Source organism: Solanum lycopersicum, chromosome 7 (genome assembly GCF_036512215.1).
Source record: "Solanum lycopersicum chromosome 7, SLM_r2.1".
NCBI classification, from domain to species: domain Eukaryota; kingdom Viridiplantae; phylum Streptophyta; class Magnoliopsida; order Solanales; family Solanaceae; genus Solanum; species Solanum lycopersicum.
Genome location: NC_090806.1, coordinates 58213918 through 58457710, shown reverse-complemented (window position 1 = coordinate 58457710; position 243793 = coordinate 58213918). Strand labels below are relative to the sequence as shown.

Here is a 243793-nt window from a genome sequence, read left to right as displayed (position 1 = left end):
ATAAGACTAGTCGATACCAAAACTAATTTCAGAATACAGCGCAAGTTAGGAAACAAAGCAAGTTACAAAAGAGACACTGATTCAATTCACACTAAAAGTAATTGTTCAGTTTTGCTATAGTTAGGAGGCTATTCTAGATCAATTCACACTGAAAGTTACAAAAGAGACACTAATCAATTCATATTCAAACTTTCAATTTGATACAAAATATGAAATTAACAGACCAATTGAGTACAATAATAATTGATCTAGAATAGCCTCCTAACTATTGCAAAACTGAACAATTAAGTACTACAATCTTCAACTACTATGAACTACACAATATTAAAGAACCATTTTACAGTTAGCAGACAAAGAAATAATCACTACTCGGTTAAATTTGACATTTTCTCAATCCCTTTGAAGTTTAACTTCCTTGAGCTTCTTGTTCAATACCATTTGTTCTTCATTTTCATTCAATTAAAAACTTAAAGAATCTCTTTCTTCTTCAAGCTCTTTCACTTTTCTCTTTAGTCAATCAATTGGATTTTGACCCATCTATGAATCTATTCATTAAGGATGATTAATCAACATTTTCAAGCGACGGATCAATCCATCTAAAATAGCCACATCCATCATTTTCCTAAAAACCACATAACAGTAATAAATATACAAAAATATTAATTTTTAAATAGTACAACAACAATAGTTTTTGTTCGAATAATTACAAACCTTTGTACTTTGCATCCAAAAAATTGACGACTTGAGTTCAATGGAATCCTCAAAGTTTTTCAATCGATAATAATCACCACACTTAATATATTGACTTCCTCGATATCACTGAACTTACGCCATTTTATAAAAGACAATTGATATAGAAGAGAGAAACATTGGAGATTAGGGTTCTAAAATAGATTTGGGGGAAGAAGAATTGGGATTTTAACTTTACAATATTAACGTTGGGGGTCTTAAATAAAAGGTAACAAATGGGAGAAAAAATGATTTATACGCCCCATTGCGTGACTCACAAACGATTTGCCATTTAGAAAATATTCTTGGACGGTTTAAATATGGGGTGGTAGAGGTATTCAATAGGTACTAGGTCTAGTTGAGGTGTATAAATGAATAATAAGAACAACTTTAAGGGGCCGCTGATACTTTAACCTAATTTCAAGTCATAATTTCATATCACATAACCAAACATGTCCTAAATCTAATAAATATTACTCCCTTTGTCCCATCTTATGTGAGATAGTTTAACTCGACACATAGTTTAAGAAAGAAAGACTTTTAAAACTTGTGGTCCAAAATGAAGAACAAAAATTTGTGTGACTATAAATCATTTCATTAAGAGTAAAATAAACATTTTATAACTAAATTGTTACTTAATATAGAAATGTATCAATTTTTTGAACTAATGAAATTAAGACCGAGAAAGTAATTATTATTTTAGACCTACTCTTATAGTTCATATATCATTTATGTCATATTCTCCATAATTTGGTACACACTGAAAATGATATAGGGGTTAATACTTGTGTGCGTCCAATTCTATAAAGTTGATGTGAAAAAAAGGTGCAATTGTAGAATAAAGGTATATTCAAGTAATTTATGGCCCACGCTAACCGCAAGATCCTTGTTTACTTGTCACTTCTTCCCCACCCCGGGCAAGTCGACCTGGGTATCTGCAGTGTATATATACAATTTCGCAAGTTTTTGGCTGCACTGAACGCAATATATTTCGATAATATTTGATGGATTTCACATCCTGCCTGTCGTTCCCATCATCCATTGCGCCTAATGGAAACCATAGTAGCAGCTACAATTGTAGCAGTAGTTTCAATCACCGATCATGCTACAATAACATCAGCAGTAAGGCCAATTTGTTGAAGAAGCAATCTTATGTCTTCAGCAAATACCAGTTGCGAAATTTCAACATTCAACTTGTTCCTCGAATTGAAGCTCAGGTGAAGAAAATTCCATCATCTTTTCTTGTCTTGTGTTAAAACCTTTTTTTTTTTTATATAATCCATAAATATGTCTTCTAACTTTGGCGTGCACAAATAGACACTTACTTTGGCATCTAGAAAAATTTGTGGATGACTGTTAAATTCCTTATGGCTGTGTTGTTAGTGAGAGTAACCTGTAGAAAATTTATGGGTTTGGGAAGTAGAATGGCTTGAATTAAAAGAGCAAACACGAGGAGAGTTTGATATGGCTAACTTAAAGGTATTTGGGAGCTAAAGATTTAACAATGATACATCCTGTCTGTTGCTCTCCCCTTTATCCAATACTAGAGTTTGTGTGTATGCCTGTGTGCGTGTGGATGGGTGGGTGAGAGGGTGGGGAATGTAGGACTTAAGAACACCCTCTGTTAATAATTGTTGAAAAGGATTTTTTTTTTTTGATTTTGGGTTAAGAAGCATGCCATCAAGCATTTCTGTTATTTTTTCCAATTATCTCTTGGATTTCAGTTTGTTTCTTCAACAGTTGAAAGCTGAGCAACTAGAAGGCTCAGAGGCTGGTTGCGAATCTGATGGTCTTCGCTGGCCTTCCCCAAGTGATGAAATTCCATTCTGGAAAGGAGACTTTCCATCTTGGGACCTCAGTTCGGATGCTTCTTCTGGAGTGGAGCAGGACTCTGATCTTTTGCACATTGTTCATGTGACGGCTGAAATGGCACCCATAGCAAAAGTTGGGGGTCTAGGTGATGTTGTAACAGGACTTGGACGTGCCTGTTTAAATCGTGGCCATAAAGTTGATGTTATGATTCCTTTTTATGAATGTATTCCAAAGCATTGCATCAATGAGCTAGCCTTGATGAGAACTTACAACTCATATCATGATGGAAACTGGGTTGCCTGTAATGCATATCGAGGAGAAGTTTCGGGCGTTCCAGTGATACTTATTGAACCATCCAACCACTTCTTCAAGGGAAAAAACATATATGGAGGGTCATACAATGAATTAGATGCATACTTATTTTTCAGCCGTGCTTGCCTTGAATGGATGCAGGTATTACAGCCATGAGTTATAAATTGTTTCATGGTAGATGTATAGAAAGATTAAAACTTAACTTATTCCAATTTGACAATTCTTCTGAAACACTTTGGGTTAATGCCTTCAAACCCATGACTCATTGAGCTATATCTGATTGCACACTAATTATGTACACTTGTGCACATCTTGGGAAAAGTCTGGAAATTTTTTATGTGATGATGGCATGTCAATATGGTTTTCTCCCTCAATCAAATGTAGTCCTAAGTTTATTTGGTTAGTTGCAGCCTCAATTCAGTAGGTTCTTGATGTCTGAATGTTTCAAATTTGCTCCTGTGTTTTGATTTGATGTCTTCTTCTAGCTTTCATGCAAACAACAGTGTTACTGATTTTCCTGATCAACTTCCTCTTACCAACATCCTCTTACAGGTAAATGGAACACAACCAGATATCATTCATGTACATGAATGGCAGACAGGTGCTTTACCTCTGTTCTACTGGGATATGTACCATTTTCTCTCACTCCAGGTATGATCTGCGGACTTATGTTTTTCATTCCTTTAATTGATCTGTGCAGATTTATCTATCTGTTTGTTTTTAGCATTGACACCTCGTGCAGAAACCGAGAATTGTATTGACTATTCACAACATGGAGCATTATGGAGAATGCAGGTACACTTTTAGTCTGCAAATGAAGGAAGAAATATGGGTCATTTTTCTAATATCTTTATGCTCTGTATGTTTCTAACCTCTTCAATGATGGTGTAGTTTAGTCCTAAGAGACCGATGCACACCATAAATTAATCCCCTAAAACATTTAACCAGATGCAACAATCAAGAAACTGCAGAAACAACAAAGGAGACCATATCTAGGACGGTCTGTTGTCCTCGTGATTTTTCAAATCTCAGTTTGCAGTTGTCTGAATTAGTGTCTCTTCTGTATTCTCTTTAGTATGGATGAAATATGTTAATGGCTGATTATGACTTGGCGAATAACTTTGGAAGGTATCCAATATAAAGAAAGGTGAGTTAATAATACCCGGTTCATCTTGAAATGTAAGACAATGTGTTTACATTATGGAATATTCTGTGTTCTAGAATTCTCATTGTCAATGGGTGATGATATGCAAGCATTCTGAATAACCTTTATTCATTTCTGCAATCATACCAAGGGAAAGTCTCATAGTATGGAATTTCCAATTGGCTTCTTCTATGCTTTTATTGGTTCTCTACTAGGGATGTTTTTAGTATTGATATTGTAACGGAATACAATACTGTACTGATATGTCCGCTTGCTGAAAAAAGGAGTTATTTTACTATTGTCCCAGCTTCTCAGGGGGCTAGTGCATATCCAGAAAGGCTCAGTTGGTCAGTAGTAGAAATTAATTCAAGAGTGAGGGAACATTTGCAACTTGAGATTCATTTTTGCAATCTAGAGATGGAAATGGCCGTGGCAGGTGGGTAAGAGTGGGTTAAGATTTTCCCTGTGTTGATTGATACTGATAGCTTAACTACAGGAGTAGAATGTTATTGTATTGAATGTAATTAGTTATGTGATATTTTCTTTTCTAGTTTAGTCTTAGGACTCATAGTATAAGTATCCATTCTCATGGGTTGTATATTCATCAAGAGATATAAAGAACTTTCTTCTTCTTGAAATCTTCATGGTATTAGAGCCATTGCTGCCTTTTTGAGGTGAGTTATCTCCCTTGCAGCACTAGGGTTCCATTTTTATCAAAGAGGCTGAGTTTTCTCATGTTGGTTGGCTGTTTGCTACACAATCTCCTTCTGGTTAGTTCCTTTTGGAAATTTTTTCCTCCATTGGGGTCGCTGGTTCATTCCGAGCCTATCTCTACTAGTTTTTGATTTCCGATCACTGAAATTAGGATTCCGGTGTGGCAGCTAGCTTTCCGGCAACTTTTCACGATTTTTTTCGGGGATCTCGGGTTGCAGGCCTATTCCGACCCTTCCCCATCCAAGTTTTAGCAGTTCCTGTCTGGGTAGAATTTTTCTGAGATCTTATCCTCAAAAAAAAAAAGAAAAGAATTTTTCTGAGATCAGGAAGATTATATCTCCGAAAGTTCATTTCTGTATTCCTAGTATCTGTATTCAATTTTTGATACTAAGGATTATTACTTGTTCAAACTACGGGTGATACAAAAATAGATATAAAATAATGCTATGTCTCAAATTCATGTTGTACAATTGGATGGCGCAGCTACATATTATGTCTGGTCAACATCTTGCTTGGTTTTTATCAATTTTCTATTGATTTGACTATAGCTAGAGTCTGTCACAACGAGTGTTATCTTTTCTCCAGTGATATACCCAATCAATTTGATAAAAAGCAAGCAAGATCTTGACCAAGCAAGATATGTACCTCCACCATCCAAGAAAAGGAAAGCACGAATTTTTCGAGAACAAGTCTAAATATGTAAATTTTATTAACTACATATGCTTCTCCTTAATATTTTTGGTGTAACATGGATATTGCAAATGATATAGAGGCCATGATAGACTTCTTGAGTTTATTACACATATAGCAGTGATGTTGACCTCTAAATATCTTTAAAGAACCTTATGATAGCTGGCTGTATACAAATATCTTTTGACGATAAGCCTTTATGATTTCACCATAGCTTTTGTTTTAATTTCAGATTCATTGTATCTGTCTCGAATTTCTCTATCCAATTTTGTCTAAGTACCCCGAAATCGATTAACCATATCTGGTACGAACTCCAACCCATACCCACATCGTGTTTACAGGAGTGTGACAACAAAAGTGAAGATTCCGTGCAACTTAGATTGTAAATAACCTCCATTGACTAAGAAGGGGGTTGATAAGCGATCATGGGTTGACAAACGACCAAGCAAGAGGTAGATTATCGATAATAGGGTGATAATCCACCAAAGAAGTAATTGTTAATAACCCAAGAAGGAAGTTCAAGAGGGAGGTTGAAGAGGATCTTCAACGACCAAGAAGGAGGTTGATTATCGACAATAGAGAAAGAAAAAGGAAAAAAACCCGATTTTAAAATCAAAGCAACCAGTTTAGAAGATTTTGACAGAATGTTGGGGTCGACTACATAAGGAGCTAAGGCTAAAAAATCAACATTACTGAAATTGATCTGCGAAGGTTTAAAATTTTTATTTGTGACACCTCTTTCCTTACCAAAGTATTGATTTGTGAAAATGGAGTGACGATACACAAAACATAATAATCTAGTATTCCATGAGGGGGACCAAACACAATGAGATATATTATCACTTTATCAGGCAGAAAATGCAATTTGATACCTCTATGAGTTCTTGTGTTCAAACAATCAGTTGGCATACACATACATTAAAGTTCTCCGAGGACAGAGATTGGATGTATCTGCCACAAGCCTGAAAACCTATAGTATATATGTTCCAATTTTAGGTGCAGTTTTGTTGTAAGATCAGATTGCACCATTCTTGGAGAATTAATTCGTAATGTCTCAATTATATATTCATATTCTAACTACTGATCATATTGTTCATAGCTTACGTTCTATGGAAGGAGCTGTTCTTCTGTAGTGTTAATCAAACAATTGAAAATATAGTCTCTCCTCTATTGACTTAATCTTCAACTATTTTTCACTCTCTCCATCCCTCCTACCTTGAAGCAGTTCTACAAAAGAGTATGTGATGCATGCATGCAAGCAATGCACATAAACATATACTTTCTATTGTTTGCTCACTTTGGAATCTTTGGTTTGCTTGAATGGTGGTTTCTGTTGTCACATTTTGTATGAATCAGTCTCTTTCTTACTGACACCCACTTCAGAATTTGGCTGGTTCTCTTGCATGTAGTTTTTGTTGTCATATTCTCTTAAGAATTCTGTTTCTTTCAACTGCAAAGTTTTTTTTTGTTTTCCTTTTGTCTTGTTTTATGACTGTAACTGCAGCTGAACTCCAAGTACTATCTCATCAATTTCTTAATATAAGAGGCTAAATAGATTCTTAGTTCTTTCAAATGCTGCAGGGATTTGATCTGTCAAATATACATACTACTTCTCTAACCTTTTTCTGCTCCAGTAGGCCAGTTCATTGCTGGATAACGCTTTAGAACCAAACTATGTAATTGACTTAAAATTCTTGGAGTTTTGTTTATCCTTTTTCTTTCTTAATAATCCATGATTCAATCTGCTGGTAAGCTAAAACTAGAAGGATGTTAAGGTAATAGTTGGTATCAGCATCTGATGCAAATAGGTCTTTTAGATTTATCAAATTCTTCTCATGAGCTTCCTCTTTGACAGACAAGAGCAACTCAGTAAGTTTGGTCTTGATGGATCTGCCTATGCAACTGAAGACAAGGTGTCCTCATTTATTTTAGATTTAGCTATCATAATTTGTGTTGTCTATGTTGGTTTTTCAGTAAAGATCTTATCAGGAATCCAATACTTCTGTTGGCCAATGTGGCAGGCTGTAGATGATCGCACAGTTGGCCATAATCCAGAGAGGTTAAGTTTGTTGAAAGGTGGTATAGTATACAGCAATGCTATAGTGTAAGTTAACTAAATCTAGTGTAGCTACTTAGTTTATTTGCCTACAAGGTTTACTCGTTCTTGGTGTAAAAATATTTTTCCCCAATTGACATCGATCAATGGTAAGTTTAATCATCTAATTTCCCTTCTCATTTTTCCCTACTCTAGATGTTTTCTTCATAAATTAAATTAATCAGTCCAATTGTTACATCTCCTCCCTTTTCCTCTAATAAGAACTTTAATGTAGATGCTAATGTTCTTACTTCCTAAAATGGTACATCACCAAATCACCTGAATCACAAGCTGACGGAACAATTGAATCAGAGTCTTGCCTAGATGCCATCCTTGTAGAAGCAGTAGAAAATGTTTTAAAACGAGTTACAAATTGTTTGACTAGTTCAAGTTAGCAAGAGGACAATTTTTGTTTGCTCGGGAGTAGGAAATTTTACAACTTTGCCCATATTGACTTCTTCAGCAATTTCTTCATGAAGGAAGGTATTTTTTTATCCCAACTGATAGAGAAATCAATGGAAAAATGGTGCCTTAGAGACAAGTGCGATTTTGGCCAACTGGAAAAGACCCAAAAATCTGGTTATATTCTTTGGTAAAAGTCAACCTTTAAGACTATCTTCTTATCTGGTAAACGTCCAAAGAAATCCAACTACGGTTTTTACCTGTAAGAAACATACTAAGTCCTCAAGTACCCATTTCCATGTGAATGAGACATTTTCTCAACCATAGCCTAGTCGCAGGCTCCCAGCTAAGATCAGCCATTGCTTCTGAGACAATTTTGGGTATTTGAAAAGTGGATAAGTTTGTAACAAGAACATGATATGAAGGTGAGTAATAGTGATTACTTATGGAATTGAAATTGTATGAGGATTGCGAATGGACTGGATACCTCTGCAAAGAGGAACTGGAAAAAATCGATTGATGTTTGTTCTCAAGTTATATGTCTGCAAAACGCACCTAATGAGTAGTGAGTCATCCTATTCCAAATCTAGAACTTGAATGTGTTTGACCTAGATATAGAATCAAATGAGTAAGAAATAAGGAAAAAGTCCCGAAGTAAGTTACATAGACTAAGATAAAGTATTGTTTGTAGTGGGATCATAGTGTTCATAAGATTTTTGAAGACGGGAATGCCTAAATAAACGTAGACTTGCCTTTGTCATGTCCAAGGGTGAGATTCTGCAAAGCTTGTACAACTAAATACAGATCAAGAAAGCTGAAACTGAGTTTGACCTTAATATAGAATAAAATGAGTTCCTCTGTGCTGCAAAATAGAGGATGTCTTCCAATTAACTATGTAACAATAAGTGGGAATATTAACTCAAAAGATTTATTTGCAACTTGTCTTATTCAAAGTGTATTTATCGTTTAACGACAAGAAATACGTGAACATGCTAGATGCAGGATGCCTTGGAATGACATGAAAGATGTGGAAAAAATATTAAATATTCTGTAAAGAACCACACTGGTTACAACAGATACCAAATGCAACAGGCTTGAAAGATAGAAAATATTCTGATCTATTTCTACAACAGATACCAAGTGCAACAGGAATAGCTATCAAATAGAACTAACACAATTAGTGTAAACAACTCAAATATATGTTGGCCTATTCTGGATTAGCTTTGGAAGACCACTGTGTGTTTAGAAAACTAAGATGACACACTCCAAATAAGACATTTTAGACAGATTTGGGACTATCTTTTGTAAGTTGGAGATATAGGCATGTTTCAGACGGTTATGAAGTATTTATAATGAGGCGACAAAAGTAAAAAACATCAAGTTTTTTTGGACTGAATAACTTATACAAGTCTTGTGACTTATGTCCTTTTCTAATCATTTGCCCCTTGCTAAAGTCGTGCAGATTGGCAGAATTAACTAAACAAATTATCAAACAATTTAGGGTTTTGGTTAGTTTATTAACTGATACAGGATTTTATGGACAATCAGGTGCAAAAACCATTGAAGTTAAATACAAATGAAGGAAAAAGTGAGCTGTACCTAATAACTACAATTTGCTACAAACTTCTGAATGTCTACTTTTAAGTCTGATTCTTTGGAAAAATTCTGAAGTTTTCACTCATAAATCTAATAGAGGCTATCCTGAGCTTGTACAGCTATTGGAATTGCATTTTTCCTGCAACTAAATACAAGATACATGAACTATCTTCATTCATTATGTCATCAAAAACAAAAAAAACTATCTTCTTTCTTTAATTTCTCTTCTTAATTTCAGTACAGTTTCACCAACCTATCTCAAGGAGACACTCTGTTCTGGATGGCTTTCTGGTGCTTTGATGAGAAACCGTGATAAGTAATGTCTTCAGCACTTACCATTAATCTTGTTACATTAAGTTTTGCTTCATTAATCCTGCTTCAGCCTCTCTTTCTGATACTCTGTAGAAATTAGCATGTGACATGTTTAATATCATGCCAATTACTATTAAACTAGGTAATTCGTCCACGCTTCGCGCGCTCTTAAATAATAATTCTATTGAACTTGCAAATAATTTTTTTTCTAATATCCATACATAAAAAATGATGGAAAAATAGGTTCTTAAAAAATATTAGCAATATTCTAACATGAATTTGATTATTTTTCATTATCACATAACTCAAGAACCTCTAATGAATGAATTATTCACGAAATAATAAATCATTGGTTCTTTGATCAACATTAAAAGGAAAATAAAGAAGTAAACAGGAATATATATACAAAGGTCTTTCGTAATGATAAGAAACATTTAAGTTGCATAGTGATATATGTCTTAGGAGAAAAATAAAAAATTTGTTAACATATTCAAAAAAGAAATTACGCTTGAACATGAAAGCAATTATAACTTTTGAACTTGCATAATGAATTTTTTCAATTAATAAGTGAGAAATTTCATATCTATGTAAAAATAGATAATAAGTAAGCTTATATATAGTACTTTAAAGTTATAGAATTTAATATAGAATATCAAAATATGATGGAACTGAGTACAATAATTGTTTTCTGCACAATCAATATACGGAATATACGTTATATTCAGTATAACCGGCGACAATAACTTTGCAGAAACATAAACAACAGAGTTCAAAACATGTACTCAAAAACAACAACTAATATCATAAGCATAAATTAATGAGTGTAAAAAAGCATACTAGGATATGTAAAAACAAAATGAAATACAAAGGAAAAAATCGAGTCGACTGAATGCACAATGTCCCCTTAAGAAAACTATTCCCCTCTAGTACTAGAGGTTTAAAGAGTTACATCCTCTCAGGATGGAATGATTTTCTTCACCAACTTGTTGATACAAAAGAGTGGTGTTAGTAAGTCACTCAATTAGAGCAAAGTAAACGAATATTTAATTTTGCGGAAGTAGAAGAAGAAGATCAGAATTTTTATTGTTTTAAAATGAGGAAATCTCACTATCTATAGGCAACAAAGGGTAGTGTGAACAAATCTTTATTGTGACTTATCATAAAGGTTACAACTATTTGGAAAAGTTAAAACCCTTCGGAAAATTTACAACCTTCCATAAAAATTGTAACTTTTCATAAAGTCGCAAGTCTTCATTAAAGTCGCAACTTTTCATAAAAATCACAACTTTTGATAAAAGTCACAACTGAATAAAAGTCGTAACTCTTCATTAAAGTCGCATGTTTTCATAAAAGTCACATCTTTACATGTAAGAGGAAGACTTAGTTTTGGAAATTAATAAATTTTAAAAAAATTCTGCGCCACGTAGGCAGACCTAGGGTTCTCTTTTATATAAATATATGATTCTTTATTTTATTACTTTGCTTTATTTTTTTGTATCTGTTTTTCTAATAAAGCTGTTTAAACAAGTTATGCTATCATTCAGGTATTCTGGCATTTTAAATGGGATCGATACTGAAATGTGGAATCCAGCAACAGATATTTATTTGCCTGCTAAATTTGATGGTAACTGTTTATGTAATGTTGTAAAAGTACTTAGATGTCACTTGCTTTGAGCTACCACTCCATATGTTTTCCCTGTATGAGGGATGCCTGTTGGTATAGATTCAAATGGATTACGTCTTAATCTAAGGAAATATTAAAAAAGTTCACCTCATTCATGTTGGACATGCGGAAACACAATGGAGTCTTCCTTCTTTCCTCGTCATTTGTTTGAGCAATGTAGTCACGGGGTTCATGCAGACTTAACCAGAAAACTGTCAAAGTCAGTGTTATCCATCAACTACCCCAGGAATAATAGCATAGGGTGACTTCACATTATATCGTGATACTCATTGATCCAATGTATCTCAACAAAGACAAGCGCAGGAAAGGACTTCAATTAAAACCCTACTACACAAGGCTCATTCAGCAGATATATGATTTTTGGTCTCGTATCGTTCTCTAGGTATTGGGTAATGCATAGGGTAAGATAATTATAATTGTTTAATGACAAATCATTGCTACTGCAGGAATTTCCGTTCTCTCGATAAAAGAAAGGATGTTAATACATGTTAGTTTAACTTTGCATATTATTAGAGACTGTTTAATATCATTACATTATTATTAACTTACGGCATTGAATGTGATAATTTCTCAACTACATTCACCTATTAGGGGGGGGGGGAAGGTCAAATTTACTGATATTATTGCCTTGCTTTGAAAGATGCTGGTGTTTGCTTTCATTGTTGGGGATAAGGCACAAGTACCCCCTACACTTTGACCAAAACCTTAGAGACATACCTTAACTAAACTAAGGTCCTAATTAACACCCCCCCACCCCCACCCCGCCACGCACACACACACAACTTTTTTTTTTATAATTTTGTTCACCTTTTGTCTTACGTTGCATACTTCGTGACTCCACACAATTGAGGCACGTGGGAGATATTTGGATGCTACGTAAGTCAAAAAGGTGCACAAAATTACAAAAAAGATGGGTTCAAGAGGTAATATGTCCTTAGTTAAGTTAAGGTGTGTCTCTGAGATTCCGGTCATAGTCTAGGGGTACTAGTACATTTTTCCTTCATTGTTGTCTTTTTCAAGTTTATATTTTTGGAACTATGAGACACTAGGGGTTTGCACTTAAAGACTTACCGTTCAATCAGTTAACATGGAAAACCTGTCAATTAGTTTTCATTCTTTAGTTGTTTACTTGGACATGAAACTGTCAATTTTGTGATTTTCTAGTCCATATAAAATGTAGTATAGATCTCAAAGTGCAGAAATGGGATGAAAAAAGTAGGACAATCTTTATCTAATCCAAAAAAAGGCATGTGGATAAGAATTAATCCTGAGCAAGTCTTTGGGAATTTCAAAGCTCTTTGATCATAGCTCAGAGGCTTGTCCTTGGCTTATACCAGCTTGCTGCTTTCTTCATCCGATTTCCATGTCAACAGGAAATTACCAAACTCTTTGTGTTCTTTTTTTTTTTTTGAGAAAGCTAACATAACTCTTTATGTGTTCCTAAAAGCCTCATGATCCACTCTGTTAATATCAATATGATAAGTGTCATAGGTAGTACTAGTCATTGGTTATTGAATCTCATTGAGTTTGGCATGATGTGAATTCGCCAGCAGAAGAGAAATATATGTGTCTAGAAGTCACTCCAACATTTCTTCCAAGTCTTCTAGAATGATCCCCATGTAGACGTCTAATCCAACTTTGATCTTTTCAGGTAGACTAAACCATGATTCAGTATTTCCAGTATTTGGATGCTCTCTTTCCACATTTTTCCTGCTTAGGAATATAATACTCCTTTCATATCTACCAGCTTTGGGAAGCTCTTACTCCTCTTAAGTGAATTGCTTCAGATTCTAAGAGAAGTCTCGCACATCAGACTTTTCTGTTGTTTAGGAGTTAATTTTCATAAGTGGATTCACATGACTTGACTTGGACTGCTTCACTTGTACATTTTACATAACATGTGCAAACTATTTACAGTCAAGAAGTTGATTTCCTCATGGTTCCCACTTTTCCATTAATCTGCTTGTTTTTTCATTATGTATACTAAAGCTTTCTTTTCAAACCAGAGCTTAGGAAGTTTGGTTTTTATTCTTTCTATAGATATTATGCAAAAGAACGAGCTCAGCATGTTTGATCCAATAATGAGCCAAAAGGTTTTATCCATCTGGTCGTCCTCTCTATGTCCAGAAGTCTACGACTGGTGTTCCTTTGACCCTAGCCTCTACATGAAAAGGGATGCACAATTAACCGAAATTGCCTCCTTTTTGGCACAAGGAGAATGTGTCTTTCTCATGGTTACTTTCTCTTGTGAACTTCTAGCTTTGGTCCTTTTCTCCTTTGGTAAATACTTTCTTGATTTTTCTTCTCTTGAGAATGGTAACAGTTAATCTATATAATCCACTGGTATGCTATATCAAAATATGTAGTCCCCCTTCTAAAGTATTACAACTTACATCTTGAACATCTATTTGTTGTTCCTATGAATAGTCTAAAGTGTCAAAAATATCTTCTGTTTAAGCTATTAATTTCTGTTTACACCAAAAATAAAACAGAGCTAAACAATTCATTTTGAACTTCTGGAAGTTGCTGTGCTTGTCTTCAAAACATCTCCTATTTCTTTCTTTTCACATCATCCACAAAGTGCTTGCAAGGACAATCTTCCATCTTCCCTCCTCTTTGGCTGCATTTCCATCCTTGTTCCAACATTTTAGCAATCCTTTTACGTTCCCTGGCCTCACCCACTTAGTTCTCCACAGATAAATGAGTATTTTCCGCAACTGGTCTGTCCAAACTTCCTTCAGTATTTTGGTAATATCCCCCAGCTTTCCATGTATGTAGAATCTTCCTGATTAGCCTCCTCTTTCTGCCACAGTTTAGTCCCCTAACATTCCAAGGTACTCTTTGCAACCTCATTAATCTTTTATTGCCAGGTATCCCCCCTTACTTCTTGAGCCATTAGCCCATTAGTACAAAATTTGGCATCAAGCTCTAATCTGTTCAGTTTATTCACCCCCTTTTTTTTTTACAATGGACTGCCCCCCCCGTTCATCCGATTGTTGTTCTCTCTTCCTAAATATTTTTTTGGCCTTCTCATCGCACCCTTTAAGATATACACCCTGTTCAGTACTTAGTTTGATGATGTGTTGTTGAATCTATTCTGAAGTGTTGGTGTCTCGAACAACCTCCTCAATTGGTAATTGCATTTTCAAAGGAATTACATCTTCTTCGATGCAGTTTGCTGCTTCATCCTGTTCCTTCAATTGCAAGGCCTTAGATTCCTCTTGGTCTACTTGTCCAGCTTCTTGCAGTGATAAGCTTTCTTTTGAATGTACGACTTTTAGTTGATTAATTCGCTGGCATCGTTGTATTAGTCATACAAATGTTGAACTGATCTTCTTGTGTCTCTGCATGTTCTTCCTCACCCTCGTACATTACTATGCTATTCACAACTTGAATTATTGCAGATGACTGAATGTGCGATATTGTTCTTCTTTCTCTAAGTGTGTTTGCTTTGGTTTCAATTGTGACTGTGTCTATAGTTTGGGCTTCATTCTCAGCGGAATTGGAATTCTCTGAATTATTGGGTCTGCTTTTGTTGGGCTTAAAATTGGACCCAAGTTCTGCAGCTGAGTAAAAAGGTCCAAGATTACCTTAAAAAGGCCCCTCACTGTTACTTGGCACCCCATGTGCCTTTGACCTAGTCTTTCCCACCAACTGACGTGCCCACATGCCCTATCATTTGCACCCAGGAGTCAGTCCTCATGTTTCTATCAAAAAAAACTGGCACAGGCTCCCCACTTCTTCTTCCATCTGATTTTACAGTGACCGGAGCTTCGACCCACACCGGAATTATATAGATAAGACCTTCAGTTTCTACTTTAACCTCTTAAGGAATCTCCTTTCCATCCCCCTTCACTTTGATTCAAGCCCAGTGAAGATGATTTCTTAGAGTTGTCTCCTCCTCTGTTTCAATGAATCCACCATAATGGTCATCTATATCTTCAAATATCTTCTGTGACCAGAGATTCAATGGTAAACCCAACAATCTAACCTAGACCGAATCCCTGTTGATCTCCTCTGGCCAACATCCGGCGGTAGGATTTCACCATTGGAGATAATATTTATTTTTGCCAAGTCTATACTCCTGTCATGACATTTCTGCTTACCTTGTGGGGAATTCAAAGTGATACTGGGAGTCATTCATGCAGAAGACATTAACTCCAAAAGTTGACTTCCATGTGTTGCATGCCCATTTCCTCACATCACTCAAAGTTGGTGTCTCTTTTGGTGACGACTGAAATTTTCCAACTAGGCACCGACTCAACAGAGTGGATTCTGTCCTTCTTGAGCCTCAATTACAGATATTTTGTTGTTTCTTGCTGTTATGTGTGTTGTTCTGTCATCCATCTCCTGTTTTTGAAAGCTTCCTTGTACGAGGTTTTTGTTTTGTCTATTTCTGCCAGGAAAAGGGTTCTTCACTCTGTTTGTATCATTGATAAAGTCAGTAAATTTATGGGCTATATTTCCCCAACCCTCTTTATGAGGACTCTCTGGTGTAATAATGATAGATTTACTTCCCCCTTGAATGACTATGAAGCTGATGTACCTAAAAGAACTCTGGTAAGTAGTCCTTCATGTTCCATCTCTTTGTTGTCTTATTGAAGATACACAGCAACCACTTCATGACATTAATGCTTATAGTAACTTGTCTCATTAAATATCTGTTGCACTCGATCCAGTCGAACAATACTTCTGAATCGGATATCTCCTAGTAATTTCGTAGGGTTTAAACCCTGCATTATAAAAAATCCTGTCTTCCCTGATATCTGTTGAAAACTCCGCCAGAGCAGCCAGAAACTTTCTCCCTTGGAGACAGAAAAATTCAAAAAAGACTAAAACTGACAAAATCGAGAAAAAAGTGCCTAAGAGCATTCCTTGGTAATTTTTTTGGGTAACCAATGTGAATATTACCAGAACCAACAAGAAAAAGCATCCAATACAGCTAGGGGAGCACGGAGCACCTAATCTCACAACCACCTACTAGAAAAGGAATTATGAGAAATGTTGGGCCTCCAGAATAAGACCAATTGCAAATGATCTTATGATCAAACTGGTACAACTACGAACTCTCCTACTAGCTTTTTTTTAACAGATCTAGTCTTTCTACAATGTCCTCCTTTACCAATATGAAAACTGTTTCAGTCTGTACGCTTTGATGATTGAAAGTAGTCCAGTTTCTAGCTTTTCTAGTATAGTAGACAATTGCTCGCCCAGTAGCTGCTACGATCTCCTTTTTGAAATGTTTCTAATGCTTTCCTCTAATTCTCTCCAACATAGTTTTCACTTCACCAGCTTGAAGTTGTATGCTCAGCCAGTCTAATTCTCTCCAACACAGTTTTCACTTCACCAGCTTGAGGTTGTATGCTCAGCCAGTTTGATGAATTTTTTTTAGTTGTTTGGTCCAAGCACAATTTGCAAATAGGTGCAGGGGTGTTTCTTTAATTTTCATGACATAAGCAACATTTATCACTGTTGATGAATATGTTCAAATGTATCAATCTTGCTTCTGTAAGTAGTCTCCCCCAGTCAGCTAACCAAAGAACAAAACTATGTTTATATTGGGCTACTTCTGTCCACACAAGGTCATCTACTCTCTTTTTGATGAGCCAATGTGTGTATTATAGCTATTTTTCATAGAATAGCTTCTTTTTTTATTTGCTGTGTAACAAATTTTAGCTTTATGGATATTTCTTCACCTTCTTATTTCGTGTTTGTGTTTTTGAAGCCGGCAAAACTGAAGGGAAGAGGATATGCAAAAAATTTGTTCAAAAGGGACTTGGTCTTCCTATTTCTGTGGCTGATCAAAAACCTTTGGTTGTCTGCATTACTAGATTGGTTGCTCAAAAAGGTCTCCATCTCATCACTCATGCGATCAAGCACGTTGAAGAACTTGTAAGTGTTTATCCCCGTTTTGTCCTTTTCACCAGTAGTGCACTTAGACACAGGAAAACAGACATTCGATCAGTCAAGTTTATACGTAAATAGCACATAGCATAGGATACATTCTCATAATGAAAGGTTTAATTGGATGACCGTTTATCATTTTATGAGTGAAAGAGTCATTGAGATGATGTGAGCTTGACTTTTATATCATAAGCACAGAACTTGTGAACTACTCTTGGCACTTCCTAAGACATTCCCCTGTCTCAGCTATGACAGATGTGTAGAATCCCGATTTGTGTATTCAGTTTCAGATTTTGATATTAAAGCCCACCAGTTCCACCCTGGGGATATAGGGCCACCTCAGCAAGGGGAGTCGGAGAGTGATCTGTTATCTTGCAGTGCAGATGATCGTTTTTGCCTCCTCTCCATACAAGTCACATCTGGAACATAATTGGTATATCACCTTTCAATAAGATTGTCCTGTCACCTGGTCAGGACTGCCGCTTTTGCCAAAGCCATGTAAAGTAAGCCACATTATATGGAACTTTGATTTTCCATATCATCTTCCACAGCCAACAGCTAATCTGGTTGATTGTTAGGCTGAACACTTCATAAGCAGATTTACAGAGAGCTTGCCTTAAAACGGCATGCATATGTTGGACAATTTGGAGGGAGAGAGATTTTAGATTCTTTTGAAGACAAAGGAGAGCCCATTGAAAAGAATAAAATGAGTTGTTCACTTTATTTTTTGATGCAAACAGAATTACGTTAGTGATGCTAAAGCTGTGATAGAATCTATATAGTCCCTTTAACAATAGCAAGGGATGCACTATTGGTAATTTGTAAATACTTTTGACAGCACCTTGGTGCGATAATTGTAATACACTTACCTTATCTCAATTTTTTTTACAACTTTGCAGCTATTCGTAGGATTATTTTCTAACTTGTGGCCAACTGATAGGCTGTTGTTTTGACCATTGTAATTGAAGTCTGCTGATGGCATGTTTTTCAGGGTGGACAGATGGTTGTTTTGGGGAGGGCTTCAGATGATCGAGTTGAGAGAGAATTTGAAGGTTTAGCAGAACTGGTAACCAAAATTTCTAGACTTGACTATTCTTCCTGCTGGCATGCATTGGTCGTACAGACGGTTCTTTCTCCATCATGAGATAGAATATGGAAGCATTCACCGCGATAATACAGTTCATTATGATCATTTCATTTTTCCTCCTCTTTATCATTGTTTTTCTAATGATTTTAGAATGGAATCATTTAATGATTTAGATGTCAGGTTCCAGGCCAAATTGCTGGATTTTGACTTGAAAGAAACGCCAATTGATAAACCAAAAAGAAAAACAAACAGGAAAGAACAAGAGCGATATCATAAGTTTAAATAAATTTACTGCACTAATTGCTTATTAATGCATATTTCCAAATTTTCCTTCAGACTAGTTAGTGATTTCATATGTTAACAAATGTAATTCTATCCTGCTTACAAGCATCATCGCTACTCATTCATTTGAGATAACATAGTGTTATATTTGAAGGAGTCCAATAAATCTGGTGGTGTTTATTAACCTTTTTGAATGATCATGCAATGGTGATATCTGTTACTTGTCCTCTTTGTAGCATAACAAGGGCTCCAATATCCGTATCCTTTTGATGTACAGGTAACTACTTTTTAAAGCAAATTGATTATCTAAAATTCCTGACCTTCAACAAATGCTAGTGTTAATGTTTATGAAGTTATCTTGAGCTTCAACGCAAATTGTACCTTCTTATCTGATTAAGTGCACCTCAAATGATATGAATCACTTGTAGATATCAATCCTTTTTTCATATGAATCACCTCTATACACTGAATGCATGATGGAAATTTTAACCCGAGTTCTCACTGTTTCTCAAATGGCGTCAATCATGAAGCGAGGAGCTGTCGCATATGCTATATGCTGCTGCAGACATGGTCTTGGTGCCTTCAATGTATGAGCCATGCGGGCTAGCACAGATGATTGGAATGCGTTACGGAGCTGTAAGTACTAGGATTACTTATTAAGAGTAGTGGCTGCGGGTTCCCCTTGTCATAAAAAAGAAATAGTAGTTTGTTTCACATTTTATGTTGATAAACTGGGAAAGATATTTGTTTCTTATCTGCTTCTGAGTTTCCATAATTATATGGTAGAACAACTTGTCAGAAAGATTTTATTTAGGGTTGTTTGTGTTAATAGAAAGACAATATGGTGGATGTCCAATTATTGCTTCCACAAACATACTCATTCCAGCTTAAGAAAGAAAACAATAGCAAGGAGTTTTTGTATCTGTTTCAGGTTCCCATAGTTAGGAAGACGGGTGGTCTCGCGGACACGGTTTTTGACATGGATAATCAATCTCACACTGAGATTGCTAATGGGTAACTGATCAAATTCTTGAAATCCTACTTATTTTGTATTCAAAATTGATGCTAGTATTTGTGTGTTTTTTAAAATAAAAAATTATCTGGTCATGCAGCTTTTCCAATTTGTAGGTTTGACTGGTATTGCAACTATGATTCTGAAGTGCTGACATATTTCTCATGTAGGTTTGTCTTTGAAGGAATTGATGAAGGATCCTTAAACTGTGCACTAGGCCGTGCATTTTCTTATTATCAAGAAAGTAAGCCATTCTATCCATGTAGCTCATCCTCCTGATTTCCTTAAAAGATACCTCCAGTTGATTGTAGGCTCTCAGAAGCTGACTATCTGTTTTGAGATAAAAATTAAATTGTTTGATGTCTGCAATTGTAATGCAGAACCAAATGAATGGAAAGCTGTCGTGCAGAAAGTTATGCGTATTGACAATAGCTGGAATAATACAGCAGGGAAATACATAGATATCTACAATTCCGTAAGAGTGAGATAAAACTATCTCCCAAGGCACAGATCAATTTGCGATGATCAAGAAATAGAACCACTTTATCCCTTTTAGATAAGTGATGTAGTTTCCTCTACTACCAGTTGATCCAGCTTGTGATAAAATAATGATAACAAATTCACGGTCTGTAAATGTTTCCTTGATTACAAATCTTTAATATGCCTACCTGGGCACAACTTCACTTGAGCAAGAAGAACTATTCCCTCTTTTTATCTTACAAAAAGCATAGTAAACATTATGGTTACCTAGTGAAAAGAAAAAGAGACCAAAAAGCTATACAAGTAGAGATTGTGACCACAAAAGGATGTCGAATTGTCCAGACATAAGGAACTTTTAAGAGTTTATCACAACAAAATCTGTAAACATCCCTTGAAACCCAAGGGAACTGGATGAGGCAGTAGGCACCACTTCGTTGATCTAAACATGCATAAAAGCATTTGTATCAATCAGTCTTTTAGTTAGTTCACACCCAGCTATACTTGCTTATCTGTCTAACTTGCAGGAGAGTCGACTTGGGTTTAACAATAGTCGATTGATTAATAGTTGTTGTAACTAATGAAACGATTTCAATTCAACACCCCCTCCCCAACAACCACCACCACCCAAGATATTCAGAAAAGCAAGGTCATGCCTAAAATCAGTTGATTATAATGTATGTGTAAACTATCTCATGATTAATTGAATCTTGGCATTATAATATCTTATATTCATTACCCAACTCTCGACAAGTGAAACAATGAAAATTTCAGGAAATATTGTTATCATAAGGCATTAGTATTTCAAGGTCTCTTATATGGCAAATTGGCAAATCTAAGGAGGAATACCCAGCAGGTACGTAATTCATCAAGCAAATTTTTTTTTAAATCATATAAAGTAACACAATTTTACGAAGCACATATCGTTAAGCTTTGAATGGAAGATAATTAAATATTTAGAGATTTTGACAAACACGGCTCGAACTACACAATAGTTCAAAAACTAACATCAAGGAATGGCATTTTGCACCTAGGATTTTTTTTTGAATGTTTCCGAAATAACAGCAAAACAGAAATAGCAGAAAGAACCCCAAATTATGTATCACCCCACACCCATGTAACTCCAGATGAAATGTTGGTTCCATTTGATCTATCTCCAACATATGTAAACCTCTTTTTTCATATGGGTAGACACTCCCTTGTGAATAAGAAAGTACAATAACAGCTGAAAGGATGTTTACATAACAAGTTTAGATCATGTAAAGAGTTCCCAGATGAAGCGATAAATAGATACAAATAGGTTCTTTCAAGCCTCTAACAAACCTATTTTATTCAGAATCTGAATATTGCTGACAAACAAATAAACGGTTCACAAATATTCCCATTATGAACTATTTCAAGGAATTACGCCACTTTGATGACAAGCTATTCACATCATGAAAAATACAAAATGTCCTTTTACAATTTACTCCAATTTCAGGTTAAGGAGCCTCTATATATGGAAAAGTGGAAAGGAAGGCGAAAAGTATCAATCCTTTTACATGGGACTGATTGTATGTTCTACCTGTAGATGCTGCTGCAACTGCAACCAGAGATATGGGGAAGCATCTCTAATGCCTCTTCATTTTTTGTATATATTTGGGCACTTCAGATGATAACCTCGGCAAGTACTTAAAAATCTGGAAAGACAGTCTTCCGTTAGAGAATAGTAATATGGGTTGCATTTCTTCCAATACCATAAGAAAGTACACATGATAAATGGATATAAACATTGACATTGACATTGACAAATTTTTCTTAGAAATATTAGTAAAATAAGTTGACTTATGCTAAAATGTCATTTCTTTTGAATGCATGAGGCCCATGTTGGAAATTTTGGAGAGGATGAGTACTCTCAATCAATCATTTGTCTTGAAGACAGGTGAAGAAATGTTGCTTTTGATAGGTTGGCATTTTTGCCAAACTTATGCTACTTTGTAATGATAAATTCATGCCCCATTTTTGAGATTAATGGGCTAACAATGATTTGAATGATAAAATTTTAGGTTTTGACAGTTTTTTTTTTGTAACTGGTAATGTTAGGTCTTGACAGCTTTTGAAAAGCTTAAGGAGTGGAATGACTTCAATACTTGAGGAAATTGGACATGGAGGCTAAAATTTGAAGAAAAAGTGGCTAAAAAGCAAAAAAGAAATTGTGGGGGCCAAGTACCTCACCCAAGTATCTGAGCCACGTAGCCAGGGAAGAGAAGCCAGTCAAGGGGGAGCTTCTGGAATCACCCACGTGACGTAGCCATACGTTAAGGGCCCTGTTGCCATATTTTTGCACGAGTGCGAATAGATTTTCACGGCACTTTTTATATCATCTTTGTACCTTTGAAGCTTAGATAGCATCTGTAACTATTTTTGAGAGGTTTTGAAGGATTTCTCCATCGAGTACCAATTTTCTTTCCTAATTGCTCTTTAATTAGCTTAACTCCATAGCCGGGGTTGTAGACTCTTATGGCATTAAATATGAATGTGTATTAGTTTATCTTGCCTATTATTACTTGGGTTTTTATTATCTACTTACTTACATTCTTATTTGGTAATTTGTTGGTTGCAAACGTAGATTAAGCTTCACATGTCCATTTATTGCTTGGAAGAGTGGAAATTGGATTGGATATTGCACAGCAAGGAATTGAGTATATTGGTAAATCCTTGTGCTTAATTAATAAAATCGAACTAGGGAGATTCCTACTTGGGTTTATCAATTGGGTCTTCATATTTCTTTCTCTTGAGCTCGGAAGAATTTGTAGGGATCAACTTCCTAGAATTGAAAATTTCTATTAAGTAGTTTTCAATAAAAATCATAATCATCAATCCTATGTTGTACAAAAGATACTCATGATGTTAGAATAGAAATAAGTATTTCCTACTTAAAAATAGGAATAGGAATAGGAATAAGAATAGGAATCTTAGTTAGAAAAGGATTCTAATGTAATGTCTATGAATAGGGTCTCAATGTAACAATTTAGATGCACAATTCACTAATATTTTTTCCATATAGTTCTCACACATGAAATAGATGATTTGTCTTTGAAGACAAGTGGATGAAAATATACTTCTACCAACTTCATGACCTACACACAATATTGTAGTGCCTTGGCATTTATAGGAACTTTTCTACCATGTGCCTATACTAGTATGTGCATCATAATTTAGTTCTAAACATTTCCTATTCCCCAGACCCTAGTTCATGAATAAAAGCATACATCTGTCTTCACATTAATTTTTTCTTAATACATGAACTAGTTAAATTCATGTACTTGGGGTGGATCTACTTTACTTTTTTTTTTTTTGACACTAGTATCTACTTTACTTTTGCCGAACACTCTCTTTGAACTTGATTCATAATTCCAAGAGATGATCTAAAAGACATCAAATCTTGGTGAAGATATCCACAAGTCAGTCTTGTAACTTCAAAAACTAGAGCTCAACGTTTTTGCTTATATCTTCCTCTACCTCATCTATGTTTACGGCTTCTTTGATACGAGTCATGTTTTTCGATCTTTCTCCTAATTCTTCCTAGAACTGTATGGTTGCAAAGCTTGTTTAGTAATTCTTGTTTCGGATTATTACATTTTTAACCAAGAATGAAGCCACAAAAGACAGTCTAGCTTAATCCTCAATAATAATTTGTGCTTCTCTTCAAAACACCTGGAGTTCCTTTCTCCCAAACCACCTACCAGATACAACAAGGAACAGCATTCCACCACTTATTTTATACTTTGCCTTGTCCATACTTATCCCAACATCGCAAAAGATTATGTGTAGTCCCAAGCATGGACCATTTGATACCCACAAAATTCAGAAATAGCAGACATAGTTGATCAGTGAAAGGACAATGTAAAAAGAGATGATTAAGAGTTTCTGCTTGACCACCACATACATAAAGAGATTTCTGTAGGCTGTCTACTGTCAGGCATGATTCTTTGGCCCCAAATCCCAATCCATGAAAAAACACCACTTTGTAAGAATCTTTTGACTTCCAGATGTGTTTCCAGGGTCATGGCTTTATAGGTTGGAGTTGCTATTCCTTGGATACAATTCTGCAGCAAGATTTGAGTAAGAATTCCCCTTTGTTGCACCCTTTCCAAAACAATTTATCTAAACTTGGGGAGTAACTTTGAAAATTTTCCAACAGCTTCTACAGTTGGCACACACTTCAACATTCCCAATCATTCATATTTCTTCTGAAGTTGACTGTCCAGGATCTATTTGCTACAAACTTAGCAACGGAACCTTCAGTGCATGCCACCACAGAACAAATCAGGGAAAATCTTTTAGGGGACCATGGCTAATCCAATCATCATGCAGGCAAAAAGTTATTGCATCCATTTGGCATTTCCCACTCTAAAAATTCAGGCTGCAGATTTCTAATGCTCTGCAAGACTGGCACCCCATGTGGATTTTTAATTAGCTTGGCACACCAGCTACCTTAGATAAGATACTTGATCCTAACAACTCTATTCCACAGTGCTTCCACTTTTAGATTGAATCTCCATAACCACTTCATTAGAAAACTTTTTCTGTACATTCTTAGATTTCTAACCCCTAGTCCCCCATATCCTTATATTTAAAAGCATTGTTTTCCATTTAACAAGGTTGAAAGAACTTTTCTCGTTGTTACCATGCCACAAGAATGAACTCCTCATTTCGTCAAATCTATCTTCAATGTTCGCAGATAAGAGGGAACAAAGACATAATATAAGTACACATTGAGTTCAACACACTGTTTACAAGGTCAGTCTTCCTCCCAGTGATATATACTGTTTTCTTCCAGCAAGCAAGTCTTCTTTCACATCTCTCTAAAACTGTAATGACCATCATGGTTTTTTGAGTATTCTGCGTGATTTCTCCGTTTTGAGCCTTTCTGTAGCTTCTATATGTCATTTATGACTTGCAGGGATATGTGGCAAGACTTCCGAAGTTATGGGATGTGTTTCGAGGAAGATTTCAGTTTTGGAAGTTTGGTTTTTGGGATGTTTAACCAAAGTCAAAATTTTGGATTAATGAGGTTGGGTTCAAGTTTTGACAGATCTGTTAGGTCCAAAGGATGAATTTTGACTTAGTTTGGTGGTTTGAATGGATCCCCAGGCACTCAGAAGTGATTTGGATCATTAGATGATTCTAGTATTTTGGAAAGTTTAGAGTAGATCACGATCAACATTTTGTCAAATTGACCTTGGATTGGTTATGGTCAATCTGCACATTTGGTTTGTATCCGGGAAGTTTCAGATGAATTTCGAGGGTCGTGTCCTAGTTTGAAAGTGTCATGAAGTTTCTGGGTGAAGTCCAGTGCATTTCTTTCCGCAATAACGAAGGCGCAGCAGTGAGCCTTGGATCGCCTCTGCAAAGTCATCAAGGTCAAGAGAGGTTGCTCTTGGGAACTCCCATCCACATCGACAATGTGGCACCAGTGAAGCTCGTCTGCTCCTATATGATGACAGCCGCTTCTGCGGAGCTGTAAGCGCCAAGCTCATTTAGTTCCGCCTTTGTAAGCTCGCAGAAGCAGGAAATTCTCCACTTCTATGCAAATCCCTGGCTATTTGGAATTCTAGAGTTTGGGGTTTTGGGCAGTTCCAGAGGGGGTTTGCTCAATTTCTTCATGGGGTAAGATAAAAACCTTCTAATTACGAACTTTCTGCTACTCCATCGCTAAGTTCATCATTTAATCGGTGCTTGATGTTACCGATTTGGGGATTTTCCCCAAGTTGATAAAACGATCCATTTTAGCCAATTATTGGTGCCAGAGTTTTCTACCTGATGGATAAACTGATTCTGAAATAAAATTCCAGATTCGACCTCCGGTGCTCGGGGTTGACTTATTGACTCAATATTTGAGCCAAACGTTCCTATAAAAATTCTATGAACTCGTATACTCATGTAGATTACATATTTAACCATATTAGGATCATCTGGAGGCATTTTGGAAGAAAAGCCTGTCATTTGCTTGTTTAAGCTTCAATTATGGCAAGTTGAAACTTTCTTAATTCTTTATGAAGTGATAGTGCATTAATTGGCTGATTAAGGGATAATGGGTAATGGGGTCCCATATAAATGAGATGATGAGCATTTATGCGGGTACTGGTGCCATGTTAGGGGTAAAATGATGATTATTGTTAGAGTGACAAAAGTCTCACATCCGTGATTAATGAGATGGGTGGACTCCTCATGAGGGTTGTGCAATCCTCCCCTTTAAGCTAGCTTTTGGGATGTGAGTTAGGCCTAAGACCTAATTCAACATGGTATCAGAGCAGGGCCCATCTCACCCGATGTTGGGGCCCCCGAAATCAAAATTGTTCACGCACCACATGCTAAGCATTGGGCGTGAGGTGGGGTGTTAAAGAATGACAAAAGTCTTACATCGGTAGTTAATGAGATGAGTGGATTCCTTATAAGGCTTGGCAATCCTCCTCTTCCTCTGAGCTAGCTTTTTGGGGTGAGATTTAGGCCTAAGACCTAATTCAACAATTATCTTCTTGCTTGATGAATCATGTGATTACATGAGCACGATTTGTGGCATATTGACTTGCCTTGATGCTTATGTTGCTCACTTGGTATTGATAAATTGATTTTGGCAGAAATCCCATATATGAGTTGTTTACTTGATTATTCTTTTACTTCATTACTCTTATTGTTAAATGATTCAGAGTTGATTATGATTGTTTGTGCCGAGGGTTGAATCTGGTGTACAATTCGTTTGTGTTGGCATTTCAACTCATGCGCATTGACATTATGGAGGTGAAATGATAAAGCTCGATTTATAAGGTCACCTTGGGTATTCATGGTATATAGCATTTATTTGGTAATCATTAATGTTATCCAGTATAGACGGACCCACATGAGTTCCAGGGTGTTCATCCGAACCCACTCGGTAAAAAAATGTCAATATATATAAAGTAAATTTTATGTTTTTATGTAGATATATTAATTTTGAACCCTCTTATTAACAAGAAGCAAGTTGTAGATTCCTTTAAAGTATGTATCTATTCTAGTCCATTTAGCGTGATTTAGCTCTAAACATTTCCTATTCCTAGTTCATGAATAAAGGCATACATACATCTTAGCATTAAATTCCTAATACATGAACTAGGTAAATTCATATACTTGGCATGAATCTAGTTTACTTTTATAATAGGTACTTGGCATGTATCCATTCTAGTCCATTTATCGTGATTTAGTTCTAAACATTTCCTATTCCAAGTTCATGAATAAAGGGATACGTGCTAAGAGTACATGCATATTAGCATTAATTTCCTAATACGTGAACTAGGTAAATTCATGTACTTGGCATGAATCTAATTTACTTTTTCAATAGGTCAAGGAGGGCTTTCAATCAATTACAACTGGAACAACGCAGACAAATATGGTTATCACTGATTGATCAACTTCAATACCATATTGCTCCAAAAGGATCTCGAGCAAAGTCTCCCAAACAGATTCAGAATGGTATCTCCATGAAGGTCGAGGAGGATTTTACAGGCATATGCTTTGTTCACTTTCCAGATTAAAATAAAAAAGAATCCAAGTTATTGAAAAGAAGCACATACCCAAAGCTTCACAAAGGTATCCGTTATAACTGGAACAATGCAGACAAATATGGTTATCGCTGATCGATCAACTTCAATACCATAATGCTCCACAAGCATCTCGAGCGCAGTATTCCAACCGTATTCAGAATGATACCTGGACAGATTCACCACATTATCCAACATGACAAAGCTTTCTAAGGTAGATTCCATTACTTTTGAAAAGAGGGAAATGCTGACAATTTCCAAAGAAACAAATACGGAGATAAAAGATAGAAATGAATAGAAGAAAAGATAAGAGAGTAAAACTAGGATTGGCCCCACTAAATTTTAGGAGATGAGAAGAATAATTTTACGTCTAGACCTTGCACCTTGTTCTAGTTTAAGTACTTGTACAATAGAAATTTTAAATTTAATCCTTGAGGAAAGCCCAAAAAGAGGTTTAGGTTATTTAAACCCTTCACTTCTGTGAATTGCAAAGTAATGAGCAAGCTGCCTTCACTTTTATGAATTAGCTAACATGGATAGGTTCTATATTTTACAGATAAGTTAATTTATAACATTCAATTTGTCCATAAACATGAAATGGAACAAAATTTTACCCCAAAAGGGTATCACTAATCAGAATGATCAGAAATGCCTTGCCAGCGTCGGAGATATTGTTTAGTATCTTATAACCAGTAAATTTGAGTAGCTTTACCTGCAGAAAGACAAGAAACTTTGTATCTTAGAAACAATAAGACAATTTAGGAAGTACACTTTCAGAAATCCTATCCAACCCCTCAGGTAAATGACAACTAGGGCCACATTTTTAAAGTTAAGATGTCTAAATCTGAATAATGCTTGATTTTTAATATGTCCATATTCGGATAATTAAGACTCTTTGTTTTCTCTAAATCTCAATGTGCACAATTTATCTTTATCTAACAACTCATAAATATAAAATTCAAAAAAAAAAAAAAAAAATTAAATATTATATCCGCATAACATTAGAGAATATTAAATTAAATGGTCTTGTAAAAGTTGTTAGTTAGATGAAGTAAACTCTACAAACTAGCCATAGAGGCATTTATGGGCAGTGGTGATCGGTAGTGATGGTTGTGAGTTGGTGGCTGACGGTGGTACGGTCGTAAATGATGGTTGTGCGATGGTCACCTATGTTGCTTGGACTCTTGAAAAATGTCAACATGTGCGTGTTGGATTCTCCAAAAGTAAAGTGTTTTTGTTAAATCTGACATGGGTGCAGAATAAAGTGAAGAGTTTGCGCAACTTAGGTGGTCGCCAGTGGTGGTGTTCGGTGGTGGTTGCGGGTAGTAGTGGCTGGAGACTGCTTTGGTTGGTGGCAGTGATAAGCAATGGAGGTTGAAAGTGGAAGTCGCATGGCTGACAGTAAAAGTGGTAGGTGGTGGTTGTGTGATGAAAGTTGGTGACAATGCTTGTGTGATAGTGGTGAATAGAATAGTAGTAAAAGATGAAAGGAGTACAATAGGCAAAGTACAATCAAGAGCGATATTAGAAAAGATGGCATTCAAAGAAAACCTCCTTTATTTATCTTAATCACACCAAGTCCAACCAAGTTTGTAATTTCACATCAACCTCTTTTGCCCAATAACATAGATGATACCAGTATACCAGCAAACAGACAAATTTGGAGGAAGAAAGATATTTCTCCGATTGAGAACTTACTTTACTCTCATTGAAGCACAAAAGAATGAATAATGAGACCCCAGAGACAAAGTCTGAAAATATATAAGCAAATGCCTTGCGATTTTCTAACCTCCACTCATCCCGCAACTCTAACCTGCAGTTTTAATCACCCAAAAATTAACAGTATCAGAAATCAATGTAACTCATGTCAGGATCTTAAGTGAGACATGTTATAAGAAGATTTTCAGGGAAGGATTTCACTGAAATATTCTTCACTGTTTCCAATCAGTTTCTCCACATAAATCAACATATTAACTCTGCAACTATGTCCTTAAGCAAAAGAAGAGGCTCCAAGGATATGCTTGGATGTAAAGACAGACTTGACATATATATAATATCAAAAAACTTGAGGAACATAGAAGAAGCCTTCTCCAGCTAATAGGTTACTTAACTTAGTCATGTATTTATAGACAAACTGAACAAGTTAGAGTCCAAAACACAACAAACATAAATACAATTTAAAATACAAGTTCTATTCTAGCATACATGTTAAGGGGAGGAATGAACACTCGGCATCCTTTCTGAGATCTCTAACTCGAGGTTGTTTCTTTTTTTGGTCCAAACAACCAGAGTTTCCCCAAGGAAACACAAAACCCAAGGTGAAGCAGGAATATCAGAATCTCCAGCCCAATCCGTATCTGCAAAGAGGGTCAAGGAAGATGAGAAACTGGAATACGATTGCAAGCAATAAGTGGAAGTGCCTTCAAGGTATCAAAAGATCCTCTTGACTGCCTGAGATGACAAGTAACACGTTGATGAAGAAATCACAGAGGCAACGTGACTGAAAACTGGAGTCAGGCCGTGAAAGAAAGATATAGAACCCATCCATGTTACAATAAAAGGAAATATTTCAGGCAAAGGAGAATATATCAATCTAACTTACTGTGAGTGAGAGTTTGGATAGATTTACCAAGTTAACCACTTAAGGATATCAGTAACGTATTTGTGTTGGACCAACAAGTTGAATAATAACTTGATTCCAAGTGTAACAAAGGGAACTCAAAGTCTTCAATAGAAAATTTGGATTGAATTAATGAGACAAAGTAAGAAATCAACCATTTGGCTGATCCAAAAAGTGTTAGGTCATTGACATAGACGAGAAGAATCAAGAGATCAGGACCTTCATGAAAGATAAACGAGTTGCAATCATGAGATTGTTTAGTTGAGAAAAAAAGTTCCAAGATAATGAAACCATGCTTGAGTTGAGTGTTAAAAATTTCAAATGATAGAATCTCTTAGATTGCCTCATAAAAAAAGCATTGTCTCGTGACTTGTCATGACAAAAATATAGGGCAGAGGTTGTGGAATCCAGTTCTTCAGAGGGTTGAGAAGAGGTTAGTTAGATGGAAGGATGGTAGAAAGCTATTTGTCTAAAAGAGGGAAGAGAGCGCTTATTAAGAGCACCTTATCGAACATTTCCACTTGTTCCCTGTCTTTGCTTCGTGCTCCAGCTTCAATCACAAGTAGCAAAAGTATCAAAGAGAATATCTTTGGGATGCGGCAGATAGGGCAAAGAAGTTCCATTTTTTGTGGTGGGAGATTTATCACATCTCCTAAAAAATGGGGAGATCTCGATATTAAAGTTTTATTGGTGTTTAACAAAGCTTTGTTGAGCAAATGGCTTTGGAGATCTGGGGTGAAGGTACAAGCTTTTTGGGGAGAGGTGATAGTTGATAAGTATGGGGTGATGGAAGGGAGAGGGAGAACTAGAGATGTCATTATGCCTTTTGGGAGATGGGTGGAGAGTCTTTTTTTTGGGTACACACATGGGGCAAGTACAATCTTCTGAAAGATGAGTTTCAGATTTGGTCCCGAGTTTCATGCCAAGGAGACTCGACGATCCCAACATATTAGGGGGACACAAGGTGGAGAGAATTTTTAAGATTTGAAATTTAGGACAAATTTCCAAAATTGAGAGGTAGCAGAGTTTCAAAAGTCACTCCGGTTGATAACCCCAATGTCTGATGGAGTTTGGGGAACAATGGTTTTTCTAAAAAAACTGTTCATGTTATTGGAACAATGGTTTTTTCTCTGTCAAGACCTTTTTGCAAGAGACTGTTTGTTAAGGAGGAGGTTGTTTCCGTGTAATGCAATTTGGATACCACAAGTGCCGAGAAAGGTGTGTTTCTTCTCTTGGCTAGCTGCAAAAAGGGGTGATATGGCTAAAAATCTTAGAAAGTGGAAAGTTGTCTGTGTCAACTGGTGTTATATGTGCAAGGAGGGGGAGAGGATGTGGATCATCTTCTTCTATATAGTGATTTTTATCATGAGGATATGGCGGGATATGCTTAGATGGTTTGGAATTTCTTGGGCTATGCCACAAACTATGAAATACTTTTTATTTTTTGAACATGGTAAGATTATATTCCTCGGCGTTAAGGATATGTTGGCCACCTCCGAAATAGAGTAGCAATACATGCTTCCTATCAAATCTATAATCTGATCTATATCTTCTATACAAAGTTGTTTACCCCAAAAAAGTACAGATATAATAAAAATTCATTCAACTCTGTGTATGGAATTGGACCTATCTTCAAAACATCTTTCATTTATTTCCCTCCACAGTAACCACTATATACATGATGGTATTAACCTTTACCATCTCTTTTGGCTTTTATTGCCTCCCCTCCTCATCCAACTGCTCAAGAGATCTGATGTGCGTTCTGGCATTGTCCAACTCATGCATGTAATATTGAGGAACAGATTCCATAGTCGAGCAGTGAATTTGCAGTGTAAAAGTAGGTTTTTATTTGTTTCCCATCTCATGTTACTGAAAATACCTAGGAACCAGTTGTCTGCCCTCTTCTGTAGGACTTCTTGTGTTAGTCATGCTCTCTTCATCACTACCAAGTGAACTTCACTTTTGTGGGGATGTCACTCTTCCATAAATAGTTCTAATGACATTTTGGACCCCCAGCTATTACCTACACGCCTCTTTTGTGTGCATTACTTACCTAAAAAATTTCATCCTTGATAATTGATATGCTTCCACAAGACCCTATTGTGGCTATTGTGATTATGTTCGCTCCACCTAGTATTCCAAGTAAAGCTGTCGCCCTCTCCCCCTCCCAATATTTAGTTATCTTCTAAATGATAAGTCCCAGCCTTGTTTTTTCCAAAAATCACATACTCTAGCATCAGGATTTTCACAGATTAGGAATAGATCTAGAAAAAGATCTCTGAGAGAGGTTTGATCTATCCAACCATCCTTGCAAAATCTAGTTTTGTTACCATTTTGCACTTTTACAAATTAATTTTCTTCCATCTGTGGACAAAAGTTTCTGATTGTCCTCCACACACCCCACACCATATGGTTACAGAGGATTTTTTATTTTATTTTTTATTTTTAGAATGGTAAAGTTGTATTCATCAGCAATGAGGGTATGGTGGCTACCAAACAAAAAATTCCAAGGCAAAGTATTCATGATTACAAAGAGCCTAGGAAAACTACTAATTGATCGACTTCATATATACCCTCTTGGCCTCTTCTTTACACCAGTATAAATGCAGTTTTCTTTTATGCTCTGCGTTGGGTTAGTAATATTCTTAAAAAACCTATTGTCTCTTTCCTTTCAAATTGACCATCATATGCAAGATGGGACTAGATCCCACCATTTTTTCTGTGTTTTACTCCCTCCTCTTCTCATCGAACAGCTTAGTAGGTCTGAAGTATGCTCAGGTACCACTCAAGGATCTTGGATAAGGCTTTGAAACATATACCATATCTGGGCAGTCTCTCTACAGTGAAGGAACAAGTGGTTGTTTGTTTCCTCCTTTTCATGGCAGAAGAAGCACCTAGAAATTAATGGTTGTTACAGGCATTTTCTGTACACCACGGACTTAGCTTACCATATTTTACTAATATAACCTCCTTCCAAAGAGCTACCCCCACCAGGGGCAGACCCACATGGATTTCAGGGGGTTCACCCGAATCCACTAGACAAAAAATTACACTACATATGTGAGAAATATAAGAAAAGAATATTATTGAATTTTTGTTGTGTCTACATTATTACATTGAGACCCTATTTATAGACATTAGCATATAATCCTTTACCAAGTAGGATAATATTTACTATTCCTTTTCTATTTGTATTCCTATTCCTATTCTAAATATGATTGTATAAACCTATTCATATTCTAATAGAATTGTATAAACATATTCCTATTCTAATAGGATTGTATAAACCTATTCATGTTCTAAATATATAATGTTACTTTTATGTATTTATGTAGATATATTAATTTTGAACCCCCTCATAACAAGAAGCAAGTTGTAGCATAGTGGTAGATCTCCTTTTAAATTGAATCTCATGTCCGGGATCGAATCCCATTGTGAACATTTTATTTTTTTAGCTTCTCAACATTTAGTTTCACGTTTTTTTGTTTTTTTTAAGAAAACTGTGCTAAAAGAGTAGATTTGAACCCAAAAACTCCATTGTGAACATTTTATTTTTAGCTTCTCTTCATTTAGTTTTGGGGTCAATCTTTCACATAATGTGCTAAAAGAGTAGATTTAAACCTAAAAAAATCTAAACATTAAAGAAAATCCAAACGTGCTAAAAGGTCTCTTGTAATGGAACTAAACTTTTTCTACCTATAAACTATATACTACTGCTTCTTAGGATTGTGTTTTGTTGGCTTATTCACACGTTTATAATTTTATTATTCGAACCCCTGAATGAAAATTCTGGATCAGCCACTGACCCCCACCCAAGGGTATCTCCATTGTCACTTCATTAGTGGGCTCCCATTTTGTAATATCAGGTTTCTAAATCCCAAGAATCCCTTTTCTTTTTTGAGAATAAAAATGTTCCAATTTACCAGGTTGTAACCTTTCCCTCTTACTTTCTTTCCATTAGAAATTCTTCCTTAAGCTTGCCTAGTTTTTTCACCACTTTCTTTGGGATTGGGAATAAGGACATCACATAAGTAGGTAATCTACTACAGAATTGATAAGGATCAATCTTCCACCTAGAGACAGGTATTGTGCCTTCTATCTAATAAGCTTCTTTTCAGTTTTCTCCAGAATATCATCCCATATTTTCATTGTCTTATGTTTGTTGCTCAAAGGCATGCTCAGACATTTGATCAACTCTACATCCCAACATGCTTGTCAATTCCTGAATCCGGGAACCTCATTTTTAGGGAAAAGACTGTTATTTCCCCAATTTACTCTCAGCCCTAAACAACTTCAAACAAAACCAGGATCATCACTCTAGTGTAGCTGATCTGTTTTGCTATAGGCTCACCGAAGATGATAGTGTCATATGCATAAAGCATAGAGCATATGACAGACTTCTTTCCCCTACTCTTTCTCCAACTTGAAAACCTGTGATACACCTATTATGTGGTGCAATCTTCATCATACTAGCAAAACCTTCCATTAGCAAGAACAAAAAAAAGAGAGCCGATCACCGGGTCTCAACCCCCCCCCCCCCCTTTTTTTTGATGCAAGAAAACTCGCATATTCATTCATAAGAAAAAAGAACCTAACTGTTTTTATAAAGAAACTCAATCCACTTCAGCAATCTGCTACCAAATCACATCTGACTGAGTATTCAGAAGAAAGGACCAATTCACTTGGTCATAAGCTTTCTGAACATCCAGTTTGCACATTATGCAGGAGCTCTCCTTTTTCATTCTGGAGTAAATGCATTCATTGATTATGAGTGTTGCATACATGATCTGCCTCCCCTTTACAAATGTCATTTGATGCTTGTTGATCAATTTATTCACAAATCACGACCATTTTTAACCTTTCTGCCATCAGTCTAGCAATATTGTTGTAAACTCCCCCCTACCAAGTTAATTGGTATGAAGTCCTTCAGTTCTGAAGCTCATGATTACTTTGGGATTAAGGCAATAAAGCTCTCCTTAAAAGCCTAATTGGAGTGAAATTTTTTTGAATAGTATTAATAATATCTCCCACCCTTCGGGATGGCCATTGGTTTGAGCTTGGGACTTCCATGTTGGAGGTCTCAAGTTCGAAACCCCTTGCCAGCGAAAGCAAGGGGTTTGCCTTCTGGGTCGAGCTTGTCGCACCAGGTTTGCCTAGTGCGGGGTAACTCTCCTATGTGATCTGCGAGCTATTGGATAGGAGCGAGGGTTTTACCCTGTGTGCACCCAAAGGATAGCGGCTGCAGGTTTTCCTTGTCATAAAAAAAAAGTATTAATAATATCTCCCTTTAGCAGAACCAAAATGTCTCAAAAAACACCATTGGTAAGCCATCAGATCCGTGCTTTTCCTTTGCACACAAGTTTAAACATTCCAATATTTCTTCTTCCTCATAAAGTCTCTACAACCAAACATCTTCTTCTTTAATGATCCTTGTAACATTCTGCAGTCTGAAGTCAGGCCTCTATTGTTCAGTCTCTTTCTAGAGATTTTTGTAAAACTTTTGCACAGCCTCCTTAACCATCTCATGATCCTTAATGGTAGCTCCATCCATCTCCAATTGATCCATAGAAATGAACCTCTTATGAGATGTTGTAATTCCATGGAAAATTTGTGTTTTTGTCCCCGTGTTAGCCATTGGACTCTTGACCTCTGCTACTAGGCTAACTCTTCCTTCTTAGCTACCACTTCAAACTCCATGCCCAGGTGGGCCTTTTGCATCAGTTCATCATTAGTGAGTGGCTCTATGTTCCTTTATTGTTCCCATTTGATATTGTTTGAGGGTATCCTCCTTCCCTTGTTTCCAATTCCCTCTTTTGTTTTTACTCCACTCCTTTAACTTAACTTTAAGCATTTTAAGCTTCTCAACCAAAATGTAACCTGGTCTGCCATTCACAAAAAAGGACTCCCAACATTTTGTTACACTCTCTTTAAACCCACCATTTCTAACCATCATGTTTCAAATTAAGAAGTAAGACATTCTCCACTCTTCATCTCCACAGGTCAGAACAACAGGATTTGGAACCAAAAGCTATTTTGGGAAGACAACTATATTTGATTAGAGAAATTTTCCCTCCACTCTTCACAGAGGAAAATCTGTCAATCGTAAAGAAGCACAATTGTCCAAGTAAAGAATCCTTCAAAATAAAGGAGGATCCACCAACTCCAATTCTTCACTACAGAATGATAACTCTGCCATGGCACCAGTCAGTCAATGCAGTTTCCGATGTTGCGTTGGAGGTGCGGGTGAAGGAGGATAAGACATAGGGCATGAAACGTGGTTCCTCTCTCGTTGATGTGGGTTGTTTGGAAAGACACAAAAATAGGAGAGTTTTTGAGTAGTCTCCTATCACTTATTTTCTTTTGGGGCACCCTTAAAGTTCCTTGTTTTATAGATGATAGGGTGGAGTTTGTAGAGAATCATGTTTGAAAAAGCGCAAATAAAGTGTGGGAAAAAACTCCAAAAGAAACTCCAGAATAAAGTTCCTTAGAGATTTTTTGCGCTTTTCGCCTCTGTAACATTGTGCCTCTTGTGAATATCTCCAGAGCCATTTCAATCGGAGAGCCTTACTCTGTGGCTTGAGATTTCTATGTCAAACCCCCCTTGTTTTTTTTCCCCCAAAGCACTTTGTCCCATTTGACTAGATGAAGAACTGTTGAATCAGTTTTCTTATTTCCTTTTTAAAGAAAAACTCTCCTAACCTTGTCCAAATCTCCGTATGATACCATCTGGGACTGGGAAGATGGACACCATGTAGGTGGGAAGAGCATCCAACACTAAATTTATAGGGAACAAAATAGGATATTAACTAATTTGTGATAACCAGGCCACACTGCAAATTGTCTCAAATCTTGTGTGAAAGAACCAAGCACATCAAGGTAAAATATCCTTTTCTTAATATGCATTGCCAGAAATTTTGCTAACTATACTAATCAGTTAGCAGGTGTCCGTACAAATCACTTAGAGGGACAAGAACTGATTATATTTGTGGCAAGATAGGAATACAACACTCCAGCTTCAGAGGAAGAGTTAAGAATGAAAATATAGAAAGACTTGATCCCTATCACTGTGTTTATGTAATTAGTGAACATCTAAGAATACAAAATTATAGGTTTTCCTTTTTCTGAATTGCTTGCAAACACTATTTAAACCCCTGCCTTTTGAAAGATTAAATATGGAATTCATTTCCTAATCCTCTTTTTTTTAGAATTGGTAAACATTGTATTCTTCAGCATTAACGATATGTTGGGGACCTTTAGAAAATCAGAAAAAAAAAAGCATAATACTTACAAGGATCCCAAGAATTCTAAGAGTTGATCAAAAAGTTGATCTGAATCCTCTAATCTATCTCTTTACACCAAAAATATAGAGATACAATGCAATTCCACTTAACCTTGTGAATGGAATTGGATACATCTGCAAAATTCCTACTATTCCTCTCCTTCCAACTGTCCACCAAATGCAATGTGGAACAAATTCCACCAGGTCTTTTGTCTCTTGCTAGCTCCTCTCCTGATCCAACAACTAAGTAAATCAGTTGTATGTTCGGGCATACTCCATTTCACTTCTGAATAGTTGAGAAACATGGAACATATTTGTGCTGTGAAAGTACAATGTAAGAATAGGTGAGGTGACTGTTAGTTTCTCCTGTCTTCCCACATAAAGAGCACCACGGAATTATGATCTTCTTTTTCTTCCTCAAGACTTCATGTGTCAAGCATGCCTTTCTAATGACCAGCCAAGTAAAGCATTTAACTTTTGTTGGTGCTGCAGCCCTCCAGATATTTTTTCATGAACTCTGGTATCTGCTACTTTGCGAGTTGCACTCCTTTTTATATGCCCTGACAACTGTGAAGATCCCATCCTTACTGTGTGACCATCTAACAACATCATTGTCAGTATTGGTGCCTGCAAAATCCCCCAGTTCCTCCAACAATTTGGCTACTCTATCTATTTCCCAATCATTTAGAAGTCTTCTGAAATAGAGATCCCAATATTGTACTGTATAGCAATCACTCATCATTGCCTCAGAATTGGTGCACAAAATAAATAGATCAGGAAACAAGTCTTTTAGGGGGGTTTGTTTGATCCATACATCCCACCAGAATCTAGTTCTCCTTCCATCCCCCACCTTGATATGTAAATTTGCTTCTAACTTGGGCCATAAGTTTCTAATAGCTTTCCAAACCCCCCCCCCCCCTCCATAAGCATCTGTGCTTATGTTACTACACCAAAATCCATCCACCCCATATTTACATTTAATCAAATCTTTCCACAAAGCTTTCCTCACCTCTGTGTATCTCCACAACCATTTAATCAAAAGACTATTGTTATGCTTCCTCAAATCCTAATGCCCAAGCCACCTTTATCTTTTCTATGCAAAACTGTTGCCACTTGACTATCAAAAGGAAACTTGTTATCCAATTTTTCATATGGTAAAGAAATCCCAATCTACCCAAGGGAGTAATATTATCGTGTAGAGGTTCCACAGCCCAAAATTACAGAAGGAATGGAGGCTTGAAATAAAAGACATAAAATACCATTTGCAATGTGACGATACTCTCAGTCAGCATATTTGAGTCCAAATGTAAGGAAAAGAAAAACAGAGAGGATGTTGGATTATTGGTCTGTTTTCCCGCATCTGATTGAAAAAATGAAATTGAGCACACAATTTTTTTTGGTTGAACAGTATACTCTATTGATTCCAAAAATTATGTACAATGAAAGTTCAGGAGCAGACTATGACTATCCACTCCGCTACACAATGACTGAACACTTATTTCTACCTGCTCAAAACTAAACAATCTGGAGAGCATAACTCATGTGTCCTATGATATTACTGAACTAGGAAAGAAAACCAGCTAAATTACAATGTATCATCACTAAAAGACAATGATTTGAGCAAACATTTTGAACCAATGAATGGCACTCCTTGAATTTATCAAATAACTCCAATTTTAACGCATTAAACAGAACTTGGTATAGTCTTCCATAAAAAAAAATAGTAAGGAAAAAGAATTAGGTTGATAGCATCCATGTCGGTCTACTTGCACTAAAGTTGATGGACTTCAATGAGAAATGAAGAAGATGTTTATTGTGCAAGAAAAGTCAAGATTGACCCAAGGATTATAACAAGAAGTGGATCAAGTGCTACATATATTTCATGGTCCAAGTTCGAGTCCAAGGGCTGAAAGACTGGACAACATGAAGGCCAAGAGGAGAGCCACAATGAAGCCCAATAGGAGCATAAATATTTCCTATTCTGAAAGTTTCCTAATTTAATGTTTCCTAGTTATTACTTCCACAGAAGTAGCACTCAAATCTCATTCTATTTGGGATATATTTTCCCTATATATAGGGGTAGATTTTATTATTTTAATTAGACAAGACAAGACATGATTAATATTATTTGAGAGGTTTCTCTTCTTTACACCTTTGCGTGTGGTGATTGGATTTATCTTACAACCTTATAAGAACGATTCTCAAGAGACAAGATTAATTCTTAACTTGATATTTTTGGTTCTTATTCATAAATTAAAAAAAGGGAAAAGGCTCAAATATGCCATCGAACTTTCAAAAAAGGCTCATTTATGCCATCCGTTAAAAGTTTGTCTCATCCATGCCACTACCGTTTAAAAAAAGGCTCATTCATGCCATTTTTTTTTAACGGTGGTTTTACAAAACCACTTTTTACACGTGTCAGATTTAAATTCGTCCACGTCATTTTTTATTTATAATAAAAAATCAAAAATCTGAAAAATTATTAAATAAAAATCCACCCAATCAAAAATCCACCCAAATAAAGATCCACCCAAGTAAAGACCCACCCAAATTAAAAAAATATCCCATATAACCCATTAGTAACCCAATTTTTCAATTCACTTTTACCCTAGAAACCCAATCTAAGAATAGGAGCATTGTGTCGAGTATGACAGTGGATGCTATAATTTGAAGGGGTCAGTGTTGAATTCCAGTGAATATTATTTATTCATTGTTGAATGAAGAAGCGTCAACTCAAAATTTAGAACGAATTTTATGGATATATATATATATATATATATATATATATATATATATATATATATATATATATATATCTGACAACCATTGAAAGCTAGCTTATGTTATTTAGGTACTTTGTCAAGTAATTTTTAATGTAATTTTGTTGCTTATTTTTATCTTGGTACATTGTACATTGTTAATCACTGAAAGTTATTTTTAATATAATTTTGTTGTTTTAGTACTTTGTCAACCATTTTTTCCAACATATATGTGCCTTCAAAGTCAATTATTTACCAAGAAGTTTTTTTTATTTGACAAAACTACAAAGAACTCAAATAACTTATCAAACGGGGGCATATGACACAGCTGCACACTAGCTCATATGACACAAATAATACAGCTGCACACTAGCACATATGACACAAAAAACTTATAACATGTTGTATAAATTTCAGAGTTGCACTTGACCAACTATAGAAAGATAATATCATTAATAATCACAATGCACAAACAAATTCCAAGCAGCAGCAATAAAAAAGTCCATTGAAAAGAACTGTGATGTCAACATGCACTAAGGAAATACACTCCATAACACAAAACTTCAACATCAACATAGTGCATAACCTAATATTTCAACAAATCTAGCATCAATTGTCACTCTATTACAGAATAGGTAATTGTCATTTTTTAAGGTTAAAATAATTGTAATAACAAAAATCACATGTTAACTGCTTTGACCTTTAAAATGTCTAGGCATCACAAAATGAAAGACTTAACCTTTAAAATGTCTAGGCATCACAAAAGAAAAACAAAACAACTTTCATATTTCAAAAGAATTGGGTTTCTAGGGTAAAAGTGAATTGAAAAATTGGGTTACTAATGGGTTATTTGGGATATTTTTTTAATTTGGGTTGGTCTTTACTTGGGTGGATCTTTATTTGGGTGAATTTTTGTTTGGGTGGGTTTTTTATTTAATAATTTTTCAGATTTTTGATTTATTATAAATAAAAAATGACGTGGACGAATTTAAATCTGACACATGTAAAAAGTGGTTTTGTAAAAATACCGTTAAAAAAAATGGCATGAATGAGCCTTTTTTTAAACGGTAGTGGCATGAATGAGCCAAACTTTTAACGGATGGCATAAATGAGCCTTTTTGAAAGTTCGATGGCATATTTGAGCCTTTTCCCTTTAAAAAAATACTTAGTCTTACATTTATTTATTTTTTGAAAATGGTAATTGTTTCTATTTCTGCAGACCAGTATATAGGTTGTACTGAACGCTTATTTACATAAGGAAACCCTAATAATATCGACCTATCCCTATAATGAGTCTAAGACATCAATGATAGAGACGGTATCATTAGAGTAAATTTGATTACACCAAAAACACAGTCAAAATGCAATTCAGTTTAACTTGTTGCATACTACTCTCCCTATTCTCAAAAACTCAAAGCTTCCTCTCTTTCCATATTGTCCACCAAATAGTGGCAGGGACAATTCTCCAGTTCTGTTTTTTGCTTGTGTCCCTGCTTCTTCCCAGCTAAATAGAGCTAAATAGAGCCTCTGAAATTCTCCCAGGCATGGACCAGGAGATGCTTTTATGTCTAAGGAACAGATTCCACAACTGGCCAGTGACTTCGCATTGGATAAACAAATGATTGACTGTTTCTGCAGTTTTCCCACAGAAAAAACATCAGAGCAAAGTGTAATTCCCCTCTTCATTGAATTCTCCTGTGTCAATACTGCTTCTTTAGCCAATAACCACACTATTGTCTCTAATTTCTTTGAAATAGGGGTCTAAGATCACTCTTTGATCTAAGTTTTTGAATTAGCTCTATCAGTATTTAATTCACTAACTTTTGACTACTAAGATCAATTAGGGCTTAGCACATTTTTTTGAATTTGAGGATTTTATTCTCAAATTTTGCATATCTTTCAATTCCTGTCTTTAATCTATTTATTTTTGCTTCTGCAATAGTTTCTTGTTTATTCAAGACTTCAAGTAACCTGATTCTTATCAAAGGTGTCTGCCAAACATCAGAATAGATCAAATGAATGAAACACTAGCAATATCATTAGAAGACTGAAAAGATAGTCTGGATTGTTTGCCAAATTGATAGACCTTAAAAATATTATTTGAAAAAGCAGAACTGCAAGAAATTATCCTTTATTATTATTATCAATATGATAACTTGCAAGTGTTCCCTACTAAATGGTTGTGCGGATGTAATGAAGAGGTTTTGCTAGATAATGCAAGAGGAGATGAGTTCTTGGCAACAAGAAGAGAATAGAGAGCATCCGAGTATCTGCAGTGGTGCAACACTTGATTTATCTTCTAGCACTTGACCAAAATAACCATTATCAGTAAATTTAGTACTAAGGATCATTATTCCGAGTGAAGAGGGTAGTTCAATGGGAGAACCCCCCTTTGAGGATAGAATAATTTTGAGGATTACAGAGGTACAAAAAGAAGTAAAGGCATTTCAGTAGAGGAGGAAGAAGAAGGATATACCATTGGTTCTGATATCAAACTGAAAAGAACAATATAAAAGTGCTCTCAAGCAAATAAATTGAATTATGCATGTATTCACATGAATCGTCCGAGTCAGTTAGTACAATAAAAATAAATATATTGTAAAATACAAATATAGTCTATTAATGCATTTATCAAGAGAACAGACAAAGTGGTAGATGTCTTCTGCAGCCCCCTTTTTTCCCTTTTTACACAAGGAATTAGGTTATTCAAGACAAGATTATCCAATGTGAGTGCAAAAACTTGTTTTCCTTCAAAAATCAGTTGCTTCCTTCATACCAACTCTTTTAACATCAGGCGTATAAGTGGGTAAAGAAAGGAAAGGACAACACGTATTTGAAAACAAGGTGTGAACTAAATTTCTCAGAACACTTCAGATTAACATAACAAGAACGGGCATCAGCTGTGGTAAAACTTACGCTTTGTGTCGTAGCTCCAGATGCAGCTCCTTTTCAGACAAAGGTGGAGATTTACCAATCTCAACCTCAAGGCGGTAGCGTGCCTGCTCAGCCTTCAATTCCTTAACCATTTCAAGCTTTTGGTTTCTTCTGACATCAAGCATCTGTGCTGCTAAAGGTACAGTCTTAACATATCTGACCATGACAAATAAGACAGTCAACACAAAGCTTAAATGGGTGTTCCATTCACACTAGCAACCATCAGCAGGAAATGTACCTGAATAGGAAATAAGCAAGCAAGAGGTGTAATATTTCCTTAGAACAATATTGTTGTATTGTTTTTACTCATCCAAAAAGTAATATGTTCTCAAAAATTTAGAAGTCAGCGATGGTAGTGCAGGGATGTATGTTCACAATATCAAGAAATAAGCTCAAATACCTGTATTACTAGTCTACTGTCCATGAAGAATTTGTCGCACTGTGACGCAGAAACAAGGAAGAAAAAATTTCAAGTAGTTTTAATTAGGAAAATGACACTTGAGTAGGCTTCGAACCATTGGAACAATTAATAGATGAAGTCAAGCAAACCTCTCTTTTCTGGGGATAATGATGGAGTAAGCAAAGTATACAACAAAAGCTCATAAGAAAGAGCATCAGGGAATTCATCAGGCTGTCTGAATGAGAATTACAAACTTAATAAAACACCTCAATCCCAAACAAGTTCATTTCAGAAAATTCTAATAATAGTAGAAACTATAATAATAAAATATTTAAAAGGATTGTTTGCTCTCAGGCACCTTTTTCGAGGCTTTTTCCTGAAGTCCCTTCTGGGCTTTGGGATCCAGACTCTGGTGAACTTATTCCACCGGAAAAGTGTTGTTTTTTTTTTGAGAAGGTAACATTGTGTATATTCATTGAAACCAGGCTTGGGTTGCACTAAACCATATTTACAGCTTGTCAAAAAGTAAGAAAACTGAATCTGAATCCTAACAGGAACCTAGGATATCTATAATGGATTCACTGTCCTCTAAATACATTTGCTTGCACCAGAAACAAAAGCCTGATACAATTTAGTTTGATCGTTCGAAGATCACAACTCTTGCTCTCAAAACATTTAGCATTTCTTTCCTTCTAAATAGTCCACCAGATACAGGACAATCTTCCATCTATCTCTATCTGCAGCTCCCACCCCTACTTCTCCCCAACTGTATAAAAGATGTGTGATTCCGTTAGGCATAGCCCAAGCAAAACCCCTGAGCCTAATGAAAATCCTCCATAGCTGGGATGTTATTCTGCACTGGAGAAACAGTTGATTGCCTGTCTCAACCTCTTCCCCACATAAATAGCATCTAGAACACATGGAGAACTTCCTTTTCTTGAGATTTTCATGTGTTAAAATTGCTTCTCTTGCCAGAAGCCAAGTGAAACATGACATCTTGAAAGGGATTTTAGGTTTCCAAATCTGCTTCCAAGGCCAAAGGGAAGGTTGTTGTCCATCTTGATTTAGCAACTTATATGCAGAGTTTACCTTGAATGTGATTTTGTTATTTCTTCTCTACCATAATCTATCATGTTCATCCCTTGTTCTGTAAAAGTTTCCAGACTTCCAAAAAAATCAGTCACGGTCTTGATTTCCCAATGATTGAAATTCCTTCTAAACTGGAAATTCCATCCATGCTGTGTCCAAATCTCAGCTACAGTCACTTGTTTATTCACTGCCAAGTCATGCATCTCTGGAAAGATACTTTTCAATCTAAAGTTGTCCAACCATTTATCCTCCCAAAATGAAGTCTTGATGTCATTCCTACACTGTTGGTCGTATTGATCTTCAAGAGAGGCCACAAGATTCAGATGGATTCCATAGGCTTACCCCATATGGTGTAAGGACCTCCTTTGTCATCCACTTGTTTTCCTCTTCATATTTTGCTTGAATTACTTTTCCCCAATATGGTTGAGGCTCTTGAGAATACCTCCATAATCACTTTAGTCTAAGGGCTTTACTATGCTTTTTCAAATTCCTTACTCCAAGACCCCATGTTTCTTCCCCCCAAGAACCTTGTTCCACTGGAATATTACTTTCTTCTCTTCTCTTTTCACTTCTCTCAATCTCCTTCCACTTTCTTTACCTCTACCATCCTGTTCACTTGAAAGGATGGACAATAGGATCTACTTTTGTTCAGGGGGGAAGTCCTATGACATCACTGAAGCCAAGGTTAGAGAAGAGGTCTAGTACAACTAAGTGGAAAGTGGAGATACCACATAAGGATGATGGTGTTGAACAGAGGCTTTCTCCTCTGGATTTACAAGAGATTTTACGAAGCATCAGAAGTGAAAGGGAATTCTTTTAAAACATGGAAATGCAAATATTATTTCACAAATATATTTCTTTCTCCGAAATTCCAACAAGTATGGAAGGTTTCTATCTTTGATTACAGTTAAGGGGGCAGACAGGGCAATTATTAGTATTCCAGAAAACGCTTTTACTGATTGGTGGAGAAAACTTGCGGACAAAAATCAATGCCTTCATTAAAAGAGATACATCTACCAAAAAAGAATCTTATCTTATCTTATATACATACAAAAGAGAATCCTAGGCCAACCTACATGGCACCCTTAGAATTCATGAATTTACTTTTATGTTTTCTTCGTACTTTTAGTTTTTTTTACCTCTATTTTGTTTTTACCTTTAAGCCCGCTTATTCAACTCTAGTGTGTCCCTTCAGACTGTTGTGTTTCTCCAATTGCGTCTTGATAAGGCACGTATCTTCCGTACTTATTCAAGGAGGAAGAAGCAATGAAAGATAGGAGAAGATATTGATTTATTGATTTGCATCTTCTCAAATTACTGGAGATTTTCACCCATGGAGCAATGAGCAGTTTCTTACCGTTATTAGAAGTCATTTGGCAGTTTCTTATGGTTACTAGAAGTTATCTATCCTTATCCTAAATAGTTATAAAGTACTTATCAATTATGTATTATATAATAAGAGATCTAGTAAATAAGTAGACAGATAGTAATATATCTTTTAAATGCAGAAAAGGTTGTTTTAAGAGATACGAGATACTTGTCTCTCTTTGTATTTTCTATTGTTCTTCAAGATACGAGATACGAGATACTTGTGTCTCTTTTTGTATTTTGGTTGTTTTTATTAAGTTTAAAACCTCGGTTTCTATCATTGGTATCAGAGTAGTCAGATCTCTCATGGTTAGCACACGAACCAACGCTCCCACAGCGAACCTATCATGACGACTCCTGATCAGATTGGCCAGCAATTAACCACTATAGCAGCGAAATTGGGAGTGCTTTGGCTGCTGATGTGGCTGCATTAAAAGCACAAAACATGCTAAATAAACATGGAAAATCACAAGTTTTACTGGAAGAGGGTGAGGTTGATAGAACTTGGATCAAGAAACTTATCGACGTTCGCACACAAAGATGGAATTTCCTAAAGTATGAAGGAGGAGATCTTCGAGGTTGGATTTTGAAAGCAGAGAAGTATTTTCAAAATTATCAATCACCTAATGATTGCAAGGTTGATGTGGCTTCAATGTATTTGGAAAGAGATGTATTGGATCTTTTTGCTTGGATCAACAGTGGAAGAACAATTTATCACTGGGATGGAGTTGGTGAAAGTTATGCAGGAAAATTATGGACCTGTTGAATTTCAATATCCAAATGAACATTTGTGTAGTATCCCAACAGACTGGATCAGTTTTCGAGTATAGGCAGGAATTTGCAAAACGGGCCGCCCGTGTGCAAACTTGGCCAAAACATTGTTTGCTTGGAGTTTTCCTTAGCGGACTCAAAGAAGACCTTCGTGTGGATGTTAGGATTCATAAGCCTCGATCTATGTATAAAGCGATGAGTTTGGCCTTAGAATATGAAGGAAAACATGGACTAAATCAATCCAGTAAGGTGTCTGCTTGGCCTTCTGTATCAAGACCTTCATCAATTAGGACTTCCTCTCCAACGACTCGAGAATCCTTTAATTTCCAATCATCCCGCCAACTAGTTACACGGCGTTTTCAACAGTCATCTCTTCCAAACACTCGCTATTGAATTTTGAACAACAAATTCGGCAAGAAAAAGGCCTATGCTACCGTTATAGAGACAAGTTTACCCCTGGCCATCGCTGCAAACCTGGGACTTTTGCACAATTGGAGTTAGTGCAAGAGGAAAACCATGTGCAAAGTGTTGACGGTAATAAGAATGAAGACATACCCCCTACTGATTTGGAGAAAATCTCTTTTCATGCAATTTTGGGCAAACAATCTGCTTCAACTTTGAAACTTCAAGGCACTCTTTGCGCGCATAAAGTGTTGATGTTGGCAGATAGTGGTTCGACACATAATTTTGTAGCAAAAGAAATTGTAACGGAACTTGGGTTGGCAGTCAAATATGTCCCTACTTTTGGTGGCCAGATAGGCAATGGTGAAATTATCAAATGCAACAAAGTTTGTCATGACCTGTCAGCACAGGTTTCTAACTTGGTCATAAAACACATTTTTCCCTTTTTCCTTTAGTGGCACAGACATGGTGTTGGGTATACAATGGCTAGCATCCTTGAACACAATAAAAGCCAATTGGAACGAGATGTTCCTAATTTTCCAATTGAATGAGAAAACTTATCAACTACAAGGTGTTCCACAGAAAACACTCGCACCAGCATCTTTCCAAGCAGACCTTGAAGAACAGATGTTGCCTAGAGATGCAATGTTAAACCTTATGAAGGCAAATTATAAGCACATAGACCTCTCTTCTAATGTTGGTGATGCTTCTGTTTTACGTCTTCAGCCATATGGCCAAAAATCTTGGTCAGCTACAAAGTTTCCAGATTTTTGACTTAAGGACAAGTCGTCTTTCCATGAGGGTGTACTTATAAGGCACGAATCTTCCATACTTATTTAAGGACGAAGAAGCGAAGAAAGATAGGAGAAGATACTGATTTGCATCTTCTCAAATTACTGGAGGTTTCACCCATGGAGCAATGAGCAGTTTCTTACCGTTATTTGGCAGTTTCTAATGGTTACTAGAAGTTACTCTTAAATAGTTATAAAGTAGTTATCAATTATGTATTATATAATAAGAGATCTAGTAAATAAGTAGAAAGATGGTAATATATTATTTAAATGCAGAAAAGGTTGTTCTAAGAGATACGAGATACTTGTCTCTCTTTGTATTTTCTATTGTTCTTCGACAAACGAAATACTTGAGTCTCTTTTTGTATTTTCTGTTGTTTTTATTCTGTATAAAACCTCGGTTTCTATCACGTCTCTTCGGGAACTACCTATAAAACTAGAAAATCCATATCCGTTGTTGTATCTTCTTCTCCATGACAAATTTCATCCCTGTGGGACTTCGTCAATTCCTTGGAAGTCTAATTTTGGATCTTCACAAAAGTTGAAACAAAACTATGGCTTTCTTGTACTTTTTTCCTCCATTCAACATGTCAAAAGAAAAACTGTTTCAACTTGTCAATTCAAAAACCACTAATCACAACCATGAGTTGGGTAATTTGTTTTTGAGAGAAGGGTAATTGTGTATTCACAAAAGTCTCATTATCAAATAATGATGAGCATTGGCCACTTACAATCTCATCAGAGCATATGAATTTAGGGAGGTCACAAATTGCCTATGAAATCAACAAAAAGTTTTATATCCCCCTCATATCTTGTTTACACCAAAAATACAAAAGGCTAAGGTCATTCATTCTAATTCTCTCAATATTTTAGTTCTATCCTTAAAACATCTAGCATTTTTTTCTTTCCACGATGTCCACCAACTGCAAGTTGGGATTAACTCCCACCAGTCTTCGGTAAAGTGTCTTCTTCCTATCTCCTTTCAGATGTCTAGCAATGTTACCAAAGGCGCGCTTAAGCCCTGAAGCGAGGCTCAAAACATGTTGAGCGCTTCGCATCACTTTATGTGCGCTTCAGTGTCGTCCTCAAGATTCTAAGGCAAATTTTTCCTTGTCAATGAGCCTCTTATGAGAAGTGACACCAAACAATTGATATTTCATTACATTATTAAATTTTTTTCAATTTCTTTGGTCATAAATGTGTCATTCATGTTTATAATTATTAATCTTGGACTAAACATATATATTTGTATTATATTCTGTCTTTGCGCCTTATTTCATTAAAGCACAAGCTTTATTTGCGCTTAAAGCCCCCATGGACCTTAGAGCTTTTCTGCGCTTTTCGCTTTTGATAACACTGATGTCTAGTAGGACCTTAGTGGTCCGTGGAATAACCCAACACACACCAAGGATGAAAAAAAAACATGTTCTATAGGTCGGTAGCAACTACCTTGCAGTAGAGGAACTAATGTCCATTGACTTCACCATCTTGATCACACATAAAGCACTTCGAGCAAAGTTGTCTTCCTTTTTTCTAAAGCACTTTATGTGTTAAGCATGCCCATCTACACACTAACCAAGCAAAACATGAGACCTTAGAGGTATTTTTATCTTCCAGATAAGTTTCCAAGGCCAAATTCTATTTTGTCTTTGACCAGACTTCACTGTGAACACTCCTTTCCTTTGTAATTTCCACAGAGGCTTACCAGGCTTAGTGGAAGTGCCTGGAAAGGCATTTAGGATCCAAAATAGAGTAGTGATTCTCGCTATCTCCTGATCATTAAGGGCTCTTCTAAACAAGAAATTCCATCCCTGAGGGCTCCACATTTGAATAATTATGTCCTTGTTCTGCTGGCTGAGCATAAACAGGTATGGAAATAATGTTGCTAGCTATTTTTCCCCAAATCATAGATCATTCCAGAAGTTATCCTGTCATTTCCCACCTTAAGTGAGATGTTACCTTTGAATTATGGTCATAGTCTCTTGATGGTCATCCAAACACTAGACCCAAATGTTCCCATTAACTCCACAATAGACCAATGGCTTTGCAAAATCTCTACAACCATTTCCATAGAAGACAGGAATTCTGAAGGCTTAGCTTTTTTATACTCAGTCCCCCATGTTTCCTGCTAAGTGTTACAATGTCCCACTTGACTAGCTTGTAACCTCTATTTTCTCTGTTTCCATTCCAAAGAAAAGATCTTCTAAGTTTGTTGATCTTTCTCACAATGCTCTTTGGAATAGAAAAATGACTCATTATATAAGATGGGAGTGCATTTGGGACTAACTTGACCAGGGTCAATCTCCCTCCCAAAGAGGGTATTGACCTTTCTAGCTTGCTAGTTTCCTGTAACATCTCTCCAGTACATTCCACACTTTTATGTCCTTGTTTTGTGCTCCCAAAAGGCATATCCAAGTACTTTGTAGGTAGAGTTTCTATTTGGCAACCAAGATTGCGAGCTAACAGTTCCATATTGCTTACTTGGTTAACTGGGTACAGGAAACTCTTTTGCCATTTAACATGGAGCCCAAAATCAAAGATTCATAGAGTCATTGTCCTACTGCCCTACATCTGAGCTTTAAAACTTATTTAACCCTCCAATTTGCTCTCATGATCATGTGATTGAGACCTTCCATGGCTAGATCTATAGAAAGGGTGAGAGATGGTCCCCTTGTCTTAGCCCCATTAGAGACGGGAAGAAACCTTCAGAATTTCCATTTATAATTAGGGAAAACTTAACAGTGGATATGTAGAATCTTATCCAGTTAAGCCACTTCCACCCAAATCCCATGTCCTTCAAAATCATAAGCAGAAAAGACCAATTGATATAATCATATATCTTTTCTGTATCCGGCTTGCATAAGATTCCAGCTTTCTTTTGTTTAACTCTGGAGTCCACCAATTCATTAGCAATTAGTGAAGCATCCATAATTTGCCTTCCTTTTAGGGAGTCATTTGGTGTACATCAACCAGTTTCCCATTACTGTCTTCAACCTCTCAGCGATCAGTTCGGAAATAATCTTATATATTCCCCCTATCAAGCTAATAGATCTGATATCTTTAATTCCTCTACTTTAGCTTTTTTAGGAATCAATGCTATGAAAGTGGCATTGAAAGATTTTTCAAAAAATTTCTTTTGGTGAAAGTTATGAATTGTCAACATAGATTTTCCTTTAATGTTACCTAGCATGACTTAAAGAAACTCATTCTGAAGCCACCTGGGCCTGGAGCTGTCTCCATCACAGTGTTATAAGCATTTCAGGACCTCTTCAATGCCACGGTAAAAGGTCTCTGCATCCAAGTTTGTTCCTCCTATTTATAGTTGGGCATTCTAGGAGGTCAAATCTAGGTCGCTAATTCTCATGTTTAGTGTAAATTTCCTATAGAAATCAATCATAGTGTTTACGATCTCCATAGGATCTTCTACAATTTCTCCTTTGTCTATCAGACTATCAACGGTGTTGGTCCTCCTGTCTGATGTTACCATTCTTTGAAAAAACTTTGTGTTATTGTCCCCTTGTTTCAGCCATAATACTCTGGATTTCTATCTCCACTTTGATTCTTCATATTTTGCCACTTCTTCCAACTCCACTACTATGGTGGCTCTTACCATCATTTCATCTTCAGTCAAATCTCTTGTTCCCTGTAACTCATCAATTTCAGCCAATTCTTCAAGTAAACTATTATTCTTATTTACTAGCTTCCCAAAATTTGCTTTACTTCATTCTTTAAGTTTTTCCTTTAAGCATTTTTAGTTTAATTGAGTTTGTAGTCTGGGCATCCTTCCTCCAAGAATTCATTTCCACCATGCTTGTTCAAATCAGTGAAGCCTTCAACCTTGAACCACTAGTTCTCGAACTTGAATTTGACCTTTTCTTCTCCCGGTTTCCACATTCTAATACGATAGGGCAATGGTCAGAGAGCACTCTAGGTAGCAACTTTTGCTTGATATTTTTGAATTTTTCTTCCCATTCCATAGAGAATAATCTATCTAGCTTAGCTGCACTTGGATGATTAATGCCTATAAACCAAGAAAAGATTCCACCATGTAGATGGGGTTCATGTAATTCCATCTCTTGTATCCACGTTAAGAAGTCAGACATAACAAAAGAAATTTTGTTACATCCTTTTCTTTATTTCATAGTATTGTTGGTGTTTAAGTCTCCACAGATGACCCAAGGACCATCACAAATGGTTACAACTGCAGCAAGTTCCTCCACGCAAAGTAACTTCTCATTCCTCTGGTATGCAGAGCATACACTCTAGTAAGGTACCAGGTATAGAGGTTATGAGCTGATACTGTAACACCTTGAAAATCCAAAACTCATTGTAAAGCCTAACATAGGTGTCATAAAGTCTAAACATTGTTTCTAAGTCCATTTTTAATGAATATAGGTCATTTAGGAGGTTTAAGAACCAAAACATTCGGGAAGTTGGTTCAAAGGGATTTAGCCTTTTTGACTAACTTTTAGGAATCGAAAATGTACGAAAATTGGTAAAAAGGTAACTAATGGGTGTTTGAGTTGTTCCATGGTTGAAACGTTCGGGTACGACTCCCCAAGGACCAACCAAGGGCCCTTGAGGAGGACCCATGTAGTTTGATGCAGCACTGCCTGACAGTTTACATCGACGGGACAGAAGACGGCCCGTGTCTGGATCGACGGGGCGTCGATGCCACCGTCGTCCCATACTTAGACTGGTGGAGAAGGTCCCTTCACCTGCACATTCTCTGGACTCCTCGACGGAGTGCAAAGGTGCAGGCTACGGTCCGTGTGTGGATCGACGGGGCGTCGATGCCACTGTCGTCCCACACTTAGACAAATTGGAGGAAGCCCTCGCCTACAAAGTCTCTGACCGAGACGACAGAGTGCAGGACGGAGGGGGAGTTGTCCGTCGACTCACAGACGCACCGTCGATCGGGGTCTCTTCTGTGAGGGTCGAGTTTATGATTTTATTTAATTAAATAAGTGTTTTAGGGGTTAGTTGGGGATTAAAGGAAAACTAATTAAGTTGATTAAGTCCTACTGTAAGTACCCTCAACCCTCATTAACCTAAAGACAACTCTCAAAATAAACTCTCTTCCTTCTCTCTTATTTCTCTCTCTACATGAACTCACCATTGAAGGCTAGCAAGAACTAGGGCTTGGGGGCTGGAAAGGGACGAATTCACAATCAAATTGTTGAGAAATCATTAAGGTATGGGTTCTATTCACCTTTGAGATTCTTTCCTAAAAGGGTTCCTTCAAAATAGATTTCAAAAAGTTGAGTTTTCTTATGGATCTCATTCAATTACGAAATTGAAGTTATGCATTGAGTTGTTAATGAATTCTTAGGGTTATATTGAGTAGATTAACATGTAATTCAACTTATTTATGGTAACTTTTGATGGTTTGGTCTAAATTGAATAGTATGATCCGATATCCCTAACCCTAGGTAGTGATGTTGACCTATATTGTATTGGGATCATTCAATCGAGTTAGTTGTTGATTTGGTTACTATCCTATGGTGCTATTATGATTAAATTAAGATGAATTATAGGCCTATCATGCTAGTTCTTGAGATGTGATTTAGGTTATGAATTATAATGTGAAATTAGCCTATGTACCTTTTCTCAAGTTGTGATCTGAAGATGAATTGTGTTATAGAGATGCAATTGGCCTTGTAATCTTATTGGTTATCATTGTCTAATGATGTTACTCCTCAAGTTAGGTTGATTTATGGGTTGATGGTAAGACATTGATGATAGACTATGAGGAAGACTTGGTAATTCTTAGAATCTCTATCTTTACTTCCAATTGTGATTAATTGTTGTTAAGTCATGATATTACATTGGAGTATGTCTTATACTAGGATTATAGGGTGGTATGATGTTGAATTGAAATGTCTTGACTACGTTGTGAGGTTGATTAAGGTGTATCTGCTATAAGGATGGTGAAAACTATCAATGTGCCTTAATATGTTATGAAATGCTAAAGATTTAACCTCACTTATAGGAATTGTGATGAAAGGACTTATACTCATACAATTCTTATTGAGCTATTGATGATGATGATTATACAAGGGATAGACCCTATGGCCTAAATTAAGTTATGATTGATAATTAAAGGCTTAAAGATATTTCAAAAAGGGACTCTAGCTTAGCACCGAGTGAACTAGATAGAGAAGTGTCCCTTCCCACATAGGGAAGGTAGGAACACTACATTACTCTTGAGATTGGAGACTATAATGCATGGCGCATAAAGAGGGTCCCAACTAAATCTCCTAGTTCTTGAACTATGTTGCCCCAATAGGAATATTAGCTAGTGGATCCACGTAGTTGTTATGTTTCATGTTTGGGTACTACCTTGGCAAGTAGTCCGCCTTCTTTTCGGTATAGGGTTTTATGACACCGGATTCCAAACTAGCTCATGTGATCTATGTCGGCTAGGGCAAGATGTTCCTGAAAAGGTAAAACGAATAAAAGACTTGAACTCTAACTTGGATAACCTAAGGGGTCTAGCTTAGTCCAGGTAAGGGTTTGGGACTTTACCTAGACATTGCACTAGCTAGCTTTAAGGGGAGTCTTAGGAGGAGGTTCTTATGTATGTTTATGCTATGATAATATATGATGTATATATATAATGACCATGGCACATTGTTGATAATATATTTTGATTAGTTCATTTATAAATGTGCCTTGTATTATAATGAGTATATGATGAAATGCAAGTCTAAAAGCCATGATATGTAAAGTTGGACATTGGTCATGTTTTCTTGTTGAGGATACTTAATTGAGTGAGGTTATGGGGCTTTGTTTGGTCATTGCACTAGTTGACTTGATAAGGACTTGTGAGTAGTTGTCTTGCTTATTATGATATGTTTAACTCTTATTTATTCTTGTGATATTATTTCTTGATGTTAGGGTTGTAGTAAATCATAGTTTCAATATGTTGGGATAAGTATTACTTGTATGATAGCAAGCATGTTGATTGATTGATATGACTTACTTGACTTTGCATTAAGTCCCTAAAGGGGTAAAATGACATGTTTTGATAAAAAGTCCCTTTTAGCATGTTTTGCTTGTGTATGTGCATAAGATCTCATACTTAGTATATCTGGAGTACTAACCCCATTTTCTTCCCTTTTCCCCAAACATTTTAGGTTCCGATTGTTGAAGAGTTTTGGGAGGTGTCATTGTTGAAGGCTTGGATTCTTCCTTTCATCCAAGTAGGGTAGGTCCTCAACTCTCGAGGGCAATGTCATCCTCTAACTTTGGATTTGTTATGAGCTTATTGACTCTATCATTCCTTTCCTTGTTATTTGAATATTGTACTTTTGTATGACCTATACATGGTCTTGTTGAATCGATGTAAGGGTTATGCCCATATTGTGATATTCGTTTAGATGGTATGAGATGAGACAATTATTGAGACTAATTCTATATTCTTATACATGTATGTGCAATAAAAGTAGAAGGATATGTAACCTTTCTATATGAAGGGTCTATGTATACTCGATATGAATATCTATTATGTGTATGTAGAGGTCTATGTAAACCTCCAAGTAGTGATAATGAAAGTTTTAAATTTTTTCGTTTTTCAACCTATGAATGTAATGACATGAAACTAAGAGGCTAGTCTTAGTCCTTCAAAAGGACGACGACGCCGGTTACGTCTAGGGGGTAAACCCGGATGTGACAGATCCAAACTCATAAGCGGTGGTTTTGGTATATTAGTTAAGTATAGGATGAGACACCGACGAGGTTCTCCATCGGAGAAGAAGGCTTTTATGCTGTAGGTGACAAAAGGTTTCATATTTTGACCCAACAGGTAATACACAGAGGTGGAGCAGCGAAATCTACACCCTTGACAACTGGTGACAGGAGTTGCCATGTGGGGTATTCAAAAGTTCTTGAATTCATTAAGGCCTTATTTGTTTTCATTAAGATTAAGATGTCTGAATCTGAATGCACATCTGAATATTAAGGTGTGCATTACGATTAAAGTATCAGAATCTGAATGCACATCTGAATAGTAAGATGTAATTTAATTATTAAGATTGTCTGTTTTCAATATCATAGCGCATAATTTATTTATTTTAAAATTAGGAATTAAACACTATATCAATAAAATTTATAATTCAAACCCACGATAATTTCTCCAAAAAGTTGTTTCAAGAATAAGACTATAACCCACCACAAAAAAAATGATTTATTTGTTTTCTCAAACAATTTTTTTTCTCAAGAAACAACGATAACTTCTTTCAAAGAAGTTTTGGCAACAAATGAATTGTGACAAAAAGATTTCTTCATAAATATCGATTCACCAAAGAATATTGTATAGATTAAAAATATAAGATAAATACTTGTAAAAGATTATGAAAACTTACCTATTCAAAAGAAAAAAAATGGTATTTGATTGGAAAAGGAGAGGAAGAAACTTGAAACTTGCTCAAAAGATAAGAAAGGAAGCATAGAATTTGTTTATGAAAGAACATTTACTGTTTTAATGGAATCTGAATGGTATTAAGACTCTATTATAGATCTGATCCATTCAGACTCATTAAGACCCATGAAGAGGTTTTTTTAAAAAAGAAACAAATTGACTTAATGGGCTGAATATGAATGATTAAAATTCAGACTAAACCAAATGCACTTAATGGACTAAATCTGAATGAATAAGATTAAGACCTTCATTAAGTGCAAACAAATGAGGCCTTAGTGTGCACGTGACCTGGAGCAACAGAAAGGAAAAGAAATTAAAACCGTGGGCCCAGACCCACTGGTCCAACATGCTGCTCATTTAAATGAAAAGAATTCCAACAATAGTGAAAGGTTTTTTGAACCTTTACTCGATGAAATAGAAGCAAACTGCATAAATCTAATGAAGCAAGGCAGAGAATGTGTTCTAACTCCACTAGAACATGGAGAAGAGGGTAAGAAATTAGAATTCGTCGCAGCTTTGAGGGACGATGACAATATGTCCATCGTCCAAACCGAGGAAAGAACACATCTAAAGACACAAACAAAAAGAGGCATGCAATTAGGACAGAAGGAGGTGGAGGGAAGATACAATTGAAGATAGATATTCTATCACTGACGCTGATGAGCATGGAACTGGTACAGTAGTGGAGAACGAAATTCGTTCTTGGGTACAATAGAACATAATCAGACTCAGTAAAGAATTTGGGGTTGAGTTAGGTCCAGGTGTCATAATTTTACGGTTAAAAATTGATAAAAGAAGAGAGAAGGAAGTTTCCCCAATTATGACCTTATCAGAGAATTTCTATTTACAATTAATTCCAAAGGAGTTGAAGAACCTTATCCTTGATGTGAAATTCAAGGATACAGAGCCAATGAGCGACTCAAGATATAGAGGGAGGAAAAAGACTACTCGGTTGTTACGAAGTTGAAGATACTAGCCTAAAATGTTAGAATGTTAGGGGGTTAAACAGGGAGGAGAAAAGAGAATTAGAAAGGAGCAGAATTCAACAAGAGGGAGCAGAATGATATTTTATGTTGATGAGATAGTCTCTTCTCCTATAGAAACAAAATGAGATTTTTGATCAATAGCTATGGAAGGACTGGACAATATAATGAGAAAGGATATAGCAAATAACTGGATAAGTGACCTCAACATTAAGAACATAAACAATGAAACTATGGTGGTGACTCACCTATTGTTTGTTGATGACACAATGGTTTTTTTGTGAAGCTGAACAGGAACAAAGTTGCTACCTGAGGGTGATCCTGGTAATCTTTGAAGCTTGTTCTGGTCTGAAAGTTAACCGGAGGAAAACCAACATTTTTCCGGTTAAAGAGGTTAAACAAATTTAGACACTTGCAGATATTCTGAAATACAGGATAGAAGAGATGCCCAGTCTATTCGAGAATGCCATTGGGTGCTAAAACACAAAGCAGTGAATATGTGGAATGGAATAATAGAGAAATCATAAAAAGAACCTAGCTCTTTGGTAGTCACAGTACCTTTTCCTAGGTGGTAAAGTCATATTGATAAATGCAGTCCTTTACTCATTGTCAACCTATGTGATGTCCTTGTTCCTCTTCCTGGCAAGGTGGTGACAATCTTGGACAATCTGAGGAGGAATTTCCAGTGGCAAGGAACAAGATTGATAAGAGTCTTAACCTTGTAAAATGGATCAGAATCCAGCAAAACAAGAGTTTTGGAGGATCGGGAGTGAGAAACATGAAGCTGCACAATAAGAGTTTGCTTATGAAAGTGCTATGGAGATTTACCCAACAGGCCTGAATCCTTGGAAGGAGATAATTTTGCATAAATACGGCCAAGAGGGTCAGTGATGCACAAATGAGGTGACTGGCAGTCTGGCACTGATGGGGTTGGGGTTTGGAAGTAAATGAAGAATCTCTGGCTGTTATTCGAACCTGACACTAACGTAGAATTGGAAGGGGAGATACGGTACTTTTCTGGAAAGAGGACTAGAATGGTGATAGAACTCTTCAATCTTTGTTCCTTGGTATGGCTTTAATATGCTTGAAACCTGATTGCAATATACAAGAAGTGTAGTCTCCCCAAGGATGGAATGTGACCTTAAGAAGGTTCTTAAATGATCAGAACTTCTGAATTTGACAGGAAACTTCCCAGGTACTAACATGGAAACGGACAATCTCATTTGGGGGCACCACAATGATGGTATTTCACGGATAACAGGGTATACAATAGGGGTCTGAGTGAAGCTGCAGACAGGTAAACAGGACCTTGGATTGCTATTTGGACGAGTGTTGCTCATACACAAGTGAAGTACTTCACTTGGTTGGTAGCTAGAAAAGCCTGTTTGACATATGAGGCATTGCAAAAGAGGGAGATCAGCATCGCGTCTAGGTTCCTTCTATGCAAGGAGGCACTAGGAACGAACAACACCTCTTCCTGCATTGTAAAGTAACAGAACAAACATGGGCCTTGTTCACTACCATCGCTGGAGTTTATTGGATCATGTCTGAACCAGTGTTATGAAAGGCGCTCGCCTCGTCGCCAAAGGCGAGAGGCGAGGCGAGGCGAGGGTGGCTCGCCATTCTCTGGCGAGGCGAGGCGAGGAGAAAAAGGCGAGCTTTTGGCGATCTATGGCGCTGAAATGGCGAGCGAAAGGCGCCGCCTTTTTGATTAAAAAATTTTGACTTAATAATATTGGTCAAAATTAGGGTTTTTTTTTTACTTTTGAAAATTTCTGAAATCCTCCACATCGCGACTCTCTCGATCGATCGATCGATTGACTCTTCTCTTCTCCTCCATCGCGTCGCTGCTCCCTCGCTGTTCCTCGCTGTCGCGTCTCTGCTCCCTCGCTGTCGCGTCTCTTCTCCCTCGCCGACGACCCTCGCGACTCTCACTCTCTGTTTTCAGGTTTTCAGGTAATGTTTTCTCACTTCTTCTTCTGTTCTTATTTTTTCTGTTCTTCTTCTTCTTCTGTTCTTATTTTTTCTGTTCTTCTTCTTCATTTTATTTTTTTTTGGTAAGCAGCAGTCAGGCAGTGCTTACTGCTTTGTGTAAGTGTAACAAAAGTGTTAATTTTTTTTAAAAAATTCTTTTCCTAATTATTTATTCCAATTTTTCTAAACAGCGAATTAATTGAATTTAATAATCAATGGCGGATGCTAGCAAAAAGAGGGACATTGGATGGAATTATGGCACTCAAGGAGCGACGAAAGATTCTGTCACTTGTAACTTTTGTGGGAGTACTTTCAATGGTGGAATAACTCGACACAAACAACATTTAGTGGGTGGTTTCAAAAATGTTAAACAATGTGTCGCTTGTCCGTCGGAAATTAGAGAAGAAATAAGGGCTTATATGTGTTATTGCTATTAAGACTTTGGATAAAATATGCAATTAAATATTTTTAATTTTTGGTATTAATTGGCGCCTTTATTCAAAAAGGCAAGCGCCTCGCCGCTCGCCTCGCCGCGTGGCGAGGCAGGCCATTGTCGCCTTTTGTCGCCTCTCGCCGTCCACAACACTGGTCTGAACATACTGTTGATTTGCTTAGCTGTTGGATCAGGAGAGGAGGAAGCAAGAGCCAGAAAGGAATGGTGGAGGGAAGTCCCAGCTTGCATCTGGGAAAACATTTGGAATGAGAGGAACCAGAGGATCCTTGAAGGAAAAGAATGCACTATACAGAAGATTAAGTGGAAAGTTATTACTTCACTATGTTTTTGGCGTAAAGAACAGAACATAGAAGAGGAAATCTACTAAGTGGAATTCATCGAATCTTTGTAAGTATCTCTTATTTTCTTTACTGTAAACTTTTGTTGGAGGTGGTCAGTGTATCTCTTAATGCTGAAGAACACAAATTACTAGTTTCAAAAAATAATAATTAGTAGTAGTAGTACTAGAAGTTTTCCATATCTTTTACTAGTAAATAAATCTTAGATAGGACTAAAAGACTCCTAGAATACATAAAAACTAAAGTAAACATACTAATGTGACTAAAATAAAGTCCAAATATACGAATCTTATATACAACTTTTTCTTCCATTGTCTGCTACGAATCTTATATACAACTTTTTCTTCCATTGTCTGCTACTTTTTGCTAGGTCTCCGCTGATTCCAACAAATTATAGGTCTTTTGAAAATTTCGGTGATTTTAGGTCTACCTCGTCTCCTTTTTAACGTGTTCAGTCAGAGTTCCACACCTATAGCCCGGTGCATTTGGAGGTCGACAAAGGACATGAAACAAAAAATGATCTCTCAAGCAACTTTCTTTCAGTTTATCCTTGATTTATGCTACTTGCATCTTCAGCTGGATGTAGTCATTTCTAATCTTGTATGTTTGCACGTCCATCTTTGCATGCACATTCAACAACACTCATCTTGTGAATATTACACTAACTGTTTAACATCACTCCCATATATGTTACTAGTTTTATGCTGGTTATCAACCTCTATCGCAACCCTCCTCCTTTATCCGAGCTTGGGAACGGCGCAAATTCACACAAACTCAATAAGCTAAATAAATGGTAAAAAAAGAAAAGGCAGGAGTTAACAGATAGTGTAGTTTAGAATTAGGCTTTGTGTTTGTACTAGCATCTACCAGAAAAGCAAAGGGGACTAGTGTTAACTGGAAGATGGAAACGGCAGACTGGTGTATATGAATATAGAGTTAGGAGACAGAAGTCATTTATATAACAATTTAAATATTCAACTAGCTCCCCTTATCCTTTATCTGACGATATCTACCAAATAAAATACTCCAACGCCAAATAAACCAGCACAGTTTTCTTTTTGAGAAGATACATCAGCACAATTTTCATTCTGATAATAACACTATGCATTCCAGCTGAGGATACTCAGAAAAAGACCAATTATAAAATCTTGTTACATAAATCCTATATAAGACCTAACTTATGCTACATGGACAGTCAAATGCTGCCATGAAGAACAGACATTTACCGCTTTTGTGACACATTTGTGTAAGGAAATGAATATAAAATATCTAAGATTTAACAGAAACTGATGATTAAACATTTTCATCCTGCACTTGTTTCCATTGGACTTCTAGAGTTTGAACAATTTAAATGACGTGTTATGGGGCTATTAGATTCCACGGCAGATCCTTAGAAAATGGTAACACCTCCTTGGCACACTAAATCAATCATTTATGTAACAGAGAATGGTTTAGTTACCTACAGAGGTTCTAGTGCTTACCGTCAATAATATCAGGTCTTACCAAAAGAAATGTAGGAAAACATTTGATGGTAAAATAAAGTTAGGTACATAAGATCAAACATCAACCACTTCAAAAATGTAATAAAAGGCATGTAAATAAATCCAAGCAGAAGTTACCTGTCAAGAAAAGGCATAAGAACATAGTCATGAACTACAAAATCCAAAGCCCATGGGACAATTATCAGCAATGCGAAGAACTTAGCCTGCAACAGGAAGAGAAAAATGACTCCTAATAAAATACATTCCAGATGCAACGTTTGGCAATTCTCAGTGCTCAACAACAATACCAAGGGAATTTTAAGTGCTCGGGACATGACAACACGAGATGTCTTAGATGTTTCTACATTCATAATCTTTAGAATAAATCCAAGGAAAATAAATTGTCGTGCAGAAGCTCCTCAGCTTTGTTACCTTCATTTTGGCAGCTTTAGCTATTAGATAAACCTTTCTTGAGGTATTGAACATACTCAAATTACCATATGTTCAGTGCACCATTTTGGCAGTGAATTGCAAGGAGCTTTTGCATATGCAGTTACCTAACTATTCCACATTGTAATAGGTTTCCCAAAAAGTTCACCAATTGAAACATAGAGACACTAAAGATTACGGACTAATTTGAGGGGGGGAATCAAGATGAGAATGAGAATAAATGCACTTACAGAATTAAATGAAGCATACTGAAAAATACGATCTTCATATAGCATATCATCTTCTTCCCTGCCGAAAATCATATCCCTCACGGATTTAACCAAACCCCTCCCAGGTATTAATTCAGTAGGATCTTCCAGCTTGTTATCTTTAGGTACTCTAATGGACTCCTGAACCCATGATGAATCATTACCTAATACAACATTTCCATCAACAAGCCAATCATCCCACTTCCGATTCTCCTCATTCTTTATATCTACTTGTGCTTCCCTTAACTCCATGATAGCCTCGGCTCGTCTCTTCCAAGCTTCAAACTTTTCATTCTCTGATAACTCATCATCATCATCACTACCTAAACCTTCAGATTCAAGTCCATCAAGCATATCATCCTCCCTCAGACCCAGCCAATTCCCATTTTCAACAAAAAACAACTCTCTCCACCAGCTTTTCTTCTTTGGATACTTTTTCTTTGCATTTGGAATCGACCCAAAAGATTTCCTCCTCCCCCAACTACAGCGAACCTCAGTAATGCAACTATTATGCGCAAATACCGAACTACTTTTGTTGAAAGATATCAAATTTTGACCTAAGACTATTGAAGTGCTCATTAAGGACATGTATGGTAGACAACATTTTTCAGACTCATATGGCAGTAGTAAAGATGTAGCTCCAAGAAGCATTCAGAGGAATAGCACCCAAAAATACATCATTGAAGAGCTGGGAAAATACTTAAATGATGAGCTAACCAAGAGAGAATTTAACAGCAAACACAAAAATATAAAGAAAATGTAACACCCAACCTGCTCAGCTATTGTTTATCTGATAATTTGAAGGTGAAATTGTCAGTATTTAGGATGAATGGGGCCAATTGGAGTGAAGCGAAGAGGGAATAGCGATAACGGAATTTTGTCTATCTATAATATAATATAATCTAGAGGAAAGGATTAGTCTTTTTTTTTAATTTCACATAAAACATTAATAGTTCCTTGCACTTTTGATTTTCATCCAAAATTTTATTTATTTTTTTACCATGATTTTATCTATAATCTACATATGATATGTGCAACCGTCATTTCATATATTTAGTAGAAATAACAATTTCATATGAAAGTATGAAAGTATGTGAGAAGAAAAATACGTTATTTTGTTTAATAGAAATCATATTGCAGGTAATCAAGAGGTTCATCACGATAATTTCACGTGCAGTAGTATAATTTTTTTCTTTTTCTGCAAAGTCATATGTTAAGATGTTCTTAGTTTAGCTGCAGTAATATTTCTAGTGAACAAGATAAGGTATTTTTCTTATGATCTTCTTTCGGATAGAGTTGTTATTTCTACTAAATATATAAAAAAGACAATCGGACATTTCTTATATAAAATTTTGGGAGTCAAAATTTTAAGGGAGGACCAAAAGTGCACCAATATTACAAATATGAGGGACTATTAGTACTCTATGTAAAAAATTAAGGATCACTTTGAGCCTTAACTCAAAATAAGTGACTACTTTGAACCTTTCCTCTCTAATTTCCAACATCTTTTTACTTTATTCCTATACACAATTGTACATTTATTCCAGAAAAAAATATCTACAAAATCCACAGCTATCTATTGGGTAGACACCAAATAAATTCGTTCACTTGCTTGCTTATAATAAATATAAAAAAATAGAGATGAATTTAACTTTAAAAGATACATGCATCTTATTTAATTTCTTGTCTTTAAGAGATAATTACTCATTTTTATTTTTTTAAAATTGTGTGAGAAATTTAAAATAGATTTTGAAATGAGAATAAGAAGATTAAATATATATATTAAAAAAAAATTATAAAAGTTTTAATTTAGTAGAAGGGCAAAATAGTAACTCAATGAAATTTAACTTTAAAAGATACATGAATCTCATTTAATTTCTTGTCTTTAAGGAATAATTACTCATTTTTATTTTTAAAAAATTGTGTGAGAAATTTGAAAGGTCAAGATTTTGAAATGAGAATAAGAAGATTTAATATATATATATAAAAATTATAAAAGTTTTAATTTAGTAGAAGGACAAAATAGTAATTCAATTTTTCACTTTAGAGCTTCCCACTTATAATAATACTAGTCAGGGACACGTGTGTTGCACATGTGAGCTATGGTAAGTAATATCATTCTATGTGAATTTTTTTCTTGTAAATCTGTGTTTTAATGATTGGGTGAATTGTTATTGATGTAGTAGAAGCGTACATTGTGTTTATTATTCTTTTGATGATTACATGAGGTATTAGTGATGTTGTATAGTGAAAAAAATTTGATGCATTTAATAATAATCAGTAACAATAATATGCAGTTAATATGAAGTGTTTAAACAGAAGTACGAAAGTACGGTTATTTGTTAATAATACTAATATTTAAACATTATAATAGAATATAATGTTAATAAAGCTGATAATAGTAATGAAAGAAGTATTTTGAAAATGGCTCTAATGCATTGTAGAGTGTGAGTTGTTGAAGAATCCATTATGCTTGTATAGGTTTACTTGCGTCTTCTAAACCTGTGATTTGAAGCAATGTAATGTTGTTAGTATATAGTATTTGTAAATATTTAATTATATGTGTTAGAATGACCATATATGTATATAAGGTTATCGTACCTAAAACTTCCTTATAGACGATGTTCTTTGTGTACGTTCCTTTTTGACATTTGGGTTGCTCTATTAGGACAAGTACTTTTGTTGTGGACATAGATATCCCTCTTGATAGTGCCACGTACAATTGACCATGTGAGAAAACATGTTGGGGCAAATACAAACCAACATTGTGAATTGTTTGACCTTGAGCTTTATTTATAGTCATTGCAAAACAAAGGCGTATGGGGAATTGCTTTCGAATGAATTTAAATGGATATCCTTCATTTTCTGGTGGTAATAGTTGTATTCTTGGAAGAAACACATATTTTGTTGCAGAATGACCACTTGATATTTCTGCATGTAGGACATTTTGTGAGAAACCTCGACATATCATTCGTGTGCCGTTGCATAAGCCACTTGAAGGGTCCAAATTCCTTAGCAACATGATAGGTGCATTTTCCTTCAATTCTAACCTGCATTAAATAAGATATGTCAAAATCTATCCATTTTTTTTATTTTTTCCGCCTCTTGTAAGTTGTAATGCATTATGTTCAATACCTATGTGGTGGGAGACCATTTGGTGTTAAAGTATTTAGATATTCTTCTTGGTAATAGTTGTTGGTGTCATCTTCTGCTGAGTCAAAGCTATTGAATATCTTGCTTTCACCTGGGAATTGAGATATTAACTTGTTGTTAATTTTATCCACATGGTCATTTCTGCTTGCTAAAATAGCTCTTTCAGTGACATATTTTGTTGTTGCAGCATTTTCTTGCAGGTTTTGAAATATCTCTTTTTATTATGGATTCTTCTGGAATTTCATCCTTGGAATGTTTGATTGTTAATTGTTATGGGAGGAGGATTAAATTTTCTCTTATTGTTGGTTCATCATCGTTACCCACTCGAAGTAAGAACTCACTGAATGTTGGATCTGTTCTTGCTCTCATATTTCTAGTAAATTGAATCTTCTCCATCAAAGGCCAGAGATATGATTTGACCAAACTTGCATTTACAATTTTTGCTCGAGTTGATTTTGAAACTACTGGTAACACCTGTCGAAAATCTCCTCCAAAAACCATGACTTTTCCGCCGAATGGTTTATCGATGTCCATTATGTCTCTGAAGCTCCTATCGACTGTTTCTATTATTTGTCGTTTGGCCATTGGTGCTTCATCCCATATAATCACTTTTGTTTTTCTAATCAATTTGGCAACACCACTTTGCTTTGACATGTTTGTCATAGTTGATTCACTTGTTTGAAGAGGGATCTCAAACCTTGAGTGTGATGTATGTCCTCCTGGTAAGATTGAAGCAGCTACACCACTGGTTGTTGTTGTCAAACCTATCATACCTCTTGATCTAACATTGGCAAGTAATGCACGATATAGGTATGTTTTTCCAGTACCCCCGGGTCCATCCACAAAGAATATTGCAGTTGTTCCAGCATTGATTGTTTGCATTATTTTTGTAAAAGCATGATGTTGTTCTGGATTTAACTGTGACTGTGCATCAATATCTTCTGGTGGTATTTGCACGGACATTTCTTCATTTATTTCTCTACATTCTGATGAACCAACTTCGAGGAAATTGTGATATAGTTAAGGAATGTCATATATGTCTATGCTTTTGCCCATACTTTGCAAGCAATTATTAATACTATTCAGAGTAGACTGTAGTATAGTATTGTGTGAGTTGCCATATAGCCTGTTGAAGTCCTCTGACATATCCTCATAATAAGTATCCCATAGTTTTCTAATATCCGTTGGGTTACAATGAACCAAAATTGTAGCAAACAAACTTCTAAGAGCGAATGGCATTTTGAAAACAACAGCCTCTCTCATACATTCTGATATGCTGTTGACAGACTCAAGTAACCCTCTTTCTTTGGCTCCTTCTTTGAAGGTTTGACATTGCTTGCCATTGACCGTGAGTAGGTCGTTGAATGACAATGGTCCCCTTACATGGTTTAGTAACAACTGCTCATAATATCTTTCCCCTTCTCGAGGATTAGCTGTGAAATATAATCAATATGTACTAATTAGTAAGTTTAAAAATTATCAATGTGTATGATTTTATAGCTTACTTCATTCAGCTTACCGATTGTAATGCGACCAATTACAGATCTTGTTTTTCTTTTTGTCCAAGTCTTTACCTTTGAATTCCAAACATAATACTTTGGAAATTCTCTATAAAGATATGTTTTTGCTTCAGAGTCAATTGAGCACATTCTGAAATATTCGGTCAACATTGTTTGCTTGACACCATCCCAGGCGATGACATTTTTTAAATTTTGATTTTTCCAGTAAAACACTGTGATTTTGTTTTGAGTTAGTATTTGTATTTGATAATTTAATTATTTCTTTAAGTAAATGTGTATTATAATGCATTAATATCTGTACCTGAATGTTTTTCTGGCAAATGTAGTTGAAGGTTGATGACTGCAGGTTGCATTTCAGTCAAGTTGAATTCATACATTCTCCATAGTGCTTCAGGCGGTGAGACCCATCGCGCATCTTGAAATGTTTGTATTTCGTCAATAACATTTTCACCATCATCAGACTGAACATAAACTGCACACCGATCATGTCCTTTATATATATACTTGTATAGATGCTTTATTGCTTTGACTCCTGAGAAAACCTCAACATTAATGTGACAATTGTATCTTGTAAGCAGATAAGGGCTATAAGGTACTACCCATTGATTTGTCATATGCATTCCACGAACAATCTCTATTCTTCAATCCATTCTTCTTTTATAAATTGGATATCCATCCTTTGCTTGGATTGATTTGTTGTTGTAGGGCCTTGGGTAATGATATTTACACTGTCCATTTTGCATGCATGTGTTTGTTGGACGTTTGTTTTCACATGGACCATGCATCATATGTTTGAACACTAATTTATGCAATATAGGATACTCATATTTATCTGGAATCTCTGCTGAGATAACCCTATCGTACTGATCTCCTGATTTGATGTTGTGCCCTTCTTTTAATATGAGAAGTATGTGTACGTGTGGTAGTCCTCGTTTTTGAAATTCTACCACGAATACATGAGCAACAACAATTCCAAATATTTCTTTCTTGAAAATTTGTTCTTTTAGATCCTGCAACTTAGCTCTGAATACTCTTGTTACCAAGTCAGGTCTATCTTGAGGAGTTTGTCCGAGGCGCGATTCTTGTTGGATTTCAATCCAGTCAGGATTGCACGTCATTGTTATAAACAGATCTGGTCTATCAAAATGTTGTACCAAAGCCATTGCATCCATATAGCGTTTTTTCATATCTCGTGGCCCCCCAATAAAAGATGATGGAAGTAGTATTCTTTGCCCAATTCTATCTCCATTGCATTCTCCCGAGCTGACACTATCAACAATACCTTGATAAACCTCTCTTCTAAAATTTGATTGTTCCTTTCTGAAATATTCTAGCCTTGTTGTTTCCAATTTTATGTACATGTCAACCACAAATTGTTGTAGTAATCTTCCACATAGTAGTAATACTGACCTCTCTGTTTCTCGTAGTTGTAGCTTATAACAATAGTACTCTCTGCAAGAAACATTTCCCTTTGTCTCACGGCGGACATCTACAAGTGAAAGGAATCATATTAACATTATTTTTATTTTATGTTGGTTATCATATTGGTATAGTAGAAAAATGTATTTTCTTATAATTGTATTGTGTACGCCTTTGGTAGTATTCTTATATATAGTATATGTGTTTTTTATCAGTTGCTAACTTGTGAAGAACATGATTATATTTTTGCTATAAGAGACCATAATGTAATATATTTTACCTTGATCCTCGTTGGCTAATATTGCATCAGCTGATATGAATGTTGGAATATCATTTAGTATAGGTGGTGAGTGAGCACTTCTTCTGTGAGGCAGTCTTTTGCTCTGTTTTCTTATTCCTTGATGCCATCCACCTTCACCTCTTGGGAATAACAAAGGATATTGAAGAGGGTCATAACAACCAAAATAGTGTTTTACTCTATGTTTGTACCCTGAGTGCTCATGAACAATTATTTCTCGATCAAAAGGTATATTTGGATTGTTTCCATCGATCCAAATTGCTGCTACTTGACTTACCGAGGGTCTGTTGTACACTCGTTGATCCAAAGAGGCATTTGCAGCAATACGAAGTTGAAAATTGTGGAAACTTGTTTGGTTTTTTAATTGGCAAAATATTTGTGCATATGGGTTACTCTCCATTACCTGTTTGATTTTTGTTGCAATATGGTCTGAAAGAATTCCTTCATTCACCTTCGATAGCCTGTTGGTCAATTCGTTGTCTGTATCAAAGAAGTATAGTTGGAAGTAACATGGATTGTTATCACGTGGTAGCAACGATGGTAGATCGTGATAAATTTGACCTTGTGCCCTGAATGTGTATACTCCTTTTTTTGCAGATGCTAGTTCCTTATCCAGGTTAACACCAAAAGATGTAAAGCAAAGATACTATTATATGCACGAATATTTTTGCAAAACTCTACCGCATCTGGAGTAGATGCCACAAACATTTCATATAGTTCTGTTGGTGCTTCAGTGTTTGTTAATTTGATATATCTGCTTGCACAACAGAATGCTGGAGGTTCATGTTCCAATCTTTTTGCAGCACAATAAATACATTCTGGGACGCCTTTCAGCACGTGCAGATATGATAAAGATAAGTTATAAGCAAGAATTCCTATATATAGAAATATTTTTAGCGATATGTTAGAAATGTAATTTGATAAAATTATTGAACGTTCAAGTTATGTAAGATATGAATAGGGTTTTCCGATGTACCTCTAACTTCAGACTCTTGAGATAATGCTCTAAATAGCCAATTGATTTTACGCTGATTTTTCAAACGTGGATGTTCATCTTCGAGATGTGATATTGTTTGGGTTGCTAATATATACTTATCCACTCTTCGCAATGTGCTTTGCAATTGACTTTTCTCTATAAGGGGAACATTTTTTGGTACATTTAGACAAAGGATGTAATATTTTTGTATGTGTATATGCGAATATGTTTGCATTGTACTAAGTACTCATGTATGTTGGATTTTACATGATTATGTAAGTTCTTACCTGTGTTGGTGGAATTTTTTTTTATATAGTTGTCATGCTGATGAGTTTTACTGGTAGAAGGAATGTTTTGTTCTTTATCACCTGCTTGATTTGGCATGAAAGGAGTGGTTATATTTGTATCAACTGTGAAGTGAAGTGAATAGAAGGGTTAAATTTAATTTTGAATTGTGATAAGTACTTAACATATTAGATTTACCTTGATGTTGGTTGTGTGTCATTGTTGATCTGATGGTGATAAAATTTGGATTGTTGGTGTGACACTTCTCTTATCTCTTCCTATTTAGTATATGTAATTTAGCATTGATCTAAAATATAACGGAATCATTAATGGCAATTGTAGTCACATATTTGACATATATAGGAAAAAACATCTATTATAGGGTAGGATGTATGCAAACCTTTTTTTATGTATGAGGATACACATTGCAGCAGAAGATTGTTGTTGATCTGTTTTGAAGTAATAAATTGCATACATTGAATGTTTAGTGAAACAGTTAACAAAATTCATTGATATAGGAAAGTAAGTTAAAAATAAAAGCGATGTTAGGTGAAGTTGCTTGATGAAAAAAGGTAAGTTGTTTTTAAATATTAGGGAGATAATAAGCATTGGTAGATAAAAATAAGGAAATTTTAAATCAATTATATATTATTTTTTTTCCTCTTTGATCTTCTTTTCCATCAGATAGGGCATGATGTTTTTTCCTTTAACCTTCCTGGTCCTTTTTCTTTGTAGTTGAATTAGTGGGGCTTCGTCATCACTTTCATCTAGTACAATTTGTTTTTCTACCTCATGTATTCTCAATTTATGTGAATTATCATCTGCAATGACTTGTTTAATATTGTTAGTCCTCTTGCATGTATTTTTTTTGTGTGCATTTTCAATGTCAGTTTCAACTGCTGCAATATCTTTTTCAACATGAGGTATGCCTGCAACTGTTCCTTTCATTTTTTCATCATCACTTAGTATCTTCGTCATCTTGCTTCTTTGTTTTGTAATTGGCATTTTAACTTTGGTTTGATTTGGTGGTAATTTTTTGGAAACCTCATGTATCTCCATAGCTATCACATTCATGTTTGTGTCAACATCTGGGAATTTACGATCAATCTTAACAAGGATACTGAATTCTTTCCCTTTACTCAATACCATCTTGCGATAGTATGGTGATTGTTCTTTCTGTGAAATATGAAAACGTATATATTAGCCTTACAATTGAAATAGGGTAAAGTTATTTATACAAGCCAATATTTCATAGAGTAAGTGATTTACCTTTTCAGATGTAGAGAGAACATACTCTTTTACGTTACAACCAAAATAGTATTTTGCAGCATCAAACATTGTAATGCTTAGAAATTGATCCTCGGCAGTTACATCAATCTTTAACCGATATCTAAATCAAATTGGATGTTTTAATCAGTGTGGTGCTAATTATTTGATAGCGACATAGTAAGCTCATTAGTTAATAATATTTTTTTCATGCATTTGGAGTAAAGTTTACCTCGCCTCATAATCAACATCTTCAGCTCTACAGTAGGTACAAGTTGCAATACTATTCATAACAGTAACTCGCTTGTAGCATTTGTTGCAACTAGGATACCATGGGTCGGTGTTACTGTCAATGTTAGTAACCATAGCATTGAACTTATAGTACATGTCCTATACGTAAATTCAGTAAATCACGTAATTACATTTGTAATATATAATTAGAGTAAAAGATGAGTGTTGTATAGGAAAGTACCTTCACAATGGCAAGTGAACCATTTAAAATATTACTAATTTTCACTTGACGGGCAGTTTGCATTAGTTTGCTTAGCATTAGATTTACGTCAATTTTTTCTGCCTTCATGTTGTCATTCCTGAAATTTTTAAGAAATGAATAAAAAATATTAATGATGTGGCATGTGGGTAGCCTCTAAATAAGTGTGATGAAACATGTATTACTTACCATTTTTGGAGATTGTTTGCTTTTTCAAATTGTGAATTTATAAGCAAACTACTAACAGGAGTTGTGAAAAGGACAAAATTCCCTATTTCAACAGAAGTAATTAATTCAGTGATACTTTTATGTACTTTGAAAATTGACTCAAATATATCAAGTGTGGAGATGTATACCTTGATAAATTGATGATTTTACATCACAAAAGGCAAGAACTGGTTTGTCACTTTCAAGACTTTGTAACATTTGACCTTCGATTTCAGCAAAGTCTCCCCATAAAGTCATGACTTTTCGATCATACCTATACAAGTAACAATTTTTTTTATGATAAATGTTTATTAACGTGAAATATTTATATGTAGGATGCATAAAAAGTATATGTTACCTTTCGTTTGTAACGATTACTTCGCGTCTAATGCTTCGTCCTTCTCCAGTTAGTGCTTTTACTTTGAGTAAAATACACACCACATCTATAAAAAATAATGTATTAAAAAACCTATTTTCTTAATGTATGGAACAAACAATAAACATTTTGTGAAATTTACCAAACAAACTTTCATTATTGATTTTTTCAGCTTCATCAAATGTAATAAATTCATTTGAAAATTGTTCAGTCTTAAAATGACTTTTGTCCTCAACGACCTCGGTGTTGTTCATAAATGCTAGTTCGAGCTCCTTATGTACGGATAAGAAGTTTGGTTTAGGTCCATTTAATTTTCCATTTATAATGTAGTAACTTTGACTAAGTTGAAAAGACTTGTTCCATGCATGAACATCTTTGTTGAAAAGAGTGGTTTGTATTTTTGTACCCTGTGGTTAGGAGCATAATCATTATAATTCCAAAAGAAGTTAACATATTAAATAATGTATATAACAAAATATTAAAATAGAGTTACCTCTTCATCGACTAATATCAGTTGCCAACGAATACCTTCACCATTTGTATTTTTATACTCTTTTGTTAAACTCCGACGAATGACTAAGACTTTAATAACCCATTCTGTTGCATATTTATTCAACTTGCTAATTGGTAGGCACTGGTTCTCGAGCTCTTCTAGACTTGTCGTTGTATTGTTGTAGTATCTAGGATGTGCTAATACAATATATATTTGTGACGTAAATGCTATTTGTTTTTATATAATTAGTGTTCTTTTGGTCTAATAATAAAAATGATCAAGAATGTAATATTCACGAAACATAAACTATTTTTCTTTTTAAATTTTAAAAGCGAGCAACTTCAACTAACAATAGTATAAATATCACATTAATTGAAGCAAGTTCCAGGGTGGAGAAATAATACATATTCTTGTGTTTCCAATAGCAAGAAACCTGCTAACATTATTAGAACATGAAGAGATGATAAACGTAGATTCAAATAGAAGTAAATCAATAAAAATGTAACAAGTTACTATAACAGAAATATTGCAAACGTATAGAATTCAAAATGGAAAAGTACATGGTGGACAATCTGTTTGCATGTTATGATAATAACTTTATTCTATAATATCTTAACTGGACACAAATATTATGATTCAGCTTCAGCAGCTATAAATGTTTAAGTAAGACAAAACCTAAGATCTTTTGTAGTCACTGAACAATTAGAATCAATGTCCTATAACATGAAATAACCAAAGTCAGGCAAGAAATCAAAACCTAAACACTGATAAAGTCATGCTTTTGAAAATTAAAGGGAGTAACTGACTCCAATTCCCATTTTTACAATATCCTAAGATGTAGACTAAAGAAGACGTGCAAAATTTAGTTTCTACAAATCAAGGCAAAGTACCCATCAAATGAAAAAATATATTTCCCTATCTAAGATGATAAATGGAGCTATTGATAAAGTCCTTCCAAATCCTAAAGCATGGCATACCATTGTATGCATCAAGTTTACATCAAAATTTACCATCCAAATACAAGGGAAATGCAAGAAATTAATTCTTGTATACTCACTTTACCTCTTGCAATTATCCAAAAGAGCCTAACTAAAAGAAGTAATGGATATTCATTTTGCTATCTAATGCTCCAACATATGATAATGATGATAACAATCTTGATCTGTTCACATTACATGTTTATTTTCGCTTGTCTGCTTAACGTCTGAAGCAGGATCAGTAAGCAAATCATAACTCACCATGAGGCATAGTGTTGGAAACTGTGCTTTTGTAAAGTATTTTTCTTCCTAGCAATCCAACTCCTTATGTCCTGTAAAAATCATGAATACACAAACTGATGAAAAAGCTCTATAAGCTGTCAACAAAGCTCCAAATTTGCAGTAATCACCTGCATAGCTCAATTTTTTCTGCAAAAATCAATAAATAATCCCCTCACGTAGACTAATGCTTATTATTGTAAATTTTATTTCCTTTATTCTTCACTTCTTTAGTAAGTGAAACATGTACAATCTTACGCAAATTCGTGTTATTTACTTTCAAGTTGCAGAGTACGAAATTACCTTGGATCTAAAAGAAACTCCTTCGGAATATAATTGATTCCTACTCTCAAATCTATTGCAGCAAGTTCAATTATTTTGAACGCGCGAGAACCTGCTTCAGAGAGATATTAATTACAACTTACAAGTAGGCAATCAAACTCAACCTTTGTGAATCAGGTGAGCACTTTGTTTTTCAAATAATATGTATATCCATATGCCTATGTAGTTTATGACAGAGCACTTTTTTTACATGATGCAGGCTTGGCTTCCAAGTGAAACTCCAGTAAAATTGCACTGGTATAGGAAAAAGGAATTGTTGAACTTGAGAGGAAATGAAATTGGAAAGCTTGAGGAGTGGGACAGGGTTTTGACTATGCTTATTACAATGACCTTGGAGAACCTGAAAAGGATTCAACTTATGTCAGGCCAATCCTAGGATGATCTACAAAGTATCCTTATCCGCGTAATATTGTGAGGTATGCAAAACTAAAAGCTATCAAGTAAAAGTAATCGTAATGTGCGAGTTCATATAAGACAATGTAAAAGCTATCAATTAAACTCGCAATGTGCAACTCCACTGAACCTTATGACAATCCACTTGCAGTTGCAACTTCCTTTGTTAAGAAGTTGGGCGTACCGAAAGAAATGAACAAGCAGGGACGTCATATTACACATGAAAACAGAATGACCTATTCAGATAGGAATCACACACTTTAGCAAACATATATATATATATATATATAGAGAGAGAGATTATCATGTCTTCTCACGTGATAAGTTTAAGTTGAACCATCAAAGGGATGTCACATGGTAAAAGTTAATCCACATGAAACAAAACGTTTCAAAGTTGGTGTAGAGGCTTTACAACGCAAATTCAAATTATTCAGAGCGTTGTATATATACACAGACAGTTGTTGTGTGGAGTATAGTCAGTCACTTTCACCAACCACTAAAGTTTACCAATTTGTAGAGACCTCAAGACTAAAGAGAAGAGTGTCCCATTTTCAAACCAAATGTTCCTCACCAGATAGATGCAGATACTAACAACCTATAGTTGGATGACATCTTACTTTAATGGTATTACTTCTAGACTTTAGTAACACGAAGTATCCATAGCTATCTGAATTTCAAGGAATTGGTTGATTTACCGTCAGAAATCAAATTCAGTCCTTAATAAAAGAGATTTTTTCTTTTCTTTTTTCACCTTTAAATTACAGAAAACAATATAGTTAGTCCAATCCACGTTCCTTCGTGCAACAAACAAACTTTCCCAACATGATACTTCATGTTCATCAGAAGTTACCTTCAGATTATCCTCAGGCTAAGGGTGTACATATATTTCAATTAGCAGCAAAACAGAGCAAAACTAAAGCATTAACATCAGCAAAAGTAGATTAACCTTAACAAAGTGACCTCGCATATTGTCCCCTAAAACAAAGTTAAACACTTGCAGTGTTTTAAAACCACAAACAACATTTAACAAAAGTGAATGATTAAAAGTAAAAAAAAAAAAAGGCACGGAATGATGTGGACTAATTGACTGGAAATCCATTGACAAATGATATTCTATTATATGTTGTGATGAAAAACGCAATTCAATGAACAATAATCCCACTTATGTTAAAAATTGACTGTAACTATTAGGCAACAAAAACAGAGCACCAAAAATATTTACTTGTATATCGTCCAGGCACAGAAAAGAGAAACAATTTAATGGACAATAACATGTGATTTGAGACATTTATACAGATGATGAGAGTAGCTGAAAAGGTTTTTGGAAGAAGGATAATGAAACTTCATAACAGTTGCAGAAGAGAAGTGGAGCAGCAAACGATGGGCGTTTCTGAATAATTAAATTAGGGCTGTTAGGAAATTAAATTTATAATAATTAATATTTAACTAATATATTTAATAAATTAATATATAAATGATATTGTAGGGTTAAAACGGTAAATCAACTTTGGGGTTAATAGGTTTAACTAATATATTTAATAAATTAATATATAAATGTTATTGTAGGGTTAAAACGGTAAATCAACTTTGGGGTTAAGAAGTTCGTGCTTATAATAATATATGATATGATAAGGAGATACATAAACTACATTAACCAAATTTAATAGGATTGCTGACTTTTTTTTATGAATGTTCCACTAATTCAGTTGTATTTTAATTTATAATACTTTTTCTTTTTATTAAAAGGAAAAATAATTGGGATAATGCCCAAGTACCCCCTCAACCTATGCCCGATATCTCAGAGACACACTTATACTATACTAAGGTCCTATTACCCCCCTGAACTTATTTTATTAATAATTTTTTACCCCTTTTTAGCCTACGTGGCACTATCTTGTGGGCCCAACGATGGTTGATTTTTTTTCCCAAACTAGTGCCACGTAAGCTAAAAAGGGGTAGAAAATTATTTATAAAATAAGTTCAGAGGGTAATAGGACCTTAGTATAGTATAAGTGTGTCTCTGGAATTTCGGGCATAGGTTGAGGGGGGTACTTATGCATTTTCTCAAAATAATTTGAATAAGTATGTTTTAATAAATAATTATAGACATTATTTTATTTGCTATCATCGTGGTAATAGATAACGATATTATAATAAATTTGTCATATATATTAAAAGTAAATTATGCATGTAATACAAATTATTATAAGTGCGCTAATGATGTATATGATTGATTGGTAAGAAATTGACACAATATTATATGTATAATGAAGTGATAAATGTGTATCCATGAATATATACTATATGTAATTTATATATTATTCTCTATAATATGTACTAAAATTATATTATAAATATACTATAAGTATTCGATAAAGAAATTGTTAATATTATAAATTATAAATATTTTCTTAATATTAATATAAAATATGTAAGTTTTCATTAGATTTTGTTGTTATACAATATTTACTTTACATAGCTTTTAACGTATTAGAAAACAAAATTATCTAATTAATCAAATAAATTTGATTTGATAATTCTCAACAAGGAATTTCAACTATAATTTTGATAGAACTTTTATCCAATACTTGCTTAATTGACAAATAAAATTATTAATATAAGAGAAAATGCATTCATCTAATTAGTCAAGCATAAATTTATGAATATCCTTAACAATGTAATCTTTAGTTATTAATTTAATATTTTGGGATAATATTTTTCTACAGGTATCTATACATACACAATAGATAAGCTAAGTTACTTCCTTAAATTACATTCCCCTAAGGTTTTGTTTGTTTTTTGGGATTAAGATATTTGAATTTTAATACATATTTAAATAATTAAGTTGTTATTTAAATAGAAAATATATATATATATATTCATTAAAATAAAATTATTGTTTGATTAAAAAAACTGATTACTTATGATCGATAGTGATGGTCGTGAATGATAGTGATGGTAAGAGTTGTGATGTAAAGATTGTTAGTGTTATAGTGACTGATGCAATAGTAGTGATCGATAATAGTGATGGTGGTTATAATGACGAGATGGGGATGCATGTAATAATGGTGATAGCGAATGAAGCATGTGTGGTGGGGAGTCGAGTGGTACTAGTTATAACAATGGAACTATAGATTGACCATAATGGTGATAGTTGTTGAGTGATGGCGAAAATGGCGACGAGATACAATATAATGACAGAGCCAAAAAGGTGATATATATGATAACGAACAATTAGGATGACTTTCCAGTAACAATGATAATAACAGAAATAATTGATGATGGTAATTGACAACAAAAATTGATTGATAATGATTATAATTACATAGGTGATTAGTGGTGTCACATGTGAGTACTTACAAAAATTAGCAACAAAAATACCTCTTATATTAAAACTTTGTTCAAAATTTTATATATTGATTAAAACCTATTCAAATCAAAATAAATAAATATATATATATACAATAGGCTATATAATTTGAATCATTCAAATTAAAACATTTATCAAGTATCCTGACAATATGATTTAGATTAATTGTGGACAGGAAGTTTGAAGAACTAAAGGAGAAAAGTAAAAAGGCAAGTAATTAAAATTGATTGCAAATAATGAAGTAAAGAAAAATAAAGGAAAGTGAAAGATTATTTTGTGCATATATTTGTTTGAATGGGAAATGAAAGTAAAAAAGTATTTTCTTAATCACAAAGGAAGAGGAATTTCATTATTTCTGTTGCAAGTGTTTTACTCAAAAATAAAATAAGGATAAAAATAATGGTTATGTTTTGAAAAATCAATTAATTTTATGATTTAAGAGAAATTAATTTTTCGAATTGACAGAGTTGTCAATTAATTTTTAGTAAAAATCAAGAAAAAACTTATAATTATTTTCAAAAGATTTAAACAGATAAAATCAATTGAAAAAAAATAATTTGAAGTTCAAATATACATTCCGAGAAGGCGTTAGGCCCTCGGAGTGTCCCCTTACTTGCAGTTGACCGACCGGCGATTTGACTAAAAATAATCTTGAACAAATATTTCCAAATTTTAACCAAGTATAGAAAATTCATTTTTATTTATTTACTTACTTATTATTAATATCATCTTGGGGAATTTCTTAAAGGGAAGTAATTTGTAAGTGTTGACAAAACCAATATTAAAAATAAAAGGCTGAGTAAGCAAAGTTAGTCAAAGTAATACAAATAGAAGTAAAAAGGAAGAGAGTATTAAATTTGGGTCTTCGGCCCAAATCTTTATAACCCGTCCTAAATCTAAAGTCACCCAAAAATGGATCTTGCCCCATTTTGGACCTGTTGGGCCTGCTGGAATTCCCTTTGGACTTCTGGCCCTATTTTTCCCCCAAAAAATGTGTATACGATTTTCGTATACCACTGTATATAGGCTGTATTCTATTCTTTTCTCTTGTATATTGGATTGTATACTGGAAGTATGAATCCTAGTTAATCTCCTCAAACACCTTTCTTAGCTTTTGGAGGCCTACAAATTTAACTTCCAACGATATTTGCTGCTTTCAAAACCTGTACGTCAGTTTTAGAGGGGCTAGCCTACTTCGAGAATGAAGGATTGAGCCTTCATGGCTCCGACAAGAGGACACAAGGAGAGGAAATGGAGTCCAAATGGATTCGAGGGGAATTTCACATGCACATAAAACAATTATATTAGCTAAGGAAGATAAGACATAAAAATAAGATGATAGAAAACACAAATGAAGAAGTAAAGTTGGCATGATTATTGGACTTGTTCCATAGAAGAAACATACAAATACCATATTAACACAAGCCTTGAATAAGATAAGCATATGTATACGATATGTAAACAACGATCTCTACAAATGTTTTAACAAATTAAAGACACATATAACTTCAATGTTCTACTTCCAAATAAATTATTAAGTTGCTTCAAGTTGTCATTTCTATTCATCATAAAATACACAAAGAAAATGGAAACTTAGATGTCACATACTAGCATTAGAAGCACTTCCACTTTAGGAAACAAACTCAAGAATAAAAAAGCCTTAGACAAAGAGAAAGGTTTCGAACTCACACAATGGGATATGTGTGACTTTAAGAGTAGCTTATAGTCTCCATGTAATTTAGTAAAAACACCAAAAGGCGATGATGGCTAAACTATTAAGTTAACAGTGATTAGTGGTGGCAAATGGGCGGATTGGGTCAAATATGAGCCGGTTGAAAGTGGGTAAACATTAAATAGGTAATCATTCAACCAACCCATATTTGATATGGATAAAAATGGGTTGGGTAAAATACTAGTTTACCTATATTTTACCGATATTTCATGAAGAAATAGTTCTTTACTTAAGAATTCAATATGGAGAAAATATTTTAGTCTTTTCTTAGATGAAATCTGTTGAAAATGCTTCATTTAGTTTTATTTTATTATAAAATTAAAAAAAAACTTAAAAAAAAAAAATCGGGGTTTGTGTGTGTGTGTGGGGGGGGGGGGGGGGGGCAATAGGGGGTGTTCTAGGGTAGGGTGAAAAAAATAAATATTTAAATTTAAAAATATTTTTTAAAAACATACTTAATAAATTTGAAGCTGGGGATTGGTTGGGGGTAGGGGCTTGGTAGGGGGTGGTTTTTTTAAAAATAAACTGAATTTTTTTTTTGGTGGGGTTGGACGATGGTAGGGGGATGAGGGTGTGGGCTGATGGGGGGACGATGGTAGAGATGAATTGAAGTTGAAAATATTTTTCTAAAAACAAACTTAATTTTTTGGGGGGATGGGGGTGGGGTGAGGGGGCTAGTAGGGGTGGGCGGGTTGGGGGGGGGGGGTTCGAGTGTAGTAGTGAAAAATGAAATTTTGAAGTCAAAATATTTTTTAAACATAAATATTAATTTTTTTTGGGCGGGGTGGGGGTGGGGGTGGGAGGTCGATAGTTGAAATATTAATAGGGACGTATATATGAAAGTTTTAAAAAATCACTTCTAAAACTAGGCAACAGAAGGTTTTTTGAAAATCTGAAAAAAACTTGGAATACCCATATATGACTCGTAGTTTACCATAATATGGCCATATTTTAATGGATAAAATATGGATATAAGCCCAAATATAACCCATATTTAAAAGTAAAAATTAAAGGAATCTCATAGTGTAAGATATAAATTACATCCTATCCCAATTAATTTACATTCTACGAAAAATCCCTTAAAAAGGTGACTTTGATACATAACTAGCAATCTAATACAATATAATTGATATAAGGTAAATAAATTATTGTTGAGCATAAAAAGGAAAAAAACTGTAATAATTAATTTTGTTAATTTAATTAGCTTAATTTAAGCGTAACTGAAACAAAACAATCCCTATCTTAACAGATAATCTACTCAGACCTTTCAAAATTCAAAATTACATCTTCTACGTTGAATAACAGTTTGTGAACATCCATCCATTGAGAAAAAGTGAGAAATACTGATTTTTTGTTGATAGAAGATGATTGTATCAATTTTACTGAGGCATTCAGGAATTTGGGTCAACAAAGTGTAATATGAAAGTTACAAAAGTGACATAATCATTTTTGGAAAATTAAGAGCGACATGGTTGTTAAATTATATTTAAAAGTGAAAAAAATGAATCACGATTTGCAATGTATTCATTATGCATTGACACAATTGAAAAGATTGATGGTGGTGTCCATGACTAGGACGAAACTTGTATGCATATGACGAGGTGCTGGTTTCAGTTGCAGATGCATTAAAGAATTTAACACATCATGATTGATCTTGGCACATGGGTTCATTGATATTGTTGAGACAGTGCACCGAAATATTACTCTACCAAGTATTGTTTTCGAGTGTCTGTTAATATTGTATTTTGTATGTGGGATATGTTTCTCCACTTAATTGAAGATCCTTTAAATTTTGATTCTAAATCATTGAAAATTTTGAGATGCAAAATTCTTCTTCTAATTCATTAAGGTCTTTTCAATTTTGATATAAAATTATCAAAAAAATTTAGAAGATACATCTGTGCAACTTAGCATTTTACTATTTATGTATGTTATTTAAATTGATAAGTATTGTATATTACACTAGATGCATTAAATAAGTAATTGTTGTCATAAGATGTTAGATTTGAAATCGATACATTACCGTGTGATAATTGCTATGTATCACGATAATTGCTATGTAATTGATGCATTTAGTATATATTCGAATTTACGTATCATATCTAAAAAATTAGTGCATGATACATTATTACTATTTATTATTGTCGTTTAAATTGATAAATATTGTATTTATACTAGATACATTAAAGAAGTTATTGTTGCTCATAAGATGTTAGATTTGAGATTGAGACATTATCATGTGGTAGTTGTTAAATAATTAATACATTTAGTTTAAATTCGAATTTACGTATCATATCTAAAAGATTAGTGCATGATACATTACTATTTGTGTAAATTGATAAGTGTTGTATTGTTATGGGATACATGAAGCATGCAATTGTTGCTCATAAGTTGTTTGCCTTGAGATTGATACATTATAAATTAGTATTTATGAATCATGCCCATATAATCCGACGTAGCTATCTATCATATACAAAAAAAATATATGAGATATATTTAGTAAAAAATTGATTTTTGTATCATGCCTAAAAAATTAGTGTGTGATATATTACTATTTATGTTTCTTAATTTGTTTGAGTAATACTTTACTTTATCAAAAGATACATTATACATGATATAATATTGTTTATGTATCTTCATTCGTTGCTGCTTTATTAAGATCTTGGGGGCCTTGATCTGGTTCGTCATCCTAAAATAGCAGCATGTAGTATAAGTCAGGATACATTAAATTAATAATGTTTCATATACAAACTTTATTTTGACTTATCAACCACATCTGATAATGTATTATATACTAAATTTTCTAATCATTCTAATATATTCTTATGTTCACTTGCTTCTGTAATAACACACGAATATTTTCATATGCGGATTAGAGTTCTGAAAAATTCTCTATTTCTTGTTGATTTTTGATAGTATCATGAATATTTTCATCTGTCGGTTAGACTTCTGAAACATCCGTCATTTCTTATTCTTAATAGTATCATCGGTCTGTATTTGTAGTTTTAGAACAAACAATTATTAACAAATACGTTAATGATACATTTAATTATATTCAAGAAAATATGTATAAGATATATAATGAACTATAAACACTATTATCTATAATATATCTCTACAGCCATAGATCTGATCTTCAACCTCAACAACAGATATAATCGTTTTTCAATCATGATGTGCAAATTTTTTTAATGGATCTGCAACTGAAGTCAACACCTCCTCTATTTGCATACAAATTTTGTCCTGGTCATGCATCTGGATTATTTTTTTTGCACAATTTTCGTCATCAAAATCGTATATTATTCAATTAGTATCTGGATTCATGTGAACATGATGAGACAAAGTAAAAATTAAAGTAAAAAGATGACAAACTCTGAGAGAGAGAGACAGAGAAGACGAAGTATGATATGTATCAATAAGAAACAACTGAAACAAAAATCGACTGAAGTATATTTGACAAACTTTGTGAGAGAAAACGTAAGATACAAAAGTGAAGATTGATGTTTGAAATTTGTTTGATTGAGAGAGAAAATATTTGAAAATCAATTTGGCATAATGCTTTGTAACTGAAAAGAGAATTGAGTGAAATTAGGAAAAAAAACAAGGAGTATAAGGAATGATGAATGTAGGAGGAAAGAGTGTATTATGTATATACCAGATTTCAATTACAAGTTAAATAAGGGATTAAAGTAATTTTGTAAAAAAGTAGGGAAAAGTAGACAATAAGAAACTTAAAGTTGTGTATTTAAATTATTTTTCCTATTTAAAATCACTCTTTTAACCCATATTTAATTGGCTATTTGGGCGGGTCAGTGAAAAGTGAACTTAAATTGCCAGCACTAACAGTGATCAAATAGAGTAGACCTAAGCCTAATTATAATAACAAGGAAGCAATTACCAATGAATGAAAGAAGCAAACTATTGAAGTAGTGATTAGGCTTTCTTTCTTTTTTTTTTTAAACAAAAAAATAAAATATGTGACTTATGCAAAGACAGTTATATACCCACATATTTAATAACTAATTTGAGAATTTTGGCACATGAGCAAAACAGTAAACCTAATTAACAAAACAATACTATTGCCTTGTGGCAATTTCAAATGTGAAATAAAGGGAGATTTTTGACATATTTTCACGAATTTTAAGTAAAGAGGGGAGACATACATAGGCGACAAAATACTACAATGAACTTAGCACAAAATTTTTATACCCCTGGGCATACATTGAAATCTAACAAACTCAAACCTTAAGACTTCATCCCCTCCGACTTGCGGTAAAAAAAAGTGAAATCTGATACTACATGATAATACGAATTCTCAACAGCCAAAAGAACCTTAAGACGAGCAGAATATTTCGATAACTAAACCAAAGGGTAGTCAGGAACATAGAGAAACAATAAAAGGGATGACAAAACACAATCAATTTAAACAGACATTTCATTAATTTGAAATAACTTGTTTGTGCATATGAATCAGATTGTCGATTCTACTAGGCAAGAGACACGAAAGATGCAGTAAGCAACAGATATGGAAGTCGAAATCACAGACAGAAGGTAATTTCGAGCTCTATGACTAAACCACAACTTTCATACCATACCAGTAGGAACATCAGTGAAATAAGAAAATTTTAACAGTGAAAATAAGAATTTGGGAGGGGAAGACGTCAAAACTTCATTGAAAACTAAAACAAATAACAACCAAGGGTTTTCAAATAAACTCCATCACTGGTTTTTAGACAAATGAGATTTAAAAGGGAATTTCAAAAAAAAAAAAACACTAGCAAATAAGCAATCTATACATCTGAGAACCGAGCAAACGATGCATTAAGAATAAAAGTATGTTTAAAACAAAAATGAGTATTACCTTTCGAGATGCAGCGACTTGAGACAAGTACGAACAGAAAAGATAGAGCTTCTATGACCACAAACAAACCCAATGAGCCTGGATGAATAAAATAGAAGTCGGCAAGAGCAAAATTGAAAGAAAAACTTGTTTTCAATCTCTATGCGACTTCAGGAGCTTTGATTTTAATGTCCTTTTTCTTTCCATCTTACTGGTTCTGTGTGTGTATATATACATATATATATATATATATATATATATATATATATATTTCTCCTCCAAAACAATGAGACAATAACGATTATATAGAAAGGGGGCTCGGATTTTGGAAAAGAGGGGGAAATGTTGCGAAAGCTAAATATATAGAGAGTGATGGAATCACAACTACTATATCTAAAGGTAGTTAATAAATAGTAAATGAGACAACAAAAAAAAGAACACCAGGAATTAACGAGGTTCGGCAACTTTTGTTTTCTTTTGCCTACTCCTCGGACACAAACAACCAATATTTATTTCACTCCAAAAGAGTACAAGTGAAATACTACAAGAGAGAAAGAAAAACAAATGCCTTAGGAGATGATAAGACAAGTGAGAGGTATGTTACAAATGAATTAGGAGCTACCTATTTATAATAGTGAATTCTTCCTATTGATGTCATCCATGACATCACAATATGTTAAAATGTCAACATTTACCTTGTGAAATCAATGGTTCACCTAAATTTCACCTACAAAAGTTGCTATCTTGACTTTTCTACTAATGAAGAATTATCCTCCTAACTACCATATCTTCTCATTAATCCATTTTTGAATCTTGTCAAATTTAACAGGAAAACCATCAAAATTCGGATGAGACCAAGCCCAATTCGAAAGTCAAAACTCTGAAAAATTCCATTTTTGAAGGAACCTTTTTTTCTGAAGCCTTAACCCTATTCCGGAAAGGGAAAGGGGAATGGATGGCTAGGATCAATCCCAACGTCCTTGCTGCTAAAAGTGTCTCGATCTCAAGGCGAGCAAGGATGAGAAGCAGCTGTAACAGAAAAAACCCAGTCTGCCATGGCCAAAAGCACCGTACTAGAACAGTAGGGGCTGCAGAAAGAGACGTTGAAAATCAATTTACGTCAAATTGTTTCTGAATGTTGTATTACATTTAGTGGGATGGTTTTTGTGGAGATGGGCTTGGGTTAGGCTGCTGGAAAATTGAAGGAAAAATTGTATATAATGGTAAACTAATAAATCAAATTAATTGCTATAACCACCCTTTAATTTAATTGTGCAAATTGTTTGTCAGTCACCTCTCTCCCTCAAACTCTAGTTCGCCACTCTCCTTTCTCGCTCCATCTCTCGCTCGCTTTCTCTCACTTTTATACAAAAACAAGTGTATTAAATCTGTTTCTATTTGTATAAAGCGAGAGGAAATTGTATAAATACATATATTTTTGTTTCCCTCTCTCCCCTCTCCCAGATCTCGCTCGCCACCCTCGCCTCTTTCGCTTATACAAACATAAACGAAATGTATAAATTGTGTTTCGATTTGTATAAAGCGAGAGAAAATTATATATACACATGCAAATACATATATTTTCATCCTATACACTTTATAATTATACAATAAAAATACTTCCGTGCCCAGTTTCTTTTGCCTTTCTCTCTTTCTCGTTTTATACAAATTCAAATTGTATATAATTTTTCTCTTTCTCGTTTTATACAATTCGATTCAATTGTATATTCCTTTTCCAAGTCTCTTTTGCCTTTCTCTCTTTCTCGTTTTATACAAAATCAAACTGTATATAATTTCTCTCTTTCTCGTTTTATACAATTCGATTCAATTGTATATTCCTTTCCCAAGTCTCTTTTGCCTTTCTCACTTTCTCATTTTATACAAATTGTATATAACTCTTTCTCGTTTTATACAATTCGTTTCAATTGTATATTCCTTTTCCAAGTCTCTTTTGTCTTTCTCACTTTCTCATTTTATACAAATTGTATATAATTTCTCTCTTTTTTGCGTTTTATACAATTCGATTCAATTGTATATTCCTTTCCCAAGTCTCTTTTGTCTTTCTCACTTTCTCATTTTATACAAATTCATATTGTATATAATTGTTCTATACACTTATTATTATACAATTCATTTTATACACTTCGTTTATACAATTTTCTGCCCAAGTATCCTTCTCTTTCTCATTTTATACACTTCGTTTTATACAATTTGCTTCAATTGTATATGTATAGCAAATTATACATATATACGTTTGCCATGGAGTGCAATTATGCAAACTTTGCTATAACATACAAATATGAATTTTATGTCTGCAATATGTGAAAGTTACCCAAAATTGAATTGAAAATTGGAAAATAGGCTACTGGAAAAAGTTGTAAAAGGCTTAAAATTAGCCTTTAGAGGAATTGAAGAAAATGATTGAATTGAGATTGAGATATTGTTCCATTTGATTACAATTATAGCCAAATTGAGCTTAATTAGTAATTATAGGATGAATAAAGATATAATTAATTAATGAGTTTCATAATTCTGATGAAATAAAATAATTATATCAATTATAAACTAATTAACTTAAAAATATAAATTATTATTTAAACCACACTAATTGTCTAAATACTTTATTAAAACTAAATTCTTTTTGAGATGATTTTTGAATAATCATAAAATATACTAATTATATACATAATTATGTAACATATACATATTATCTATAAATTATGAAAAATATCAAAACTATTTAAAATAACGAGCGAACTTTATCTTTTTTTTAAACAGCACATAAATAATTTTTTGTGATAAATCTTTATTGAAATTGATGTTTCTTAAGTGTGAAATTAGGTTTTAGACCTAACTCACACCCCAAAAGCTAGTTCAAAGGGAGGAGGATTGTCCAAGTTTCTAAGGAGTCCACCCATCTCATTAATCACCGATGTGAGATTTTTGTCATTCTTTAACATCCCCCTTACGCCCAGTGCTTAGCATCTGGTGCGTGGACAATTTTAATTTTGGGAGTCCCAACATTGGGTGAGACGGGCTCTGCTCTTGTACCATGTAGAAATTAGGTCTTGGCCTAACTCACACCTCAAAAGCTAGCTCATTCGAGTGAAGATGCAAAGCCACAGAAGCCGAAGGCTTAAGTAGCTCCCGATTAATCGTGCTGAGTACCCTGACGTAGTAATTAGATCCTGTAGTTGAACCAACTATGGCGTTATTCTGGTCAATCATCTCCATGAATGGCCAATTACTAACGGCACCGATTGGATCCGTTTTACCTCATCCTGTGCCCATAATGTTCACGGCGAAGGTTCTTCAGTTCGTCTTTCACGTATTCCTCTTGGATCTCGATGAACTCTAGCTGTCGCTGTAGAGATTTCAGGCGAGCATAGAGATCGTATTCGCCATTTTCGAAAGGAACGTCGTGTGACGATAAGTCAGGTCGAGTTGCCGGTAGCTTCGGTGAGGGTTTTGGATCGAGAACCATGGCTGATGCCATTGTTGGAAGTGGAAAAAAGCTATGACAGTTGATACACACAAAGGAAGGTGAGAATGGAGTGCAAAAGAAGAAAGCTACCGGAGGATTGCCCAAGCCTTATAAGGAGTCTACCCATCTCATTAATCACCGATGTGGGACTTTTATCATTCTTTAACATAAAGAAAGAAAAAGAATATTGTAACTACAATATCACTTTGATATAAATTATACAAAAGTTTCGTTTCAGTATTTTAAAAGACTAAATTAACTAGTGAGCAAAAAAATAGCACATATTTTCCTATTTTATTTCACCTAATTTAAAAGGGAAATAAAAGAAAGATCATGCATTAAAATTTTTTTTTGAAAGAATACTTTTAATATAATATGTTGTTAAGATAGTAGAATTATAATGTGATGTGCTACAAATCCAATTAGAAACTTGAAAAAATGGAGAGGAGTCGAATTCATAAAATCACATACCCAAGAACAATAATATTAAAGTAGTAACTGGCATCAAAATAAATGTTATAACTTTTAATTAATTTTAAATGAATAGTGTACCTCAAAATATGTCATTGTCTTTTATATCTCATATAATCTTCTATTACAAACGAAAAGAACAAATTATAATTTGAATCTCAAAATATCAATCATGTAAATTGAGACCGAAAGGATATTTTGAAAATTTGTAAATCTTTATACACGTGAAACCTTGATGATTGTGCATTTCGAAAAAATGATTGTGCATTTCGAAAAAAGTAACTAGAGGTGTCAAATGAGTCAATTGTGTTGAAATAGAAATTGGGTTGAATCTTGACCTACTCAAGTTTATTTTGGACTCAAAAAAATAGATTTGAGCTCAAATGGGCTTAAAAACGGGATTGGATCTTGATTCGCTTAATCTCAATCATTATATCGTTATTTAATTTCTATAACCACATTTTGAAGTTCAAACTTTAAGAAAATTTTTAAACAGAAGTTACATATAGATAGATAAATCCTAAAAAATATAAAGAGATAGTAACGTATATCTTCAATATAGCAATATACATTACATCAATGCATACAAAGAGTCTTAAAATGGGTTGAAGGTTAAATTGAATTCAATTGAAAATTCTCTTAAAATGGGTTAAAGTTTGAAAGAGTTGAGATTCAATCAACTTCAAATTATGAGCCAAAATCTTTAAAATTATGAATGGGTTACCTATAGTTGGACTTAGTTTTGACACCCTAGTAGTAACGTTTCTTGATTTGCAGTTGGTCCATATCCATAAAAGGATAGGATAATATACAAGAACACATCTTTTAGAGAGAAATGACTTGATTTAAGTTTGAGTTGTAGCACAACAATCCCAGTACATTTGTAAAAATAATTAACTTGCTATTACCTCTTAAAATACACTAATGTTGTAAAGGATTTTTACAAGACATGACATGAGTGCTCCAAATGACTTGGAAAAAGGAAAAAATCCCATGTTCCCAGTTGCCCTGATAGATATAACAGATTAAAGAACTAAAGAAAGTTCTCTTCTTCCTTTCTTTCTACTAGCTGGACTTAAGGGCATTAAACTACAAAGCAAGATTGTTGTTTGAAGCCAAGAAGAAAAAAGAACTACAGATTACATAATGCGTGTAGCCTGATATTCCAACTAAATCTTAAATTATACTCATAAGTTCTATAAACTATTAAAGTACATAATCATAAGTTTATATTATCATTTTAAATAAACATGCTCCGCGATGAAAATTAAACGCATAGATTATAAGCTTCAACCTGCTTATGAAGGAGCATCTAGTTCTATTTACCTATCACTAGTTTTAGCCATTTCTCAATATTCTTCCCTTCCACTGAATGCCATGGCACAAAGGAAGAATAATTGTCTTTCTTAGAGTTATCTGCACAGAAGGATTACAAAATTTTGTCATCTAGCTCGATTCTGCTGAACCCGTAGCTTTTCCTCAGTTTTCTTTCTTTCATGTCTCGCCTTACATCTTCCACCCCAGGCCAGTTTCCAGATTCAGCATATACCAAGCTTAACAAAGCATAATTAGCAGCATTTTCAGGTTCAGATTTGGCGAGTTTATGAGCCAAACGCTCTGCAACTTCAAGTCTTCCATGTAATTTACAAGAAGAAATCAGGGAGCTCCAAATTCTGTTGGTAGGTTTAATAGGCATTCTGCTAATGACCTCACTGGCATCTTCTAGCTTACCTGCCCTTCCCAGGAGATCAATGTAGCAAGCATAGAGCTCCACAGTAATTGAGCAACTTCTATCCTTTGATGCTTCATCAAAGATCTCCTTTCCTTCCTCAGAAAGACCGCAGTGATTACATGCTGATAGAATAGCAAGTAATGCAATTGAATCAGTCTTTATCCCACTCTCTTTCATTTCATTAAAAAGTTCCAACGCTTTATCTCCAAAACCATGAGTCCCATAAGCATTGATTAAGGCACTCCATGACGCAGAATCTCTTATAGACATCTCCTGGAAAGCTTGAGCGGAGTCCTTCAAAAAACCACATTTTGAATACATGTTTATGAGGGAGTTACCAATGAACAAATGTGAACTAAGACCACTTGTAAAAGCATATCCATGCATTCCTCGCCCATGGCATACCGATAGTAGATTAGTACAAGCACAAATTAGTGCTAATAAAGTAACATCATTTGGTTGAATTCCACTCAGCAACATCTCATTGAAAAGCTTTATAGCTTCTCGACAACTAGATTTATTTCGAGTATAGCTCGTTATGAGAGCAGTCCACATTACCACATCTTTTTTAGTTGACCGATCGAATACATTCTTTATAGTCTGCAGTGCTCCCCCACATCCAGAATACATGTGTACAACAGCAGATGAAAATTTAGCATCCGAGTCAAACCCATGACGAAATGCATATCCCTGAATCTCTTTTCCATACTTCAACTCAGCACAAGCTGGTAATAGACTAGTCAATGTAACTCTATTTGGTTTAACATTTTCAAACTGCATTGAACGAAATAATTCAACCGCTTCTATATGCAACTTTTCAGCTACACATCCAGATATCATGGCAGTCCAGGAGACTTCATTTTTCACTTCCATTCTCTGAAAAACAAGAAAAGCCAAATCTGGCTCACAGCATTTCCAATAAAAATCTACCAAAGCAGTTGTCAAGAGAATCGAAGTTTCCATTCTTTCATCAACTATTGTAAGAGCATGGATAGCTCTTCCTAGTTTAAAATTCTTGGTCTGAACACAAGCAGGTACAACACTAGCAATTAACTCAGGTTTTGGCACAAAACCATGTACATTATACATCTCCTTAAACAACTCCAATGATTCTAACAAATATCCATTCATATAATAGCAATTTATCATTGAATTCCAGGAGATGATATCTCTATCCGGCATTGTATCAAACAGTTGGTACGCAGTTTTTGTTTCGAAGAATTTCGCATACATTGATATAAGAGAATTAGATATTGCAGATTCTGATGAATACCCATTTTTGAGGACATAGCTATGAAGCTGAAAACCAAATAATTGATCATGAACACAAGCTTTGATGATTGAAGGAAGAAGGAAGGTGCTACTTGTATGAGAGCAGTGAACTTTTGCAGTGTAGAGCTCAAGGGCTTGATCATATTTTCCCTTCACAACCAACTGTTTGATTGTGTTGTGAACTTCTGAAAATGGTGATGATAAAGTTGATATGAACCTTTTGATTCTTTTTCCCATTTTATGATTTGGCCATTTTCAGTTCACCTTAGACCTTAGTCTAAAATGCCATGATAACTTTTGAGCTAAATTTTGTAAAAGAACAGTTTGGGCATAATCTAAAATTCTAAAATGTATGGAGTGGATAAATTAATCAGTTGAAATGTACATCACTTTTAATTATATACATCATCTCAATTGTTACATGAATGAAGTTTTAAGGCTTACTTGAACTAATTTGAATCAAAAGTAATTATTATAAACATTTCAAATATTGAAATGAATAAATCTTAATGGGAGAATTTAATTAGTTTAGTTGGTTGACTTTGAATTCTCGCTTTATTCGTAAGAACTTTTTTTTTATTATGATAGATGTCCTATCAACAAAAAGTGTGAGATTTCATTTATTTTTTTGATATCGGGTCATTTATATATTTTTCTATTTTAAAGCAATAACTTTCTACAACTAACAAAAGAGAGAATGTATTACACAAAATGGGATATTTACAATACTTTGAAATTGTTTAAGGGGGTAATAGGATGTCCGCAAAGTTAAGGTGTCTTTTTAAAAATTCGAAATAACTTTAATGGTGCTTTTATGTCTTTTCTATTCTTTATTCATTTATCTTTCCTATTTGAGATTTCCAGATGTATACAATATATTAATTTAATTCAATCTATAAAGTGATATTCTTTTGTTTGAATATAATTTTAATCAAAATATCTAAGAAGATGAATTGAATTGTATCATAAGATAGATCCATCACTAGAAATATATATGAAATAGCTTCTTCCAAAAAATATAGAATATGTACACATTAAACCTCCAATATTAGCTTGAGGAAATAATCAAGTAGAACAACAACAACATAACAAGTAGTAGCTTTTTATTGCTATTACTTGTTATGTTCATATCAAGCAAGAGGACATAAGCTTCCAACTAATTTTCATGGGAGATGGCATCGGTGCTACAAACCGGAGGAGATCTGGTTTTGAGCTATAATCTGTGTTTTTTCTTGTTTTTCGACTGTGAAGCTCAATAAATTTGGCAATATTTGGGAGCACAAGCTCCCTACAATGCAGATGTAACAAAGGGACCTTAGACAAGACACTTCCTTTCTGAACATCCAAACCTTCCGGCCTCTTTAATCTGTAGGGTTTACCTGTTATCGGCTCAACATCTACTCTCGGCATCTGCTTCCATTTGCGATGGACAAACCAACCATACTTGTAGTCGCCCACAATTGGAGTTCCAAGGGCTTCAGCACAATGAACTCGAAGCTGCAAAGTAACAGAAAACAGTATAATTTTTCCCTATTCTCTTCCCTTGCCAACTTTTAACAAGCAGAAAGAAAAATATGGTCTTCTCAGTTACAGTTGAGTTGGGCATCCAACACAGGATAGGCGCACACGAAATCTCCAGTAGTAAAGCAGCATCTTCCTCACACTTAATGCTGTCGTTTGTATTGGCTATCCTCACTAGTTGAGATGCTTATAATAGTGGAAAAAACAACATGCTAGACATATACTCATCATAATTCATTAATACTGATTTATGGAAGCATCTTCATCAGTTCCTCTTGCTCTCATTTTGGGTTTCATCAAACAAGTTTTTCTACTTGGACCTACTAATGGTCCTAACTTAGGGACTACATTCAGAAAAAAACTTTATGCATCTTTCCACAACTTACATAACCACAACTTAGAAGAACCACTGGTTTCATAGGGATCGCAACTTAAATGCCGATATGCATCTCTCCACAATTTAAAAGCTCAACTGTTTTTTTACAGGGATCATAAAAGGAAAAGGTCCAAGGAACCTGATGTTTTCTACTTGTATGAGGGCGCAACTCAATCCATGAGCATCCATTGATCATTGGACCAAGCAGTCGATATTCGGTAACAGCCTCATCAGAAGCTTCTAATCCCGACTGTTGAGCCAACATGACTCTCTCAGTTCTACCATCATCAAGAAGCACCTGAAATCAACGAACAAGCACAATGAACAGTCATTCTACTTGACCAAAGCCTGCAAATGTAAGAAACAGAAGTGGAAAACCTTTGTAAGTGGTGCAGAGATCACGCCTTCCTTCACCTTGGGGGAACCTATTACCAACGCCCAATACCTCTGATATGTTGACCCACATGCATCATTCCATGCCTGATGACAGTCAGAGCTTTATGCATCAAAAAAAACTTAACTAGTGAAGTCAAAACAGGTATTCTCACCCACAACAACATACCAACCCTCTCTCCCTTGAAGAGGGAATGAAAGAAAAGCCAAACGAAAAATGAAGATGGTGCATAGGTTGTAGATTAAGTACCTTAGATAGGGACTTGGACCTTTTTGTGTTGCTGAACAATAAATGAAGATGGGAGATACTTTCTTCCGTTCTTCCCATTAAATGAAGGCCACTGCTCTCTCTATCAAGACGATGTACCTTGACAATATATGCAGTAATCACCAAAGCTGAACATAATTCCAAATTAACGTCAACAGCTTAAATGTCCAACCACCACAATTGCTTCTTCACCAGCAAATATAACTCCTATTTTTGACTAAATGCACCAGGATATCTTCAGAAAAATTAGAAGAGATCTTCAACGTTTATTTAATAGCATATTCGCTATGCTTACTTACCAGCCTAGGACCCTCATCATATTCATAAGACAATGCTGCGGCTGCCAAGGCATCCATGCTATTATGCACGTGAAGGTTTCCCTGTAATCAGTCTAATAATCAGAAATGAAAAAAGGGCTGAAGAATGTGCTAGTCAAGATCATGCAATAAAGAACACCTAGAAACAAACCTTTACAGGCAGCTTAGGGGGCTTGTTTAGAACAAGTATGGCGGGATCCTACAATTTGAACAATCAATAAACTACAGGAAACACGAATAACCTTTGGTGCATAGCTCCACCAAATGAACTTAAGAAGCAGAAAAAGCAACCACAGTAGCTGTGTAATCTTTTATCACCAGAAATAGTAGAAATCAAATGTAAAATTTACAGAGAAGAATCAAATAAATGAACATATACCTTGTAAAATACAAGCCTTTGCAAGTATGCTATTTCATCAGCATTAGGATACAAAGTGCCACTAGGTATAACATCATATCGTTTTGATATTCTTGTTTCAGCAACAGATATGGGCACATGAATTCTTGCACCAACTTCCATGACCTCGGAATGCTTAATCTGTAAATTCATTCTGAAATTATAAGATAGGGGAATCCATTGGGAGTTGGAGGCTTGTAGCACAGGGTCCAAAAACAAATTGAAAAAGCCCCTTGTCTCTTGATGTTTGTATACTTTTAACATCAAAATGAAGTTTATACTGCTAGACTCATACAAGTATCAATACCTTCCTCAACAATCTAGTTTGTCCTTCCTTGCTTGTAAATAACTCATTTAACTCTAACTGCACCTGTAAATAAAGAGAAATAAGATTACTGCTGCTATATTCATATTCATTACAGCAAACTCAAGACAGTATAGCCATTAGACCCTTCAAAAGGGTAAGATAAAGATCATATTTTAGCCGTAGGAGAAGAGGACCAAACAGATGCACATGTAACAGATTTACTCTACCTTATGAAATAATATATCTCTTCTTGATGTTGTGGTGATAAAACGATATAGTAAAATCAGACCAGATTAAGTCAGATACTATTTCCGAACTAGCCATCAGCACATATAAAGACTAAGAACAAGAAAATTGCAAGTTGACATACTATAGGATGATGAATAATATGTCATTGATCAGTGTTCAAATGAAATTGTCATTAGTTATCCAAAAACTGACCCTTGTGACTTGCATGTTGTTTAAGTCTCTCTACATAACACTTCGTCACAAGCACTATGCTAACATTAAACACGTAGCAACATTTTTTGGTAACAGTAATAACAGTGGTGTCCAGGCCAGTTTGCATGCACCTCGACTATTTTATAAGATACCTGCTAGGCTGCTACCTCCCACCAGCACAAGTACCGGTAACTCTGTCCCAACAAGACCTGTGATTTCTAGGTGATTTCTTTCCATCTAGTGATTAAATCACTTAGTAGTTTATCTCTGTTGGGATTTGAACCCTTACTAGTTGTTGCAGGAATCCCTAGGAGAGGAATGTAATTTAATAAACACAGAAAACGGAACTACCATGCATTGACTAGGTGGAGATTTAATTGAAGAAACATCACAATAACTCATATAGGGGAAGGAATACATATAAGAATACTTACGAGGCCCTTATTAAAATGGGATTGGATGACCGAGCCTGGTATCTCATCAAAGTAGTATTTGATCCAGCTAATGGCAGTAACATGACAAGATGGTTGGTCAGGACCGGTGGCCACTTTCTTTCCTGGCAAAGGACAGCCAGGAAATGGAGGTAAAGACAATAGCTGGCTAGGTTTTACACCATCCTTTTGACGGCCTAAATGTGTAATATTGTTTGACACTCGAATCACAGGTTCACAACGATATGCTTGTGCAGAATGGCCCACAGATCTAGAAAAGCGCCTGACCAGAAATAGTAAGCAACGACTTTCATCTTTGTTCCACCTCATCACATCCTAGACCTTAGCATCTGGATTATAAGAACATTGAGTTAATCCAGACAAGAAGAAGTAGAACAACTACATGAAAACCAAAGGGATGTGGACAAACAGAAACAAGACACACAGTTATCATGGTTAAAATACTGAGCGGGACACCCAATTCAAAGCATAGTAAAGCTGGGGGTGGCACCAAGTATTTAGAAACAATTATACAACTATGCCATAAATCTCAGAACACTTCCGTGGGAACTAATACGCTTTTTCCACCTTGCAACTCCATGCCTTGGAGAGTTTTCCTGGTAGAAGCAGGTAATAGCTATATGGGGTCCCAATTTTCTCTACATGCTCAACAAGCCAACCAGACAGCTCAACGAACAGCAACTATCTTATACCCAAGAAAAATGTCAAATACTATATTTGCTACTTCTCTAGTTAATTCACTCCCCCACGAGCTCCGTTCCCCCTCCACCAAAACAAAACTAAAAAAAATTTATAACACATTCATGCTCCTGCAGAAATTGGAGAGAGATTATGGCACTGAAAAAATATATTTGCTCAACTACTCATGATAGAAGTTTAAGACACTAAATCCCTTCCTTCAATGTTTATTTTGCATCTGCAACTGTGCAGAACCATAACTATTAACCAAAACATTGATACCTATGCATGTCTTGACTATTTATATGAACTTGGCAGTGGATTGCTTGAGAATCTTTACTGACATGATCCACATACTATACTAAAATACATGAAATGGTAAATTCACTAACTATTGGGTAGTAATACAACAGTGTATGATTTATCCACATCTACACAAAGAAATGGAAATAATCAATTGAGATTTGTCCTACATGAAAATATGAGAAGTTCACCTTCTGGGTTGTGCTTCTATAAATGTAACTTCTTTTTATATGAGGTATTGATGGTGCTGTTTGGACCAACTTGCACACCCCTCGACTATTTCATCAAGTATTATTAACTCCTGCCAGCATAGTAAATAATAAAAAACACTCTAACTTTATTGAGTATCAATTCAACATTGTAGAACTATTTTGTATCTATATTATACCAAGAATTCTTTGACATGAATACTGCCCTCGAGAATGTGTACAAGGTCTTTGGTTAAAAGTGGTTACCTGAAATTGTAATTCAAAAGGTTTGCTTAGCATAAGGAACTCATATCTTCACAATCAAGAAAAGCCAAAAGATAATGGTTTAATCTCAAGTGTTTAACTTTCAAGAAATACAATAATCCATCTCACCAAAACAAAAAGAAAAACTTAATAGTAGCAATTACAACTGCAAACAAAAATCAAGCAGAAAAAGGTCAGCACAACATTAAAGTTGTACATCTCGTAAAATCAAACAAATGAAATGCTTACAAGCAGCCTATCACCATCATCATTACTTCTCTTTTGGCCATATTCAAATCCATAAGGGAAAAAACCAACTAATTAAAAAAAAACGGAAAAAACAGAGGGGGAACTTACCTGTAAACTGGGCAAGAAAGAGCAGTATAGTTTATGGAGAAAAGACTCTTCTTGAAGACGTGAGGGCATTAAAGAGATCGTTCAACTTTTTATTCACAAATTACAAAAGGCAACAACAGATAAAAATATGTAAATGCCAAAAATATTCAGATTTAGCTCAAGTTTTTTTTGACTTTTAAAAAAAGTACAGCCTGATAAATCATTATTGTAAAAGAATAATAATACTAAAAATAATTGAAAACCCTAAAATGCCCCTAACCCTAGAGTAAACAAAATACAGCTCCATTGTTAAAAAAAAAAGGTTCATTCTTTAATATACTGTAGTAGTGTCAGAAGTGTAATTTACACCTTCGTTTTCCTCAACAAAGCGCATTAGGTTTCAGACCAAGGAGCTTGATTGCGTTGCACATGGCGGCACAGGCAGAGATGGTGACGGGCGAAGGAGGCAATGAATTAACGAAGAAAAGTGTAAGATTTATGTTGGTGGTTTAGGCGAAAGTGTGACGGCTGAGGATTTGAAGAAGACATTCTCAACACCACAACTCGGAAAAGTGGAATCTATGGACATCGTTCGAACCAAAGGCCGCAGCTTTGCTTACTTGGATTTACTTCCTTCTTCCGACAAATCCCTACCCAAACTTTCCAGCACGGTATAAACTATAAAGCTTTCCGTATCTCACTTTAGTTGTGCGTGCGTACTATGCTAAATTGTCTGTTTTCATTGCATAGATATAAGAATTGGTGCAAATAGCGTAGCATTTCTAGTCTAGGATAAAAGATGAATAACATAAAGAATGGTAGCCGGCACCTTAGTTGGAGAAGGAGGTTAAGAACCTGGATAAAGACTCCTAACTTATTTAGTCATGTATGGAAGTTGAGGTGACAGAATTCCTTAAGCATATTAGAGAGGTTTGGAGTGTAGGAATGCTAGTGTATTTTAGAGTTTTTGTGAAGCAAACAGCCCAACTCTTGTCAGTGAGTGCAGTATCTCATTAGGTGTTCATTACATTTGCACCCTTCCCTTGGGTGCTGCAAGACATTACTGTATGTTGTTTATCTGTGGTGGCCATCGTTTGGCCTTGTAACCATTAGTATCACATAATATCAAAGTGTCTCTTCGTTATTAGCAGTGTTGTGTAAGGCGATCACCTTGTTGTCAATGGCGAGAGGCAAGACGACCCTTCATCACCTTTTAGCTTTGTGGCGATCTTCAAAAGGCGATGCCATGATGACAAAAGGCGAGAGGCAAGAGGCAAGAAAGGCGTCACCTTTTGTATTTTCTTAAAAAAAGAAGCGATCAATTTAGGATTTTAAAAGTTAAAAGGTAATTGTGGGATTTTCGACTAGACTCCTCTGGCAATTAGCCAGGCTTTTCCGGCGACTCCAAAGTCTAACCAATATATATTTCTTCTTCCTCTTTTTCTTTTTCCTTCTTCAGACTTTAAAATCACTTCTACCTTTGTTTTGACTTTTGTTATGTTTTTTTTCTCTCATTCAAGTTATAGACTTTTAGTAAGTACTATCTATTTTCAGTTTTTGAATTGAAATATTTGCTAATATGTTATTGCTTTTGAGATTTTGATTATTTACATATGCAATTACATATTTTAACTTTTGGTATTAATTGATGCCGCACTTTCAAAAGGAGAGCGGCGAGGCGAGCACCTCGCCTCGCCTTATGACGAGGCAGACCCTTGTCACCTTTTGCCGTCCAAAACATTTGTTATTAGGATAACTTAATCAATTTGCAGCAAGTGAATGGAGTCTTTCCTTTTAAAATCTACTCCTAAGGTATCACCTTGATGCTTAGTGGTGCTAATCCAATTTTGATCTGCAGTATAATTGATGCATGTGGAAAGGTGGGAGGCTTAGAATAGAGAAGGCAAAGGAACACTTTTTTCTTCGTATGAAACGTGAGTGGGAAGAAGATGCTACACTTGCCACTACTTCGACCCATCTTCCTGTTACTGAAGCTGAAAGGACGGACTCCCTGAAAAGTCAGAAGAAAGGCTCCAAATTGGATGAAGCGCAAATTCGGATTTACTTCCCAAAATTAGGAAAGGTAAAGCATTTTTTCCGTGTGCTTGGTTATGACGTGCTTCTCTTGATACAATTATTCTTAGATGACGTATGGCGGGAAAGGTGACTGCATGGTTTACATTTGAATTCAATCTCTTTTAGTAAGGCCTATGTTTTTTATTACGTCAAGAATCATGCTTCTGGAATCTCTTTGTGCAGATTAAACCAGTGTCTCTTAGAGGAACTGGCAAGCATAAATGCAGTTTTCAGCGAGTGGAAGTTCCTTCCTTATCTATCCATTTTTGTGATTGTGAAGAGCACTCTGATACTACTCATACGGACAAGCAAAAATCACTTTGTAATTATGACTCAAAGGATGGTGGAATGGATGAGAAAGAGCTGAACATTATGAATTCAGTGTTGAACAGAATTTTTGAGAGGGAGAACTATTCTGAGGAAACCCCTAGGGATTTTAAATTATCTAAGAAAGTTCAAAGCTCAAATGGTACAGTTGATCATTTGCAGAATGACAAGAATCTAGTCAACCAAGAAATGGTAGATGATGATAACCTCATTCTCAATATGGTGGCTGGTGCAAACGATAGAATGATTATGGTAAAAGATCCAATCCAGGAAGCAATGACAGCTATTCAGGCTAATGAAGATTTTGTTGACCAAGAAATGGATAACGATGATGACAACCTTATTATCAATGTAGTGGCAGGATAGAAACACTATGTTCAAAGATCCAACCCTGGAAGCAGTTGCAGCTATTCAGGTTCATATTCTGTTATGTTCTATTTTTTATTTTCCCTGCTCATGGTATAAGCATCTTAGTTTACTTTTTCCTTTTTATGGGTGTCGTGTGAACAGAATTCGCTATCCAAGGAATCACGACTTGCTACGGATAAACAAAAGCAAGGAAAGACGATGCCCTCAAACAGAAAGCGTAAAGCACCTTCAGAGGTTAAAGATGGTGAGGCACATACGTTGTTGTCTAAAGCTGAAGCAAAGCAGAGTTTGGAAGTCACACGAGATAGCCAACTATTAAATAGAAGTGCCAAATTGCCAAAGAAGTCTCCATGGAAAGATCTTGTTAGTGCTAATAGTGGTGCTTCATTCAGTGTATTGGATATTTTGCCGAGTGCTATTCCCGTTAAAGAGATGCAGTCTGGTTCTGATGGTGTTAGTGAGTTCTCCTCCGACGAAAAAGATGAAGTAACAAACGATGAGAAAGTATCAGATCACCTTGAAGAGCCGGATAAAGTTGAATCTGAAGATGAAGTATCAAACGATGAGGAAGTATCAGATCAGCATGAAGAGCTGGATAAAGTTGAATCTGAAGATGAAGTATCAAACGATGAGGAAGTATCAGATCAGCATGAAGAGCTGGATAAAGTTGAATCTGAAGATGAAGTATCAAACGATGAGAAAGTATTTGATCAGCATGAAGAGCTGGATAAAGTTGAATCTGAAGATGAATTATCAAATGACGAGAAAGCATCAGATCAGCACGAAGAGCTGGATAAAGTTGAATATGAAGAGAAAGTATCAGATCAGCACGAGGAGCTGGATAAAATTGCCACTGACAATAGCCCTGTAGATATTTATGTCAGAGGTGCTGCATGGCGACAAAAATCTTCATGGACAGAATTGGTTCGTGATGCCACCAGAAGTTCTTTCAGCATTTCGCAAATTTTGCCTGGTCTATGTCTTCCAAAACCAGAGTTGCCAGTGATAGGAGAGACCGGAAAAGCACAAAAATCTACAGCATGGATAAAAGTGTTTCGCAAGATGTTTCTGTTGAGAAGCAGAATAATGTTCATTTCAGTAAAGAGCTTCCAGTGTTGAACAACTATCAGCAGAAAGAAACAAAGAAGAATGAAGCCAGTGCTCCAACCCCCGAAAAGGAACATGTATCTGCATCAAAACAAGCACTTGTAGGAGATACTAACTACAACGAAACTTGTTCTTTCATGAAGAGTGCTGCTTTAATGAAGGAGTGGACGAAAACAAAAGCAGCACGAAGTGGGTCATTCAAGAAGAAGACTAATGAGAAGAAGTAGTGGATACTTCAGAATAGCTTCATGTAAGATATGACGGCTTCAAGTTACATAGACGATCCAATTCCCTTTTCATTTAGGTGCATAATTCTCATTTCGTAATCAGTTGTGCCATTCTTGAATCTGTATTTCTCCATTTGAAGATTATACATGGACATCCTTCTGTTTTTAGCCCTGTGTTGTAAGGTGGCAGGCTTACTTGCAAAGTTGTAACAAATGTTTTACATTTACTTGTAAAACTAAGACTTAGCTTGTTCAGAAGTTACTTGTTACATTTTCTAGATGCAAACCTCAAATTCTTGGCGTAGTGCGATACAATTTCTAACTCACTTGAGGTACCTTGAGATTTATGTAAAAAAAATTGATTTTTATGGATATCTCACGTGCTTTCTTTAAACTTTTGTGGCTCATTTATCTTATTCTCTAAAAACATCGCTTGCAGCTATATATGGAAAATGATGCACATAAAATATGAAGTTACAAAGCTGGCATGATAAGTTCAATAATATTTTGGCATGATGAGTTTCATTATTTTGTTTGTCATTGTGGCTAGAAGAAAACTTTGTATACATTAATTAATGAAGCTGTAATATTATTTATTCAAAATTTGATTTATTTTAAAACGAGTTTAACTGCTATCCACCGATGGTGGACAAAAAAATTACACGGACATTTTATTTTTGGAAATATTTAATTTTTTTAATTAATATATTTTAATATTATTAATATTAAAATAAAAATAATAACATAGTGTTATATGGTAACTTGAATTATAAAGTAATTGTACAAATTTAATTAGGATTCTTATTTGTCTTACCAAAAATAAAAAATACATAATTTCTTGTGTTTTCTTAGTTGTATTAACGTTCTTCTTTTTCTACATAAACCATTGAAGCAACCAACTATCCACCATTGAAGCAATTTGAAACAATTATCATGGTAGCGTTTTCCTCGTATATCTTTTTTTACATAACTTATTAAGTCTTTTTCGCAACATGAATAAACGTTTCAAAGAAATATTCTTGTTTTAATGTATGAGGAAATTTATGTTTTGTAGTGATGAAGATATTTAAAGAATACGTTTAAGAACTTTTTAGCAAATTGAAGAAGTTCAATACATTAGCCATGAAAAATATTTAAAATTTTAAAGCTAACTTACCCTATCAGTCTAATATCTAATAATTGTGTATTGCAGGAAACTTTTGAAATCTCTAATTTAGAAGAGCAAAATGCAGAAGGAATTGAAGATTCCTTGGAGGATATAGAAAGCAACATGAATGCAGTTGTATCTTTTGTTCCTCAACTAGGTGAGCAAGAATTAAGAGAGCCTTACATCGGTATGGAATTTCAATCACTTGATACTGGATTTAAATTTTATCTTGATTATGCTCATCGTAATGGTTTTAGTGTGGGCAAAAAATCGAATTAGTAGATCAAGAAAAGATAAATCCATTATTGGTCAAGAGTTTGTTTGTTCAAAAGAAGGATTTCGTTCAAAAAAATGTCTTGAGAGTAATAAGCAACGAGATGAGACTAGAGAGGGGTGCAAAGTGATGATATATATGTCAAAGAAAGAAGAAGAAAAGTGGGTTATAGCTAGGCTTGCCTTGAATCATAATCATGAACTTGCTTCTCCTAATAGTCAGAAATTCTTGCGATCAAAAAGAAAAAAATCAGAGGCTCAAAAAAATCTTATTGATCTCTTAAATAATTCTGGTATTCGTCCAAGTAAAATCGCATCAGTGTTAACTACTCAGGCGGGAGGCATAGAGAATCTCAATATAACTGGACGAGATATTCAGAATTATTTGAGCACTAAAAGGTAAAATTGTCTTGAGAAAGGAGATGCACAATTGATGTTGAAATACTTTCAAAAGCGACAATCTGATAGCCCAGGATTCTTTTATGCAATACAAATGGATGTGGAGGGTCATTTAGCTAATTGTTTTTGGGTAGATGCTAGGTCTAGGATAGCTTACAAGAATTTTGGAGATGTTGTCCTATTTGATCCTACATACTTGACAAATAAATATAAGATGTCTTTTGTTCCATTTACCGGAGTTAATAACCATCACCAATCCATTTTATTTGGATGTTCTCTTCTTTGGGATGAAACGGAAGAAACTTTTCAGTGGTTACTTCATACTTGGCAAGAGGCAATGTTTGGTATTTCCCCTCGTACAATAATCACAGATCAAGATGCTGCAATAACAAATGCAGTTGCAAAGGTGTTCCCGAATAGTGCACACCATTTTTGTATGTGGCACATTGAGAAGAAGATTCCTGAATATCTAAGTCATGTTTTTCATGCATTTGATGATTTTAAAAATAAGTTTAGTAAGTGTTTACATTGTACAACAACTCCTGAGGAATTTGAAATTGCTTGGATCGATATAATGAAAATGTACAATTTAGAAGAGCATATTTGGTTGCGTAAGATATACACCATTCGCGAGAAATGGATTCCAGCATATGTGCGAACTACTTTTTGTGCTGGAATGTCAACAACTCAAAGAAGTGAAAGTATGAATAAATACTTTAAAGATTATCTTAACTCTAGTACGCCAATGAGTGTATTTGTGACGCAATATGATAAAGTTGTTGACGCTAGGTATGACAAAGTAAGGGAGAAGGATTATAAGACAAAGCATTCAAAGGCTATCTTGAAAACATTATATCCAACGGAGGATGAAGCAGCCAAAATATATACCAGAAAAATATTTCAAAAATTTCAAGAAGAGTTAATTCAATCTCAAAAATTTATTTCAGAAAAAATTGAGGTTCAGGATGGGATACATATTTATAAAGTGCATTTGTTTCAGAGAGAAACACCGACATATATTGTTAGGTTGAATCTTGAATTAAAGAATGCTACTTGTTCTTGTCATAAGTTTGAGTTCATGGGAATTTTGTGTAGACATGTGCTTATGATATTTATAAAGAAACAGATTCACTCGCTTCCACCATGTTATTTATTGGATCGATGGACAAGGTATGCAACTACAGAAAAAGCTAATGACATTTCAAGTGCAGGATCGCTTGCGTATAATCTGAAGTCTTCTACTATATGGTTTAATAACATTATGACACATTCTCTTGGGCTCTCTGAACGAGCTACTCGTTCAGAAAAACATTATAAATTTACATATCAGAAATTGTTGCAACTAAGTAAAGAACTTGATGAACTTCCATATGAGGATAATGATAATGTTTGTGATGATCAAGTTAACGAGTCAAATAATGATTTGAACTCAAGTGAACAAAGAGAAAAATTTAGTTTGCTTGACCCTCCATGCGTGGCTACTAAAGGACGTCCTCGTTCTTTGAGAATGAAAAGTGGTTTAGAAAGTTCTCAGAAGGTTAAAAGAAGCTCTTCGCTGAAATCAAAAAGAGAAACCAAAATCAGAAAAAAAGGCAAAGGAGTAAGGTAATTTTATAGTTTGATCTTTAATTTAATGTGAATTCATTGAATAAATCACATATTTCAATTATTTGCTTAATTTTCAGTTCACACATTAATGTTGAAAAGGAATTCAATAGCAGGGAAACAATCATTAATGCAGATCCTACAATGGTAAGGTTTTATTTTGATAAATTATGTGAATTTTGACTAAGACTTATTCTTATGTATCATTCTCTTTTTAGCTAACAAATTTTTCTTTTATTTAATCATTTTTAAAGGAATTCTCAGCATATTCAGAACCTTTTGAAGGGCAAAGTAGTCGTGCTGATTCATATCCAACCTCATTTATGGTGGGTTTATTTTACTGCGCTTGTATGTATTTTATTTATAGCATATATGCATTTGTAAACAATTACTGTTTCAGGATTTGATGAGAGCAACTTCGTATCCATATCAAAGAGGTTTCTAATCTACAAGGTGACTTGGAGTTTGTGGAATTTAAAACTATAAAGGATGTCTAGAGAGACAATTATTCAAAATTCATTTTGTTCTGTTTTCTTTCTTTGGCAGAATATAAATCCAGGGATATTTTTTGTTCAAGACTTTTTTTTCTTTTAAGTTTACATACAATAACTCAGAGTTTTAGCTTTAGTTTTTTTTGTTGATTGTGTTTTTATTCATAGTGAATTAGTTACTCTTTTATGCCTTCATATATGTTAGCAAGGATACTCCACTCTCTGATACATAGCAGCAGCAATAACAACGTATAGCAACAAAAAATTTTCACCGAAAGAATAAAATTTGTAACCAAGCATGCAATTGTGATTAAATCATGGGCCGTATTTAATAGTGTTTGATTTTGTTTGCTTACTCTTATAAGTTTGTATGTTGATTTTGTTGCACTTTATGTTTCTGGAATAGTTTCATATTAATATTTTGCTAGCATTGCTTCAATGGCAACAAGTACCGGTTCTTATAAAAAAAATAATATGTTGGCAATGATTTTCTTTGAAGGATTGAAGTGCTTTCCAATAAGAAAACACAAGAAATTATGTATTTTTTATTTTTGGTAAGACAAATAAGAATCCTAATTAAATTTGTACAATTAATTTATAATTCAAGTTACCATATAACACTCTGTTATTATTTTTATTTTAATATTAATAATATTAAAATATATTAATTAAAAAAATTAAATATTTCCAAAAATAATATGCCCGTGTAATTTTTTGTCCACCGTCGGTGGATAGTAGTTAAACTCTTTTAAAACTTAGTTGTGTAATTATATTAATCCAATCAAACATGACAAAGGTAATTATACTGTGGCAATCAAACAGGTTAGTGTAATTACTAGATTGGTAATTACTATCATAATAATTACATCAATTTCAATTATCGGATGACTTTCCAAACAGACCCTAAAATTGTTTTTTCTTGAATTTTATGATTTTAAATAAAAAATATGCTAAATTAGTTTTTGATTTTGTAATATTAAATATATTACCTGAAAAGTTAGCTTATTTTGGATCCTCAATTGTCTTGACATTATTTTTTAAAAAAAACGAAGCTTTTCTTAGAAAGTCTATTCGAGTAGATCCAAAAAAAGGAAACTAGTAACGCAAACTGAAATCAACTGCTCAGTGAATTTATTGAGATATAATACGATCAAATAATTAAAAATGTGCTCAGTCTAACAGTGAGATAGTCGCACAGTGTAAGGAATTTTCAGGTATTTAGCCCAATAAAAAGAATCACATGTAAGGGGGCGTATTGAGATATGATATAATTAAATAATTAAATAATTAAAAGTATGCCTTCTCTAACCACGTAACTTTTAGCTTATAGATGAGATGATCACACTTCAACAGTATAAGCTACTTCTACAATACAATGTACAGCTAGTTCCGGGGACAAGATTGCATCCAAGAAAAGAAAGAGAGAGAAAAAATTGAACAAAGAATACAACCAAACCTAACAACCAGTAAAATACTAATTGAGTTATGGACAACAGAGTCAATCGATCAAACTAAACCTCAATCCCCAAAATTGGACTTCATAGCGTAATATCATAACTTAAAAGTGACCAAACTAAAAGGCCACTTCAAAGTGACAGTATACTTCTTTTTTGAGCCAAGGAGCACAAAATAAGGAAGAAATTCAAGTAAGAATCTACTTGTTTTTTAAAAACAAAGGGGCATGGATGAAGAATTCACAGATTTGCACTTAATGTAGCTGAAGCTGCCATCAAGATGAACAACATTTCCAACTTATGAAGTGTAAAGGCACAAAGCATTGAACTCAGATCATATGGTTAAGGGCGGAAGTATATTTATATCATGTTTCCTCATTCCTGAAACATAGGTTCTTTTGAAAAGGAAGTGAAACCTTGATGAATCATTTTTCAACACTATTGCAAAAAGCAACGCAAGTATATCTTATACGTTCTTACCATTATCTAATAGTTTAAAAGCAAATGTTGCGTCACAATCCTATATCTATTTCTGTGTATCATGCTCCTCTACAACCAACTGGAACCAGGCATCTTATTGAATCCCTTGTCCTTCATCATGTTCCTCACATTCTCAACATTGTCCCACTCTCCCTCAGCAGCATAAATGTTTGAAAGGGCTACAAGACCTTCAGGCTTCTTCAGGTCCATCTGTAATATATCCTTAGCCATCTTTTCAGCAAGATCTCTCCTTGCATAGACCTTACAGCCACTGAAGAAAGCACCAACAATTGAATCTGTAACTTCTATTGCCATATCTTTGACTATATTGTAAGCCTCCCGACACGACACAAAAGATCAATAACACAAGCATAATGCTCTTTCCTTGCTCTAATGCCATAAGACTCCTCCATGGACCAAAAGATCTTCAAACCCTTCTCAACTAAACCACCATGACTACATGCAGAAAGAAGACAAGTTAAGGTTACTTCATTTGGCAGCACTCCTTCATACTGCATCTTCTCAAAAAGTTTGATTGCATGTTCTATTCTGCCATGCTTCCCATAACAACTTATCATAGCATTTCATGATGCAACATTCTTGAAAGGAATAGAACTGAAAACATTCCAAGCATCTTCTACACTCCCACATCGACTGTACATGTCAATGAGAGCACTAGCAACAAAGACGTTAGCAAAAAGCTCTAATCTATATGCTAAGCCATGGATTTCTTTCCCTGTATATGCAGAGTCAATCAACCCACAGACTGGCAGAAGCCCAGTGAGCGTGATTTCATTAGGCTTCACTCCAGCATCCAACATTTCCTGCAATAATGCTACAGCTTCAGTTGATCTGCGGCTCTGAACATACCCTGAGACCATTGCATTCCAGGTAACCAAATCTGGAGTCAACCCCTCTTCACTCATTTTTGAGAGTAACATAAAAGCTGTGTCACAGTCTCCTCTCCTAGCATATCCAGCGATCATTACATTCCATGTAAAATCATTAGGCTTTAGGTCTTCTAACCTCATTTTTTTCAAACAAAATAAAGGATTCTTCAATTTTCCCTACGTTAGCATATGAATATATCATTGATGTCCAGGATACAATATCTCTCTCGACCATTAGATTAAAAACTAAACGAGCATATTCCGTACTGCCACATTTGCCATACATATTAATCAAGACATTGGCAACCGATAGCTCTGACTCAAATCCCATTCTATATATCATACTCTGCACTTCCTTTCCTTTGTTCAGATCCATTAGACCAACACATACTTTTAACACTACAGCAAATGTGTACGTGTTCGGAATAGTTCTTGATTGATGAAGAAGAGAGAAGTACCCAATGGATTTCTCAGCTGAAATCATCCAATTAAATGCAAAAATATTCAGGTTTGTTGTTCTTTGGAACACAAGCTCAGCAGAACCTAGATCCCCGCAACTTGCATAGGCACCGATGAGCTTTGAATTCAATGACAAAGCATTCATGTCAGTGTGTGATGTTAACATTAATGCATGAATTTGCTGGCACGGTTGCAGCAACTTCTCTTTCAAGCATTTTTGTAGTAACAAGCCAAAACCGCTTACAGACAGGTTGATTGGGGAGAAGAGGTACAATTTCATGTCCAAAAGGAAGTCCCAAATGGAAACACTCACATGTGTTGATTTTCGATATTTTACTGGAATCTGCATATGTAAGACTGTAAAATAACATAGTCAAATACAATAGAACCCAATTCAAAACCCAAAAGCGCAACCTTTAACATCAATCTTGTTCATACAACCACGAACACGAGATGATCAAATCCCCATTCCTAACCACAAAAAGATATAAAAACAATTCAAAAATGAGTTCTTTATCATCCTGCAAAGATCTGGAGAGAGAGCAAGTCAGTCCTACTGATTGAAGAGTACTGAATCAAAAAATCTAACTCTTGCAGACAAAGCCACAGAAGCCTCAATTTCTACATCTGGTAAACATTACTCCATTTGTAAACTGAAGACTCACTGTAAGACAGACACAGATTGCTAATTAACCAGTAACAGTACCCTACATCCCCATCAGAAGCAAAATCAAGAAAGCAATACACCCTTTACACTCTATTAGAAGGATTTGAGTTAAACGAATCACTTTACAGTCACAAATGAGATCTCATTGAACATCAACACAAACATGCAAATCCAAACTAACAAAAGAAAAATTAAATCCATATACTTTGCTTGTGACATAGTAATCTTTAATTACCTATTCTTTGTTACTACTTATTAATTTAGAAGTCTAAAATGCGTACAAATTAAAGACTCACGTGCTGAAGCACAAATCGAGATATCGATTAAACAAGAAGAAAGTTTACCATAAAAATTCTCTTCTTTTATTGAAAAATTCAGTCCATACAGCCTCTAATTTCAATGAAAATATTATCTTTGTGAATTAAAGTATATATACACACTTTAATTCACAGTAAATACTGCTAAGCATAAATTTTGACATTGCTGGATAGTGAGAAAAACAGCATTTCTCCACTTTTGATAGTAGAAGATGGTATGTTGTAATTTGCAGCTGAGGTTGAAGAGCCTTTCTGGTACACATAAGAAGCAATTGTTAAACTAGGTTACCACTATTATCGACTTAAAAGCTTAGTTTGATCCTCGTTTAGCACATTCTTCAGCTCGTGTTAGTGCGTCAGTTATAACATCTATTGTCCAATCCTTGACATCTTCCTGCATATAAGCAATCAAATGAAACAGCATGGTCATTCCATTGTTGTCATGCAGCTGAACCAGGAAGATTATTGAGGGAAATAGTTAAGGTATCAGAACAAGAAAGCATAAATGGTACCACTTTATAAGATAACTAAGACGTTTAAGACACGATGATCTTGCATGATCTCAGGAACAACTTTCCAAATAAAACATACGAAAAGAATTGCACTGCTCCTAACCCAACAGAATCCTGAAACCAAAACTCAAGTAGAGAAAGTTCGAAGACTACGTCGTACTCCCATAGTCCCATTTTCTACAGGCTTCTTCCGTTATTTGGATAGACAATTTCTTTCAAACTAATTTGTAATATTTCACCAGGCATTGGAACTTTCCCGTTAAAAATATTAGCTAACAGTTCCCCGTTGGCCGTCATATAGCTGGTTGCCTTTAGACGATCGACTACTTCCAACATAGATATTCATCATTTTTACGCTTTTGGCCTAAATTTGAGAAGAGCTGATCTTGAACCATTCCAATCACATATTATGCGAGGGTTGGAGACATTAAACGTGTCAATATTAGGAAATTGTGAATATGAAAAACTAAAAGGAAGATCTAAACATCGAGGATAAAAAGTAGAAAGGAAAGAAGCAATTCATCATATGGGAGAAAACACTCAAGGTCAGGTCAACAACAACAAACTGGTTCCGGAAAGAAAATCGAACCTGATAGGAAGTGAAATAGAAGATGAAGCAGGGGACTTGATTGACCTTGATAGAGAGATCGCGGTAGGAATGTTGTGGGAGAAAGACCCATGAGCCTGTGATGAAACTCTGCCGAAGATGATGGATGCCACGTAAGACACAAATCATGACTTCCGGTGCCAGGGTTTTGGGGTTGGGGTTGCTGGAGACTGGGAAGCCTTTCTAAGAGGGACGTGAGACTTGAAACTTGTCAGTACACTCCTGTCAGTGAACCAGATTTGCAACTTCCTTTCTTCCTCACATTCTTTTTGGGATTAAAATAGGGAATAACTGTTTAACAGTCCGGGGACCCAAACCCTCGGCTCCGACATCATTAAAAGAAAGAAGAATGAATTTCTTGATTTCTCAAGCATGTTGAGATTTAAATAAGCATTTACAAGTAATACAGAAAAAGGAAAGAAACTATTTCTTGTTCCTAATTACACAATTACAGGGACTCCAAATCTTTCCCATATTACAAGGTACCTATTCTTGCAATATTTAGTATTTCATAATATTGACGTTCTTAACTGGAAAGAAGGAAAAGGAAGAAACTTTAGGGCATCGAATGAGGCAAGTTCAATTTAGAAAGAAAACTCAGGACAAAGTTTCCTCATGTCAGTCCATGAGAACAAGAACACAAAATCCACAAAAAAGGCAATTTCTTTTTTTGATAACCGTAGTGTCCGGATCAATTTGGTCACACCTCAATAATTGCACGAGGTACTTACTTCCTCCCACCAACACAAGTAACAGGTAACTCTATCCACCAAGGGTTGGACAAATGTGAAGAAACCACCTAGTGTTATTTTTGCCTCTACTAGGATTTTAAACTTGAGACCTCATGGTTCTCAACCACTTCGTTGACACTATGACATGCCCTTGGCACCCAAATAATGGGATGCAAATACCAAGAACTACAATTTTTGTTTTTTCCTCTTTCAAAGGAAATGGGATGTCAAATACCAAGAAGTTCAATTTTTGTTTTTTCCTCTTTCAAAGGAAATGGGATGTCAAATACCAAGAAGTTCAATTTTGAATAAGTTCAAACTTGACTGTGCTCGATTTCATGTTAAATGCATGATACTAAGTGTGGATGATTGTTGAAAATTACGCAATTTTGAAATAATATTTGTCAAAGTAATTATTTTTAGGCTTCTTATTCGTTGAATAGCACAAAGTACATTTTTTACACATGTTTAACCATTTTTGACACAAATTTGTTGATAATCAATCCTTCTTTATGGAAATATGATAATTTTTATCAATTATCGTTTCCGTTAATTTCAATTATCACTAATTTTCACTAAAATGTTATTTCATAAAGTTCACTATTTATGGGGCCTTAAATTTTTGGAGGTCTAAAGCAAAAGCTTCATTGATTTCCCTCTTGAGCCATTCTTGTCCATTAAATGGTGACACTTAGAAAAATTCTTCTGTACACCACTGCCTCTACACCCTCCTATCTAAGGTCATGTCTTTGGTAACCTGAAGTCATGTCATGTTCTGTCTAATCACTTGTCCCCAATACATCTTCGGCCTAACTCTACCTCTCCTCTTACCAACTATAAACTACACGAGGACTTGAGGATTTAGTTAAAATTTTATCTGGGTCCCTTGGATTTATCTATGCAAAGACCTTATGATAGCTCTATTACAATTAGCAAGAGACCTTACAAAAGCACTAACGTGGTTTCAGATTTTGACCTTGTCATAAATATCAGTGTAAGTCCATATTCACAATAACAGTGACAAAGGGCTTCACCTCTAAATTCACTGGTAGAAAGAGATAATAGGGCAACAGAGGAATATTGGGGTTACGACAAACACGGATAAGGTCTAGATGGGTTGGAGTAAAATTGAGAAGCCACTAGGAAATATCGGGAGGGAGCAGATACCACGATAAAAGAAGGATTTGGTGCAGGCATGAACCATTGAAAATGTTGCGTCGGTAACGACTATGACTAGTCAAGAGTAAGCTGTTTGCAGAAGGAGATGGAGGAGAAGTACTGATAGGATCCTGAAAGGTAGTGCAAATGATAAATGGAAGGTATACAACTAACAGGAATATAGGGGCGACTATGGGATTAAAACATAAAGTGAAACAAGAATCTTATAATAGAGTGTGTCGTCTAAATATCCGTCCATACTAGTTAGTAGTCATAGTATTGCTCCTATAGTTTCTTGTCCTTTGATTCTGTTACTATTTGTACTTCCATTACTTTTTTTGGACTGCTTTGGACGATTGTTCCTTGAGCCAAGGGTCTATTGGAAGCAACCACACTACCTCTTAGGTAGGGGTAAGGTCTGCGCAAACTCTACCTTCTCTTGACTCCAATGAGTGGATTACACTCCAATGAATCACAAGATTTCATTTTATTTTTTTATTTTTTATGAAGTGAGATTTCATTAAGGCATCTAGTAGAAGTAAGGATACAAAAAGTGGGGGATCTGTCAGCTCAGTAAGACAAAGAACTTAAGGGTCGTTTTGTTTGAATTCAAGTTATGATGGGATTATTATTTATTGAGTGTTTGGTTTATTGCATTCAAAATAAATAAATTTTAAGAATAATTTATTTGTTTACAAAAATATCCTTCATAAATGTAAAAAATGATGTAACAAAAGGGTTGAAAGAGACATTTTTGTCATTTACTTATTTTATCCCGATATTACTATACCACCCAAAGGGAGGGATAACTAATCCGGGTACTAATTTTAATCCCGGAATAAGTTATTTCGGACTTGTCAACCAAACAACAAATTAAGTGATACTATAATTTAATCCCAGGACTATTTGATATTATCCTTCCCACTAAACGACCCCTTACAGAGGCTAAGGAGCTGACAAAATCCAGGTAATAATCTAAGTTATTTACAGGGGAAATATTGGCCCAACTAAAAAAGCTAACCAAAGGACTAGCCTTAAGCTTACAAATTGGAATTAAAACTCCACCAAATATCTCCTGTTTCTTTCATTCCAAATAACCCAAAAAATATAAGCTAGGTCATGAATCATGATCCAGATTTTCCTGATAGATTTTCTAACTTCCATAGAGCTCCAACTAGTGTAGGCATCTCTGATATTAAAGGGGCATGGACCAGCTTATACCAAAAAGTGCTAGATCTCATAAGATTTCATTTTCTTGAAATAATAACTTAGATGATAGGTTTGCAGTTAATGGAAAGAAGAGAAATGGATTAAATTTGTTTTACATCGCCCAAAAAGTCATGGGAAAAGATTAGTTTTGACTGCCAGGAGATCGTCATTGTAGTTGCAGGAATAGTGGACAAACACTCGTGTTGCTAGAATAACTCCTGAAGAAAAAAAAGCAGGTAACTGCAGGAATGGTCACCAAAAAGGCGTGTGGTGTTGCTGGAAAGATGTGCAGCTCCACCAAAAAAGCCACGGAAAAAATGTGAGGTGTCACTGAAAAGGTATCCAGAAACACGCTCGATGCTACATAACGATCACCAAGATTAGTCCCGATGCCATCACAACAATCACTGACACTAGCCATGATATTACGAAACGGGCACGGTAAATAAGAGTAATGCCTATCGGAATGAGGGTTTTAGATTCTACTAAGATCATACAAGATTCTGATAGCATGCGAGGAACTAAGAGGAGAGAAAATATGTATTAACTACTTTCCGATAATTAATACAATACACACTTTTACTTTAGGTGAAAAACAAAAGATCTTGCATCTAACCCATTCGAGAAGTAGAATATCACTAGTATAGAAACTTGACTAGCTATCTAACACCACCTTAATTTTGCACTAAGGTTGGCATGCCTAGTTCTAGGCCAAAAGGCAAACAATGTGAGCATACCAATAAACCTCTAGACCCTACAACATCATTTGTCATTATTGATATTCTGCTAAAAAGCATTCCACTAGTAGCCTGAATGTCTTACAACTATAGGAAGCTTTCTAACCCACTTTGTTTGTTCTCTAGAATGTTAGCAGGAAAAATACCTATCACCAGATAAATGAAAGGTTAAAGAAGTATGCATTTACCATCTTCAAAGGCTCCCCTGTCCTAAGCTTTGCATTTGGACGAGCTAGTTTAGATTCAAACGGAGTTCTTGGTCGCACTTCCTGAACTGATTCCCATTCCTCGCGGGTAAGCATCCTAACTGTTCCTTGACCAGCAGGCGCATTCTTTATTTTTCGCTCAATCATATCTTGCGACTTTGAGTCATCATACTGCATGCAAACACAACTGTAATTTATAAGCTACTCAGCTGATTTATAGATTGTAAAACATACAAGCAAGTTTACTACACCAAAGAATTGAAAATATCTTAGTGTTCACCTCAAGTCCAACACATCCATACCTGTCGAATAAACTTTAAAAGTAGCGACTCGATAAAATAAACCTAGGCTTGTATGGGGAGACTTCAACGCTCTTCTACAAAGTCAAGATAGATTGTATGGTGCCCCAGTGTAACAAGAGATGAATGTGTGCAAGACCTATTATTAAATGAGGTGATGTGGAAAGGAGAATTTTGTTCATGGTCAAACAAACAACTTGGTTCAGCTAGAATATTTAGTACTGGACAGGACAATGGGGAATGATGAATGGATGCTATAGTATGGACAATTGGTGCTGGACTACAAATTGCCAAACATTCCAGATCACACACCTATGGTCCTGGAGATGAAAATGACTACACTCAGCATTAAAGCTCCATTCAGGTTCTTTATTGTGTAAAGAAGTTGGACTGGTAGGTTCCAAGATAGAAAATTTAAATGTGTTTGGCAAAAGTTGAAGGAGTTGAAACCTCATCTTACCCAGTTGAACAATACAAATTACAAAGAAGATCCATCACCTCAGGAATACATTACAACTCTACGCAGCTGAAACTCTCTTCACAGTATACTGATGCTATAGCACTGGAAGAAAAGGATCTTTTGATCCAACTAGAGAAATGGAGCAATATAAAGGAGAGCTTCCAAAAAAAAATCCAGATCTATGTGGATTAAATTGGGGGACTCAAATACTAAGTATTTTGCAGCAATAATGAAAGAAAGACACCACAAGAAACAGATTATCAAACTTACTTCAGCAAATGGAGAAAAGATTTGTGGATCCGGATGAAATTCAAAATGAGATTATAACATTTTACAATTCTTTAATGGTAACTGCTCAAGTAAGCAACTGCAGTCAGTGAGAGTATTTTGAAGTAGGGGCCAACACTGAATCAATCTCAACAAATGGCCTTGTGTGTAGAGGTTACTGAGATGGAAGCTTATGATGGACTATGTTCTATTGGTGATGATAAGGCTCCAGGAGTTGATGGCTACAATGCTATGTTCTTCAAAAAACCTTGCCTGTGATTAAACAGGGGAGCAGTTAAGGAGTTCTTTCTACTGGAAAGTTACACAAAGCAGTGACTAGTACTGCAGTTACACTGTTACCCAAAGTTCCCAATCCCTCCAATATGAAGGAGTATAAGCCCATAGCATGTTGTACAGTCCTATACAAACTCATAGAAAAATTGTTGGCAAATAGAATCCACCAGGTGATAGAAACTGTGATCTCAGAAACACAACCTGGATTTGTACCCAGGAGAAAAGTGGCAAATAACATTATTCTTGCACATGAACTAGTCAAGGCCTATAACAGGAAGAATATCTCACCCAGATGTATGATGAAGGTGGATATCCAAAAAGCATATGATATTATTGATTGGAAATATTTAGAACAAATGATGTCAACATTGGGGTTTCCTCTCAAGTTCATAGGCGGGGTGATGCAATGTGTAACTACTGTCTCCTACTCTTTCTTGATCAATTGGGAACTAACAAAACCTTTTGAGGCAGCTCGAGGACTACGACAAGGGATCCAATCTCCCCCTTTTTGTTTGCTATGTTCATGGAATATCTAAGTAGGAACTTGAATGACTAATCCAATCACAAGATATTCAAATACCACCCTATGTGCAGTAGGCTTAAGAATACACCTTTAAGCTTTGCAGATGACCTCCTCATGTTTAAAAGAGGTGACCAAATATCAGTTCAACTACTCCACGTCAAGTTCACTGTGTTCACAGTAGCTTCCGTATTGGAAGCTAACTTGTCTAAAAGTGCTATATATTTTGGAGGAGTATTTGGTACTGTAATGTGTCACATCCAACAAACTCTGGGATACAGTCATGGGGCCTTACCTTTTCGATACCTTGGTATACCTTTGTCCACTAAGAAACTCAATCTTATTCAGTGGCAGCCATTGATTGATCAAATAGTAGCAAAAATATCTTTCTGGACAGCTAAAAAAGTATCCTATGCAGGGAGAGTTCAGCTTGTTAAGACATTGATTTTTTGGGATTCAAGCATACTGGACACAACATTTTATGATACCAACTAAGGTGATGAAAGCAATCCAATCCTACTGTAGGAGTTTTAAATGGTCTGGAGTCAACAGCATAACTAAGAAGGCCCTAGTCTCTGAGGAGAAGATGTGTACACCAAAGGTGGCGGGAGGATTAAACTTGGTGAATCTAAAGGTATGGAACAAAGCAGCAGTTCTAAAGATGTGTTGGGATATAGAGAAGAAGCAGGATAGACTTTGGATCAAATGCATACACAGTTATTACATCGAAGGCCAAAATATGGAAGCTCTCAGGGTTCCCGCTCAAGCTTGTTGAATAGTTAGAAAAGTTCTTGGAGCAAAGTATCACCTACATGTACTGCATCATGGTATTGATTGCAAGATAAGGCAAGCCTAAAATCAAATGCTAGGTGATTACCCAAAAGGTTGATTGGAGAGGTCTCATATGCCGCAACTTCGCAAGACCTAAAGCCATTTTTATCTTATGGCTGCAAATCCAGAACAGACTTCTTACAACAGATAGGTTGCTGAAATGGAGAATGCAAGTAGATCCTAAATGTGTTATGTGTAAGCAGGAAGATGGAGCAAGAGACCACTTATTTTTTGAGTGTGCATTTGCCAACTCCTTATGGAGAAGATTACTTCAATGGACTACTATCAGACATCCTCCAAGCAATTCTTGGAATGCAATGCAACAGTGAATCATCCAGAAGACTAAGGGAAAAAGCCACCAGGCCCAGCTACTACAACTAGTATACACAGATATTATTCATGCCATTTGGAAGGAGAGGAAAAATAGAGTTTTTGAGAAGACAGAGACTACAATGGAGGATATTGCTTGTAGAATTGCTTGTTTTTGTTGTTTTAGAGCTACTGCCTGAGCCAGGTTTTAATTCTCTAAGTTTGTAAGCAGACTGCAGATTTTGTGATAACCAGTCGAGTAGGACTTGTTTAGCTTTGTGAGTACCTACTTTGGTGGAAAAAAAAATCCTAATTACCAAAAAAAAAATTTAAGAAGTACCTATGATGGAGACTTTGGGGTTTGTATATTAAGTCAGCTAAATTCCATCAACCTCCTCAATGAATATCAACAAGATTCAACTTTAGTTCCTTTAACATTATTGAATGTAAATTGAAATAAGTGTCATTAATTCAAACCAAGAAAAACGACGATATTCTACAGTCTATAAGTAGTTCTATATCGAGATACCATTTCTTTGGTACATTACAACACTAAAGTTGTTCTCCTATTAAGATTATGAATATTAATGAACCATCATGTCACTACACCTAAGAAGCATCATTTAAACCTTCTCAAGTATCAATTTCCCAAGCTTCTCTTCTATTTACCATAACAATCCACCAAAATCACAACCAACAAATGAATATATTTATTAGGGGTTTGTCCAATTTTAAAATCATTCAAATTTCATCCAAATATTAAATAGGACTTTACATAAACTGCAATGGAGCATCATACCATCATGAGGAGCTTTGCGAAAAGTGCAGTCCCAACAACAGTGAGTATCATGGGCATAGTAGCAGTATCAAGGAACGATCTTGAATCAGGAACCTGAACAAATAACTGATTCTTTCGAGGATCTTTTCGTTTCCTCTTTACCTTCAATTCAGCAACCTTTCTCTTCAACGTCTCGCTAGGGCCATATTCACGAGACAATGTATGAACTTGTCTATAGAATTTGTGAATACCCAACATGATTTACTGAGAAAATTGAATCAATTATCAAGTGGGTAACGTAGATAGTGCATCTAACAATTGAGTAGAAGAGAGAATTTGGAAAATATGAAATGAGGGTTTTAGGGTTTTCAATTGCCGAAATAGTACAGCGGTAATTAAATAGATTTTCCTTAGTACCTGAAAAAAAATTATATTCTCTACTAGTGGAGGTAGGCGGGCATTGCCCGGGCCAATGTGAAAAATCTATTTTAAGCCTAATATATAAATGTGTTCTTTAACTTAGCCTTCTTTGCCATTATTTTATTATACATGGTATATATATTGGCAGCAACAATCTTGTGCATAAAAAGTATTGATCAGTACAAGGTAGACAGGGTTTGTGAGCTATTGCATAGGAGCGGGGTTTTTACCCTGTGCACACCCAAAGAGTAGAGGCTGCGGGTTTCCCTTGCCATAAAAAAAATAAAACAAGGTAGACAGTGTTTAGATAATTAAAAGCAACACTATAAAGAACACCCTTTTTTTTAACAACCATAACACAAAGATAGCAGATTAATAATGTTCACTTCTGAGATAGCTTCTTTTGTCTTTAATTGTTCAGTCTTTTCAGCAGTCACGCGAGCTTGATTTTCAAATAGCTTAGAGGTTCTGTATTAGAATAACTTACCATATAGTGTGTGTAGGAGATCAAAGGATTCTGTTGTTTGCTGAATGATGTATGTGGTGGGAGTCGTAGTTGAGTATATCTTCTGTAACAAGAATTTTGTATCATCAAAAGCGGCAAAATGAAAAATCACTCGAACAATCCAACTCTTTGTGCATGTTATGAATCATTTGTTCCAAGTGAGACATTATATAATATTTTGTCAATTCTACACTGATGATTGCTTTCAGCTGGATGGAACCAGTCTACTTAACATACCATAATTACATTCATAAACTTCATAGGGACAACATACAATCATGATCACGATTTTAATCATGTTGACGTGAGTTTCTTTTTCTGCAAGTTTTTGGAATGTTATGTTTAAAAAAAATCAGCTCACTTGACTGAAAGGAGAGGGATGAGTAGTCGTTTTTCAATAACGTGAGAGCTGAATGTTATCATCAGCACTATCACTGTTTTCTGAAGGGAAATCAGAAATATTAGGAAATGTCACGATTCCAGTAAGCAAGTGAAATACTGTAGAAGGCTAAAAGATCATTGTGAATCAAAAGAAGTTTTCCGTAGGCTAAAACAGATAAATACATTAGAATAGACATGGACGGAGGACCTGTAGACTTACACTTACTATAAAAGAAGATAAACAAAGATATGAATTGCCTACATTTAGGCACCGCCAACCCATCATTCTTTAACAATAAGATAAAACTTCATGCACCTTCCTTTACAGAGAGAAGAACAATTACAGGGGAAAAATTCAAACTAATCCTCACCAAGAATCTCTTTATTGCACTACACAAGGACACCAAATAAAGAGAATATAGTAAGGCGCAATTGGTGCAGCCAGCAAAAGAAGAAGAAAAAAACTACCAGAAGTTTTAATATCAGCAATAGCGCAAGATCAGTATAACAAAGTTGTAAAACCCAAAGAATACTGCCAAGTAAACCTGAATTTGGATCAAATTTACAAAAATGCTAATGCAAATCTGCAACATTATTACACATATACTCAAACTTTCTTTGACCACTGTCTTTTTACAAATGTTAGGCTCATCTCACATGTTCAATTTGACAAAAATATGTTTCTAAGATACGTCTAATTCTATTATTTGGAACACAACCTAAAACAAATATTCCATCCCAGAGTAGATAAAGACGAGGTAAACCACCACAGAAAAGAAATTCACTGAACTTGGGCACAAAAACAACTCCAAATTTTTCTAATCATGGGATTACTTTACCTCTATCTTTGTACCTTTGTGGAGTAGAAAGGTTGTTTCTTCGATAGACCTTCAGGTCAAAAGAAATATTTTTAAAGCAGAACTATTGCAAGAGAAGTGTATAAAAAATAGCGAGATACAAAGCTTATGAAACAACCGATAGTGTATACTACACACTTAAAAGAGGTTGTAACCCGGAATCCAAGTCCTCCAGTTCACATTTTTCATTACAGAGAGGACGAAGTATTTAGAAATAATTATACAACTATGCCATAAATCTCAGAACACTACCGTGGGAACTAATACGCTTTTTCCACCTTGCAACTCCATGCCTTGAGAGTTTCCCTGGTAGAAGCAGGTCATAGCTATATGGTGTCCCAATTTTCTCTACATGCTCAACAAGCCAACCGGAAAGCACAACGAACAGCAACTATCTTATACCCAAGAAAAATGTCAAATACTATATTTGCTACTTCTCTAGTTAATTCACTCCCCCACGAGCTCCGTTCTCCCTCCACCAAACCAAAACTAAAAAAAAATTATAACACATTCATGCTCCTGATGAAATTGGAGAGAGATTATGGTACTGAAAAAAATATATTTGCTCTACTGCTCATGATAGAAGTTTAAGACACCAAATCCCTTCCTTCAATGGTTATTTTGCATCTGCAACTTTGCAGAACCATAACTATTAACCAAAACCTTGATACCTATGCATGTCTTGACTATTTATATGAACTTGGCAGTGGTTTGCTTGAGAATCTTTACTGACATGATCCACATACTATAGTAAAAGACATGAAATGGTAAATTCACTAACTATTGGGTAGTAATACAACAGTGTATGATTTATCCACATCTACACAAAAAAATGGAAATAATTAATTGGGTAGTAATACAACAGGGTAGCATAACGAACTCATATCTTCACAATCAAGAAGATCCTGTCTTCTTTCTAGGTAAAAGCCAAAAGATAATGCTTTAGTCTCAGGTGTTTTAACTTTCAAGAAATACAATAATCCATCTCACCAAAACAAAAAGAAAAACTTAATAGTAGCAATTACAACTGCAAAGAAAAATCAAGCAGAAAAAGGTCAGCACAACATTAAAGTTGTACATCTCGTAAAATCAAACAAATGAAAAAAAAAACCAACTAATTAAAAGTCACCATCATCATTACTTCTCTTTTGGCCATATTCAAATCCATAAGGGAAAAAACCAACTAATTAAAAAAAAAAACGGAAAAAGCAGAGGGGAAACTTACCTGTAAACTGGGCAAGAAAGAGCAGTATAGTTTATGGAGAAAAGACTCTTCTTGAAGACGTGAGGGCATTAAAGAGAGTTCAACTTTTTATTCACAAATTACAAAAGGCAACAACAGATAAAAATATGTAAATGCCAAAAATATTCAGATTTAGCTCAAGTTTTTTTTGACTTTTAAAAAAAGTACAGCCTGATAAATCATTATTGTACAAGAATAATAATACTAAAAATAAATGAAAACCCTAAAATGCCCCTAACCCTAGAGTAAAACAAAATACAGCTCTATTGTTAAAAAAAAAAAAGTTTCATTCTTTAATATACTCTAGTAGTGTCAGAAGTGTAATTTACACCTTGGTTTTCCTCAACAAAGCGCATTAGGTTTCAGACCAAGGAGCTTGATTGCGTTGGATATGGCGGCACCGGCAGAGATGGTAACGGGCGAAGGAGGCAATGAATCAACGAAGAAAAGTGTAAGGATATATGTTGGTGGTTTAGGCGAAAGTGTGACGGCTGAGGATTTGAAGAAGACATTCTCAACACCACAACTCGGAAAAGTGGAATCTATGGACATCGTTCGAACCAAAGGCCGCAGCTTTGCTTACTTGGATTTACTTCCTTCTTCCGACAAATCCCTACCCAAACTTTTCAGCACGGTATAAACTATAAAGCTTTCCGTATCTCACTTTAATTGTGCGTGCGTACTATGCTAAATTGTCTGTTTTCATTGCATAGATATAAGAATTGGTGCAAATAGCGTAGCATTTCTAGTCTAGGATAAAAGATGAATAACATAAAGAATGGTAGCCGGCACCTTAGTTGGAGAAGGAGGTTAAGAACCTGGATAAAGGCTCCTAATTTATTTAGTCATGTATGGAAGTTGAGGTGAAAGAATACCTTAAGCATATTAGAGAGGTTTGGAGTGTAGGAATGCTAGTGTATTTTAGAGTTTTTGTGAAGCAAACAGCCCAACTCTTGTCAGTGAGTGCAGTATCTCATTAGGTGTTCATTACATTTGCACCCTTCCCTTGGGTGCTGCAAGACATTACTGTATGTTGTTTATCTGTGGTGGCCATCGTTCGGCCTTGTAACCATTAGTATCACATAATATCAAAGTGTCTCTTCGTTATTAGCAGTGTTGTGTACGGCGATCACCTTGTCGTCAATGGCGAGAGGCGAGATGACCCTTCATCACCATTTAGCTTTGTGGTGATCTTCAAAAGGCGACGCCATGATAACAAAAGGCGAGAGGCAAGAGGCAAGAAAGGCATCACCTTTTGTATTTTCTTAAAAAAAGAAGCGACCAATTTAGGATTTTAAAAGTTAAAAGGTAATTTTAGGATTTTCGACTAGACTCCTCTGGCAACTAGCCAGGCTTTTCCGGCGACTCCAAAGTCTAACCAATATATATTTCTTCTTCCTCTTTTTCTTTTTCCTTCTTCAGACTTTAAAATCACTTCTACCTTTGTTTTGATTTTGTTATGTTTTTTTTTCCTCATTCAAGTTATAGACTTTTAGTAAGTACTATCTATTTTCATTTTTTGAATTGAAATATTTGGTAATGTTTTATTGCTTTTGAGATTTTGATTATTTACATATGCAAATACATATTTTAACTTTTGGTATTAATTGATGCCGCACTTTCAAAATGAGAGCGGTGAGGCCGTGAGGCGAGCACCTCGCCTCGCCTTATGACGAGGCAGACTCTTGTCACCTTTTGCCGTCCAAAACACTGGTTATTAGGATAACTTAATCAATTTGCAGCAAGTGAATGGAGTCTTTCCTTTTAAAATCTACTCCTAAGGTATCACCTTGATGCTTAGTGGTGCTAATCCAATTTTGATCTGCAGTATAATGGATGCATGTGGAAAGGTGGGAGGCTTAGAATAGAGAAGGCAAAGGAACACTTTTTTCTTCATATGAAACGTGAGTGGGAAGAAGATGCTACACTTGCCACTACTTCGACCCATCTTCCTGTTAGTGAAGCTGAAAGGATGGACTCCCTGAAAAGTCAGAAGAAAGATTCCAAATTGGATGAAGCGCAAATTCGGATTTACTTCCCAAAATTAGGAAAGGTAATGCATTTTTCCCTGTGCTTGGTTATGACGTCCTTCTCTTGATACAATTATTCTTAGATGACTTATGGCGGGAAAGGTGACTGCATGGTTTACATTTGAATGCAATCTCTTTTAGTAAGACCTATGTTTTTTATTACGTCAAGAGTCATGCTTCTGGAATCTCTTTGTGCAGATTAAACCAGTGTCTCTTAGAGGAACTGGCAAGCATAAATACAGTTTTCAGCGAGTGGAAGTTCCTTCCTTACCTATCCATTTTTGTGATTGTGAAGAGCACTCTGGTACTACTCATATGGACAAGCAAAAATCACTTTGTAATTATGACTCAAAGGATGGTGGAATGGATGAGAAAGAGCTGAACATCATGAATTCAGTGTTGAACAGAATTTTTGAGAGGGAGAACTATTCTGAGGAAACCCCTAGGGATTTTAAATTATCTAAGAAAGTTCAAAGCTCAAATGGTACAGTTGATCATTTGCAGAATGACAAGAATCTAGTCAACCAAGAAATGGTAAATGATGATAACCTCATTCTCAATGTGGTGGCTGGTGCAAACGATAGAATGATTATGGTAAAAGATCCAATCCAGGAAGCAATGACAGCTATTCAGGCTAATGAAGATTTTGTTGACCAAGAAATGGATGACGATGATGACAACCTTATTATCAATGTAGTGGCCGGTGCAAAGGATAGAAACACTATGTTCAAAGATCCAACCCTGGAAGCAATTGTAGCTATTCAGGTTCATATTCTGTTATGTTCTATTTTTCATTTTCCCTGCTCATGGTATAAGCATCTTAGTTTACTTTTTCCTTTTTATGGGTGTCGTGCGAACAGAATTCGCTATCCAAGGAATCACGACTTGCTACGGATAAACAAAAGCAAGGAAAGACGATGCCCTCAAACAGAAAGCGTAAAGCACCTTCAGAGGTAAAAGATGGTGAGGCACATACGTTGTTGTCTAAAGCTGAAGCAAAGCAGAGTTTGGAAGTCACACGAGATAGCCAACTATTAAATAGAAGTGCCAAATTGCCAAAGAAGTCTCCATGGAAAGATCTTGTTAGTGCTAGTAGTGGTGCTTCATTCAGTGTATTGGATATTTTGCCGAGTGCTATTCCTGGTACAGAGATGCAGTCTGGTTCTAATGGTGTTAGTGAGTTCTCCTCCGACGAAAAAGATGAAGTAGCAAACCATGAGAAAGTATCCGATCACCTTGAAGAGCCGGATAAAGTTGAATCTGAAGATGAAGTATCAGATCAGCATGAAGAGCTGGATAAAGTTGAATCTGAAGATGAAGTATCAAACGACGAGGAAGTATTAGATCAGCATGAACAGCTGGATAAAGTTGAATCTGAAGATGAAGTATCAAACGATGAGAAGGTATTTGATCAGCATGAAGAGCTGGATAAAGCTGAATCTGAAGATGAATTATCAAATGACGAGAAAGCATCAGACCAGCATGAAGAGCTGGATAAAGTTGAATATGAAGAGAAAGTATCAGATCAGCACGAGGAGCTGGATAAAATTGCCACTGACAATAGCCCTGTAGATATTTATGTCAGAGGTGCTGCATGGCGACAAAAATCTTCATGGACAGAATTGGTTCGTGATGCCACTAGAAGTTCTTTCAGCATTTCACAAATTTTGCCTGGTCTAAGTCTTCCAAAACCAGAGTTGCCAGTGATAGGAGAGACCGTAAAAGCACAAAAATCTAACAGCATGGATAAAAGTGATTCGCAAGATGTTTCTGTTGAGGAGCAGAATAATGTTCATTTCAGTAAAGAGCTTCCAGTGTTGGACAACTATCAGCAGAAAGAAACAAAGAAGAATGAAGCCAGTGCTCCAACCCCCGAAAAGGAACATGTATCTGCATCAAAACAAGCACTTGTAGGAGATACTAACTACAGCGAAACTTGTTCTTTCATGAAGAGTGCTGCTTCAATGAAGGAGTGGACGAAAACAAAAGCAGCACTAAGTGGGTCATTCAAGAAGAAGACTAATGAGAAGAAGTAGTGGATACTTCAGAATAGCTTCATGTAAGATATGACGGCTTCAAGTTACATAGACGATCCAATTCCCTTTTCATTTAGGTGCATAATTTTCATTCCAGAATCAGTTGTGCCATTCTTGAATCTGTATTTCTCCATTTGAAGATTATACATGGACATCCTTCTGTTTGTAGCCCTGTGTTGTAATGTGGCAGGCTTACTTGCAAAGTTGTATCTGAATATGCTTTGAATTTGAATACCAGAAAATTGGTATTGTTAAACACAACCTTAACTGCCCACGCAACCAAAACAAATGCATTTTCCCCTCAATTTTGTCGTTTCTTATCTTTACTTTTCTTAACATACATGAACGTGTCATTATATTTTAGTTCATTTTACATCTACGTTCTCCAACTTTCGATGTATACAATTAAGCTTAACTTGTATTAAATTAAACAAGTAGATGCATGTATTCAACATGATAAATCGTGTGTAATATACTCTAATTAATTTGTACTATCCATGGTAGGATGCATATTATGTAATGTAGGATCATGTGTTTACCGGTTCAACTTTATATAGAAGTGTAAGTTTTGTTATCCACTTGATCATGGTGGATTCTTCTGATGACAAAGCCGATTACTCTATTATTTGTTGGTGTTAAATGTATGATTCCTAACGATAATTATCAAATTTTTATTATCACAGAATGGACTGTAAACGTTCTAAATCACAATTATTAGGTTTTATTATTATAATTTCTCAAGAATTTTGGAATTTTGCCAATACAATTTTTTGGATGAAGTGGTTCTTACGAGACAATCTTTTTGTGTTCTCGGCGTTAAAGATGCGTTAATTGATTAAGAGCTTTTGCATTCCTATTAAGAGGTTAAAAATATTTATTTTGAATAAAAATCACTATTTTGAAAATACAGATGTTTGGCTAATCATCAAAACTGCTCTTAAATAGAAGCAAAAACAGTTTTTTCTTAATTTGATTCTCAAAACTCAAAAGTACCTTTTTTTTAAAAAAGAGAATTGACATACACAAATAGTTTATCCAAAACACTTTTCAAAAGAATTAACCAAATACGAATTATTTTTTTCAAAAGTATTTTCATAAAAAAATTGTAACAATTTTTAAGAGTAATACCAAACAAGCTCGAAATATGTAATATAGCCATCTCCAACCCAACACCAAATTTTACACCAAATCTTTATTCGGTATAAAATTGGTGTTTTGAGGCTTCAACCCAATACAAATTTTGCATCATTTTGATGCGTGAATCACACCAATATTCATCACATCATTTCACTTTATTGAATATTTTAATGTTATTTGATTATGCAAAACTTTTAATTAAACATTATATATATTATACGTTTTAATTAAATATCTTATATATTAAATTATTTTTTATTTAATACTTTTATATTATTAATTTTAGATATAAAAGTTAGTTTATTTTATAAATTAATTTTTCTATATGACTTTTTTAAAAAAAAATTATGTTAATTCTACTATAAATTAAAATTGGTTATAACTACAATTAACTTTCACAAAAATAATCGATTTCGACAATTCCTAGCTCGACATAAAAAAATAAAGGACAAAAAAAACTCATTTTGAACTACGTAATGCATTAATAGAGCATTTATGAGAGCGCCGTAATGATCTTGAAAGTTGAATATTTATGTAGAATTTAAAATAATTTTTAATTATGTAATGTTTATTTAATTGTAGTTCATTAATGAAAATACTTATATTTGTATTATCCATTATTATATATAATAGATAATACTTTCTAGCAAATTATATTATTGTAAAAAATTATGGTAATAAAATAATTTTTAGATTAAACGACTATAAAAGAAAATACTATGAATTATCTATGGTGAATGCTTTATGAAATAAGAAATAATAATGGAGAGAGACTTTTGGATGTAAAAGTTGGTGTAGTGGATTGAAGTTGATTTATACTAAAATAGTATTGACATCAAATTTAATGTAAAATTTGATGTTTGGGTTGGAGATGCCCTAAGAAACAAATAATGTTTTAGTTAGGAAAAAAAGAAAGAAAGAAAATTAGATTACACAGAGTTTATCAAACATATCTTCTAGTTTTACCTAACAAGTATTCTATTTAAAGAAGAAAGTGTTTTGGTGAATGTCCTCTGTCGTCTTTGGTATTCGCTGCTTATCCAAAATTCAACATATGAAACAAATCAAATGTTTTACATTTACTTGTAAAACTAAGACTTAGCTTGTTCAGGAGTTACTAACCTCTCAAATTCTTGGCTTAGTGCGATACAATCTCTAACTCACTTGAGGTACCTTGAGATTTATGTCAAAAAAACTGATTTGTTTGGATATCTCACGTGCTTTCTTTAAAATTTAGTGGCTCATTCATCTTATTCTCTAAGAACATCGCTCGCAGCTATATGGAAAATGACGCACATAAGATTTGAAGTTACAATGTTGGCATGATAAGTTCAATAATATTTTGGCATGATGAGTTTGATTGTTTGTCATTGTGGCCAGAAGAAAACTTTGTATACATTAATTAATGAAGCTGTAATATTATTTATTTAAAATTTGATTTATTTTAAAATTTAGTTGTGTAATTACATTAATCTAATCAAACATGACAAAGGGAATTACACTGTGACAATCAAACATGTTAGTGTAATTACTAAATTGTGTAATTATTAGGCTGATAATTATTATCGTAGTAATTACACCAATTTCAATTATCGAATGACTTTCCAAACAGACCCTAAAAAGATTTTTTCTGAATTTTATGATTTGATATAAAAAATATGCTAAATTAGTTTTTGATTTTGTAATGTTAAATATATTACATGAAAAGTTAGCTTATCTTGGATCCTCAATTGCCTTGGCATTAGGGACGGCAATGAGGCAAGTCGACCGCGGCGCGAGATAGGTATAATTATATACAGGGCATTGCGGGACAGGACAAGTTGAAATAATTAAATTAAGCGAAGCGAAACAAGAGGCAGGTTGAAATTTTTTTCTTTCACTTTCCAATGTAATCTCAAATCCGTTAAGAGATGAAACTCTTAATTTTTATCATCTTTTCACTTCTTTCAAAGGTTTTCAAACAAGCTCAGATTTCTTTCACTTTTTCCGTGTAATCATTAATCAAAATATAATTATTGATTGGATTAGCTGTTATATTTGTGTTATTTGGTTTAACGTTATATTAATGTACTATTTAAGCATAGGAGGAAGGGGCGGGTTTTTACGGAACGGAGTGGGTTAAAAATAAAAAATATTATATAGTATTATTATTATTATTATTATTATTATTTTATTTTTTTGGTAATAAAAGATATTTTATATATAATTCACCTTGAAAATACTATTGAATCCACCTGAAGTTACCAATTCCAAAATAATAATAATAATAATAACAATAATGACAATAATAATAATAATAATAATAATGATAATAATAATAACAATAATAATAATAATAATAATAATACAAAATGAAAACAAGTAATTGAGTTTTATATTATTTATCTGATTTTGATTAATATAGAGTTTAAAAAATTATATTGTAATACTTTTTAATATTGTAGTTAATTTTCTAGTTTTAAATAAAAATAAATAAATTAAATTGGGATAATAATTTTCAATCTTTAATTTTAACTAATATTTAATAATTCATTTAGTTTTTTGTCAAAGTGGATGTTTATGTGGAGTGTGATGTGACAATTTTTTAAAATAAAAGAAAGAGTGTATTACACATACCACGGTGAGACAAAAGAGAGAAATATGTTTCTCAAATCAATAAGTGATAATTTAGGTGTGAACCTCTCAGTCTCAATAATTGAAGTATGAAACTCAAAAAAATGATAAGTTTAGGTGTATTTTTGATAGTTATCTCTTAAAACTTTATACATAATTCTAAATAGTATTCACGTGATTAAAAAAACCCAAAAAATCAAAGAATCAAATCAATATACTCTCTTTATTTCAAATTGTTTGACTATTTTCTTTTTTTGTTCCATTTTAAAGAATGACTAATTTCCTTTCAGCAACTATTTAATTTTAACGTTTGACTTGACATATTTAAAATTACAATATTATAGAACATTTTGATATATTTTTATTTTAAAACCACATAATTCAAAAGTATTTTTTATTTTCTAAAAAATTAATATCATGTCAAAATAAATCAATTAATTTAATTTGGTGTAGATTAATTTAGATAAAAACCAACAAGACAAAGCATGTACACCCCTAAACACGTCTTTGTTCAAATTATGAATCATAAAGACCATTGGTTTATTTTTTCTTTTTAGCTTATTGAAAAAAGAATGACATATTTTTAAATTAATTTTAAAATGTCAAATTTTATATTTAATGAAATGATTTATAATTATACACATATGTGTTAGTTTATTTTAGATTACAAGTTTTAAAATTATTTGTTTTTTTCTTTAACTTATTGTTCTAATCAAATTAACTCATATAAAATGAAAGGAAGCGAATAATAATGATATGAAAAATAAATTACTTTTTGAAACAGAGGCTAACCTAATATTATTCCAAGGTCTAATTCGCATTCACGTCCAAAAATACCTACTCATTAATCCAGGTTCTATAATAATGTGTCCAAAGTATTCTATAGTGTTTTTGTAGTACAAAGAATAATAATGAGTTTCCAAATATATACCATATATCATAATATAATCATTATAAAAAAAAAACACGAAGCTTTTCTTAGAAAGTCTATTCGAGTAGATCCAAAAAAAAGAAAATGAAACGTGATTGGCCAGGCAAACAATAAATATTTATTATTATTTGCGTATCTATTTCTTAATGATGAATATCATCAAAAGTTTTATGATATCGTCCGCTGTTACTAACTTGTGTGAAAATGGCGAAAATTTAAAAATTATTATATATTTAAAACAAAATTACATATTAAAACTCGAGATACTTGACAATTTCATAATTAATTGTTAAGAAAAAAGATAACGTAAATGGTATGCATATACACCTTGTCATACTTTAGGAACATTGTGACCATGCCGTCCAAAAACTAGAACATATATGCCCTTCAGTCTAACAGAAGACTAAATAGGGCATGTGACATAATCTTATTTATCGATCCGATGTCGGATCAGCGGATAAAATTATGACACGTATAAGTTCGTTAGTATAAAGTGTATAATTTTTGGACGATAGAGGCACCAATATCCCTCTAAAATATGATGGAGAATATACACATATCATTTACGATAGTTGAGGATATATTTATCCTTTTACCCTTAATTGTTTAATAGTACTAATATTATCAATTATCACTATAACCTTTTCTATATCCTCTCTTTAATGATTAAACACAATTTATAAAAAGAAAATGAGCATCCAACAGCTTCGTAAATTATAAAAATTAGGTAGAAATGAGTTAAATGAGACATGCTAATTAAATAGAAAATGTGATAATTATGATAGAATTTCTTTTAATTATTATCAAACAAACAAAAAAATTAATAATTTTGTAAGCCATGTTAGGTACTCCACTTGTCTATATCTATATTTTTATATAAAAAAGGGAAGTGTTGATGATTAACATTTTCCTCTCACTTTGGCCAATTTGACTTCACTTGAAAATGGCAACAAAGCAAGTTGAAGATGATTCTGTGTACACAATGGAAGAAGCTCTGACATCAGTTGGAATTGGTAAATTTCAGTATATGGTATTGTGTTATGCAGGTCTTGGTTCTGTTTCAGAAGCAGTAGAGACTATGATTCTCTCTTTTATTGGACCTGCTTTAAGGTCCCAATGGGCTCTTTCTCCTACTCAAGAAAGTCTTATGAGTACTGTCGTTTTCGTTGGCATGTTAATCGGAGCTTTATTTTGGGGGTTTATCACTGATTCTTACGGAAGAAGGCAAGTAATGTATAATTTTATGGTGTTTCGATGTTTGGGAAGAATTTGGTTTTGATTTATGTGTTGTTTGTTTGTTAATGAACAGAAAGGGGCTTTTGAGTATAGCGTTAGTGACGGCTGTATGTGCAATACTGAGTATCTTTTCTCCGAATTATGATTGGTTGCTTGCTGTGCGTATGATGGTTGGATTTGGAGCTGGGGGTGGACTTGTGTATGGATCTTGGTTTCTTGAATTTGTTCCTTCAGAATATAGGGGAATGTGGATGATGATGTATGCAGGTTTTTGGACAATGGGAACAATACTTGAGGCTCTATTAGCACTGGTATATCCTTTTCTTTTGCTTTACTAATATGAATGTTTTTCAATATGATTTTCTTGAACTTTCATTTAATCGCCCAATTTTCCGTTACTCAAGCCACTGTGATGTTTTACCAGATGTGAGAAAGGCAAATAATAACAGCATGCCCACTGAAATTCCTTGCTGTTTCCGAAAGAATGAAGAGAGCATAGTAGTTAATAAGGAAAGTAGTGTGATAATTGGAACACAATAAACAACATATGGCCAGAACTACTGATACTACGACAGTTACTAACAAGCCTAATATGCCCACACATCCATCTCAATATCCGCATCTCCACAACATGCATTTTTCGAAGATTATGAGTTCTTGAATTGTCAGCACTCCACCCCACTCTATAGAACTTAACCTTTAAGTTTAGATGGTACCTTCTTATCACACAAGACTCTAGAGGTAAGTCTCCACTTCATCCCTGCTGCCCCAATGCAAAAGGAATTAATTTGTTGAAAGTAATCCTTTTTCATTTCTACTGCAAGAATGTTTTCTGTATCAGGTATGCTTCTAATGACAATGTAATGTAGGATTCTCATGTTCAAGATCTTGAAATTTATGTTAACAAAAAAATGCAGTTATAACTAAGAAATATTGAGCCCAATGTGTTTGTGGAAGAAAGTGACTCAGTATAATATCTGGATACTCTTCCTTTTGAAATTGTATAACTACTTTGTAAGTTGCTGCTAAGTTATACATGTTCATATGATTAAATTAAGAATTTCACTAAGGTAGGTGGATCAGGAACATCGAAAACATATGACATTCTCTTTGTTTATGTTGCAGATGATTATGCCAAGATTGGGTTGGAGATGGTTACTGGCTTTATCGTCCATACCATCATTTGCAGGACTTCTGTTATTTGTATTTACAGTAGAATCTCCTAGATATCTATGTGCCATAGGTAGGACGAGAGACGCCTATGATATTCTGAAGAAAATAGCTGTTGTCAATAAGACACAACTTCCCCCTGGAAAGCTCGTATCTTCTCAAGTGACTGAGGAGCATGAGGAATTGCTTTCTCCTGGGAAAAGCAGAATCTCGATTCTTAAATCAGGCTTCTCATCACTACTAATGCTTTTGTCCCCCGCGTTACTTAGAAATACCCTCCTCATATGGGTGGTTTATATTGGAAATGCCTTCTCATACTATGGCATTATATTGCTGACCTCACTGTTTAGCAGTGGACAATGTCAACATTCGTCAATTGCTTTGAACCTGAATGATGATCAGAGCCTTTACACTAATGTGCTCATAAACAGTCTTGCCGGTAAAACAATTTTCTCTTTACTTCTAGTCAACAGGTTACATGTTCTAAAATCTAAAAGTCGTTCTATTTTGGTCTCTCAGAGATCCCTGGAACTATTTTAGCAGCTATAATGGTGGATACAATTGGTCGAAAATTCAGTGTGGCACTTATGTGCGGTTTAAGCTTCCTGTTCCTTTTACCGCTTCTTGCACCTCAACTCCCTGCTTTGACTACTGGCTTATTATTTGGTGCTCGTACTTTCATTTCTGGAAGCTTCGTCATTGTGGGTGTCTATTGTCGAGAGGTAACTATCGTGAATACTCATTCCTGTTTCCATCCAGTCAAACTTGATGCATAGATAAGAAAGTTAGACTTGAATATTATGTTCCATTTCTTTGAAGAAGTTTAAAGCTTTCCAGTCTTTCTTAGGCGTTCAACAGGTAGAGTGGAACCACCTGATTCTCAAGCTAGATGCATGTATTGAATTTGAAATAAGAGTGGAAATGTTAGCAAACAACTATCTCATTTTGATGTCTTGTATGCAGGTATACCCAACGTCTGTAAGGTCAACTGGTATTGGAGTTGCAAATTCTGTGGGAAGAATAGGGCCTATGATTTCTCCTATAGTGGTGGTGCATCTGCTAAGAGGGTGTCATCAGACAGCTGCAATCGCATGTTTCGAAGCAGTTCTAGCTTTATCAGCAGTCAGTGTTATGCTCTTATCAGTAGAGACAAAGGGTAGGGAACTAATTGATACTCAGGATGTCTAAAGTTTGGACTTCTTTCATTCTACTTGTATAGAAGTTTTCTCTCCACATTGGAAATGATAAATATGTTTGTATCACTTTCAGTTACCTGTGTAAGATTGGATTTTATGAAACATCCTCTCATATGCAGCTAAATCATTTAAGATTCAACCAAAAACAGTTGAAAGCATGATGTTTGGTATTAGTATACCCCACACACACGTCTTCCTGAAGGTCAATTTATCTCATTTCTATATATTATTAGGTTTAGAAGAAACCTACCCCACCACATTTTCTGCAATCTGCATAATAATAAAATAAAGCATCAGAGATACAAAAGGTGGATCTGCATGCACCTGATAAAGTACAATAAAATACAGAGATGTATAAATACACTTACTATTCTATTATCACTAATCAGAATCTTAAATTCAAGAAGAAAAGGAAAACAAAAGAAGATACAACACAAAATCAAACAGTTCCTTGTCACAACTTTCTCCCCTTTTTTCTATCTGAATAAAGAAATTATGCCTCATAGATACATACACATGCCAGACTTTGGAATCACTCGTTCCCAAATCCTTTACTGCCTACAGTTTCTGTTTCCATATCAATCTGTAGTCATGGGTTGACTGATGCAGCACCTGAAGCGGGCCTTTCTGACTGTTGTCAGGATTTCTATTTCTGCAGCCTCGAGCATTCTGACCACCTGGGAGAAGGGTGGTCTATTGTCAGGGTTCCCATCCCAGCAGCGAGTCATGATTTCACCTAGTACAGGTAAACAATCATTGGGGATGGTTGGACGGACACCTTTGTTGACGACTGCAAAAGCTGCCTGCACAGCAGTCATGTTCTGGAAGGGAAGCATCCCCGTTAGAAGCTCCCACAGAACAATGCCAAAACTATAAACATCAACTTTCTGTGTGTAGGGTCGGTGCTGGATCATCTCCCTGCAAAACACAGTAAAAATGCTCTCAAGTAGCCCACAACACCCCACACATGCAAAACCACGAGGAGCAGTGTATTGCTCTTTTGCAACGGGAATAATGAATACATATTGCAAGAAGAAGCAACACACATGCCATTCAGAAAGTATTGCTAAGATATCAATACTGCCAATTTTTTTTTGCTAAAATGTGAATAGATAGATTTTCCGGGGAAATGTGACAGGTTGTTTCCCTTTCTAAATAACCTAACTAAAATCAATTTGTGAATATATTATAATTGGATGTGATTTCTAAGAGTTGCTGCACATGCCAAGCTACAAGCCTTGTTTGACATGAAGATTGCAACTGGGACAACTTCTATTGCATCAACTTTGGTACTAGGCAAGTTCCCATCTATTTTCCTCAAGTCATTCATGCTACTCATCAACACACTACTCAATCCTCGCACTGGGATGAATTGCATTCAAAAATCTTGTGCCATCACAGCAAAGTGGTCCATCTCAACTGTAACAGCACACTTAAAAATCACCAGAGCCACTAGATACGTCCATACCTATTACAAGCATTCTGACAGTGTCTTATATTCACCCACAAATACTATCTTCTTCAACTAAATGTTGGAAAAGATTGTCCAATTGAAAATGAAAAATTTCATCTGTCATATTTCTTTGACAAATGCAAACACAATACAGGCATTTGGACAGTGTCTTATTGGCACCGATAAACACAATCTTCTTCGACTAAATGTCAGAAAAAGGTTGTCCAATTGGAAATAAAAAGCTTCATTTCTCATACTTCTCTAACAACTGCACAATTAATCTCCAATCCCCTTAGCATTTAAAAAAAATGTAATTTCATCTCCCAAGACAAGTTTCATCTCTAATATTGTGTTGAAAGCTAGACCGTGGAAACTAATTAAAACAATTGTATCCTAGAGATATATCCACCGATACTCTTCTTGAAGCTTAATTATGTAATGGATCTCCAGCCGATGGAAATGGATATAACTCTATCTTTCAATTTCTTTTCATCCTGGATTGCTCATCTAACTCAAGGTACACATCCTAACTGCCATATCAAGCCCAAGAAAGAAAATAATAATAAGGAACACCTTTTTAAAAGAACTTTTGTAAAGGCTAACATGAATAATTTCTAAGGGCTCTAAACCATTGATAAGTTCAGATATCTTCTGGTTTGTTAAAATGTAGCAACATGTTGATCAAGTTTCCGATTGAAAAGGCACCCAAGTAGTAGTGATGCAATAAATAATCAATCAAACAACTAGCTTGACCACAACCAAAAGTTGGGTCTGGCTATATGGATTTGCAACCACCATGCTCTATTCAGGCCTAAATTGAAATGAACATTTTGTTTTTGTCATTAGAACTATTGCTGCAATTATCAATGGGGCATTGGTAATTTTGCTTGTTCTTTCTGTTTTAATCACATGATTATAAAGTTTATCTGACAACTGCTTAAGCTATCAAGTATGCAAATGCAATGATTGGCACAATGACCTACAGTTTACCCATACATACAGAAGTATAACTTCTTAGTAGACAAAGTTATGATATTCTTACATATGTGAATTTGTACCTTCAATATTCTTGTTTGTTTTTCATGTGACTGTACACATGCTATATCAGCCTATCTAAATCCTTTAGAAAATTTAACGCATGCACTTTTCTTTCATACTTCTCCAAGAGAGATCTAAAAACCTGACACTTCTTTGAAGAAAAGATCTTTCATTATTCTCCTCATTAAATGTACTACTATAATGAGATCACAAAAACGTACCAAACCTAAGAAACTTAACCAAGGGACCTCAAAAAGAGCAGGATACTTATCCAACAATAAGATTTGAGCCCATTACTAAGAGCCAAGAGGCAACACTTCAGGAACTGTTCAAAAAGTAGCAGGGCACCAAAGCAAGGGGAGGAAGACCTTGTAGTGCAGTCTGCAGATGTCTCCTTTAAGTCAGGAAGTTTCAAACACATTCTTTTATATTCAAATAAAACTCATTCCCCCCTCCCTCCAAAAAAAAATAAAAAATAACACTCATGTGGTGCAATTACAATGTTTGTAAAGGTGGGTTACCTTAACTGAACTGCACCAAAAAAAAAAAGAATTTTCTGATAAATGTGAGAGGGGCATAGAAAAAGGTATTCCTGAGTTCTGGGGATAAAAGGGCAAGATAATAACCCTTCTACTAGGAGAAGGGTGCCTTAACTTTCATTTCAAACGATTTATAAAAAATCATTTCAATTAGGATAACAACTATGCAATCCAAAGCTATATTACTACCCAATGCTCTATAACTTACACCAATCTTCATTTCAAAGGATTTAAAAAATGATTTCTATTAGAATAACAACTCTTCTTACTTTTATCCTTTGAAATAAGGCAAGGAGAAAAGACTAATATTGGAGCACAAGGTGTGACCTAGTGGTCAATGAAGAGGCGCGACCATGGTTTAGACAAAATCATATCTGTCCAAGCCTTGGTAGACCAAGTTATCTGGTACCCATGTTGGCGGTAGTAGCAAGTGCCTCGTGAATACCCGAGGTGCGCACTAGGCCTGGAAACAACATTATAAAAAGAAAGACTAGTCTTGGAGCTAATTCTGTTGAATTTAAGTTAAGAATAAGAGATGACACTCCGAAAAAATAAGTTGAACCACTTAATCTGAAGTGCCTACAACTATCAAACAGAAATAGTTAACACTTCTCAGTATGATTACTGTTACTTGGAACGAGCGTCATGAACAATTTATTACCAGTGAGATCCTAGAATGGCAGACAAGGGAATAGAAGATGAGAGACAAATATATGATGAAGCCAAAAAATATTTAATTAACTTTAACCCTTAAAAAGTTTAAAACGAAGGTGACAGATGATGAGTTTCTGTATACTGATCTAACTAGAACATTCCTTAAAAGCACATGAGAGTGAACTACGGTTCATCTCTACACATCCTGAAAACAAATTTCATGAGTTAGACTGAATTAAGCACACTAAAACCCACAAAAGGAGGAGTTTTTTTATACTTCTAGCAAGAGGCACAAATAACGAAGTTTAAGGATTGACCAGAAGAAACAACTTCTCTCTCTCTCTCTTAGCAATAACAGGCATACAAAAGGAATATTAGACACAATCAATCTGGGTTTTCAAAAGGTTATAGAGTACTTAAACCCATCATATTTTGCCCGAGGGGTTAGCTCAATTGGCAAAGGGTGAGGAATTTGCATCTTAGGTCACAATAAAAACACTTCGCTAAGTGAATTAAGGCCGATATAAGGTGGAGGAAGGTAAACTGGTAAAAGGATGGGTCCATGAGTCCATCATCCCTAAGTTTCAAAAGCTCCGGTTGGCTCCAGGAAAATTTTAAGAGGGTGGAGGATGGGCCCATCATTCCCAAGTTTCGCAAGCTCCATCGGTCCAAAGGTTTGAGGGAAGAGGCGCGAGGCGGGGCGAGTCCACGATCCCCAAGTTTCAAGAGCTTCAGTTGGTTCCCGACAGGTTTCTCGATCATCAAGAAAACAATTAAACCCATCACTTTTTCACTGTAAATCTATCTTTAGGCAATGCAGTGGTAGTATATTTATATCATTAAACAGAAGATATAGTGCAAAGAAATGTTCAGCCAAATATCATGCTGGAAAATAAACATATCTTATTGCTGCCATTTCTCTATTTTCTTTGATAATTTGAAGACAATTGCATTGCAACCACAAGTATGTAAAACAACAATGAACCCAGTGTGTTCTCACAGGTGTTTTTTTTTTTTTTTTTTTTTGGGGGGGGGGGGGGGGGTCTAAGAGGGTTGAGTGTACGTGGACCTTACCCCTACCTTGAGAAGGTAGATACGTGGTTTCCAATAGACCCTCAGCAGAACGAATGATAAGAAGCGTACTGTATACAAAACATTTGAATGTTTTACAAAAAGAATGAACTGAAACCATGAAAGAATCTATGGAACAGCCGAAGCAGCTCTGTGTTATGGCTGATATTTATTATTTTGAAAAGAAAAATAAAAGCAAAAGCTTTGTATTATGGTTTTGCCAAAAGAACAGGCTAGACCAAGAAAATCACTTCTTATTTTTTTTGAGAAAGGTAACAGTAAATAAGACAATCATATCTAATAAAGTTGCTAAAGGGTTAGAGGCTTACGGGGCCATCCAGCGGTATGTTCCAGTCTCTGGTGTCATTCCTTCTGTCTGCACCTCAATACGAGCAACCCCAAAGTCCGCAATCTTGATTGATTTATCAGCAGAAATTAATAAATTGTCAGATTTCAGGTCACGATGTATCAGATTCAGGCCATGCACATATTCCATACCCCTTGCCACATCCAAGGCCTGCTTCACGGCTAACTTCAAGGGCACAGATCGATTTTGTCGCCTAGCTAGAAACTGACGAACTGACCCTCCTTTAGCATATTCAGTGACAATACACCACACCATGGGTTTACGGCATGCACCAATAAACCGAACAATATTTGGATGTTTCAACCTTGCCAACATCATAACTTCCTGCTGAAACTGTTGCTCCATCAAGTGAGCCCTCTCAAGATCATTCTCTGGCCTCTCTAGAAGCTTGATAGCAACATCCTCACCATTGTAAGTTCCCTTGTACAGTTTACCAAAAGCCCCTTGAGCAAAAGCTGGCCCCATGTTGAGCTTCCTCAAATCAATTGTCCACTCATCATAATTCTCAAGCCCATTGGTAGGAAATCGGGGATCCATCAACGCTTTAGCTAGGGCATCATCGCTCAACCCATGAGAAGTTTTGCCCTTATTTACACTAGCTGCATCGGGATAGTTATTGTGGACACGCTTGAGACCCTGATGATTTAAAATACGAGTATGTGAATCATTTGATCCAACACTACTATTATCCATCGACATTGCAACTGAACCTCCACCATTGCTCATCTGCAAGCTCCCATAACTGTCGATTGACATATTTGACCCTTCACCAAGCTTATGGTAAAAATTTTGTGTGAGACCATAATGATCATGGTTCTCATTTAAGTCTATAAGTCCCGCAAACTTTGGAGCCTCCAGCATTTTCCCCTCAAAGCAACTGTAGAAAAAAAACTATAGGTTCTTTGGCATGAGGATTTGTAAGTCAAACTTTCACAATCCACAATCCTGTAGAAAAAAAACATTAACTATCAAAACACAATAAACATAGACAAGATAATAACTAAACCAAAATTAAATTCAAAATGAACACACAGAAGAAAAGTTCTTTGGTCTTCACTAACAGACAAGATATTGTTCAAAGGAAAATTGTCCTCAACTTTCAGTTCATTTTATTCATTCAAATTAGCTAAATGACTAAATAATATTAAATCAGTAAATGTAATTAATGAGTATATGCTTTAATGGAGCAGCAAGGATAGAAATGGCAAAAAGCCCTTGTTGAACCAATTTTTTGCTACTAAGATTTCTGAGTAAGAACTTTCTTTGAGTTACATGCAGAAAAATCTTCAAAGCCTGAAACATCTGAAAAAATTAACTGAAAGAACAAGTAAATTTGTTGAGAAAAAAAATATAGACAGACCGACCCAATAGTAAGAAGTTCCATTCCCCTTATCTCCCCCAACAGATGAAAGGTTTTAATGGTAATTTACAACAAAAACGCGTTTCCGATTTGAAGCTCAGGCTTGAAAGAAAACAAGTCAGATAACTGAAGCAACAACAAAGCTATAGAATTTACAGCTGAAAATTAACACATAACCCCACAAAATCAACAAATTAGGTGATCTAAGGATAAAATTACAGAAAAAAGAGTAAAATAACCTGGATCGAGTAGACTTGACTTTGATTATCTTGAGATATGGTACGGTATAAGTTCCGAAAACAAGCCGATCGACCGGAAAGCTGTAAAAAGGAAGTCTGAGTAGGAGCAACGGTGGAGAAACGACGACGTTTAAAGAGATAAAAGCAGAGAGGAGAAGAGAAAAAGGAAGTAAATGAATGAAATGTTTAGCTTTTTCCAGTTAGTCTTCTGTATTTGGTCTCTGGTTTTGTTTTAGTTTTCCAGGACACATTACTCTTCTGTCCTTGCATACCCCATTTGGTGGGGTCTATCTTCTAGACTCCACACCTTATTACTTCGTCCCGATTGTTTGGTAGAGTGTATTAAAAATAATATTAAATATAGTGTGTTAATAAGGCTAGTGTTAATTATATTAATATTATTTCATATAATATTGTTTAACTTGATACACTAAAATAATAATAAATCTTGCATAACTTTTACTCCTTCCGTTTTATTATATGTATTACTTTTCAGATTTCAAGATTAAAAAAAGTCGATCTTTGATTTAAATTTTTCATAGATATTTCAAATATTTTGAATTATTACTTAATATGACTTATACTATTTTTTACTTAGTTACAAATATATAAATTTAAAATTTCATGCACAAATTTTCGATCAAACTTAAATTGTTTGGCTCCGAAAAATGAAAAGTGTTACATAAATTGTGACAGATGGGGTAATTTAAAAAAATTATTTACAAGAATACCCTCCACACTATTTAGCTTAGGTAAATGGAAAGGATTTGAGGGATAGTTATGTCATTGATCAATCTTATGTAGGTGTTTAAGCTCTTTGTTTCCATTAAGGAAAATAGTGTGAGAAGTCTAGAATTATTGAAAGATGACGGGCTTGGCGACCTCTAGTTTGAAGCTTGTTGGTTGGGAGTGAAGTGATTCCAGGGCGGGGAGAAACATATTTGAATTTTGATATAAATTTTTGTTATTATACCAAACTTTATGGAGGATCTCTTCCCCCCCCCCCCCTCCCTCTCGAATTATCTAATACCCTATTTTAAAGGTATATATGTGCTTAGATGGTTATAGTACTATTTATAATTATACAATATTTTCTTATGTTCACATGGATACACATATACCTTTAAAATACATTATTAAATAGTGCAGAAAGTAAAAGATTTTATTTTTTTAAATTTGATATCATAACAATAATTTCGATCAAATTCGAATATATTTCACACCTTTTTCCCTTTCCATCACTAATACTAATAATATGATTTTTTTAATGATATTAGTAATATGTACCCCCAATACACAATACTATGTATAAAAATGTGCTAAATAAGGTATTAACAAAAAACAAAGTTAATGAATGCATTGTTTTTCTAGTACACTCTATCAAACGACTATTTAGTAGGGACATTTGGTAGTAAAATAAATCTAGCTTATCCATATATTATTTTTCATACAACTTATACGACGTTTGGTAGATAAAAAGGAGGCAAGTTATTTATATAGAATTAATACAATATTTAATTGACGATTTAGAAACCTGCATTACTAATTCATGTTTAAGTTATGAGAGAATTTATGTATTGTTTTATGCATCTATAGAAACTGGAATAACTAATTTATGCATAATTAATCATTGCATAACTAATATCTGCACAAAATAATACATAATTTCACTCATAACTTATACTTGTATAACTTTAATGAACTATCAAACGATCGCTAAGTGTCTTAGTAGATGTTTGGCATGCAGTTTCAATTCATGATTTGAATCAAGAGATAAAATCTCAAATTTCCCCCCAAAAATGATTTGGATATGTATATATTTAAATATATAAATAAGAGATTTGTCACTTAATTATTAAAATATCTTTATAATAAATGAATTAATTATGAAGAATAATTAGACTTAAAGGCATTTTAAAAAGTGGAACTTTCATATATATATATATATATATATATATATATATATATATATATTGTGTGTGTGTGTGTATTTGTATATATGTCAAGCACAATTGGGAAAGGGAGGAGAGAGGCGAGCGAGATTGGGAGCGGGAGGAGAAAGGCAAGCAAGATTGGGAGAAGGAGGCGAGTGGCGAGAGAGATAGGGAGAGAGTGGGAGAGAGGTGACTTGAATTTGTATATTGATTAGATAACTGTATATTATACATATGCATTGTATATATGGGAAGTGAGATTGGGAGAGGAAGGAGAGAGGCGAGCGAGATTGGGTGAGGGAGGAGAGAGGCGAGCGAGAAAGGGCAGAGAGTGGGAGAGAACTAAATTATATATGTATATCGGTTAGATTATACATATGTATTTGTATATTCTGGCGAATCATACATATACAAACGTAGCTAATTATACAAACTCAAAGTCAGCCCACGTAATTAATATATAATGTTAGTCATGAATGTAATTATAACAAACTATAGCTATGAAAAGTAAATTAACTAGTATATTTCCTTTACAAAAATATTTAAATAGATTTTTGGATATATCAAAACAAAAATATAAAACAATCTAGAATATTAAGGCAAAAACATAATTACGAACTAAGAGTGAAAAAAATCAATATATACATCAAGAGAATCAGGTTTTCTTTTCTTACATAGCTGGTTGCTTTATGTTCATCTAACAGTATTGTCAATAAATCATCAAACCTTTTGCGTAAACTTTTCATCACTCTTTCAATCTTTCAATCCGTTGAAAATCCATCCAAGTTAATTTAACTAATTTATATAACAATAAAAAATAAAATATCACTAATACTTTGGCAACAATCATCATTCCACCACCATATCTTAAATTCGTTAACCTTTGTCCCTTTTTCCACAAACACTCTCTTGCTTATTATAACTTGACTAATCATGTTTGTTTTCATGACCCAAAAACATATGTGATTGTAACACCCTGTATTCTAAAAAGGGTAATGAACTAACATTCTAAACATACTGGTGCCATCCACGAGGACCACTGATGGTCCGTAGGTTTACCCAAGTACCGTAGGTGGGGTTCGTGGATTGGACACCCAAAAAGTTGTCCAAGCCTAGGAACACGACTGGACCTACGGACCGTAGGGGTCCAGGAGCCGTGGTTCGAACCCCCAAAGATCAGGTCCTAGACCACCTAACCACGGATGTGTAGGACGGACCGTAGGTCCATCCACGATCTGTGATAGTGGTGTCGTGGGTCATTGTTTGACAGTTATTTTCAGGGGCAATTAGGTTTTTTCCTAATTAATTAATTAATTCCTATACTATGTTGTTTTGCCTATATTTAGAAACCCTATATAATCCTTTTTACCCCAAAATTTACCCCATTTAATTCATTATTCCAAATTCCACAAAAGAAATCATATCTCCTCCCAAATATTCTCTCTCTAGAAAGCTTGAAGAAGAAGAAAAATTATTCAACATAGGGTTTAAAGCTAAGATCTCAATTACTCCTTTGAAGATAAGCAATTGGACTTGAGGTACGATAGGTTTCATCCATGAAATCTCTTACATTCATGGAGTCCCCTAATTCCTCTATTTCAAAAGGTAGAATTCCCAATTAGCTAGTGTTTTCTTCAATCGCCATGGATTCTTCTGATTATTTATCTTAATGATTGAATTATGTTTAAATATGCATGTGTTGATGATTTACAATGCTTTTATGATGTTTTCCTTATGAAAATCCATGCAAACCCCCATGTTTTTCCAAATTGTGATCATATGATGTGGATTGTTGATTATGAAAGAGGAATTTTATAATCTGAAGCATAAGCATGAAGTAATAGAATTACATGAATTTATGACAAAATCCATATCTAAATCATTTTATAGATTTTGTGATTGAAAGTAAACTTTGAATCTTGAAAGGGCAAAGTATCAGTTTATGCATGATCTTTTGAAACCTATGCAAATGTTAGAGGGTGATTTGAGAGTAAAGTGTCAAATCATGATATTTTATGTTGTGTTGTGAAAGGTTATTCTCATAAACACATACTAGCATGATGTGAAAGGTTTTCTCACATATAAAGGATTCTTAGGCTGAAAGAATATTCTTACCTAATTGAATCATGAATAAGAGCTTTCCTAATGAAGTAGCTTAGATTGACAAGATGACATTCCTTTCCATGGATAATGAGTATATATAAGTAAGAAAATATTGTTGCATGGAAGTTATGGTTAGCACCAAGTAGATATTGACATTGAAATGGACGCTCTCCCGCTAATAGAGGTCGAGTTTCTAGAAGAAGTCTCATGAGATGGAAGTTCTTCCGTTAGTAGAGTTTGATTTTTAGTATCAATCTCTCTATTCCATAAATTATGTGCTCTCATAGGATCATTAACTAGTGGATCCACTTATGCTGCTAGAAGTTCTTGGTTCTACCTTAGGCAAGTAGAACAATCCTTTTTGGTGTTAGAGATATCAGGTAATCATGTTGTAGCTCAAATGGTCTCTATGTTAATTAAGGATAATTTTCCACAACAAGACTATAGTCACTAAGGTTACTAAAGGAATATCTCTTGCATTGACCGTGATATTATGACTTATGTTTTTTAACTTTTTTATATAATGTTTTACTTGGTCAATTGCATGTTATGGAATGAAATGTCCCATTTAGAATATTTTAAATGTTTTTATGCATAACTATCATACTTAGTGCATTTTTGTACTAACGTATACTCTTGCCTACATTTTCTCCAAATATAGGGTTTGACAGACAGGATTCCCATTTTAGTGGCTAGATCTTGGACTTTGGTTCTTCCCCAAGCTTTTTGAGTCCTCATGGTGCGAGAGGACGAATTACTCTCATTTTATATTCTCTTTTTATATTATTTTTTTGGACAGGATGTTATAGGCTTGGCCCAATTTCATTTGACTGTAATAGATGGCTACGCTAAGACATGTGTTTAGACTTTTTCTTTTCTATAAAACTGTTTTGGACTTAATATGATTGTTTTACTCTTTATTGTTCTATTTCTTAAGTTGTGAAAACTAAGTGGCTTGTATGGAGTCCTTCGGCGTTTTATACGCCATGTTATATTACATCTAGGTTATACCCCTTGGCCATGACAAATTTGATAATCAGAGCACAGAATTTAGAATGGTCACAAGATGTCTCATAAGCCACATCTAGTAGAGTCTTGTTAATGAGTGTGAAGTGCGCCATATTTATGAATGAGAGGCTTTAAGATTATTAGAAAACTTCACTTCTTTCATTACTCTAAAGTCATGCTAAAGATTTAAATCTATAAAGTCTCTCTCCTAATCCATACCTTTTGCTCTTCAGGACATGTCTAGTTGAAGGTCTTACGCTAAAAAGAATGTAAGGAGGAATGTGAAACAAGAAACTCCTCTTCATACTTCGGTCGATCCCTTGGCCTAACAAGTTACAAATGTGTAGTTTCAATCGACTTTTTAAGTGTTGGGTCGAGCTGTCCCAAGCCAATAGAGAGGTGGTAGTTCCCGTGAAGAAAGAACTTCTTACGCTACTAAAATGTTTGATGAAATATCCAAAACAGTTAATTAATATTCTGTTTTAAATGTTAAGATGATCTTACTTTTGGATAACTAATCCTGCACATGATTTATGCACCTACACATGTCTTAAAAATAATGTAAACAAGCCTTAGCGGGAATATATCATCAATTATATCGTTTATATGTTATTTATTGAGTAGGCATTAGTGTCTAAAAGGGTGTTTGAATTAATTTAAAAGTTGATTAAACATACATTTAAGTCAATTTTTAGCATTTGGAAGTGTTTGTCAAATGTAAAAAAAATAATTTAAATATTAACAAATGACTTAAAATTAGTGAGGAAGTGTTTGACAAGGACAAAAATTACTTATAATAAGTTTAAAATGACTTAAAATAAGTCAAAAACCAAAAGTAGGTCTCTTCATACTTTTATTTTTTGACTTAAAAGTTATTTCAATTTGACTTTTTCCTATTAATTTAAAAACTACTTTTTTAAAAAATAAAATAAACTTTCAGTTTTTTCTTCTCAAAATGGTGAATTCGTGGAAAGTTGGTGAGATGCACTCCTACATATACTATGATGAAGTAATTATAATATTTACTATTTCTTTGAGGTATACATCAAAATTTTAGTCATATATATCTATTAACATTGTGAAGTATGTAAAGTCATATTTATTTAAAGATTTATTATACCAAGGTTTGTCAAAGCAATAGATAAATTTTTTGACTTTGTTAAATTTCTTCATATTAAAATTTTACAATTAATTATTTCTTCACAGAGAAAAAATATGTGAACCACATCATATAGATGTTCTAAGATGACAAATAGTAAAAGCGGGCTTTGTGGTATAGCAAATAATTGTACGAGTAAGGAAATATTTAGGAACTTCAGTCGCTAATCATTTTAATAAATAAAAATTGATTGAGCCAAAAACATTGAGAACACGATATAAAATCTATGGGATAAGATCCAATGGTAAGTACAAGCAACACAAATTACTTTGGTCCGTGCATCTGATCATGCCAATAAACATATTTGAAATGTATTCTATCATAACTTTATCATTTTTGTATATATATCTTATGCTTGTGTGAATGATACTAGCATATAAACTTATCCTTCATCACCAAATGACAATGTAAAACATCGACAATTAGAATATATATATATATATATATATATATATATATAAACATTATTTTTTTATTTGTCTTTAAATTCAATTCGACATTCTTACCTTGCAACTTTATAATTTTTATTGAGTTACAAGGTATCACATAATATGAAAATACAGACTCATAATATGAATGTGATAATAGACCCATAATATGAATGCATTATACAAATCTAAAAACACACGTGAAAGCACACATGATAAAAAGACCCACATAATGTCAAAGCAATAAATAAATAGATATACTCACATATAAAAGTATTAAGTAAACATGACAATACACGTGATAGTTAGAATCCTGACAAGAAAGCATTACAATACTCGTGAGAAGTACACACACACCTATTATAAATTGTACAAGTGTTTCTCTTGAAATTGCTCAACCTTATTCAACAAAAATATATTACTGTCTTTTTCATATCATTTTCTTTGCAATTGAAAATGAGACTAAAAAAGGCAAGCAAAAAATTAAAATGAAGCTCATCGAGTCTGAGAGAGGACGTGCTGTGAGTTTCTCAAAAAGAAAAAAAACTTTGTTTGAGGATGCAAAGAAGTTTGCAACTCAGACTGGGCGAGATGTTGGTGTTAGGAAAACCATATTCATGTGGTTCCACAAGCATAGAAGATATAATTGAAAATTTTCTCAAAATGAAAGTAGAGGACCCCCGACTTCATTATGCTGAGGGTGAATCAAATGGTTTTGAGGAATTGAAAGATCTCCATAAAAAATTGCAAACATGTAACGAGAAAGAAAAAAAACGAATACTAATGCACAAGATTCTGCACCCTGGCTCAGAAATACCTCAAGATAAACATATGGAGGAGCAGAAGTTGGCATTGAAGTTGCGGGTAGAGAAGATGAAAAAAGAAACACATGATTCTATTTTGATGGAGCATCTAAAATTTGATTTAAATGTTGCCCCTGATCCAGAAGATGAGGAGGAATATTGAAGTCAGGAGTATCATGGAGTTTATAATTGGAGTTATTAAAATTGAAGATATGCTTAGATAAGATTTAACTAGAGATTGAGTCTTCTATCATGAACAATTGTTGTTTTTTAATGAAGTCACTTGTTGTTAGTAATGAATTATCCATATGTATGAGGTTTTAGATTAAAAAAATAAAAGATCATGGATTTCGTATGTTAAGTCAGTTTTTTCATCTTCAGTCTTTAATGATGCTTTGTGTTGCCTAAATTGATAAATTAATTGAATTTTTTTTGTAACTAGTGAATATTGTGAAAGTGTTAAATCAAAGAAAACTCTCATACACTCATCAATTTTCTTTTATCTTTTCATCTTCAACAAAATTAGTGCATTTATATTTTACATCTAGGCTAGATCTATGTGAGATGGTGGAATCTCTCCATTATGGATGTATCTTCGTCTGGAAATCGAGAAGTTAGAAGGGATATGTTAGAAGGGACAATAAGAAAATCCGATTTAAACAACGTGTCCCCAGAAAAACCTTTTCTTTTTGAGGATCCGACAACTCATATATGAACTTTTCAAATATCAATTGACTCTATTGGCATATTCAAGGTTACAAAAGAAGTTGGTTCTTATTTTTAACATGGTACGAATATATATTGAAATAAAGTATCGATTTTTTTTATCATAAGCGCATATATAAACAAGACCCCTTTCGTGTATGATACAAAATAAATTTTACTCAAGTGCATTAGCAGTAGAGAGTACTTTTCCAAATTCAACTTATTTGTTTACTGGCTCCAATTTTGTGCAACCTCAATTACTAAACTAGAAATTAGGTATTAATTATTTGAATGTAAAATTACCCCTTCAAAAAAAGTAATTCTTGCATAATAATTTTAAAATTACTTACAATATAACAACCCATTCGTTTTATGTGTTACAATTTTTTTTTGACTTTATTAAATTACTTCATATTTAAATTTTATTATTAAATATTTTTCACAGAGAAAAAAATATGTGAACCACATCATATAGTTATTCTAAAATGACAAATAGTAAAAGTGCGCTTTGTGGTATAGCAAATAATTTTACGATCAAGAAGAAAATTAGAAACGTCAGTCGCTAATCGTTTTAAGAAATAAAAATTAATTGAGCCAAAAAACATTGACAAGACGATACACAATCTATGGGATAATATCCAACAATAAGTACAAGCAACACAAATTACTTTGATCTGTGCATCTGATTTTGCCAATACACATATTTGAAATGTATTCTATCATAACTTTATCATTTTTGTGTATATATCTTATGCTTGTGTGAATGATACTAGCATATAAGCTTATCCTTCATCACCAAATGACAATGTAAAATATTGACTACTTGAAAATATGAAGAGTGTGTGTGTGTGTGTGTGTGTGTGTGTGTGTGTATATATATATATATATATATATATATATATATATATAAAAGAAAACCTTAGGTCCGCCTATGTGACACTCCCACAAACAAGAATTCCTATTTAAATTTAACTAGCCCCCCCTTTCATGAAAAGTTGGGACTTTTATGTAAAGTTGCGACTTTAATAAAGAGTTGTGACTTTCGTGAAAAGTTGTGACTTTTATGAAAGGTTGTGACCTTTACGAAGAGTTGCAAATCTTACAAGTTGTTGTAACCTTTCCGATAAGGCACAATAAACATTTGTCCAGGCCACCCTTTGTTGGTTATGAATAGAGGGATTTCCTCTCTTTTAAAACAACGAAAATTCTAAACCTTTCTTCTTGTTTTCTTCTTCTTTTACACAACTAAATAGTTGTGTACTTGCTTCCTGTTGAATGGCTCAATGACACCATTGCTTATGTTAAAGATTTTGGTATGTATTTTTACAGTCATTAATTTCTACCTTTGTTATTAAGGATAATGATACAATAACTTACCTTTATCAACTAATTATTTGTGTACTTGTTTCGTGTTGAGTGGCTCACTGACACCATTGCTTATGTTACAGATCTTGATATGTATTTTTAAAGTCATTAATTTGTACTTATGTTATTAAGGATAAATGATAAGATAAGTTACCCTTTATCTCAAAAAAATGATAAGATGTAAGACGTTTCATTTTTCTTTACATTATTAATGTTTGTTATCACGTAATCTTGTATATAAGATAATATAGCATTTTAGTTTTAATGGCTGATAGATTTAAATTATTGTTGTATAAATTATGTGATACAAAATTCATTCACGAAATACGGGTAAATTTACTAGTCATATAAATTGAAATCATATAGAGTTTAATGATATCAAAGAATCCAATATTTCAAGTTCTAAATATAATTTTTCGAGATGTTACTATTGTAATCACAAGACTTCAGCAAATCCATGATATTTGTAGTAAACTCTTGGTCCGAATCAACCAACAAGACATCAAATTGCCTCTATCATGCCAAAAAAGGGAGTTGCCATCAAAAAAATTTCTTCAATTGTATGAGAATTTTTCTTTTACTATTTAACAACCAAAAGGTACAAGAAAATATTTTTCTAACATAAAAGACTGAATTTATAGAGAAACATTTACTTTTTGGTATGTGTTATATATAGTATCTCTATTGTCTAGTGGACATGATTTTTTTTTCTTTCTTGAATCAAGACAAGGTATAATAAAATCCTATTCTACTTGTTCAGTATGGAGGGCAATACTTTCATGATAGTGTTTTTTGCTTAAATGTATTTTTTGAGGAAACAATTTACTAGAAGGGAAAATGACTACTATGACTTATGGCATCTGAGTGAGTTTTGTTTTCATTTAAAAAGTAAAATAGTTATGGTTTTACCTTATATTTATTGTTTCAACCAGTACTTATATATCATTTTCAACCATTGCCATTCAAAAGCATCATATAAGAGCTTCTTCAATTGATGTTTATGGTCGAGGCCCCAACCCTCTATTCAATGGTACCCAAACACGTTTAATCATAACATGTGCGTTTGCCAAAGTTTGCACTATATCTTGCACCTTAATATCTCCAAAAAACACTATGCCCTCTTAATACTCTCTCTAGTGGGTCTTTAGAAGAGATGTTGTAATCACCCAACCCGCTAGTGATAATATCTTTTTTGGGCTTAGGCCTGCACAACTTTAAAACACATCACTGATTCGTAAACCCTACTCACTTATGTAAGCAACGTCTCTCATGTGTTTTGCCGATATGGGACTTCTTATCTTAAATTGGGGTGTTGCATATACCTCCTCGTGGATCCAGTTTCCTCACTGAGGTTTGCCCCACTGAACGGGGGATTTTCCTAGACTCCACACTGAGCTTTGCCTTGCCTTATCGAGATTTGTTTAATTTCAGTTGAACTCTGACCCACATTGACAAGGCTATAATAAGAGTTACTCTTAACTACTTGTAACGGCCCAACCGGCTAGTGATATTGTCTACTTTAGGCCTAGGCCCACGCAACGTTAAAATATGTCACTAGTTGGTAAGGTCTACTTACTTATATACCCAACATCTCTCATGCGTTTTGCCAATGTGGAACTTCTTATCATAAGTTAGGCATTACAGATGTAGTGAATTTTCACAGCAAGATCAATGACAATGATTGCTCACAATTCCTATGAAACAGCGGCCAAATTTAATTTCTAGTATTCATCAAGTACATTCATCATATATAGTCAATTATCCATCTGTTACACATATTAATGCACATCTAGTGGCCAAGAAAGGTCACCCCAATATTAATGGTACTTAAGGATCAGGCTTAACGTTTAACAGAATGAAGTCCACCGAAAAGATGAAGACCCCACTTGCACTAGAACATCCTCCACAACTCCCTCTGGTCTGGCAACATAGCGGTCAGCAAGTTGTAAATGATGGTGGTCGGCTTAGGATTCAAAAACCCAACTTTTTGTACAGGGATGAGGGCATATGGTTTATGTTATATCCAAGATTACATAGCCAGCCCCCAGGCATGAATCTTGTATCCTATGCATGGTAAGGTGCACTTTAACGATACCTACATATTTCAGCTTGGTCTGTAATCTATTCTTAATTCTTACTCATTTCACTCAGACAAACGGAGAACTTGTAGACCCTTAGATTCCATTTCTATAGGGTCCTCTCATTAAATATCAATTTGTGGTATGAGGTATTGCAAACCTGCTTGACTTCTCTAGTAGACTAAGAATATTCCAGGCTCAATCAATGGCTCTACAAGTTCTCCGTTTGTCTTTAGTATACTAATGTGAGTTACTTGTAAAAATTAACAGCAAAGATCAAGTTGTCAACACTTTAAAGTAGTATATATTACAAAGAAAAAATTAAATATATAGTCATTATAAAACGCAAAAACTTGTTGCGTCAAAACGTACACACAAGTATATATGGTCAAACAAGTAGTATAGTGACTCTTAAGAGCGGGAAACTCTAATAAGGCTCACACTTCAACTAAACTTTCTAAAGGCAGTGGATCCATTAGGGGGAGTGGTTTATTTCAGCATCAATGACGTGTTCAAGAAGCTATGCTGGTATCTAAGGTTGGTTAGCCATCTTGTGGGTTCTAAAGGTCAGGGCATGGTTCTCATAGTTCACATTAGTGGTTTACAAGATGAGACACTTACAGTGATTCTTGTGGATCGTCACAACAGTCCCTAGGTAAAAGATTTTTCCTCAGTTGAGGAGATATCGATCAAATGATATGATGTTCCCTTTACAAGATGGTCAAAGAGGACTCTATCCTAGAATATATATGCACAAACATTATTTATTTTTCATTTGTCTTTAAATTCAATTCATATTATTACCTTGCAACTTTATAATTTTTATTGAGTTACAAGGTATCACATAATATGAAAATATAGGCTCATAATATGAATGTGATAGTAGATCCATAATATGAATGCATTAAACAAATCTGGAAACAGACGTGAAAGCACACGCGATAGAAAGACCCATATAATATGAAAGCAATAAATAGATAGATATACTCGTAATATGAAAGTATTAAGTAAATATAACAATACACGTGATAGCTAGAATCCTAACAAGAAAGCATGACAATACTCGTGGGAAGTACACTCACACACCTATTATAAATTGTACAAGTGCTGTTCTTGAAATTGCTCAACCGTATTCAATAGAAATATATTACTGTATTCTTCATATCATTTTCTTTTGCAATGGAAAATGAGACTAAAAAAGGCAATCAAAAAATTGAAATGAATCTCATCGAGTCTGAGAGAGAACATGCTGTGAGTTTCTCAAAAGAAAAAAAAAACTTTGTTTGAGGATGCAAAGAAGTTTGCAACTCAGATTGGGGCAAATGTTGGTGTTATGCTCTTTTCACCAGGTGGAAAACCATATTCATGTGGTTCCACAAGCGTAGAAGATATAATTGAAAATTTTCTCAAAATGAAAGTAGAGGACCCCCGACGTTATTATGTTGTAGGTGAATTAAATGGTTTTGAGGAATTAAAAGATCTCCATAAACAATTTCAAACATGTAACGAGAAAGAAAAAAACAAATACTAATGCATAAGATTCTGCTTCTTGGATCAGATATACCTCAAGATAAACATATGGAGGAGCAAAGTTGGCATTGAAGTTGCGGGTAGAGAAGATTAAAAAAGAAACACAAAATTCTATTTTTATGAGCATATAAAATTTGATTTAAATGTTGCCCCTGAGCCAAAGGATGAGGAGGAATATTGAATTTAGGAGTATCATGGAGTTTACAACCGGAGTTATTGAAATTGAAGATATGCTTAGAGAAGATTTAACAGAGATTCAGTCTTCTATCATGAACAATTTTTTTTTAATGAAAGCACTTGTTGTTAGTAATGAATTATCCATCTATATGAAGCTTTAGATTAAAAAAATAAAAGGTCATGGATTTCTTATGTTATTAAGTTAGTTTTTCTTATCTTCAGTCTTTGATGAAGCTTTGTGTTGCGTAAATTGATAAATTAATTGAATTTTTTTAGTAATTAGTGAATATTGTGAAAGTGATAAATCAACGAAAACACTCAGACACTCATTAATTTATAATTATGTTTTCATCTTCAACAAAATTAGTGCATTTATATTTTACATCTAGGCTAGCTCTATGTGAGAAGGTGGAATCTCTCTGTTATGGATGTATCTTCGTCTGGAAATCGAGAAGTTAGAAGGGGGTATTAGAAGGTACAATAAACAAATCTGATTTGAACAAAGTGTACCTAGAAAAACATTATTTTTAGGATCCGACAACTTATATAGGAACTTTTCAAATATCAAATGACTCTTTGGCATATTCAAGTTTACAAGAGAAGCCGGTTCTTATTTTTAACATGATACACATATATATTTAAATAAAGTATCTATTTTTTTTTATCACAAGAGCATATATAAACAAGATTCCTTTCGTGTATATTACAAAATAAATTTTACTCAAGTGCATTGGCCTTAGAGAGTACTTTTCCAAATTCAACTTAATTCTTTTCTGGCTCCAATTTTGTGCAACCTTGATTACTAAACTAGCAATTTAGGTATTAATTATTTGAATGTAAAAACCACTTCAAAAAAAGTAATTCTTGCATAATAATTTTAAAATTATTACTAGCTATATAACAACCCATTCATTTTATGTGTTACAAATTATTTTTGACAGTATTAAATTTCTTCATATTTAAATTTTACCGTTAATTATTTTCACAGGAAAAATATGTCAACCACATCATAAAGTTGTTCTAAATGACAAATAGTAAAGTGAACTTTGTGGTATAGCAAATAATTGTACGAACAAGGAAAAAATTAGGAACATCAGTCGCTAATCGTTTTAAGAAATAAAAATTGATTGAGCCAAAAAACATTGAGAAGACGATATACAATCTATTGATAAGATCCAACGCTAAGTACAAGCAACACAAATTACTTTGATTTGTGCATCTAATTCTGTCAATACACATACTTGAAATGTATTTTATCATAACTTTATCATTTTTGTATATATATCTTATGTTTGTGTGAATGATACTAGCATATAAGCTTATCCTTCACCAAATGATATGTAAAATATCAACTACTCGAAATATAAAGCGTGTTTATATATATATATATATATATATATATATATATATATATATATATATATATATATATATATTTATTTATTTATCTTTAAATTCATCAAGTTATTACCTTGCAAGTTTATAATTTTTTATTGAGTTACAAGGTATCACAAAATATGAAAATACATACTCATAATATGAATGTGATAGTAGACCCATGATATGAATGCATTATACAAATCTGAAAACACACGTGGAAGCACACATGATAGAAAGACCCATATAATGTGAAAGCAATAAATAAATAGATATACTCGCATATAAAAGTATTAAGTAAACATGACAATACACGTGATAGTTAGAATCCTGACAAGAAAGCATTACAATACTCGTGAGATGTACACTCACACACCTATTATAAATTGTACAAGTGTTACTCTTGAAATTGCTCAGCCTTATTCAACAAAAATATATTACTGTCTTTTTTGATAGGAAAGAAACTAATTCCAGAGATATATTGTTGTGTGAGTAAAACACAATGGAGAAGAAGAGAGGACTGATAGAAGAGAATTTTTTATTGACTGAAAAAAAACTGCAATGCAGTCATTCTTATATATAAAAACATAGTAAACGTTAAGCTAATATATAGTAACTATCCAACAAGATTTTCTCCTAAAAACTAGGTAACAACCCACGTTTAAACTACTTCCTAAAGACTAGGACAAACAAAATAGATAAGAATTTATTTTCTAAAGAACTCTAATTTACTAAACTGAATTATTAAAACTAACACCCTCCCTTAAACTGAAAACTCTCAAGCTTCAGTTTAACTTCAGCTTCTTGAACTCTTCCATTGTGTTGATGCCCATCAACCTCCTCAGCTTTTGGAAAGGGAAAGACCTGAGAGGTTTAGTAAAAATGTCTGCCAACTGATCTTCACTTCGGCAGTACTGCAGCTCTACTATTCCTTCGTTATTGAGATCTCGTAGCAAATAATACTTCACATCAATGTGCTTGCTTCTTCCATGTAGAACAGGATTTTTCGATAGCTTAATGGCAGAGTTGTTGTCGCAGAAAATTATAGTTGCTCCTTTTTGTTTGAATCGTAGTTCTTCAAGAATTTTCCTCAACCAAATAGCTTGACAAGCGCAGGCTGTAGCAGCAACAAATTCTGCTTCAGTAGTCGATAAAGTGACAATTTTTTGCTTCCTGGAAGACCATGAAATAGCCCCTGTGCCTAGCACAAAAACATAACCTGAAGTGCTCTTTCTGTCGTCTTGATCACCTGCATAATCGCTGTCAACAAAACCAATCAAATCAGATTTTTCACCCTTCTTGTAGAACAAACCGAAATCCTTAGTTCCGTGTAAGTAGCGAAGGATTCTCTTGGCAGCTAGAGGTGAATTTCTGTCGGGCTCTCCATATACCTGCTTATAAGACTTACACCATACATGATGTCGGGCCTTGTGGCAGTAAGATACATCAAATTACCTACAATTTGCCTGTAGAGTGTGTTGTCTACCTTAGCTCCTCTTCCAGCGTTGTTTAGCTTCAGGCCAAACTCAACTGGAGTATCGGCGGAATTGCAATTCTTCATCTTGAATCGGTTTAAAATTTCCCGCACATATTTCTTTTGGGAAACAAATGTACCATCATCAAATTGCACTACTTCAAAACAAAGAAAATAATGCATCTTACCAAGATCAGACATCTCGAATTCATCCATCATAGATTTCTTAAAATCAGAAAACATGGCACTATCATTCCCGGTAAATATAAGATCATCAACATATAAACACACAATGAGCATTTTCCCAAATTCTCCAATTTTAACAAAAAGAGAGTGCTCATATGGACATTTCAGGAAACCAACTTTTCGAAAGTAAGCCTCAATGCGACTATACCAAGCTCGTGGAGCTTGTTTTAGTCCATAGAGAGCCTTTTTCAACTTGTATACCTTATGCTCATCTCCAATTTTAATATAACCAGAAGGTTATTCAATAAATACCTCTTCCTCCAAGTATCCGTGTAGGAAAGCTGATTTGACATCCAATTGAAAGATTGGCCACGAATTTTGTGCCGCCAAGGCAATTACCATTCTAATGGTGTGATGCCTTGCGACGGGAGCAAACACTTCAGTGTAGTCCACACCATGCTCCTGCTTGTATCTCTTAGCCACGAATCGCGCCTTATACTTGTCAATTTCACCATCTTCTTTCAATTTTGTCTTATAGACCCACTTGACACCAATGGTTTTCTGCCCCTTCGGAAGATCTGATAACTCCCAGGTTCCATTTCTTTCAATAGCATCAATCTCATCATCCATAGCTTTCCTCCATTTCTCCTCTTTGACAGCATTCTCAAAAGTTGTAGGATCGCAATCTGCAAACAATGCAAAATGGGAAACATCTTCATTAACATCAATTCCTGTTACCTTGTAATCCGTCATCCATGCAGGCCTTCTGCGAGCACGACGAAGAGGCTGTTCAGCTGCATCAGTCTTTTCTAAAGTTGCTGGTACAGTTTCAGCAGTTGGTGAAATTTTAGCAACAGCTGGTAGAATTCCAGCAGCTGTAGAAGCTAAATTCTCTGCACTTTCAGGCATCGCAGCTACTTCTTCGGCTCCAATATCAAACACAATTGGAGTAGACTTCTCCATACTCCATTCCCAAGTGTTTTCTTCATCAAAAATGACATCTCTGCTGGTCACAACTTTTTTTGTCAAACGATTGAACAGCTTGTATGCCTTGGATGTGTCGCTAACACCAATAAAAACACATCTCTCACCTCTATCGTCAAGCTTCTTTCTTTTTGCTTCTGGGACATGTGCATAAGCAATGAACCCAAAAATTTTAAAGTGGTCTACTGCCGGTTTCCTTCCGCTCCAAGCTTCCTCAGGTGTAACATCTCGAAGAGCAAAAGTGGGACATCTATTCAAGATGTGAATGCTCCAATTCACTGCTTCTTGCCAAAATTCCTTTGGAACTCTTCCCCGAGCTAGCAAGCTACGAACCATATTGAGAATGATTCTGTTCTTTCTCTCTGCCACACCATTTTGTTGCGGTGTATATGTTGTTGTGAGCTCTTTCCGAATGCCACTAGTCTTACAAAAATCAACAAATACCTTAGAGCAATATTCTCCTCCGTGATCTGTTCGAAGGTTCTTAACAGTTCTTCCAGTCTCATTCTCCATGCGAGCTTTGAAGATTTTAAATACATTAAAGGCCTCCGACTTTTCTTGCAGAATATACACCCAAGTCTTCCTGGAATAATCATCAATAAAAGTAATAAAATACTTTTTACCTCCATTCGAGATCGGTGTTATTGGCCCGCAAATATCTGAGTGTACCAACCCCAATACCTCTTTGGCTCTCCACGACTTACTTTTTGGAAACTGAGAACGATGTTGTTTGCCAACAACACATTCTTCACACACTTGGGAGGGAACAACAATTTCAGGAAGCCCCGTCACCATACTCTTCCTTTGAAGGATCTTCAAGCCACCAAAGTTCAAGTGACCATATCGAAAATGCCACAACCATGATGGGTTTTTCACTTCTGCCATAGAGCAAGAATGAACATTTTCAATCTTCAAAGGAAACAACCTATTTTGACTCATTTTCACAATAGCAATAATTCCTTTGGAAGAATCAGAAATTTCACATGCATCATTCCTTAAGATGATGACATATCCTTTTTCTAACAGTTGACCGACACTCAGCAAATTGCTTTTCAATGCTGGAACATAGAACACATTAGATATGATCTCCACACACCCATTTTTGGTTCTAAAATTTATATTACCCTTTCCCATCACATTCACAGTAGATAGATCACCAAAACTAACTGTCGATCGGAAGCTTTCATTTAAATAAGTAAAAGAAGACTTACTTCCAGTCATGTGGTTACTACAACCAGTATCCACATACCAAAGAGCTTGTTGGTCAGGCTCTTTTTCAACATGAACTGCCATTAACAAAGTTTCTCCTTCTTTGTTCTCAACGAAATTTGACTTCTCTTGTTTCTCATCAGGCAACCTAGTATAACATTCAGAACGATAATGACCAAATTTATGACAACGATAACATTCTACCTTGGATTTATCGAAATCCCTTCCTCTGCCTTTACCGTAGTCATTACCTCTAAAATTTCCGCAGCCTTCTTTGTTGCCTCCATCTCTATTTCCACGATCTGCTCTTCCTCTACCTCTACCCCTTCCTCTAGAATTGGAAGAAATAAAAGTAGAAGCCTTCAAGGCCTGCTCCTCAGAAGTTGAATTTCGATTCATCTTCTGTTCATGTACCAATAAAGAGCTTTGCAATTCATCAAGCGATAACTCATCTATATCTTTTGACTCTTTAATGGAGCAAACAACATAATCATACTTCGGCGTTAAAGAACGCAATATCTTTTCAACAATTGTGACATCGTTCATCTTCTCTCCATGGAATCACATTTTGTTGCTAGTCTCCATCGTTCTAGCACAGTAACTCATTACAGACTCTCCTTCCTTCATCTGCAAAGTCTCAAAATCCCTTCTTAAGGCTTGAAGCTGTGCGCGCTTCACTCTAGCAGTACCTTGATATTTCTTTCTCATGGAGTCCCATATATCCTTGGAAGTTTCTTTTTAAAGAATAGTTTCCAAGATAGGACGTTCAATAGCCTGAAAGAGGTAATTTTTTGCCTTCAAATCTTTCAACTTTCTTGCTTCGAACTCCATCTTTTGAGCATTCATCAAAGCCTCGACTTCCGTTGGAGCGCTGATGCCATCCTCGATAATTTGCCAATACTCTTTTGACCGTAAAAATTTTTCCATCAGCATACTCCAATGGTCATAATGACCATCAAAATGAGGAATGGCTGCTTGCACGAAGTTGTTCTCTGAAGCCATAAACTCACAATATCTCTTTGTTTTCTTTTTGAAACTAACCTGCAGCTCTGATACCACTGAGAGGAAAGAAACTAATTCCAGAGATATATTGTTGTGTGAGTAAAACACAATGGAGAAGAAGAGAGGACTGATAAAAGAGAATTTTTTATTGACTGAAAAAAAACTGCAATGCAGTCATTCTTATATATAAAAACATAGTAAACGTTAAGCTAATATATAGTAACTATCCAACAAGATTTTCTCCTAAAAACTAGGTAACAACCCACATTTAAACTACTTCCTAAAGACTAGGACAAACAAAACAGATAAGAATTTATTTTCTAACAGAACTCTAATTTACTAAACTGAATTATTAAAACTAACATTTTTCATATCATTTTCTTTTGCAATGGAAAATGAGACTAAAAAATGCAAGAAAAAAATTGAAAAATGAAGCTCATCGAGTCTGAGAGAGGACGTGCTGTGAGTTTCTCAAAAAGAAAAAAAAACTTTGTTTGAGGATGCAAAGAAGTTTGCAACTCTGACTGGGACAGATGTTGGTGTTATGCTCTTTTCACCAAGTGGAAAACCATATTCATGTGGTTCCACAAGCATAGAAGATACAATTGAAAATTTTCTCAAAATGAAAGTAGAGGACCCCTGACATCATTGTGCTAAGGGTCAATCAAATTGTTTTGAGGAATTGAAGATTCCATAAAAAATTGCAAACATGTAACGAGAAAGAAAAAAATAACGAATACTAATGCATAAGATTCTGCACCCTGGCTCAGAAATACCTCAAGATAAACATATGGAGGAGCAGAAGTTGGCATTGAAGTTGCGGGTAGAGAAGATTAAAAAAGAAACACAATTCTATTTTGATGTAGCATCTAAAATTTGATTTAAATGTTGCCCCTGAGCCAGAAGATGAGGAGGAATATTGAAGTCAGGAGTATCATAGAGTTTATAATTGAAGTTATAAAATTGAAGATATGCTTAGAGAAGATTTAACTAGAGATTGAGTCTTCTATCATGACAATTATTGTCTTTTTGATGAAGTCACTTTTTGTTAATAATGAATTATCTATCTATATGAGGTTTTAGATTAAAAAAATAAAAGGTCATGGATTTCTTATGTTATTTAATCAGTTTTTTCATCGTCAGTCTTTAATGATGCTTTGTATTGCCTAAATTGATAAATTAATTAATTTTTTTTTGTAACTAGTGAATATTGTGAAAATGATAAATCAAAGAAAACTCTCATACACTCATTAATTTTCTTATATGTTTTCATCTTCAACAAAATTAGTGTATTTATATTTTAAATCTAGGCTAGCTCTTTGTGAGATGGTGGAACCTTTCTATTATGGATGTATCTTCGTCTAGAAGTCGGGAAGTTAGAAGGGATGATTGGAAGGGATAATAAGAAAAACCCGATTTGAAGAACGTGTCCCTAGAAAATCTTTTTTTTTTAGGATTCGACAACTTATATAGGAACTTTTCAAATATCAATTGACTCTATTGTCATATACAAGATTACAAGAGAAGTAGGTTCTTATTTTTAATATGATACACGTATATATTGAAATAAAGTATCTAATTTTTTTTATCACAAGCGCATATACAAACAAGATTCTTATGAAATAAAAAAATTCATTCCTAAAAGTTCACATGTGTCTATTCTACGAGATTTATGTCGTCCGTGTGAGCGTAGGTCCAACATTATGTCCATGTGTGTGAAATATTTTTGTTGGAATGTAAATTAGAATATCCACAGGATATATATACATTTTTGAACTGTTTATGCATATATATATTTACATATTTACATAATTGCATCTAGTCATCTTGTTCTGGATATCTATTATGGTAGTTGTGTGGAGGGTAGACATTGTAGTAACACTAAACTATGATAAATCAAGATGTGTGTACTATTATTAGTCTTAAAATCTATCCTTTCAAAAGACAGTGCAGGTACAAAAGAAATTAGTTTGAGATTTACTTTACTCTACAAACTTCCTCGAATAGATAAGCAAGTGGAAAGATAAGGGGCTTGCATGAAATTGGTAGTAACTTATCACACTCAAAAATTAGACATGATGACACTTGTCTATTCTCACCAAGACAAGTGAACCTTAATCCAAAAACATGAAAGAAAAGTGGAAAGTAAACAATAATAACATAAGAATCGAACACTTATTCTTTTTAATGAAACCCCAAAATTCGACATGTATACAAAATACTAATGTATAAAGTACAGATTTTAAACATAATTGGAAGTCTCAATGTCTTTGTTTCTCAAATGTAACAAGACATAAAATAAGGAACACTAGAGCCCGCTGGAATGACAAACATCTTGCTCTCAATGAATCCTTAAGAAGCCTCAAGTGTAACTAGGAGAAAGGAAATCACACATATCTAGGCTCTAAACCTATACAAGTGTAGAAGCAAGGAGTAAGTCCTAAACATTACGATGCTCAACAAGTAACCAAATAAGTAGGCAAAACTAGCTAGAATAGAAGTACTCATTTCATCCCAACCAAACCTCCTCAAACTACAAACTGCGTACAAATTACCATAACCTAATAGATTTACGATGCACAATTCACAAGACTTGAAAATAATTGTCCAGCAGTCACAAATTCGACAATCACAACTATCAAGTATGCAAGTCACTAGTGTCAAATAGGCCAATCACAATTATCAACTAGACCATTTACAGGTATCAAGTTCATCATCTCAAAATAGCTAAGTTCACCGAATATAAATATCAATACTATAATGCACAATGCCAACTGATACTTGTAACACCTTGTATACTAGAACAAACCAAAATGTAGATTTTAGAGTTTCAGGTGCAAATCTTGGTTGACACTCACGAACCATAGGGTGACCCACGACTGGACCCACAAATCGTAGGTTCGATTATGGAACGTGGTCCATAGATCAGACCCCAATTTTAACCTCCCAAGACCCCATAAACGGTTTACTAGCACGGACCGTTGGTCTAGCCACGACCCGTTCCGACATTAGTTAAGTCAGAGGTCGTTTGGTCATTTTGTTATGTGTTGGACCCCAAAACTAAGTCGTTTAACCCCTAAACTACGTCTGTTAACCCCTAAATGGTTAATTTTAGCCTAGTAACTTAACTAGAATCTATCCTAAGGAAATCATTCACCAAAAACGTCGAAAGAATAGAACAGGGAAGAGAAAGAGTCGACCAAGACCTAGTGTGTGTGTGTGTGTATATATATATATATATATATATATATATATATATATATATAATACGAACCAAGTACAATCCATTGTATATACTAATGTCATACAAGTTGTTATTAGGTTTCCGAGAGCTATAAGACCGAGAACGAGCAATAAGGTCAGGTTAATTTGGTATACGGGTTGAGTAGTGGGCCATGAAACGGTTCCACATAAAAGGGTAGTGATATTTGACTTAGGGATTATGCAAATTGTTGAGAAAAATTTCATATATATATATATATATATATATATATATATATATATATATATATCATTCATTCATTTGATATGTAAAACAAAATTTATATTGCCTCTATTCCTATGAATGTCATCCTTACTAAAAATAGATATTCATTAATACTTGTCATTTTATAAAATCAACATATAAATAACATTATTATTCCTATTTTACCCTTAAAGTTACTAGTCATGAAAGTAATAATTTGACCAATGTAGAAAAACGAAATGATTAATTCATGTTCCTTGGTTGATTTAGCTAATCAAAATTAATTAATTTATGCTTATTTATTGAAATTTGACTTCAGGAGCACACTTAATAAGGGTACAATGGTGCTCTTATCTAATTTCTTAAGGGATATGAAATTTAAAATGATGACCTATAAATAGAAACGAAGTCAATAGTTGATATGATTACTCTTACCAACCTTTAAATCATTTATATTAGACATAAACATTCCTCTCCCCTAGGGATAACAATGGGGTAGAGCTGATGCGGGACAGATGCAGGTGTAGCATATTTAATGCTATGCGAGGCGGGTTTGTGCAGGAAGGGTTGAAGTGGTTTTTTAACAAAATAATGCGGGTTAGGGTGGGTTGCAGGTCATTGTGATTTTATGCGGATTCAAACTTAATTTTGACTTTTTACATGTTACAAGGGTAGCTGAGCATTATCTACTAAAATAGTGTCTTTAAAGTTACTAAAATTGTGTTTTTTTAAATTACTTTGTAATGTTCTATTATACTTTTGTGAACTTTTACTTATTTTAGTAAGATTGTATTAAAGATTGGAGTAATTTTAATAATTTTTACAATGGCAAGATACATAAATGTGCCTTTTAATTTGACCTCATATTGCATTCATGTCTTCCAACTTTGAGTGCACACATGTAGACATTTAAATTTAGATAAAATTGAACAAATATACTCAGATATTTTATGCGACATCCTACATGCCATTTATATCCTACATGGTGTCCAAACTCTTATATGAAGCCAATGACTGTCTTATGATACTCTTTAAATCATACATGCTTATAGTGAGATTATCTTTTGTGGTTGTCAAATCCATATTCAATAATGTATCCTCTCAATCTACATGGTGATATTGAAAATTCACCAACTTATGGAAAGATCCTCAATTTTCAAAGAGGGAGTGAAGATCGTGTCTATAAAGGAAAAAGCAATGCTGAAGCAGAGGGAGTATGTGTAACTAATACATTGAAATTCATAATATTATTATTAATGCACAACGTTTTAACGCATGTATTTGTATGATTAAAGACACAACAATTCTCAAATCTTTTTCACATCCTTTTCACTATATTTGTGGAAGGTACTTTTATAAACAAATAATTTTTAATTTAAAATTATACAATATATGTTGTTTTTAACACATTCAACCAGATTGCATAAGAAAAAATCTCAACAGCAATTTTATCAGATTATGCTGATTAAATGTTGAGTTCATGAAGGAGCATATAGGAAAGAGGGTTCACATTATATGCACAATAGACTATAGAGTAATCAGATAAGTAGGTAAATCAGAGACTTATCAAAACCCCCTAACTTAAACTATTGTTTGTTCTCAAACAGTATTGTGAGAAATATATTATTGAATTGTGTATACTAATTGTTACATTGAGACCCTATTTATAGACACTAAATTGGAACCCTTTTTTTCGACTAGGATTCCTATTCCTATTCACATTCTAAAGAGAAAATACTTATAAATACTAATTTCTATTCTAACACTCCCCCTCAAACTGGTGCATACAAATCATATGTACCTAGCTTGTAACAGATGTAATTAATACGAGGACATGTGAGAGACTTGGTGAACATATCTGCAAGTTGATCATTTGACTTCAAAATTTTTATAACAATATCTCCCGAGAGTATCTTTTCTCTAACAAAGTGACAGTCAATCTCAATGTGCTTAGTCCTTTCATGAAATACTGGATTCGATGCGATATGAAAAGCCGCTTGATTATCATGCACAAATTCCATCTGATCAATTTTGCTAAATTTTAGTTCTCTCAGCAACTCTTTGAGCCAAACTACCTCACAAGTTGCTGTCGCCATTGATCGATATTGTGATTTTGCATTAGATCGAGCAAACCCATTCTATTTTTACTCTTCCACAACACCAAATTACCTCCAACTAAAACACAATATCCATATGTCGAACGTCTGTCACAGGGTGATCCTGCCCAATCAGCGTAATGTCTGTATATCCGATGATATGTTCATGGCCTTGATCCTCAAAGAGTAGCCCTTTACTGGAAAGTGACTTTATATATCGCAGAATATGAACAACTGCTTCCCAATGACTATCACAAGGGGAAGTTGATATACCGTGGTTTCACGGTATTATTAATACTTTTTTCTTAAGTTTAGTGTGTCCAAAATCCTTTTTGTGCTATTTTTTATAGAAGTGTCTCTTTATTTGCAGGAAATCTGTCCAAAGATGAATAGATTTTGAGCGAAGAAATGCAGAAGAGACCACCTACGGAGCTTGTGACGGTCCGTCGTGCTTGTGATAGTCCGTAGGTGGCAGCGTAGTGCAGCTGCTGAAGGAAGATGGAGAAGTCTGACCAAGTGTGGGGTTACGGAGTCCATGACGGTTTGTCGTGTCTATGACGGTCCGTCCTGCAGGTTCATCATGAAGTTCAGAGAAGTAATTCCAGTACCCATAGTCCAAGAGTTTATGTTTTTTAGAACGAAGACCCTCGATGGACCGTCGTGTCTGTGACGATCCGTCATACTTTCCGTCGAGGGTAATGAAGAGAGCAGCAGAAGATATTGCACAATTATGGGACGACGGAGTCCATGACGGTCCGTCGTGACTACGACGATCCATCGCGAGGTCCATTGACCCAGCCGCGTTTTGACAGATTTCTAGCAAATAGAATCCTTGTTTAATTAGTTTTTTCTTCTATAAATAGTTAGAAAAACCTCATTTTTGAGGTTAGACTCTGCATTATTAGTTTGACACGGTATTATTAGGTTAGACTCTTGATTATTTTGTAGACTCTTTGAGAGATTATTGATTATCTTGAGACTTTTTATCATTGATTGTGGGTGATTTCAGCTGATTAATCAATTGAACTTGCGGATTTTACTCTTTCTCATTGAAGTAAGTACATGAATTCTTATATCATATATTTGAATATTGTGATTATGACTATGGGTAACTAAACTCCATAACTAGGGTTGTGGGAAACATAGACAAATAATGAGATAAAACCTAACTAAAATAACAATTCTAGAATAGTTTCTTGCATGTATTAATAATTCTTTCGCTTATAATTCTTTTTAACGGATGGCCAACGTTAGAACTCGCCTTAATGCTACTTGCCGAACCAAGGAGGTAGATAATAGGAAAAGAATTATCAACATAGATTTAGTGTATACTATCTAATAGGCTAGTATTGATAGGTACGAGGTAATAACTTAGTCAAATATCGAATACGATGCTTAATATGAGGTAAAGATAAGGGTTAGGATAGCAATATATGTAGCCGGACCAAGGTGCAGAGTGAAATTTTCTAGATGCCGGACCAAAGATTTAGAAATACATAACTTATCACTTTGCATGCAAGATACTAGAAAAGAATTGTTATAGTTAGAATTATCAAGTTATGAACCTGTGGGGAACACGTAAACCCTAGTTACTTTGATTAATTGATTAAACGCCAACATTCAATTTCGTTAGTTATTTTCATTCATTTAGAAATAGAAAACCCCCTTTTATCGTTTTTTACTTTCCAAGAAAGTAATTGACTAAACAAAAGTAATAATAGATTGAAGTTAAGTCTAAACTAGTTTCCTCGTGGGAACGATCCCAACCTCACTAGTTGGGTTATTTACTTGACACGACCGCTTTACTTCTTATTTGAGAAGTAAGTTTGAGCGTATCAAAAGTCATAAAATGACTTACAACACACGGGAAAAGAGATGCAGGTCTAGTCACTGTGAGATAATTCAACTTTCCAACAAGCCGTCTATACCTTTTAAAATTACTAAGTGGCTTCCTTGACCCGAAAGAAGTTTAACATTCGGATCCATAAGAGTGTCAATAGGTCTACATCCCATCATTCCTGTCTCCTCAAGAGTGTCTAAGGCATACTTGCATTGAGAACTAACAATACCTAGAAAATACTTCAATCTGCCAATGTCTTTAGTCTGAAAGTGCTTAAAAAGATGTTGCTTTAAATCGGTAATACCATCTTGATCTTTACCAGTGATAACAATATCATCAACGTAAACAACCAAATAGCTACATCGACTTGGTACATAATGTCGATAAAACACAAAGTGATCAGCTCCACTACGAGTCGTGCCAAACTCCTGAATTACTGTGTTGAACTTCCCAAACCAAGCTCGAGGAGATTGTTTCAGACCATAGAGTGACCTACTCAATCGACATACAAGACTACTAGACTCCCCCTGAGCAACAAAACCAGGTGGTTGCTTCATATAGACTTCTTCTTCAAGATCATTATGCAGAAAAGCATTCTTAATGTCCAACTGATAAAGAAGCTAATATCGAACGACAACCATAGATAGAAAAAGACAAACAAATGCTATTTTAGCCACAGGAGCAAAAGTGTCACTATAATCTAGCCCAAATATCTAAGTATACCCTTTGGAAACATGGCGAGCCTTAAGTCGATCAACCTAACTGTCAAGACCAATTTTGACTGCATAACCCAACGACAACCAACAGTAGATTTATCTGCAGAAAGGGGGACAAGCTCCTAAGTACCACTCTTATGTAAAGAAGGCATCTCATCAACCATAGCCTGCCTCCATCCAAAATGAGAAAGTATTTCATTTGTAGTCTTAGGAATGGAAATAGAGGGTCAAAGACGACACAAAGGCTTAATGGGGTGATGATAGACGATGATAACTTAAAATGTATAATGTTGGTTAGTATATTGAGTGGATCATATACCTTTTTGAAGTGCAAGTGGTGGGCTAAGTGCAGGCAAGTCCGCAGTAGGAGCAGGGTCTGGCGCATAACATGAATCATCTGGGACTAGGGTTGGATGCGGACGGTGCAACAATTGAAGATGTAGAAGTAACTATACATTACTCAAAGGTTGGCATAGGTAAAACTTGAGTTATGGATAAGACCATAGATACAGACTCAAAAAATGTAACATTAGCGGACATAAGGTATCGATGAAGATCATGTCAATAACATTGATACCCTTTTCGGACTAGACAGTAACCAAGAAATACACATTTGAGGGAACAAGGAGCTAATTAATCTTTTCCTGGGGCTAAGTTATGAACAAAGCATGTGCTCCCAAAGACACGAGGAAGGATAGGATAGAGATGTGACTGAAGAAACAGTATGGAATGTGAAACCTGATCTGAATAAAAGAAGAAGGCATTCTATTTATAAATAACAAGACGTAAAAACTGCATCTCCCAAAAAATGCAGTGGAACATTGGATTCAAGGAGAAGAGTACGAGCGGTCTCAATAAGATGCCGATTTTTTCTTTCACCTACACCGTTTTGTTGAGGGGTGTATGGACAAGTAGTTTGGTGGACAAGTAGTTTGGTGAATAAGACCTTGGTGAGTCATAAACTCCCAAAACTGAGAGGATAAGTATTCTAAGGCATTATCACTATGAAAAGTACAAATAGAAACCCCAAATTGATTTTGTATTTCAGCAAAGAAACTTTTGAAAATAGAAAATAACTCAGAACGATCTTTCACTAAAAATACCCAAGTACATCTTGAATAATCATCAATGAAACTAATAAAATAACGAAACCTAAGGTGGAACTAACTCTACTAGGACCCCAAATATTAAAATGAACTAATGAAAAAATAGACTCTGAACGACCTTCAATACTATGAGAAAATGTAGCATCAGTGTGTTTCCCAAGTTGACACAACTCTCAATCTATTGTAGATAAACTAGATAAACTAGGCACCATCTTTTGCAGCTTTGATAGACTCGGATGTACCAAACATTTGTGAATTAGATCTGGGGGATCTGTAACGGAGCATGCTGTTAAGGAATTTAAAGAGGTAAGATAGTAAAGGCCTTGTGATTCATGTCTTGTTCCAATCATCTATCCCATACTGCGGTCCTGCATGAGAAAAGAATCATCGAAAAAGGTTATGCTACAATTTAGGGGTTTTGTCAAATGACTAACAGATGCTAGATTAAAAGGAGAACTAGGGACATAAAGAACAGAGTCTAGGGTGACAGAATATAGGGGTGTGGCTTTTCCAACCCCTTTTGGTTTTGTCTGGATCCCATTGGCTAAAGTAATAGATGGAAGAGATTGTGAATAAACAATATTAGATAAAAGTGATTTATTACCAGAGATATGATCAGAAGCCCCAGAGTCCATGACCCATGTTCCAAGAGTACTAGATTGCGACACACAAGCAAAAGAATTACCCAAAACAGACACATCAGGTTATGCAACCGAAACTACTTGTGGAGACGTTTGCTTATTTGCATGATACTGAAGGAACTCATCATATTCTTCCTGAGCAATATGAGCATTATTGGATGGTTGATTAGGTTGTGCACCATATGCTACTGGTGAAGATGTCTGTTTACTTGCGGATTTCAAAGGAACTCATTATATTCCTTTAGAACAATAAGATCATAACTGAGTGATGGACCATGCAAAATATAACATATGTCACGAGTGTGTCCAGGTTTATGAGAATGACTACACTTGAATCAAGGTTTCCCAAAATGCCCTTCCCCTCGATGATTATCCATAGACTGGTATGTACCCTTTTCCTTGGTTTGAGATGCGAGAATAGAGGAGTCAACAATGGGTGATGAAACTTCTTTGTTACTGGAAGGTGCAGCAAGACGAAGTAGACTATAGAATAATTCATCAATTGAGTGAACAGTAGGACTGGCTAGAATCTTGTCACGTACTTAGTTATGGTTAGTAGGAGGTCCAGCAAGTGTAAGAAACAATGTCTATCTTTGCTCTTGTTACTTTTACACCTTTGTAGTGATAGACATCAATGTTTCAAATTCCTCCATGACTGCCTATACTTGTCCCAAGTTAGTGGACATATCAGATTCTTGTTTCTTTAAGTTGGTCATCCGAGATATTACATCATAGAATCGACATATGTCATTTGTGTATAAAGCACGTGTCTTTTCCCAAACTAAATAACATGTCTGGAATGGGCGAAACATGGGCATCAACTTAGAATCACTAGAGCGCCTAAGGAGACCACATAATTGGGCATCCACTTTCTCCCATTGTGCTTTAGTTTTTGCACTATGGTCACTAGACTTTGTCGTTTCATCTACAACACAAGCATTGCTTGTTAAGTGATCTTGAACACCTTGACCCTTGCACCACAACTCGATTGAAGAAACCCAAACTAAATAATTTGAACTTTATATTAATGATTCTGAAGTGATAAAAAGGCTTGAACTTCCACTCCGTGTATTTTTGGAGCTAAAAGCATCACACCTGAAAGAAATATTTTTTGTGCTTGAAAAGAGTAAGAAACTTGCTGAAAACTGCCGGAATCTACCTACAGTAGCCTAAAAGTTCTAATTTCATCGAAAACTGCCTTAAAATCACTGGAACCCTAACTCCGATGATTGGATATGGAGAATACTGCCCAAGTTTTGGTTGGAAATACTCGGCGACCCAACAGAAGAAAATTTCTCGAAAAAAATGACTGGAGCAGCACTCACGCGATGGCGCGTTAGCAGATCTCGCCGGAAAATTCCCACGTCCGATCGGGGCGTGGGGGAGAGGGTATTTTCCGATGGGTTTGGCTAGGGTTTGGTCGCCTAAGCTTGTCAAGCCTCGTGATGGTGTTGTCTTTTGCACAACACCTTCAGAATGAAAGATGACACAAGTCAGTCGCACTGTCTTCACCGAAATTTGACACCGGTGACTTGAAATTCTCATCGATTCTCTGATACAATGTGAGAAATATATTGGAAGAATATTATTGAATTGTGTATATTAATTGTTACATTGAGACCCTATTTATAGACACTACATTGGAATCCTTTTCTAACTAGGATTCGTATTCCTATTCCTATTCTAAGTAGGAAATACTTATAAATTCTTATTTCTATTCTAACAAATACAAAGTTTCAGCATCATAAAGACTCATCAGACTTGGATCTTCTACCTAGCAATGACTCAACTTGATGCAAACGCTGAATCATAGAAGCCATAGTTTATGACATGACAATCTTCAAGCTTACCCATATATAGTACAATCTATGCCTTGTTCAATGACAACTAATCGACAATGACATTCACTTCCGGTCATTTGGTGAAGTTTATTGAAGTTAAATGAAAAAGGAACAATACGAACAATTTAACTATTGAAGAAGCAAATGAGTGTTGAAGGTGATGCAGAAGCAACAGAAAAAGTTTTTCGACAGATCAAAATACATACAGCCTAAGAGCAAATGTCGTAACACTTTGTACAAAATTAGTTTGTCAAACTGAAGAGATAGAACATATAAAAGTGATGATAAAGCAGGGCTTTCAAGTCCTTCCTTTTTAGCTCTACTAAGGCCTTTGAAGAACCACCAACTGTCCTGCAATCAGAAACTTTGAAGTTTAGTGTGGTAACTATCTTTTTGTCCGAACACATATGTAACTATATATCTAGACAACTGTAAAAAAAATACATTTGCCTTTCAAAACGTAATTTTTTCTCCTCTTGTAACTCTAAGATTTTCTCTTCAATTGTATTCTTAGTCACAAATCTCACAATGCTGCAAATTTTGGAACACCAATAAGCTCGCTCCATTCAACGACATCTAAATTGCATGAAATACGAAACATACTTCACTGGTTTATGTAGCCCTATTCGACGAATTCTATCTAGGGCTTGCTGCTCCACCACAGGATTCCACCAAATATCCATTATGAAAATCTAGTAAAGATGAAAAGATGAGCCACCTAATATGACATGCATCATGTGCTTATTCAACAGATAAATACAAGTAAGAAAATGAATCCTTACATGTGATGCAACTTTAATATCGAGGGCAATGCCTCCATCTTTCAAGATCATAAGCAGCATCCTACAATCTGAATCCTTAGTGAATTTGTCAACTGCACCATCTCTTGCAGTAATAGACATGGATCCAACTAATCGAACACAATTGACGCCCAACAGCTGAATACAGACAATGCAAGTTCCCTTAATTGTTAGTCTGAAAGGGGAAGTAGGAAGGGAGAAAGTAACATTATGTCTTACATCAAAGAATGTTGTATTAGATCCAAAAATGATGTGAACTGGCTAAAAACTACTCCTTTTGTAGAAACGTCCCTTTCAATCACGATGCTAATTTATCTCTTCTACATTCAATAAAAGTAAAAAATGAGCATCAAGCATGTACTTAGCAGACCCCCTCACTTTGAAACTGAAGATGGAGTTTCATACTATAAAATAGAAATATATAGCAATAACAGATAAACAAAGTGAAGAGAATGCAATTGCATACCAAATCGTCTAATTTAGTACTTGTCTTGAATTCACTTAGCTGATTTTTTTCCCATATACTTGAGGAGCTAAACCCTTTGCCAGTCAGTAGGTTCAGAATTAGAATCCCCCTTATCATTATTCATAGTGAACGCAAATATAAGGGGTTTGGTACATAAAGGGCATGCCATCTTCTCCTTACTTTCAACAAAATCTATCAAACATGCCTTGCAAAATACGTATCTACAAGATGTAACCTGAAACAATCAAAAGAGATGAATAGTTCAAAAAAGATTGTACTAGAAGTATTTAAAACAGTTCAACACAAGTAAATGGCATTTGAAAGTTCAACATACAATATATAGGCTGACAATGAGAAATTGAAAGGTCTATACCTTGAATGTACAAAATAATTTAGTAATTGCCAAAAGAAGAGAGCTATCAAATTTAACTTCAGCTGAATGACTAATCGGCAGTGGGTAGAGGTGTACAAACTCACTACTGGATCTTCCACTGCATGTTGACATAAGTTGCATGCTTGTTCAACATCTCCAGCCTCTTTATTGCCACTGGCCAATTCTGTTAATGACCCATAGTAATGATGATCAACTAATTACCGATTAAACAAAGACATTGGTTAAATTTTGTTAATGACCTGCAGTAAGACAAATACATTTATGAGAGGCAAGTTCAGACAAAAGCAAAGAAAAGTCGGTGTTCTGTATTTGAGTTCATATTAACTAAAAGCAGTCACTTAAAAATTAAGTTCATGAAAAAAAGACTAGCACAAAATAGTAGCTTTGACATGAAAAAATAATTTTACAAGCATTTATGAAGCATTGGATTGGTACTTGCCGCAGGCGTACGAATGTAGCAAACATGAGAAAATAGTTTTTCATCAGAGTTCTAGTATGGACACTGCACCAAATATGAAAATAGATTTTTATCAGAGACAAGTAAATTTAACTTGAAGGATGAAGCGGCTGAATTTGAAAATGAAATGTATACTTATAGAATTGTTGTCGATTTCTACGGAGCAATGACTTGTAGGTTTTGTATTCATCAGTATCCAAAGAAACTTTCATTGTCTTAACCTAAACCCCAAAAAGGTAACCAATAAGAAGATTCTTTTCAAATTTAAGCACACAACATTACTGCAATACAGAACTTACAGTCTTTGTTGGAAGTGCAAGATCAGCAACTTCTTCTTCTTTGGTACGTTCTAGCATTATATTTTTCAGAATTTTGTGATTCAACAACACCATTGCATCTCTACGCTTCTCATCATATATTGGCTTTACAACTATTTCAATATACTAGAAAAAGAACAAGATGCTTCAGTTTTACTATATCAGCAATATGATGATGAAGCTCATGTATGTTAACTTACGTGTTTCTACTAGTGAAAGTATTTAGCACATCCGTAAGGGAAGTGTTCAATGGAGAAACTGTCAAATTTATAAAAGAACAGACAACACAAGATGTTTCAGATGTAACATTGTTTGAGAAGCAAAAGGATAACAATATAAACTTTATGTCTACCTAAAATCAAGTCCTTTAATTTTCCATCACAATCTTCGCAAAATTAATAAGCATAAGCATCAACTCTTAAGAAACGGACCTGTATAGAAGTAAAAAATTTGATTAACCTCACAAATATAGGAAGTAAAGAAAATGTAATTAAACTTGCTGAAGTTAACTTACTAATGAGTACTATACTTCGATTTGAAGGTGTGCACCAGTTAAGGCCCACGAATATGTTAGAACAAATGAACAAGAATGATAACATTACAAGGAATAAAAAATAAAACTTGCTTGGCTTAGAGGCACGTTAATACGTTTCTTGAAGATAGTTGGAGTCTCTCCCACGAGCAATCGGAAGAATAAATAACAAGTCTATCTTCGAGATTAAACTAAGACACAAAACAAGTAGCATTCAAGAATGTTGCTCTTCTATTCTTGAATTGGTGATTTCACCTTTTGATTAATGTCTCACAAGTGTTTTTAAGGGAAAGTGATTTTGTTTGAATGCTTATCTTTTTCAACCAAAAGAAACTCAATTTATAGGATAAAAGTTTTGCAAGAAAAAGATTTTTAATTAATAGAATTTATTATAGGTTCATGAATTTAAAATAAAATTTATTTTTCAAAATTCATAACGTAGAGCGTCTTACAAAATCCTATAACGTAGAATTAAAACAAAGAAGAATGTCATAACCCACATTCATTATTTTGTTATTTGTGAAACTTTTAATGGATGAATTTTGTTTCAAAATTAATTGAAATACTAATTCTTACAATCCCGACTGGTTTCAAGAAATTTTATCTTTGAAAAATCTAAAAAATATTTTGAGACATTAATCTAGTGACATGCATCAATAATGGTGTCTTTTGGAATTGAACCATAAGCTAGTGAAGGTTTTCTAAACCATTGACTACTTAGTGAACAAATCTTGAACTAAGTGGTTCATTTAATGAAGTTAGAAAAAAGAATCTCAATCATGCACATCTACTTATTTTATTTTATTTTGAAAATGGGAATTTTATTGATGTGCTTCACAATTGTAACTTTATTTGTTTTTCCCTTTGAACTCAAGATTACATCATTAGGTAGGGTTACCATAAAGTACAATTAATTTACAACAGGCTTTATTCCCATACCATTACAGGTTTCCACCACTAACTCTTTGCCTAACCCTTTAGACAAAGGATTCGCTAAATTAAATCTAGACTTCACATGTTGAAGGGATATCACGCCTTCCTCCAATAATCTCCTCACATGATTATGTTTGAGACGAACTTGTCTTGACTTGCCATTGTAGCAATCACTTGAAGCCTGGAATATAGCAGCTTGATTATCATAATAGATAGTTAAAGGAATATCTATCAACATAGATCGCAACCGATCAATTTCCTCTCAGGCAAAAGACATAGCTATAAATTCTGAATCCCTGGTTGAATGAGTAATACGTGTCTGCTTTTTTGATTTCCAAGAGATCACTCCTCTAACCAAAATGAAAATCCAAGCAGTAATAGATTTAGATTCATGCAGATCGAAATTCCAAGTAGCATCATCATAGCCTTCAAGAATAGTTGGAAATGTAGAATAATGCAGGCCAACATTTATCGTACCCTTGAGCTATCTTAAAACACGATTTAAGGCATTCCAATGTTCAACTCTGGGATTACGAGTAAACTTGCTCAAAGTTCCTACTGCTTAACCAATATCCGGCCTGGTACAATGCATGACATACATAAGACTCCCAACAATTTGAGAATATATCAGCTGATTGAGAACATCACTAGAGTTCCACAATAGTTTAATGCTAGGATCAAATGGTGTATGAGCAGGTTTGTCGTCAAAGTGACCAAACCTCTTTAGAACTTTCTCAATATAACTTGATTGAGTAAGAGTCAAGTCATTTACTGATCTTACAATTATAATACCCAAAATTACATCAGCTTCTCCAAGATCTTTCATTTCAAATTGAGAAGCTAGAATATATTTTGTTTCTTTGACTTTTTCAATATCAGTTCCAAAAGAACAACATATCATCTACATAAAGACATATTATAACAATATATTTTTTTGAAATTTTCTAAATATACAAATATCACCACCATTGATTGAGTAGAAATTAGAAATCATTATTCTTCTAAATTTCTCATTCCATTGTTTTGGAGCTTGTTTTAATCCATAAAGAGATTTAAGAAGCTTACAAACTTTGTGTTCTTGAACAGAACGACAAATCATTCTGGTTGTTTCATATAAACCTCTTCATCTAGATATCCATTTATATGCACTCTTCACATCCATTTGATGTATTACCAGACTATTAATTGCGGCTAAAGCAATCAAGAGTCGAATAGAAGTCATTCAAGCTACAGGTGCAAAGGTATCAAAATAATCAATATCTTTCAATTGAGTAAGACCTTTTGCCACCAAGCGATCTTTGTACTTATCTAAGGTTTCATCAGATTTTAATTTCTTCCTAAAGATCATCTACAACCAATAGACTTACATCCAGGATGGAGGTCTGATAAAATCCATGTATTGTTTGACATAATAGAGTGCATTTCATCATCAATAGCTTCATGCCAGAATGAAGCATCATGTGAAGTCATTGCATTAGCACAATTTTAAGGATCCCTTTCAACTAAATAGACTTGAAAATTTGATCCAAAGTCTCTTGGTTTGGCTGATCTTGCACTACGTCTTGGTTGACTTTCTTCCAAAGGTTAAACTATTTTTCTTTTAAGAGTAGATATAGAAGAACTTGTATTTTGTTCCAAAGACTCTTTTATCTTAGGAAATATATGCTCAAAAAAGTTAGCATGCAACGATTCAATAATGGTGTGAGGGCTTGGAGTCTCAAGATTCAAAAATCTATGAGCCTTACTGGTTTGTGAATAACCAATAAATACACAATCTACTCCTTTATATCCAATCTCAGTCAATTGTTGATCTGGTAATTTAATATGAGCCAAACAACCCCATACTTTAACATAATTTATATTTGGATTTCGATTCTTCCAAATTTCATACGGAGATGAATATTTTTTCTTGGAATGAATTCAATTCAAAATATAACATGCAGAAAATAAGGCTTCAGTCCACAAATTTCCAGTGACACCAGATCCATAAAGCATAGAGTTAACCATTTCAACAACAGTTCTATCTTTCCTTTCTGCTACATCGTTTTGTTGTGGTGTATAAGACATAGTCAATTGTTACTCAATGCCTTCTTTTTCACAAAAATCAATAAAATCTGATTTTAAATATTCTCCACCTCTATCAGATCTAATTGATTTAATCTTCAATCTCAATTTATTTTTACTTTTGCTTTATATGTTTTAAAAGTCTCAAATGTCTTATATTTTGTTTTTAATGGAAAGAAATACACCTTGAATAATCGTCAATGAAAGTGATAAAATATCTCTTTCCATAACGTGATAAACAATCCATCTCACAAATATCTATGTGGATTATTTCCAAAAGTGTGGATATCCTTTCAACATACTTAAAAGATTTCTTTGTTATTTTACATTTACTAGAAGTAATACACTTAGCAACATGATCCTTTCCATAGTCTTTAATTAATCCACTTTTCATCACAAGTTGAATGGATCTAAAATTCACATGACCAAGACGTTCATGCTATCAATCTAAAGACTCCACAACATAAGCAGAATTATTTTCATTTTCAATATTGAGTTTGAACATGTTATTTGTAGCATAATCTTTTCCAACAAACATGCCTTGTTTAGATAAAATAAATTTATCTGCCTCAAAATTATTTTAAAGCCATGCTTTGAAAGAAGAGTACCTTATACCAAGTTCTTTCGAATATCAGGAACATGCAATACGTCTATCAATGTGACCATCTTTCCAGCAGTGAATTTTAGTTCAACAGTTCCTTTTCCCACAACCTTAGCAGAGGATGAATTTTCCATATGCAAAACTTTATTGCCCCCACTAATTCATAGGTCGTGAAAGAATTTCGATTACTTGATATATGACGAGTTGCATTAGTGTCTATCCACCATTCTACTTGATCTCCCGCTACAAATGCTTTTGTGACCATTGCCACAATTAGTACGCTTGAAATTTTTACTCGTCTTTGCCTTCAAAAATTTATTATTGGCAAGTTCCTTCTTGATCTTTTCTTCAACAACATGAGCTTTCATGATGGGATCCTTCAAGAGGTTATTGTCACAGTATCGTCTCTTGTTCAATTTGCAAGTGCTGCAATAATTGTTCAAGAGTCAAATCTTCCTTCTTGTGTAAGAGTTTGCTTCTGCACTCTTTCCAAGATGGAAGAAGTTTTGAGACAATAGCACCAACATGAAAGTTTTCATCTTGAGAAATTCTAGATATAGCAATTTTATTAGATATAAGTTGAAATTCTTGCACATGTTCAATGATTAACTTGTCATCAACCATTTTGAACTCCATATAATTTGAAACAAGAAATTTCTTTGAACTTGCCTCTTTTGCTAAATGGATAGCTTTAAGAGCATACCAAATCTCCTTAGAAAATTTGCATTTAATATAATATCAATCATAATATTTGTTGGACATTCCTCAAAGAATGTAATTCTTACATAAGTAATTATCATCTTGCCATTTGGCAACTTGTTCTTTAATTAAAGTAGCCTCGTCCGTTACTACCTCAGAATTAGGAGCCTCGGGACAAGGTTTCTCAAGAACATATGCGAACTTTAATCGTTTTAAAAATAATTTCATCTTTCCAGGTCATCTAGGAAAGTCTTTGCCATCAAATATTTAAAAATTAGGATTAGGCAAAGATGGACCACTTTTCGTTATTGATGTGGATGCCATAGAGACAACTATCTTAAAATTGTTAGAAGAAATGAACAAGAATGATAAAAATTACAAGGAATACAAAATAAAACTTGCTTGGCTTGGAGGCACGTTAATACGTTTCTTGAAGATAGTTGGAGTCTCTCCCAAGAGCAATCGGAAGAATAAATAACAACTCTATCTTCGGGATTCAACTAAGCCACAAAACAAGTAGCATTCAATAATGTTGCTCTTCTATTCTTGAATTGGTGATTTCACCTTTTGATTAATGTCTCACAAGTGTTTTCAGGGGAAAGTACTTTTGTTTGAAGACTTATGTTTTTCAACCAAAAGAAACTCAATTTATAGGAGGAAGGTTTTACAAGAAAAAAACTTTTAATTAATAGAATTTATTATAGGTTCATGAATTCAAACAAAAGTTATCTTTCAAAATTCATAATGTAGAGCCTCTTACAAAACCCTATAACGTAGAATTAAAACAAAGAAGAATGTTATAACTCACATTCATTAATTTGTTATTTTCAAAACTTTTAACGGATGAATTTTGTTTCAAAATTAATTGAAACACTAATTCTTACATTATATGTAGATTCTAAATCAAGAACCGCTTTTGTGGCGTTGCTGTCTACAGATTGGATATAATGTGCCTATACCACAGAAGTTCAATCAGTTACGAAAATTACAGATAACATATCTGGTGTCATACGAACTTTAGGAGTTCATGTGTTACCACTAAAGATTATTCAACATTTAACAGTACATTTTTATAAGATTCTTCACAGACTAATAGCATATCATTGAGCAGTTAACGGTATAGGTTTCTTCATAATCACCATACTAATCTTCATATTTACGACTCCAATCACATGATCAATGTGAAGAATTAAAGAAAAAATTGCATAAACAAGAAATTGAACACAAAGTACAGATAGAGAACGCCAATTGAAGAATACAACAACATAACATATGACTTGCCTCATCCAATATTATACGATTCCACTTCACCGAATGCAGAACTGACTTCAACGTTGACACATTATGAGCAGCAGGTTTTGAGTTCCTACTGCGTTTTTTGAGTTCTTGCCTCCCTTTTTTGACTATTTGGGCATATAGTCTTCCTCGATAGTGGGGTACGTAGTAATGACAAAATCATATTCCTCCAGTTTCTACATACATTTCTCCATTCCGGCACCATGATAAACAAAATATTATTGCTTCCTCTAGTGGTGCAGCGTTCAATCTCACGAAACCATTGCATTGCTGCAATTACAGGACATACAACAAGAGTTTCTTTTACTGTTGGGAGTAGTTTCTCAGGTGAAGATGACAAGAAATTTTTTGTAATTCGCGTTGAACAAGCACAAGAGCAATGCCTTGAATAGTCTTCCCCATCTCCATTTCTATTAGAATATATGACGAATATATTCTGATTTATTACCTTTATTAAGTGTATATTTATTTCCTTCTTATAGCCACCTTGTTCAAAATTTGGTGTCAGTTAGAAAATTTACAATCGATAACTCTGTCTGTTAAATTTGATCCGTGTTGATTTACTGTAAAGGATTTTCAGACGGGGAGACCGGTAATGAGGTGTGAAAGTCGGGGAGAGCTTTATCCCATCACTTCTTCAGTCACTTCTTCATCTGCTTTTGCCGCTTTGGCACCATCCCTCGGGCATGATCATTTGGGTCACCCAGGAGCATCTTGTCACGACCTAGATTCTGGAATCCAAATCGCAACCGTCGTTGACCTCTCAGAGGTCGCAAACAAGCCTCCTCTTGCATTTATCACATTCATATAGTTATTTTTAGCAGAAAATTTAAAACTTTTAAACGTTTGAAGTATACATAGACTTAATATAGTTATTTCATGAATTCATCATATACTAAGATCAACATAAATATAACAACCATCTATCATAAGATTCAATTTGAAATAGAATAAGAATATATCATAAATACGTTTGCAAAACACGACCTTATTATAAAAGCTTCGGAAACGAAAGTACGAAAGAAACGCTAGGGACAACATCCACTAGCTTTTTATAAAACTAAGGCTAGACTAAATCTGTAGCATCCTCGAAATCATGAGGACCTACCAAATGGTTTAGAGAAACGCTGAAGTCCAAACCGCTGCAAGTTTCGTCAACCCATCCTCTGCCCTGCACTTATAAAAATAGTAAATAGTAGGGGTTAGTACACCACTTGTACTAAGTATGGGTGTATGCACACATACACATAATGCTATGCATGATCAAAGAAAGCTCTTCCTAAACAACATGCTATTTCTGGAAAGCCTAGTCACCATACTTCCCAAAATCGTTAGTTGTGAATTGTGGTATGAATATGATGTATTTTAATTAATCCAAAGCCCACAACTCATTTTATATATGATTACAAGACATTAGTATCATCAACATAATTTTAAAACAACTCGGGTGAAGATTTGACATTTTTGATTCTCTTAGGCCGAGAGTTCCTCTTTGTACACTTAGATTATTTTTCAGTCTTTTTCTTCTTCTTATTGTGTAGTTAAATAATTCTTTTGGTCCTATGTTTTATTTACAAGTGCAATGATTCATTGTAGTCCAATACCCACAATGAATCGATATAAGTAATACAAGGACTATGGAATGATTTCCCTACCTTATAGTAAGTCATTCTTTACACTATATATTCATTACCTTTCATAAGCAATTATCTATTGATCATGCCATTGATTTCATTACTTTCATGTTTTATATATTATACATTTCATATACACGAGACTTTTGGAATCGTTGATGTAGCATAATACATCTCAAGTAAGGGCCCAACATATGGGACCTCAACTCGAGGGCCTTCTTTAGCAAACACAGAGTCTGCTTCATTCGTTCAATCGTACTTCACATTATTCATTTCATTCATTCGTAGGTTGATGTAAACAACAACTATACCTAGTATGAAGTTTAAGACTCTCATCGGGATCATGAAGTGCAATGACCAAGAATGACCTAATGTCATTACTTGAATTCCATTTCACCTCCTGATTGTCTTGCACAAACACCTTCCGTATCGTTCATTTCTTTATCTTTCATACTTTGAGGCTGGATTCATTCTTTATTTTGTAACTTTGCTTTATTTGGTAACTTTAACCTTAACTGACATAGATCATGTGAGCATCATATCCGGTGTCTTCCCCACACCGAAAAGAGGTGGAATCACAGGCCTAAGTGACCCGAACCTGCTAGCGTATATAGGGAGTCGAACCCTGCTAGATCCCTATATTAGCAGTATAGGTTCGAAGACTAGGAGAAATAAGGAGACCCATACCCGACTTGCCAGAAATTCCCATCTCATGAGAGTTACGTGAACCTCGGCCCTTCCCGAAAGAAGGCATCACTGCTCGTAGCTAGCCTATCGGTGCTCAATATAAAGTTCCATTACATTCAACTCATACATCATGAAAGCTAGCTTATAGTATAAGGACATCATAGCTTATTAGATGATTTATCATCTCATCATTTGTATTTAGTGTGCATTAACTTCAATACTTTCATTAGAGTGTTCATAGATACTGGTCTCTTCATTAACTTTACACTATTATAGGTGAGTACGTTTTGATAACATTTACTTAGGCTCATTTGAGATTGCTCTCATCTTTCACATTAGCCTCTTATCATGTTGTCACCATTTTCATTAGAATAATGGATTAACATAATTACTCACCTCATTTCGTGAATGTTCATTTCTTCTTTATCTTCTAGTGTTGACTCAAGCATTATGGAGGCTTGCTTCTAGATTGAGGTTTACTTACTCTTTTGATGACTTGTCATCCTTACTCTACATTGATGAAATGTGAATTGTCCTTACATAACATCCTTACTTTACATTGATTAAATGTGAATTGTCCTTACATATCATCCTTATGTGTTAATGTGACTAGTCTCACACATTCTAACACCTTCATTCATGAGTATTCTTTTTACATAATAGCTTAGGTGTAAGTAAGACTTGTTTCACTTCCTTTAACACCCTATTATGGTCACTTACTTAATTTAGACCCCTTTAATTATGTTATAACTCACGTTACTTCTTTACTTTAGTGTAGTAGCTTTATTTCATCGTTTATGGACGATGAGCACTTTTTTCAATGAGTTACATATGTTCATAGTTCATTCTTTTAGAGCATGTTGGGAGTTGTCTCAATGGATGGCATGCCCTTGGTTATGGATTCATTAAATTACTTTAGAAGTGCTTATAATATATTTGATACTCTTACTATACAAGATGGGCATATGATTATATTGGCATAGACATTTGGGTATAGATTACATAACCAACTTTGCTGGCATAGGCCAATTTTACATTTTTTCATGCTTGGTTGGATATGTATATTGTTCATTGACCAATCTTTTAATTATTTAACATAATATTATAGCCATTTGCATGCATCCCTTTTGAACAATGTATTGTTAGCCATTTTATTGGCATAAGCCATACAATCACTCAAATTATGATTTCATTGGAGATCTTTTTAGCCAACCTTATAACATAACTTTAGGCAAAACATTTTTAAACATCTTGAACAGCATAATATGATCATTTAATGAACACAACATCATCAACAAGTCACATTTACAGTATGCACAACAAATTGTATCGTCTTCATACATAACAGTTTCGGACACATCTTAACATAGAATCATTCTCTTAATCAATCTTGGTTCATGAATTTAGTGTAACGTTTTTAAGACATATTGGACAGCATAATATTAATATTTGATGAATTTAAGACCTTCATAACGTCACAATAAAAGCAATGCAAAATTCGTACAAACACATCAACACTTAAAACAGTTACGGGTGTAACTAACACATCGTCGATTCATGATTCACGTTTTAAGCACTTAACTTTATATGATCATAACCTCATAGTTTAATCGACATTAATAATTCAAGAACATTACACATAAGGTCAGCCAGCACCACATACCCACAACATGATCTCTAACGTATTAAACATGGAATCGAAAAGGATACTAGGGACAAAGGAGTTCGACGAGAACACGGGAACAACCCTAGTTTTCAAGATCTTTGAATCATTGGAAAGAAAGTTCTCTTGGAGAAATAAGTATAGGAGAGAAACCCATACCTTATGTAGAACTTAATTTATGAAGACCACCTTGAACAAAACCTTGAAGAAACCATGAAATCGCCCTAGAGAAATCGATAATTTTTTTGCCTTTTTCTTGCGTTCGTTGCTTACTATTTTTGCGTCCTTTTTGTCTATGAGTTTGAACGTGATTTTTAGGTTTAAGAACTGATATTGAATCATTCAACTTAGGGTTTAATAAGTTAATTAAATAAATTAATTACCTAATTACTAAAAAGCCCCTCCTATATTGACTAGAACTAGAAAAAAACACAATACTTGGTCAAATCTGAAATTTTTCCTAAGAATTTTGTTTTGTGCATTTAAATTAATTAATTAAATGAATAATTTAACTAATTAAGGTACCTAGGGTAACTATTAAAGTTACCCTAAATCATTGGAACAAAAATTAACCCTTTTGGATCATCCTAGGTTAAGTACTAGGATGTTTCTTAAGTTGTACTAGGTTAGTGTAAGAATATCGGTTTGACCCCTTTAATTTAATTAATTGAATGGCTAATTTAATTAATTAAGTGACCTACGGTAATTAACAAATTACCCTTAAGTCGTTATAACCATAACTAATCTTTTGAACCATCCTAGGTTAGATAATGGGTTGTCTCTTTAACTAGTACTAGATTAGTGTCAACCCAATTTTGATCCTAGGTTTTCGGGTACACTAATGGGTCCAATTTGGTTAGTCCTAGTTTATTTAGTTATTTAGGGTATTAGGTTAGAGTCTAGAATTGGTAGGGAGGTTAGGAGCCACATGGAGTGGTTCGTTGTGCACGTTTTCCCCCTAACTATCCTAACCGAATTCAGTTAGGGTGGTCCCCTCCTTTGGCAGCTTTTTCACATTCTTGCACATGGGCTGGTTGAACTTTCCTAACTAACTATTGTTTATGGTTCATTTGGGAATGTTTACTTATTGTCCCAAGGATCCTCATTATGTCCTTGGGCACTGTTTAATCTACATAATCGTTTTAAATGATCATGTGCTATGGTACTAGACTTGACACTTGGATGCCTAGTACTTTGTGTGAAAATACTAGAAAATATATGTTTTTAGCTTAGGATCTTCATTGCAGGTACATTTCTTAAACAAGTTCATTAATGTTAGAAAATTATTTAACACCTTTTAAGCCAATATTTTCTAATATGCTCAATAATTTGCTTATTTGGATATTATATAGAAATTTGCTAATACCCCTTAGCCAATTTTATATACTATGCCCAATATTTCTCAATATTGGGCATTGGGATGCCTATGTACCTCCAATACGCATTTTAAAATACCTATTGGACTTTTCACTAGGCATGTAATTTTCTGAAATGTTAAACATTTGTTTTGAACTCTCTTAGGAAAAATAAATTGATTAAATGTTATCAAGTTAAAAACTCTCGTATTTGTCATTCTTGTCGTCTAGGAAAACATGTTAAGTTGGGTTTTTATCAATCCAGTTCTCACACTTATATGCCATTTGATATTATCCATGGTGATCTTTGGACATCGCCTGTTTTGAGCTCATCGATATTATGCCTTGCTTTTGGATGATTATTCTAAATTTTTGTGGACATTTCCTTTATCACACAAATCACAAACATTTTCCATATTTTTGAGTTTCAAGACATTTATTCGAACTCAATTTAAGCGAGACATAAAAAATATACAATGCAATAATGGCAGGGAATTTGATAATGGCCCCTTTGGGGATTTTTTTAAAAGCAAATGGTCTTTCGTTTCGTCTATCCTGTTCTCTACATCCCCTCAAAATGGGAAAGCTGAAGATAAATTCGTATGATCAACAATATTATCGTACATAATTGGCCCATGCTTTCGTTCCTCCTTCCCTTTGGCATCATGTTTTGCAAATGTCGACTTTTCTTCTCAACATTGATTTTAAATTATCAATCTCCTCTTCGAATTTTGTATCAAAAAGATCCGTCTTATTCTCATCTTAGGGTGTTTTGGATGTTTATGTTATCCTCTTATTCCCTCTACAACCATAAACAAACTTCAACCTCGGTCGACTCCTTGTGTGTTTTTAGGGTATCCTTCAAATCAACATGGGTATAAATGCTTTGAGTTGTAATCTAGACAAATCATCATTAGCCGTCCCGTAATATTTGATGAGACACACTTTCCCGTTGCAAAAACCAGTACTCCTCAAACTCAATCTTATGAGTTTCGAGACGATGGACCATCTTCTTACCTGGTACATCATTTCACTACCTCTCATAACCCACAAGTTACACCTATTCCAGAAAGTGGTTCCGACGTGCCAAATGACCGGAAAAGCCATCCCCAGTAGACTCCTGGTCTTCCCCAGTCGGTTGTACCCATTCTATCTACTCCTTCCACTCTCAGTACAACTCTCTTCCTAGCCACATTCCGATCTCTCCCTCACGTCACCCCACGGGTCCTGTTACTCAGAGCCAACATGGGATTTAAAAGCCTAAGAAATCCTTTAACCTTCTTACATCAACATTTAAATCCCCCTACCTCGTACCCCTGTATCTGCTCTTCATGACCTGAATTGAAAAATGGCTATGGATGAATAATATAATGCTCTTATTGAAAATAAGACATGAGAGTTAGTACCCCATCCTTTAAATGTTAATGTAATTTGGTCTATGTGGATTTTGGCCCATAAAGAAAGATCTGATGGTTCATTGAGAGGCATAAAGCCCGTCTTGTAGGTGATGGTAAAACTCAACAGGTTGGTGTGGATTGTGGTGAGACGTTTAGTTTGATCGTCAAACTAGCAAAAATTAACACGGTTCTCAGTTTGGCTCTCTCTAAGGCCTGGCATATCCATCAACTTGATGTCAAAAATGCCTTCCTACATGGGGAACTTAAGGAGACAGTTTACATGTATCAACCTTTGGGTTATCAGGATCCGAATCATCCTAATGATATGTGTTTGCTGAAGAAATCTCTATATGGGCTCAAACAGGCTCCAAGGGCTTGGTATAAGAGATTTGCTAACTTTGTCCGTACTCTTGATTTTTATCAAAGTACTTCGGATCATTCGTTGTTTATTAATCGTCGAGGTGCTTTTATGGCTTACCTCTTATTGTATGTCGATGATATAATCTTGATTGTATCCTCGGATAAACTCTGTCAATCGATCATCTCTCGTCTTAGCTCGGAATTTGCTATGAAAGACTTGGGCCATTTGAGCTATTTTCTTGGCATTGCAGTTACTCGTCATGCCGATGGTTTATTTTTGTCACAAAAGAAATATGCTACATAGATCATTGAACGAGCAGGCATGTCATCGTGTAAGGCATCTTCTACTCCGGTGGATACAAATCTGAAGCTCGGTACTACTACGAGCAAATCATTTGAGAATCCCTCTCTTTATAGGAGTCTTGCCAGCGAACATCAGTACCTTATGTTCACAAGACCCGATATTACTAATGTCGTACAACAGGTATGCTTATTTATGCATGACCTAAGGAATGAACACTTTGCGCTACATCCAACGAGGTATGCTTATTTTAGTCTTCACATGTTTCCGTCCTCCAACTCAACCCTTATTTCGTATACTGATGTTGATTGGGGTGGATGCTCGGACACACGATGTACAACGTTGGATTACTGTGTCTTTTTGGGTGATAACTTGATCTTTTGGTCCTCTAAACATCAGGCTACCTTATCCCGTTTTAGTGTAGAGGCAGAATATTGAAGGGTAGCCAATGTGGTTTCAGAGTCATATTGGTTGTGAAATTTGTTGTTGGAACTTCATTGTCCTACACAACAGGCTACATTGGTGTATTGTGATAATGTGAGTGCCATATATCTTGCAGGTAATCCGGTTTAGCATCAATGTACTAAGCACATTAAAATGGATATACATTTTGTCCAGGAAAAGGTGGCTCGCGGCCAAGTTCGCGTGTTACATTTCCCCTTGCGTTATCAGATTGCAGACATATTCACCAAGGGTCTTCCTTTGGTGTTATTTGAGAACTTTCGGGACAGTCTTAGCATTCGACAACCTCCTTCTTTGACTGAGGGGGTGTGTTTGAACATATGATGAATATATAAATAGATTTATTACCTTTGTTAAGTGTATATTTAGTTCCTACTTATAGCTAGGTGTATATTTAGTTTCCTTAATTATAGTCTTGTATTGACTGTTTATAAACCATTTGATATTAATGAAATAGGAAGGGGATTAAACTCTTTTAAAATCATCAGCAAGAATACCCGCTTTGATTCGAGACTTTTCTTTTTTTTAATGACCAAGCTAACCACTACTTTTGGTACCTCAATAATGGCAAGATGAAATTTGATGGTGGCTTAACAGTTTCAGAAGGTGATTCCGCGTTCTAATTATCCAAGTCTAGATCTTGTGAATATTTGTTAAGAAGGAATTCATCCATTGTTTGTTCCAATAACTCTCATATCAAAATATTTCTTCTTTCCTTTTGTTTCCTCTTTCGATAGAATTTCCTTCTATCCATCATTTTCTTCAATCGATGATAATTTCTTTCGTCTGAGTTGAATGCAACTTGAGATACATGAAAACAATTATCAAATTACAAACAAATTCAAAAATGTAAACTTTCAAAATGATTCAAAAAATTCAAGATTTTAAAAAAAATTATAATACCTTTTTATAGTCGTTTTTTTAAAAATATAATTTTGAAATTTAGTTTATAAAAAAATCAGTTAGTGTTCATTTCCTCACAAAGAAAATCAGTTTATGTTATTTTCAACTAAACATTCACATGGAAAAGTTCTTTGCCAACCTACAAATTACAGTTTACCGCCATAAAAATCTCAACTAACAAAACTATTTTGACGTTACGGAAAAGGGTCAAAATTGTCCCTAAACTATGTAAAATAGACCACTTATATCCTTCGTTACATTTTGAGATCAAAAAATGTCCCTGTTGTTATCCTAACAGACCACAAATGCCCTCAAGAGTTAACACCCCAAATTTTTATTGTCGTGACAAGCCATGTCGGACTAATCCTTCCACCAAAGTGTTGTCAACTAGGATTCACTACAATAGAACTAGACCTTTAGTGGCGACAATCGCCACAAAAGCCCAAAAAAATGTCACTAAAATATTTTAACATTTAAATTCTAACTGCGTTTTTTTCTTCATTGTTTTTTAAAAAACAAAAATTATATCGATTAAGTAGGGATTTGAAGACGTTGTATGCTTTATTTTTATGTCATATATAAATTATAAAATGTTCAATGATGCATTATATAGTAGGATATTTGAATCGAAAAGTAATTTTGATGATTTTCCTAATAATATTGGATATTTTTTATATTGATTTTGCAAGTTATTTATTTCAGAAAATTAGGTTGCAATCAAAAATTAATTATCATATTTTTTTGTTGAAAAAATAGGTTTTGCTAGCGAATAGTTGTTGGAACTTTTAGTCGCCACTAAAAATCACTCATAAACTTTAGTGACAATATTTTATGATTTTGTGGTGACTTTGTTTCCACTTAAGGTCAAGTTCATTTGTAGTAATTCTTAGTTAGCAATGCTTAGGTGGAGGGATTAGTCCCATGTGACTTGCCACGTCACTAAAAATTTGGGATAACGGCGGGGGTATTTTTTATCCCAAAATGCAATGGAGGGTATAAGTAGTTTATTTCGCATAATTCAGGGACAATTTTAACCCTTTTCCTTTGATATTATAATGGCATGTACTGATCTAACTTCACGTACTCACTGACATGACAAATGAGCTGAAAGCTCGATTAGTATTGTTTTGTTTGCAAGTCGTTTGGTACATAGTTGGTTATAGTTATGTGGGTGAATTTATGTATCATTAATGAAAAGATTCAGTACACACACTGATAGAGTTGTAGAATGCAATTGCATACCAAAGCTTCTAATTTAGTGCTTGACTCGAATTCATTTCGATGAATTTTGTTCAATACGCTGGAGGAGCTAAACCCCTTGACAGTAGGTTCAGAATTAGTATCTCCGTTATTATTATTTGCAGTGAAGTCAAATGTGAGGGCCTTCGGTACATGAAGGGCATGCCATTCTCCTCATAGGAAATATGCGAAAATAGTTTTTCAGCAGAGTTCCATCCCGGACACTACACCAAATACAAAATGAGGATACAGTTTGTAATAAAAATATCCTTGCTTTCTTCTTACTTTTTTTCACTTGGTAATGACAAATTTTATGTGAAGAAAAAGAATGAAATATCAGAGAGATCCAATTGTTCTCGACATCTACGGAACAATGTCTTGTAGGTTTCATATTCACCAATATCCAAAGAGTCTCTCCTCCTTGTAACTTGAACCTGAAAAGAAGTAACAAGTAAGAAGATACTTTTTTCGAATTGAAGCACACAGAATTAGTGCAATACAGAACTTACATCTTTTTTTAGAGTACAAGATCAGCAATTCTTTCTTTTTTGTTACGTTTTAGCAATAATTTTTTGAAAATTATGTGCTTCAAAAACACCATCAACATCGAAATTACAAGTTCACAATTGAGATAAATCAAAATATCATAAAATATTTAATTATATATTATACAAGCATATTTTAATTATTTGAAGGTTAAATGCAAGTTCGCAAAAATTGTGGCCCTTCATTGAATTAAAATCAAATTAAATAGTAATGTTTAAATAACATAAATAGTGAGTAAACAGAAAACTCAACAATCAAATTTAACCCTCCACATACAATTCTCCCTAAATGTGTGAAACTAATTTATTTACCCATTACGTAATTTTGTAAGTAATTTCTTACACAAATGAGAGGTTGCACATTTTCACCTATTATCAGCATATGTAATGTAACTTACACATATGTTTTGCCTCTAAAATAACGATATGAATTACCTCAATTATTACTACTAATTATTTTAAATTTTTTTTCTTCTCACCTATTAATTGTTTTCACAACCTTCCACATTCCTTGCTATTTTACAATATTTAATTTATTTTCATTAAATGATTTATCGTAAATACTTCTGCACATGAACATTTTTTTGGATGTGTAACAATTTTTTGAGAAACTGAAAAGCTAGTCCAATTAAACTGACTTGATATATTTATTGTATACTATTAACATAAACTCATGAAAAGAACTCATATATATAGATTTGTGATGGGTTTCAATCCAAATTTCAACGTGTAGTAATTCATTTTTAAGGTGGATATTTGGATACCAGAAGAAGTGATTGTTGTAGCACTAAGAATTTTGACTAACTCAATTATTTCTAATTTTTTATTTTATCTTCTTTTTTCTACAAAGAACATATGGATTGTTAGCAAGTATGAAGACACTTTTGTTATCTTTATATTTTGCTACTTTTGTTCCTTGTTACATGTATTTCGCTGGATCTTCACGTGATTTCTTAGCATATTTTATTTCTAATTTTTTTGTCACCTTTAGCCTTAACCAATCAGGTCTCTAACTAAAACTTCGGGCTAGAAAAATGTTATCATTTCTATTAATTATTATAATAAAACTTTGTTCTATCAGAAAATACATTTATCATTAATTCTAATGATTTTATATAAATTAGCATGGGATACACGTGCAACATGCGTGTCCAACAATAGTACTAGAAAAGAAGAAGAAGATGTTTCAACTTTACTATATCAACAATATGATCATGTATATTACTAACTATTAACTTACTTTGTTCCACCAGAGAAAGTATCTAGTACATCTCTCCCTCAAACTCTCGCTAGCCACTCTCCCTCTCTCGCTCCATTCCTCTCACTTTTATACAAAAGAAAGTGTACAAAATGTGTTTTTGTTTGTATAAAACGAGAAAAAATTATATGCATACATATATTTCGTTCCTCTCTCCCTCGTCACTCTTCCAGATCTCGCTCCCCACCTCGCCTATATCGCTTATACAAACAGAAACGAAATGTATAAATTATTTTTCTATGTTGTATAAAGCGAGAGAAAATTGTATATACACTTGCAAATACATATATCTTCGTCCTATACACTTATAATTATATAATACAAATATTTCCCCTGCCCAATTTTTTTTGTCTTTCTCTCTTCTCGTTTATACATACACAAATTATACAATTGATTAATATACAACTGTTTTCTTTTATATATGTATAATGAATTATACGATTGGTTTCTTTGTATATGTATAGCGAATTATACATATTTATATTTGCTATGGAGCGCAATTATGCAAATTTTGCTATAGTACACAAATATGAATTTTGTGTTTGTTATATGTGAAAGTTGCTCTATTTAATAATTATACATTGTACCCCTACATAAACAATGATTTTTTGACAACTTAAGATTGGAAGACAGACGCCAGATATAAAATACGCATATCGACAATTTAAGAAGCATTTAAGTAATATATCTAAATGTCAAGCGCAATGTAAATAAAAAAAAGGTGAAATGTTATAGGAGAATTCATAAAAAATACTAATGTACATACACAAAAAGAGCAGTTGTCGATGGTTTTCACTTCATCATGGGTGAAATTGTGATGCTAAACATGTATTTTTAGTGGCAATTAACACTTTTTGTATGTGTCACTAAAAACTTTAGCGACATTGGATCTAATAACACTTAACTAATGTCGGTAAAGACTTTCAACACACAAAACAAATAAGGGGCTATCAGTATCACACAAAACTTAGGCTGCTATTGAAAAAATAATAATAACACAAAGCGGGAAAATGACATTAAATTGAAGCAACATCCAATGTGTAACCATCAATAATATCACACAATGACTAGGTCATAATTATTAATGAAGTTGATAAGGGTAGAGTTTAATTGGAAGACCCTTGGCAGGAACAGGCATTGGATCAATAATAATATTCTCATCATGAATAAGTTTGTTCCACTTGAACCTTTTGAGAAGATGGTGCATGAATACAAGTATTTCTAATCTTGCATACTCTTTTCCAGGACACATCCTAGGACCTCCTCCAAATGGCACAAATGTGTATGGGGCTGGTCCTGATCCTTCAAATCTTGATGGATCAAAATTTAGAGGCTCTCGAAAATATTCTGGATTTCTGTAAGTTGTATTTGAGTTCCAATATAGCTGCAATATATTATTAATTCACACATTAAATAATTTACATAACATTATTCTAGCTAGTTTGTGAAGTTCAGTATCTTTAATTAAAAAAATTGACTACTCCCTCTATCCCATATTAGATGGCATTTTACTAAACTTGTTTGTCCTGTATTACTACTGGAAAAAAAAAGTGTGAATTATATGGGGATTTTTTTGGGGATTACTATGAAAATACGCATGAAACTTATTTTCCTGCAAATTTTCATACTAATTCCAAGAAAATCCCCCCCCCCCCCCATGTAATTTACATTTTTCTTGTAGTGATTCTTACTTAATTGTCACCATTTTAGATTTCACGTTTCTTAAAAAACTATATAAGTTTATTATTATATCCTTATTTAGTGTTCTCATGAAGTTAAGTTTTCAATAAATAAATATGAATTAATTTACTATATATACACACACATAAAAAAGGATTACTTACTTAATTTTTCTATATTGATCAAAATGTATGTATACTATCAAGACTAATAATTTTCAACGAGTAAAATAGAAAAATTTATGTTATCCATGCATTGATTTTGTGAAATGACAAATGTAAAAGAACATCTGACATGCAAATCAGAACGAAGGGAGTACTTGATCACTTACTAAATTAATCAAGAGAGAATTAATTCTTTTTGCTTATTTTATCCCTACTATTAATATGATCTTCGAAAACTTAAACAAATTTTAAATAGCTATTTTTTAAAAATTAAACAAACCTACTGACCCGCCACCCTACCAAAGTGGAAAAAACTAATGGATATTTTTTATAAAAAAAATGATGGAAATAAATATAAAGTAGTGAAACACAAATTATGTTAACAACAATACCTCTTCCTTACTAACCCGCCACCCTACGGAAGTGGAAAAATTAAAGGGATCTTAGAGAAGTTAAGCAAAGGAAATTGGTCCCGGCGGGGCTCGAACCCGCGACCTTCGGCTCATAAGACCAACGCTCTAACCAACTGAGCTACGGGACCATGTTTTTAGAACTTGATGTAATTACTATAATATTTACAGTCTTCGTCTACTCCTTCTGCGTTCCTTTTTCATTTTTTTTCTGTGATTTATATTTGTTTTTTCTTTGTTTTAAAATATTATTATATGATAGGGGATAAATGAGAAGGGAATTACAAAGTGGAAATTAAACCACGCCAATATGGTGAAAGTTCAAACAATAAATGAATTAAGCTATTAAAATTTCTAGAGTTATTGTTATATTACTTATAATTTGTATTTTGTTTGTCGATCTTGTTTTCATAAGAATAAAATTATTTAATCTCTACATAACTAATAACTTCATAAAATCATACATAGATTCACTCATAACTAAACGTTGAATGCTACTAGTAGTTATATAACTCTAATCAGCTACCAAGCTATCCCATTATACACCTTTACTACAAATATTGAAAAATTTACAATTTGGTTTCATCATCTTCTTTACGTCTCTCTATGAATTCTCTAGGGTTCTTACCTAGATAATCAACATAACATGCACAACAAGTTCTAGTAGTTCATTCCAAAGAACAAATGAACAAGGATATACTGTAGATAATAGCACAGGAAACATACCACGTTGAAGAGTATATAGACAAGGAGATACTCCAATAACAGAAGTTAAACCTATGGAAAAGACCTATTACAAATAATTTACCAAACACAAATAATTTACATATATAGGAAGTTTACTAGAAACATAAATATAAAAACTTACATTATTTAGAACAGAGTGAAGTTTCCCTTTCGAAAAACCTGAAAAGCTTCCAAAATAACTTTACACAAACTTTGAAATCAAGAATTGAAAACTTTTTTATATCCAAACTTTATAATTTTAAAGAGGAAAAAGATTTGGCTTTTTGGGGGATTTTAGAATGTTGATGGTTGTGGATTCCTTCGGCTTTTTTCGCCTTCTGCTTTTCCTCTTCTGATAATGTCTTCTTATATACACACTTCTGGACTTCAAACTCCGGACTTCAAAATGAAAAAGAATCTTATCTTCTCCGTCGGGTACGTATTGGGCCCCATCGCACGTGAAATGATTCCTTCTTTCTACATTATTATCAGTCCTTTGTCTGAAGTATTGTCTGTCAATACTTATCTCTTACCTATAAATTAATTTTTTTAAAAAAATAAAGACGCGTCCCAACAGTTTTTTCACATGTGTGGTAGTGAGTAAAGTGGGACTCACATTTTTTGTTCGTGCATCCATCGCGGCGAGCGATATGACCCTGGATAATAGTAACCATATGGCGCGTAAAACATCTCTCGAAATATAGTATCCATCGCAGCATGTGATACGTCCCTTGAAATAGTACATACTCATTAATTTCTTATTCTCTCTCAATGGACACAAGACTTGTCACAACCATGTCTGAGAACAATACAAAAGAAATGTTCACATAAATAGTGAGGAGATGACCATTTTCATAATAACGCAGAATTCACAACAACACAATAATTCAACTAGCTTTTCAAACCATTCTCAACGCATCACACCCTAACAGTTAATCACATTGTCTTTTTACTACACCTTTTCATCACTAGAATTAATCAACATGGAAAATTCAACCCATGACCAAGGCTCATAAATACACGAATTTCATATACTTACCAAGGATTTAGAAATTCAATTGCCTCAAATAGTCGAACAATTACTCTGGGACTTGATCCTTCCCTTTTTGTGGTACTTCAAACTCAAAGCAATCTATTCACATCAATAATCACAATAAGATTTTGAAATTAACAACACTCATATTACTATAGGTCTAGCCTATACCCAAAAGCTCACTCAGATTATGATTAAGTTTTTAAATCTTGATTAAAATCAATAGGTCAAATCTCATATTTCTTAAATTTCAAGTCTAGAGTTAAATCATAATTTATCCAAACACTACAATCTAATATTTAATTACTTATTTCAATATATAAACACTTAATTCAGAATATGATAAAAAAAATTTATAATATTCAAACTGAAAGTCATTGGTCTGCCACCAGAAATCATATCGCAAGAGGATAAGAAGAAAAAAACTTAAGACTACGTAGCACTAGACATTTATAATTCATAAAGCTTCATCATCTGATTTATCCAAAGTCTTGTCATTATTACATAATCATTAACTTTCAATTTCCTTGTCAATAATCATGTTAATATTACCCACTACTATTCTCTACCCTAGGTTTTTAGGGAACTACTTTTCATTGTTTCCTAACTTATTAATATAATCATGTGTATTGCACATCCTAATAACTACTATTATATATGCAGAATCAAAAGGTCTGTACCTGAAGTGTGAAGTTCTTTTCTTGTGGCGCCAAGTTGTGCTTCTCTATCAAATTGTGGACTAAAATATTAAGCCTAATTAACTTATTCTTACAAAAAAGTTAAACTTAGGGTATTAAATCAATTTGGACTTGAGACATTAAATATCTACTAAAAAACTTATTATTTAATAAATACCACTAACAAAATATCTGAAGTTACCAAATAGTTTTAAAATTTTCAAACCAACTTCCTCCCCTAATTCGAAATAACTTGGGTAACTATCAAGAGGGGTGAAACGATAATTTCATAGAAGTTTTCAAAAATAATTTTTTTGAATCATTATATTATCCACCACTAAAAATCATGTTCATCCTCAAACATAAGGAAGAAGAAAAAAGAATAACCAACGTAGCCTACCAGTCAATGTTCATCTCTGTAAGTGAGCTCCTCCTTAAGACCATTCCATCAATATCAACTATTTAGAGCCAAAAATTTCCCCTAAATTAGGTGCTAAATATAACGATTTATTCCCCTAATTCATTTTTTGATCCGTAAAACTTAGATTCTTGGTTAAATATTGTTGGAGAAGGGTTTTGGACAGAATTGGATAGTAGGAAAAAGCCCTAACCGCATCTTAGGATCATAATTTGGGTCTTGGGTTATTGGATTTGTCATAATATGGGTAAATTAACTCTTAATTATTGATCCCCATATTGAATTATTTGTTTATCGACCTAGAACAAGCGAAAAGAATCTGTAAAGGGAAGAGTTAAGTTTCGTAGGAAGATTCAAGTTTTGTTCTGTAACGACCTGTTTAGTCATTTTGAGCAGCAGATTTTATTTCTGGAAAAACAGGCTGAGACGACGGAACCCACGACGGACCGTCATGAGCACGATGGACCGTCGAGGGGTCTCGTTTCAAAACACTTAGAAATTCTGAAAAATGGGTACTGAAATCGACTCTCTGAACTTCGTAACGGAATAGCAGGACGGACCATCACAGGCGTAACGGACCGTCACAGACTCTTCAGAGAATTGAGTCTCTGAACTCTGTGACGGAGCAGCAGGACGGACCGTCGCAGGCACGACGGCCCATCACAGGCTGCGTAATCCCAGGCGAGGTCGGATTTCTTTAAATGTTTAAGGGACGTTTTGGACTATTCCTGCTTTAATTATAAAGTTAGTGGGTTAATGTTAATAAGTCTAACTACTTGGGGGTTAAAAGAGGTAACCTTAAGTTAATTAGTGGGTTATTATTGCCATCTTTTATTCTTAATTATATGCTAATTAGGGTAAAAGAAAGAGGGTTTGAATAAAGAAAATAGAAAGAACAATAAGAGAGAGAGAGGATCGATCGAGAAGGGGAAAACACAAAGCTTTGGGAAATTTGCTTGCTTGATCACTAATCTTCGGTGGAGGTAGGTTATGGTTTTTATACTATTCGTAGTTAACTCTTAATAGCAAATGATATGTGTTGGGTGTATTGTAAGTCTTCTATATGCTTAATTGTATGCTTGCATGAATGTGATTATATAATTGTGATGAAATAAGCATGATGAAGCTATTGAATCCTAAATCTTGAAAACCCCTTGTTAATGATGATGCCTTGGTATGCCTTGGTTTTAAACATACTGATCTCTGTCGATCCCTTCGGTTGTTTGCTCCTTGTCTTGATGTCTCTGGTTGATTTCCCGATTTCCCGACTCTTGATAGATAAGAAAATATCTTATGCCAAAACAGATGAAATATAAAAGGGAAATTTTTAAGAGAAACAAGAAATTTTTTTAAGAAATAGTATCTTGAAAAAGTCACTGCCAAGTCATGTCGTGTAAGGCTTAACGAGTTTCTTTGAGTCCGACGCTTGTTGAATGAATTTCAGAGGCATTCTGGACATGTAGGGAAGAACCATGACGAAATTTTAAGGCCATCCTCAAAATTTCTATCCCAGTTTAGTATCTTGCTCATCTTTCCATTGTAACCGAACAGATCGCGGAATTTTTGAGATCTTCTCAAAAATTTTGTCCCAGTCGCAAATTCGAAATGTCTTTTGTCTGGCTTGCTGAAGAGGAGGCTTTTTCTGGAGAATTTTTGAGTCCCTCTCAAAAATTCTGTCCCTATTTTACTGTAACGGGGAATCTTACGAGATATATGACCGAGCCCTTGTGGCGCCTACGTATCCCGTTAAGGCGGGAATCAAGTCAAACGTAGTTCCCCTTAAAGGTTAATAAAAAATAAAATTTACAAAGAAACCGATCGAGGCGACAAAGGCCGCCTACGTATCTCATTCTTGAGAATTCAGGTCGAACGTAGTTCAGATACAAAGAAATTATTAAAAAGGGATAAATGGGGTGACCGAAGCCGACATAGGCCGCCTACGTATCTCGTTCTCGAGAATTCAGGTCAGACGTAGTTCGTTACAAGAGGGATTATAATTCAAATTCGAACAAATACAAGCAAACAGAAGATTACAGGTAAATGATAAAAATGCAAAACGAACTTCACGCGCAGTATCTCTTGACAGCATCTGAGTTGATAGGCTTGGGCCATACAGCGCCATCCATCTCTGACAAGACTAAAGCACCTCCAGATAGTACTTTGCGAACCATGTAAGGACCTTGCCAGTTTGGTGCGAACTTTCCTTTGTATTCGTCTTGATGAGGAAAAATACGCTTAAGGACCAACTGACCAACTTCGAAATTTCTGGCTCTTACTCTTTTGTGAAAAGCGCGAGTCATTCTTTGTCTATACAACTGGCCATGACAGACGGCGACCATTCTCTTCTCATCAATCAAAGATAGTTGATCAATTCGTTTGCTAACCCAATCCGCGTTGCTTAACTCAGCTTCTTGGATGATCCTCAATGACGGTATCTCGACTTCGACAGGTACGACTGCTTCTGTTCCATATACTAGCAGGTATGGAGTAGCCCCAGTCGATGTTCTGACCATTGTTCGATAACCTAGTAGAGCATATGGCAACATTTCATGCCAACCTCGCTGCTTGTTGATCATTTTCCTCAGAATCTTTTTGATATTCTTGTTGGCGGCCTCTACAGCTCCGTTCATTTGAGGGCGATAAGCAATTGACCTTCGATGAGTAATCTTGAATTGTTCACATATCTCTTTCATCAGATGACTGTTGAGATTCGCACCGTTATCAGTGATGATGGATTCTGGAACTCCAAATCTGCATATCAAATTGTTGCGGACAAAATCAGCCACCACCTTCTTGGTTACCGATTTGTAAGAGGTTGCTTCCATCCACTTGGTGAAATAATCAATGGCAACCAAAATGAATCTGTGTCCATTAGAAGCGGCTGGCTCTATAGGACCGATGACATCCATTCCCCAAGCTACAAATGGCCAAGGTGAACTCATAGCATTAAGTTCATGAGGTGGCACCCGTATCAGATCATCGTGCACTTGACATTTGTGGCATTTTTGTACGAATTTGCAACAGTCATTTTCCATAATCATCCAGAAATAACCCGCTCGAAGAACTTTTCTTGCCAAAGTAAGCCCATTCATGTGTGTACCGCAAACTCCAGCATGTATCTGTTCACAGCTTCAGCAGCATCCACGCATCTTAAAAGATCCAAATCCGGAGTCCTCCTATACATGACTTCTCCATTCAGAAAGAAATTGAGAGCCATACGACGTATTGATTTCTTTTGATTAGATGTAGCGTCTTCTGGATATTCCCCAGACTCCAAGTACTTCTTTATGTCGAAATACCAAGGCAAACCATCTGGTTCTGATTCAACATGTGAACAATGGACTGGATGTTCCTTCAAGTCTATATCCAACGGGTCGATGTAATTAGTATCCGGATGTTTGATCATTGAAGCGATGGTGGCAAGAGCGTCGGCTAATTCATTCTGTATTCTGGGAGTATGTCTGAATTCGATCTTGCGGAACCTTTTTCACAGATTTTGTACGTACTGTACGTAAGGTACAATCTTCGGGTTCTTCACAACCCATTCTCCTGAACCTGATGAATCAAAAGGTCTGAATCTCCAATAACCAGTAACTCGTAAACATTCATGTCAACGACCATTTTCAAACCGAGAATGCAAGCTTCGTACTCAGCCATGTTGTTTGTGTAGTTGAATCGTAGCTTAGCCGCCATAGGATAGTGCTGACCAGATTCTGATACCAAGACTGCTCCAACACCTTTACCTTGGTGATTCGCCGCTCCATCAAAGAATAATCTCCAACCTGGATAGGCTTCAGAAATATCTTCACCCACAAATGACACTTCTTCATCGTGAAAATATGTCTTGAGAGGTTCATACTCTTCGTCAACGGGATTTTCTGCAAGATGGTCAGCCAAAGCTTGTGCCTTTATTGCTTTCTGAGTCACATACACGATGTCAAACTCACTCAACAACATTTGCCATTTAGCTAACTTCCCGGTCGGCATCACTTTCTGGAAAATATACTTCAATGGATCCATTCTAGATACAAGATATGCAGTATACGACGACAAATAGTGTCTCAGTTTCTGGGCAAGCCACGTCAGAGCACAGCACGTTCTCTCCAGCAAAGTGTAGCGAGACTCGTACGGAGTAAATTTCTTGCTGATGTAGTAGATAGCCATCTCTTTCTTCCCCGTCTCGTCGTGTTGACCAAGTACACATCCAAAGGCGTTATCTGAAACAGACAAATACAGCAACAACGGACTCCCTTCTCGCGGAGGAACCAGTACTGGTGGGTTAGACAAGTAGCTCTTGATAGCGTCGAAAGTGGTCTGGCACTCCTCAGTCCACTTAGTTGGGGCGTCTTTCTTCAGCAACTTGAAAATGGGCTCACATACCACTGTTGATTGTGCTATAAACCGGCTGATATAGTTTAACCTCCCTAAGAAACTCATCACTTCTTTTCTCGTCTTCGGCGGAGGTAACTCTTGAATTGCCTTAATCTTGGAAGGGTCGAGCTCAATACCTCTTCTGCTGACTATGAACCCCAACAACTTCCCAGCTGGGACTCCAAAAGCATATTTGGCGGGATTTAGTTTCAAGTTGTACCAACGCAAACGTTCAAAGAATTTTTTCAGGTGTGTCAAATGATCCGAACTCTCGCGGGATTTGATTATGACATCGTCCACGTACACTTCAATCTCCTTGTGAATCATGTCATGAAAGATAGTCGTCATGGCTCTCATGTAAGTAGCACCGGCGTTTTTGAGGCCGAACGGCATCACCCTGTAGTGATATACCCCCCAAGGGGTAATGAAGGCCGTTTTTTCCGCGTCTTCTTCGTCCATCAAAATCTGGTGATAACCCGCGTAACAATCCACAAATGACTGCATCTCATGTTTGGCACAATTGTTAATCAAAATATGGATGTTCGGCAACGGGAAATTATCCTTTGGACTAGCCTTGTTGAGATCTCTGTAATCGACACAAATCCTGATTTTTCCATCTTTCTTGGCGACCGGAACAACATTGGACAACCAGGTTGGGTATTGCGTTACTTCTACCAGTCGAGACTCTATCTGCTTGGTGATTTCTTCCTTAATCTTCAAACTCAATTCAGGCTTGAATTTCCGAGTCTTTTGTTTTACCGGTTCGAACCTTGGGTTGATAGGCAGCTTATGAGATACGACATCGGTACTCAACCCTTGCATGTCAACGACATCCCAAACGAACACATCCCTATATTCGGCAAGCAGACGAACCAGGCTCTCCTTCTGAGTCTCATTCAGGTGGGTGCTGATCTTAACCTCTTTGACACATTCTGAATCTCCCAAATTCACCATTTTGGTCTCCTCCAGATTCGGTTTATGTAGATTCTCGAACTGTCAATTCTTCTGCAACATGGTCTGGTTCCCCACTTTCTTCGTAGTCGTCAACCTCATCGTCATTTGCCTCATTTTGCTCGTTTAGCTCATAACATGACATGACATTGGCAGGTTTGTAACTTACGTTACTGAAATCATAAACAGACAAAATTAGAAAAGTAACATATAACAAGCAATTTAATAAACAAAGTCGAAATAAGGAGGCTTTCATTTAAATCAAACAAAATGCGAACTTGGGTCATGGCACAGGGCCATGTCGCTTTTTTTCAAACATCACAACAAAATTCAAAATCAAGAACAATGCAGCAATGATGGGTCTCGGGCCTCCTCCGGACAACCACCGATTCTACTATGCATGAAATAATTCCTTTCTACCCAAGAGTCCGGGACATCAGGATTGGCGTAGAAGTCCAATTCCGCAGCATCTCCCCTGGTTCCGCATCGCGAATGCCAGCTGGGTTGACCTCCTCCTTGATAACAGCGTTAACCTCCCTGAAAAGGTCACAGATTCCTTCCCCGTCGTCTTCAGGCTCGGCATGTTTCCGGACTGGAAAGGATTGATAGAGATGCGGGATCGGCTTAGTCAATCCTTGATCCTTTTTCCTCTTCATCTTCACATCAACATCTGTGGGGATGTACCCCAAATCATACTTTGATCCTGTAGCAAGGACCGAAACCGACTCGATGATCCCTTGTGCATTCCTTCCCAATCCGAAACCTGGTTCGAATCCGCTTTGCAGCATCACCGTGGCGATCATTCTGTACACGGCCGACATGGGAGTCTGTGGGGCCAAGCTTTCATCAGTGGCAATTACCAACTCCATCGTGTAGAAATCTGAACTTTGCGGCATTTCATCCAAGATCGGCACCTGCTTACCTGAATGGCTCCTTTCCCCGTGAATAACTAGTTCTTCATTGTTCCATACTAGTTTCACCACTTGGTGGAGAGTGGAGGGGACGGCTCCAGCCATATGAATGAATGGCCTTCCTAAAAGGAGGTTATAGCTGCTGTCGATATCCAACACCTGGAATTTTGCCTCGAACTCTGCGGGGCCCATTTGGATGGTCAGGTTTACAGCTCCTAACGTGTCTCTCTGCACACCGTCGAATGCTCTCACATTGACCTGATTTTGCTCAACCTTTCGGAGGTCAAACCTCAGCTGCTTTAGTGTGGACAAGGGGCATATGTTTAGGCCAGATCCGTCGTCTATCAAAACACGGTTGACGATCTTTCCGCAGCATATCACGGTGATGTGTAGAGCTTTGTTGTGGGCCCTCTCTTCGGCCGGCAGTTCATCATCGCCGAAGCTGATGCGATGTCCTTGAATGACTCGGTGAATCATAGCAGCTACATTGTCACTGCTCGTACCTGAGGGCACATACGTGTCATCCAAGGCTTTCATCAAAGACTGTCTGTGTGACCAGGAGCTCATCAATAAGGCCCACACAGAAATCTGGGCTGGAGTCTTCTCCAAGTGCTTGACAATGGAGTAGTCTTTGGGCTGCATTCTCCTCCAGAACTCCTCAGCTTCTGCTTCGCTGATCGGTCTCTTAGCATGATCTTTCTTTTGTCCTCCGAGAGCAAGCTCGTCAGGAGTGTAACATCTACCAGATCTTGTCATGCCTTGAGCCACGGCCATTTCAATAACAAACTTGGGCTTGGCGAGAGTCTTTGCGGGCACCAAGGCAACAACCTTTGCAGGTGTCAGAATGACAAACTCTCCCTTTTCCCTGACGCTCAAAGAAGCGACAGCCTTTTCCAAGTCTTCCTGAACAACAGGAGTAATTCTCTTGGCTTCACGCTCGTCTTCGTCAATTTCTATCATGTTGGCGTTTCCACCCCCATGATTTGGCAACGGATTCGTGTTGACATTTGGCACCGCAGGCTGAAGGGAGACCACTTCCTGGTCAATCAAGTCCTGGATCTTGTGCTTGAGATTGATACAGTCTTCTTTATCATGTCCAACACTGTTGGAATGATAAGCACATCTCTGCTCCGGTCTGTAGAATCTGGAATTGACATCCACGGGCTTGGAGCCCACAGGGTGGATGTATCTGGCCGCGGATAATCTTTCGAACAATTTAGTTCTACTTTCAGCCAACACGGTGAAGCTTCTGGAGGGCTTCTTCTCAGACCTGGGGCGAGGGGGATCATACCCGCCCTGCTGTGGGGGAGGGACTTGTTGATAACTGCGGGCATTTGGTCGTGGAGCTTGGGCTCTGGGATGGGGATTTGTTTGGTAGTTTGGCATTGGGGCTCGGTAATTCGAATGGGGGTTTTGATATGCTGGGGTTTGTATTTGATATGCGGGGGATGGTGCTCGATAGCTCGGATGTACATTAGCGCAGCTGGGAGCGACATTCTGGTAATGGGGAGGGACTTGATAAGCTTGGGGGTAGTTTGGATATATGGAGGGAAAATTTTGGGGAATCGGGGGTGGATTCTGATACGACAAAATATGGGCATCTGGATAAGTGGGGGCAACATTGTAGTGGCCGGAATGAATTGATTGTGGACGGTAGGATTGATGATGCTTTGATGGAGGGTTGGAGCGTCCTTGGGGACGTGGTAAGTTTCTTGGGGCCTTTCTTCCCCCGTGTGAGATAGCATTAACCTCCTCTCTTTTCTTCCTTACCATTCCGGAAGACCCAGGCGATGCAGACACTCGGGCTCCTGCACCCGTATGAACACCTCTACAATCTCTTTTTCTGTCATTGGAGGCCTCACCCTCGCTGCCTCCTTCCTCCATCTGTACGCAAATTCTCGATAGCTCTCGGTGGATTTCTGTTTCATCTTTTCAAAGGAGTACCTATCGGGGACTATCTCGACGTTGTACGCAAACCTGTCCATGAAATCTTTAGCCAGTGCACTCCAACTGGGCCACTGTCGAGTCTCATGTGACGTGAACCATTCCAGGGCCTCACCACACAGGCTCCGACTGAACAACCTCATCAGCAACGCTTCATCTTTTCCAACTCCCATGAGTTGGTCGCAGTACGCTCTTAGGTGTGTCATGGGGTTGCCCACCCCTCCGAAGGTATCAAACTTCGGGATCTTGAACCCTTCAGGTAGGTTCAAGTCTGGGTGGATGCATAGTTCTGCGTAGCTTAACCCGGCGACGTCTGGAGTACATTGCAATTCTCTCATTGCCCTCTTGATCTCCTCCTTTATGTCTACCTTCACTTCTTCCCTTGCCCTCCACTCTCTTTCTTGCTCCTCATAATGGTCCAGCTCGGAGCCGTGCACCTCATGCTCGGTCAGGACAGGGACTTGAAAAGTGGTTCTTTTGGGAAGGGGTGGAGCTAGGGAAGGGCTTGGGACATTCTGTGCGGTTTGATAGTTTTGCGGATAATTTTGGGGATTGGTGTTTTGGTTTAAATGGGGATGCGGTGTTTGGGAATTAAGGGCGGTGGGATTTTGGGTTTGATTTTGGGGTAGTGGGGATGTTTGAGTATTTTGGGGGTGTGGTGGCATTTGCGGAGGATTGTTTGGAAGTGGGGAGGGAGTTTGATAGGAGACTGAGGCGTATTGGGGGTTTTGGGTGGTCATATTTATCCCGAATAGGTTATGCACGGGTGTCGATGGATGGTGCTGAGTAGGATCTGAGTTGGATGAGGGGAAGTATGTAGGAGGTCTCGCATCGAGAAAGTCGGGGCCAAACCCGGCGGAGGAGTGTCTTGCCTCCGTTGCATCTCTACCCTCATGTCAGCTATTTGCTGCATCAGTTGCGCAATAAGCTCATTCTGCTCTGCCACGGTGGGCTGAGCCACCACGACATCTGTGAGGCTGATTTGTTCATTGTTGTCGCCCATGTCTGTATTTGTGTTTGGTTCGGGGAAGGAATCTGCGCGACCTTTTGATCTGGTGAAGTAGTGGTGATCTGCCAGCTTTATCGACACAGATCAGTAAGAGGTACCTAAGAGGTAAAAACAACTCAAAGGCAAATTTGTTAGTGCATATCCGGAGTACAAAATGCATAATATCGCACATAAAACAGATAAATACACAAGTCGCTTTGTTTGAGGATATCTTAACCCACGAATGAGGACGGAAATATATTTTGAACAAACAGGAATTTGTTTGTTTTGACGTCATCTCGGGAAAGCTGAATCACGTTGAGCTATGGTCTTCTTGAAGCTGCTTTTTGACGTCCGTTGATCTTTTCTTCGTATCTTCGAAACATGGAGGAGAATGAAAATTTTCTGTGATAGGGGCCGGGCCGGGAAGGCTGCCTACGTATCTCACAGGGAGAATTCAGGCCCAACGTAGTTCGGATACAAGGATGAAAAATTTCATTCATTTTTTCATTGCGATTACAAGGGAATTGAAAAACAATATTGAAATTTCTAGAAGACAACATTTGGCGATTTCTTGTCTTGTGGCTGCGTCATTCCTTCCTTTCAGACAGTCGAAAATGGAGGCTTGTAGACGATTTCTTCTTCATCATCCTCCTCAATTACTTCACGGCCGGGGCCACTGTTACTTGCTCCCTGTTCACGGGCGAGGTGTTTTCCGCCCTTTAAGTTGCTATGGGTCGCCAATTCTTCCCCGAGTGCCGCACTTCTGGCCGACAACACGGCATTCTCAATATCTATCTTTGCTTCTCTCGCCTTTCCTTCGTGTATCTCCAAACGAAGCAGGTTCAACCTTTTCCTTAGGCTTTCGGTTTCCATCTCAACCTCCTTCTTTCTTCTCATCTGCGACGCCAGATCTTCATCCAAAGTCGTGATCGTAGCTTTGTAGATTGTCGTGGTCATTTCTACCTTGAGTCCTTCCTCTTTAACCTTCTGAATCTCTCGAGTGACCCGCTCGATCTTTTTTCGCAATTCCTCCTTAATGAGCTCCGTCTGGACGTTCTTGCCTTTGTCCATAGTGGTGATTCAACTTACCTGAGACGATAGAGCGGTATTCAAGATTTGTGGTGGGAGGTGGATCTTGCGTGAGAAACTTGAGACTCGGGAATTTTGGTCGGACATTTGTGATAGTAGCTTCTGTATACTCTTTGGGGTTTGGCTAGGAGTGGGTTTATGATATCCTCAACGTAACACATAAGCATTTAAATACACATAGAAAACGTGTCCTAATCATGCATGGGGACCCTTTTTGTGCCAAGGGTAGTCCTAACGCATTCAAACGATGTACGTGTGAGTTTAAACCAGTCAAGTGATTCCCCCCAAAAATAATATTTAACAATGAGGGAAATGTTTTAAAAGGGAAATAAACAAACCCACACAGGGGCTATTTAGAAAGTGCGATAATATCAGGCCCACGCAGGGGCTAAAACAATGCAAATACAGACAAAGAAAAACCCGCGCAGGGGTGATATCCACTATGCTGCTCCGGACGATCCCGCTATGTCATCGTCTTTCTGGTTTTTGTGCTGTTGGAACATGTACCTCACCATCAACAGAAAGCCTTCACCCAGACGCCCTTTGTCTTCCAAGCTCTCGTATCGCATTCTCTCAATTTTTTGCTGGATCCAGCTGTCGAACTCGTCATACCCTTGCTTCAGTCTCTCGATCTCTCGAGTTGCCCTCTCGAGTGCATCTTGATTCTCTACGAATTTGGCGTAGACCTCATTAGCTTCTTCCTTTAATTCTCGCAATTCGGCCTCTGCTTTGGCCTCTTTGTCTGTCACACTGCGAAAGCTACGCGGAATTTGAAAGGAGATGTTTTGTATATCCTTCTTCAACCATGCTTTGTAGCCTTCGACACATCCAGCGTTGAATCGATCAGGGGCGATACTGTCTTTGCCCATGAGCTTGGCATTCTTCCATTCTCTGAGCATCTCTGTAGCGTCGTCCACCCTGTCGTCCCCAATATCGTATACATAAGCGCCATAATACGCTTCTCTAGGAACAGTCTGCCTCCTTTTGAACTGTCGCAAAACTCGGAATGGAGCGTAAGGGCGAATTCCTCGAATGCCGGGTAGAGGGAGCACGACACATCTACGACCCTCCACGACAATTTCCTTGGATATGAAGCGGTCGAGCATCCATTGGAGGTCCTCTTCTCTCAACTCGGAGAAAATTTGGGCCCACTTCCCTCTCGTTCTCCGATTATTCAGGTTGGCCCAGAATAGCAAGTCGTTCAGCTCTTTGAGAGTGTTCTTGTTGTCGAGAGTGTGCAATTCTCGAGTTCCAGCACCCTTCGCCAAGTGGCTGAGAATCCACCATTGGAGGAGCAGGTTACACCCCTGGAAGTACCGATGTCCCTCTTTGCACTTACCCAAAGCGCGATATATGTCCGATAATATGACCGGAGCTACAGAGTAGTACTTCGTCGTTCCTTGATTCTCGTACCCGTTGAACAGCGTCTGGACGAGTGTTATGACTCTGGTGTTGATGCTCAGGCTCGGGCCGTGCGGGAAGACCATTGTTCCCAATAAGGCTATGGCAAACGCCAACGGGTGGAGCTCATTCCACTCTCTGTAGGAAATTCTAAATTCCCGATTATACGCGGCATAGAAACTCGCGTGTCCAAATCTGACATACAAATCCCTGAACATTACGTGAGAGTCTTGACACCAATAGGTGTAATCCCTTCTTATCCCTAACCAATCCGAGATGTTCTCAACGGAAGGTTTGTTGGGGATAAACACGTCCTCTTGCTTTCGGGCTTTTCTTTCTAGACCCGTGCCCACGGTGTCTATGCAATCTCTTAATTCTTCTAATGTAGGGGTGATTTCAGCCGTTCCGAAACGGAAGACTATTCTTTGGTTGTCCTAGTACCCGGTAAGAACCTCGATCAACTCTGGCCAACCGTCCATGTTGATTAGCTCGGTTAAGGCCCCTATATATTTGTTGAGAGTTCGCTTATGGTCTCCATCTAAATCGTCGTGCCACATAGTAAGTTGGGGTGGCGCGGAAACGACCATGTCGAATTTCGGAAAGCTGTCCATATCTGCAAAACAGAAACCTGTTAGACTTTCCCCTACCCCCAAGTTGGTTTTTCACACATACACTTTCGAATGTCAAATAACATGATGCGTCGTGAGGTCGAAGACCTTAGACGCGATTTTGGTGGTTTTCTACTAAAATGGACTTAATACGCCTTGGGTATTAAGTCGTCCTAGGCTGATTCCTAATTTTGATTTTGGTTTCGCTCTAACTTAGGCTTTTTTAGAATTATTTTCAAATAGACAGTTACCCGAGTCGGACAAACATCGGGGTGGAGCTACCGAATAACGTCGGATGACCGCATTCCGACTATTTATTCGATACTCCCAAATGAGTTCTTTGGGGTATTTCTGAGAGAAGTCGCGGTAAGCCGCGTAACTTCCGTTTCCTAATGCAACTAGTTGCCGTTTGGCGGAATTTATGCCATGAGAAAAAATGCAATTCTAAAAACTATGTAATCTAAGCAATTAAACAATTAATTACAAGTTAGTCAAACAAAGTTAGTCTTAGGGTTAGAATCCTCCGTCCCCAGTGGAGTCGCCATTTCTGTTTTATTGAAAAATATTGGTTTCGAAAAGAGTTTGTTGATTGAAGATGTATTTTCGATTTTTAGGAGTCGCCACTTAATTTTTCAGGAAAAATCAAGAAAACTTATTTCCAAAACAACTTAAACAGAAAAATTTGTTTTGAAAACATTTTAGGGGTTCGGGATTCTTATTAGTGCCTTAGGACGGTGTAAGGCACCTAAGACACTCCGCTAACTTACGGTTTTCCGGCGATTAACAATATTTGACTATTTTGTTTTAAAGACTTGCGAATTTTAAACTTCTTACGATATCTAGGCAAACTTTACAAGTCTCGAAATATTTATCTCTTTGAAATTCCACCTTTTAGTTAAACTTCTTAAGTTTGATAAAATAGGTAGGCGTTCCGGGGGGTTTGGATTTTTCCCGTCCTAATACTAACGACAATTTAAACGAACGCACAAACAAAGTAATAAAGAGAGAGAGAGATTTGGGTCCAAGCTCGGGTTCTGTTCGCCTTGACCGAGTTTGGACCCACCTGTTTACGGGTTTTTGACCCATTTTGTACCTGTCCTAATCTAAACATACAAAATAAACTATAAAGGAATGGAAACGACGAGGGCTTATGCCCATTACAAAATAAATAAACGCAAAACATATAAAAGAAGCTAAGGAAATCTTCTAGTCCATTCTTGGATTTTCTTCAATCTCCGTGGATTTTCGAATCTGCACTTCTGTCTCGATAGGCTGACTCGATGGGAAGAGCTTTTGAGCCTTTACGGCTCAGCGAGGACATGCAAGAGATGGAAATGAAATCCACGAGACTCGCCAGCGATTTTACATGCAAACGTACAAAGGGATGATATAAGTGACGCTAAGGAAAGTACACAATACGTAACAATCACAACACCAAAAGCAAGCAATCAACTGGACATCGCATGAACAAATAATGATCGATTAACAATCAGCTGACAAGTAAACTAACTACAAATGAAGGTGAAATAAATAATAAATATAAAAAAAATAACAAATAACCAGCAACAACGTAACAATAATGTAGTAATCAAAATGGTGTAAATTGTAGTAGTGATAATTTCTGTAATTTCCAGAAAAGCATGAATATAAACAACTTAACAAATAAAAATATCACATATGAAACCACAAAAACCAAGCAACTGAAGATAAAAGAAACTAGTAGAGATGTATATGTTTATGATAAATTCTACAGGCTTGAGAAAAGGAAGTCAGATTGAGCACAACACAGTAAACTCAAAGCAGAAAGAGCAACTGTATAGCACAATATTTCCAACCGAAGAGAGCTAATAGTAGGTGAAGAGCACATGTATGGGTTTTCGAACACGACAAAACATAAATCTCTCTTTGACATGGAAAATGAACTTCAGCAAACAGTACAATAGAATTCTTTCGAAATTTAAAACAGATAGATAAGAGCACCTAACAGCTAATCACTTCAACATACACACCATGTAATAGCATTTCGTCAATGTCAAACCATCTAGCCATGGAAGCCTCAGCCTTACCTCCGCCATACAAGACAGAGAGGCTGATCCGAATGAACCCTAGACACATATGAAACGTATCAAGAAGCTCGGTGACTCGGACTTGTGATATGAAAGAGAGAGAAAGAGAAAGAAAAGAAACAAACAGCTAACATAGTTTCACCTATGAAAAACGCCATTGAAAGGCCCCTTCAACAGTGAATAACAACCAACGACAGACTTAGCTTAAGGGGGAATTATCCCTTTCTATCATTCATGTCACCAAAAACTCTAAACTTCGACATTAAAGAGCACAAGGTACCATTCTCTATTATGCAAACCTCAACGCAAATGAAGCATGTCAAGAACTAACTAAAGACTCGCACTAAAGAAACAGAATGAACATGCTCGAAACAACAGAACGGATGCAAGGACTCCCATACAAGATGGAGCGGCAAGTTCAGAAAGCAGAGTAAACTTCTTCGACAGCCATAAAACACAGAAACGAACAGTAGTTCATAACAGATAAGACCAACAGCAGCTCACAAAGCAATGATCGACAGACGAAACCATTTCGAGATGAAGGGAGACGAGAAAATAGTATAGAGTGGAGAGGTTACCTGTTGAGGAGCAGCGAACTGGGCGTCGTCGAACAGCTATGGAGACGATCTCTACACCACCGAACGGAGAGATGCGAACACAAAGGAAGAACACGAGTCGCCGCGATGGAGCGATATTACTCAAAATCCAATCCCACAAATTTTCTAACCCCCGAATGAGAAGTCTAAGAAGAAGATTCAATATCAGACCAGCCTAAAGTCGAGTGAGAAGAGAAAACTTGAAACAGAAAACTAATCTTTCTTGCTCTCTAAAAAAAATCTCTAACCCTCAGAACTCCAACACTCTAAATTCTCAAACCCAAAAATGTCCAACCACCTACAACTTTCTGCTTAGGAAACAGACAGAAGAAGCAGTGTTTTCCCGAGAATTTTTCTACCAAAAATTGCTAAATGCTTTGTTTTAACTTCTAAAATTCCGATACCCCAAAAATTCTCCAAAGTTTCTAACCCTTTATTCAGTCTAGGGTGGGGGTTTATATAGAAGCAAACAAAACTAGGGTTTCGAAATTTGGGCGGGATCGACGATTTGAGGCCCATCTGCTATTCGAAATTCAAAAAAAAAAACCAAAATCTTATCCGAAATTTCGGAATATTCCTCGATTCCAAATCCTCTAAACGGCTTTAAGGCGAGGTGGAGGGTCGAGATGAGCCTTCCATCCTTGGTACACGACGTGGCTCAATCTCGTGCTACCAAGGACGAATAAGGACGACTCCAGGCTGTTGAGGCGAGGGCGGCTACTGTCCACTGTGCGCTCGTACGAGCGCGAAGAGAGAGGGAAAGAGACGCGCGACTCGAGGACACACGAAGAAAAAGACAAACCGGCTGTGAGAACTCCTTGCGCGTGAGTTGATTCGCGTTTGGGATGTTCTGTTTCTCCTGGGTTTGCATCTGGGGGTTTCTGCGCGAGAGAGGGAGAAGCGTACGCGATTGCTCGCGTTGGGTTCGCACGAGGGAGGGAGTTTGGGAGAGATGGAGAGAGCGTGAGGGAAACGCGAGAGGGAGAGACGCGTTTGAGGAAGTTTCCGTTGGGGGGGGTCTGTTTTCTCTGCGTTTTTTCGTTTGATTTTTTCTGGGTTTCTGTTGTTGTTGGGAATGGCGTGGGTGAGGGGAGAAGAAGGAAAGGGGAACGGTTCGGGTCGGGTAAGATGGGTGTTGGGTCGGATAGGATGGGTTATTATTGGGTTGGGTTGAGGGATGGACGTTTGGGCCTGGGTAATTTCATTTTGGAATGAAAGGGTTGAAGTTGGGTTGTTCTATTACTTTGGTTTGGGCTGAGGGAAAGTTGGGCCTGGAATATTGAGGAATATTGTGGGCTTGGGGATGTTGGTATTAATTTGGTTTGAAGGGAATTAAGTTTTAGTGGGTTGGAAAGGAAAATGGGTTGGGTATCAAAATGGGTGTCAACAATTGTTTTCTATTTTGAGTTGGCCGATGATACCTACTCAGTACCTGTGTTTGTACTGACCCCCTACTTTTATGTTTTCTTCTTGTTATTTGTGGAGTGCAGCAAACGTGTCATCGTCTTCAACTCAACTGCAACTCTAGCCAGTCTTCATTACTCCGGATTTCAGGGTGAGCTAATACTTCTAGCTTGGACTGGATCTTCCTCTTCATGTCTTGATGCCTTGAAGTTCCGTCATGGACTAGCTTTTTTATGTATTTTAGCTTCTAGATACTCTTAGCTTTAGTAATCTGAAGTAGATGTTCTTGTGCTGATGACTTCCAGATTTTGGGGATAATAACAAGTGTTTGAGTTTTAGAAGTTATTGAATTGGTTTTTATTAATGAGTTAAGTCTTCTGCATTACTTTCTGTTGATATTATATTGAAATGTTAAGGTTTAGATTGGTTGGTTCGCTCACATAGAAGGGTAAGTGTGGGTGCCAGTCGCGGCCCGATTTGGGTCGTGACATGTTCGAGGTAGGTAATGGTTGTGATTCTTGTTTTGTGTGATGTATGATAGAAATTGATTTATTGTAATGTATGTACGTATACGACTGTTGCACTACTAATAACACCTAAGGCAAATTAGTATGAATGAGTGATTGTATGTCAATCAATACATCGTATGATTTTGAGAATGTACATTGTGAATGTGATTGTGACTTGTTGAAAGGATCAGATATTACGTTCCAACCACACTAATTGGAATAAAAAGTCACGTATCGACATACATATTGAAATGGGTGTCATGATCCAACACAATAACTTGGAATAGGTGTCATGATATGACACACTAACAGTTTGGGTAAGAGGTCCATGAGAGGACCATTGACTTGTCATATAGATTTATTATTGAGAATGTGAAATTGTACATTAATCTTGAAATGATGATTGATATTGTATATGTTCGGTATATGCTTGTTTTATTATGTTGTGATTACTTGTTTACGTTTCACTTACTGAAATAGACGTGTGATACTACCAGTACACTGCGGTTGTGTGCTGATATTGCACTTGCTCTTTCATTGTTGAGTACAAGGCATCTTAATATGGCTATTGACAAACCTCGTTTAGGAGACCAGCGATCGAGATCGAATTCAAAGGTGAGGTAGGCTGTCATGAGTTCTCATTATGTTTAGTCCATTTCTATTCGGGCTTAACTAGTATTTAAATATTCTTATGTTTAGTTTGGGGTTGCACCCATTTTCTTAGAGTTGTCATTAGTAGAAGTTTTGGTACATTGAATTTCAAGTTCTATTATTTTCGCATTTGTTTGTTAGACTTTCAGAGTTTATAGGAACTCCTTATTTTTTTCTTTTGACATTTAAACCTGCTTTTGTATCTTTAAATGCTTTATTTTTCATTAATTGGTTAGTTGGGTTGTAATAATAGTTCTCCCATCGGAGGGTTAGTGTGGGTGCCAATCACGATGACAGTTTAACAAAATCATATTTATAAAAAAGAGATTTAACTATCATTTTTATTTCTCCAAATTATTTCTTAAATGAGTGTCAACTTTCACATGTGACATGTATAATATTGATATTGATGACTTAGATTTAATTAATTGAGGGCTATAACAATAACTAATGATGGCTATTCTCTAAAGAAATTGACTACATTTGCAATTCACAAATTAGGAGGAAAAAAAAACAAACAATTTAAGACTCCAAATATTAGCTAATCCATGCGTGCTATAGAGACAATCGATTGTGCTTCTTCATCCTAAATTAAGCCGGCTATGATACAATTAACCTTATATGTATATAACTATGATACAATTATATATATATATATATATATATATATATATATATATATATACACGACAAAAAATTGAAAATACGTTAATTTGTTCGGTTATGCCTTCCTTTTCAAGTGGATGAATTTCTAACAATAACACACCATGTTTATGTCAAGGACTAAATACAAGTGGAAGCAATTTGAAATATAAGTGGAGAAAGAGAATTGAAAAAGCTAGAGTGGAATTTAATTAGGGAAAATTACTCGGCTAAGCAAACTTATACTATTTACTTACTCATCATAGATATAGTTTGTTATAATCGAATTTGTATAATTAGTTATGTTTGTGTATGTATAATTCGCCAGGGTATTGAAATACATATGTATAATATACAACTTTTTAACATATATACATATACAATTCACCTCTCTCTCACTCTTTGCCCTCTCTCGCTCTCCTCCCTCTCTCAATCTCGCTCATCTCTCTCCTCCCTCTCATAATCTCGTTTGTCATTTATACAAATGTATATGTATAATATACGGTTATATACACCTATATACATGTACAATTCACCTCTCTGCCCTCTCTTGCTCATCTCTCTCCTCCCTCTCCCAATCTCTCTTGCAATATATACAAATACATATGTATAATATACAATTACTAACCAATATGCACATTCAATTCACCTTTCTCCCACTCTTTTCCCCCTCTCTCTCGCCTCTCTCCTCTCTCTCCCAGTCTCGTTCGCATCTCTCCTCCATATAACATGAAACTACAAATTGTAATTATCAAACTATAGCTATGAAGAATAATTAATTATTTTTAAGTGGCTATATGTGAAAGCTTCCCATTTAATTATTACATCAGAGTCACTTTCTTTTTATGGGTTTAGACGAAAACTTTTCTCCTGAATCCTATTTTATTTTACTTTTTCTGAAAGGTACAAATGTACCGCTGAAGAAGCATCAACATCTAAATTGAGAAAAAATCTGCTTGAAAAAATGAAAGCTAGATTGTTGTCAACAGTTGCAGATCAAGATAAACTTTTTCTAATCTATCGTTAATATTCTTACCATTGTTAGTAATGTAATTCTCAACTAAAAATTGTGTGAAATTACAATCCTGATCTGATGGCAAAGATTTTTCTTTTGGTTGATTCTCAAAATTACAATTGTTGATGATTCCTTCCCATGTAGTAATTTTTTATTAAATCAATGTGTTATATCAATTGTTGAAACATTTTGATGTAGTTATTTTGGTTGACATATGAACATAATTATGCACCAACTATATCTTTTTATGGTAGCGATGCATTATTAATTTGATGCTAATATAATCTTTAATGATGGAAAATTTAAGGTAATATATATCTTTTGGTTTTTTTTTTTTTAAATAATAAAGGTTGCATATTTGAATACTTTTTATATCCAATTGTTGTGCTTAGGGCTCTTGCATTGCATGAGCATCACTTTCTGATTTCTATATATATATATATATATAATAATTTTCACATATAACAAACATAAAAATCATATTTGTATGTTATAACTATAGTTTGTATAATTGTGTTGCATAGCAAACTTTATGTTTGCTATAGAGCATCAAATTGAATAACTCACTGGCAGGAGCTTAAGATTTGTATAATTTTGCTGACAGACCATTTATATAAATCGTTGGCAACCTCTCGTTTGTATAAATCGTTGAAAACCTCTTAACACAATTTTATAAGTTTGTATATCTGAATAAAATTTAAATTTGTATACAATTGAATCGAAATAAGATATTTGTATATCAAATCTCTCTCTCGCTTTATAGAACACAAATTATACATTCCAATTTGTATAATTTGTGTTTGTATAAAGAGAGAAAGAGAGAAAAATAAAAGAAAATTGAACAAGAAAAGATTCTTATTTGTATAATTATAAGTCTAAGATGAAAATATATGTATTCGTATTTGTATATACAATTTTCTCTACATTTGTGTTTGTATAAAAGCGAGAGAGGTGATGGAGAGAGTGGCGAGTGAGAAACCAAGGGAGAGAGACAAATGACAACTGATTGCTACGGGTTACAATTAAATCAAACGATGATTATAGTATTTAATTTGAATTAATAATTTGCTATTTTATATATATATATATATATACACGACAACTAAACACATTCATTTTAGTAATAAGATTTGAATCCAATGTCAATACACATGCATGATGGAACTCTTGAAATGAAAATAACATACATAATTCATTTCTCACATGCTCTCTTCTTCGTTTTTATTCGATATGTGAGCACTTGTCGCTCACAAATAGATGAAATTATTCAACCAAATTTTTGTTCGATCGTTATTTGGTATTTAAATCATAATCGATCAACGAGTATTTGTTCGTCCATTGGATGTTTTAGTAGTAGGAGAGAGTAGGTGCAAAGAGAGAGAGAGAAAGAGAGTTAGTAGAAGGAGAATAGACAGAAACAAGAGCTCTATTTCACTTTCTTGCATTGTGGTCACTATCTTTAATTTGGTATATAGAAACATACTAAAGAGATAGAACATCATGGCATATGTATTGTGTTGAAGAGAGACATATATATATATATATGAGAAAACCCTAATTGAATTATATATTATTTATTATATTTAAAAAATTAATTGAAGATTTTGATAATATTTATAGGTCATTGATGATTGATGGCTCTTGTGAATATTGAGATGTGAAAACGAGAAAGGCAACAAACAATTACTAATTAAATTGTCAACCAACACCAATTAATCAGATAAATTTGCAAGTTTGTATAGCAACTTCTTTTTCTTTAATAAATAGAAAGTCAATTCAATTCATTTAAGTGTATATATATACACACTTAATTATGATATTTTTTCTAAACGTGAATTTGTTGCCCCGATATGTAACACAAAAGGGCTACCTTTTGGGTGTTTAATATCGAAATTTATCTTGATGCAATAGGTTGAACAGACACCATCAAAAGATAAAAATTGGACGTTAAATGGTGAAGACGGTTCCTAAGCAATGATATTCCTCCGCCATCACTTTGATGAGTGGCTCGAAATTGGAATATATTATGATTAAAAATTCTCTTATTCTATGATAAAAATTGAAAGATAGATGTGATCACATGTAAATAATCATTCTTTCACAATCACGTTTACAAAATTTAAAATTTATCTGTGAGTTATTCTTCAATGTTTAGAATTATTTCCCAATTGTTATTGTACTGTGCAAGTATTACTAATCATGATATGCTTTCACTACTATATATTCATGCCTTGAATATGCTCTTGCAGCAACAATATCGAGATACAGAGTTAATTATAAATTCTAAACTAATTTTACATTTTCTTGTAATTAAAAAATAATAGATTTTTAATGAAGAAAGATGAAAATCAACCTTAGTTCATTTACTAAAGTGAATGAGACGAACTTCCACCAAACTAAGCACGAAAAAATTATTTCTATGTACATGGTTCACTAAACATTTTTATGACAATTCTATTTTTTAATTCAACTTTGTTTCTATGGAATTTCTTTGACTAACAATTATAAATATTTTTGATCGAGCGATTGAATATGTAATTTTTCTTTCTTTCTTTCACAATTATGAATATTAAATTATGAAATTTTGGCCACCATGGGGATCTTTTGTTATTTCCTCCACGTCTGAAACATTTAGCTGTAATATATAGTGTTCAAACTTTGTATGATTTATATCACTTGTGAGTTGCCTTGAAAAAGGGGAAATATTTGGTTCATTTTTAATTGTTTCGTTTGAATTTTTTTACTTCTTAAAAAATTACAATGATAATTTTTATCTGAAATAGAATGAAGCAAATTAAGAAACTTGTTCACAATGAACAAATAGATCGGGTCACAAGACTTGATCCTAACACCAAATCGGACCCAATATTCGCATAGTATTCTTTTCTTAGATTCTTTTAGAAATCGTATAGGTGTACAAAGTTAGTTACATGGGAGATAACTTTGTTAGCATCACTGTTACATCAATGAAAATCACTCAGAAAATTTCGGGTAAAACTTATCCGCACCGAATGTTTACACTAATGCAATACATGCATGCCATGTGTTTAAATTTATAGTTCATTTTACTTAACCTTAATTCATTAACATGGATTTTACTTCATTAAATCACGTAATAATGAAAATTACATTAATTGGATGTAAACACACGATGTGGGTAAGTTTTTTCTGAAAATTTCCTATCTTCGTCTTCATTACTTTTTGATATTTTGAAATTATGATTAATATGATTATTTTAATATAGTATCATAAAATTTTATACATAGTTTTATGTTTGAAAGATATGTAACTAGTATTGAGGGTAAAACATGATTTTTTTTAAAAACAAATTCTTGATATATTAAATGTAAAAATCTATTTTTAAAATATTGAACAAGTAAAGTTAAGTGACTGGAAGGAATATTAAATACTAATAACTATGATCACATGATCATGCATTGAATTCTGGTTTAGCTTGTTCACTAATTCACACAAATATTCATCACATATGAAGATTGACATTTTTACTCTCAAACCCACTGTTCTATCACAAGCTTTCAATCACAAGTTAAATAACTATAATGTAAACATCTTCCAATGGACTCCTGTTGTTGGGATGAGGCATAAGGGAATTAACAAGTTAAAGGATAAATAAAGAAGGGTATTTTCGGGATGGAGGGGGAAAATACTTTATGTATAGTTTAATTTTATTTTTTTTTAAAAAAAAGATAATTTCTACTTGACGAGTGATTCAAATTCATGGTGTATGTAATAGTTAGCAAATACTGAGAAATTGATCTTCTAATTTGGTTTAGGTGTGGTGGTTACCTCATTGACATTATTACTAGTTTTGTTACCAAAATTTTATAGAATATATGCATGCATGAGCGCTTAATATGTTGAGAAAGGGTGTGATTTTCCTTGGAAGAAATAAAGAGCTAATAGAAATATGGCCTTGTCTAGTACGCATTAATAGCAAGTTAGTTTAATATAGCCCCCTCCGTTTCTTGTTACTTGCTCAATATCGATTTTATGTACCATTTAAAGAGCAACAAATAAAATGACAACTTTATTATATACGAGTAACTTTCACAAATAGTCACTATAATAAATTTAATTATGCTTCGTAGTTATAGTTTGCATATTTACGGGTTGTAGCTACAGTTTAAGTTGTCTCGATTGTATAATTTGTGAATTGTATACAATTACAAACATCAGAAGTGTAAACAATTATACAAATTCTGAATTATACAAAAGTTGTACAAATTATATTATACAAATTCTAAATTATACGAACATGTGAATTGTACAAGCTGAGCCGCGTAATTATAGCTAAAAGTAGGTCACAAATTGTAATTAAGACAAACTATAGCTATGTTAAGTAATTAACTAGTATATGTTTGCTTATACACGTAATTTTCCCTTATTTATCACCTTTTGAATATAATAAATTCAATATTTTGATAATGAGTATATAATAAATGATAGATTATGATCTAATTAAGAGATAAATTATAGATTTATTTTTTAAATTTATAACGACGCGAACCATCGTTATTTAAGAAAAGCAAGAATTCAGAAAATTTTTGGGCACCGACATCTCTCTGGGTGGGGGGGGGGCACGACGGGGTAATTTGACACCAAAGCGGGATAAGAGAGACAGAATGTAAATAACGTGAATTCTTATTTTCTCCTTGTTCCTAAAATACCTATTATATATGTAAACCACCCTGGAAAACCTCAAAAGTTGCTCTAAGCTTGAGAAGGAAGGAGAAAAAGATTTCTAGCGTAAGAAGATTGATGGATTGTGGATTTTCGGTCAAGATCGCTGATACGATGTCCGGAAACAAGAATCAAGCCAAAACCCCGTACAAATGCTTGGCTCCCAGGTAAGCTAGGTTTGATTAATTGTGTAGTTATAAATTTGTGCTCAATGTAAATCAATGGTATGTTGGATTTTAAAAAGGTGTGAATGGAAAATGAAGAGTTGCGACTTTTATGAAAGTTGTGACTTTTATGGAATGTTGCGACTTTTATGAAAAGTTGCGACTTTTATGGAAAGTTGTGACTTTTATGAAAGGTGACGACCTTTATGAAAGATTATGACTTTTCCAAAGGTTTGTGACCTTTCCGGTAAGGCATAATAAGAACTTTTTCGCACTATTCTTTGTTTTTAATAAATTGAGGGATTTCCTCTCATTTTAAATAGAATTTATAAATTTCTTCTTCAACTACTAAATCTAGTATTCTAAGTGTATTTTACTGCCGTTGAGTGATTCGCTGACACCGGAGTTTTTGGTATCTATACTCTGGTGATTGAGATCATTTTACCCTGGGAGGTCATATTCCAAATCAAACCTCGGATGATAGAGGGGAATAATTTCCTTAAGGGGACACTGTGAATTCAGTGGACTTGATCTTTTTCCTATTAAAATTTTTGCAGATTCTGGTACGTGTTTTACAAACTTTAGATTTGTGAATTAATTTCAGTTCTTCTATTCTTTTGTTCTTCACTGGTTCATTAAACTTGGTAACTTCGTGTTTCTGCAAAGTCTGTTGGAATCAGTAATATTCTTTAGACACATATTAACAACATTTCTTCTTTAAGAAAAATATTTCGTATATTTTTTTTAAAAAAATCTGTTTCTGATTCTAGTTTCGCTACTAGTTTTAATTTTCTAGTTGTGAAAATGTTCTTAAACTTTGTTTTCTTACAAAGATGTTCAAAGTTTTGTTCTAAGTATGTTTGGAATACAAGATGAACAACAATCTTAAGGAAATTATTATACTGTTAGTATTTTTTTGTATTCTACTGATTGAGAGAATCTGATCATGGAAGTAGAAGATAAATGCATTACTTATCCATAATACATTGCTTTGTTTTAGCAAAGTTGAAGTGAGAATGTAACAAAAAATTTTTTATGGTATTCCGTTTAAAGATTACCAGTAACCTTCTTATTAAATTATCAAAGGAGGAAAATAGTTTCGAAGAGTAATCATCTTTGATTTTTTATTTTTTTTATTATGTGTATCTTTGGAAAAAGATTTGCAAACCATATGTTGTGGAATGAATTTTACTTCACAGATATTATTGCTTTTAAAATTCTTTAGTTTGCAAAAATGAGAGATGCATAGTTTTGTTTGATAAAATAGTATGTCAAATTGTTATAGTTGGAAGACTATTTGATAAGAAAAACATTTCTATGTGATAAAGAATATGTGTTATTCTGTTTGGAGAAAAAAAAACTTTTGTAGTTTTGTACTCCATGAGAAATGTTAGTGTGTCTGATTTTTGTAAACTAAAAACTTTTGTGGTTTTATAATCTGGATAAATTGGACTCTACAATTGGTTTGAAGAATATGAAAACTTCACATAATAAGTCAATGTTGTACTTTTGATTTTCTATAAACTTCAATGTATTATAGAAATAAATTGTACAATTTTTTTTGTCAGTGAATTAGAATTTGTGATTTTATATTTCTATGGAATGAACTTTGACATTGTGTAAACATTGCCAAAGAGAATTGCAGCACTATAATTCTTTCGTAGAATAATGTTTCCAACATTAAAATATATGGAAAAACTATTTTCAAATACTTGAAAAATATTTTTGAGATCACATTTGAAATGTGGGAGTTATTTTCTTGGGATTAGACTTGGTGTCTAATTTAACTTTGGAGCAAAAGATATGAAATTTAATGATACTTATGTTTATGTTATACTCACAAAATTCTTGGAGTATATTTTATTGTGGTTGTTGAGTTTCTCTATTACTAGTATATGGTGTGACTAGTATGAAACATCCAAATTATATATATACTTGTTCAAAATAATTGTGTTCTTTTATGGTTAAAAAAAATACTTAAAATATTGTGATTTTTCATGAAAAAGATATGTTTATTATAATAAAAGTATTTGCATAGACATGAATAGTCATTTGTTATGTTTTTGTACAAATAACATTTGGACTATAATGTCTTTATTGAAACCGATGAAACTTTGTTCATGGGTAGTTCTATAACAATCATATTGAAAGTTATGGAAATGTCCTTCTGAAAAGGACATTTGACAATCTAAACAATGTTTGTATCACACAGAATTGTAAGAAATAGGAACAAAATATTAGAGAGAGAAAAAAGCTACCTCTCGAAGAGCTTTTCGAACTCAATGTTTTTATTTGTTCTTACTTGCTTGAGTCAATGTTTGTGACATGAACACTTGGGGCATGTCAATTACAAAACCTTGTAAGGAAAACTGATCAACTTAGGAGTTTTGCCTAACTTTGAGTGCAATAAATAAAAATGTCAAGTTTTTGTGGATTCTAAGTATGTTGAACATTCTTATAAATCTGTTGAAAGGAATTCTAATCCCTTAAAATTGATTTACACTGACATTTGTGATATCAAATTAACACCATCTCATGGTGGGAAAAAGTATTGTTACTTTTATTGAGAATTGCATTATAAATGACTATGTTTATTTGCTGAATGGTAAGGATGAAGCAATAGAAATGTCTAGACAATGTAATATCGAAGTTGAAAATCGGTGTGAAAAAATATATAAGAAGTGATAAGAATGGAGGGTATAAATCTCATTGTGCAGAAATATGTTTGGAAAGTAAAATATCAAACTACTGTCATATTCACCTCAATCTAATGAAAACCGAACGTTGATAGAAATGATAGATGCATTTTTATAAGTTCGGGTTTACGCAAAACTTGTGTGGAGAAACTATCCTTACGGCAAAAGGGATCAACAAAAAGTTTTGTCCTTTTAGAAAGAAAGTGATTTTGTTTGATTAGAATACAATCTTTTCCATATGAGAAATGGAAAGAAAGGAAATCCAACTTGAAATATTTCAAAGTGTGGAGGTATCTAGTCAAAGTCCAAGTTCCTATTCCTAAAAGAATTAAAACAGGACATATGACTGTGGACTGTAAAATTAGACTTGAGTAGTCTAGAGAAGGGTCTAAAAGGCTTAGGAAATGAAAAGGATAATGTACTTAATAAAGAGATTCAGAGGCTTAGTAAAATGTTAAAGGACATTTACTTCCTTCGAATATGATTTTGTAACATTTTTTGTGTCTTCCGTAGACTCATCATTTAGAAAGATGGTGTCAATAAACAATATTGAAAGTTAATTGATCTTCTTCAAGAAAATAAATCTTTGGGTTCAAAATGAATCTTTAGAAGGAAAAATAACAGTTAATGGAACTGTTGAAAAAATATAAAGCAAGACTTTGTGTTAAAGGCTTTAGAAAAAAAAATTTTGATCTTGTCGATATATATATTCGTTAGTAATTAGATTTACATCCATTCGGATGCAAAAATTATTACAGTGGTATATGACCTCCAAATTCATCAAATGAATGTGAAAAGAACTTTCTTAAATGTAGAATTGGAGGAAGAAATTTACATGGAACAAGCCGAAGATTTTGTGGTACCTGGTAAATAAAAAAAAGTATGTAAACTTTTTAAGTCACATTATGGAAGCACCAATACAATGACATAATTCAATTAAACCATGTCGGCAAATGGATTGAAGAATGATGGAAGTGATAAATGTGTTCACACTAACATCATAAGGTCATTGTTTGTTTGTATATTGGTGATATGTTGATCATCAATAGAGACACTTATGACATAAATGCTACTAAACGTATGCTATAAAGCAAGTGGAATGAAAATTATTGGAGTTGCTAATGCGATCTTAGATATAAGAATTCTTAGAACTCCATAATGTTTAGCATTTTCACGGTCTCATTGCATTGAAAAGGTACTTAACTAGTTCAAATATTTGAATGTCAATATTGTCAAGTGTCCAATAAATGTGAGTTTTGCATTTCAAAAGAGTGAAAACAAAAGTGACTCACAATTGGATTGTGCTAGATTTTTGGGAAGCATGATGTATATCATATAGTGTGTGTGATCAGATATAGCATTTTCTATTTTAAACTGAGTCCGTTTACAAGTGATCCCAAATAAATTCATTAGATGACAATAAATAGAGTTTTGGAGTATTTAAAATAATACTTAAAACTATGTCTTGCATTATAACAATATCCAACAATATTGAAAGATATAGTGATGCTAATTGAATCATCGGAAGAATGAAGTAAAATTTATGAGTGGATATGTATTTACTATTGGTAGAGGAGCAGTCTCTTAGAAATATTTCAAAAGAGACATGTATCGCTAGCTCTACAAGAATCTTTGAGCTAGGTGCTCTAGATAAAGTCGGCGAATAAATTAAAAGACTCCATAATTTCTTGATAGATATTCTATTTTGGCCCAAACCATTGGCATTAGTATGCATAAACTTTCACAGTCAAGATGCAATAGATAGGGCATGGAGCATGACGTATAACGGAAAGTCTCGTCATATACGACATAAACATGATACTGTTAGAAAACTACTCTCTAGTGGAATTATCATAATTAACTATGTAAAGTCAAAGGATAATGTGTCGGATCCACTTACAAAAAGGCCTAACTAGAGAGAAAGTTAAAAGATCATCTAAGGGAATGAATTTACGGCTTAGGACCAGTCATCATGGCGGTAACTCTATCTAGCAGACTGGAGATCCCAAGAGCTAGATTCAAGGAGAAAAACAAAGTTGTGAATGACAGTTCGGCATTGTCAATAAACTCAATCCATTCTCATGATGAAGACAATGCTCTGGGACAAGGATACAACATTAAGGCTTGTTAATGAGATAATAAAGCTTAATAGTTTTAATGATTTGCTAAGTTTGGCTGAGTTGATCAAATAGTGTATCTACGCGATAACACGGTTAGAAATCACCTATGTGAGTGTGAAGTGTAAGCCGCTTCAAAGAAGATTGTCAAAAGTCCATCTCTCTATACATTCATGAAACTAGGAGGTGTTCATGGCTAAAACGAACACAACCGTAAGAACCATAAATGGTAAAGGGTTAATTGTTTGACATATGGTTGTCTAGGTATACACTAAAGTTCGACGGTTCAAAGATATCGCACCTACCGATTGACCGAGTATATCCGACATATGTTCACTACGGAAAGTTCAAGGGGAAACCTACTTATCCAGATCCAATTAATTCTTGCTTGTAAAGTAAACATACTTGTTCGTTTCTTTGTCTTCGAGTCATTCCCCATTCATGCGGGGGATTGTTGGATTTTAAAAAGGTGAGAATGGAAAATGAAGAGTTGCGACTTTTATGAAGAGTTGTGACTTTTATGAAATGTTGCGACTTTTATGAAAAGTTGCGACTTTTATGAAAAGTTGCGACTTTTTTGAAAAGTTGTGACTTTATGGAAAGTTGTGACTTTTATGAAAGGTGACGACCTTTCTGAAAGATTATGACTTTTCCAAAGGTTTGTGACCTTTCCGGTAAGGCACAATAAGAACCTTTTTCGCACTATCCTTTTTTTTTTCTATAAATTGAGGGATTTCCTCTCATTTTAAATAGAATTTATAGACTTCTTCTTCAACTACTAAATCTAGTATTCTAAGTATACTTTACTGCCATTGAGTGGTTCGCTGACACCAGAGTTTTTGGTATCTATACTCTGGTGATTGAGATCATTTTACTCTACGAGGTCATATTCCAAATCAAACCTCGGATACTAGAGGGGAATAATTTTCTTAAGGGGACACTGTGAATTCAGTGGACTTGATCTTTTTCCTATTAAAATTTTTCCAGATTCTGGTACGTGTTTTACAAACTTTAGATTTATGATTTAATTTCAGTTCTTCTATTCTTTTGTTCTTCACTGGTTCATTAAACTTGGTAACTTCGTGTTTCTGCAAAGTTTGTTGGAATCAGTAATATTCTTTAGACACATATTAACAACATTTCTTCTTTAGGAAAAATATTTCGTATATTTTTTTTAAAATCTGTTTCTGATTCTAGTTTCACTACTAGTTTTAATTTTCTAGCTGTGAAAATGTTCTTAAACTTTATTTTCTTACAAAGATGTTCAAAGTTTTGTTCTAAGTATGTTTGGAATACAATATGAACAACATGGTAGGATTTATTTGTAGTCCTTCGTGCGCCGAATAAGAGATAATTAAATCCTAGGAAGAAGCCTTAGACGATGAACTAGGGCTAGATGATGATTGTGATTTCATGATTGTGTAATATATGATTGTTCTTGCTTCATTGTAATACGTGTATGTATGCAAATGTTGCATTAGTGATCACTTTAGTTGTGAAAGAGATAGATGAAGGATAAATGTCATGACTTGATTGTATGATTTGAACATATACTTGTGAATGTGATTGTGGCTTGATGAATGGATTGGGTGTTGCGTTTGACACACTAACTTGAATTTGTTGCTACATTATGACATAAATGTGACATCGGTTGCCACATTTCGACATAAATATTGGATTAGGTACCACGTTCCGATATGCTAGTATTTTGGGTTTGGATTCCATGAGAAGATCAATGACTTGTGATAATTACGTATTTGAGATTGTGAAGTTGTAAGTTATTCGTAAGTGATATTTGATATTGTATCCCCCAAAATTGTTTAATGATTGTGATGACATATATCGGTATGTTCTTCTATGTTGAGTAAACATGTTACATATCTCGTTGTTTAATGAATCGGGAAGGCCAAGGGTTCAGGGTCGTAGTAGTTGAGAGAAAAGATTGTACGTGTGTGGCAAGAGAGAAAAGTGGGGGTAGTGCACGTGATGTAAATACTTAGGTGGATTTCACCTTGGAAAAAGGGATTTGTGGATAGTAGTTAAAAAACCTGATGTAATGTGCCATGTGGCAAAGGCTCGGTAAGGTGAAGAGAAAGTAAGGGTATGTTGTGGTGGTTAGTCGGAATGCTTGTACTTGTATTGTGGAATCTTTTATGTGTAGGATGGTTAGGCTATGATCAAGAACCTAGTAACTAGGTTGAATGAGAAGGTGGTTAGTAATAAGGGTGCTAGTGTAATTCTGAAGTATTCCAGAGAGGTTAAAGGTGAAAAAGCGAGTGGTTTATTGTATGTTCTTGATAGATGATTTCTTATGTTATGCGTTGGGTGTCGGGTCGAACGATGATTCCTACCAGTATGTGTGGTTTTGTAATGATATTACTCTTGCTATGCCTTTTTGTCATAGCTTGGATGTAGGTTAGTGATGTTTCATTTAGCGAAGACGAAGAAATCTCCAACAACTTTTATTTTTCTATCCACATGGTGGGAGATGTGTTTTTTTATTTATTATGTCATGTTTTAACTCTTAGTAGCTCTTATACCTGTTTAGACTAGATCCTTGGGGTGTTACTTACTTTACAAGTTTTAACCCGAAATTGTTGAAGAAGGTTTTCATGTAAAAAAACACTACGATTTTATTTATCTCCACTTTTGTTAATTTCCTCATGTTTTAACTATTGGGATATGAGGGTTCTCCTATTTAGGCATTAGGGTAGATGTCCGTACGCCCCGATGGGTTGAATCATGATAAAATTGAACAAATAAAAATGAATATTTATTTATAATATAGTGAACAAGTAAATAAAAGGAGGAGTAATTTGTATATCAATATTGAAAAGCTCTTTATCGTGTTTTAAACCTTGTTATTGTATATATGATCAAGGTGGTAATGTACATGCATTTCACCGTGACCTTGATTTCCTCATGAATTAAGGGGAGATTAAAGGGGTTGTGAGGATACTAGCTCCAACATATATAAATGATTTGATACACAAATTCGGCGGAATCAAAATTTACATTGAGGAATGTCAAAACACAAAGTGGTAAATACACATAAAAATCAACAAAATAAACTTTACTAAAGAAAGCAAAAATTAAATCTTATTATCACAATGATTTGGCAACACCCGAGGAAGAGTCACAGCGAAGGCAACGACTCAACGTCAAACAAAAATGACTTTTTTGGGCTCTTCCTTCTCAAACCCTTTAATTTTAAAATTAGGGATTTGTTTAATACCTAAACTAAATTTTTGTTCTTTTTAAAATAAAATATTAAGATCAACTTTATTTAAGTTAATCACTTAAAAATTGATGAAAAGAAAACGCTTTGGTTTTCTAAAATTTAAATGCAGAAGAGCTTCTTGAAGTCTTAGTTTTAATTAAAAAAGCTAAAAAGGAAAAAAACCCAGACAGGTTCGAACCCATGATATGTTTAGGCCAAATATCAAGGAGAAATTTTGCGGGCTAACTCTTCATTATGTATGAAAGAGTGTCAACTGCAATATACATATTAATAAAATCAAAATTTAACCTATCTATACAATGTAATTTTCCAAGAAAGAAATATCAAGGGTAGCTCCGCCCATGAATTGAATCACTGGTGTAATATATTTGGATATATTTGAGGTGGATAAATTATATATTATTTTAATGTACGTTACTTGATGTGAGATTTTTTACTTTTTTTATTTGAAATAATCTGTCTAGCTCTATGAGATACCGATTAGATCTGTATACAATCCACCGCTCTATCAGATTCTACTTGCTACATTACATTAGATATATTATATATTTGTTAGTATAATATGAAGTTTTACATAGTCAATTGTCATATGAGAGAGAAAATTCTTATCTAGGATGTCATGTAGGACGCATGTTTCTCTTGTTCAATTTTATATAAGTTTAAGTGTCTACTTATATACACCCAGAATTAAAGAAAATAAATGTAAGTTTAGGCCAAATTAAAAGACATATTATGGATTATGCCAATTAACATTAGTTGGTAGGGGTGTACATGACCAGATTGGTTTGAGTTTTTCAAATATCAAATCAAATCATTTTGTGTCGAATTTTTGAATTTACAAACCAAACCAAACCAATAAAACTCAGGTTTTTTCAACTTTGGATTTTTTCAGATTTATCGGGTTTTTTTTGAGTTTTTCGGTAAGTATTCATACAAATATATAAGTTACATGTACTTCAAATATTTCTTTACTCCTACCAAAATGTAACTATCTAAGTTATTTCTCAAGAAAATAACGCAAAATATGATATGATTAATGACACTAAAATATCCAACAAAAAAACAAATTATAAATCGTGTAAAACAAATATTGCAAATTAATAAGTCATAATGAAATTGATCCTAAAATAAGTTTATTAAGTATTAGTTACATGACTAAATATTAAGAGAAAGTAAAATTAGATCATGTATTTTAATTGTTTAAATCTATGTAAAATTAAAAAAACAATATTCAATATTATTGTCATTTTTAGTGTTGAATTGATTTTCTTTTTGCATTTGTATTGATTTGATTTTTATTTAAACTTTATTATAATTACCAACATGCATGAACTATAATCTTTATTAGTAATTAAGAATTTTAACTTTCAAACATGAAATAAATATATTAAAAGATAAAAATTATGAAAAGGTATAAGATATATTTAAAAATTATATCAAAGTAAGCATTTTTTCGTACAAAATAAAATTTAAAATTTTATATATAATGTCGGGTTGGTTGGTCTCGGGATGATTTTTCCAGTTGAAACCAAACCAACCAAAATATAGTCGGATTTTTTTTTTCAACACCAAACCAAGTTAAACCAAATTACCAGTCAGATTTTTTTTCCAGCTTGACTCAATTTATAATTTGATTTGATTTTCGATTCGATTTTGTACACCTCTATTAGTTGGGGTAAATCTCATATATTAGTAAGACTTATTCTAGTCACTAGTGGTACCATTTGAGAGTTTAACACACACTAAGTCGTCTCTATTCAATTTTTACCGCCCCCTACCCCAACCTACACACACACACAAAAAAAAAAAAAAAGGACCTCTAGTGGGGTTAACACTATTTTGAGTGAAGTTCCATCTAGCTATGAGCCTAAGACCGTGAAGTTTATGCAAATCATTTTTTATAACGAAAAAAATTACATCGTACATATAAAAAATAACATATTTTCTATGTGTGTTTTTATTTTCTTTACTATTTCATTTATTTACTTCATGTTGTGAAGCTTTTTAGGGAAATTTTTTTACTTCATCATCTCTCTGGTTAGTGTTATTAATTGTTTTTTTAACAATTAGTACAATTAGAAGGTTTTGAAGCAAATTATATTTTGACATTTTGTTGCAAATAATTCTGGAATTTAGACGGAAGTTGGGCAGAAAAAAAGGACTAGTCATGTCTAGGGTTTCATTGAAGTGAACATATATTTATGAAGTACTCGGCTCATCTCCAATGCACTACACACTCTCTCGATTTCATCAAGTGAATATTTAGATTAGTGACACATCTTTTGTATTTAAAAATAGGGAAAAGGGTCAAATATGCCCCCTAAACTATTCAAAAAGGTCTAGATATACCCTTTGTTTAAAGTTTGGTTCACTGATGTCCTCGCCATCCAACTTTTGGTCCAAATATGCCCTTATGGACGTTAGTTGTCATTTTGGACATATCCAACTCATTTTTCATTTCTTTAAATGCCACATAGAATTGTCATGTCATGTTAGTCTTACCACATAACATTTATATGAAAATGGAAAGATATTCGGACTCATAAACACCTAATCCAGCTCATAAATCAACCCCTTTTAAATAAATTATCCAACAATTTTCAACAATTTTGTTTAATTTTTATTTTTTTCAATAAATTCCGAAAATGAGTAATTAATTAATTAAAAAAATAGAAAAATATGAAAAAAGTATAAAATTAACGCCAAAAATTCATAAATAATTATAGTAACCTTAAATCTAACATTTCAATTTTTAAATTTTTTTTATTTTTCAATAATTTATATATATATATATATATATATATATATATATATATATATCATGGAAATCGCTGCATAGGTAGCGATTTCTTTTTCAAGAAAATCGTTTCCTAGGCATCAATTTTATTTTTTTTTAAAAAAAATTAATTATTTGAATTAAGAATTCTATTTGAACGCAAACATCATTTAATTTTAATTCAATATCAAATCTTTTTTTTTCAAAAGAAAATATTTTTGTTACCTTACTTATTCTTAAATTCTTTTTTAAAATAATGCATATTTTCTTGTAAGCTATATATTTGAATTTCAAAAAAATATTTGAAAATCAATGAAATTTGTTTTTCCTACGATTTTTTATTAAAAAAAAAGTAAAAAAAAAAGAAATCTTTTTTTAGAAAATCGTAGGAGCGATTTCCATTTTTTAAAAACAGCAAAATAAGTAAGAAAAAGAAGGAATAAACTTTATTTTGATAGAAATTTTTTTCTCTCCATTTGCTTTTCATTTCCGACATAAATTTATTCGTCAAGTACTTATCTTTTTAATCAACAAAAAAGTTTCCAGACAAATATAGTTTACAAGATTTTATCAAAAAATAAATGAAAACATAACGAAATATGTTAAAGTAATTTAGTAAGGATAATATGAAATTTGTCTTTTTAATACTAAATTTCTAGAGATCATCTCGGGTTATTAATGCTTATTTTGTTACTATCTTTTATGTTAAGGATATTCAATATTCATGATTTCATTTAATTAAAATTTTAAAAAGAATTAAATCTATGTAAAATAAATCAAAAAGTGTGGTTAGTTCTCTCTCTCTTTCTCTCCCTCCCTCCCTCTCCCAGTAGCGTAGCCATAAATTTCATTAAGGGTGTCCAAACTTTTAGCAGTATTTTTAAAAATAAAATGATAATATAAGCTACCAAAACAAATAATCAAGTTAAGCAATATTTAATTAAATATAAGAATAATTGTAATAGAAATACAAGTGCACAATTCAAAACTAACATAAAGAAAATAAACTACTATTGAAAACATAATTCAAAAATAAGGTATGCTCTTCTTATTTCATCACGAAGATTTAGATTTATGATTTAAAATTGAAGTTCTTTTGCTGGATCAATTTCTAGAATATTTAAATCAATGCTTTGTTTTTAGAAGAATGTGACAACATCTGTAGTTGATCTGTCGTTGTTTCTTTATTTGGTTGACTTAGAAAAGTCGAACTTTTTTTTTGGTACTCTATTATAATACTTCTTCATGTCCATTGAAACTTGAAACTAAAATATTAAGTTGGTTATATTGTTATAAAATAAAAGAACGAGAAGAAAAAAAAGAGAGAGAGAGAGAATTATTGAATTCTATTCTTAATACTATGGTGATATAATTTGGGTAATTGCAGCTCCTATTTATAAAGAAACAAAACCTTATTCCATAAAAAAATTAATTTTTTTTAAGGAAATCTTATTCTACAAGGAAAATGTATTAAAATTTAAGGAAATAATTCAATTTTAATTGAAAAATATCTACAAGGAATAATTATTAAATTTTAGGAAATTTATTCCATAGTGAAAAGATATTAAAATTTAAGGAAACTATTCAATTTTGATTGGAAAAAAATAATTTCTGTTAGAGGAGACTCGACCTTTGGTATCTGGAGGGATTCATGACAAAATTGACCAACACGCTAATAAATGTTTATGCTAAAACTACACATAGCTTTTTAATTAATTAAATTCAAGAAGTCAAAAAATAATTAAAGAAAAATAAAACGCCCTGCGGGAAATCGAACCCGAGCAAATTGTAGGGATGTGCTAGCTATTACCAACTCCACTGTGTCTAACTTAGTTATTTCAAGGGGTCCATCTTTTATATATACCAAATTGAATTAAATTTTACGTGTATATATAGCATTTTTTCGATGATTGGACACCTTGGAGCCTGTGTGGCTCTGCCCCTGCCTCTCCCCCTCTCTCTCTCCTCTCTCTCTCAATACTTCATTAAAGTCCCCACCGATGAGCCATTCGTACTTATGGTTATCAGACAGACTGCATAAGTCATCCCAAACTTTTATCTTAGTGCTAAAGTCAGGGCTCGCATAAAAAGCAGAAAAAAAAACCGATGAGGGGGTGGGGGAGTTAGGGAGTACCTTGACTAAGACATGGATACCCTAGTGAGTGATGGATATATTATTAAGCTTAAGAGAATCGTCCTTCCATATGATGATTATTCCTCCAAATATGTCATCCGCAGTGATTGAATCAGAGCATCAAACCTTAACTCATCAGCAAGGTGCTTATGTTCCTTCATCTTGGTATCAAGTAGGACTAGCATGGAGGGTTTGTGAGTTTTCACGTGCATATCACACAACCTATTAAAGCTAGAGCTATTGGCTTATCTAGTGTTTCAGATAATGAAATTCATTAGTGTCTTTGGCGTGGGTGATTGATTCTGAAGGACCTTTAATTTCCTTTCTCCACGGGGCCTTGCCATTCTTGCTCCTTCACTAGTTTTTGGGCTACCATTATGTAACACCATTTTCTTATTTCTGAGATTTAGTAAACACATTCTGAGGTGTTTATGGAAGTAGATATGTCTACTACCGCTGCACTAGTGTAGTTGGTAAATTCTTTGAGCCATAATTTTTTCAAGACCATCGCTTTTTTGTTTTCCTACCCAAGCATCACTAAGAGTTCCTCTAGTTGTTGGGTGTTTTTCGTAATACTTCCGTTGATGAGGGTTCCTCTCCTTCTTTGCTTTGATTTTGCATTCCTACTCTTTTTTTGTAACTCATATTCTGGGATACAATATTGGGTGCTCCAATGGCATCCAAGGGACGGATATTGGGCCTTGGGAGTAGGGGAAATATATGAAGGAGGGGAAGAAGGGCAGACTCTAGAAATTATATCCCATAATATTGTTGAGGTGGGGTATTGACAACACATTGATACTTTCATTAGTTGGGTTGGATGTCTCACAATTTGTATCCAGATTTTTAACCCCAACCCCTCTATCGCATGACCCATACCCTCTTTGATTATTTGGACAAGAAACGGAGGGTCTTGGAGGAGGAGGATTATAGAGGTACCCATTATGTTCACCTTCAACAATACACACTGGTCCTGAAGTGATAGCTCCAGCCACGAAGTTAAGGAGTGGTTTGGTGGTAGTGTTGTTGTTGTGAAAACTAATGGTTCACTCATGGGGTTTTGGGGTTTGTTTGAGAGGATAGTTGGTTTGATTCTAGTGTTGAAATTAGGGCCAGAAAGATGATTGTTTTTCTAAGAATAGTAGCTACTCTGGTGGGGAAGACCCACAGAATTCTCTCTTTAGTAAGGGTGGATTGAGTTTTGGGTTAAGTGCCCATAATCTCATTATTCTTAATGGAATTTGGGAGGTTTGGACAATCTATGTGCTTTAATTGAGTCGAAAAGGTAGACTCATGGTGGGTTGGTGTATTAGCCTTAATAGATGAATTAGTTGGGCAATGGGATTCTAAAAAGTGTTTTCCTAACTCACTTTTGTAATTTTTTTTCATGTTTTTATTTGTAACGATTAACCGGTGGTAGTTTCTCGGCCATTGTTGTGCCATAATTTTTGTAGGGTTGTGTTAAGGAACTAATTACCTAATTCTGGTAATATGATTGTAAATGTAGTAATGATTTGTCTTTAATTGGTATGTTGCTTGCTTACAACTTGTATGTTATGGTGGAGTCTTTCTTTCTATCTGGGAAGGAAGCCACTTTTCGTTCATATTTGGGCTCATTTGTGGTTTGAGTTTCTTCCTGGGTGTTAATGGGTAGATTTAGTGGACAATAATTACAACTCTTTCGAGTATGGCCAAGTTTTTCACAACTAGTGCACTGAATATCAACCCCTTCGTAGAGGATGTTTTATTTGTGGCATCCAATTATGACTTCGGTCTTTAAAGGGACTTCAAGATGGAATCGAATGCAAATGTGTGTATCAATTCCTCAACGTTGCAGCGGTTCATATTCCAATTTTCAGTAGAGCTCCCAATCTCTATCTCGCCTTCTCTAGTACTTTTTTATGTAAAACTTTGTGGGAAATTAAGGCAGTCTAGACCAGATTGCATTGTGGATTAGTGGTGATGCTTCCTGGATAAATCTTAGTTCCAATCGCTTAACAAAAAGGAAGTGTTATGTTATAAACAAAGGGCCTTCGTTCAGGGTTGTCTGTAGTTTTTCACTTTGTGGAATTTGATACAAGACAACTTGAACCGGGTCGATCAAAGTAAGTGGTTTCAATATTTGATCGACTTTGGTTCAGATAACTTCAATGTATATGTTTAGTTTTATTTTTAGATATGCCTAAGACAACCTATTCTCGAATATTTCGTGTCACGTCAAGAGCCTACATCCTTGACGGAACTGGCACTCGAGAACCATTATTTTCCCAAACAATTTATTGGCCTAGATCACTTATTCAGAGAAAGACTTTAAGCATTAAAAAAATGATTCAAATACTAAATAACTTAACTGTGTGGCAACCCAAATCTGAACATAAGTCAATAACAAAATAATGACAAATGAAATAATAATAGTCTACCTACGAAGCCTCTAAACGATTGATATGAATGTTAGAACAGAACCACGACATCCTAATGAACTAACTAATATTGAAAAGATAAAAAGGGATCCTCCTAAAGTGAGGAGGCTGATCAATAACTCTAGAGCTCAACTAGAATAGACGATGCGCTGGATGATGATCATATTTACATGTGTATGCATCATAATAAGATGCAGGCATAATGGAATCAATACATTGAATGAACGAGTATGCGAAGGGAATTCTAGAACACAACATAAGCTTGAAAGGAACTGAAGAACTTACTTGGTTTAACTCAATTCAACATAACTGAACTCATTTCAATATAAAGCAGTTTAAAACGAGGGCAATATAAAGAAAAATTATTTGAAATATGATGTCAACTCTGCGTGTATGAAAAGATACAGATAACTCTGAAATGTATGTAAAAATAAAAATAAACTGTGTATATAAGAATATAATTACTTATGTGAGAGTTTCTTAAACCGACAACCATCATGAAAGAGCTATTATGATGATATATCGTTTTGCTTCATGATGCCAGAGTAGTCTGAACTACTAAGTAGATCCATCGGTCTATGCTAAAAAGCACTAAAGGAATCATCTAAAAGGTATGAACCTTGCCTACCCATGATAACTATGAGACTCTGAATTATCTGAACTCTTCTCCATATCGGTGCTCAATACTACTCCAAAAAATATGATACTAGCTCTTTAAAAACATACTTCTTTCAGTGATTTGAGATAATTTCTAAAAAATTTATCCCAAAGGTTATCTTGGAGATCAAATTTTCCCCTCTTGCTTAATTGTGAAAGTATTTACTCTTTACTGAAAATTATCTCAAAGGCTTTTTGGAAATCAAAGTTTCTTTACTTGATTAAATGTGAAAATACTTTTGAATCGTTGGGAATACATAGTCCCCATATACTTTTAAAGAGATGAGCTTCAACTTTACTCTTTACTCAACTACAAACTCAAGTCTTAAAACAAAGTTAAATCATTTTTAAATGACTTTTGGAAGAATCTATAAATTTAATTGACTTGGCTCTTAACTTATCTTGACTTGACTCTTAACTGATCCTTGAATTAAATTATGGATTCAAAAATTTTAATTTATGTTATGAAAGATTACATGATGTTTATGAGTGTTTTTAGATAGTTAAACCTGACAAAAAATCAAGAAATCATTGCCTAGAATCATGTCCGCGACGCCGAGATGCATTTAAATAATTTGATCGCAAAATAAATTTTGAGGCGGAACATTTCGTGAACACATGGAGAACATTTTTGTACCCACTTGTTCCTTCTTGTTTTTTAACCCCAATTCACCTAAATATGATTTTTTTACTTCAATTATCTTTAGATTTAAATATCCAGCATACATGAACAAGAATCTAATCAAACACAAATCTAAAATCGACCTTAAACTCTCAAGAACTCCTCAATTTCATCCCAAATTCAAGAACAAAAGTAAATTCAAGAAGACACATCAAAAACATTCAAACTTTAAACTTTTAGGACGAATTCATATTGAGTTAAACATGTTTAGCGTGTGGTTGAACGAACCAAACATTGTGTGAACTCACATACCTCGTGGGGTTCACCCCTTGACAAAATCCACAAGTGATTCGTGAAGAACTTGACGATTCTTGCTCCTTCTCCTCTTTTTTTTTTCTCTTCTCTAAAATCCTAACTCAATATTGTAAGAGCTTAAATGAATCCTATCAATTTAGATCCCAATTAATTATCGAAAAATGAAATTTAAGTCATTGGAGTATGGAAAACACCATAATGCCCTTCTAAAATCTGGAGTAGACTTTTCTTATTTGAACAATTCAACTTCAAATAGATATATCTTACACAAACTCGGCGGCGTTGGAAAGATTATTCCAAGATATTTTCTACGATATATGTAAACACGCCTAACTCATCTTGAGCGAGGAGTTATGATTGTTTGAAGTTAACCAAAAACTCAACTTAACATACTTAATATACAGTATATTAATTCAAAAATATTCGGCTCATTAGTGTTGTGGCCCAAATATACAGTATATTAATTCAAAAATATTCGGCCCATTAGTGTTGTGGCCTAAATATACAGTATATTAATTCAAAAATATTCGGTCCATTAGTGTTGTGTCCAAATATACAGTATATTAATTCAAAAATATTCGGCCCATTAGTGTTGTGGCCCAAATAGACAATATATTAATTCAAAAATATTCGGCCCATTAGTGTTGTGACCCAAATATACATTATATTAATTCAAAATATTCGGCCCATTAGTGGTGTGGCCCAAATATACAGTATATTAATTCAAAAATATTCGGCCCATTAGTGTTGTGGCCCAAATATACAGTATTAATTCAAAAATATTTGGCCCATTAGTGTTGTGGCCTAAATATACAGTATATTAATTCAGAAATATTCGACCCATTAGTGTTGTGGCCCAAATATACAGTATATGAATTCAAAAATATTCGGCCCATTAGTGTTGTCGCCTAAATATACAGCATATGAATTCAAAAATATCAGTACAAAAGGGTAATTATGAAAAAATTAAAAGGAGGACACGAAATTAAGCCCTAAACTAGTGAGATTGTGTTATTTGCTCATTTTTAACGCATGCTATTAAATATTACAATTAATATACTGTACATTTTTGAATTGATGTTGCTTTTGCCAATTTTTCGTTATCGTAACAGAGGATTCGTCTAGTAATTCTGGTGGATCGGGTGAGATCGAAGATGTTTGATTTGTGGTTTGGTGTGTGAAGAGGTCCATAATATAGGAGAGAGTCGTTCATGTGGAGAGAATTAATATTTTTATGCATGTATGCTGATTACTGTGAAACCTCACTAAATTAATACTCGGTAAATTAATAATCTCTTTAAGATAAATTTTTTTCAATCCTGACTTGGGTCAATGAAGAAAATCACTCATCTTGATAAGATTGTACGATAATATATTTTCAGAAGGCTCTTATATAAATATATGATCCCATTAATATTATATATCACTACACCATTTTAGGTCTACGGCAACACGAAATCTTGACAACGCTTATAAAGTGTTGCCTAAAATACTTTTGCAAATACTTTTAAAGTGTAGCCAATGATTTTGACTTTTAGCTACATTAATTTTAGCAACACTTCTAAAGTATACTCTTTAATGGGATAAACTACACTTTATAAGTGTTGTTATAGTTGGCAACAACTATTTACATGAATGGCCACACTTTTAAAGTGTGTTATTTTTATAATTGAAAATACAACACATTAAAAATGTGACCTTAGTGTTTTCACCAAAATTTTATATTCCCTCCAACATTTTAACATTAAAATTTCATCTCCCTCCCATTTTTATTTGGCCAAAAAAATAAAACATTAAAGAAAAATTAAAAAGAATAAAATATTAAAGAAATAAAAAAAGGCCACATTTCCTAAAACTACAGCTGAAGCTTCCATTTTCAGCTGAAGAACACCATTCGCGGTAGCTGAAGAAGGATCGAAGAACGGAAGAAATCAGTTGTTGTTCAAGATTGGAGAACACCATTCGTCACATTTATGTTAAACTTCAACTGAAGAACACCATTTTCAGCTGAAAAATCAAAGAGCACTGCGATTTCTCTGAACATGAACTGAAGAAGACGATTTTCCTCTCAGCTTCGTTGTTCAAGATTGGAGAGCTAAAGAAGACAATTTTCTTCAAATATTTCTGGATAAACTGTTGTTCCATCAGATTTTCTTTTGAAAATTGAAAGAAAATGCTTCACAAATCAACATGTCTCATGTCTTAAAGCTTTAGGTTGTTGGAATAGAGTTTATCAGGTAAGATATTTTACCTTCAAACGTTTAAATTATAGCTTTAAGATTTTTATATGCGTGTATGTCAGTCAAAAATTGGTGTTAGGATTTTTATGTTCTTGTGTTGTTGAGACGAATTTTGTTGATTTTGGGAGTTTAGTTTATAGTTGTATTACGTATAAATGGGCATATGTAAGCTTGGTTTTTATGGGAACCAGAGATCTTATTAATTTACTGAAATTTGCAGAGTTCTGTTTTAAAAACACTTGTTAACTTTTTTTTAGTTTGCTATGATTTTTGTTTTGAGATTTGATTCTAAAACATGGTTCTCTTCTTTTTTGAACTGTGATTTGCTCAGGATGCACAAAACAGAGTTGCAGCGTATGCTCTCCATCGCTTGTTTCCAGATCTCCCCGTTCACATGTCAATTACTGAACCATATGCATCACTTATTTTGCAGTGGGAGGAAGGTCATTTTTCTAACTTCACGTGAAGTCAAATGTTTGATATTGGTATTACATTAAGCATTTTGGTAACTCAATTTTATACTTCACCCTGATCAAATTGGTCTCTTGTAGCCATAGATCCCATAATTGTTTATCTAATCTTTTACTGCAAACTTTACATTGATAAACAGTTTTTTTGTCTTCCTGAGTTCATAGTTTGATCACCTTAAGCTTGGTTTGTCTAGTGCATTTTCAAGTATAGATAGTAACTTTAGCTAATTCAGTCGTTTTGGCCATAAGTATAGATAGTAACTCTATTTGCTGTAAATCTGTCAAAACGCGGCTGGATCGAAGGACCTCGCGACGGGACTTCGTGGTCACGACGAGTCATCGTGGACCTTGCGATGAGCGGCCGTGGACCTCGCGACGGGCCGTCGTAGTCATGAGAGGCCATCGTGGTCATGACAGGCCGTGGTCATGATGGGCCGTCGTGGTCATGACTGGCCCTCATGGTCATGACGGGCCGTCGTGGACTCCATCGTCCCATACTTGCAAGTTTCTTCTGCTACTTCTCTGATTTTCATGACGAACATGCAGGACGGACCGTCATGCTACGACGGTCCGTCACGCTTTCCGTTACAGCTGAAATTTCAAATTAATTAATTGTTAAATTTCTTAATTTTGTGTTCTTTCTTGATGGAACAGATTTGTTTACTGGAGGAATTGATATTCAAGCAGTTAACGTTGTTATCAATTCTGATTTTCCTAAGAACTCAGAAACTTATTTGCACAGGGTATGTATAACAGATTTTTGATCTTGCTTATTGACTTATATATTGTTTTTGCTATTTCATCATTGGTAATTTATTGTTAGTGGCTTTGGTTTGAATTGAGCTAAGATTTTGTTTCTCTTGATCACTATTCATCTTGCTTGTTTGGTATGGTTGAAGTGTAGTTTTGCTATGTCAGATTTAGTTTCCTTGTTTGATCGTGTGGAACATATTAACTACACAAGGAAACTAATCTAATTTTCTTTAATTTTGGTGCTAATGTAATCTACAATCTGGACTTGTCTCTCTTTAGTTGTTGTTAATGTATTTGGTTTAAATTGAGCTAAGGTCTTGCTTCTTTTGTTTCACTGTTTTTTTGGCATTTGTATAGAACATTGGCATGGTATGAAATCTGCAATCTGCAGATTTGTTGTTAATATTTTCTGTAACTGCTGCTTCTATATATAAATATTTCTGGCAGTAAAGTCTATTTTCTTTCTTATTATATAGAATATTCATGTTATAACCATAACTTTTGACATCCTAGTAGAAGGCATGCTTCCATAACTACAAACAAATAAACAAATAATTATTAGGAGAATCTAATTGTTTGTGTCTCCTCATTAATTCCTTTTTTCTTTAGTGTTCGTGTTAGTTTACGTGCATCATGGTTATTGTATAACACCAAATATTTTATATTGCTTCTTATGAAGTTTGAACCCTAATGCAATTATTCATTGTTGTTGAACTCATTTGAAATTTTAGACACCTAAGGGAAGATCATCTACTTTGAACATCAAA

The 243793-nt window shown here is 34.7% G+C and overlaps 15 protein-coding genes, 5 long non-coding RNA genes, 1 other non-coding gene and 1 pseudogene across 38 annotated transcripts; 10 read left to right on the top strand and 12 right to left on the bottom strand.

The window, feature by feature from the left end:
* Positions 1-1470: 1470 nt before the first annotated feature.
* LOC100191117 (starch synthase VI) lies at positions 1471-20500 on the top strand. 5 transcript variants are annotated; one of them, XR_011221907.1, is made up of 15 exons: positions 1471-1946; positions 2470-2994; positions 3406-3504; positions 3596-3648; positions 7257-7314; positions 7423-7505; positions 9733-9810; positions 11351-11430; positions 17216-17382; positions 18386-18460; positions 19000-19040; positions 19192-19399; positions 19695-19777; positions 19946-20019; positions 20156-20500. XR_011221907.1 is itself a non-coding variant. In XM_026031796.2 (15 exons), the coding sequence occupies exons 1-15, from the start codon at positions 1882-1884 to the stop codon at positions 20263-20265; spliced, it is 1713 nt and encodes a 570-aa protein (XP_025887581.1). In that variant the 5' UTR covers positions 1563-1881; the 3' UTR covers positions 20266-20500. The 5 variants fall into 5 exon arrangements, 3 of the variants coding, with proteins under 3 accessions (XP_010323593.1, XP_025887581.1, NP_001234387.1); XM_026031796.2 differs by having other exon boundaries at positions 1563-1946; positions 2454-2994; positions 19294-19399; NM_001247458.1 differs by having other exon boundaries at positions 1656-1946; positions 19294-19399; positions 20156-20468.
* A 306-nt stretch (positions 20501-20806) lies between these two features.
* Positions 20807-21930, top strand: LOC138337231 (uncharacterized). Its single transcript, XR_011210764.1, has 3 exons — positions 20807-20929; positions 21027-21108; positions 21733-21930. It is a non-coding gene; the product is annotated as an uncharacterized lncRNA (long non-coding RNA).
* LOC101263730 (protein DAY-LENGTH-DEPENDENT DELAYED-GREENING 1, chloroplastic) lies at positions 21472-63512 on the bottom strand. Its single transcript, XM_019214828.3, has 8 exons — positions 63346-63512; positions 62557-63262; positions 62015-62100; positions 43386-43559; positions 29510-29624; positions 28426-28523; positions 27845-27980; positions 21472-21931 (listed from the first exon to the last, which is right to left on the bottom strand). Exons 2-8 carry the CDS (start codon positions 63223-63225, stop codon positions 21863-21865), a joined length of 1347 nt encoding a protein of 448 aa, XP_019070373.1. The 5' UTR covers positions 63226-63262; positions 63346-63512; the 3' UTR covers positions 21472-21862.
* LOC104648430 (uncharacterized) lies at positions 24219-55638 on the top strand. The gene is made up of 5 exons (XR_011210763.1): positions 24219-24356; positions 24436-25034; positions 25198-25904; positions 27613-28025; positions 55364-55638. It is a non-coding gene; the product is annotated as an uncharacterized lncRNA (long non-coding RNA).
* Positions 63513-65997: 2485 nt separating the features above from the next.
* Positions 65998-72071, bottom strand: LOC138337530 (uncharacterized). Its single transcript, XM_069287445.1, has 11 exons — positions 71964-72071; positions 71724-71881; positions 71495-71615; positions 71015-71401; positions 69941-69992; positions 69646-69839; positions 68947-69571; positions 68204-68736; positions 67549-67708; positions 66846-67160; positions 65998-66725 (listed from the first exon to the last, which is right to left on the bottom strand). Exons 1-11 carry the CDS (start codon positions 72069-72071, stop codon positions 65998-66000), a joined length of 3381 nt encoding a protein of 1126 aa, XP_069143546.1.
* An 11026-nt stretch (positions 72072-83097) lies between these two features.
* LOC109120665 (uncharacterized) lies at positions 83098-86302 on the bottom strand. Its single transcript, XR_002028135.3, has 2 exons — positions 85012-86302; positions 83098-83405 (listed from the first exon to the last, which is right to left on the bottom strand). It is a non-coding gene; the product is annotated as an uncharacterized lncRNA (long non-coding RNA).
* Positions 86303-90108: 3806 nt separating this feature from the next.
* On the bottom strand, positions 90109-92186 carry LOC101253005 (pentatricopeptide repeat-containing protein At4g31070, mitochondrial). Its single transcript, XM_004243859.5, has one exon. The coding sequence runs from the start codon at positions 92184-92186 to the stop codon at positions 90375-90377; it is 1812 nt and encodes a 603-aa protein (XP_004243907.1). The 3' UTR covers positions 90109-90374.
* A 721-nt stretch (positions 92187-92907) lies between these two features.
* LOC101264032 (RNA pseudouridine synthase 3, mitochondrial) lies at positions 92908-98404 on the bottom strand. 6 transcript variants are annotated; one of them, XM_010325662.3, is made up of 13 exons: positions 98212-98370; positions 97984-98020; positions 97791-97857; positions 97594-97703; positions 96404-96750; positions 95529-95591; positions 95204-95362; positions 94976-95023; positions 94807-94887; positions 94490-94606; positions 94225-94326; positions 93986-94144; positions 92908-93446 (listed from the first exon to the last, which is right to left on the bottom strand). In XM_010325662.3, exons 5-13 carry the CDS (start codon positions 96728-96730, stop codon positions 93075-93077), a joined length of 1428 nt encoding a protein of 475 aa, XP_010323964.1. In that variant the 5' UTR covers positions 96731-96750; positions 97594-97703; positions 97791-97857; positions 97984-98020; positions 98212-98370; the 3' UTR covers positions 92908-93074. The 6 variants fall into 6 exon arrangements, with proteins under 6 accessions (XP_010323964.1, XP_004243668.1, XP_025887800.1 ...); XM_004243620.4 differs by lacking the exon at positions 97984-98020 and having other exon boundaries at positions 98212-98404; XM_026032015.2 differs by lacking the exon at positions 97984-98020 and having other exon boundaries at positions 97573-97703.
* Positions 98360-102582, top strand: LOC101264344 (uncharacterized). The gene is made up of 4 exons (XM_019214859.3): positions 98360-98861; positions 100049-100273; positions 100450-101008; positions 101104-102582. Exons 3-4 carry the CDS (start codon positions 100967-100969, stop codon positions 102079-102081), a joined length of 1020 nt encoding a protein of 339 aa, XP_019070404.1. The 5' UTR covers positions 98360-98861; positions 100049-100273; positions 100450-100966; the 3' UTR covers positions 102082-102582.
* LOC109120715 (protein REPRESSOR OF SILENCING 3-like) lies at positions 100061-100959 on the top strand. Its single transcript, XM_019214730.1, has 2 exons — positions 100061-100273; positions 100450-100959. The coding sequence occupies exons 1-2, from the start codon at positions 100061-100063 to the stop codon at positions 100957-100959; spliced, it is 723 nt and encodes a 240-aa protein (XP_019070275.1).
* Positions 102583-103355: 773 nt separating the features above from the next.
* LOC138337230 (protein FAR1-RELATED SEQUENCE 5-like) lies at positions 103356-106296 on the top strand. Its single transcript, XM_069286977.1, has one exon. The coding sequence runs from the start codon at positions 104150-104152 to the stop codon at positions 105722-105724; it is 1575 nt and encodes a 524-aa protein (XP_069143078.1). The 5' UTR covers positions 103356-104149; the 3' UTR covers positions 105725-106296.
* Positions 106297-108729: 2433 nt separating this feature from the next.
* Positions 108730-109639, bottom strand: LOC109120714 (pentatricopeptide repeat-containing protein At1g19720-like). The gene is made up of 2 exons (XM_019214729.1): positions 109283-109639; positions 108730-109212 (listed from the first exon to the last, which is right to left on the bottom strand). Exons 1-2 carry the CDS (start codon positions 109637-109639, stop codon positions 108730-108732), a joined length of 840 nt encoding a protein of 279 aa, XP_019070274.1.
* Positions 109640-110500: 861 nt separating this feature from the next.
* LOC101264647 (uncharacterized) lies at positions 110501-122975 on the bottom strand. Of its 8 annotated transcripts, none has more exons than XM_010325665.3 (6): positions 122785-122952; positions 120304-120385; positions 119418-119660; positions 115621-115809; positions 111580-111687; positions 110501-110872 (listed from the first exon to the last, which is right to left on the bottom strand). In XM_010325665.3, the coding sequence occupies exons 3-6, from the start codon at positions 119652-119654 to the stop codon at positions 110789-110791; spliced, it is 618 nt and encodes a 205-aa protein (XP_010323967.1). In that variant the 5' UTR covers positions 119655-119660; positions 120304-120385; positions 122785-122952; the 3' UTR covers positions 110501-110788. The 8 variants fall into 8 exon arrangements, with proteins under 8 accessions (XP_010323967.1, XP_025887799.1, XP_069143076.1 ...); XM_026032014.2 differs by having other exon boundaries at positions 111625-111687; XM_069286975.1 differs by lacking the exon at positions 111580-111687 and adding an exon at positions 121542-121590 and having other exon boundaries at positions 122785-122877.
* Positions 122976-123089: 114 nt separating this feature from the next.
* Positions 123090-127129, top strand: LOC101264949 (protein REPRESSOR OF SILENCING 3-like). Its single transcript, XM_004243623.5, has 4 exons — positions 123090-123436; positions 124631-124855; positions 125031-125597; positions 125693-127129. Exons 1-4 carry the CDS (start codon positions 123194-123196, stop codon positions 126866-126868), a joined length of 2211 nt encoding a protein of 736 aa, XP_004243671.1. The 5' UTR covers positions 123090-123193; the 3' UTR covers positions 126869-127129.
* Positions 127130-132437: 5308 nt separating this feature from the next.
* Positions 132438-135253, top strand: LOC101265254 (organic cation/carnitine transporter 7-like). The gene is made up of 5 exons (XM_004243624.4): positions 132438-132773; positions 132859-133096; positions 133911-134394; positions 134475-134677; positions 134919-135253. The coding sequence occupies exons 1-5, from the start codon at positions 132493-132495 to the stop codon at positions 135141-135143; spliced, it is 1431 nt and encodes a 476-aa protein (XP_004243672.1). The 5' UTR covers positions 132438-132492; the 3' UTR covers positions 135144-135253.
* Positions 135254-135451: 198 nt separating this feature from the next.
* On the bottom strand, positions 135452-142137 carry LOC101265560 (serine/threonine-protein kinase STY13). 2 transcript variants are annotated; one of them, XM_004243625.3, is made up of 3 exons: positions 141873-142137; positions 140236-141218; positions 135452-136069 (listed from the first exon to the last, which is right to left on the bottom strand). In XM_004243625.3, exons 2-3 carry the CDS (start codon positions 141132-141134, stop codon positions 135730-135732), a joined length of 1239 nt encoding a protein of 412 aa, XP_004243673.1. In that variant the 5' UTR covers positions 141135-141218; positions 141873-142137; the 3' UTR covers positions 135452-135729. The 2 variants fall into 2 exon arrangements, with proteins under 2 accessions (XP_004243673.1, XP_025887795.2); XM_026032010.2 differs by lacking the exon at positions 135452-136069 and adding an exon at positions 136481-139977.
* Positions 142138-145074: 2937 nt separating this feature from the next.
* On the top strand, positions 145075-147431 carry LOC138337124 (uncharacterized). The gene is made up of 2 exons (XR_011210549.1): positions 145075-145411; positions 146571-147431. It is a non-coding gene; the product is annotated as an uncharacterized lncRNA (long non-coding RNA).
* A 32626-nt stretch (positions 147432-180057) lies between these two features.
* LOC109120713 (uncharacterized) lies at positions 180058-182453 on the bottom strand. The gene is made up of 4 exons (XM_019214728.1): positions 182305-182453; positions 181844-182069; positions 181248-181316; positions 180058-180375 (listed from the first exon to the last, which is right to left on the bottom strand). The coding sequence occupies exons 1-4, from the start codon at positions 182451-182453 to the stop codon at positions 180058-180060; spliced, it is 762 nt and encodes a 253-aa protein (XP_019070273.1).
* Positions 182454-188346: 5893 nt separating this feature from the next.
* Positions 188347-189494, top strand: LOC112941877 (uncharacterized mitochondrial protein AtMg00810-like; annotated as a pseudogene).
* Positions 189495-194456: 4962 nt separating this feature from the next.
* On the bottom strand, positions 194457-196768 carry LOC101254815 (uncharacterized). The gene is made up of 2 exons (XR_742438.4): positions 196586-196768; positions 194457-194847 (listed from the first exon to the last, which is right to left on the bottom strand). It is a non-coding gene; the product is annotated as an uncharacterized lncRNA (long non-coding RNA).
* TRNAI-UAU (transfer RNA isoleucine (anticodon UAU)) lies at positions 195775-195848 on the bottom strand. The gene has a single exon. It is a non-coding gene; the product is annotated as a tRNA-Ile (tRNA).
* A 7150-nt stretch (positions 196769-203918) lies between the features above and the next one.
* On the bottom strand, positions 203919-206190 carry LOC138337529 (uncharacterized). Its single transcript, XM_069287444.1, has 2 exons — positions 204314-206190; positions 203919-204066 (listed from the first exon to the last, which is right to left on the bottom strand). The coding sequence occupies exons 1-2, from the start codon at positions 206188-206190 to the stop codon at positions 203919-203921; spliced, it is 2025 nt and encodes a 674-aa protein (XP_069143545.1).
* Between the last annotated feature and the right edge of the window lie 37603 nt (positions 206191-243793).

What these genes read in the sequence shown, in the direction of transcription:
- LOC109120713 (XM_019214728.1), bottom strand. Translation starts at nt 182,453, where the DNA reads ATGCAAGAGGAGGCTTGTTTGCGACCTCTGAGAGGTCAACGACGGTTG. An exon ending in CGGCAAAAGCAGATGAAGAA is followed by an intron (nt 182,070 to 182,304) that starts GTGACTGAAGAA and finishes ATATTCTAATAG; the next exon opens with AAATGGAGATGGGGAAGACT. An exon ending in TGGTGCCGGAATGGAGAAAT is followed by an intron (nt 181,317 to 181,843) that starts GTATGTAGAAAC and finishes TCTGTGGTATAG; the next exon opens with GCACATTATATCCAATCTGT.
- LOC101253005 (XM_004243859.5), bottom strand. Translation starts at nt 92,186, where the DNA reads ATGGGAAAAAGAATCAAAAGGTTCATATCAACTTTATCATCACCATTT.
- LOC101264032 (XM_004243620.4), bottom strand. Translation starts at nt 96,730, where the DNA reads ATGAGGTGGAACAAAGATGAAAGTCGTTGCTTACTATTTCTGGTCAGG. An exon ending in AAAGGCTTGTATTTTACAAG is followed by an intron (nt 95,024 to 95,203) that starts GTATATGTTCAT and finishes TTCAAATTGTAG; the next exon opens with GATCCCGCCATACTTGTTCT. An exon ending in GGTCCAAGTCCCTATCTAAG is followed by an intron (nt 94,327 to 94,489) that starts GTACTTAATCTA and finishes GACTGTCATCAG; the next exon opens with GCATGGAATGATGCATGTGG.
- LOC101264949 (XM_004243623.5), top strand. Translation starts at nt 123,194, where the DNA reads ATGGCGGCACCGGCAGAGATGGTAACGGGCGAAGGAGGCAATGAATCA. An exon ending in TACCCAAACTTTTCAGCACG is followed by an intron (nt 123,437 to 124,630) that starts GTATAAACTATA and finishes TTTGATCTGCAG; the next exon opens with TATAATGGATGCATGTGGAA. An exon ending in AAGCAATTGTAGCTATTCAG is followed by an intron (nt 125,598 to 125,692) that starts GTTCATATTCTG and finishes TCGTGCGAACAG; the next exon opens with AATTCGCTATCCAAGGAATC.
- LOC101264344 (XM_019214859.3), top strand. Translation starts at nt 100,967, where the DNA reads ATGTTCAAAGATCCAACCCTGGAAGCAGTTGCAGCTATTCAG. An exon ending in AAGCAGTTGCAGCTATTCAG is followed by an intron (nt 101,009 to 101,103) that starts GTTCATATTCTG and finishes TCGTGTGAACAG; the next exon opens with AATTCGCTATCCAAGGAATC.
- LOC101265560 (XM_004243625.3), bottom strand. Translation starts at nt 141,134, where the DNA reads ATGCTGGAGGCTCCAAAGTTTGCGGGACTTATAGACTTAAATGAGAAC. An exon ending in ACATACCGCTGGATGGCCCC is followed by an intron (nt 136,070 to 140,235) that starts GTAAGCCTCTAA and finishes TGTGTTTTGCAG; the next exon opens with GGAGATGATCCAGCACCGAC.
- LOC101265254 (XM_004243624.4), top strand. Translation starts at nt 132,493, where the DNA reads ATGGCAACAAAGCAAGTTGAAGATGATTCTGTGTACACAATGGAAGAA. An exon ending in ACTGATTCTTACGGAAGAAG is followed by an intron (nt 132,774 to 132,858) that starts GCAAGTAATGTA and finishes GTTAATGAACAG; the next exon opens with AAAGGGGCTTTTGAGTATAG. An exon ending in TGGGTGTCTATTGTCGAGAG is followed by an intron (nt 134,678 to 134,918) that starts GTAACTATCGTG and finishes TCTTGTATGCAG; the next exon opens with GTATACCCAACGTCTGTAAG.
- LOC101263730 (XM_019214828.3), bottom strand. Translation starts at nt 63,225, where the DNA reads ATGCTTCTTGGAGCTACATCTTTACTACTGCCATATGAGTCTGAAAAA. An exon ending in CTTATGCCTTTTCTTGACAG is followed by an intron (nt 43,560 to 62,014) that starts GTAACTTCTGCT and finishes TGTCATGGTCAG; the next exon opens with ATATGTTAAGACTGTACCTT. An exon ending in ATTAGTGATACCCTTTTGGG is followed by an intron (nt 27,981 to 28,425) that starts GTAAAATTTTGT and finishes GAATCTGTCCAG; the next exon opens with GTATCATTCTGAATACGGTT.
- LOC138337530 (XM_069287445.1), bottom strand. Translation starts at nt 72,071, where the DNA reads ATGAAGGCAGAAAAAATTGACGTAAATCTAATGCTAAGCAAACTAATG. An exon ending in GTTCACTTGCCATTGTGAAG is followed by an intron (nt 71,882 to 71,963) that starts GTACTTTCCTAT and finishes ATTTACGTATAG; the next exon opens with GACATGTACTATAAGTTCAA. An exon ending in TTGGAATTGTTGTTGCTCAT is followed by an intron (nt 67,709 to 68,203) that starts GTATTCGTGGTA and finishes GTTTATGTTCAG; the next exon opens with TCTGATGATGGTGAAAATGT.
- LOC109120714 (XM_019214729.1), bottom strand. Translation starts at nt 109,639, where the DNA reads ATGAATGCTTTGTCATTGAATTCAAAGCTCATCGGTGCCTATGCAAGT. An exon ending in GTACGGAATATGCTCGTTTA is followed by an intron (nt 109,213 to 109,282) that starts GTTTTTAATCTA and finishes ATGCTAACGTAG; the next exon opens with GGAAAATTGAAGAATCCTTT.
- LOC101264647 (XM_010325665.3), bottom strand. Translation starts at nt 119,654, where the DNA reads ATGTTGGGTATTCACAAATTCTATAGACAAGTTCATACATTGTCTCGT. An exon ending in TCGCAAAGCTCCTCATGATG is followed by an intron (nt 115,810 to 119,417) that starts GTATGATGCTCC and finishes GTTTGCATGCAG; the next exon opens with TATGATGACTCAAAGTCGCA. An exon ending in TCTATTTCACTTCCTATCAG is followed by an intron (nt 110,873 to 111,579) that starts GTTCGATTTTCT and finishes GCTTATATGCAG; the next exon opens with GAAGATGTCAAGGATTGGAC.
- LOC109120715 (XM_019214730.1), top strand. Translation starts at nt 100,061, where the DNA reads ATGTGGAAAGGTGGGAGGCTTAGAATAGAGAAGGCAAAGGAACACTTT. An exon ending in ACTTCCCAAAATTAGGAAAG is followed by an intron (nt 100,274 to 100,449) that starts GTAAAGCATTTT and finishes CTCTTTGTGCAG; the next exon opens with ATTAAACCAGTGTCTCTTAG.
- LOC138337529 (XM_069287444.1), bottom strand. Translation starts at nt 206,190, where the DNA reads ATGCCAAACTACCAAACAAATCCCCATCCCAGAGCCCAAGCTCCACGA. An exon ending in CTGATGTCCCGGACTCTTGG is followed by an intron (nt 204,067 to 204,313) that starts GTAGAAAGGAAT and finishes TTATGATTTCAG; the next exon opens with TAACGTAAGTTACAAACCTG.
- LOC100191117 (NM_001247458.1), top strand. Translation starts at nt 1,734, where the DNA reads ATGGATTTCACATCCTGCCTGTCGTTCCCATCATCCATTGCGCCTAAT. An exon ending in TTGATGAGAAACCGTGATAA is followed by an intron (nt 9,811 to 11,350) that starts GTAATGTCTTCA and finishes GCTATCATTCAG; the next exon opens with GTATTCTGGCATTTTAAATG. An exon ending in TTTGCCTGCTAAATTTGATG is followed by an intron (nt 11,431 to 17,215) that starts GTAACTGTTTAT and finishes GTGTTTTTGAAG; the next exon opens with CCGGCAAAACTGAAGGGAAG.
- LOC138337230 (XM_069286977.1), top strand. Translation starts at nt 104,150, where the DNA reads ATGTTGAAATACTTTCAAAAGCGACAATCTGATAGCCCAGGATTCTTT.